General features: G+C 46.5%; 25 protein-coding genes across 41 annotated transcripts in view; 11 read left to right on the top strand and 14 right to left on the bottom strand.

Annotated features, from left to right (window-relative positions):
• Positions 1 to 18: 18 nt before the first annotated feature.
• On the top strand, positions 19 to 1,856 carry abt1 (activator of basal transcription 1). Its single transcript, XM_067239407.1, has 4 exons — positions 19 to 146; positions 397 to 763; positions 893 to 1,068; positions 1,197 to 1,856. The coding sequence occupies exons 2-4, from the start codon at positions 403 to 405 to the stop codon at positions 1,575 to 1,577; spliced, it is 918 nt and encodes a 305-aa protein (XP_067095508.1). The 5' UTR covers positions 19 to 146; positions 397 to 402; the 3' UTR covers positions 1,578 to 1,856.
• A 14-nt stretch (positions 1,857 to 1,870) lies between these two features.
• comta (catechol-O-methyltransferase a) lies at positions 1,871 to 6,383 on the bottom strand. Its single transcript, XM_067239408.1, has 6 exons — positions 6,235 to 6,383; positions 4,088 to 4,256; positions 3,862 to 3,979; positions 3,291 to 3,484; positions 2,940 to 3,071; positions 1,871 to 2,620 (listed from the first exon to the last, which is right to left on the bottom strand). The coding sequence occupies exons 2-6, from the start codon at positions 4,253 to 4,255 to the stop codon at positions 2,441 to 2,443; spliced, it is 792 nt and encodes a 263-aa protein (XP_067095509.1). The 5' UTR covers position 4,256; positions 6,235 to 6,383; the 3' UTR covers positions 1,871 to 2,440.
• Positions 6,384 to 8,957: 2,574 nt separating this feature from the next.
• On the top strand, positions 8,958 to 26,162 carry cdk16 (cyclin dependent kinase 16). 2 transcript variants are annotated; one of them, XM_067238998.1, is made up of 17 exons: positions 8,958 to 9,151; positions 11,565 to 11,745; positions 14,449 to 14,631; positions 15,209 to 15,342; positions 15,430 to 15,555; positions 16,189 to 16,245; positions 16,398 to 16,512; positions 17,098 to 17,192; positions 17,471 to 17,533; positions 17,714 to 17,837; positions 18,642 to 18,762; positions 18,889 to 18,986; positions 19,103 to 19,208; positions 19,304 to 19,346; positions 19,453 to 19,543; positions 19,867 to 19,944; positions 21,381 to 26,162. In XM_067238998.1, exons 2-17 carry the CDS (start codon positions 11,625 to 11,627, stop codon positions 21,416 to 21,418), a joined length of 1,593 nt encoding a protein of 530 aa, XP_067095099.1. In that variant the 5' UTR covers positions 8,958 to 9,151; positions 11,565 to 11,624; the 3' UTR covers positions 21,419 to 26,162. The 2 variants fall into 2 exon arrangements, with proteins under 2 accessions (XP_067095099.1, XP_067095100.1); XM_067238999.1 differs by lacking the exon at positions 14,449 to 14,631.
• Positions 26,163 to 26,817: 655 nt separating this feature from the next.
• On the top strand, positions 26,818 to 29,044 carry tsr2 (TSR2 ribosome maturation factor). Its single transcript, XM_067239396.1, has 5 exons — positions 26,818 to 26,895; positions 27,103 to 27,193; positions 27,307 to 27,398; positions 27,949 to 28,116; positions 28,265 to 29,044. The coding sequence occupies exons 1-5, from the start codon at positions 26,818 to 26,820 to the stop codon at positions 28,388 to 28,390; spliced, it is 555 nt and encodes a 184-aa protein (XP_067095497.1). The 3' UTR covers positions 28,391 to 29,044.
• Positions 29,032 to 40,555, bottom strand: srpk3 (SRSF protein kinase 3). Its single transcript, XM_067239095.1, has 18 exons — positions 40,532 to 40,555; positions 39,731 to 39,773; positions 39,151 to 39,265; positions 38,212 to 38,330; positions 37,570 to 37,842; positions 37,369 to 37,477; positions 37,074 to 37,161; positions 36,701 to 36,788; positions 36,404 to 36,510; positions 35,839 to 36,004; positions 35,268 to 35,293; positions 33,813 to 34,020; positions 33,182 to 33,433; positions 32,990 to 33,087; positions 32,735 to 32,842; positions 32,397 to 32,466; positions 32,071 to 32,163; positions 29,032 to 29,992 (listed from the first exon to the last, which is right to left on the bottom strand). Exons 1-18 carry the CDS (start codon positions 40,553 to 40,555, stop codon positions 29,808 to 29,810), a joined length of 2,172 nt encoding a protein of 723 aa, XP_067095196.1. The 3' UTR covers positions 29,032 to 29,807.
• plxnb3 (plexin B3) lies at positions 40,123 to 84,132 on the bottom strand. The gene is given in 37 exon segments (XM_067239274.1): positions 40,123 to 43,540; positions 43,675 to 43,749; positions 44,004 to 44,079; positions 44,168 to 44,232; positions 44,455 to 44,602; positions 44,903 to 45,063; positions 45,190 to 45,359; positions 45,537 to 45,621; positions 45,722 to 45,825; positions 46,180 to 46,339; positions 46,609 to 46,755; positions 46,846 to 47,091; positions 47,320 to 47,537; positions 47,666 to 47,766; positions 47,930 to 48,081; positions 48,196 to 48,354; positions 48,488 to 48,724; positions 48,853 to 49,021; positions 49,177 to 49,353; positions 49,467 to 49,600; positions 49,816 to 49,921; positions 50,018 to 50,169; positions 50,272 to 50,441; positions 50,597 to 50,687; positions 50,785 to 50,901; positions 51,119 to 51,247; positions 51,371 to 51,479; positions 51,720 to 51,828; positions 52,634 to 52,793; positions 53,198 to 53,330; positions 53,612 to 53,712; positions 54,137 to 54,265; positions 55,840 to 56,019; positions 58,161 to 58,226; positions 58,229 to 59,103; positions 59,106 to 59,336; positions 84,007 to 84,132. Coding segments are annotated over 36 exon segments (5,730 nt in total). The 5' UTR covers positions 59,320 to 59,336; positions 84,007 to 84,132; the 3' UTR covers positions 40,123 to 43,435.
• A 319-nt stretch (positions 84,133 to 84,451) lies between these two features.
• On the bottom strand, positions 84,452 to 94,853 carry abcd1 (ATP-binding cassette, sub-family D (ALD), member 1). Its single transcript, XM_067240357.1, has 11 exons — positions 93,717 to 94,853; positions 92,952 to 93,467; positions 91,856 to 92,036; positions 91,164 to 91,306; positions 90,680 to 90,860; positions 90,460 to 90,554; positions 87,577 to 87,722; positions 87,180 to 87,325; positions 86,444 to 86,528; positions 86,224 to 86,349; positions 84,452 to 85,962 (listed from the first exon to the last, which is right to left on the bottom strand). Exons 1-11 carry the CDS (start codon positions 94,140 to 94,142, stop codon positions 85,707 to 85,709), a joined length of 2,301 nt encoding a protein of 766 aa, XP_067096458.1. The 5' UTR covers positions 94,143 to 94,853; the 3' UTR covers positions 84,452 to 85,706.
• Positions 94,854 to 98,783: 3,930 nt separating this feature from the next.
• On the bottom strand, positions 98,784 to 102,885 carry ccdc120a (coiled-coil domain containing 120a). Its single transcript, XM_067240582.1, has 10 exons — positions 102,838 to 102,885; positions 102,633 to 102,723; positions 102,378 to 102,508; positions 102,152 to 102,268; positions 101,916 to 102,039; positions 101,002 to 101,058; positions 100,615 to 100,753; positions 100,344 to 100,442; positions 99,027 to 100,220; positions 98,784 to 98,889 (listed from the first exon to the last, which is right to left on the bottom strand). Exons 1-10 carry the CDS (start codon positions 102,883 to 102,885, stop codon positions 98,784 to 98,786), a joined length of 2,106 nt encoding a protein of 701 aa, XP_067096683.1.
• Positions 102,886 to 126,717: 23,832 nt separating this feature from the next.
• mbd1a (methyl-CpG binding domain protein 1a) lies at positions 126,718 to 131,100 on the bottom strand. Of its 2 annotated transcripts, XM_067240540.1 has the most exons (11): positions 130,958 to 131,100; positions 130,435 to 130,512; positions 130,142 to 130,204; positions 129,889 to 129,957; positions 129,719 to 129,757; positions 129,400 to 129,552; positions 129,014 to 129,226; positions 128,612 to 128,770; positions 127,746 to 128,204; positions 127,312 to 127,611; positions 126,718 to 126,976 (listed from the first exon to the last, which is right to left on the bottom strand). In XM_067240540.1, the coding sequence occupies exons 3-11, from the start codon at positions 130,190 to 130,192 to the stop codon at positions 126,803 to 126,805; spliced, it is 1,617 nt and encodes a 538-aa protein (XP_067096641.1). In that variant the 5' UTR covers positions 130,193 to 130,204; positions 130,435 to 130,512; positions 130,958 to 131,100; the 3' UTR covers positions 126,718 to 126,802. The 2 variants fall into 2 exon arrangements, with proteins under 2 accessions (XP_067096641.1, XP_067096640.1); XM_067240539.1 differs by lacking the exon at positions 130,958 to 131,100 and having other exon boundaries at positions 130,142 to 130,622.
• Positions 130,502 to 134,861, bottom strand: LOC136945331 (uncharacterized). Its single transcript, XM_067239094.1, has 5 exons — positions 134,831 to 134,861; positions 131,821 to 132,857; positions 131,608 to 131,684; positions 131,394 to 131,447; positions 130,502 to 130,512 (listed from the first exon to the last, which is right to left on the bottom strand). The coding sequence occupies exons 2-5, from the start codon at positions 132,696 to 132,698 to the stop codon at positions 130,502 to 130,504; spliced, it is 1,020 nt and encodes a 339-aa protein (XP_067095195.1). The 5' UTR covers positions 132,699 to 132,857; positions 134,831 to 134,861.
• A 1,289-nt stretch (positions 134,862 to 136,150) lies between these two features.
• Positions 136,151 to 141,581, bottom strand: cxxc1a (CXXC finger protein 1a). Its single transcript, XM_067240168.1, has 14 exons — positions 141,446 to 141,581; positions 140,898 to 141,013; positions 140,587 to 140,687; positions 140,322 to 140,458; positions 139,750 to 139,905; positions 139,246 to 139,395; positions 139,048 to 139,152; positions 138,626 to 138,816; positions 138,207 to 138,414; positions 137,908 to 138,018; positions 137,523 to 137,572; positions 137,294 to 137,390; positions 136,943 to 137,095; positions 136,151 to 136,796 (listed from the first exon to the last, which is right to left on the bottom strand). Exons 1-14 carry the CDS (start codon positions 141,446 to 141,448, stop codon positions 136,650 to 136,652), a joined length of 1,725 nt encoding a protein of 574 aa, XP_067096269.1. The 5' UTR covers positions 141,449 to 141,581; the 3' UTR covers positions 136,151 to 136,649.
• Positions 141,582 to 142,175: 594 nt separating this feature from the next.
• zgc:113363 (uncharacterized protein LOC791449 homolog) lies at positions 142,176 to 145,236 on the top strand. 2 transcript variants are annotated; one of them, XM_067240501.1, is made up of 5 exons: positions 142,176 to 142,299; positions 142,633 to 142,819; positions 143,048 to 143,176; positions 143,578 to 143,814; positions 144,215 to 145,236. In XM_067240501.1, the coding sequence occupies exons 2-5, from the start codon at positions 142,669 to 142,671 to the stop codon at positions 144,472 to 144,474; spliced, it is 777 nt and encodes a 258-aa protein (XP_067096602.1). In that variant the 5' UTR covers positions 142,176 to 142,299; positions 142,633 to 142,668; the 3' UTR covers positions 144,475 to 145,236. The 2 variants fall into 2 exon arrangements, with proteins under 2 accessions (XP_067096602.1, XP_067096601.1); XM_067240500.1 differs by having other exon boundaries at positions 143,578 to 143,862.
• A 3,001-nt stretch (positions 145,237 to 148,237) lies between these two features.
• tfe3a (transcription factor binding to IGHM enhancer 3a) lies at positions 148,238 to 161,065 on the bottom strand. Of its 7 annotated transcripts, XM_067240498.1 has the most exons (11): positions 158,774 to 158,930; positions 158,519 to 158,634; positions 157,291 to 157,404; positions 156,027 to 156,279; positions 155,623 to 155,847; positions 154,904 to 154,999; positions 153,173 to 153,290; positions 152,444 to 152,503; positions 151,580 to 151,655; positions 151,301 to 151,469; positions 148,238 to 151,099 (listed from the first exon to the last, which is right to left on the bottom strand). In XM_067240498.1, exons 4-11 carry the CDS (start codon positions 156,216 to 156,218, stop codon positions 150,665 to 150,667), a joined length of 1,371 nt encoding a protein of 456 aa, XP_067096599.1. In that variant the 5' UTR covers positions 156,219 to 156,279; positions 157,291 to 157,404; positions 158,519 to 158,634; positions 158,774 to 158,930; the 3' UTR covers positions 148,238 to 150,664. The 7 variants fall into 7 exon arrangements, with proteins under 7 accessions (XP_067096599.1, XP_067096600.1, XP_067096593.1 ...); XM_067240499.1 differs by lacking the exons at positions 158,519 to 158,634; positions 158,774 to 158,930 and adding an exon at positions 161,046 to 161,065; XM_067240492.1 differs by lacking the exons at positions 158,519 to 158,634; positions 158,774 to 158,930 and adding an exon at positions 160,742 to 161,001.
• A 419-nt stretch (positions 161,066 to 161,484) lies between these two features.
• fgd1 (FYVE, RhoGEF and PH domain containing 1) lies at positions 161,485 to 187,758 on the bottom strand. The gene is made up of 17 exons (XM_067240491.1): positions 187,602 to 187,758; positions 172,808 to 173,038; positions 172,325 to 172,523; positions 171,408 to 172,137; positions 170,691 to 170,929; positions 170,099 to 170,255; positions 168,737 to 168,875; positions 168,260 to 168,318; positions 167,708 to 167,854; positions 167,530 to 167,622; positions 167,166 to 167,245; positions 166,940 to 166,970; positions 166,669 to 166,770; positions 166,386 to 166,514; positions 166,018 to 166,176; positions 165,685 to 165,831; positions 161,485 to 165,526 (listed from the first exon to the last, which is right to left on the bottom strand). The coding sequence occupies exons 1-17, from the start codon at positions 187,756 to 187,758 to the stop codon at positions 165,257 to 165,259; spliced, it is 3,069 nt and encodes a 1,022-aa protein (XP_067096592.1). The 3' UTR covers positions 161,485 to 165,256.
• Positions 187,759 to 190,102: 2,344 nt separating this feature from the next.
• On the bottom strand, positions 190,103 to 192,886 carry LOC136946001 (uncharacterized). The gene is made up of 9 exons (XM_067240166.1): positions 192,677 to 192,886; positions 192,377 to 192,550; positions 192,069 to 192,226; positions 191,663 to 191,861; positions 191,459 to 191,555; positions 191,128 to 191,299; positions 190,751 to 190,927; positions 190,478 to 190,629; positions 190,103 to 190,351 (listed from the first exon to the last, which is right to left on the bottom strand). Exons 1-9 carry the CDS (start codon positions 192,721 to 192,723, stop codon positions 190,253 to 190,255), a joined length of 1,275 nt encoding a protein of 424 aa, XP_067096267.1. The 5' UTR covers positions 192,724 to 192,886; the 3' UTR covers positions 190,103 to 190,252.
• A 642-nt stretch (positions 192,887 to 193,528) lies between these two features.
• mecp2 (methyl CpG binding protein 2) lies at positions 193,529 to 198,231 on the top strand. Its single transcript, XM_067240165.1, has 3 exons — positions 193,529 to 193,560; positions 194,664 to 195,050; positions 195,228 to 198,231. Exons 1-3 carry the CDS (start codon positions 193,529 to 193,531, stop codon positions 196,624 to 196,626), a joined length of 1,818 nt encoding a protein of 605 aa, XP_067096266.1. The 3' UTR covers positions 196,627 to 198,231.
• A 5,498-nt stretch (positions 198,232 to 203,729) lies between these two features.
• Positions 203,730 to 209,783, top strand: irak1 (interleukin-1 receptor-associated kinase 1). 2 transcript variants are annotated; one of them, XM_067240765.1, is made up of 13 exons: positions 203,730 to 204,170; positions 204,333 to 204,500; positions 204,706 to 204,846; positions 205,012 to 205,097; positions 205,208 to 205,446; positions 206,155 to 206,269; positions 206,576 to 206,688; positions 206,828 to 207,035; positions 207,187 to 207,255; positions 207,372 to 207,626; positions 208,116 to 208,524; positions 208,751 to 208,867; positions 209,082 to 209,783. In XM_067240765.1, the coding sequence occupies exons 1-13, from the start codon at positions 204,059 to 204,061 to the stop codon at positions 209,216 to 209,218; spliced, it is 2,169 nt and encodes a 722-aa protein (XP_067096866.1). In that variant the 5' UTR covers positions 203,730 to 204,058; the 3' UTR covers positions 209,219 to 209,783. The 2 variants fall into 2 exon arrangements, with proteins under 2 accessions (XP_067096866.1, XP_067096865.1); XM_067240764.1 differs by having other exon boundaries at positions 204,330 to 204,500.
• A 215-nt stretch (positions 209,784 to 209,998) lies between these two features.
• Positions 209,999 to 224,592, top strand: hcfc1b (host cell factor C1b). 5 transcript variants are annotated; one of them, XM_067239844.1, is made up of 27 exons: positions 209,999 to 210,105; positions 211,593 to 211,792; positions 212,497 to 212,645; positions 212,918 to 213,078; positions 213,299 to 213,507; positions 213,645 to 213,729; positions 213,899 to 214,005; positions 214,123 to 214,302; positions 214,455 to 214,769; positions 214,987 to 215,138; positions 215,243 to 215,428; positions 215,603 to 215,827; positions 215,938 to 216,039; positions 216,784 to 217,012; positions 217,244 to 217,377; positions 217,499 to 217,637; positions 217,781 to 217,923; positions 218,151 to 219,177; positions 219,569 to 219,717; positions 219,904 to 220,071; positions 220,282 to 220,498; positions 220,671 to 221,056; positions 221,212 to 221,349; positions 221,544 to 221,729; positions 221,908 to 222,208; positions 222,477 to 222,540; positions 222,688 to 224,592. In XM_067239844.1, exons 2-27 carry the CDS (start codon positions 211,615 to 211,617, stop codon positions 222,725 to 222,727), a joined length of 5,370 nt encoding a protein of 1,789 aa, XP_067095945.1. In that variant the 5' UTR covers positions 209,999 to 210,105; positions 211,593 to 211,614; the 3' UTR covers positions 222,728 to 224,592. The 5 variants fall into 5 exon arrangements, with proteins under 5 accessions (XP_067095945.1, XP_067095948.1, XP_067095947.1 ...); XM_067239847.1 differs by lacking the exon at positions 209,999 to 210,105 and having other exon boundaries at positions 211,117 to 211,792; positions 215,243 to 215,377; positions 216,784 to 216,997; XM_067239846.1 differs by lacking the exon at positions 209,999 to 210,105 and having other exon boundaries at positions 211,117 to 211,792; positions 216,784 to 216,997; positions 221,215 to 221,349.
• Positions 224,593 to 225,438: 846 nt separating this feature from the next.
• On the top strand, positions 225,439 to 228,360 carry cdk20 (cyclin dependent kinase 20). Its single transcript, XM_067240163.1, has 8 exons — positions 225,439 to 225,666; positions 225,816 to 225,929; positions 226,281 to 226,469; positions 226,776 to 226,897; positions 227,048 to 227,110; positions 227,202 to 227,325; positions 227,546 to 227,701; positions 227,947 to 228,360. The coding sequence occupies exons 1-8, from the start codon at positions 225,592 to 225,594 to the stop codon at positions 228,133 to 228,135; spliced, it is 1,032 nt and encodes a 343-aa protein (XP_067096264.1). The 5' UTR covers positions 225,439 to 225,591; the 3' UTR covers positions 228,136 to 228,360.
• Positions 228,361 to 229,752: 1,392 nt separating this feature from the next.
• On the top strand, positions 229,753 to 232,803 carry gata1b (GATA binding protein 1b). The gene is made up of 6 exons (XM_067240311.1): positions 229,753 to 229,898; positions 230,269 to 230,516; positions 230,634 to 231,134; positions 231,300 to 231,445; positions 231,630 to 231,755; positions 231,902 to 232,803. Exons 2-6 carry the CDS (start codon positions 230,285 to 230,287, stop codon positions 232,190 to 232,192), a joined length of 1,296 nt encoding a protein of 431 aa, XP_067096412.1. The 5' UTR covers positions 229,753 to 229,898; positions 230,269 to 230,284; the 3' UTR covers positions 232,193 to 232,803.
• A 1,676-nt stretch (positions 232,804 to 234,479) lies between these two features.
• On the top strand, positions 234,480 to 244,556 carry hdac6 (histone deacetylase 6). Of its 3 annotated transcripts, none has more exons than XM_067240594.1 (28): positions 234,480 to 234,527; positions 234,995 to 235,108; positions 235,967 to 236,095; positions 236,254 to 236,339; positions 236,665 to 236,749; positions 236,910 to 236,950; positions 237,081 to 237,177; positions 237,271 to 237,368; positions 237,587 to 237,691; positions 237,807 to 237,875; positions 238,097 to 238,223; positions 238,373 to 238,438; positions 238,545 to 238,604; positions 238,754 to 238,843; positions 239,068 to 239,174; positions 239,267 to 239,334; positions 239,510 to 239,663; positions 239,751 to 239,879; positions 239,977 to 240,145; positions 240,250 to 240,452; positions 240,794 to 240,986; positions 241,102 to 241,251; positions 241,325 to 241,499; positions 241,598 to 241,974; positions 242,344 to 242,502; positions 242,622 to 242,768; positions 243,241 to 243,369; positions 243,471 to 244,556. In XM_067240594.1, the coding sequence occupies exons 2-28, from the start codon at positions 235,019 to 235,021 to the stop codon at positions 243,537 to 243,539; spliced, it is 3,372 nt and encodes a 1,123-aa protein (XP_067096695.1). In that variant the 5' UTR covers positions 234,480 to 234,527; positions 234,995 to 235,018; the 3' UTR covers positions 243,540 to 244,556. The 3 variants fall into 3 exon arrangements, with proteins under 3 accessions (XP_067096695.1, XP_067096697.1, XP_067096696.1); XM_067240595.1 differs by having other exon boundaries at positions 234,496 to 234,538; XM_067240596.1 differs by lacking the exon at positions 243,241 to 243,369.
• A 1,110-nt stretch (positions 244,557 to 245,666) lies between these two features.
• lhfpl4b (LHFPL tetraspan subfamily member 4b) lies at positions 245,667 to 247,623 on the top strand. The gene is made up of 5 exons (XM_067240603.1): positions 245,667 to 245,745; positions 246,072 to 246,497; positions 246,608 to 246,835; positions 247,115 to 247,180; positions 247,466 to 247,623. Exons 2-4 carry the CDS (start codon positions 246,074 to 246,076, stop codon positions 247,138 to 247,140), a joined length of 678 nt encoding a protein of 225 aa, XP_067096704.1. The 5' UTR covers positions 245,667 to 245,745; positions 246,072 to 246,073; the 3' UTR covers positions 247,141 to 247,180; positions 247,466 to 247,623.
• Positions 247,624 to 248,599: 976 nt separating this feature from the next.
• On the bottom strand, positions 248,600 to 254,999 carry pcsk1nl (proprotein convertase subtilisin/kexin type 1 inhibitor, like). Its single transcript, XM_067240397.1, has 3 exons — positions 254,886 to 254,999; positions 250,672 to 251,195; positions 248,600 to 250,429 (listed from the first exon to the last, which is right to left on the bottom strand). Exons 1-3 carry the CDS (start codon positions 254,961 to 254,963, stop codon positions 250,036 to 250,038), a joined length of 996 nt encoding a protein of 331 aa, XP_067096498.1. The 5' UTR covers positions 254,964 to 254,999; the 3' UTR covers positions 248,600 to 250,035.
• Positions 255,000 to 257,847: 2,848 nt separating this feature from the next.
• Positions 257,848 to 263,712, bottom strand: sypa (synaptophysin a). Its single transcript, XM_067239721.1, has 6 exons — positions 263,617 to 263,712; positions 261,915 to 261,980; positions 259,620 to 259,744; positions 258,894 to 259,092; positions 258,417 to 258,608; positions 257,848 to 258,168 (listed from the first exon to the last, which is right to left on the bottom strand). Exons 1-6 carry the CDS (start codon positions 263,632 to 263,634, stop codon positions 257,893 to 257,895), a joined length of 876 nt encoding a protein of 291 aa, XP_067095822.1. The 5' UTR covers positions 263,635 to 263,712; the 3' UTR covers positions 257,848 to 257,892.
• A 3,507-nt stretch (positions 263,713 to 267,219) lies between these two features.
• LOC136945662 (voltage-dependent L-type calcium channel subunit alpha-1D-like) overlaps positions 267,220 to 277,151 on the bottom strand; it is a 25,067-nt gene continuing 15,135 nt past the window's right edge. The window contains 29 exon segments of the mRNA XM_067239623.1: positions 267,220 to 267,495; positions 267,835 to 268,182; positions 268,326 to 268,438; positions 268,558 to 268,685; positions 268,804 to 268,938; positions 269,037 to 269,060; positions 269,165 to 269,430; positions 269,526 to 269,653; positions 269,815 to 269,958; positions 270,226 to 270,327; positions 270,559 to 270,661; positions 270,865 to 270,961; positions 271,217 to 271,344; positions 271,662 to 271,821; positions 272,072 to 272,163; positions 272,294 to 272,359; positions 272,539 to 272,667; positions 272,842 to 272,925; positions 273,110 to 273,220; positions 273,320 to 273,478; positions 273,624 to 273,825; positions 274,023 to 274,169; positions 274,283 to 274,335; positions 274,643 to 274,750; positions 274,873 to 274,960; positions 275,199 to 275,305; positions 275,506 to 275,565; positions 276,201 to 276,330; positions 276,661 to 276,769. Coding sequence (XP_067095724.1) covers positions 267,220 to 267,495; positions 267,835 to 268,182; positions 268,326 to 268,438; positions 268,558 to 268,685; positions 268,804 to 268,938; positions 269,037 to 269,060; positions 269,165 to 269,430; positions 269,526 to 269,653; positions 269,815 to 269,958; positions 270,226 to 270,327; positions 270,559 to 270,661; positions 270,865 to 270,961; positions 271,217 to 271,344; positions 271,662 to 271,821; positions 272,072 to 272,163; positions 272,294 to 272,359; positions 272,539 to 272,667; positions 272,842 to 272,925; positions 273,110 to 273,220; positions 273,320 to 273,478; positions 273,624 to 273,825; positions 274,023 to 274,169; positions 274,283 to 274,335; positions 274,643 to 274,750; positions 274,873 to 274,960; positions 275,199 to 275,305; positions 275,506 to 275,565; positions 276,201 to 276,330; positions 276,661 to 276,769 — 3,797 coding nt within the window.

Genomic DNA, 277,151 nt, shown 5'->3' with positions numbered 1-277,151 from the left:
TAGTTCTGATGGACTTCCTCTCAGGCACATGTGAAAAACCTTGTTTTTTTCTGGATATTCGTAATCTAAACGTGTCTACTACCTACCTAGTTATATGGGCCTCCAATTGTATTTTCTGTCAGCTTTGAACCAGGCCCTCAGAAACGGTAAGCTGTTATAAATATTTCTGACAGTATTTTTACTATCCGCTCTGTGTGGTTCTCAAGTGCTAGCTACTAGAATAAGCATGCTAGCCAGCTAGCTAGCTGTTTATATCTGTTAGCAAGCCAGACAGTTGTAGCGATGCACTTCGGTTTGTCACTGTCTGATTTTAATAAAGTTATCCCATATATAAGACTGTAAATATTACAGTTTCGTATTTCATTCAACCCGTTTCATTCCCTACAACCTGCCCAGTCAAAAATGGAAAGCAAGGAGAGGATGACCACCGAAGTTGAGGAGTCGCAGATGACAGAGGAAGACGTGTTAGCTGCTGATAACTCTGGAGAACAGAACCAGACTGTGGAGGAGGATGACGATGAGGACGATACTGATGGAGAAGACAACGACGATGACGACGATGATGAAGACGATGAAAACATAGATAAGGCCCGGCAAGGACAGGGTGATAATGGAGTAAAAAAATATAAAGTTCCACTAGGGAAGAAGACTCTTCCAGGGATTGTGTACCTAGGTCACATCCCTCCTAGGTTACGGCCCAAGCACATGAGGAACATGTTGGGGGTTTATGGGGAGATTGGCAGAGTCTTTCTGCAGCCGGAGGGTGAGTATACCAGCCATGCCTCATCCAGACATTTCGAAAGGCTGAGTTCAGACTATGAACACATTTTGGTAATTCTACAGCAGTTTGAAGCACACACCCCATCATTCCTCCTGTTCTTGTCCTCTGTAGACCGTTCAGTGAAGAGGAAGAAGAAGAAAGCAGGCTCCAAAGCCTGCAGCTTTACAGAGGGCTGGGTGGAGTTCAGGGACAAACGTGTGGCGAAGAGGGTGGCAGCCAGCATCCACAACACATCCATGGGTGCCCGCAAACGAAGCCGCTTCCACAGCGACCTGTGGTGCATCAAGGTGATGACAATGTCCATCGTCAAACCTATACATTCTTTGTTTAAAATTGTACGACCTGTAGATAACAATTTCTAAGTATTGCTAACATTCTATTCATAAGTCGGGTTTGTCTGCCATTTTGTGTCCAGTACCTGCACAGATTCCAGTGGTGCCACCTGAGCGAACGACTGGCGTACGAGCATACAGTCCTCCAGCAGCGCCTCCGCACCGAGATCTCCCAGGCCAAGCGCGAGACCAACTTCTACCTGGCCAACGTGGAGAAGAGTCAGGGCATGGACAAGCGGAGGAAGCAGAGGGAGAGGAAGGGCGAGACGGTAGAGGAGAAGACCTGGGACTTCACCCAGAGGAAGACGGAGGATGAGATCCAGATGAGCCGCATGAAGAGGCAGGGCCTGTCCAAGAAGAACCTCCAGAAGGCCCAGGACAAGGCCAAGGTGATTCAGGAGAAATCCCAGTCCAACGTGTCGTTGCTGGCCAAGATCTTCAATAGCAGTAAGGGCCAGAGCTGAGGGCAAAAGATCTACACAGATCAAATGCTAAAAATGGACTGTGTGTCGTTCGTCAGAAAGACACCAGAGGGGGGTGTTGTGTGGAGGTATTTATACCTCTGTGGCAGGGAGGCAGATGTGAGGTAGCCCAGTACATATGCAGGGTTAAACATTTTCTGTCAAAGGCCTATTAATGGCTATACATTTGTAATGACTGTGCATGAATTGGTTGTCTTTACAATTGCATTGAACCGTGCCTCTGTAATATAAACAAATGTCAATAAAAATATTGACAGTAAACAGTTGTGATGAAAGAGGAAAGCTTTGCATATGAAACATGTTTATTATGTTGTGACGTGTTGTATCACTTGTAACAACAATCATTCAAAGTTGGTCCACAGCAAAAGTCACCCTAATGAGGTTGATAAAAACATTTTAATGACATCTATGAAAATGTCAGTGATGTACAGAAATTGTTTATATATGTCAGCAAAAGTCATTTGTCATAGGATGGTGGGAACAACATCTTAACGATAACTATAGGACAAAATGTAAATTTCTGTAAAAGACAGCAGGAGAAAAAGCATCAGTAAGGTGATTGTATATCCCTATAGACTTCTGTCTGGTAAACAACATCAAAACCACGGTTTTGTAGAAAACCATAAAGGCATTGTGACTGAACACATGACACCTACTCATACGTACAGTGCACTTGATGTATAGAGAATGTATACTGACCGACCACTTCCATCTGTTCCTTTCATAGTGCTGTTTAACACTTATTCAAGTGTACCATAAGTACAATAAGAGAGGAACGTTTGATCCATATCCACACTCACCCCCACACACAAGGCATGCGCCCACACTGGTGAGCCATAGACCTGTTATCCCAGGAAGACAGACTTCTCCAGGCCATCCTCAACCTTGGTGTACTCCAGGTGAGACTGGAAGTAACGGCTCTCGTAGCGAGGGCTGTTCCTCACATATTCCAGGTAGTCCGGTGTCCCCGGGCAGATCACATTGTCAGCCAATAGGACAGAGCCTTTCCTCAACAGCTGACACTCCTGGGAGGGTAAACAAGGAAGTGCACGGTCCATGCTGGTCAGTGACCCTGATAAGACCTGATCTTCGACTCCCACCCTAACTAGAAGTACAGTCGCATCAGTTAAGGTGTTACCAAGGTTACCATGTGAAAACATACATACAGAGTACATATGTGTCCCTCAATTTATTACTGTATGTATTTTAAAAAAAATTATAAAAGTTTCCCAGTCACAAAAAAGTCAGGTTTGTCAAATACAACATATATGTGGGAGAAATAAAGAATGAGAGGAGGTAGGGGGTGAACGAGTGGTTGTCTGAGATACATTTTATGGTTGTTACCTCCAGCAGCTTGAGGTCTGGAAGGTAGCGGTCCTTCCAATGGTCCAGGAACACAAAGTCAAATGTGCTTATCCCAAACATGTCGGCCATCTTAGGAATCAGGTCACCAGAGGCTCCCTCCACCAGAAATATCTGATGACACACACACACATACGACAGACACACAAACACACAACACAATAACCATGGTGATGATATCTGAACAGAACAACTTGAAACCATGTTGACAACAACCAGTCAACTTTGAGGAATGTGGAATGGATTAAAGAACTTCAGAAATGTGATCTTTGGTCTCATCTCTAATGGGAGAAGATAGGTGGATTTAATCCTGCACATCTGTCCTTTCCTCACCTTGTCCTCCAGGCCTGCATGCTGGATGACCTGCCTGGCGATGCAGGCGTAGTCTGGGTGGAACTCCAGCGTGATGAGCTTGGTTCCCACAGGCAGCAGCCTGGCGATACGCACACTGGAGTACCCACAGTAGGTGCCCAGCTCCAACGCAGTGGCTGGACTCACCTCACACACTACCGAGTCCAGGATGGGCCCTGGAGAGACAGACAGCGCACCCACACACACACACACACACACATACATACACACACACATGTTCAGCAGCCACACACAGCACTTGTATTATGGATACAGAGAACAGCTCATTCAATTCGTTTTTGAGGATTGAACATTCTGAAAGACTCAAGGCCATTCTCTCATTTATAATCATGAGGAGGATTCATACACAAGGATAAAGAAAAAGAGACAGACAGCTAGGTAGACAGACAGACAATATATTCCTACACACAAGAGACAGAGAGAGAGATGGAGAGATGAATGTCTGAACACAAAAAGAGAAAGTGAAAGAGAGGAACAGACAGACAGACATGCCTTCAGGGATCAGTGAGACAGAGTGTGGAGGAGAAGCTACCTTTTTCATCGCCTACGTTCATGGCCCACTCAGAGTTCCTGCAGAAGTAGTCGATGGCAGAGATGACACTCTGGGGGTCACCTTTGGTCGCCTTCCTCTGAACCGCACGCAAGAGACGCTGAGAGAGGGAGGCAGAGAGAGATAAGAGGTGTAGACAGAGAGAAACTCAAATACTATCAAAGAAGGGTGTATGTTTGTTTGTGTTTGTGTGTCTTGTGAGGGCCACCTGGGGTCGTGTGGAACTGGTCAGGGCGTTGAGAGTCTTCTCCACAATGACATCATGCCAGAGCAAAGCCAACCAGGAGTTATACTGGACCGCTGCAGGAATCAACCAGGTGTAAAGGCTGTACAGGAGGCCCACCAGCCCCACACACACCGCCACGACAGTCAACATGCTAGAGAGGGGGATTTGGGAAAAAAGAGAATGATAGAAAGTGATACCAGTATGGTCTGATGTAAGAGTACTGTGGGTAGCATGTGTGTGCGTGTGCATGTGTGTCAGAAGGCCTTTGTTGCTTCACAATTGCAGGCTGGGCTATTTGTTCGGAAAAGTCATGTGACCGTGTCAGTAACTTCTTCTTCCTGACTTTAAAGTGCCAATTGACAAGCTCTATCTGTCACAGGCCTGTTGGTTTCACATGCATTCATTTTTCATGGTATGTCACATTGTCAGAAAAGATAGAATTACATGCTTTGAACAGATAGAATCATGTTATTTTATTTGATTGCACCCACTTAAGTCTTTGCATGACGGTGTATGCAAAGACTTAAGTATGTCAGGAAGCTGGAGATCATCTCAAAGCCAGACCAGACCAGACGCTTAATGCATCTACTGCTGATAGCAATCTTAGAGATGAGTCCAGCCAACTGCAATGCATGGACACAAGCATGTTTCAACCATACAGAACAGCACTGTCTGTCAAGTATCACTGAGGGACGGGGTGTTTTCAGTGCATTTGCTACCGTTTATGTGCATGATGGGTCGTGACACAATAAATCACTGGTTAAAGAAAATGCCCGTCCGGTCAGCAAGACCATTCCCTGCTTCCTCCCTCCCTTGCTTGTTGTGTGAATTAGAGCTGAAAAAGTGCATGGGGGGAGTTTGGCCCAGTTCAGTATTGTTGAGCCTGGCTCAAAGCCTTGTTTAGCTTGGCTGGGAATTCTGTCGATTGATGGTGCCCTTTGGCCTGGTTTAGGGTGCTGTTTGGTCTGACACTAGGTGTGCCCTTTTGAAATATGGTTTTGTGCCAAGATGGGTTGAGGCTTCAGTTGCTGTGGTAGCTGTGTCCCTAGGGTCTACCTTTGAGAGGAACAACACAATCTTCCCCCATAAAATATTCTGTTATTATGCTACTTATAACACTCCACAAGTTACCAGTCCATGATTCATAAATATTGCGCTTATACCTGTTGAATGGTATTTTAGTGTTAAATATAGTCAGTACAATAAATACAGTGCACCCAAACTAAACCAGGAGACTAAATCTATCAGACTGATTTTTCAGCTAAAAACACACCTCAAGACATAGTACCCTACCTCTTCAGAAATGATTAACCCAACCTAACCCAGCAGAGATAAACTCATCTCATCTAGCTTTCCTGCTCAGTAAACTTCAACACAGGCTGAATATTACATAACCTGTGTCAATACAGATGTGTGCTGTCTGGGCAGACGGCAGCTGCGAATTTGTTACTCTCTGCCTGAGAGGAGAAAACCAGAACCAGCCTAACAACAGCCTAGCACATCAGGAGCCAACAAGCAGTCTGGAGTACTGGAGAAATTAAAGATGTTATCAGTGTGAAAAGGGCTTTAAATGAAATACCCTATAGATAAGATAACATGAGGCAAACAGGCCAGCTGGCAGGCAGGAAAGCAGGCAGGCAAGAAGAAAATGTGCAGATGATAAACAGGTAACTAAATCCTAAATTACCTGTCCATTTGTAAACATCTATCAATTCAAACTAACACACAAACTATTGCAGTTTTATGATGACTTAAACATGTTTGACAGATGATTTGATTAGTTAGTTACCGACAGTAGCTTTCAAGGCTGGATAAATTCACTTAACTAACAGCATTGGGTAACATTAATACCGTGGGCGTAGTTTGATTTGTCCTGAGCAAGTTAACATGTTCGCATTATTCAACAACAGGCTTATGCTTACCCCAACCTTACAGCACTGTAATTAGATTGAGGTTCTAAAGACAGACATGTCATTTGTACATCTTTACAAGACTTATTTCAAATGTGGTCCACATTAAAAAAGCAATTCAACTGGGAAGTCACTACTGCAGTGCAACACATGCAACACTGACAGACGTGTTGTGCACACGAGAGAGAGTTAGAAAGAGAATGAGAGTATCCATCTTACTTCCTGCTGCTGCTGTACGTGAGATCTTCTCAACGGACTCTTGTCTTTTGTTGCTTTCCTCCCCTCACAGTTGCTCGCCACACGCACAAACACTCCAGCGCACACTCCTCCTCTCCTTTCCTTCTTCTCGACCCTCTATCCCCTCACTTTCTCTTAAGTCCCTCCCCCTCTCTCTCCCTCTCCCTCTCTTTTTCTCTCTCTCTCGAATCCCCCTTTCTCCTGGCCAGCTTTGATGAGAGCTGAAAGGAATGTGCAGTAAAGGTCAAACTGCAGAGCCAGGCTCAGCTGCATACAAACGCTCAAATGCTGACGGTGACACTGGGGCACCTAAACCCAGACTAACGTACACAAAGACTGAGAGAGGAGAGCTGATCAACAGCCCAAGTGGGCAGAGTTTAAATCCCTCTCCAGCCAATCATGCAATAATCCTTCTTTCTCTCTCTCTCTCCTGTGCGCTCTCTCTACAGACTCCCTCTCTCACTGCATATCTCTCTAGCTTTCTCTCTCTCTCGTTACAGACTCCCTCTCTCACTGCATGTCTCTCTCTCACTCACATTCAGTTTCTCTCTCTGCCCCACCCCCTTTCCCTGCCTCCATGCACATTCTATAGATGCAAGCAGCATTCTCTTTTGTTGTCAAATCCAGCACAGAGGAGGAGGACAGAAATGTCTGAGTGCCTAGCCTGGCCAGGAATCCAAGCGCCACCACAATGGCATGACCACAATAAAAAGTGTAATCTTTCTTTCTGCAAATCTCTTCTTAGCAGAACATACACAGCAACAAACATAAATAGCATTATAATACCGTCTAAACCAACCTGGGCAGAACATGGCCAGTGACATTAGGAAAGAAGCAGTGTTGGAGGCTACCAACCACACAGCCTCGCCTTGCCTGACCCTCTGGCCTGCTTTCTGTGAAGCTAAAGGGTACAGGAACCGCACAGAGCAGACACACACACACACACACACAAGCACACACAAACGCTCACACACAGTCCCTGCCATCTGTAATCTGCATCACACGTGCATGCAGATAATATTTAGTAGCAGAGCACCTCCTATCTCTTTAAATGACGCACACACACTCCTTAACACACACCAATGAACACTGTGTTACATGTAATGTGAAACATATGTAAGAGGAATCTTGATCCAACCCTGAACATGTGAGAAATGGTATGTCTCGGAACTTTGAGATTTAAATACACATATACATTTAAAATCACACTTTTATCTGTCCTTATTTTACCTTTATCAGGTACTCAGAAACCACATTGGCTCAATCTATAGTGTGATATGATTGAATAGTCCACAATGCATTGCAGCAACCCTGTGGATTTGCTCAGTGTATGATATTGTATTCTTAAGCCTTGAACAGACTGAATGAACAGTGACATCTTGCGGCTCATAGATGTATAATTTCTGGTGTGGTTTACAGTGTATGAGAACAGAACTTTGCACACACATTCCCTTATTATGTCAATTCTAGCCAAATACAGACTGTTGTTACAGGACAGTCACAAACCGTAATCTCATTTGAATATTTAATAAATGTCCAGTCCACGCATAATGTTAATTGATGTCCAGTCCACACATAAAGTACAATGGGTCTTTTCAGTGACAACTTGTGACTGTAACCATACTACAGCTTTGGCACTCTGCACCCTACTCAGTAGCACAGGACAGTAGAGCAGGACATACCAGCACTGTGACTCACACTGAGTGGCCCAGTCCAGGGTGTTGGTGGTGTGCTATTGCTAACCCTCTTGGATGCATTCCCATCTCTACACTTGCCTCCTTTTCTCAGCTCCTCCACCCGTCTTCTGTTAGAAGCCTGGAAGCAAAGGACGAGGGGGGGTGGGGGTGGGGGTAATATGAGGGGTCGTCCAGGAACTAGATTCCACCTGTCCAGCCGAATACTGTCAGAGTAGAAGGAGTCAAGGGGATGAGGGAAGGGACAGGAAGCTACTGTGGAGTGTTGATCTTCAGCCTTTTGGCCTCCAGGGCAGAGGGGTTTTCCAGGTGTAATGTTCATTCCTCCCCTGGCTCCACTATGTGGTGTAAGGCTGTATAAAGAGGAGGGAGGGTCTGGACAAACACTCTGGCTCCCAGCTGAAGGGATAGGTCTTCATGTTGCTTGGGTTAGATGTTTTCTCTAGATAGCTTTTTTGTTTAAGTATCATTGTCGGTTTCTGTCAATTATTACTTGATGAGTGAAACATGAATCTTGTAATTGACACCGAAACTCATTCCTTCCTTGATATTTTATATACACTTTTGTTGTGAACGGATGTTTGTGTCACTTCAGTTTTCTCGTTTGTCTCATGTTACGTTAAATCACCTATTCACAAAGAAAGACTGTTGCTCATCCACTTAGGCTACCTGCTGTATTACTGTACTCAATATCCCCTGAGCGCATCAAGAAGTGGTACAGTCTCGGTTTGCAGGGTGGAATTTGGGTCAGTCCACTGTGAGTCTCTCCTGATCTATTAGGGGGGGCATTAAGTACATTCTTCAATTTTGCATTCCCACATGTCCAGAAACGTAGATAAATATACCCAGGAAATTCAGAGAGTGGAAAAAAAGCATCGGAATGCCAGACAGCCTGTTGGGGGGCGGGTAATGAATGCGTAATTAACGTATCTCCACCTCTCCACTCATCCTGAGTGAGTGACTCCAGAATCTATTCGCAGCTGCTGTTCTGCGACTCCGCCAATCCGCATTTGGAATAGGAAAGAACAGCTGCTTAAACGTTAGGGAAATTTGGGGGAACGTTAACGGGTCATGCAGTCGTACAGGGTAGAAACGGTCCGGTATCCCTATCAGCAGAATCATGGCTGAAGACTACTGGGAGACGCGATTGGCTTTGGGATATTGTTGCTAAGATTACAAGGGCATACGGGATCCCGCGTCCTCGGGTAAGCAATCTGTCCTTGTTGTGAACACTGACAAAACAATTAAAAAAAAAAACATTACAATAAATGCATTTACAATCATGTACTTCAATGTTATTTGTGCAGCTAGCTTGCTAGCAAGCCAACCACAGTTTATGTTACTTGCAAGGTTTGGCTTGTTGAATCCAGTCAAGCAACCACCACGGTTGATGTCAAAAGATCGACGTACCTCCCACTTGAAATCTCCAAGGTAGTGACTAGATCAAACACTTTCGTTGATAGAAGAATACACAATGTGTTGTGGAATTCACGTTATCGCCACATTCCACTGTAGAATTCTCAGAACCGAACCGCATTCCAATTCCGAAAGAGAAACACGTTGAAGATAGCTCGTTAGCTAGTTAGCCATACATAGGCCGTGCTGTGCTCAACCAAAACTGTGCTAACCTGTCTGCTGGTTTCTGATTTAACGTAAGCTAGCTAAACTGTAGCTAAACTGTAGCTAGATAGAGGAACCCGGTGTAGTTGATGAGCAAATGCACTGTATTCAACACAAACTAGCTTGCTTGCCACACTTTAAATTATTCTTATTTTCAGTGCATTTGATGGTGCGACACAATGGTCTTTGCTGTTTACCATCGACATAATGGTCTTTGCTGTTTACCATTGCCAGGTAGCTATTTCTAATGTTGACAGCTTTTCACCAGGTGCCACAGCGAAGGTGCTTGTAAATTCAGATTCTGCATTGACAATTTTGTTGATTTTCCAGTGATGCTGAGCTGTCTAACGACTGGGCTAGGACAGTACAGGACAGGACACAGCACTTAGTGAGGGTTTGTTGATAGTTCAGTCACACAGTGCTTTTCTCTCCTGCAGCCTCTTTCTCTGCTCATGAGGTTTGGTGCCTACGGGATTACTAAGCATATGTGTCATTATTTATGAACATGAAATGTTCATAAACATTTGACTACACAAGCTGTTCTCAAACAACAAAATAAATAGGATCCAGTACCCAGCGGCTCCTAAGAGCTGCTCTCTTTGTCACATCTAGGATGTCACCGCTATGGTTTTCCTACTGCTGCATGCCAGTCGAGGAAAAGCTCCATAGTCTTCTCACCATGTCAACCATTCCAGCTATGTCAAACATGTTCTCTTGTCCATCGTATAATGTTGTCCCATTAAAAGAGCTCCTCCAGTAGGATATCTGATTGGTCAGGCATAGTGGAACACCCGTGGGGGTTCTAAGTTCCATCGACAGGGGACGCATTCTGGATTGTTGAGATAAGAGACAGGTTTTAGATGATTAGATTTGAGGAGGATGACCACATTCCATGAGAAGGGGATTCTTTACATGGCTGTAGGTCTTTGTAAACAAAGACATTCTTACTCCCAGTCTGTCTAAGCTTCATAAGATTACTCTGCCCCACCCCAGCCTTCAGCTGACCCCATGCCCCCACTATCCAAGCACAGACACAACTGTCATAAATCGAAATTGCCCTAGGGAAATGTGTATTCGTCTCTATGTCTTCTACTGTGTGTGTGTGATTTATTTTATGGGTCATCGACTTTGAGGCATCAAAAGGCCTCTGTATTGAGGCAGAAACTGCCACAACTGTTCTGTGCCAAAATGGACTTATTAGTCACAAGGCAAAAACATGTCCTTCTGCTGGCTTGGCAGCACTTTACAGGGGCTTTGCCGAGCAGTCGTCCAACCACAGATGCTCTAGAGAACTGGCCATTTGCTAGCGCTATTTAGGAGGCAGCCTGCTGCTGTTTCTCAGTTTCTGTGTGAAGTCATCGAGGAGTTGAGAAGGGGGGTGCTTTTCAAGGGCAGAGGGAAGCTCGGATGTCCAGGGGTTTTCTTTACATTGCAGATTGGAGATTTATACGCATGCAAGCATGCGTATCAAGAGACTGGGAGACTGGGCATGCTTTAGGACTAGTTTCCCTTTGCTCTCCTGTGACCTGCCTTGAAGATGCCTTTTATTGGTGCTTTTTATTTGATAATTTTGTAATTAAAGATCTAAAATGTTGTTGCAGGGGCCCTTGAGTCGTGTCTGACAATTCAAGACTTCTTAAGATGCATTGAAGTCGAATCGAACACAGATTATTTTGAGTGCTCTAGAGTCTCTTGAGTCATGTAGTTTTTAAGAGTTATGGTTGTAATATACATCCAGATCAAACCGTAAACATGAACTGCCGACATGAAAGTTCCCCGAAAGAGACTTGCTACAGTATCTGTAGAGCGAGCAGTTGGATCCGCCCACATGCAGAGATGAGCGTTCCCTTTCAAAGCATCAAAATAAACACTTTCACGCCTCGGTGCCTCCACCAAACTCTACACTGACAGCTCAACAGAATAATATCAGGACAACCGTCAAACGATCAGTAAATATTGTTTCTCTGTCTGTCCCCCACCCATCCCCTCCCCCACCAGAGAGGCTGAACGGTGGCTGCCCCTCCCCCCTCTGCGTCGCGCCCCCCCCTGCCGCCTCTGATGGATCGAATGAGGAAGATCAAGAGGCAGCTCTCTCTCACTCTCAGGGGGGGCAGCACTGGGGACAAGAACCTCAGCGACTCCATAGGCTCTCAGGATGCCACCTCCCACAGCGACTCAGGTACGGAGATGACGGGCCAGTCACATGGGCCTTGGGGTATAGGGATGTGGGGTATAGGGATGTGGGGTATAGGGATGTGGGGTATAGGGATGTGGGGTATAGGGATGTGAGGTATAGGGATGTGGGGTATAGGGATGTGGGGTATAGGGATGTGGGGTATAGGGATGTGAGGTATAGGGATGTGGGGTATAGGGATGTGGGGTATAGGGATGTGGGGTATAGGGATGCGGGTATGTTTCAGGTACAAAAAAGAAATGTAACAAATACAAATACATGTACTCTGGTGTGACGAAACAGAAAGCCTTACCAACATGGGTGTACAAGCACATGTGCGCACACTCTGCCTGATCGCAACCGGGGGATATCATATTTAGTTGAGTTAGACAGGGGAACTGACACAGTGAAAGAATGAGAAAAGATGTCTGGCTCTGCCCGTATAAGGTGTCTGTCTATAGTTGGAACGTGTACAGTACCAACCACTCTCATGAGCGGTCTGCCTGATATAACCGATGACTCGATTTGCCGACTGTTAGATCGACTCATCCTTCATGTCGTGGTGGTGTCACTGAACGTTCCGCTGAAGGAGAAGACAAAACTGTTATTTGTCAGCACAACAAGTGCAGGGAGCGGCGACACTCAGAACACACGCATGCAGGAAGTGACGCATGCCTTAGAAATGTGTTCTCTGCATTTTCCCATCCTGTTGTCAATCCTCCGAGAGCAGCCAGGAACCTGTAAGTCGCTCGGGCTAAGAGCGTCTACTAAATGTAAATGTAATCTCAAGGCGACCGGGGTCCAAGTGTTCCTCATACATGGGCAGGAGAGCTCTCTGTTCTCCATGTCCTTATTGGAGTTCTTTGCAGTGAAAACCCTTGTGAGCACGGGGAGAACATGCTAACGCCACACAGAAAGGCCTAGAGAGAGCCCACCTGACCACCGTACAGTGCCCCAAACGGGAATCGAACCGGTCTTGCTGTGAGGCGACAGTGCAAGGCTCTGTGCCACGCTCTGGTGAAGGTGGTAGTGCAGCACAAATGGAAGAAAATAGCAACCCCACGTAGACATAGCCAACCCCGTACTCCACAGCTCGTCCTGGAAGGAGGAGTGGATGTGTGTCGGATTATGGAGCTAACCTATCATTTCCTGCTTTTGCGGTTTTTCTTTTTTGAACCAACGGCAAATCTGTCCCAATCCTCCAGCCCACTCCCTGGAGGGAGCACTCCTCTGTCTCTCAGACAGGAGGACCAATCTCCTCCCTGTGCACTTAGACTGTCATACGATGACATATAAGTAGCACCAAAGGGGTTGCAAGAGAGTAAGACATATTCACATTTGAGAAGAGCCCACCTTTTAAAGCTGGATGAGTGTGAGCCATACTAGAGGAGACGTCATGTTTCCCTCACCTCACTGCTTCCCCCTTGGGGACCCACAGGGCCCAGTGAACTTGCACAACGTGCACTCCTGTGGGGACAGAAGGGCAGAATATTGGGACCGAACTCCTCCAGCATGTCTACCTATCTTTCTTTTCTCTTCTCCTCTTTTCTCTCATTTTCTAATAATGCTTTACTCAGGAAGTTTCAATGAAACATCTTCAGTTCACCAAGTTGGCTAAAGTGCACCATGTGGAAAGGAGTTAAATTGACCACTAAATATTTATTCTGTTTTATACAGTACAGATTAAAGCAGGACACTGTATGGTCATGTCAAACTATAGCCAACTAGTAGCACTGAAAGTTTTCTTTGTAAATGTTCTTGTGCTCAGTGGTGTCTGCTAATATTAACCTCTTTCTGACCTTACAAGGCATGCTCTGAAAGATGGACCTGCCTCTGTGTGCGTTTCCTGGTTGGTTTAGTTGGTTCTGTGTTTCAGTTGACGTTTACCTGCTCTTTTCCCTCCCTTGTCTTTCTTGTCCTCCCTGTTTGCTCCAACACTCATGATCACAACTTCTCACCTTGCTGTGATATGATTTGGACTGTTTATGTATCCATCAAAAATGATTTCCTCAAACATGGGTTCAATATGGTTTCTGTTTTTGTTTGTTCAATTTTTTTTGTTTTTGACCTTTTCTCATTGCTGTTACTCCCATGTCTCCCCTTTGTTCTCCATCCTCCCCCCCCCTGGTATTGGCATCTCCACCCCATCTTCCTCACCCCACTACCACCTCCCCCATCCTCCTCACCCTACTACCACCACCCTCATCCTCCTCACCCTACTACCACCACCCCCATCCTCCTCACCCTACTACCACCACCCCCATCCTCCTAACCCTACTACCCAACTACCACCAACCCCATCCTCCTCACCCCACTACCACCACCCCCATCCTCCTCACCCTACTACCACCACCCCCATCCTCCTAACCCTACTACCCAACTACCACCAACCCCATCCTCCTCACCCCACTACCACCACCCCCATCCTCCTCACCCTACTACCACCACCCCCATCCTCCTAACCCTACTACCCAACTACCAACAACCCCATCCTCCTCACCCCACTACCACCACCTCCATCCTCCTCACCCTACTACCACCACCCCCATCCTCCTCACCCCACTACCCAACTGCCACCACACCTCGTCCCCCAAACCCTTCATTCCCCACCTCCCCTCATTTCCACTTCCTCCCCTCCTTTTTGTTTCTCCACCTCCACCCGCATTGCCCACTGTCCCTCGTCTCGTCCTGTCCTCTTCTCTCTCTCAGAGGCCATGCCGGGGCGTGTCCGGGGGGGCAGTGGCCCTGGTAGCAGTGTGCGGGGGTCCTCAGGGAGGGCGGGGGGCTCCCTCAGCATGCACTCCCTGCTCCAGTCCTACAGCTCCCACCTGCGCCGACCACGCAGCCTGGGACGGAGCCTCAGCTCCTATCTCAACCACACCACACGTCTCGGTACTGACCTCAACACAACCACACTGTAACCACACTGTAACCACAGTGCCCCAGGCCCCAAGGCATCCAACCCCACCGTAACCACAGCGCCCCAAGGCATCTCAACCCCACCGTAACCACAGCACCCCAGCCCCAAGGCATCTCAACCCCACCGTAACCACAGCACCCCAGCCCCAAGGCATCTCAACCCCACCACACTTATCTGGGCAACCATGCCTCACAGTTACTGACTTGCAGGCACCCTGCGTTGATGATCTCAACATGAACAGCAACCACAATACAACCACAACATCCAGCCACAGCATTATCCACCTATATGACCACACAGGGGATTTTGTGTGGTGTGTGTGTGTGTGTGTGTGTGTGAGGTTTGTGTGTGAAGAACAGTGCAGCGTGCTTGAGTGGTAGTTTCAATGATGTTTGTTATAGTCAACACTCATGAGTATTTGCTCAGTTTGTGTGTGTTTGGACTTGTCTGTGTAATCGTGTTTAGTGTATGTCTTCTTCTTAAGCGTGCATGCTTGTTGATTTGTGTAGATGGTGTATTCGTGTTGAGCGTCTGTGTGTGTGTTTTCAGAGATCGTCCATGAGGATGTGAAGATGGGCTCTGATGGTGAGAGTGACCAGGTGTCGGCTACCTCCTCGGAGGAGGTCCACAGTCCTGTCAGGGTCCGCATGAGGGACAAACCTGGACGCAAGATCTCTACAGAGGTACACACACACAAGCTGACTCAGGGTCATAAGCTGACGGTGCCCCAGCCATCTTACAGTGTTCATATGTGCGCGTCTGTGTTTTAGGATATAAACAAGCGCCTGTCTCTGCCGGCGGACATCCGTCTGCCAGATGGCTACCTGGAGAAGTTCAGCCTCAACAGCCCCTTGTTTGATAAACCACTGAGCCGAAGACTGAGACGAGTCTCTCTGGTACTGCTCTTTCCTGCTCTCTCTCTCTCTGTCTCTCTCTCTCTCTCTCTCTTTTCTCATCGCCTCATTCCTCTCACCTCCCTCCCTCTCTGTCTCTCTCTCCTACTATCTATAACCTTCTCCTCTCTGTGTCCAGCCTCCTGTAGCTTTCTCATCCACACACAACTCTCTACATCTTCGTCCTCATTATCCATAATGTCTCCCCCTCTGTTTTTCTCTCTTCCATGCAGCTTTCATGAGCGGCTGCAGCTCTTTACTTCTGATCAACTTTCCTCCTGCCTGTTGCACCTCATTCTGTTCTCTTTTGTTCTTTATTTCAGTCTGAACAGTTTGTGTTTACTGTGTCTAAGAGCCATGTCAGTCTTCCCCTGTGTTCTGGACTCTGACATTGTACTGTAGATAAACACTAGGTGCGTTATAACTAACCAACAGTGTTAGTTGTTAACTGTATGGATAAAAATAGTTAAATACTGTTTAACCCTATTGGTCCACTTTGTAAAATTGGTCTGTCTCTGTGCCATCTCTGGATACATACGACCTGTGTGAATAATAGTCAGTATTTAGTCTGAGAGTTGTAAAGCGGCAATGTTCTGTCTATAAGCGGTAATGTGTATTTGTGTGTTCTCTCCCTAGTCCGAGATCGGCTTTGGGAAGCTGGAAACCTACGTGAAGCTTGACAAGCTAGGCGAGGTATAGTGCACACGAGCATTCTAGAACTTCCACAAATCCCTTCCACTTCCCCATATTTGGGGTTTTTGCGCGGTCAGGCTTTGTGCCTGGGCCCTGGTAGATTGTCTTACGTATTGTTGAGCTACAGGGACCCTGTGTTTGTGTTTCTGTAGGGGACGTATGCTACGGTGTACAAGGGCCGCAGCAAGCTGACGGACAACCTGGTGGCCCTGAAGGAGATCAGACTGGAGCACGAGGAGGGAGCGCCCTGCACCGCCATAAGAGAAGGTGAGACTCCAGACCTTACAGGGCCCGTCCTGACAGCGAGCTAGGTCACCACACCGGGCTCTGGGCCCAGGCAGACACTTCTCCATCCAGCAGGCAGGCAAGCGAGCAGACCCAGATCTATTAATACCCTGGTTCAACAGGTTGGAAACCAGAGAGCTGAGCCTTAGCCAGGCCTGAGGCCTCCCAGCCAGGTAGGACAGCGGCTAGGTCTATTCCCAGGATTCAATTCTTTGGAAGTGAAACCTCCAAAATCTGGGATCTAAGCTGTTTGGATAGGTGGACATTTCTCCCTGGAGGACAAGGTCGAAGGTTGTATTGGAGAATCTGAAGAGGGCCAAAAGGGAAGATCTCAAACAGACACAGCTGTTACTGACAATTGCTGCAGTAAATACGACATACTCCGATGGAGAATTAGGGACATTAAATACACTGTAAATAGATATATCTGAGGGAAATATAAACAACAGTTGTTCAAATTACATTTGGCGAATGTCTTTTTTGTGTGTGTGTCTGTATTCCTCTAACTTCATATTTATGTTGGTGTACTGTGACTGAGATCATTGATGTGATGTTTGTTTATTCCAGTGTCTCTGCTGAAGGATCTCAAACACGCCAACATAGTCACCCTGCATGACATCATTCACACTCAGAAGTCGCTCACGCTGGTCTTTGAGTACTTGGTGAGTCACGCACACGCGCGCACACATGGTCACATACACACAGGGAAGGAAACATGAGGAGACCGAATACTAACTCACACACAAACACAAATAGGCAGGCATTCACATTCGGGTAAGAACATCCTCTAGCCTCTTATAATCCTTCCCATCTGTGCCTCCAGACATGGATGCCGTGCATTTAGGGTTTGTAGTTTGTGGGTCCTGTCTGTTTGTGTGTGTGTTTTGTATAGTGTAACTATTCCGTGGCATGTTAGTGATGAGAGTTTTGTTTCCTATAGGATAAGGACCTGAAGCAATACCTGGACGACTGTGGCAACACGATCCACATCCACAATGTGAAGGTGAGACACACATGGCAGACCACGCATAGACGAGTCAGCTTGACTTGTCCGCATGACTACACACAACAAATGTCCAAAGCTCTTATGTAAGAATTACTGGGTCTAGTGCCTGATTCTCTCTCTTTTCCTTACCCGTCACTTCCTTCTTCTTGTTCCTCCTGCCCCCCTTCCACCCTCCAGCTCTTCCTGTTCCAACTGTTGAGAGGTCTGAACTACTGCCATCGCCGGAAGGTCCTCCACCGCGACCTCAAGCCTCAGAACCTGCTCATCAACGAGCGTGGCGAGCTCAAACTGGCTGACTTTGGTCTGTACCCCCGGGGCTCCCTCCGTCTCAGAGCGTGTGTGTCTGTGGGAATCTGACAGCCTCCCTCGGGGGGGGGGGGATGATGATGTCTCCTTAGACGTGTCAGTCACCATCACCAGTCAGCCAAGCCAAGTGGCAGTCCAAGTCTTATCAGGAGCACACACACCAAGCCTCTGTCTGTCAGAGGGACAGAACACTCTTAACATCTACATCTCCAGTCTGCAGAACAGCTCTGATAGAATTGGACCATATATTTAGTTTATCCATCGCCCTTCACGTGTCCCTTCATTCGTTTTTGCGAATGATCAAGTATTCATGCCCCCCAATTATTTATCCTAGATAAAGCTTTGTCTCTGAGGCCTCTAGTTGTTCGTAGGGCCTTAAACCGGTCTGTTCTTGGAGAACAGCCACTGTGTCTCCAGTGGACATGTCGGGACTATTTTGGGCGATGTGACTTTCTGCCAGAGCTGGTTAACTCACTGGAAATGTCATACACACACACACACACACACACACACACACCACTGGTGACCTACCAGAAAGACACACCACCAGCCAGCATACAACCAGAAAGCATGTTGTTGAGTGCTCGCTATGTCGAATTATTCAAAGGGAGATGAAGCTGTTGGGTGGAGTAATCTCTTTCCCAGGAGCGGGTAGTTCAGTGAGCTAATGCCCCACAAAACTCATTCAAGTATTTGTGTTTAGTTGTGGAGCCTCAAAGTCTCTCTCAGTTAGATATATAGAGAGTATTTAAGTTCTGGTCCAGGCCAGTTTCAATCTGAACCTTGCCATCTGTTCCAGGTCTGGCCCGGGCCAAGTCCATTCCCACCAAGACGTACTCCAACGAGGTGGTGACTCTGTGGTACCGCCCCCCTGACATCCTGCTGGGCAGCACTGACTACTCCACACACATCGACATGTGGTGAGGACACACACCCACATGCGTATGAACTCTACAGACTGCCGTTGGACACAATGAAACTGACGTTACTGTCCATTTCCATCCTTCTGTCTCCACCTGTCTTGTGATTCTCCTCCTGTCCTCCAGGGGGGTGGGGTGTATCTTCTATGAGATGTCTACAGGACGTCCTCTCTTCCCCGGCTCCACAGTGGAGGAGGAGCTGCACTTTATCTTCAAACTGCTTGGTGAGCACACACACACACATGCACACACATACATGTGCACAAACAAACATATAACACCTAGAATCGGTAAGATGTCCCTTGCCTGAAAGTGTAAATTGTGTGTGTGTGTATTGCAGGAACTCCTACAGAGGAGACCTGGCCTGGTATCACCTCCAACGAGGACTTCATCTCCTACAACTACCCTCGTTACCGTGCCGACCGTCTGCACAACCACACCCCAAGGTGACCCACCTTCCAACCCCTGTTGGCGATTGGATGATGTGGTTAATGCCGTGTCCCGATTGGATGGTTTTGTTAACGTCTTGCTCCCTCTTCAGACTGGACAGTGAAGGAGTGGAGCTGCTGTCTAAGCTGCTGCAGGTCAGACCGCTGTGTGTTCAACAGAGACTGATTTGACTCACTTGCCATTCCTGTTGTCATCTCAAGGCACAGCCAGGTAAAGGTGTATGTTTGCGCTTGTGTTCAGTTTGAAGGGAAGAAGCGCATCTCAGCGGAGGAGTCCATGAGACACCTGTACTTCCACAGCCTGGGAGAGAGAGTCCTCACACTGCCTGATAGTGAGATAATACACAACACACACACACACACACACACACATGAAATACTATACTGTGCTGAACCAACAAATCATATTCCCTTTTCCATGAGATTGAAATATGTGGGAGATATTATGACAGAGTCAAGGCAGCACAGTGTCCTTCACACAGCCGAGCTGGCTGTGACCGATGATGACGGAGCAACACCGTTACCAGCTCCCTGGCTTCTTCCTCAGACTCTGTCGTGCTATATGTCTCTTTCAAGGCTGTGGGAAATCAGTCAAATCCTTTTTATAGTATAGATACTATAGATCAAGTCTAACATGAATGATCTTATTTTCCAGGTACATCAATATTTGCACTTCAAGACATTCAGCTGGAGAAGGAGGCTGGAATCAGAACCAGCTCCTTATCTGACTCTGGTGAGTAGGATGGTGTCTGTTACCAATGGCTTGCTATGTTGTGTTACTGACTTTATTGCTGGACTGTTGTATTTCTGCTCTTGTCTTACTGACTTTGCTTTTACTCTTTGCTGTCTGCTGGGGGGTCGTTCACCCTTTTAAAATGATTTGCTACTGCTTGCTATCTGATTTCTTGACTGACGTTTTTGTGCTCTCTGACATGAGAAGGTGTGTAATGGTTTCCGTGGTCACTGTGTTCCAGAACTGTTACAGCGATGCCTAAGGTTCCGCCACACCTTAGGTAGATTCTGTTCACCTCCTCCTCTTCCCAGGAGGCTGTGAACCACCCCCTTTCCTCCTCTCTCTCTCCCTCTGCTCTTGTGCTCTCTTTCCTTATTCATTTAATCCAGACTAGACCACTCCCTCTCTCTTGTCCAACCTTTTTTTCTCGTTCCTCTTATTCTCTCTCTCTCCATCTCTCTTTGTTCTGTTCCAACCTTCTCCCTCTTTCTCCATCTGTCTGTCCAGTCGCTCCAAAACACGTGTTTCTTTCTTCCAGAAACATCCTCTGCTGGCGTTTATCCCTCTTGTCCTTTCATCCACAGCGACATAACGCTGTGATTAATCTGCGTGATTATGTGGGTCCAATGTGAGCCTTGTGAATAGTACTTTATAGTTCATAAAGTACTTTACCAGGTAACACAAAGAACAGTTTGTACCTGAGTGCAGACGATAAGAGTGGTACTTTTTATCTGGTTCAGTTAAGGCTCAAGGCAGACTACTGTGCGAGGCACTTACAGCTTTCTAGGAATGCGTAAGTGTCTTCAGTCAGACTTCAGCTTTCATTTCCAACACAGAATCTAGTAGACTAAAACTAAACAAGCAGTTCTTCAGGACACCCACAAACTCAACCACAATGTTACTGGCATTTAAGACCAGTGCAACACCCACACCCAGAGACCCGACTACTGTAAGAAACATCAGCGCAAACAGCACGAAGGTGAGAGAGAGAGAGGGAGGGGGAGCACATCAATATTCCTTCCATTAGTTATGCAATCTTGCTCTAACAATAGCTTCCTGACATGCAGGATTGATGAGGAATAAGCGCTTACATAAAGTCATGCATAATTCACAAGGTTGTTACGCGGTCTGGTTGGTCAGTAGGGAGGGGGTTCTCTACTGAAGGAATGCTAAACACCAGTATTTTCAGAATATAACGTTACATTCTAAATTTTTCCGACACACCTCCATGCTCCTAACTAGGATGTGGATGCTGTCATTGTACACCATCCTCTGCCTGTCTTTGTCTACCTGGTGTCCTGGTCCTTCTTTTCTCCCTGCTTGGTCACATGACATCTAGTGATCAGTGTCGGCCTTTGCACAGTATATTTTCCCTAGTTTATACTAACTTCCTCTCTTCTTTTCATTCTCTCTCTCCTCTCTGTTTCTCTCTCCAGTGAACAGTATATCTCGACGCCAGAGCCTGCTCTTCTAAGAGAAGCGAGGGAATTCGAAGCCAAGAAGCCGGGAAATTTCTTCTTTTTGTGATGAAGGGATACATATTTATCTTTCTACGATGCCAGGTTTCTGCACTGGCCTGGTTGGTTCTGGTGTGTTCCGAGCAGAGGCTAGGAGGATGGGTAGTTGTTTACATAAGACAAGAAAAGGGTGAGGAGAAGGAAGAGAATGACAACTGTCTTGAGTTTGCTCTACATACACACCCACCCACACCCACACACAAAAACAGGTTATGTCCCCATCTCTCTGACAGTATGTTGTCATCTCTAACTGACTAACCTGCCATTCTTATTTGTCATGGCTACTGTGAGGTTTTTGTTTCCAAACTGACAAGGCAATATAGTTTAGTATAGTAATGACAGGAAGATACCCTACAACCTTTCTTACTCAATAATTATTAATTATGCATTTGATCTGATTGGGACCAAAGTTAATAGTAATAAGTACAAATAAAATAATAACAATACATGTTATTTGTTTGGCACATTTCAAGTTATTAAATTATACATAATGCATATTAGTATTGTGACACCAATGGAGTTTATCTGCGTATTTTTAGTAGAAGGTGTGATGCCATGATGGTTGGCAGGGTTGGGGGTCATGGGTTATAGAGGTTATGGAACGTAGGGGCATGAGAAACCAGCAGTAACTGTATGTAGTCTTCCACTCCCTGCTCTCTGAGCTGAAACCCCCCCCATATCTCGACGCCCCTCTTCTCCACATGAGTCAGTACAGCAATGGAAGCAAAGGGGTGACAAGCAGGTAAACTACAGTAAAGGTTTCAGTAAAGATGGCCGGCTGTATTTATTTTAATTATGCTGTGTGTTTGTGCTGAGGCCAGAGAGCACCTATCAGTGTGATGTAGTGCTGCAATTGAGAGAGATTTTTGTTAATTTGTTCAGTTGGAAGTTCTGTTGTTCTGTCTTAGCACTTATCCTGTGATTCTACTAGTAGGCATGGCGTGGAGGACTTTGAATTCTCTTTCTTTTGAGTAATGTGTGTACTGAGCTTCCATGTTTCAGAATGTTATTCACAACCCTGATTGGTCAGTTGGTCATGGACAAATGTCCAATCACAGAGGTGTCTTATGTTTACATCATCCAAATGGTTGGAAGAGAGTTGGAAAGAAGAATCAAAACATTAGCAGTTGAAAAAAAGGTGGGGTGGCGTTTTTTAACACCTTAAAGGACGTTAAAAGGACTGTTGACTCTTTGAAGTCCCTGTTGAAGTGCTTTGCTTTTGCATAATCTGTGTAGTCTGTGAATAAGTCTGTGAAGACAAATGTAACAACTCAACTTGTAAAGAAGTGTTCACCTGTTAGCGTGACAGTGCTGGATGGAGAGATATGGGCGTGCGGTGTGCCTCAGGTAACCCATGTGTCAGTGCAGGAGGCCAGCGTGGATGGAGGCTTGTAGAGAATCCATTGGGATCATCTCTGACGAGAGTAGACCTTGGGAGTGACTACATGTAGACTTAGTAAGGGGTGTGTGGTGTATGTGTGTGAGATTAGGAGAGGTCTCACTCATGGCAGTGTGATCTAAAAGTAGACTGTGGTACGATGGTTGTATATAACTTTAGATAGTACTGACCATGGGGGTGTGGTTCAGATTAGGACAGTGGTTCTCAACCCTGGTCCTCAGGTACCCCCTGTTCTGCTAGTTTTAGATGTTTCCCTGCTCCAAAAACACCTGATTCAAACAAATGGGTCGTTATCTAGCTCTGTAGAAGCCTGGTAACTAATATGCATTTGAATCAGGTGTGTTAATGCCAAGAAACATCTAACCATGCAGGACAGGGGTTGAGAACCACTGGACTAGGAGCAGACAGGACAGTGCAATGAGAGGGGGATGACCCATGGCTCTCCTGGTTGTTTTCCAAGATAAGATATTTTTTCCCCCCCATACATTTATATCATTGGCAATATTGCTATTGTGTTCTTATTTTTCATGAGAAGGAGAGTTTTTCTCATAGATGATATTGATGTACTTAAATGTAGATATTTTGGATTAGGGTTTTTATTTTATTTTCTCTCTCACTCGGTTAGTGGATATTGCTCTTCCAGATCAGTGCTCACAGGGAGCCTGCGTGCAGAGACAGAAGTGTGGCCGACTCTGAAAGGGCTACTGAGATGTGCTGGAGAGACCATGTCTCCTGTTCCCGACTGGTTCCGCAATAACTGTTGCTGTTCTAACTACGCAATAAACACTCATTCCACAGTCCACCAACCCCCCCCTTTCAAAATGCACCTGTGGATCTAATCATTTGTATTCCTATATTCAAAGTCAATGTGGCGATCAGAAACATTCTTGTTCAATTAAGTCACAATCCAAGATACAAAATAATCACTGTTTTCATGCCCCCTCTATGGTTGATAAATAGTGAGATTTTGATATCATCGTTGAAGTGCTTTTTTATATATAAGGAAGTGTGACATTGAGCCAATAATACAAATAACATACAATTTGTCATTTATGGGTAAAAAATGTTGATCATTATTTATAGAACTTGTTTTTCATTTTGTTTTAACATGTGCCGATATGAAGACAGTATTATTATTTCACTATGATTGTTAGTTTACTTATCTAAAGAAAGAGCTGGATATGAATATAAAATGCAGCCGGGATGTTCTGGAAAAGAAGTCAGGCCCAGCACACACTGCTCTGGTCAGGTCAGGGGTGTTGTGGAAAGAGGGTTAAAAAGGTGAAATATGAATGATTGTAAACTGGTCTGTATAAGTGTGTGTGTGTGTAAGTAAGTATGTATGTATGTATATGTTAATCCTATCCAATGAGGAATATCTACAAACACACAAGCAATACCTATGTAAATGCACACTACACCTGGCCAACATCTGATTCAAGTTGTAAGTTGGATCCAGTGTTTAGGATAAACTAGGTGTGGCTCTTATACAGATTTGAAGTAAAAGGAATGATATGATGTTCATCCATAGGGCCCTGTTTATATACTCTGGGAAAGTTAAATATGCTCTTCAGGAAGCGTCTGATGTAACCAACATTGGTTAGATGAAAGGTTGTAGTCCTTCATATTAATTTCACCTATCTAGTCTTAACAGATCAGTGGTGAAAAGAGGAAGGTTGTATTTATTCAAAAACAGCCTGGGAGATCAGACAGGGTCACATTTAGCTAGTACCACACAACATAATTTAACAGTGACAAATGGAATGTATAAATGTTTAGACCAGCTACAGTTGTCTTTTCTATTCAACAACTTGAATCGGTGCTTGGCACATTCCATTCTTACCTACTAATTAGTTATTTAGTGGTATAACTATTTGCAATCTGCCTGATCTCACATGGTTATCATGGATTCATACTTGATATCTATCTAGAATCAATCTGATACGAACCACGACGTGGAAGGATATGATTGACTCCAGTGTTAGACAAAGGGAAAATACCATCAGGAAGGACAGCTTGTTTATTCTGCTGTGATTGAAGAGGCAAGCTGTGCCTGTGTGGATCAGGGTTGTTATTGGTATTACACTACTTTTCACCCACAGTACACATCTGACTGTTGACATCACCTCTGGGCTGAAACACTCGCTCTTCCAGGGCCATACACAGAGAAACCACTTCACTGCTCACGTTAAGCCAGACAATACACCATTATTACACCATGTGTCTGAGCTGGACATGGCAGGCATTGTCCCTTCTAGCTCTGGTCTAGTTTCAGTGATGAATCTGTGTCAAATTGGTTTTGGATGTTTTCATTGCACAGCTGGAAGTTAAATGTCTATCTATAGAGTGGACAAGGGTGGATATATATATATCATCATTTCAGTCACTGGCCAATATTACATGTGTTGGTGATTTATTAAACCAGTCTTTACAAGTTTATGGAAATTCTAAATATCTTTGAATGTAATTTTACTCCAAACGCTTTAAAAAAAGTTTCATTTTATAATATCCAATATCGGCATCTTAGTTTTACTTGAATGTTATTTGTAATAACAATAATATTGTCAAATGCAATTGAGTTCACAATTCTTTTTGGGTAGACAATATCTTAAATGTTTTTCTGACCTGAGGAAATGTTTTATTTTACAAATTGTGGTCAAATTTAGAGCTGTTTATATATGCCCAATAAGAGAACTGTCTTTTGTAAGATCTGGTTTTATTACATTTTGACTGGAATTTCAATAATGGCCTATAGAGTATATAATATGACAATATCCATGTGGTTGATTGACAATAGCCTACTTTCAGCCCACTATATCCTAGCACAGAGAATGCACGGCTCCATGTGTATGGTGAAAGAGTTGTGTTTGTGGCTGCCATAAGCTTTTGCCTCAGTCCAAATACCAAAGTTATCTGCAATATTGCATGATATGATTCTTCCAGACTCCGCTCAGAACACTGTCACCTTTGCTGTGTTTCTTTGAGCCAGCCATCTTCCAAGTCTCTGTTGAAAAAAAATCTAAAATGCTATACTGAGTCATACATACTTGTTACAGAAGTTCAAGTATGGGAAAGTATCTTGAAAAAATAAATGTTGTAAGATGATGTTCATTCAATGTATTCTAAATATATATAGTTCAATAAAAAGCTGTACATTTCTCAAAATTGTTCGTTGAGTCATTGATTTCATGTTCATGTAGACTATACATTTGTGCTCACATATGTCGATTATGTGTATATATATTCGAATTTGAGCAGACTGAATTTTGTTCTATTTGAATTTCTGAAGCTTCAATTGTCTATTTAATTTTTAGGATCAGAATTTTACTGTTCGAATTTGAGCAACCTGCGTTTGGACCTTCTCTCTCAGCGCCTCGAGTTCCCTCAACACGTCATAGTGCTCCCGGTCCACACATACGGTACCGCTGGCCCCATAGTCGTGATCCACGACTCCTCCCTCCTTATGTTGTGCAGCCACTGCACACGAAGGCAGATGTCTTTCGGGAAGCAGTGGAAGCTCAAATGGCTGTTATAACGACCTGAAGCCGAGCAAAGTGGCACACAACAATGCTCCTTAGAGCCAACCACAGTACATTGAAACTTAAATGAGTCACGTACATTATATTTATTTTTCCGTACAACAGCACCACTCATCTTGTTGTTTGTTTACCAATGCGGATGAGGACAGGAAGTAAATCGGAGAAATGCCGACTTCTAGACAAAAGCAGAAGTTTCTTAAGTTTTCTTAACAATTTTAAAGAGGTGAATTCAAAATAAACGAATTCGGTGGTGTTTGAATTTCAATAAAATTCAAAACATTATGTTGCTGATTTGCTTCCTTAATCCTAAATCACATATGATTTGAGGCGTTAGAGAAAAAAAATCGATTCCATCTACGATCCACTCCTTTTCGCTAAACTATGCAACTTCGACTGATAATGCCTGGCTGTTTCCAAAATGGAAGCGCACAGGTCTACACGTGAAGTGTTCACTGAGGCAGTACGAGCTGTATTAGAAACATGGCCTGTTTTACAGGTACTGTAATTTTACTAACAAATACGTAATCAATTTTAAACAGTAGCTACTTCTCATACTGTCGAAAGCTAGCTAGCTAATACAATTGGTAGCTTGTTTTTTTATGTAATTGTCTATTGTGGATGCCCCCAAGCAGGCTACTGCATAGTAATGAGCGTCACGAACAGTAGGACTTGGGTACCTGCATATTTTTTTGTGTGTTTGCAGATAGCCGTAGACAACGGTTTTGGAGGTGTGTACGGCCAAGATAAGGCAGACTGGATGGTGGATGTGGTTCAACAATATTTCCATGACAACGGTAAAGCTAATACAGATCTTATCCTCTTACTTCATATTTTGCTAAATTATAAACTTCTACCTAATTTGCAATAATGCTACGATGAAAATATCTAGCTGTATGTGCGTTCGCAGCTAATCTTCAGCAGTATGAGGTGGAGGACTTTATTGCTGACCTGATGAACAACGAGTTTGACACAGTGGTCGATGATGGCAGTTTACCACAGGTGCGGTACAGTACTGTAGATGTATAGTACAGTAATTCAGAGATCGCAGAAGTACACGTCTTTCACTCAAGTAAAAGTACAGATACCCATGTTTAAAAAGACTGGTAAAAGTTTAAATACTTACTACACTTTTTCACTCAAGTTCAAGTAAAGAAGTATGGGCTCTGACATAGTAGCTTACATTTGTTGTGCGTGGTAGCTAGCTAGATAAAAAGGTGCGCAATGTCAATAATTAATATTGATCATTCCGCTGTCACCAAATACAGATTAAATCTAAAGTAATAAACCCGTTTAAAAAATGTAACACGTAGAAAGTACAGATATTTGTGTAAAAATGTAAGGAGTGAAAGTAAAAAGTTGATCGAAAAATACATAGTGAAGGAAAGTACAGATACCAGAAAATCTACTGAAGTACAGTAACAAGTATTTGTAGTACTTCATTACCTCCCATCTCTGATGTTATTTGACTTGTGGCCCATCTTGAATGCCTTTATTTACCTAATGTTGAAGGAATGCTGGTAGCCTGATGGTCTACTTCTTGATTATCCAGATAGCTGAGCGTATCTCCGAGCAGTTCCTGCGGTGTCAGCAGGGGAAGCTGGCAGAGGTCAGGGAGCAGACAGCCAAGTTAGTGGAGAGGAAGGTTATCAAGAGGGCTACGGTCACGGCTGCTCCTTCGCCGGGTGAGGAGGAAGGCAGTGATGAAGATGAGACAGAGGTGGGTTTTCCTCGCATTAGAACATTAGCTACAGGATTAGATGAGCAAAATGATGTTTCAACAAGTGAATTATTTCAGGAAATAAACTCCAACTATTTAGATGAGTCACAATATTCCTCAATAACTAAATGTCGTGACTGTTTGACAGGCAATGGAGTGCGAGGGAGCGTCGTCAAGTTCGGTCACCCTAGCAACAGCCCCTGCCAGGAAGCCAGATCCCCCTGCCCCAGAGGAAGAGGATGATGGATGGACGGTGGTACGCAAGAAGAAGTGAGGGAGGAGAACTGAGAAGGAATGGTAGCAGCAAGGAAGAGAGCTGTAGATGGGAAATGGATATTGAAGACTCAAAGACTTTTATCAGAGCTGACTGCAACCATAAGTGGACATTCTATTTATATCAATGGTTTCCACAACCAGTTGTTGCCATCACAGTGTCTATTGATCCCCATGTTGGGAGTCTAAGGGAGTGGATGCTGTGGATTTTTGCTGTTTTCTACAGAATATATGATATATGTATTACTGGACCTCCTGAAGGGCAGATGCTGTGAGAAGGACTTGCTCTTAGGATCTGAGGGATAAGAGTTTTAATCTGTGCTGGTCAAGTGTCAGACCCAGGTGCCAGACTGCATCTGCAATAGAAACTGTCCCTATGGTCACGTGTGGGATATTGTGTTTGCCTATGTTGTTTTTAAAGGGTGAACCAATTTTTCCTATTAGGAAAATTACATAACTTTGAGCAAATATCCTCATTTTCTTATTTTGGCACATTTTGTAACTTACCAACTTACATAATTTACTGATGGATGGAGAAGTTCCATTTACTGGACTACTTTCTAAACCATGACAAAGTAGCAGCAGCAGAAAAATCTAATTTAAAAGCCATTTTCTATGTATGGCAATAAACACTTGTGCATCCAGTTTTCAAAAAGGATTTATTTATTTCAGAAGAACACAGGTTGTAAGATCTCTGGGTTCAGTTCTTTCATTCATATTCGCATATACTTTTTATGTTCACAAAATATGCATTCCACACAGTTTGGCGACATGTATAAAAAAAAGTGAAGGCAATTATATTTTTTTGTATTTTTTCTTTTTCCATTTCACATCTGGCATATCAAGGCACTATTTTAACATATATGTGACTGGGGGACAAGGTCGTACACTTAAACTACATATACAGTATCATATAATACCTCATTCTTTATCTTTCCATTTACACAGTTGTAAAGCTTCTTCAATAAATTAAATATTGGTAGACATTAGCTTACTGCTACTTATGTGCTCAATAAGAGTATGGATACGATACTTCCATTTATATTAGCTACAGTAGTTAAATTATACTTTTACATTTCATGTTTGAAGAGTCCTTGAAGTATCCACAGACTGATCTAACTGTACAGACAGTTTCGTAGACAAACAGTAAAGACATGGTAGGCCTAGTGTGTTTGTGTATATTATTAAGTTCAGTTATAGTCAAAAAAATAGATGCTCATCTCAGCTGGGGGGGTTGTGGTGTCCAGAAGTGGTCTTAACACACTTATCAGTGCTGAGAAGGAGGTACTGCAAACAGTGGTAGTTGTAGTTATTGTGTTTAGCCAGGTATGCTTGTTTCGAGCAAGGAGTAGTTCTTCCAAGAGGTACGTGGTAGCCTGGTAGCTGTAGTTTGAGATGTGAGTGGTAGTTGTAGTCCTTTAGGAGTTGAGCCAAGGGTGTTGCATACACTGTGCAGCGGTAGCCCTCTTCTCAGGGACAAGCTCCAGCATGGTCATCAGGAAGTCGCTGAACTGGGCTGTCTGCTCCAGGGGCCATTCATACTTCTCCAAAAGTACTTCAAACAGACCCCAGGGCTTCAAGTTGGCAATGTGGCGCAGTTCACCTGGAGCAGACACAGACAGATACATAACTGTCAATGGTATATCATTAGTATACTGTACCTGGCCCGACTCCAGAGAGCAGCGCAGCCTAATCCCAACCAAACGAAATCATTGCAAGACAAACAGCAGACAGACAAATCTTTATTTAAGCACCAACACATTTGATGAGGCCATTTTGTCACTCACTATAATCATGCTTTTACAACAGGTATGTGACTGAACCAATATTACAATGTTCAATGGCCAAACAGCCATTGCTGGAAATAAGAGTTGTTTAAAAACATGATAGACATCTCATTTTCATACAAGGATGCATTTTCTAAGCATTAATTCTAGGAAGGACCCCAGAATTTCTCTTGTATGGGCATTGCAAGCTAAAAAGGGGGCAACCTAGCATATCATATTCTCCTACAGTAGGTGATCTCACTGAACATCCTTTCCTTCTCTGCCAGCGAGAAACCGATCCTGGAAAGACACGTGAGATGTAGGAAACTATCTAGCTGAATGCACATCTTTCCTGTTGACTCACTAGTGCACAGGGATTCTCAACAACTCACAGGCTTTGAGCTCAGATATGTGTCTGTCAAGCCCACCAGGATGAAAAGCATACCTTCTAACTGTTACTCAGGAGTGTACTGTAATAATCTCAGACAGCTGTAGGTCTAGTGTGCATTGCTTTTAGGATAAATTGTTGACATATGTAAATGTTATACATCTTGTAACACATATTGTAAATGTCTCCTTTCATTGGTGTATTGTCTTAGGTTTAATCTGTGTTGACCATTATCTTCCTCCTTTTCTCTCTTATGTTGGAAATCAATTCCCACTTGCTTTTAGCTCTGTCAGTTTCTAATGTACTGGGTAACTGATGACCCAGCTCCTTAGCTAGTTTTGTCAGCCGTACAGGCATTGTTGAAGCTTGAGTTAGCATGCTATTTTAGAAGTGTTCTCAATGTATCGTAACAACGTATTACAAAATGTAAAAGGCCTAAATAATCAAACTAGCACTACACTGATGTCTGCATGTGACTTAGCAAGTACAGCAAGTGCACATAACACCAAAGTTACTCTTCAATCCTTGTTAACCCTTGTGTTATCTTCGGGTCATTCTGACCCATCAGTCATTGTGACCCACCGTCGTATTGTGACAAATTTACCTCATACAAAAACAAAGTGAAGCATTTTCTTTTAACTGTCGGGCTGTCTGAGACCCCCCACATTGGAATGGTTAAAATAAAAAATAAAATATTTGTTTTTGTATTGGGTAAAATTGGGTAAACACAACGATGGTTCGTTATGAACCTTTGGGTCATGTGACCCGAAGGCAGCACGAGGGTTAACTTCTGGAAATATTTCTGGAGGAAAAAATGAAAATACCTAGCTTAAAAAAACACACTTTTGCCATCTTTGGTTCAGTGGTGTACGATCCCAACATTACAAGCTGTGAAGGGCAAGCCATTTCCCTCTGTACTCTGTTGGGCAGACGCCTCATTTTGCAACAGTGGAAATCAGAATCTGGCCCCCTATTCCAACAGTGGCTTATGGAGTTGGGCAATGTAATGCACATGGAAAGACTCCGCTATACGATCAACAACAAAGTCGGACACTTCCGAAAAACGTGGCAACCTCTGCTGGACAAATGGGCAGCCGCCAGCGAGAAAAAAACAGGCCCAATGAACAACTTCTAGCACTTGAGTCCATGACTTTTCTCTTCTTTTCCTGAACTAGTCTTGTACATAAAAGTTATCTGTCAAGATTCAATTTTCCTCCATGTGCTGGCCTTTAGTTATTTCTTTACTTTGTATTATTTGAATTATTACTACTTTTATTTCAACGGTTGTGTTTTCTTGTAATTGTTTTCTTTTATTTATTTATTTTCCTTTGAGGGTTGTGGGTTAGAGGGGGGCTGATGGGAGGTTGGGGACTGCTGGCTTTTGTCGTTTATGTTGTTGTAAAATCTCAGAAAATGTGAAGTATACTGCTCTAACCTTAATTCTATTCTGTATAATCCCAATGTACCCATCACTCATATTTATTGAGTGATGGGTACATTGGGAAACTCTAGAGAAAGGGCACTGACCTTTACGGTTGAAGTATTCCCGTGAGTACCTCCCAGAGAGGGCGAAGTGTGGGGGTATGGCGCCCAGCAGCTCTATGATGTGGGCTATGTGATCTGACCCAGGAGGACAGAAACGCAGGGTTAGGAACAACAGCACACAACACCAAGGCAGAGTATGAATGCAGTACGACACTGCAGTCAGCACCGTGCACCAACCATCCCACATCGGACTAGCTCTGTATTCATTCATCTCTGAATAACAAAAACAGCACGCGTGAAAGGCAGAGTATGAATAAGGGGTCGTTTGGCTGGTCGATTCAGCCTGCATGTGGAGGGTGATTCTGTACCTTCGTCTCTGGTGTAGTCCTCTCCTGAGTGGGGTTCAAACAGATAGTCTCCTGTGGCCAGCTCAAACGCCTGCAACACAGCATAACTCTAGTCAACCTCGGGGTGATGCATCACCCAGCAGCAGGCATGCAGAGAGCAGGGTGGAGGAAGGGGGTTTGGAGAGGGAATGGTGCATTAACAGAGACAGAGAGAGGGTTAGAAGGGAGGAGGAGACTGAAGGCTGAGTGGTCTAGTCCTGGTCCCCACCATACAGGCTGCGCTGTGTAGAAGGAGAGCGAGTATGTGTGTGTGCGTGCGTGTGTGTGTGGTGGGTTCAAGACGGTAGGATGATCAGTACCATGCAGGCTGTGCTCCAGATGTCAGCAGGCGTCCCGTACTCTGCTCCTATCAGAACCTCCAGGGCTCGGTACTGACGCGTCTGGATGTCCTCTGTAAAGTGCTTGTGCTGGAGGGATGAGGAGGAGAGAGAGAGAGTGAGAGCGGAGGGGAGGATGAAGAAGGAGGGCAAGACACGTGAATTTAAGTGATGGACTGGCAACTGCCCCTAAACTTAACAGCTCGGTCCAGACAGAGGGTGTCCATGCCTACGTACCACCCAGCAGGCATTTCCCAGGTCGGCTATCTTGATGCGGAGTTTGTCTGCGTTCCCAGGCTCCAGTGGACTAACCAGGAAGTCTGCTGCACTGAACGCTAAAACCACACAAGCCAGACAAACTTAAGATCACAAGTGAAGCTTGACGTGTGAGAGAGTGGCTCAATGTGTGAGCGTGTGTGTATTACTGACTGCCTGGGGACTGGATGCTGTCTCTGCCAGTGGAGTATCCAGACAGGGTAGAGAGGGCGGAGTCTGAGGTGGCCGACAGGATGGACATCCCTGATAGGCCAGAGCCTGGGCTGGAGAACCGTAGCAGGTCATGACCATTACACCTGTCATCCAACCAGGACGAGGCAGGCTCCGGAATGGCCTTAGTATTGGCTGTGGAAGAGGAGCCTCCACAGGGGTGGCAGGCTCCGTTGCCATTGACAACGGACAGACCTGGGGAGAACAAGGATTGCGTGATCGGTGGTATCCTAACTTGAAAGGACTGTTTAGGACTGTTCCTTGCTCCTCTCCATGAGGTAATTTACATTTACATTTAGTCATTTAGCAGACGCTCTTATCCAGAGCGACTTACAGGAAGTACAGGGACATTCTCCCCGAGGCAAGTAGGGTGAAGTGCCTTGCCCAAGGACACAACATCATTTGGCACGGCCGGCAATCGAACCAACAACCTTCTGATTAATAGCCCGATTCCCTAACCGCTCAGCCATCGGACTTCCACATAATGATTGGAAAGGTGAAATAGGTGACATGAGATTGTCAACACAGCTAACACAAGCCTACATCTGTTCTACGCGAGTTCTTTAACACTCACGGTTGGTCTGTCTGTCCGTGTCGCCCCCGTCCTCCTGCTCTCCGCAGGGCCTGCGTAGGGGGTTGGAGGAGGTGCCGGGCTCAGTAGGAGACAGGCCGTCTTCCTCCTCCAACTTCTGCAGGTCCACAAGTCTCTCCTCTAGGAGGCGCTGTTGCCTCTTGGCCTTCCTCTTCAGCTTTTTCTTCTTGTTCTTAGACAGCCTCCCCGCCTAAACACACCCACCCGCACACACACCCACACCCACACCCACACATAGATGATGGTACAAGAGTCAGGTGTCAAGTATCGCCTACTCTGAACAACTTCGTGTACACACATTTCCACATAAAGCTGTATGCAAGAGGCCATGTTGTGAAAGACAACACATGCTAGAACACAGGCTATTGACACAACAGGCACTGGCTTCAAATAACACCTCAGAAGGAGCGACTGCTTCCATAATCTGATTCATCATTCAACGCTGTCATTCCTCATGGTGGAAAAGCCATCATCACCATCACCAACTGTTGACAGTCTGTATACTTTACCCCTACTAATTCTCCCTTCCTTTGGGAACCCCCTTCCTCCTTCCCAGGACACCCCACCTCCCTCCTCAACAGACTCCTCTTTCCCAGGAGCCGCCCCACCTGTCACCCCACCTCCCTCCTCCATATCCCCTAGACGACCAGCTCCTGCTATTTTAAGCTCCTCTGCCAGTGGCCCAGTTCTCCAGCCTCCTGACATGCCACCTCCCTCCTTCACCAGGGTACTTGGCATCACACACATCTCCATCTCCATGCAAAGGCAGTACTCTTGCAGTACCGATTCGGGGGACCATTTTAAAGAAAGGTTGTGTGGCAGCAGTATGCACCGTCAGAGCACAGTAACCTTCCTCCATATGCCAGAGCTTCTCAGAGCTGACCTCATGACCGTACGACCTCACGCGTCAGCTGGCATGTCGGCTAGCTATGGCCAGACGGCGCTAATGTGCTGAGGCAGCAAACGCGAGTCCCACCCCTCCGAATGCCTGCAAACAGCCAACTGGACCGGCAAACACGCAGATCCTATGGCAGTTCATGCCTCGCTATTAACAGACAGCAGGTTACTATAGCTGTACCACCCCTGTCTGCCAAAGGACATCACATTACACACACACACACACACACACACAGTCAGAAAGTGGTTATGGTAATATGCTCAGGTCAATGTTATGCACCGTGGGTCACCACGGTGAGAGTCCTTAGTCACTGTTCACCACAGTGATACCTGTGTTTCTGCACATAGGTGTGTGTGTGAGGCTGTGCTACAGGGTTATCCCCTATTGTATATCAGGACACCTATGTGTGGGTTTTTACATGAACTGTGTGTGTGTTTCTAAAGTCCAAACATGAATGTGTTTCCAGTGTGCTATGTGAGTCTATTCCCTCTAGAGCAGACAGGCAGGCAGGCAGAGCAACACCCTCTGTCTGGACGTACCTGAGATTCCCTGGGAGCCGTGCTAACTGTCATCAGAACCCACAGGAGGAGGAGATAGAGGGGGGAGGAGGGGATGGAGGGGGGAGGAGGGGATGGAGGGAGGGAGGAGGAGGGAAGAGGGTAGCGGGATGGAGGAGAGAGGAGGGCAGTCCATGAAAGGGAGGGATGAGGAGAGATGTAAGAAACCAGGTCGGGAGAGAGGAGAGTGGGAGGAGGTGGAAAGGGAGGGAGGGAGGATATAGGAGGGAGAGTATGAATGATGGCAGAGAGTGGATGGAGGGATAAAGGGGAGGAGGAAGGGGAGAGTGAAACAGAATGAGCACAGACACACAAGAAAAACAGCACAGAGTTAAAAAACAAGTAGACAGAAGATAGGACGATGACCAGATTTGATAAACAGACAGCAAGCAAGAGACTGAGAGGAGAGATAAAGAAATAAAAGAAAATCTAAACATGCAAGAAAAACACACCATTACGTTAAATCTTCATGATAAATAAAGTAAAATCATAATGATTGCATTAACTGGTAACCTCAATATTTTATCTATCCAATTACAGCGCTCCATCTCACCGGAGGACCCAGAGGGGGGAGGGGCTCCTGACTGTTGCCAGATGGTGGCCTCGGCAGCCAATCGTCTGACATATACCTCGTCAACGTCCAATAGAATGTTCTCGGGCTTGATGTCTGTGTGGATGATCTTACATTTGGTGTGGAGGTAGTCCAGGCCCTGGAGAACCTGGGGAGGGGGAAGAAAGAGGGGTGAGGAGAAGGAGGAAGGACGAGGAGACATAGGGAGGAGGAGGAGTAGGGAGGAGGAGGAGAAGGAGAGGGAGAAGGAGGAGGGGGAAGATGAGGGAAAAGGGAGAGGTACAGTTGTTCAAATCTCAGGGCTCTTTCCTCCACCAACAGAAGATTAACAAGAGGAAAAGCTGGATTTGAGTCGACTTAGTTGATTCTACTCAGCAGCAGGGGTAAATCTCCTGGGCCCTCGGTGGTGGAACATGGTTGAACAATGCTTACCGTCTCACATTATGGGTTTGCTTCATTTAGGTATTTGTAATAGAACACAGTGGAATCCAACTGAGGTGAGGAAGCTGGCCGAGGGCACGGCAGACATAGAGCGCGGGCGACTGACCTGTCTGATAATGCTCTTCACACACACCAGGGGGAGACCCATGTAGTTGGACTTGATGATCCACTTCAGCAGCTGGTGGCCCAGAACCTCCAGAACCATACACACGTCTGACACACATGGGAGGTTAGGGAGAACCACAGCTCAGTTCAGACCCACAGGAGGAGATGGAGAGCGGGAGGCAAAACATACGGAGAGAGAATGTTGTGCGTGAGGGAGAGCAGTGCGGAGAGGAGGGAAAGATGACAGAAGGAGACACAAGGACGTGTTCGAGGAGGAAGAGCGTTTCCAGAAGGATACGAACTCCGTTAATTCCAGAGATTTTGAAGTCGTCTATCAGCTGGACCATGGTCTCTCTGTTGGGGTCGGTGGGGTCACTGTCTCTCACCTGCAGTCAAATACACAGAGATTTACACTTACATTTATCCATCGCTCTTATCCAGAGCGATTTACAGTAAGTACAGGGACATTCTCCCCGAGGCAAGTAGGGTAAAGTGCCTTGCCCAAGGACACAACGTCATTTGGCATGGCCGGGAATCGAACCAACAACCTTCTGATTAATAGCCCGACTCCCTAACCGCTCAGCCATCTGACCCCCAGATTTGTCACCGATGGGGAGTGCCGTTGTGTATGACAAACATGTATGAAGGAAAAGTGGAAAACTGTAACTCACACATTTGAGCAGTTTGATTTCGTCCAGAGCAGTCTCTGTGTAGTGCTGAGCACTCTTCACCACCTTGAGGGCCACAAAACGCTTCCTCCTGTGAAAAGCCATTATCAATGAAACTGTCCTCTCTCACACCCACAGCACCTGGAGTGTGAATCTGGCCTATGAATCATTAGGACACTAAACACTTGGGTTACAAACCCTCGTCACTAGATAAGAAGCTCTTGTTACCAAATGTACAAGCGTATGGGTAATCAGCTGCCCAAGCAGCTGTGTGTGTGTGTGTGTGTGTAATACTTACTGCAGGTCCCAGCAAAGCCATACTGTAGAGAAATGGCCCCAACCCAGCTTTCTCACTACATGGTAGCGGCCATTGAACAGGTCTCCTATCTTAACGGGGTAGTAACCACCTGCAATACACAAACACAGTCTAGCTAGCTCATATCCTGATATAGTGATCTAGTGATGTAAACGAACAGTCATACAGATCCCAGAGATCTACCTTTGCAGTAATCTGTTGGATCCTCTTGCTCCTCATCGTCAGATCCCAGAAGCTCTGGAGGGGGCGGAGTGAAGTCTGGCGGGGGTGGGCTGAGAGCTTGAGGGGGAGTGGTCTGAGAGGCAGGAGCCAATGACGTGGGAGGCGTGGAGGTGAAAATGGGTGGTAACCCCAGTGACGGGGCAATAGATGTGTACAGTGTCTCGGGGGTCTCAGGAGAAGGCAGGATGTCAGAGGAGGAGGTGGGGGGGATAGGGATGGAGCGGGAGACTGGGGTGCAGGGGATCTGGGGGGAGACTGGGGTGCACGGGATCTGGGGGGAGACTGGGGTGCACGGGATCTGGGGGGAGACTGGGGTGCACGGGATCTGGGGGGAGACTGGGGTGCACGGGATCTGGGGGGAGACTGGGGTGCACGGGATCTGGGGGGAGACTGGGGTGCAGGGGATCTGGGGGGAGATTGGGCCACACGGCTGGAGGCTGGGGGGGCTCTGGGAGAAAGTGACAGGAGCCAGGGGATGAGATTTAGGGGGAGTGCAAGAGAAGATCAGATGGCTGGTGGGCTTGGGATCGGGTGGGGTCTGAGAGAAGCTAAATGTGGTGGTAGGCAGAGGCTCAGGAGGGGTTTGGGAGAGGTTCAGGGGGGCAGGGGGTTGAAGGTCAGGGAGGCTCCGGGACAGGTCGAGAGGGGGGGTCTGGGGGGGAGTGGCAGGCCTGTGGAAGTTGAGGATGTTGCAGAGAGCATCTGAGGACGGGATCTGGGACCTGAGGCGCAAAGACAAGATCACAAGCTAATCAGTGACTAACCAAGGAACATTTTCAGAAGGAAAACAAAGTATTGTATATACATCATGTATCATAAATGTACATTCATACTGAAACAACTGCTATGTACACTGTAAGTCGTGTCTGACTATATCTTTCCAATTGTATGTTCCTTATACAGGGAAAATATAGTACATGACTTGAGGGCAATATGAAATCTGTTTTTCCATTTGGCATTCCGAATCCTGTGATTTATTTTGTAACAATGAGGGAGTTTCTTCTGTGATAGCATGTACCAGATCAAATGGAGGTCCTATGCAAATAGAAGCTAAGCCTGTCTCAGGACTAAATCAATCAATGGTGGGTTGTTTAATCAGCAGTGAGACATGTTAGTTCAAGCTGAGCCCACATAGCCTTAATAGCCGTGTGACGTCCTTCTGACATGAGTGAAATGTGCATTGTTGTTCAGGTTCACCAGGGCTATATTAAAACAGGCTGGCAGAGAGAGAGAGAGAGAGAGAGAGAGAGAGAGAGAGAGAGAGAGAGAGAGAGAGAGAGAGAGAGAGAGAGAGAGACAGGGGGAGACAGAGATAGACCGAGAGTGAAAGAGAGAGAGAGTGAGAGAGAATGAGGAGGGGAGGAGGACATGAGTCAATGTGCTTATCTGGAGAGGTGAGCCGGTTGACCGCCTAAGGGTATTTTTAGCACCATACACTCACAGACACCAACCCAGCCGCAGAATCTAGAACACGCTCTGCTAGCTTGCTAATATACACAGCTACACTGGCTAGCATGATGAGTAGTCTGGGCTGAGACTTACCCAGTGTCCAAACTGGTGATGTCCTCGGTGGCCCCTTTTCGGTGTTTCTTCCCTTTTTTCTTGTGTTTCTTGCCGTGGCTGGTGCTGTGCGGACTGTTGTTACCGCTGGTCAATGCTGTCGACCACATAAATATAACATATCAAGCAAGCAGCACGGCATGATAGCGCAGGCAGAAACAGCGGCGCATCTGCAGCCCTTTTACAACCTGCCTAGGCTATCAGCTGGCTAGCAAGCAAAGCTCAACTTCTCAATATAATGAAAGCATTTGATTGACTTACAGTCAAATCTGGCATTAACTAAGATGCACTGTAACGTCATAAAATGTGTTCGTCAAATCGCTACACATAAGCCGCAATGGGCCGCATGATTAACGTGGGCCAGGCAGACTGACAACAGCCTCTCGGCTAGCATGTTAGCCATGGCAGTTAGCTGGTAAACTAGCAGTAGTCTTGTACGATCAATGTTTTAAGAAAGCACATTTTGACAACTCCACGAAGGAGTCAAACATTCGTCATTCAACTATAGTAAACTTGCAACATTTGACAATTCAGACATAATTTTCGCGTGTTTAACTCTCACCGTTCATGGATATCATCAGGACAGCTGTCACCACGCACACTGGCTGTCAGTATTTTGGTTCACGCATGCGCTTTGTGTAATGGTGAGTGCGTGGTTCTGGTTATGGAGCAATGGTCAGTTACTGTAACTGTATCTATCAACCAGTCTGCTATCTACCCCTACATTCTGTTAAAGGACTGCGCATAAACGTTCCTAAAATGGGATTTGATGGATTAGTGTTTTTTTCTCTAGGTTGAGGACAGTATTTTTTGAAACGGGAAAATTGTATTTTATTTGTGAATATGGAAACATCCTATGTGCCATATTCTAATCTGCTTCCATATAAAAAGACCATTAAACGGCTTTGATTAACACTTAATACAATCCACATTAGACACTCTTCAGAGACAAACCAATGTTAAAATTATAACTTTATTTTCCCCATACAAATGTTCATACTGATTAATTGCTCATTTTTGCTCCAAAGTATCTTTAACAATAAAGAACAATTCCATCAAGGTTTAGAGAGTGAAGAAGCAATGACATATTTACAGGCACATATACACATTTGTTAGCAAACTATACACAATACAGATAGAAAAGAGCTTATTTCAAACGTGCGGCTAGCTTCTAGCCCTCTTTAGAACTCCCAAATGTCCATCTTACAAACCACTGTAATGCTCTATCAACTTATTCCCTTGTATAAAAATGTATACATTTGCATTTGAGCATTGTTTACTGTAACTCTGTCTATTGATTTTCTCTTTATCGTTTTTCCGACAGAGATCATCCCATTAGAATATAAGATGTGCTCTGACTTGCCAAAGGCTTGGGGCCAAACGCCATGGTAATGAACACTATTCTTAATCTCCATGGTTGATCACCCAGCCCAGAATAGAAGGATTACAAAACTGTACAAGTGGCATTGCAGGGTCAGACAAGAAACTGACCCGACACAAACAAGGGCTTAGTTTCACTGAACAGCTATCAGTCAATCACACTTTTCAGTCCCAAGTGTTTGTTTTTCCTTGTGTTTGTCTGCAGTTTCAGTTTCATGTGGGTCTCACACACATGCTGCATGAGCTCTTGTGGCCTCCTCTCTCCACATGCATGTGCTCTGATCAAAAAGCGTTCAAAAACAGCCGTTCGTAAACAGGCCTACTGTACAATCAGACAGCAAAATCACACGCATGCAAAACGTACTCTAATAACTACAGGCCAAATACAATCTTAGAAATAGGCTAACAAACAGAAGCTGCATACGTACACACACAGGTAGACAAACATTCATAGCGGTTCAGACTAGCATGGTAGCTCTGGTGAAATATTATTGAACCTGAGGTGTAAAATACTGCCTCAGTAGAATCAGATTAAGAGTCATCAGTTACAAGGATATAAATACATGAATAAATAAATTTGATGACTTATTATCAACACATTGTTGGTGATGATGCATTACTTATGTAATTCAAATAATTCTCTCTCTTCAGTATTTTATAAGGTGACTGGTGGGCTACTTAGAACAGACAAAGTATGTTCACAGGTAGGAGTACAGTAACAACAGGCTTCTCCATTAACCTTGCTCAACAAACACAGTCAGTCAGTCAGTAAGACAACATGGTGTATCACTACTGGACAGTGTCAGGGGGAATCCAGTAGATGTCACCTAAAACAAACGGGGTGATCGAAAACTAAAAGGAAACTCCAGAAAGGAAGACAAAGTGCCAGATATGGGGTAAAAGCAATAGGTTAAGATAATAACGATTCCACAATAACTACTACACAAAACTTTACAACACCGTCCCCTCCCCCCTCATTAATGCTCAAAAGGATCTCTATATACAGGACATGGTTGGCATCTATGAATCTCACGCCTACAGTATGTCACACTGTACAACTCTTAAGACTCAGTAATTGCTGTGTTGTGGGATGTTTATTAACTATAGCAGCACTGAGGCTGCTGGCCAGAAGGGACAGCTACCAAAAAGGGAGGAGATAGTTATTTAAGTTTCAACCCCAGAGCTCTATGCTTCACTATACACTCTGATTCGATTGGACCAGTGGTAACATTATGATGGGGATCCAACCAGCCAATCAGAGGGCTGGTTAAGGACAGAGCCTTTGAGATCAGAGATGACTGGGCCCAACATATGCTACACCTTGTTGAACACCTTCCTGGTCTGTCAACCTGTACAAGGTCAACAGCTGTTGGTCAGAGAAAATACAGTGCTTATGAATAAGTCTGCCAGGGAAGTTTGATTTGGCGACCCACCCAAACATGTCACCTGGTGGTAGTCATTCAGAACAAGTAAGAAGAAGGCACATTGGGTTGGTAGCTGTTAGGTATAAATAACAAGAACTATTTACACTTAATAAGTTAGTTTCTATACAGTCTCTTCCACATCTTGCCTTACCCTCAATCAACACAACTGGATCTCAAATCACCGTTTGTCCTTTTTCAGTTACAAAATCTGTCGAACTCTTCAATTCCCCCTACACACACACACACACACTTCTGACGACACCTGACATTGCCTGTTGGAATTCAGCTCCCACCCCTCCCTGTTTGTTTCAGAATATTATTGCTAAGCAAGCTACCGTTAGAAAACTATTATTTGGCCTAAACACATCAACTGTTAGTTTGGTTTAGTTTGATTATAAATCAAGGAGAAGGAGACTCCCTAAGACCCAGTAAGGTTTTAAAAACTAGCTTTCCAGAATGGTTGAACATTAAAACACCAAAAAATGTGGATAGGTGTTATGCATCATAAGAGTATTTTGTGACAGACAGATTTACACAGTAAACACTTTGGCACTTTAGAGCTATACAAAAATCAAAATATACTATGTGTAATGGACTTTGCAACAGCAAGACATGTTTTTTTGCCATAAAAACACGAGACAAAAGATGGACTCATTATATAAAGAAACATTTCAGCAGTTTTTCCTGATATTTCCACACCTGACCTGTTCTATGCACATTTTCATAGTGCTTGGATGATATAGGTGCTTGTTGATTCAGAAAATCTATAAGACCCCAGGAGGTCTGGGACCTGTAGTCCATGACAGTGTTGCTACTGCTCAACCTGACGAGATTGTCTCCATCATAGACCTACAACTCTTCTTCTATGGTTTCTACCGCAGCATCAGGTTATTGCAGTCAAGCTCACTTCACTCACATCCACTTATTGCCCTGTGAATAAAGAAGACAGCCCAGGCCGAATGATCTAACCTAGATTAATTCACATTTCACATATGGCATCAGAGAAGCATGCATACATACTATAGACATACACACTAACACACACCAAAGTTGCACCCATTCCCAAAATACATACTTTCAAAGGAACATGTTCTCCTGGGTTGTTTTATATTCACAAATCTTACAACTGATCACCGATCACTGATCAACTGACCATCTTAAGCCTTAAGCCAGAGGGGGAATTCCTCTACATACTTCTCCTCCAGCTCCCCTGGATGGTCAGCCAATCACCATTGTCTAGTGCCAAGAGGAAGGGGTTCAGATTGGTAGGCAAAGAGAGAGACAGGATTGGTTGAAGAGGTCTCCAGTGTTTGGTTGTGTGCTTATCCAGTCGGAGATCATGTCGTTCTACAGGCAGAGGTTTGGAGTAGTCAGATGACTAGCACTCTTAGAAGCTGCCCTCCCTCTGTCTGTCAAAGACAGTCCACTGGTTAGGGATCAAAGGTTGGAGGAGAGGGGGGGGGTCACAGGTCTGTGACCTTGTTCTCCACCAGGGCGGCGACCTGCTGCAGACGGTAGGCCAGCTGCATCTTCTGGCCGGCTGCATCCTCCTCCAAAGACATGATGATCTGAGCAAACATCAAAAGTCATGTTTTTCCCCAATTTTTATATCGTATAGTGTTCTCAGACTTTGGGGGGGGGGGGGGGGGGGATTTGTAAATGTGTGTGTGAGATGGGGAGAGAGAGTAAGTGTGTGTAGTACCTGGTCATAGTACTTGTTGATGTACTTGTAGAGCTCGTGCAAAGCTACAAGACTGTTCATCTCTGAGGCAAAGCTCTAGATACGAAAGAAAAAGAGAAAGAGAGATGAGAGAGAGCGTGGAGCAGGTTGAGAGAGTGTAGCAGGTGGAGAGAGAGAGAGACCGTGTAGCAGGTGGAGAGAGAGAGAGACCGTGTAACAGGTGGAGAGAGAGAGAGCGAGAGAGATGGACGAGAGAGAGAGATGGATGATCCCAAACACTGTATTAACTTGACTCTTTATCCGTAAACGTGTCTGTTAATTGGCCTGAAAGCATGAGATTGCACACTCACCCCAGACAGCTCAGTGAGGGTGGAGTTCATCTCCTGATAGCAGCCTGACGCGGCGCTGTGGATGTCACTGTAGTACCTGCAACACAAAACACACAGTTACAATCACACATGCAGTACTGTACACACCCAGACAAACCGGCACAAACATGCAGCTAGTGTCTTACCTCTCCACTAGCTGTTTGTATCTGGGGATCTCCCTGGCGTACAGCAGTTTATTGACAGGAGAATCCTGGAAGGAGAGATGTAGGACACAACCACTCACTCTATATTCATCATCATCATCATCCTACTACTGTGATTATGGTTACAAATCTCATTTAATCCATATGGCCTGGCCTAGCCAAAGGATCAAGCTCTCTGTACTGAGCAACTCTCCTGATCCATCTGATCCAAAAAAAAACCCTCTCCTGGTCAGATGTGGTACGGCCCAGTGTTGTGGCAATGTACTGACCCGTCCCACTTTATGCTCAGAGGTGGTGCAGGAGTCGATGAACGTCTGAGCGATGACGGAGAGCACGGCATCCACGCTGTCCGTCACCTGGACGTCAAACACGAACTGGGGGTTCTTCAAGATGTTCACCCAGAAACGCAGAGGCAGGCTGGGGACCAGCAGGAGTGAGTTAGGGGAGAGTCGGTGGATGTTACATCCAAATGTCCGTGGTTATCATATCAGCATATCACAGTTCTAAGACTACTGTACTGATTACGGCTGATGTGGTATGAAAACCACAATGGAAACAAGTCGTATAAACATTTTCATATCATCCTAAATGTATTGTGTATATACTTAAATAAAGGTATGTGCTTTCAATTCAGTCAATAAATCGATCAAGCATCGACCCAACCAGCCAATAAACAATGTCACGATAGATGTAGTGGTCTGATGGCTATGTGCAGACCTGTTGGTCTTCCAGATGTGCACGGTCTCTGGGTCGTCTATGCCGTGTTTCTCCGCCATGTCGTCCAGGAAATCGAAGAAGAAGCGCACGGCGATGGGCGGGGGTCTCTTGGTGTTGAGGATCGCCACAAACACATCGTCCACAAACTTCTGCAGAGTTCCCTGGAGAGCAGCAAGAACGCAACACACACACACACCTTAGCACAAAGATGAAAACTGGACCTGCACCAATGCCCAGTAAGCGGTACCTGTGTGTTTGTGTGTGTGTGTGTGTGTGTGTGTGTATACCTTCATAGAGAGCAGGCGTGTCAGATAGATCTCAGGGATGGCCTTGGCCCTCTCCCTCTCTCTCATGCTGCTCTTCCTGTGTTTAGGGATGTCTGGGTCCTCGCTGGACTTCACCAGGTGCCACAGCCTGAGTCCCTCCTCCTCCTCCCCCCCCTCCAGCATGGGGGTCTCTATGGAAGCACCGGAGGGACACACACACTTTATACACCAAAACAGGAACTAACCATCTACTAACAGTTTATATACATCTATAATCATATGTCGACTGATGAAGACGAGAGACAGGAGGTTCTGATGAACAGGAGCGGGGTGGAGAGAAGAGGTTTATAAACCTGTGGTGTTCTTACTCTCTCCGGTCTGATAGACCTGACTGACTCCCAGCCCCACGGAGCTGGAGCGGGGAATCAAGGCCACCGTCGCCCCGTCTGGCACCTGAGGAGAGGAGAGGAGAGGGGAGGGGAGGGGAAGAGAGGGGTATTAGAGTGTTGCAATGTGTACAGTTGTGTGTGTGGTAGTTTGTCACAGGGTTAACCTTGTAGTGCTGCAGTGTGTTGATTTTCTTCCAACGTCCCTGGACAATGGCTGTGACGTCATCGTCGGACAGCGTGAGGTGACCTGCCTGCCCAGACCGCCATTCTGGAAACAAGAAAACATGACACACTTGACCTAATGCAATCTCTTAAATCTGACTCATGTGATTTAAATTTAAATTTAGTCATTTAGCAGACGCTCTTATCCAGAGCGACTTACAGTAAGTACAGGGACATTCCCCCCGAGGCAAGTAGGGTGAAGTGCCTTGCCCAAGGACACAATGTCAGTTTGCACGACCAGGAATCGAACTGGCAACCTTCGGATTACCAGCCCGATTCCCTAACCGCTCAGCCACCTGACTCCCTAAATGTGTTCAGGCTCCTGTGTGTGTCAGCATCCTGTTGTGCTCACATCTGTTTGTGTGTCCAGGTGTGTGTGTGTGTGTGTGTGTGTGTGTACCCAGGTCCAGGGAGTCTGCAGCAGGCCTCTGAGAGAAGGGGGCTCCTCGGTAGATCTGGTCCAGGATCTTGTCCTTCACCTGGGTGATGGTGTCTGTGTCCAGAACCTTGACTGGACACGGCTGCACCTCCACACCACTCTTAACCAACACAGTCAGGGTCTGAGGAGAGGAGGAGAGGATGGAGGGAGGGAGGGAGGAGGAAGAGAGGCAATGAGGACAGAAAGAAGGGGTCATGTCAGAGGTTATACAAAATGAGCAAGCATCATTGAGATGAAGGTGTCACAGACAAATATTGTCTGAAGATACCACTACACACCATAAGGGCCGTCAAATGCTTCAGGTAAATCGAGGCCCTACCACAGACACTAGAGCTGTAGGAAGCTATAGGACCCTGTAGGCTGAAGATGCTGTAGTCCGGTCCTACGTACCACAGAGCAGTAGTCGATGTCCTCCCTCAGCAGGTGGCTGTCGTTGAGGGTGCGTTTGGCCTTCCCCGTCACGGCGTCCACTGGACCTTTGTCCACCTGGTACTTGATGGCTCTGTACAGCATGTACAGGGGCTCCCCTGCTACCTCCTACAGGGGCGGGGGGAGGAGGAGGGCAGGTCAGAGAACAGGGTCGCACACACACACACACACAGTGCCGGAGCGTTTCAGCGGCAGTACCTTGAGGAAGGAGTAGAGACAGATGGACATCCAGTTGGTCAGCATCTTCTCCACCACGGTCTCGGTTCTCCTCAGCATGAGTTTGGGGTTCTTGACCACGTACTGCTGGACCAGATCTCCCAGCAGGCACTTCATGACGTCGGTGAAATACTCCAGCTTGTCGTGCAGAGCCATGGTCAGAAGGGAGGCCACGTAGCCCCGGTCCCTCTGGGAGAAGTTCTGCTGGGCCTCTAGGGTGTGGATGAACTGGACACACAGAAACAGGTTGGGTTGACACCACCGTAGGTTTCAAGACTACATTGTACGAACCCCAAAAGTAAAAGCGCCCTAAAAACACGGGAAGGAGGAGCAGGAGGAGAAGGTAGAATCGTACCCTGATGAGAAAGAGGTTAAAATAAAGGAGGAGGATAGGAGGAAGAGAAAATAAAGAGGGGGAGAAAAAGGAGGAAGAGGCTGAAGGTCTTCCAGTCTCACCCGGATGAGGAAGAGTCTGTTGTTGAGCAGGTTGTTGAGCTGGGCCAGGCCCTGCTCCACGGTCTGCCTGCGGGACTCCGGCAGGTCCAGGTGCTGGCTGAGCGGCGCCCCCCGCTGCCCCGGGAAGAAGACGCGCTCTGCGTACGTCTTGTAGTCCAGCAGAGGGATGCCAGGGCCGCCCACGTCACTGCTCAGGTCCATCATCTCGGTCATCAGGTCTGGGGGAACAGGGGGACACACAGCTCATGTAAACGGTGCTCCAGAAGAGGATGAGGACAAGTCCTGCTTTAAGCGCTCTTCGTCTGTACTGTCTAAATACCCGTAGTGAGGACTGTGTGTGTGTTACCTGTGAACTCCTTCCTACACTGGTCCCCCACGTTGATCTCCAGAGTCTCCAGCTGCAGCAGAACCTTCTTGTAGTCTCTCAGAGCCTGCTTACTCTTCCTCCTGAAGGAACATGGACACAAACACAACATCCCTTTCTAAACAGCCTTTCTATAACATTGTATGTGGGGTCAATGTCAAAGGGTTAGAGCAGGTTGCCCTATATATGAGTGACGAGGATGATGAAGAGCAGCATTGGCACACACACACAAACACACACACTGACCTGTACATGAGGATGATGACCAGCACCACCAGGACCACCACAGCAGCGCTGGCTGCGAGGCCCACTTGGGCGGCCAGAGGGACAGGTGGCAGCAGGGGGTCGGTGTCGTACTGCACCATCCCCAGGTCCACATCCAGCTTCCCCATCAACACCTGGAGGACAAGGAGCCGGGACGTCACACTGTGTACGAGTGTCTGTGGAGTGCAGACTTCACTAGCTTGGATGTGAGTGTGTGCGCGCGTGAGTGTGTGTGTGTGTGTACTGACCCGTAGCCTGGGCAGGTCAGAGTTGTCCAGGCTATAAGGTTGAATCTCTGGTGGTTCACAGTAGAGGTGTGTGCTGTCCAGGGTCTTCACCTCACACTCCTGGTCTCCCAGTCTGGCCACCACCTCCTCTCTGGTCATGGCCTTGGTCAGGTCCTTACCCTGGGGCACACACACACACACACACACACACACCATTAACACATGTAATAGAAGCAGCAGCTTAGTATCTGGCATGGTTGAGGTGTGTGTCATGCTCGGAGCGGGTCAGGCTGCCGCCCGGCTGACCACCCACCTCCACAGCGATGACGCCCCCGGGTTTGAAGCGGTAGGGGGTGTCTGGGCTCTCTGTGTTCAGGATGTAGATCTCAGGGTTGGGGTAGTAGGTGAACGCCCTCCCCTTGATGCTCTCAAAGTCCACGTAGACGTTGTCCAGCTGGAACCACAGACCCCGGACCTTGAAGTTGCCGGGGATACGAGGGGTCACGCAGGTCATCTCCTCTGACGACACCACGATGCAGCGCTCTTGTTTCTGAGAGAGAGGAGGGTGTTAGGAAGTTAGTCTCACCTTCACAGATAAACGGACAAACGTCCATTATCATGACGAGCTTGAGGTCCCAGAGCGGGGGATGCGTGTCCAGGCTAAACTCACTGCTGTACCTTTGGCAGGGTGCTGTTGAACATCATCTGGTGGTTTTTGGCAGACAGCTGAGCCAATCTCTTTCTCCTCCTTACCAGCAAGTTCTCCACTGGCTCCACCCACACCAATATCATTGGCTGCTGCACCACATCCAAGTTCTGCCCCGTCACCTTGATCGCTCGCCCCCCCCTGGAGAGTAGGAAGTAAGTCAGAGTAAAGTAAAGTCGAAATCTCCATGTTGGATTCTACATGTTATGCGTAAAGCTAGGACCAGAAGACTGTCACTGTGTGGGCAGGTGACAATGCTGTGTGCCTGTGGACAATGCAGGGCTGGTTCAGCTTACTCATAGAAGCTTTCAGAGGGCGTGGCGTCACTGATGACAGGGTTGTCAAGGTAACGGAAGACTGCGTTCGGCACGGCCCTTTGGGCTTTTCCAAACATCACCTTGACCGCCCTCTCTCCGGTCTGGTTGGCAGGGCTGGTACGACACACCAGCTGGGTGTCATTCACCTGCTCCACACTGGAGGAGAGGAGGAGAGGAGAGGAGGATGAACTTCCAGATGTAAGAGAGGAGGGTAAGAGTGGTGGAGTGGTTTGAGAGGCAGGAGGTGTATGTCTGGATGTGGTCCGTACATGCAGGGCTGCTGGCCCACGTAAGCTTTCAGGTCGCTGGTCTGTCCCGTCAGCAACCGGCTCCCCTGCACGGTCACTGTGGTTCCTCCTGCTAGCGGCCCTTTGTCAGGGACTATGTTCTTCAGCTGGGGGTTCTGACACACACACACACACACACACATGTTAGGATACACTCAGCTAGAAGGACCTCAATAAACATAGTACTGCTGCATTTATCTAGCAAAGGAGGGAAAGGCGCAATCAATGATGACAGGCCTAATCCACACCAGAAGTTGAATACCCGCGTTGCTTTTCACTGGCTCAAGTAAAGTGGTGAGGTGATGAGGTGTGTGTGTGTGTGCAGTCTCACCTGGTAGGTGAAGGTCTGCAGTGACGTGCCAGGCTCAGACTGTCCCACGGTGACGATGACAGGGCCTCCTTTCTCCTGAGCGCTGGGCTGCAGCTCACACACGATCCTGCCAGACACAGAGCCAGCGTCAGAGACATCATCCACAACCCCAGAGAGAGAGAGCAGGGGGAGAGGAGGATGAGGAGGATGAGGAGGGGCGTACCTGGTGGAGATGAGGTACGCCTGGTGCTGGGGGGCGCAGCGGACCCCCGCCACGCTGACTCCCTCCTCCACATCCTGGTACTTGACCCCCAGGTTGGAGCCCTGGATGGTCACTAGGATACCCCCCTCCACAGGGCCTGTCAACGGCAGCACCTGGACACACACACACACACACACAGTAGAATACGTTCAGCTACAAGGACCTCAAAGCACAAAGCTACATTTAGCGGGCAGACATGGTGTTGTGGGTGTTACCTGTGTGATCTGCGGTGGTGGGCAGGTCAGAGTGGGGGCGGAGCTGCAGGAGAGGTTGTAGACGCAGCTGGGAGTCTCTGCCCCCCCACACCACACACAGCCGTACTCCTGCGGCACCGCCCTGCACTGGCTGCAGTCGGACTGGCCCGCAGAGCAGTCGTACAGCTTCACTGGAAACACACGCACACACAATGTGTTGTCATGTAGCAGGAACTGAGCATACACATGTAGCGTGCGGTAATGTAGCTGTACTGGATACAAGCACACACATGCGGCAGTGTGTGGGAGAAGGCTTTGAGAGGAGCAGGACAGGGCGTGTGCTTACGTCTCAGGCTGGGGGTGGAGTCCACACGCAGGGAGCCCCTCCTCAGGAAGATGGGGGCAGAGTACTCCAGCTGTTTGACTTGGTACTGGAACTGGGCAAGGACACGCACGTTAGGGTCAGCTTCAGAATTAGAGTTAGCTATTATGAAGGGACTGTGTGTGTGTGTGTGTGTGTGTGCAGCAGGTTACCTGGTGAGGGGAGCAGGTGAAGATGTATGTGTTTGGATCTTGGCTCTTCTCCAGAGTGGCCGACAGGTTGAACTCCAACCCTTCTACGACCACCACACACACGTAGTCCTGTTCATCCTACACACACACACGCACACGCACGCACGCACACACGCACACACACACACACACGGCAATTTTGAGTGGCTTAGGCAAAGCTAAATATGGAAGCATACAAATGTGCAGAACGTCCATTTTAGCTTTTGAACTGACTATGGGATTCATTCAGAGTCAATTTTAGAGGAGAATGTTCTCATCCATGATCCCTAGATCCCTCCAGAACCTAAAGCCCCACCTGGAACAGTCCCAGGTTCCTCGCCAGCAGGCCCAGCGGGGTGGGGAAGCCCATGGGCACCAGAGGAGACCCCCGGAGGGACCACACACACGGACAGGCCTCCGGGCCACGTCGCACAGACAGCACCTCCTAGTGGCAGACAAGGGAATCATGTCAAAAGTACGCACTTCATCATTCATGTCTTTTGATGTGTACAGTAGTCTTTTCATTAGGTGTAAATGAAACCATTTCAATGCTTGAATAGAGCCTCACCATAGAATTGTGTATGATGTGCTGCGTGGGGCAGGTATGGTTGTGTGTGCACAGCTGGTCCAGAGCGCACCAGTTACAGGGCCAGCGACTAGCCACACACGCCATGCACCTGCAACACAGAGACCGCTCTCACTCACCCAGACAACACACAGGCTCAATGCTGGCTTTTCATTTGTGTGAGCGTGTGTGTGTGTGTGAGCGTGTGTGTGTGTGTGTGTGTGTGTGTGAGCGTGTGTGTGTGTGTGTGTGTGTGTGAGCGTGTGAGCGCGTGTGTGTGAGCGTGTGTGTGTGTGAGCGTGTGTGTGTGTGAGCGTGTGTGTGAGCGTGTGTGCGTGTGTGTGTGGCTTACGGGGAGGTGGTGTTGAGCTGTCCCACAGCCTTGCAGTCGTAGAAGGTCATGTCGGTGTGAGAGATGGTCACCTGACCGAACATCAGCGACACGCGTAAGGTCATGTGATCTACAATGGGGAAGAGAACATGAAGACATGGAAACACCGAGCCACCTAGGGGTGGTTCCTCACATGGAGACAGAACACATCTTAGAGAACCGTTTAGCTGCGTGTCTGTGGAGAGGAGGCCCGCTTGCTACTGCAGCGGGCCTCTGCTTTGAAAGTAAACACACAAGAACTCAGAAATGCATCGCCGACAGCCGATATTACATGAAACTTAAACCAAGGCAGTGCTTAATGCTTAAACTAACCATATCATTGATATATCATATCAAAAGAATGCTTAACACTTGTTTAAGATCTACATTAGGCATATGTGTCACGCTAATCAGAACTATTGTTCATCAGATTTTGGGGTATGGACAGCTGATCCCCTTCATTTGGATCTCCAAACGCCGCTATCTATTTCCGAGGCACATTGCCAGATGCATGTGAGCGTGTCTGCACCCACGCCACGCCAATTTATCACAGCGCGTCTCCTCTAACCGGCAGCTGGGCCGGTCAGGAAGCCTGGAGTATAAATAGGTGCTCTGGTAACCAGACCTGGGCCACATATACCATCGATCTGACAGCTCACGGTAGTATTTAAGTTGTGTTTGATTTACCATACAGCTGACACTTCTTGGGACTGTTCTAAAGGTGGCTTTGTACTGAGAGAATTAAATCAAGTTCTCCCAAAGCGTGTGTAAATGAACCAGATCTGGTGGTATTATGATCTGGGTGGGTTACGTTTTATTGGCTTCTTTGTACTTGGAATTGGAAGCTGTTATGGAAATAACACAGTGTGAAACCTGATCTAGGAGTTAGGCCTTACCTCGGCCCTGCGGACTGGGGGGGAGGAGCGCGGGTGTGGGTGACTGGCAGTTGATCTGGTTGCCGCTGACAACGGCAGGCTGGGCCGGGAGGCTTCCAAAGGAGCAGGAGAGAGACTCCTCCTTGGAAAGCACCGGAAGCTGGGCCACCGTCAGAGACACCTGGGAGGGGAGGAGGGAGGAGTCAGAGCCTGGAGACAGCACCACACATCTCTCAGGTATGCTGGCTCCTCTCAGACCTGGCACAGAGGAACAGTCCTTCCAGGTACTCCACAGCTGGTCTCCATAACGGACTTACTAACTAGCTACACTGGAACCAGTTTAGCCGTATGTCAAAAGAATGGGTTTCCCTTTCGAAGAAAGGTTTATTGGCCTTTCAAGCTGTGACACGCATACACACGTGTAGGGAGCGTACGAGTGTTTATCCACCACAGGGAGTTAGGACTGCTTCCTCTAGTCCAGCCCAAGCTAACAACACACCAGCCCCGCAGGTGAGACATGCAGGGACAGAGAGACAGGCTCAGAGAGGGAAAGGAGAGGGATAAAGACCAGGAAGTGACACACACCTGCGTTTGTTCATCTCTGCTCTGGTTGGCTGGCTTCAGGATCTGCACGGTTACACAGCGATTGGCCGCCTCGTAGCTCCACAGCCAGTGATTGGGCAGGGCGTGGCGCTGGCACTCCATTTTACGAGAGCATCTGTGGAAAGACGGGTCACACAACAGAGCGATTTTATCCCACTGAAGACACAGACATAAAATATGTAGTCTGCACATTAAACACAACATTAAACCGAGACATGGATTAATCTCAATCTGTGTTTGATGTTTCCACTCATGAAAGAGTATCCATGCCACTGATTATGTTTGTGAGAGGCTAAGTATGGAAATACCCGTTGCTGGTTAAACTAGTTCTGGGGTTAAGGGCTAGATGATAGAGAAGGGGATTAGACACACACACACACACACACGGTAGCCTACCTGCCCTCCAGCACACACCAGCCACAGTAAGGGTCCCGGTCTGCCAGGCAGGCCTGGCAGTCTGAATGCTGCTCGCACATAGACACTGGCACCTTCGTCACCTGCAGGAAAACACAAGATACACACACACTAAGTCTACCCTCCTTCCATCATTCCAGTAACTCTCCAGATCTCCTCATAAGATAGCAGACGGCAGGAAGGATTATGACTGGCCGCTCCGACTCCCAGACAAGGCCTATGTGGGGGGGATTTAACTATCAAACGATCTGTGTTTATACTTCACAAGTTTCACATGATGACAGGGCCCTGGGATGTCTGCTCCACAGTCTCCAGCAGGCTTACTGGGGCCTTTATGTCTCAGTATATCTCTGGGGGGAATCTAGAAACACAGCTGAACTGAGGTTGGGTTACAGTTCAGGAATGTTGAGGCCTGCTGCTGTTGCTTGGTGCTTGTAAAAAACGAAAAAAGGTTTGTGAATGAATGAACAAACGAGTGAGTTGAGTGTGTAGTGTGCTGGTACCTACCTTGCTGTGGGTGAGAACAAAGACATGCTGTCCAGTCTTGTCCAATAGAAGGTCAGCATTGACAGGACTGTCGTGGTCCACAGTTACTGTGCCGTACAACTGGCCCGAACGGTCTGGCTTCACCAACACCTGAAGCACACAGACACAGAACTCAGACCTGGGAGAACTCAGCCTCCATATCAATGTGTGTGTGTGCGTGTGCATGTGTAAAAAGTTCCGATTCTAACCTGGAGACCTGGGGATGTAAACAAGAGCTCTGTGATTTGCTGACTCGTGTTAATCTTTCATAGCATACCAAACAAGCTCCAGCACCAAGCCCCCAATGCACTATCTTCCACAACCTTCCCACAGTGCACTTGGTGAAATGATAACCAATCAGCAGTGGGAGAGTAACTCCCTTGCTTCCTCTCCAGGCCTCGGGGCACACGCATGCTGCCATGCGATCCACTCCCCTGCAGACCTGATTAACCCCAGCCAACCTGTGTGTGAGTGTGTGTGTGTGTGGAGGGGGGAGGGGACGGGGGGGGGGTGGCAGCCAGCCAGCCAAGCAAGCAGCACAGCTTGTGTGCAACTCAACCCACAAAAGCCAAAGGCAATTTGGAGTCATCATCCTCATAACAACAACACCATTTACATATAAACAACAACAACAACAACCAAATGCAGGAGGACAGTCACGTAGCTAGCCTGCAGACCCAGGGCTGCCGTGTACCTTTAACGCTGTTAGAAACATGAAGCTGCCCTAAACAGCAGACGTGCAAGTGTGTCATCTGGTTTATCTAGGTTTTCATTTCCATAATTCTTGTTCAACAAGCACGCCCTCTAGCTCAGCTTAGCTGTTTTCCGACGCTTGCAGTCAGTTGAGATTAGTGGTGTTTTCTCACGCTGTAAGGGCTGTTGTGAACAGTAGCTAGCTACTGGGCCCTGTGGGGAAGGACACTCAGCTGGCTGAGACTGGGTGGCTGCTGACTGGCTGTGGTTTGCTGTTAGCCACTAAGAGAGACAGCACTCAGTCTCTTATCGTTCCATGTTATCTAGGCGGGCGACAACGGAGGGCGGAGGGAAAAAAAGAGAAAGAGAAAGAGAGGGAGAGACGGAGAGAGAAAAAGGGAGAGGGAGAGGGAGAGAGAGAGAGAGAGAGGGAGAGGGAGAGGGAGAGAGACTGAGACAGAGAAATGGCTGAGAACAGAGAGATAGGAGAGATGGAGAAGTCTCTCCCGGCCTCAGCAGAGAGGAGCAGCAGGTCTCAGCCCCATGCTCTTACATGTCACAGGCAGCATTCCACACATGCTTCCCCTGCTAGCATCAGACCAAGCGCCACACTGTTGAGAAAGCGTTCAGATAATGCCTCTATCTAGAGGACGTCATCTTAGCTGGGGGCCTTTAGTTACAAAACTCTGCCTAATCCTGACCAGCTGAAACCGGCTTTAAAAATAGACCTCATCCTGAACTAATTCTCTTTCTCTATATCTCGCTTTCTCCCTCAAACTCTTAAGTACTAACATATTGAATTATTTCATGGTACATTCTCCACTGAAAGAGCTTCCAGAATAGGCTTAGACTTTTGCATTCCCATTGCTTGTGGCTTACCTCCAGTGTATGCTTTGTGTGATCATTATAGATATAAAGACAACAGCCAAGATGGTCATTAAAAAGGGTTTGATCCTTGGTGTTTGCATCCAAGATGGCGCCCATCTGTTTACCTTGTGCAGCTCTCCCTTCTTGTCCCCGAGTAAAGCGATGGTGTGCCCCGCCTCGGTTGCCGTGGTGACAGCGGTGAGCTGGGTGGTCCTGACGATGGTGGGCGTGGCCTTGAGGGGTACGGTGCTGGCGATGGGGTTGGGGGTGTGTTCTCCTCCACATGGATACTCATCCAGGGAGTCCTGAAAGGATGAGGGAGACGTGAGAGGTAAGCGCGCGCACACACACCTCAATACCCACCCTTACTCCCCCAGTAAGCCAGCTATCCTTGGAAGAGGTTTTCACCATGTGCTGTTATCACAGCAAGTTAAAAGTGAAAACTACAGAAGATAGTCTTTTTTTCTTCTTCAATGAACTGATATATTGATTGTTGGATTGTTTCCTCTACCCCTGCCGTACCCCATGTCAGGTATTTTACCCTAGCAGCTGGTTCCTCCAGGAGAAGACAGGCTGGGCCACCACAAATACTCTGACAGGCAACATGACCATAAACTGACGTCACAAACCCACACAACCAATCTAAACCCCCACAGCCCAGATCCCATGCCCCCAGAAACCACAGATGTAATGACACATGTCAGCCAGCAGGTGGAGAATATACCAGAATATCTAGCAGCTGTGGCTGCCATGGAGACAGTTGTGGTCTGAAGCACCACAGATCTGAAGATGGAGGTTCTATGGAGATGATGACATGGCATGGAATGTCTCATCATCAACACGAGTCAGAGCTGGCGTTACAGCTCCAGGACTCATTAAACTAGACTTTGATAAGATCTTACAAGTTTATATAGATTCAATACTCCAAGGTCATACAATACATACAATACTTAAAAGTATTTAAGGTGTGTTTCATTGACCTCACATTCCAATTTAGTAACTATAGAAATGCTGCATTGTCATTGTAATGGATTAATTAATAGAGACCCGACTAAAAGGTTTGTGGCATGCCACATGATAAGTGTTTTTTGTCTCACTTGTTTGAGCACAAGGACTTCCCAGCCTGCCTCACTGACATCCGCTCTCACTCTCTACCACTTCCTGCTTACCGAGCGGAAACACAGCACACACACATTCTAGACCACACACACACACACTGTAGGTATACACTGACACAAGCACAGACAGAGACATAGACTTACATCAAAAACACACATATAAACTGTCACAAACATAGACACATGAGTTAAGCTGAATGTTCAGTGGCTGTCTGGTCTTATTCTAGACACCACCTGTTAGGAGCAGAGGGAGGACAGTCACACAGGACACACACACACACACACACACACCCACACAGCCTGTCAAGGTGTGTGTAAGCCGTTATTGACACTATAGCCGGATTACAGTAATAAATGGTTCCTAACAGTTCAACGGCAGGACAAACACTGCTATAGTTAGGCCAGGGTTACGCAACACTGGGCACCCCCGTTCTGTCGGTGACCAACTTCTAACTAAGTGTTGTTCTGTTGTTGCAGGCAGAGAAGTAGGAAGTGTGTGATGAGTCCTACGTGCGTCTCCTCCAGGGAAGCTTGCCTACACATTAGTCACGTAAGGAATGTTAGTTTCACTTGGCCCGGGGTTTCAGTGCTTCAGATAAAGTGTTCATTTGTGTGTCTGTAACTCCTTCCTGCTAGCCCTTGTCAAGCAGAGGGAGTGATATGTAGCCAGGGTGGGTGTTGACTGAGGTGTAGTCTCAGGGGTCAGAGGTCAAAGGCCTATTGTCATCCACCAAGGGTCATAAATACATGACACTGCAAGACATGAGCAACAGGGGTCAAAGCACCATCCACATTCTCCTTCTGCTTTTCGTGTTCCTACAGTCAGCAGCCTGTTGTGTCATATAGGCCAGTCATACCCTTGCCTTTCACTAAAAATACACTCATCTAGAAACTTGAAATGGTGAAACCTTATTAACATGAAACCTTTTGAAAGAAACAAGAGAGGAGGGGAGAAAAGCGGCGAGTGGATATTACAGAACAGGACTGGAGAGTCCAGTACATATATGACAGGACAGTAAAGTAGAGGACATTTCAGGACAGTACTGGAGAGGACCAGAGAGAACAGGGCAGGAAGTGGGTCAGGGGAGCTGTGTCAGATGACGGATTACAGAGGATTAATCTCTCCACTCCTGGACCTTCACTATGACCCACTGACATTAACAACCACCCCCACTGCAATAGCTGGACCTCAAGGAGACTGACGGGGGGGGGGGGGGGGGGGGGGGGCATTACACAATCACAGCAGATCAACATGTTGGTTTACACCGATTCCGGACACACACACGAACCAAACACGGCCCTCCGGACACAGAGCTGTGGCGTGTTACCTCGGGCAGGGTCAGACACTTGGACGACACGGCGTACTCGATGTAGGCCTCGTCCTGGCCGCCGGGGGCCCCGCCCCCCCCTTGGTGTAGCACAGCTCTTGGGCGCTCCTCAGCGCCGCGTCCAGCTCCTCCATCCCGTAAACGCACAGCGCCGAGCGACCCGTCGGGGTGGGCGTGGATGCGTGGCCGGCAGCCATGGCGACGAACAGGGTGGGCTTGCCCTGGTGGGAGCCGAGCCACGCCCCCTGCGCCAGGTTGTAGCTGCCCTCGCAGAGCAGCGGCACCTCCACGTAGGAGTAGAAGCTGCGGTCGGCGGCGCACAGCCGCGACACGTACGTCCGGTACTCCTTCTTGTGCCACATGTCCCGCCTCGAGAACAGGAAGTAGACGTAGTCGCGGTGATAGAGGGCGGAGACAAAGTGGTTGTTGTACTCGGAGTAGCTCCCGACGACGAGCTTTCCCAGCTCCTCCTCCTGGGAAAAGGCCCGCCGTGGCGGATTGGCCGAGGGAGTGAGGCGGCGGGTGGTGATTGGCGGGATGTCGCCGGGGCCTTTGCTGGTGTAGCCCCGTCCCACCAGCATGAGCCGCAACGCCTTCTGCTGGATCACCACGGCGACGGTGGACACGCGCGGGTCGTTAGCGGCGACGTACTGCGTGTCCACGGGGTTGCTGGTCTGGTATAGGATCTCCGACACGTTAGCCAGACTCCTCTTATCGCAGATGCCCTGGAACACCGAGCCGCAGACGATCAGGCTGCCCCCCGCCCCCTCCGGAAGCCCTGGCTCCAGCAGCAGGATCTTGTTGGTGTTGTCTGTGGCACGGGCAGAGGGGCACTCCTGGGAGATGATGGGGGGCAGACACTCAGGGCTGTCCAGCCTGGGCCCCGTCTGGCTCTGGGAGAGGACCTGGAGCTCTGGAGAAAGGTGGTAGAGAGAGTTGACTCCCCCACATACAGCTGCCCTGAGCTGGGGTCCTGAACCAGGTGGCTGAGGGGGGCTCCATTCAGGGAGAGGGAGGGAAGGGCTAGGCCTGGAGCTGGGGCTGGGTCCGGGACAGAAGGGAGGCTGGCTGGGTCTGCATGGGTCAAGCAGGGCAGCAGAAGTACCAGGGGCCACCACCGGATGGCGGAGGGGAGCAGTGGGGAGGCGGCAGCTGGCATGGCACCCCCCTTACCTGCTGGAGAGAGAGAGATAGAGAGAGAGAGAGAGAGAGAGAGAGAGAGAGAAGGAGAGAGAGAGAGGGAGAGAGAGAGAGAGAGAGAGAGAGAGAGAGAGAAGGAGAGAGAGAGAGAGAGAAGAGAGAGAGAGAGAGAGAGAGAGAGAGAGAGAGAGAGAGAGAGAGAGAGAGAGAGAGAGAGAGAGAGAGAGAGAGAGAGAGAGAGAGAAGGAGAGAGCGATGTGAGAGGGGGTAAGAGGAGACACAGAGGAGAGACAAAGAGGACAGAAGGAGATAAAGGTGGGAGGAGAGGGGCAGGGAGCAGAGGTGAGGAGAGGCGAGGAGGAGAAATAAAAAGAAGACCAAGGATAAAAAAAGTGAGTTACAAAGGAATTCAAACCCACCGCATCACAGAGTGGAGAATACCCACTAGAGCAAATCACATCACACAACAGAACATTACAAAGACTCCAGGGCTTCAAACACAAGCTTTTGTTCTTCAAAGAACCCCCAGCTCCCCACGTAGCTCTAAGATACACCTCGGCACACACACAGGTTGACAAGTTCTGGGAGTTGCTCCATGGCATTTCCAGTCCCATGTCAGACAACCCTATCAGATTCTCCCTTATGTAAGTATGTTGCTTTTGCATGTCCTACATTGACTAGCCTAGAAGGATTCCGCCTAGCCCCAGATACTAATGTACCTCACTGGGACAGTACTGGTTCTAGTCCAGCCAATCTTCTTTAGCCAGCAATACCAACAGGGTGAACGACCCTAAGCTGTGTTTTCTGACAGACTGCATGTTTTTGAACAGTCAGTCACAACAACCACTTCTCTTTTTTTCACAATAACATTACAAGAACATGACTTCCTACCGCTTCTGTTTACGTGGTCTCGGGAGGACATCACCTCCACCACATCTCACAGCTCCTTCCTTCCCCCTGGACATCCCCTCCACCACATCTCACAGCTCCTTCCTTCCCTCTGGACATCACCTCCACCACATCTCACAGCTCCTTCCTTCCCCCTGGACATCACCTCCACCACATCTCACAGCTCCTTCCTTCCCCCTGGACATCACCTCCACCACATCTCACAGCTCCTTCCTTCCCCCTGGACATCACCTCCACCACATCTCACAGCTCCTTCCTTCCCTCTGGACATCACCTCCACCACATCTCACAGCTCCTTCCTTCCCCCTGGACATCACCTCCACCACATCTCACAGCTCCTTCCTTCCCCCTGGACATCACCTCCACCACATCTCACAGCTCCTTCCTTCCCCCTGGACATCACCTCCACTACATCTCACAGCTCCTTCCTTCCCCCTGGACATCACCTCCACCACATCTCACAGCTCCTTCCTTCCCCCTGGACATCACCTCCACCACATCTCACAGCTCCTTCCTTCCCCCTGGACATCACCTCCACCACATCTCACAGCTCCTTCCTTCCCCCTGGACATCCACTCCACCACATCTCACAGCTCCTTCCTTCCCCCTGGACATCCACTCCACCACATCTCACAGCTCCTTCCTTCCCCCTGGACATCCACTCCACCACATCTCACAGCTCCTTCCTTCCCCCTCTCCCAGCCTTCTGTATCTACCTCACACCCCACAGCCCAAATCTGCATACTGCAAGCTAGTTTCTTGAGATCGTCTGTTGAATATCTTTTCATGTTAAAAAGCTACTGAACTGACAAGATGTGATGTTTAGAGAGAGAGGGTGTGTGTGTGGGGGGGGGGGTGTGTGAAAGGGAGAGATGGAGAGTCATACAGAGGGTATAGTCAAACTGAGCAACAGATCGGGGGGGGGGGGCGGGCGGTGAAGAGAGAGGGGGAGGGCAAAAAAGAACGAAAAAGAGAGAGGAAGAGGGAGAGATTCATCTTTAATTTATGTTGCCTTAGCAGCGAGACATCTAGGGGCTCTGCTGCCTGGATGGGGATATGAAAGAGCAGCACAGAGGAGCGATAGCCAGCCTAGATGATCAGTATGCAGAACATCTCATCTCCTCTCCATAGACCAGCTCCACCTTCAAAAGACCCTCCATCAGCCTCACTAGTTAGAGAGGACAGTTTGCTGCGCTTGTTGAGATTAAAGTCAAAATTCAATTATGTGGCCGGCCAAGTAGCAGTTTACACACTGCCCGTGTGATAGAGGGAGAACTACAGTAGCCTATCAGCACCAGGGCCTGGTGTCTGGGGGACGGGAGATCTGTGCAGGGCTGTGGTCTGCAGGAGCGCTGTGGTCTGCAGGAGCGCTGTGGTCTGCAGGAGCGCTGTGGTCTGCAGGAGCGCTGTGGTCTGCAGGAGCGCTGTGTAATCATGTATGCTTTCTGATGCACCACAGAGATGAGCCTCAATGTGGGAGAGGGGTTCTGAGGCGCACACCAGCAACCCTGCAGTCACGGCCACTGGAGCATTATGGGATGTGAAGGGCAGGGCAGAGTTACTGGCTGGTGAATGACACCAGCAGGGGGTGGAAGGATCCGTCAGCACGGTGCAGCTGTGCTGGGGCTCTCAGGTTAACACTGGGATGAGGTGCTGGGTGTTGGAAGCCAAGATAGCCGGGTTCGAAACAGACCTTTCCATTTCTGTAATGCTCCAGTTAGGTGGATGTGGTTTGCTTATCTGGAAACAGCCCACTGGCTCCATTGTGTTAGAGAAGATCAAGCATGCACAGGGAGATGAAGGAAAGTATTTCTAATAGTACTCTGAGGTATGGCTGGAAACCCGGCCCTAACATTCTCCCCCTTGTCTCCCTCTCTGCTCCTCTCTCTGTGGGAAAACGTCCAAATGGAAAAGCTACACAGAAGGTGGTCTGTCATTCTGCTTAGGAACACGGCGACTAGGCGGGCTGGATAGCAGTGTGATGTTGGACAGGAGTCCAGGGCAGAGTAGGGAGTACGGAGGTGTCTAAACAGCCTTTCTCTTCTGCTACCTTAGGGGGCCAAGACCTTCTCTAATGGTAATAAGAGTCCTGCAGAGAGAGAGGAGTGAAAGAAAGTGAGAGGAGGAGGAGGAGGAGGAGGAGGGGGAAAAAGGAAAAAAGATGGAAGTAAAACAGAGGGGATGAGGACGGTGAACATGAGAAGAGAAGAAAGTGAGAGATGGGAAAAGGAGAAGAGCAGAAAAGCTCTGGTGAGTGACAGAGCAGCTGTGCCATTCCTTGGTGTGATGAGGACAGAGAGAGAGACATAGAGAGAGAGACAGAGAGAGAGACAGAGAGACAGAGACAGAGACAGAGACAGAGACAGAGACAGACAGAGACAGAGACAGAGAGAGAGAGAGAGAGAGAGAGAGAGAGAGAGAGAGAGAGAGAGAGAGAGAGAGAGAGAGAGGAGACAGTCCTCCAGAGCTAACAGAGCACAACGGGACCCCAAACACAGACTGGATTATACAGAAGCAGCAAATCCTCTCAACGGTCTCTCTCTCTCCCTTATCACTTCTTCGCTCCCCTCTCCATCCTTCTTTCTGTCGCTCTCCCTTTCCTGTTCCTGTCCGTCTTCCCCCTTCCACCCTCGCTGCCTCGATTCCTGCTCCCCTTCTTTGCCATATCCTTCTTTCTTTCTTTCCTTCTTTCTTTCTTACCCCTCCTTTCAAGTCAAGTGTCAACCCCGACATACTCTCTTGCTCTTCCTCTAACCCCATCCCCCCATCCGTAGCCGTGGTAGCAGTGCTCTCCCTCTCTATCCTTACAGAATTCCACACATTACAACCACAAACAACCTCGGCCACAATTATAGGAAGAGTGTGCACACCCTTAGCCCTGAATACACACACACACACACAGTAAAATTCTAGGCATTAAATAAACCAAGTCCCAGACAGAGTTATAGGTGAAATTATGTGAGAGAAAGAAAAAAAACACACACACACACACACACACACACAGACAGACACAGGTACACACACTCATAGTGACAAACAAGAAGCTGAAGGCCACCACACAAAGGAAGCAGCTCTCACGTTGAAGCAGATTAATAAGTCCTTTGAAGGTGTTAAATACACACATGTGCCTTGGGAGCACAAACCTACAAATGCAGACAGGAAGACAGACAGAAACACACACACACACACACACAAAGACACACGTACAGGCGTATGCGACACTCAGACACACACCCCCTCAGACAGAGAACCACACCCAGAGAGTGGTGAGTGGATTCAGGAAGCCCTGATCGTCCAAGCCTGCTGTTTTATGACAGACTGCTTTCCTCTGGTCTGTCTGGGGCTGGGTTATGGAGCTGTGTCTGGGGCTGGGTTATGGAGCTGTGTCTGGGGCTGGGTTATGGAGCTGTGTCTGGGTTATGGAGCTGTGTCTGGGGCTGGGTTATGGAGCTGTGTCTGGGGCTGGGTTATGGAGCTGTGTCTGGGGCTGGGTTATGGAGCTGTGTCTGGGTTATGGAGCTGTGTCTGGGGCTGGGTTATGGAGCTGTGTCTGGGGCTGGGTTATGGAGCTGTGTCTGGGTTATGGAGCTGTGTCTGGGGCTGGGTTATGGAGCTGTGTCTGGGGCTGGGTTATGGAGCTGTGTATGGGTTATGGAGCTGTGTCTGGGGCTGGGTTATGGAGCTGTGTCTGGGGCTGGGCTATGGAGCTGTGTCTGGGTTATGGAGCTGTGTCTGGGTTATGGAGCTGTGTCTGGGTTATGGAGCTGTGTCTGGGGCTGGGTTATGGAGCTGTGTCTGGGGCTGGGTTATGGAGCTGTGTCTGGGGCTGGGTTATGGAGCTGTGTCTGGGGCTGGGTTATGGAGCTGTGTCTGGGTTATGGAGCTGTGTCTGGGGCTGGGTTATGGAGCTGTGTCTGGGGCTGGGTTATGGAGCTGTGTCTGACCAGGAATTCCCTTCACTTTTACCATGTTACCATGACAATGGGAAACAAAAGGTGAGCCTAACATGGGATCAGGATGTGTAGGAAGATCACCCAAATGGCCACGTTTGTCATGTCACTGCTAACCGTCCTCCGTGGACACACAGATCTGTCTACCTGTCCTGTGTACATGCTGTGGTGTGCAGCAGCAGCCACCACCTGGTGCTGGAGCCCCTGGATGGGGCTGGAGGAGGGAGGGAGAGAGAGACTGGGGAGGGGTGAGGAAGACAGGCAAGAGCTGAGGCTGATGGGAGAGGGATGTTAAGGTGGGATGGAGCTGGGGCTGGGAGTAGGGGAGAGAGGGGCTGGGGCTGGGGGAGAGAGGGACTGGGGCTGGGGGAGAGAGGGGCTGGGGCTGGGGGAGAGAGGGACTGGGGCTGGGGGAGAGAGGGACTGGGGCTGGGGGAGAGAGGGACTGGGGCTGGGGGAGAGAGGGACTGGGGCTAGGGGAGAGAGGGACTGGGGGAGAGAGGGACTGGGACTAGGGGAGAAAGGGGCTGGGGCTGGGGGAGAGAGGGACTGGGGCTAGGGGAGAGAGGGATTGGGGCTGGGGGAGAGAGGGACTGGGGCTGGGGGAGAGAGGGACTGGGGCTAGGGGAGAGAGGGTTTGGGGCGAGAGGGTTTGGGGCTAGGGGAGAGAGGGACTGGGGCTGGGGGAGAGAGGGACTGGGGCTGGGGGAGAGAGGGACTGGGGCTGGGGGAGAGAGGGACTGGGGCTAGGGGAGAGAGGGTTTGGGGCTAGGGGAGAGAGGGTTTGGGGCTGGGGGAGAGAGGGACTGGGGCTAGGGGGAGAGAGGGTTTGGGGCTAGGGGAGAGAGGGTTTGGGGCTAGGGGAGAGAGGGTTTGGGGCTGGGGGAGAGAGGGACTGGGGCTAGGGGAGAGAGGGTTTGGGGCTGGGGGAGAGAGGGACTGGGGCTAGGGGAGAGAGGGTTTGGGGCTGGGGGAGAGAGGGACTGGGGCTGGGGGAGAGAGGGTCTGGGGCTGGGGGAGAGAGGGTTTGGGGCTAGGGGAGAGAGGGTTTGGGGCTGGGGGAGAGAGGGACTGGGGCTGGGGGAGAGAGGGACTGGGGCTGGGGGAGAGAGGGACTGGGGCTGGGGGAGAGAGGGACTGGGGCTAGGGGAGAGAGGGTTTGGGGCTGGGGGAGAGAGGGACTCAGACGAGGCCTGGGCCTGAGGTGATGGATCCCTGCTGCTATGAGTATTATTCCACATTTCTGGTCAGTGATAGAATGTTACGCTTGTTAAGAATGCTCACGGAAGATTCCACAGACTCTGTGGCCCTTTTGTCTTGGGATTAAGGTAGAGAGAGAGAGAGAAAGAGAGAGGGAGAAAGAATAAAATAGACTGAAAAACAGAGAGGAAAAAAAAACTGAAAGGGAATATAGAAAGCGGGTAAGAGAAAGAAATGGTAAAGTACGACCACAATGACACGCACGGGGGTACACCCAGAGCATCACAAAGGTGGCACAGGGGGGTGGGGATGGGGGGGTGGGGGCATAAGGGTGGATGCTGCTGCCACCATGGCACGTGCTGACGTCGGCATAGAGCTAACGACCACATTAACACTCACTGAACCTCCGCCACCACCGCTTTACCACAGAACCAGCCTGACGGTCTTCCTGTTGGTGCTACAAAACAAGTAGCACCAGCGACCGCATGAGGAGACAGGAGAGACAAAGACAGTAGCGGGTTCTCTACCCCGCTGGCCCGTCTGCAGCTGGAGGGACACATTCCTCCTGGCAGTCCACCAAGGTTATTACAGCTGGCTGGCTGGCTGTACAGTGCTATCTGACCAGTGGGCAGCTGGCTCGCTAACTGTCTATTTCACTGGCAAGCTGTGCCACAGGAGGCTTCTGACGGGCTGCTTATTGGCTTGCTGACTGCTTCAGGTTTGCTGGCTGTTATGAACAACACCGGCTGGATTTGCTATTCTCTTTGATGCAGCCTGGGAGTGTCAGCAGCATACGACTGGTGTTCATATGCCTGTGAATGATCGGGATACGGCGGTGTGTGTGTGCGCGAGTGAGCGTGGGTATCAGTGTCTGTTCAAACTAGCGTGCGTGCGCCAGCATGTGAGAGAGCGAGAGAGCGAGGCTGTGAAACAGTGTGTGTGCCTGAGGTTTACTGAGTTTTAATCACCACCTCAATGTGTTCAACCAAAAAAAAAATGGGGGAAAGGGGTGGGGGGTTCATTTACATGCTCAACACTTGGAGGTGTGTGTGTGGTGGTGTGTGGGTGTGTGTGTGCAGGTGGAGGAGCTAAGAAATGAGGACAAAATGGGAGGGAGGGGAAAAAGGATGCATGAGAAAATTAAGAGGAAAAAAATAAAAGAAGAAAAGCAGAAAATGAGAGGGGCGTGAGGAATCTTTGAACAACAGGCAGAAGAGGACGAGTGAGAGACACAAAACGAAGCGATTAGCAATGTAGCCTCCTGAATATTTCAACAACAGCTCAGGAGTGCTGTGGCTCAGCGCTGTTAAAGTCAGACTCTGTTGACAATGAAGTAAACGCCTCTGCCTCTCAGGCAGTGCTCTCTGCTTCTTTATTCCTTTCTTTGTTTTTGTCTCATTTCTATATTCCCCCCTCTTTCTCCCCCCCCACCCCCCATCCTCCTCCCCCTCCTCCCCCATCTCTCTCTCTCCGTCTGATCCTAACTGCACCCCCCACCCCCCTATTGAGCTCATGCATATTTCCAGTGTATTTCACAGATAGGCGATGTTTGATATCATCAGGGCGTGTGACAAGCATGTCTGTGTGGCTGGGAGAGGCGGGGTAACACCACACTGCACGCCGTCACTCCTGCTGGATTGGTGTGTGTGCGGGTTTGTGTGTGTGTGACTTTGGGTGTCCGTGTGTCAGAGGAGAAACTAATTTCAGCATGATCAAGCCCTCTCTCCAGAGTCTGTTGTAGACCCCGTGTCTAATCATCAAGACTCAAAATATACAAAACGGCATCTCTCCCTCGCTCTAATGAGCTATGATGAGCACACTGGGACACACAAACAAACACACACTCACGCACTCGCAGCCTCGCACTCACACATGGGCACACACACACAAAGAATCTCTTGTTCCTTTTTCTCATTTTGGATGATTTGAGGGAAATACAGTAACAGTAGCTCACTGTCTGTGCTCCCAGTATCAGGTCCCAGTACCAGGGCTACAGTTGGCTGATGTCCAGATCATCATCAGTGAATACTAATGATTAGACTCATTAATAGTAAAGCGGTGAACCTCATGTTTCTGTCTCTTTCATATTGAGAAAGTTGGAGCTGTTCCCACTGATGTGGAGGCATTACCAGTGATATCTATGACGGCCATCACCTTCTCCCCCCCCCCCTTCACACATTCACACTTGCAGCTGTGTTCACACTTATCCCACGCACATGTCCAGTAAGCACACGCGCGCACACACTCACTCAAGTACTTACACACACATCCACATGCATGCACACACACACGCACACACACACACACAAACATGCACACGCATACATTACATGCCAGTTTGGTAATCACTGTACACGCAGTAGCTGCTGCTGTTGCAGGTGTTTCAGCAGTGCTTTGTAATGAGACGTGCATCAGTGCTTTCTAATGACATTCCCTGGCAGGACTGGACCCGGAGGACAGGGATGACCTGTGGAGGTATGATGGTTACGTGTCCAAATGTTGACTGGATGGTAAGTGTTGAGGAAGTTCAGTCTTACTCACTCTGGCAACAAGACACTGCCCAAAAGCCTGTCTTGCTCCCTCTCCCTGTCTCTCTGCCCTCCTCCAGCCTGTCTCCCTGCCGTCTCCCTGCCCTCCTCCAGCCCGTCTCCCTGCCCTCCTCCAGCCTGTCTCCCTGCCCTCCTGCCAGACTGTCTCCCTGCCCTCCTGCCAGCCCGTCTCCCTGCCCTCCTCCAGCCCATCTCCCTGCCCTCCTGCCAGCCTGTCTCCCTGCCCTCCTCCAGCCCGTCTCCCTGCCCTCCTCCAGCCTGTCTCCCTGCCCTCCTGCCAGCCTGTCTCCCTGCCCTCCTGCCCGCCTCCCTGCATCCCTCCCTCCCTGCCTGCCTTCCAGCTAGTTGGTAATGAGCTTGAGAGAGCTGAGTTGAAAAGCTCCCCAAAGTCTTTATGAGACAACGTGCGTTTTTACAAGATTAACTCCTCTTTGAAGGGTGCGAGAGAATGTGGAGGGAACAAGAGGGGTGTGAATTCAAACTACTCTAATCTAAAATAATGAAAAACTGAAGAAGAAGAAGGAGAAAAAAAAACATGTTTGTGTTGGTTTACGAGCGTGGAGAACAATAAGTAGCGTGTCAGCGGCGCGAGCAGCAAATTACACCTCTGTATGCAGAGTACAAGGTGAGGAGCTTGGTAGCTCGCTCACACCCCTGGGGAAGAGGGAGGGAGAAGTAGAAGGTGCACAGAGACAATAGAGAGAGAGAGAGAGAGAGAGACAGTGAAAGGGAGAGACGAGGAAAAAGAGAAGGGACGTTATACTGTTCTACCTTCAGGAATGTGCAACATGGGAGAAGATGGGGAGACAGTCAGAAAGAGCGAGATGGATACAAAGAGAGAAGAGAACGCTGGTTGGAGGGAGAGGGAGGGGGAAAGAGAAAGAGGGAGTGAGAGTGTGTATCTGAAAAAGGATGACAAGACTGTCTCTAGTGTCTGATACAGACTGGGGAGGGGTAGGAACAAAGTAATGCCTTTACAATACCCTGACTGCTTCTGCAGTTATCTAATAATTAACATACTGTAGGCCTAGTGGGGGAATTCTTTCTCGGCTATCCTTTTTAACAGGTGCATAATTATGCTCTCCAGTACGTGTGTGTACTGCATTAATATTATATGTAGGCTGACACTGCTGAACAGTTTCACAATGTCATGCTCATATTTTCAGGGATTTACTGTGTAGTTTCAAGATGCCTGTCTAAAATCAAGAAAGACATTATAAAAAAAGATGTATTTCTTGATTTTAGGCATGCATGTTAGAACTTTTACAATAGCCTACAAAGAAAACTCAAAAGTACTTCAGCCCATGTCAGATTTAAAGATTAATTCAGTATTCCAGCTAAACGTGTGGCACAGTTTTACAGATGACTTCTGCCGATTAAAACAACACATTTCCCTGGTCACCTAGTCCATCTGTTATAGCCTGAAGCTAGATTACTGGGCCACATTGTCAAAGCAAACCTATCCCCTGAGAGCTCTCTAAAAATGAAGTGTTTTAAAATACAGACGTGGGGAAAAAAATACGACAGTTGGTCACAAAGTATGCAAACTGTCACTATATCCTTTCCACCAAACAATGTGAGGATGAAGAAAGTGCTGCCTACATTTATGACATTCCACTGCCTGCATGATTTTCGCAAGTAATCTTCAGATTCAAGTGATCCTCAGAACTTCACTTTTAGACAATAGAGTGTCAACTAAGACGCACAAACCAGTTTCGTGCAACCGAACCATGTGGACATAACAGTCTCTCGCCATGAAGGTGTAATCAATTTATCGTGTTCGTGATTGGCAACACAATAGAATTGACCGCAACTAATAGATTATTTTAGCACGACTTGTGTCACTCAAAAATGAATATATTCAATTTAACGATATTATGCACACGCCATTCAGAAAAAGAGATACTTTAATGCTCATCACGCCAATATTAGAAACACAGTTTCTAAGTTTAAATGAGAATGACACTTACTTCATTCAGAAACAAAACGGTTCATTCCACAGAGAACAAAAAAAAAAAACAGTCCAGAGTTTAGAGATTTTTTTTAAACGATGACAAAATCTGATGAAGAAAAAAAGAGCACCAACAATTCTATCCAACACACTCTTTAAATCCCATTATGTTGATGCTACATTGTTCGCGAGCAGGCAGCTGAGATTTGGGGGAGCAGGGAGAGCGCAGCGTCCTGTGGGAATAGGCGGGGTTTGCTTCTCTGTGCTCCCGTTAACTTTCCAATGAAGTGTCTTGACGAGGCGGGGTCACGTTACTTAATATTTAATTATTCCTTTTTCTGGCGAGAAGTTAGAGTGGCTGAAGAGCTTATTTAATATTCTCTCTCCGCCCTGTTTGGACTGTTTTACGTGTGTTCTCCCATCAACGCCTCCCCGGCCACCGCCACACCCCTCGCGCTGCAGCTGGAGAGAACAGATGGGAATTGGCAACCGCCTGCCGGTGTTAAATCACGGGTTGACATAGATACTGTTGAGGTCCTTAACAATACAGATTAATAAAGGAAACTGTTACTGTGGCCTATGTTAAAGACCCTGAGAAAACCCGCGAAATTTGAGTGTCCTGGAGTAGTCATAATAAATGAGATGATTGTTAACTTGTGGTAATATTTAAAGAAAATATTGCATCTATTTGGTCAACTCAATAATTTATAAACATGAGCAGCATGGATCGCTTGTACAGACTAACTTGATGAATAGGTGAAACCAAGCGTGGGAGTGATTCCTTTGAAAGCTGCAATGTTGTCTTATCAACCATCTCCAGACTGGAGAGTTAAAGGGTGTTGGCCCTATCTGCCGTTTGTCTGATACCACATCTAATAAAGCTTGTTGTGGTCAGTGGTTCACAACATGACACAGAATGATGACAGTCCATTGTGTAGGTGTGTGTGTTTGCATGTGTGAGTTACAGACGCTCCAGGGGTGGGTTGAGGGCTGAGTGAGTGTGTGTGTGTGTGTGTGTGTGTGAGAGAGAGAGAGAGAGAGTAAGTGTGTGCACGCATTTGGGCACCAGTGAGATCAGCTGGGACTGTTTGTCCAGCAGTGAACAGGCCTCATCAAGGCGCTCATACAATATTAATCCATCACACAGAGGCCTCTGCACACAGAGGGGGGGCGGTGAGGGGGATGGCCTGGGGGGGGTGCAGAGGGACACACAGGAAAACAGCCCGGGGTCTGACAGAGAGAGAGGGGGATGAATGATGGGAGGGGAGGAGAAAGGATGGCAAAGAGAAGAAAGAGAAAGGGGATGAGATGGGTGAGAGAAAGAGTTTGATATAAAGAGTGAGAGAAAGAGAGAGAGAGAGAGAAAGCGGTAAAGTATGTGAGCTAGAGTGAGAGATAGAGGCAGGACGACAGAGACACACAGAGAGGGGGTGTTGGTGTTGGAGAGGAGGAGATGAGACAGGAAAGAGGAGAGGGTAATTAATGCGAGGGGGAGGGGTCTGTGTGTATGAGAGAGAGAGAGAGAGAGAGAGAGAGAGAGAGAGAGAGAGAGAGAGAGAGAGAAGAGAGAGAGAGAGAGAGAGAGAGAGTGTGCACGTACAAGGCCAAGGGTTAAGGGTCACCCACAGTAATTGGGAGGAAATGTGCATGATGGTGGGAGGAAACCATGGATGGCAGGTGGAGAAAAATGAGTGCATCACTGATGAGAGGGGAGGGAGGGAGGGGGAACAAGAGGGAGAGAGATAGAAAGAGGGAAAGAAAGGAGAAGGAGAGGGAGCGGGTCACGGAATAGAGAGAAACAAACAGTGAATAATATCATAGAATAACGGGGCAGAAGAGCACAATGAGAAGGAGATAGAGAGATCAAGACTCGGAGAGAGACACACCGAGAGAGACAGAGGGATGGTAGAGATAAGAGAGGTGACAGAACCCAGGGGGGAATGAGAGTCCTTGATAGGACACAGAGACACAGACCTACTGAATGGAGGTGACCAGAGACCTGTCTGTTTTGTGCGAGCCGTTCTATAATGAGCTGGTGAAAAACTTTTCAATTAAGAGACAATAAAGCAGATAAGAGCATACTCCCTCTCTCTCTCTCTCTCTCTCTCTCTCTCTCTCTCTCTCTCTCTCTCTCTCTCTCTCTCTCTCTCTCTCGCTGCCTGGACAACAAGAGTCCTCCACACAACAATGATGGTTTGTTTGTCAGTGAGTTGTAACGTTCTGCCCTAAAAACACCAATGCTTTCCTGCCAACAATAGACAAATATACAGAGTACAGAGTGATGTTTAACCACCCAGCTGACAGGCGTGTTCAGAGCCATGGAGTAAGAGTAAGGCCCCGGGCTCATTAACCAAGCCTGGCTGGTGGGACCCGGGGTGAGGTCATGGATTAGTGGTTAGACCTCCTGCAGAGGCCAGGTCAAGCAGCCACAACACCTGGAGGAGCAGCAACAAAGACAGGTCACGGCTGCATCTACAGTCAGACCGGGCGGCCTGCCAGTCTTGGGGACTTCAAGGGAGAACCCAATGAAGGAATAGTTTTCTATAATTAAAAATAATAGGTATATCAGCAGATTAATTGTGTGCAGGATCTCTTTAATGACCCAGCTGTTGGGTCTGCATTGTGCCTCAGAGGAGAGCAGGGTCTCAGCCTCCATGTAATCCCCTAGTCCTGACTAACATGGTTAAACACCTTATCTGGCAGAAGGTAAGGATCTTAATTACACCATTGTAAGGGGGCTAACCTCCCAGTCAAGTCTGCCAACTGCTATACAATGGAGGCCTGGATACTTACTTTCATGGTGTTCATAAATATAATATTCAGGGTCTAGGCAAAACTGTGGCAGATTTCTTTTGTGTTTCCGTTTCAGTAATATGCGCCATTATACATTGTTGCTCTAATCGTAGATCACGTAAGGTGTAGCTGGGTTGCAGACGGTTTAGCTCCTGAACGCTAGGTGATAATTGGTTTAATAATAAGGTAGCTGGGCTAAAAAAATAAACCTGGATGATCCTCTTGTCCTTCAACTGGACCATAAAAGCAGAAGAAGAACAAAGGCTTTACTGGAGCATGGCTGAACACACACACGCACAAATGCACGTGCACGCACACAAGTACAAATAAAGACACACACTCTCGTACACATTCGAGCATGCATGATTTGACACAGACACACACACCTCCTCTCTCTCTCACTCATTCTTTTCTTTCTGCCAAAGCTTGTGTAGAAGTGAAGATGGAAGAATGGGTAGGAAAGGATACGCAGGGTAGAAGGAAGGATAGGAGAAGATAGTAGGGAAGATGGAAAGGGAGGAAAGATGCTTAGTAGGAAGGATAGAAAGGAAGATGGAAGAGGATGGAAGGGAAGATGTTGTGTCCTTGGGCAAGGCACTTCACCCTACTTGCCTCGGGGGAATGTCCCTGTACTTACTGTAAGTCGCTCTGGATAAGAGCGTCTGCTAAATGACTAAATGTAAATGTAAGATAGTGTAGGGACGATGGAAGGGAGGATAGTGTAGGGAGGATGGGAGGGAGGATAGTGTAGGGAGGATGGGAGGGAGGATAGTGTAGGTAGGATGGAAGGGAGGATAGGAGGATAGTAAAGGAGATGTCCTTTAGTAGTGAAAGACTGGGATTGTACCCTGGTAGTTCTGTCTAGCAGCACAGCTACTCTGCCCTTTCTCCCTTACCCTCTATCTCTTCCTTTCTCTCCATCTCTGCCCTTTCACTCTCTCCCCCTTCTCTCTCTTTCTCTCTCTATCTCTCTCTCTGGTTCACACCACATTCCTCCGTCCCTGACTCCCTCCCTCAGTCTCTCTTTCCATCTCGCCTCCCCAACTGTCCAATCATGTCCAGCCCTTAAACTGTGCAGACAGCATGCCCATTACAATATCAAAGGCTGACTTGATAAAGATGGGCTGTGTGTGCGTGTGTGTTTGTGAGTGTTGTGTGAGCATGTGTGCACACCCGTCTGTGTATGCGTGTGTGAGAGAGTGAGTGTGCCTCTGTGTGTATGTGCGTGGGCATGTGCCCGTGTGCATGTGTGAGCGAGCATGTGCCCGAGTGTGTTAACGGAAGCCGCGCGACCCCAGCAGGGCTAGAGACAGCTCTTATTGTGCGGCCAATAGTGTGTCCAGTGTGGCTGGAGATGACCCCTGACCTCCCCTGCCGCTCGGCTTCCTCTCAACAGCACCAGCCAAATACCAGGCTGCTGCCTCTAACACAGGAACCCAGTAATGACTCGACAACAAGCTACGGTGGAAAATAAAGGATTCCTGCTCGTTCAGATTACCGTCCTTTAGAGAAACCACACAAGACGCAGCAAACTAGATTAGAAAACTACAAAGCCAATTTAGTTAGGATGAGCTGTAGACATTACAAACAAGCCAACTCTCGGGTTCGACGAGATTACCATAACAGATCACTGGTGTTCAACTGTCTGTGAGCAGCTTCACTCTGTCTGTTATCAAAGCTTGTTCATTTGTCGGAGGAGATGTTGTCAGAATTAGGTCAGCTGACTGCCTCCTCGTGTCTCTGGACAATGCCTGACTCAACTGAAGGTCTTTCTCTGCAGTCCAGAATGGAGACACACACTCTCTCTCTCTCCATCCCTTTCTCTCTCACACGCACACGAAAAGCACACACACACACATTCTCTCTCTTTCTCTCTCTCTCACACACACACACACACACACACACACACACACACACACACACACACACACACACACACACACACACACACACACACACACACACACACACACACAGACACACACATTCTCTCTCTCTCTCTCTCTCTCTCTCTCTCTCTCTCTCTCTCTCTCTCTCTCTCTCTCACACACACTCACACACACACACACACACACACACACACACACTGAAAACAAATGTGCATCTCAGTCAAATGTCATGAGTTTAAGCATCAGATGATAAGCCACTGTCTCAAAGTTTGGTTCCAGAGCCCAGTGTGAAGGTCCCTTCATGGCTGACCAGCAGCTCTCTGTCAGGTGACTGGATCATAATGGTCCATCAACAGTCCAGTTAAACAACTTCTCTGGTGTGAATGACAGGCTAATTCAGATGGTGTTTTATGCAGGCACAGTAATGTACAGTGCTGTAACTGTTCTCAGCCTGGCAAGGGGGGTGGGGGGTTACACAAGGGTGGGGGTCAGCACAGAAACGACAGATTTAGCGATTAGATTCCTGGTCTTCAAGGGCATGGAAAAGATGCCACTAGTAATCTAACCAATGTTGAAACTGCACTGCACTGCCAATAACTGCCAACGTGTGTTTAACTTGTTAACTTTGAAAATCCATCAATAAACTCATAAATCCTTAGTACAATATGTACTAGATACTGGAGGGAGCCCTACTTTAAAAGTGTTTTACAGAAATTATTCTTTTATCACATTAGCTACTGTTATCTGCTATCTGTTCATGGAGATTGACAGACAGAGAGAAAAACAGGGTGATCCAGACAGATGAGAAGGCAGAAAGGAAGGAAGGCAGGCAGGAAAGCAGGCAGGCCGGCAAGAGTGCAAACAGGCAGGCAGGAAGGCCAGAAAGGCAGTGCTGCTGGCAAGCTGGTTAAACACTGCTGCCTGCAGCGTCCTGTACACCAAAGGCCTTTAGCTGTTCTAGGAAATGTAGACTAACAGGTTAGGCAAACTGTGCCAGGCTGACCGAGAGAGGAGGCTAGAGCAGAGAAAAAGCACTTCAGCAGATACACGTGAGAAATGGAAGACCACACTGAGGGCTGTCTTTCATTCTGACTGTCAACAAGCTTGCTTTCATAGTTTAGAACAACCCTGAGAAGTGTTCCTACAAGGATAACTGTTGTACTTGTACTACTATTTTGTGGCATTCACACTTAACATCCACAAAAAAGAGTTTCTGTCATAGACCAAATATCTCAATTCATCACTTTAAGGACCAAGTACAGTCAGTGTGATAACAGCAGGATTTAGGTGAAAAGGCTGAAATTGTTTTACCAGAAAAGAGAAAAATATTAGGTCTTTTTTCTTTCTTTCTTTTTTTACATCTGCCTGAATCTCAAACACAAAATCTGCCAGGCAGACATGTTGTACAGTAACAGCTAGTGGTGACATATGTAGCCTACATTCCTGTGCCATATCTTACATTTGCTAATCTAGGCTATACTTAACCCTTAATCTGGTGCAGATTCAAACGCATCCGCCTCCATTATAAAGAAATAATCCCCTCTCTGTTACAACGTACCACAACCACCAGCATCAGCATCATCTGTTAACACACACACCCACACACACACACACACCCCCACACACTCCAGTTTAACCCATCAAAATGTAGCCTAGCCCTTGTCCAAAAGGAAAAAGATATCCTCCCTGCCCCCACTCTATCAGGTTCCTTTATCAAGACCCCAACAATCACACAAGCCGTTTCATTTGATTCACAAAGCCTGTTTAAAAGGGTGTTGGTTTATAACAACAAACTAAATTAAGTGGGCTCAACAAAAAGCTAAATGACCATGTGTGATGTCCGTAATGTCTATGACAGCATGTGTGCTATGCATGCCTGTGTGTGTGTGTGCCTTTTCTAAGCAAACGAGTGAAACAGATGCATCTGCTTTCAGACAGCTGCATGGCAAAGGCACCAATTAAAGTGCCACCCCTGTCTTTGACACACATTATTACACACTCTATAATCTGCACTGCAAATCTCCATCTCACAGACACACACACACACACACACACACTGGTCGTGGTAGTGCGTGCATGTGTGAGTGTGAGAGAGATCATGTTTATCTGTGTGTGTGTGTGTGTGTGTGTGTGTGTGTGTGTGTGTGTGTGTGTAAGTGAAAAGACAGAGGGAGGAAGGAGAGGAAGGAAGAGGAGGGGAGCGACAGAGACATTGGAGAGGAAAGCGGGGAGGAGAAAGGACGCAATGGAAAAGGAGAAAAGAGAGGGAGAAGAGAGAGTAAAAATACATCTTCACAAGAACAGGCCTCAGACACTTCCCCAACAACAAGCACCATGATTATGCTCAGGAACTCTAGTCAGCCTGCCTGACAGTTAGCCAGTCAGTCAGCCAGCTAGCCAACCAGCCAGCTAGCCAGTCAGGTGGTTGGTCTGCCCTGGCTGGCCTGTAGTCAGCCAGCTAGCTAGTATAACAGCCAGTCAGTCAGCCAGCTAGCCAGTCACCTAGCTAGTAAGTCAGCTAGCTAGCTTACTAACCAGCCAGTGAGCTATCCAGTCAGATAGCTTATAGGTCAGACAGTATATATGCAAATAGTCTCCTCTTTTACAGGAGTCAATCTGCTCTTAAAATCCAATCAGAATGATAGAGTGATTTCACCTGGCTAGAACTAGTTCACACTTTCCCCTGTGCTGATGATATGACTTATTGAAATTATGTTAGCAGTCATTGTATGCCAAAGCCCAGCAAGCTTTGCAAACACAAAATATATGTCGCTCCCAATACTTTTGGCCATGGCTGTAGGTGTGCCAGTCCATGAAGAGCTTTAACACACTGGATGGCAGGATAGAAGAGGAGGCTTCAACCTCCACTGCCGACAGGCATGTAGGCCTCACTCAAAGCCTTATATCAAATACAGTAAGACACGCATCCATATGCAGTGAACGTGCACACTCGCAAACACAGAATGTACACTTTCTCCAATGGATTGGCGCGCCTACTTATTAGCCAGGGGAGTTAATCAACAGGGACAGTGTGTGTTTCCCAGGGGAGGGGGGAGGTCAAGGGGGGGAGGAAGGGAGAGGTGGAGGATGGGAAAGGGGGACTGACAGCAGCTGAATGGGGAACTCTCCAGAAGAAAAAGTGTGTCGGTCCATCCAAGTCCCTTCTATCCTAAGCAGGCTTTGTAAACACGGCCAGTGTGTTGAGTCCTGTCGATAAAGCCCTGTATGAATTGAAGGAGACAAAACCAAACGACAAATTGGCACGGCAGCGAGGGCTCTGCTCCCTGCTCCTTGACCCTCCTGAATGGGCTAAGAAACTAAATTTCATTATCTGCCTCATAGGAATAGGCAGCCTGTTAGAAACACAGGGTCTGAGGGTAGACTGTAGACTATAGGGGGAGGGGGAGACAGGAAGAGACGGGCGAATGGAGAGGAACAAGAGAGAGAAATTGGGTGTGGAGAGAGAACAAGAGAGCAGGGCGACAGACTGCCAGGCGGGCAAACACTGACAGATAGAACCCGTTACCTGGTAATAACTCTCCACATAGCTTCCTGGTACTAACCATCCTAACCATCATCATCATAAGCGCTTCCAGCACCACCCTAGCTCCCTGTTCCTAACCAACCCTGGTACTGTAATGTGTGCGTTTCCCCCGGAGTTGTGTGTTCAGTCAGAACAAACAGTGTGAGATCAAACACTCCTCTAAACACACACAGGATAAGCAGTCTTGCTGGGGTCAGAGTTGGTGAAACCCAGTCTAGCATCAATGAAAGACAACTGTCCATTAGCTAACTTCCCCTTTACATACAGTACAGATCAGATCAAGGGCTTTCTAGGGTCAGTGCTACAGCAACTAGCTAGCTTAGCCTAGCTGAGCAACTATCTATTTAATAAACTGTTAGCTTCGACTAAACTAGCTAGTAGCTAGTAATACAGTCACTGCTGGGGTCGACTTCAAAGAAATATCAACAAAATAAAAAAACTTTCTAAATTCTATACTTTGTGTTATTGTCAGTCCCCAAGAAAGCTGAGTGTAGGCACAGTTTAATAACATCATAAAATGGCCATTAAGTTTTGGGAGACCAGTCAGTCCACACAAGAGCAAAGGAATCTAGTTTCCCCTGACTTATGTCAACTGCCCTCAAGAATGTCCACAATCCTACTGTTCATAGCCTACTCCTTCTCTTACGAAAGAACTTGCTGTGTCAATGACACACACATCTTGACTGAAATATGTGGAACAGTGTTGCAGTAATCAAAGGTAGCATAGGGTTTTAATACAATGTGACCAATTCAGTTCTAAATGCTCAATCAAGTGATAAAAGCCTATTTTGCCAATGACAGAGGTCATCCAAAACAATTGAACACATTTCCTTTGCTCTGATAATGTTTATAAGTAATGACATTCCATACAACCGCCCTATGAACACAAGGACACAAGCCATACTCTCAGTCTGATGTCTCTCTGGGCTGATTTGTTTCACTCTATATCCGGGCAAGCCAAAGACTCCAAATTCTCCACACTTAACCATCTACACACTATGTAATAGTAACCTTCACACTGTCTCTTTGTTTTTATGAAAATTCATATCAATGCCACCCCTAATGAGAGGATTCCACATGACACTGGGGGGGGGAGGGTGGGGGGGGGGAGGGTGGGGGTGGGGAGAGCGAGAGATACAGAGTGGGGGGGAGTGAGGGGGCGGGCGAGAGAGAGAGAGAGCGAGAGAGAGGGGAAGAGAGAGAGACATTCCTTCATTCAATTTATTTGTCTCAGGCTGAGAAACACCAGCTAGCATTAGAGCGCTGCGGGAGGGTAAGTACCTCGTTTTCCCCTAAACCAGACCTAGATTATGGCAGCATAATCCCACATCTCTGCTGCTGTATCTGACAACCACAGATGGCAACGGGATTAGGACTAGTCCTGCCATTGGTCAATCCCGGCATGACCGTGTGTAGAGGAAGTCTCAGCAGAAAAAGTAGCGTTAGTCCGCAGGTTCATATTTTATATGCTAGAACAGCCAAGCGAAATTAAAATGTCTCCCTTTCTCCACTGAGAAGATCGCGTTTGAGCAATTGAGATGTCCGTTTGCAGAGAAATTAATTGCAAATGGAACCGAGATTGTCCAATTGTTTGGAAAGGCAGATGAGTCCACTGCCTGGGGAACAATGTGCATGATATATCAAAAAAGCTATACATTTATAATGACACCATAAGCGCCTTTCAAGACTTAAATTTGTTTTGGTGGGCCACTGCATCTGTGGGTGTGTGTGAGTGTGTGCATGCGTGGTGCGTACTGACGAGGGCTGGGGAGGGCAACACAGCAGCTGGCATGATCAAGGTTTCTTCTCACAGCCAACCACCACACTTGACAGGATCTGTGTCTGAGCTGGGGGGGGGGTGATGGTGTGAGAAGGGGGGAGGAGGGGAGAGCCAAGGAGGGTGGTGGTCCTAATCTGTCTGTGCACTCCAAGGATCCTTAACCACCCCCTCTCCATCAATCTGATGGGATCAGCCCTGGAGGGGGCCGCAGGCAGCACCGTGCACTCCCCCCTCCCGCCCAAGAAACACCCATCTCAAACACAGAAACACACACACGGCTCTGGCTATCATCCCCCCCTTTACTCCCTACTAGGGGTGGGGGGAAAATCAATTCACATTTGAATCGCGATTCAGTCTTCTAGTGATTGACATCGATTCACAAATGTAAAAAAAAATTATAAACGTTTTTTGGGGGATTAAAAATCGCAAACAATCGTGAATCGATTTGTAGTCGATTTGTGACCCCAAGAATCGATTCGAATCAAATCGTTAAGTACCAAAAGATTCCCACCCCTACTCCATACCTCTCCTCACAAAGCTTTTTCGGCAAGGAAGAGATGGTGAGTGGGGTACCAAACCCCCTTGCTATCACACACACACACACACACCACCCGTGGGCTCGGACCACACCTAAACAGAGAGAGATGGCCTGCCGGGCTGAACAAGCTGCTAACTGAGCCACATGGGAATAGGCCTGCCTCCTTCTCCCTTTCATCCTCAACACATCACCTCATTAGAATTCAGAAATCAAAGACTTCTCTCCAAAATCAAGCAGAGATACAATAACAGTCAAAGGTACACAGGGGTCATTGCTGCAATGCTGAAATGCTGCAGTTTGTGGAAAGAGGCAACTTTAAAAGAGAAATAAACCGATAGATGGATAGATAATTGTGTGTTTGTGTGTGTGTCCCGTGTGTGCTCGAGTTCGTATGTGAGTGTGCCAAAAAAAAAGAAACATTCTCGAACAGCATTTCCTGGCATCCTGCTGTGGAAGTGACATCTCTGGTTTGTGCATGCAGAGCAAGGTGTTGATTCTCTGGCACGGTAGAATCGCACACGCACAGACAGTTCTAACTGATATCATTCAAAGAAACAGATGGTTGGGCAGCTTGTATGTTGTGGAAGCAATGCATTTAATCAGCTGGCTAGGGCACTTGATCATAATTCCAAAAAGCCTCCTCTCTTAGGGAGGTGAACGGAGACTCAAATGAAAACATTACTGCCAAAGAAAGGCTTCCCGAAGCTAAAATGCACTTGAGCCCCACCACCACAGTCTGGAGGAGAGAGACCCACGCCTGGATGACAAAACACTTTAGGCGATGAGACAGAATGGAGAGGCTAAGATAATCCGGTTGTAGAGAGCAGGTGTCGACACAGACATATATGCATGCACACACACATGCAGGCACGCGCGTATACACACACATGCATTTAAAAATCCCTCCCCCTCCCTAACTCCGCTCCTCTCTCACGGGGTTTCTCTGCTCTGTCATCCCCTCCCCCAGAAGGCTACACCCCCTTAACACACACACACGTATCACACACATAAGCACTCAAATACAAAGACACCATAAACACACGGATGAACAATGCTGACACACATGCAAACACAACCACGCACACTAAACTGGACAGACCAGTAGGCCTACTCTCTTGGCTGTGTTCCACATTTGCATTCACCTAAAGGGAAAATATATTTCCCTTTTTGCATGGTCTACTTAAGATGTTTCTGGATTTTTACACAGACTATTATTTATGCTACACTATTCCAATCAACAAATCGACAGACTAGACCAACAGAAACAGACAGGAAGACTAACAAACCTCATGTTTACACAGAAACCATCTACAACTATGAAGACATCAGTAAACAATTTAGATCACCACACTGCACTGACCTTGATTCAATTTTAATTTTTTATTTGACAATTTAAGACAGTCATTTGTCATCAAGTCTAAACATTGTCCCCTGATCCTCCTGGTAAGCCTGAAACGTGTGTGAGTGTGTCTGTCTGCTGTGATACACGTCCGAATATGTGGGTATGTGTGTGTGTGTGGTCTCGACCAAACAGACACAATCCCTTCCTAATCCAGATTGAGTTGGGAGTGAGGGCAGTATTCTGGGCAGCCTTCAAATGTAAAGATGGGAATATGTATGATGAAAGTCACCAGAGCCACATGAGGGGGAGCGGCTGGATGGCAGAGTTTCGGGCTAGCAGTAACCTATTCAAAAGCACTCGGCCACAACCTACATAACAGTTAACAGGCCTAAATGTTTTTCTATCTTGTCATTATTCTTTTTCAAATCCATGATTATAAACCGCAATTAGTAACAGGCAAAATCCCCAAACAGAGATGTGGAGATCTACAAGAACAACATGTCAATTTGATACGGCTCGTGTGACAATCACACAATAATTGACTCAAATGGAGCAAACAAAAGACTAGATCTGAATATTCTCGAAACATATAATAGTCAACTGATGTGGGACCATTAGAAGAACAAGCGATGTAAATCATGTCCATAATGGGATAGTGTCCCTAAGGGGCCTAACATGTAGAGTAGGTGTCAGATCATTAGAGGGTCAAGATGGCCCAGCTGGGGGAGGTGGAGGTGGGAGAGTGGTGGGGGAGGTGAGGAAGAAGATTACAGATTATTAACAAGAAACAAAGTAATCAGGCCTAGAAAAACCCCTCCTCTAATCTAGCATAATCTAATCCCAGGGCAGGGGGAAGAGAGGGAGCAGAGTAATTAACTAAGGAGGAGTGGAACAACCATTGATTACATCATCAACCTAGCCAGGCAGTGAGGGTGAGTAGAAGTCCAGGTCAGACCTTTCACAACCAGACATCTGTCCTCTACAGAGACCATTGGCCTTTTTGAGGTAAATTGTTTTGGTTGTGGGGATTTTTTGTGTGTGAATCAATGTAATGGTTATGTGATGGAATATGGAAGTCATGGTGTGTTTGACACTGGGGAGTGACACCAACCCGATACACACACACATACACACGCATACACACACACTGAGCCTGGGACGTTGAGGAGAAGGAATAGCAAGTTCAGGGACAGTGCTAGGAGATAAGAACCGGACTGGACCAGCCTGTAACTTCTGAGGACAGCAGGACTGTCTCCAGCGACTACAAACAGTAGCATGCTATGCTGCACTAGGTACAAATCAACCGAACACAACAATGACATATTCAGAATGGATCGACCAAACAAAACATGTATCAACATGTTTATGTGTGTTTGTTTATTCATACTTCCCTTTGTTTCCTTGTGATTACTGTGAATGGACCCAAACTGAACACCCCTCCAGCCATGTCACTACAGGATTTCATAAATATTTCCTTAATCAAAGTCTAAAGAATAAATTAAAAAAAGAAAAGTGCTACATTAAAACACGACAACGGATGTGGACTAATGGATGGAAAGACTGAGAAAACCAAAGCACGTAACTGCACAAGGAGAAGAATATTAAATCAATGACGAAACATTTTTTGACACATAAATGTTAATAGCCAAATCTAAAGCCAGTTCTACTCAAAGTGTAAAAATTACTGACAAACTGTCTTGCCACTTGACCTCACTCGCATTCAACGGAACCAAACACACCGGAAAAAACAGTTATCGTAGTGTGAAGTAGCTAAAGGATGACAGGTGGGACTTGTCTCACATACAATTCCTCCCATTACAATTTTAAGTTTTTAGCTTTTTGTTGTTGTTAAAGAAAAAGGCCAGAATAAGAGGATTTGTCTCTGAGTGAATAATATGTTTTACTAAGGCACTAAGAGGTGTTAGGTAGCTCGGAAAAGTCGTTGAAGCCTGTAAAACACCTAGAGCGACCGCGCGTGCATGGAGGAATGCGAACTATTCCGTATGCTTGAAGTGCGTAAGTATGGACTTGACAAGCCGAGTGACAAAACACTCTAAAACACCCAACACCACAATATTTGGCAACAAAACTTTTCACGAGTGTAATATTGTTCACTCTCACTGCATAAAGACAAGTCATCTACCTGGGGAAATGTGTTCCAAGGCTAGCTACTAAAACTGCACTCACTGCAGCGCAATAATAGACAGGCAGACTGGAAAGCTATGACAAGACAAGTTTCTACATTAGAAAAAGTCACCTACCTTCACGTGATATACGGCAAGTTAGGTTTATCTGCCGCGCTTGTCTGACAAAGTCATAAAGATAAAGCTTTGATTATGATTTACATGGAATAAAATAAGTCAGCGCAGTGGGTGTTACTCGTCCCCCGCCCCCAAACTAGCGCATCGTTCAGCTTTTCGCAAGAGACTTGGAAAAGTTGCCTGCCTGGGCGAGCTGTCCTGACCGGAGAAGACCCAGAATGCAACACGTGGAGCAGGTTCGCCACAGGAAAAGGTTGTCTCCGCCCGGCAGATAGAGGAGAATAGCAAAGGGTGAAGGAGAGCTGGTAACTAACCTTCTCGACACAGTTTAAGATCATTTAGTTTTAGTGTGTGATATTAGTGTTTGTGAAAGCCACTATGGAGTGGTATTTGATCATGTTTGTTTACTCAGCATGTAAAGAAAAACAAGAGTTGTATGTAGCTTAATGTCCTCCATTTATTTTGGACAAAAATAAAGTCCTTATAGGTTGCAAAGGAAATAGACATAGTTGATTGTCTGCTTAACATTTAAAAATGTAATACTCTAGGTCTAGGATATACAGGAAATGATTAAACCTCGACTTAGTCATGTGGAGACTAACATGAAAGATAAAATTGATATAAATCAGCATTGATTTCACTTTTCTACAGCTGTAATGCTGTGGGAAAATGTACGCCATACAGTGGCATTTACCCCACCATGTTAAACATTAGAAGTCAATATTAACATTGGGGGGGAAGATAATTCATTTTCTATATATTAAAATACTAATTATACATTCATATGAAATGTAAAGAGAATATACTATCATGCTCTGATATAAAAATACATATATATATTTCATAAACCCGAGCAGAATTGACTTGAAAGTGGTTTTTGTGGCCAAAAAGATCATGTATAGTACTAACAGTACTGTATGCATGCCATTGTATTTCTTCAGGTAGTGTCCCCACATCAGCAGCCCTGATCTGTCTAAAATGATTTAGGGGAAAAAAACTTATTTATAATCATTATTATAAATTTGGATAAAACCCTAACCCTATTTCTTTCTTATGCGAGTCAGGACGGAGATAATTAATTTGGTACCTGCTGCATTGGCATCACATCACCTATTGTACAGACAATGTTGTACATATATCTCTATGGCTATGTGAGACTGCTCAGACCTGAGGTTCTAAGGCATAGTAGGGAAAGTTCTAGAAGACACCATGGGGGAGTTCTAGAACACACCAGGGAGAGATCTGGAACTCCAGTGAGACTGCAGGAAGAGGGGGAAACTGCTGTGGCAGCCTTTCATGGCAGCTTTCATCATAAACAACACCTGGCAGTACTTGGCAGGTCTTTCTTCTCTCTTCCCCTGCTCTTCACACAGCCCCCATCAGTATGAACCCCCTCACTCATCTCTCTCTCTCTCACTCACACACCTGTCCCAAAACCTGTCAACTCCCCAAAACCAGCTCAAGGCAACTGAACCCCTGCTTATCTTTTACATATTAAGCATTGCAGGGTGGCATGTCACTATCAATCCTCACACCTTTATCATTTTTCTCATAACAGACAACACACGCACACAACTTCCATCCATCTCAGAAAATACAAACACATTTTGTACACATCATCCTTCATTACCCTCCCTCTTCTTTCTCCCTTTTGCCTTTCTGTCTCCCTCCCTCCTTCCTGCCTTCTCTCTGCAGTGTTTCTACGCATCCTCCCTCCCCTGACCATCACCCTCTTCCTCCACGAGGCCCTCTATCTCTTCCTTACTCCTCAGAGCAGTGTCTTCCCCAAGCAAGTGGCAAAGTTCCTCCAGACGCTGTTGCATCTTGGGAATGCCAGAGAGCTGAGTCTCTAGGCGGATCTTCTCGTCCTGCAGCGAAACTCTTGTGGACGCGTCCAAACGCTCAAATCGCCAACCGCCCTCCCCGTCAAACTGCAGCAGGTGAGAGTGGTATTTCCTGTCCAAGTAAGTCACAAAATAGCTGAAGTTGGAATGGGACTGTGGACAGCTGACAGATAAATAGCAGCTAATGTTCTATTCGAAGGTAGCAATTTGACAAGTCTGCACTGCAATGATGACTACTACACCAGCAGTGCCATCTGGTGGTTGATGACTGAATTAGCGCCTTTGCCTAAACAACCTTATTTACGAAACACACTATTTTGGGACAGTTTTTATACACGGCCAATAATGTTCTAGAATCTCAGATCGTACTGACCAAAGGGAGGGGCGGTGGGTGATGGACAGCAGTGCTATCCCAGAATCCTTAGCAGCCTGAAAGATCTTCCCCTCCACGTCGATGCTGACAGCGCTGGTACACTCATCTAACAGGGCGTACTTAGGCCTGAGAGGAAATGGTACAAAGCTCGTTAAAATAACATTAAAAAAAAATCATTTTCACGTCAGCTTGCGCTGTCTGGTTGTCTGATCAGGCTGACCTGTGGTAGAACATCCGGGCCATCCCCATCCGCTGCTTCTCTCCTCCTGACAGCACGTCCTTCCAGTCACTCTCTGAATCCCAACCTGAGACCACACACACACATACATACACACACTTACAAAACAAAATCAACCTTTTCTCCATCTAACCCCCCCCTCTGTCTCTTCCCTCCTCCCCCCCTCCTTCCCTCCTCTCCTCCCCCCCTCCCTCTCTCCCCCCCCCTCCCTCTCTTCCCTCCCTCTCTTCACTCCCCCTTCCCTCCCCCCCTCCTTCTCTTCCCCCCCTCTCTCCCCCTCTTCCCTCCCCCCCTCCCTCTCTTCCCTCCTCACCTCTTCCCTCCCTCCCTCCTCTCCTCCCCCCCCTCCCTCTCTCCCCCCCCCCTCCCTCTCTTCCCTCCCCCCCTCCCCCCCTCCACTCCCCCTTCCCTCCCCCCTCCTTCTCTCTCCCCCCCTCCCTCTCTTCACTCCCTCTCTTCCCTCCCCCCCTCCCTCTCTTCCCTCCTCACCTCTTCCCTCCCCCTTCCCTCCCTCCCTTCCCTCCTCCTCACCTCCCTTCCCTCCCCCTTCCCTCTCTTTCCTCTCTTCCCCACCCCTCCCTCTCTTTCCCCCCACCCTCCCTCTCGTCACTCCCCCTTCCCTCCCCCTTCCCTCTCCCTTCCCTCTCTTCCCTCCTCCTCACCTCCCTCCCTCTCTCTCTTCCTCCCCCCCCCCCTCCCTGTCTTCCCTCCTCCTCACCTCCCTCCCTCTCCAGGATGTAGTTCAGGTTGACTGTACTGAGGATGTCCTCCAGCTGCTTTTCAGTGAAGCCTCTCTCAATCATCTCTTCCTGTGTGTGAGGGTAGATCACCTGGTCTCGCAGAGTCCCCACTGACATGTAAGGCCTGGACACAAATACACCCAACAGCCACTCCCATTACTTTCATGCTATTTTCACATCCTACCCATCATTCTTTAAAGTCAATCAATATTGCATTCAGCATGTTGTATTAGCTCAGAAAAAAAGATTCTAATGTTTTGATTTATTTGCACATATGTCTGGATATGAGAAAAGGTTAAATCCAGGTTTGTTTGTTTTTTATCATGGGATTGTCAAGTTCCCAGTGCTGCAGAGGACAGGCGGGGGGAAGTGTACCTCTGGGGGATGTAGAACATGCAGTGAGGCGGAGGTTTGTAAAGGACCCCTCCATAGACAGGCCAGAGGCCACTCAGGATCCTGAACAGAGAACTCTTCCCACATCCGTTAGGACCAGTTATCAACAGATGCATCCCCTCCTCCACCTGAGAGAGAAGAGAGGGAGAGAGAGAGAGAGAGAGAGAGAGAGAGAGAGAGAGAGAGAGAGAGAGAGAGAGAGAGAGAGAGAGAGAGAGAGAGAGGGAGAGGGAGAGGGAGAGGGAGAGGGGAGAGGGAGGGGGAGATAAGAAAGAGAGATAAGAGGGCAGAATGGAAGACACAAAGGGAAGGGGATATTGAAGAGGAGATTGTAAGCATGGAACCGTAATGGGGAAGGGAGCCAGAAGGAAAGAGAGTCAGAGGACAGGTGGGGGATAGTAAAGACAGAGAGTATGAGGTGGATGAAAGAGTAGAGAGAATACAAAGTAGTTAAAAACCAGTTAACTCAAAAGTTGAGATGATACATCTGCATCTGTATTCAGTAGTGATACCATCACAAAAAATGAGAAGAGGAGGACTTCAATGGAGTAGCCCTGTGTGTGTGTGTGTATGTGTGTGTGTGATGTGTGTGATGTGTGTGATGTGTGTGATGTGTGTGTGTGATGTGTGTGTGATGTGTGAGAGAGAGAGCCCTCAGGTGTAACGATCGACTCCACCCATCCTCTGTACTTCAAAGAAACCATCCCACACATAATCGTAAGAGATTCCTCACATCAAAAGTTCAGAAAGAGAATCAAAGGAGCAGAGAAGCCAGTGTGGCGGCCTACATACAGCCACCAGCCTACAGGGATGCTGGGGATTGGAAACGGGGGTGTCTGAGCTGGCCTACTGTGGAGAGTGAGGGGGTTCCCTCAGTGAGACTGGGGAAGTGGGTGGACACTGCCAGCCATACACTCACATGCACGTGTGTGCAGGAACACTTCCTCTCACACACACGAACATGCGCATGTGCACACACACACACGCAGACACACACACACACGCACACACACACACGCAGACACATGCACACACACACACACACACACACGCGCACACACAGACACACACATGCACACGCAGACACACATGCACACACAGGGATCGCAACTAACTTTTTTCCTCACTGTCCCAGTACAGTCCAGAAGTGCAAAATTAACCATCCCAACCGTACACAATAGAATACACAATTTTCTTGCTTGTTTCATGGAGGCTGACAATTATTGGTGTGGCTGCAGTAAACAAGTTTCTGACGGTTTGAAAAAAGTTTTGAAATAAAAGTTTCTGACGGTTTGAAAAATATTTTCTACAAAGACTTGAAAGGTTGAAAATATATTTGCGATTTTTTTGCAAAAATGGGTTTGCATCATTGATGAATACTTGATGAGGACTCTACTAAACTGTACTGTACTCTGCTCTTCACTATGCTCTGTTTTAGGCCTCTGTTCATCTCCTCTCTCCTCTCCTTTCACTTGAGTTTCGAAAGGTTGAATTATTTTTCTTCGAATAAATGATTTATTATGTATGAATTGACGTGATGGTCTACAGGTCTTGTCATGTCGGCGGTGGATGCGGTCATGGGCGTATGCAGGGTTTGAAAAATACTGAGGTCCAAAAACTGTGTTTGCTAGCTGTTTGGAATTAATGTTAGCTGGTAGCTAGCTAGTTAATTTCGAGGCCTGTGCACGCCGGGGCAAGTTGAGACAGTTCTGACTGTATTGTTTGGCTAATGGAACAGCGTCAGCAGGATTGAGTCCAGTTGTCATGGCAAAACACATCCTGCCAGCCTAGCATTGGTTTCCGGTTCCATACATGCCTCACAGCAGAACACAACACTGTCTTGGTTCTATAGGCCATAGCAGAAAACATCACTGCCAAAATGCACAATGTAGAATTGACAGCTTCCAATATTGATGCATGATCTAGACTGGCAGTTAAACTATGTCATGTCCCAGTCAGACAGAAACATCCCTTTTTCTGAACTAGATCACAGAAAACTCCCAGGAGTCCTCCCAGGGCATGACCACTGTAGTGTGTGTCTTCTCGCAGTGTGTGTGCACACACATACATGTGTGTGTGCATGTGTGTATTTGTGTGTCTCCTGGGAGCAGGAATGCCAGGACATAATCAGGTCATTGTCTCTGTCAGGCCACCAGCCCTGCACTCTAATGACCCATTTAACACAGCTCTTTAGGGTTCAACACATGAATTAATCATGAAAGGATGCTTCAGAGAGGGATGTAATGTCTGTGTGCGTGTTTGTGTGTGTGCATGTCTGTCATAGAACACACACACACACACAACTCAACAGACCAAATGGCAGCCCCGGGAAAATGTGTTAACATGTCATTGTAGAGGAGTGCCTCAAGCAGTATAGTCAATGGATGGCAGCAGAGCCAGACTCAGTGCTGGTGGTCCGGTGTCGGTCTACGCAGAGATGACATCAGGGTCTAGCCCCTGCCTGCTCTGCCCCCAACACACGCAGAGCACAAGCCCTCATGTGACCCACACAGCCCTGTGGAGTCATCTAGGCTGACTGTGCTCTCACAGTGCATGGTCCAGAGGTGACATTCCCCATCGGGTCAATGACTTGTGGTTGCCTGAACAGACCCCCCCTTTGTGTCACTTTGACCTGGTTTAAACTGTCTGATAATGCCCTCACCTGACATTGCTTATCTATGTGCCTTATCGCTTCTTTCTGGATGAGTGCAGGAAAGGAAATAGGACTATGGGTAGGATGGCAGTGTGGATGGTAGAAACTAGGCAGCAGTAGTGTGCTTGTTGTTCCCTTGATGCTGAGGTAAGTAAGGGCTGGGGTATAGGCAATGTGTATGTACTGAGAGGCACAGAGGTGGTTTGTGTTACCTGGATGTTAAGACAGGAGACCACCACATCACCTGTAGGAGTGATGATGGGCAGGTTCTCACAACGGATCTCCTTCTCTACATCAATCACCTGCCCTGCGCACACACACACACACACACACACACACACACACACGCACAGTGTAATGAGTGTGGGACAGCTTTGTGATAAAGGATATTCCTGATGGAGCATGTAAGAGGCGTGTTCCATGCGTGTTTACCTCTGATGGTCAGTGGTCCCTCCACACGCATGCCGTGTCTCATGACACGTGACTCGACCCCAGGTTCTCCTGCTTCTGCGTGGTTCTCCCCGGCGCTGCGCCGGAACACCCCTGCACGCACCTCCTCAAACACAACGAACATCTCGTGGACCCGCGCTGTGTACCCTGCCAGCTCTGTCACCTGGGAGGGAAGAGAAGGGGTCAGGTGGGGGAAGAGAGGGGGTCAGGTGGGGGAAGAGAGGGGGTCAGGTGGGGATCCCGGAATTAATAATCAGCCAGGGGTGATGTGATTATAGAGAGAGGAAAGAAGAAGTGTGTCTGCCTGTAATAAAGAGAGATTCATAGGGAAAAAAGTGAGTGCAAGTGGGCGAGCAGGGTGTCCATGAAAGTGAGTGACAGGAAAGAGAGAGACTCAGAGAGAGACACACAAAGTGTGTTTGTGTGCAGTCTGGCCCCCCAACGCCAATATGTGAGTGGTTCTAACCTCCTTGTAAGAGCTCATGATCCTCTCCACAGCATCTGCAGCGGCGTTCAGAAGGTTCCGGGCCGTGGTGAAGGCCTGAGTGCGCTCGCTCACCAGGTCCTCCTCCTTCATCACCATGGCAGCCTGCTTCACCTCCTCAGAATCTGGGAGGCAGCAGCGAGACAGAGAACCAGAAGCAAACGCAGGAGAGTGAAACACATTAGGAGTGTTCTCACAACACATGTGGCCACAGACCCGGCACACTATATTTCTCATCATGTGTTTATATTTGAACGGATTTGAATGTGGGTATAACCATATTGCGTGGATATATGGATATAGAGGAGTAAGGAGTCAGGTGGCTGAGCGGTGAGGGAGTCGGGCTAGTAATCTGAAGGTTGCCAGTTTGATTCCCAGCCGTGCCAAATGACGTTGTGTCCTTGGGCAAGGCACTTCACCCTACTTGGGGAATGTCCCTGTACTTACTGTAAGTCGCTCTGGATAAGAGCGTCTGCTAAATGACTAAATGTAAATGTGAATATAGCTCAGTGGTAAAGCCTTTGACAGCAGATAAAGCAGATGCAGGTTCTGATCCATCTCTGTGAGTAGCTTTGGACAAAAGCATCTGTTAAATGACTGCATACGTATAAGAATTGCATTAGAATATTGGGTCTGTGTCTGACCACATTTGCAGCATGTTTAGTCTGTTGTACCATGTTGGGAGTATCCTGTGGCGGTGATGATGGGCACGGCCACCATCACCAGTCCTGAGGCGCTCCAGACGTACTTCATGAGGAACTGCTCCAGCATGACGTACCACAGACGCTTGAACAGGATCAGGTTGATCTGAGAGGACAGGGCCTTGTAGCTCCGCTGCAGCTGAGACATCTCCACCTGAAAACACACACACACGATGAAATGATTAAGACCACACACAAGTCCGAGACCATACAATGGCTCAACAAGATTGACCTTCAAACCCACGCTACGATGGAGCTGAATGGAGCTCTTGTGTGTTAGCGTGTGTAAAGCCATAAGTTAGGTAGATCCCCAGAATCAGGTCACAGCCTGACACCACTAATACTGCACTCTTGGTACTTTTCCACTTCCTTTGTTCCTCGGCATCACATGACAGTCCTCTGGTGACCAACGTAGGACTGCCTCCCTGTCACATGGATCTTTAAACCCCACATACCGTGAAGGGGAAACTAACACAACTTGTAGACCCCTGTGGGGCAAGACTACAGTAAATGCTGTAAGATAACAGCCATCTTTAAAAGCCACAGACATTGTTGTCGAGATGAACTTTCTGTCAGGCTGTTGCTCTGTGATGTAATGTTTACTGAAGACAAACTGAATCAATATCAACATGAAAGCCAGGCTGACAAACAGGAATCAGGGAAGCACTCCTTTTTTCCAAGTACCACACTCCTGTTTCTCTTCTTGGTATAGTAAAACGCTTTTATAGACTACTCAAATGTCAGTAGGGGTTCTTTGTTGTAGTATTCAACCCTTTAAAAAAGTTCTGACTGGTTTCTAAAGAAACTGGCAAAGTCTCTCCTGAGCAGAAGGACCCATTTCAAGATCCTTGATTAGGAGGTTTAAACAGTGAGACGAACAGACAGACACAGATCTACCTTGTAACAATACGATGCCTCCGGTCTCCATCACATCATGTGTTATCAGGTATCAAGTGCCCAGAACATTGCACCGAAAGAAATGTGCTTGTGTGGAGCAAACTAGGCTTTCTTTGACTACACATGTAACTTGTGGCTACTATAATCGGCACATGCCATTCGTCGTTTTTACCTTGTGGCCTCCATAGAAGGCGATCTCCTCAGAGTTGGCGATGATGCGGGAGTGCATGTAGCGCAGGTCGCCTTTCCTCCTGGCCTCTTCGGCCACCAGCTTGCCAAAGCGAGGCGAAAACGCCCGCAGCACCTTGGCAGTGATTGCCACGGCTACACCAGCGATGACCGCTGGCAAGGTCGTGTTGGCGCCCTTTGACTCAGCCGCCCGTATGAGAGTGTAGCAGGTCACAACCACATCCAAGATGGGTTTCGTCAGGTTGGAGTACAAGTGGGCCACGGAGGCAGCGAACATCACCACATCTTCAGTGAGGGACTGGTCAGGGTTGGCCAGCCGACCGTCCATGTTGCTGACACGGTAGTAGGTCTGGTCTGAGAAGTAGAGGCGGTAGGCATGGTCGACCAGCCGGGTGCGGAAGGCCAGAGCCAGCTGGCCCTCCAGGTAGCGGATGACACTATTGATGAAGGTGGCGGGCACAGCGATCAGGAGCCACTTGGTCAGCTGCCACGCAAAAGCCTGGGGGCAGGGGGATAGAGCCATTGTTGACATTTTCAAATTCCCAATGTTGCTTTACAACATCCCACAGGATAAGGTAAGGGAGATACAGAAGAGGAGACAATCCAACAGGTCATGTGCGCATTCTCCTCTTGCCTTCTCCCTTCCTCTCTCATACACACTCGTCTCTCCTATCCTCAACTCGACAACACACTTCAAAAAACATGATTTACCGTTGAACCCATTTATGTTGAAGTAACTCAACCCTACCTGGGGATCCTTCTTCACAATCGTCTTGACGATCATGCCATCCAGACTGGCTACGTAGATGGAGAGGAAGGTACGGGCGATCAGGGCCAGGGAATGGATGCCCAGTAGTCCCAGCTCCTTGCATAACAACTTGGGGAAAAGGATGTGTAGCAGGTGGCCTAACCTCTGGAAAAACTCCCGGTTCACGGCTGGTGAGCTGCTCTTCTTCTTCGCGGACACTTCCACCACTTCAGTGGAGTGGGGCAGAGGAGCCCCCAGCTGTTTAGATGTCCTTTTGCCGAGTTTAGCCCATATTAATGGGTACAGTTTTTTTACTCCATATGCAGCGATGAGAAGGGCAATAGCTTTCTTGGCATTAGATGTTTCCTTGAGTTGTGCAGGTAACTTTTCATAGACGGTCAACATTGTGGTAGCTATCACAACCATTTAGGTTTTCAATCCCAAAATTTTATTTTTTATTTAGACAGGCAGCTAATGTTAGCAAGCACTTCAGCCAATAAGATGCCAGTGAAAAGGCATTTGCCAAAGTAACGACGTTCCGTTTTGTGTGAGCTGACACTGATCAGACAACAAGGTAAAACATATGTCAAAATAAAACATACATTGCGTTATGTTTTAACATGTCAAGCCTCACGCGTAAGCTAGTCAGCTACCAGGAAGCTAGCCAGCTAGCTACTGTAAAAGGGCTAGCAAGAACAGTAAAACGTTAGTCAGCTTGAGTTACCGTGATATCATTAAGCTAAAGTAAGCTTGCCTAGGCTAGATAAGAGCTAGCGTTAGTCATCTTCCAAGATACCGTACTACTAGATATAATAATATACGATGATAAGCATAACAGGTTGTTTATAAATCCAGACAAAACTGGTACTGACCTGCTTTAAGTAACCACCTGGTCTAACGCTACGTTACTTAAATATGCCGGGACTAACCTTGGCTAACTTCAAAGTCGGTTAACTTCTTACGCTCGAGAAACTTTGTGTCAACCCTAACCCTCGACAGTTTCCCCACCTTAAAGGTGGATATCAAAAGATATCTGTAGCGGGGAAAGCAAAGGTTCAAAAAGTTCATTATTATCAACAAGTTCATTAGCTACAACCTAGCTAACAGTTTATCCGAAACTCTGACCTCCATAACTCTTGGCTTGAGAAAGTTTGTTCTTCACACACATGCATGTCTGTTTACCAGCGGCACGCGCGTGCGCGCTATGTCTATTTAAGATTCTCACGTATATTTGGCACTTGTCACGCGACCTATAAAGTGCCTTCTCTCACTACCTTTCATTGTGTTATGATGTCTACAGACAACATTCAATTACCCCTAATATAATGTGTCAATACATTTGACATGTATTGTGTTGTTGTTGGAAAAGCTCGATCATGCATACAGCCTGGGAAAGGGCGCAGGAGATGTTTTCTAAAGATGAATTCACACGCATAAACATTTAACATATTGCTTTAATTAAAAAAAGAAATTCCTTAGTTTTCCATACAATGCGTTTTCATTTCTCATAAGAATCATACACACAAACAAACCGTTTGCACATATTTATGTGTGAGAAAAATAAGTACAAATAGCAGAAACAATGACGGATAAAAAAAGCATACATATTTACAGGGGTGCATTATGTGACTAAAGATCAGAAAGTCCACAAAGGTCAGACCAAGTCAAGATCACAGCAGAAAGAAGTGAATCCAGAGAAAGAGTCTGGGTTCCACCTGTCCAGTTACCTTGACCTCCTCATTCAATCCCAAGAGTAATTCATACCCTGATGGAATTCATGCTCTATGACCACCTGGAGATTTACATTTTCACAGAAAACCAAATAGGGGCAGGGAGAGAGAAAGCGAAAAGAGAGGAAGAGGGAGGGAAAGAAAGAAAGAAAGAAAGAAAGAGAAGAGTGATCAATAGAGTTTGAGGAGGATAAAGTTACCAATGATGACATCATAAGGGAGCTGATGTAGATACTGTTCATGTACCATAGTCACTGATACACCTCTTCAGTTCACCTGCAGTAAGGTGTTGTAGAGATCAATCCCTTTGTAATACTGAATGTCTCTTTCTCTGATACGTGGTACTGTATATGCCTAGGTTACTTGATCTGGGTTTTCCTTCATTTTTAGTTTTAATTCTTATTTCAGGCCAATATGTAAATGTGGTCCAATAGCCATGTGTCTGAGCTTAAATGTAAAATATAAGGAATCTTATTAACAATCACAAAACAAGCATCACAAAATGGATTTAGTTGGAGGGGACATTTTCATTAGCAAACTGTCAAACTCACTTTTAACACAGATCACAATGTGTCACATGAAGCACCTGTGCTCATAGTGCCAGATGATAGCACTCTTTTCACAGCAGTTTGGTCACGTTTTTACAAGTTTGGAAGCATATGTCACAAGTGTTATACAAAATAATAATAATTATCAGATTTTTACTATTCGGAAGTGAAAAACACCACACAAATTGTGCTCAAACCAGAATTTACAGAGGCCATGAGCACCTGAGGGAGAGGATGGTCTAGTTTGTCAGAGGAAAACATTTTCAGATCCATTATTTAATCTATTCTACTCTATTTTGTTCTAATCAGTAGCTTGGTCTTGAATACAAAATGTAAAAAGCAGAGCAGCTTTCAGTCAATCCTGAGACAAGCTTGGCAGCATTTGGCAAAATTGTTTGAATGTTGTATCCCTGGATATGCAGTATGCTTCACTGCTAGCATACTACACAACTAGCATGCTACACCACTACTTTACTACACAACTAGCATGCTACTCCACTAGCAAACTACACCACTAGCATACATCAATACTAGTTCTGTACTACTAACTACAAACTACTAACATGACCAGGAGAGACCCCACTTCCTTCAGAAGAGATTGATTGCTTGAGTCAGTATCCCACCACGTGCTGTAGTACTGCAGTGCTCATTAGTAAGCAAAGCATGTAGACCTGGGATGAAAATACTGCAAGCTATATTCTAAGAAGCAAATGTAACCTCCTGTATTGCAGTCTTCAGCTTAGAAATAGATGTTAAGAAGGTACTTATAGCTCATATTTTTCAGTGAAGAGTGAAGAGATGTGGCACATACTCTAGGAACAAATGTAGAGACAGCAGATAATATAATGAGTAATACTACACATTGTCTCTCCTGTTTTGGTCTGAGAAGCCTCTTTTTGCTGGAATACCTGATTTACAATTAGGGGCTGGTGAAGTCACAATTGTTTAAATTCATTATTTGAAAAAAGCAATAAAAAACCCTTATTGAAGTCACCCCCCACCCCGTACCCACAAACCAGGGGCATAGCCACGGGGGGCCTAGGCCCCCTCATTTACATGTCTACCCCCCAGATTTCTGATTGCTTACAATGAAAAATTAAGGAATTGTTGATATATATATATATATTTTAGTGCCCCCTTCATTTTAAGATGGGACTCCCCAAAAATAGAATTCTGGCCACGCCCTCAAACTCCTATCAGTATGCTTCCTCATTTGGTTCACACATGACAATGGTGTGCAGGCACAGCTCAATTTGCCTTGTGTTGCATTGCAATAGAAGTCAAAGTATTATTCTAGCAATAATCGCATAAACATTGGGAGCCAAAAACAGAGAGTAAGGAAAAATGAATGAGCAAAACAATCCTTATAAAACAGCTCCATCTGAGTTCCTGACAAAGTCATTGCTTTGGGATACAAAGAGCAGGGCAACAATTGTAAGGTTTCTATATGGCACAAGTCAAAGACAAGTAGTTTGGGCATTAATAAAGGTCATTGTTATCAGCAGTATTGAGTTACACTTTCTTCTAAAGATGTATGCCTACTGTGAGATTTGATCTGCGGGTCACTTTTATCTACAGGATCAACTTCATGGATATCAAGCGACATTACTACCATTTACCCAAATAGCTGTATCTAATTAGTTGATTGTTAAAAAGATGATTGTTAATTTCTTTGAATTTTGGGGGGAAATTGTGCTTGTTTCTTTCTAGTATAACATTAGGCCAAGTTGTTTGTTTGTTTTGTTTAGCTAGGTATAATCACACACAACCTGATTTCAACTTAATTGGGCTACTGTACAATATTGATAACAAATTTGTTATAGTGACATCACAATATGGTTTGGACTTCCTACCTTTATTAAGCGAGACCTGAGGAGACAATGCTGGTAATTTGGCTGACAAAGAGTGAAATTAGATTAACCGATCCTAAATAAGTCTTGTCATCATTAAAGCCATGGCATCTTACTAATGATTGTACTGGACTTTCCTGACTTTCCTGCATTTCTAGGACTATAATGTGATTCACAAGAATAAGAAAGATTATAATACAAAAGGGTACTTTCTGTGTATCAAAGCTCCATTAACATGCACAACTATAATATTACTTAAATGCCACCTAGTGGTCAAAGAGAAAACATACACCAGCCAGCAGTAGCTCTCTCTCTCTCTCTCTCTCTCTCTCTCTCTCTCTCTCTCTCTCTCTCTCCCTCTCTCAGAGCATAGACAGCTGAGTTTGACATGGTGCCAAGGAGTAATTGTGACTCAAATTTCTCCTCATTACGTTAAGTATCCAGGGAGGAAGGCTGCTAGAAATAGAGCAGTGTGACTAGAAGAAGCTGGTATTGTTTTGTAATTGTTTGAACAAACAGTTGATCACAACACATTATTGTAAAGAGAAACAGTCTTTTCCCCAGAGAAAGTCACCATTAAACAAATAGCAGTGGACTGTGATGAAGCCAGATCCCCTGCCTTTGATGGTTGGATTGCTAGCTGGCTAGCTTGCCTGGCACATGAGCACACACCCTGGTTTTTCTCATGTTGAGAAGCGAAAGAAAATGACAACCTTATGCAATACAAGTAAAAAATACCCCTCAGAGAGAGAGAGACAGGAACAAACCAATAACTTTTGTGTCAATTGCAGTCTCTTTTTCTACGTATATTGTCTTTATCCAGAAGACAAATCAAATGTCTCTTGTTAATGATGATTCACTTATGTGTCCAGACACATTCAATTTATTTCCAAGTTTATATGTCCTGCTAGTGAGACTAGCAAACCAGGGACTGGCCAGCTATACCAAGGTGCCAGGGCTCGGCTGGTCGCCACTAGCCCCCTTCAGACTCAGCTCCTGTAACTGGGTGGGAATAATGTCCTGGTAGAGAGGCAGCTCTACAGACCTGGGGGAGAGGCAACAAGAACAAGGCCTGTTATGGAGACATAGCAGTATTACTATAAAGAGAAGGATTACATTAGAGAGCAGTAATGGCCTGACCAGTTTTGACCCAGTATTTGTGGTGTGTATAATGGTACAAACCTGCCATGAAGGGGATGACCATGGAAGGTTGCAGAGTGGGGCAGGTGGGGGGTGGGGTTCTGTGTGGGGTAGGGTTGGAGCCCCTCCCCCTGGTAGGACTGCTGGTGTTGAAGCGTGTGGGGCTGAGAGGAGCCGTGCAGGGAAGCAGTGGTTCTTCTGCGGTTGGGGGCACCGTTTTCCTGACCCTTCCCAGACCCAGACCCTGGACCTGTGCCTGACCCCTGACCTCCTGACCCAGGGTGACCCAATGTGTTTCTGAGGTACCAGTCTCTCAGCCCCTCCAGCGCCAGAGCCTTGTGGAGGCTCCGCGTAGCATCCTCTGGTGTGACAGCCTCCGAGGGGTACTGGGGGGGCCCACGGCCAAGCTGGGGGGGGGCTGAACTGGGCTGGTCCAGTTGTGGGTGTGGATGGGGGTAGGAGTTGGTGATGGGGTCTGGATAGGCAGAGAGGAGGAGGCCGTCCTGCTGGAGGGGGATGAAGGGGCCGCAGGACTTGGTGCGAGTTACCTTCACCCTCCTGGGCTCACCTGGCTTCCCTCGCAGCATCAGGGGGCTGTAGGCTGGCGGGGCCCCTGAGAGATGCAGGGCCTGGGGCTGGGAGGAAGGGTACTGGGGCTGGCTCTGGGGCTGGGGTGGGAGTGGGGGTGGAGGCTGAGGGTAGCCATTGAAGTTAGTGGACACAGAGGCTGTCAGTCTGGCCTTGCCCTGGTTGTTACCCTGAGACTGTTGCCTCTGGAGCTGCTGGTTCTGCATTTTCTGCTGCTTGCCCCACACATAGTCCATCAGGATCTCATTGTACCCCCCCGCCCCGACTCCCCGACCACCCACGGAGGTGCGCATTCGGTGGGGCTCCCCATGGCCGTTCACCTGCCTCTCTGGGCTGCCCCGCTGGACCTGACGCAAACGGCCCTCCATTAACGCCTCCGAGCTTTTGTAGGGAGGCCCGCTCCTGGGGGGCATGGCTGGCCTCTGAACCTGGACCCCCACCCCAGGCCCCCCATCCTCCTCAGAGGTGTTACGGTCCAATAGAGCCTCAGAGCTGTTGCTACGGCCGGTAGATGCGTTACCATGGCCCTGGTCGCTGGGCTCCTGCAGGTTTCCGTCCTGATTGGGTAGAGGCTGTGTGTGGGGCTGGGCCTGGTGATTGTCTGACCAATGCAGCTTGAGTGCAACAGGAGCTCCAGGGAAATCTGACCTGGAGGGGGGAGGAGACATAAGCACAGTGCTCATGTGAGGTACTCTATGTGTAAAGGAGAAAAGTGCATAAGAATAAATGTAATGGATGTTATGCGGTAAACGTCACATATGCAAAGCTGACCTGATGTTGACACACTGGTTGGTCCGTGCGAGGAGGGGAGTGGCAGGAACGCTCCTCCCCTCCAGGTTGGACACACTCCGAGGAAGAGAACGACTAGGACTGATCACACACACACACATTGTAAGGATTGCCTATACCTACCCACATGCCCAAGTCACTCAATATCAACACCAATTAAGATTACCACTCATTAAGTGATGAACCCAAAGCAGTAACTAAAATGATCTTCTAAAACAAGCTGGTAAAGGACAGTAATGTTTCTTGTTGTTACCTAACAGAGCTGGCTAGCGAGTTGCGTCGCGTCCTCATCTCATAGTAGACCTCCACCGGTGACATCTTCCTGCCAAGCCTGCAGTCTGGGTCCGCTGGCTGGCTCTCTGACCAATCATCTGGTAGGACAGGAGGTGTGACTGCATGAGTGTGTGTTAGAGAAACAAAAAGAAAAATGGAAAAAAAATACATGAAAAAAATACCCAAATCAAGAAAGTGAAAGAAATATGGGGAAGACAGAGAAAGAAATTAAGATTGAACAATTAAACAAAATTCTGACAAAGGGGGAGGTAGGGGCATTCTGGAATTGAATGAGCTCTTTTTGCTTTAATTAAGCTACTAAGCAGTATTACACCATATTAACTTGTAACCTTGCCTACGGTCTTACCAGTGTCATGTCCTGTGGAATCTGACATGGAGCTGCTCTCAGATCTGACTGTGTCATCTAGGGAACACACACACACAAACACACATGTGCACCGACACACACATGTTAGAAAACAAGTTGGTTGCCTGTTTGCCTGCCTGTCATGTTAGTCCACATGCTCCCCTGCCTATTGTCGTGTAGAAATCAGCATGTCTGTCTGTGTGTCTGTCCAGAGGTCTGTCCACAGTGATTATGCTGAGAGCTGCCCCAGAGAATAATAAGAGGAAGAGGAGCGCTGATCCACACTTCCTTCTCTTCCTCTTCTGCCTCTTAACAATGCCCTTCCTTTGTCCCACAATGCTTTGCCTAGCATGATGCAGTTTTCCATGAAGGGAAGAGGAACCTGCTTTCCTGATATACTTTGTGACCCCTCAATACACACACACAGGCACGCACACACTCACACACAAATACAGCCCAGCAGCAAGTTCCCACGGTAACAGAGGTTCCGTAATCACCAGACCCATCCCTCATCCCATTACCTGGGACTTCCTCTCTGTTCCCTGGGGGTGCAAGGACTCACTACACCACTACCCTATCTCGTCAGACCCCAGCAGAGAAACTGTGGTGATGCTGCAGGAGAAGAACATAATGGGACTCATCTGGAGCAAGTCAGTGAAGTAGTGCTGATACTTACTCTACAGTATGTCATTTTGTACCAGATTCTCTAAAGGTGGAACTATTTCTTGAAAAGGCTTTGAAACTGGGGAGCTGGCAGGTGTGTTTGTGAGAGAAGTGGGGTGTTACCTGTGTGTTTGGTGTGTCATTGTGTGTTTGTGTATTACCTGTGTGACTGTTGTGTCAGTGTGTGTTACCTGTGTGTTTGGTGAGTCAGTATGTGTTACCTGTGTGTTTGGTGAGTCAGTGTGTGTTACCTGTGTGACAGCCCCTGTGTACGGTTCTCTTGCCGTGTGCTTGGTGCTGCTCTGAGTCTGTGTGTCTGCGTAGGGCGCTGCTGAACAGGGTCTTCTTCGGCTTACGATGGGGGGCCTCATCCTCCTGGACAACAGAGGAAGGATAGTCTCACATAGGCATCGTAGAGTATCTTTCTCTCGTGTTCTCTCTCCTTCTCTCTCTCTCTTCATTCTGCAGTTCCCTGCTTCCTCCTCACCTCTGCTTTCAGGATGTTCTTGGGCCCATGGCGGGATGTACCAACTCGTCGCCTCACGTAGGGGGGCCTCTCCCCAGACTCTAGGGGGAACTCATTTGGAACCTCCCCCGTAAGCTCCTACGAGGTGAGAGAGACTTGTTATGGTGAGGATTACACAGTTGGGATCACTGTCTGTGACTGGGGGGGGGGGGGGGGGGGGGGGGGATGTGTGTGTGTGTGTACTGACCGCCTCCTGCAGACACACACGCTTCAGCTCTGATACACGGGTGTTCAACAGGGTCTGCAAGCTCCGCCTCCTCTCCTGGAGCGCCGTCATACGCTCCGCCCTCTGCTTACTGTCCTGACTGACCAGCAAGTCTGCGGAGATAACGAGAGGGATTAACACACACACACACACTCACATACTAATACAAATATCCAATTCAGTCAAAACCAGCCATCAAATCTTATATCACTGACCATAATATCCGTTGTTACTTACCAGGTGCTGAGATCAGGTGACCTCTGACCTCCATGTCATGTGTCTCCCATGTGACCCGGCTGCAGTCACTATTCTCCAGATGCCCGTTTACCTACAGCCGACAGGAGACCCATGCACGAGTGAGTGAGAGAAAGACGGACAGTGTGAGAATGTGTGCGAGTGACTGTGTGAAAGACTGTGTACTTCAGTGCATATGGCCTCTCACCTTACAATTGTACTCATAGGTATTGCAGTAATTTGGGCCTGTGGCCATTCAATGCACCCTAGTGTCTGGTGCGGAATCACTGTGCTGCAGTACTCCACACAACCTGCTGAGGGAGCTCCTCAACAGTCAACGCCAGAGTCCTGAAATCGTAACAAACGAAAACAAATAGTCAGCAAAAGACTAATTGTTTTCAAGGAAGGTTGTGAAACAATAGACTACACAGAGGAAAGCACACTAAATAGAATGCAAGAAACAAGTAGTAATACTTTTGAACAGTGACCAAACAAAAATGTAAAAAACTGCAACAGTGTTTTTTTCTGAAGAATAAACAACTCTAGACGTTTGATTTTGGTATTAGAGTAACCATCACTGACTAGTGATTACATAGCCAATGCTGAATATATATATATATATATATATATATATATATATATATAGCGCACAATGATTAAAGGAGATACAGTATATAATATGATATACAAGATTGTGGTGATGAAAGAGAAAACAGATAAATCTCTGTTGCCAAAAAAAGGCTAAAATCAAGATGTGTCTTATCAAGACAGGCTGTCATGTGGTGATAAACACACACACACAACACACACACACACACCTGACCTAGTTCCCCACCCCTCTGGATGGCTCTGGGATAGCTGGGCACAGGAAGAGGAAAGCCAGGGACAGGAAATGGCTCCTAAAGAAGGAAGTGAGAGCAGGCAAGGAGTCAGACACGGGAGGGAGGGTTCTCACACTAGAAACCATCAACAACACACACACTTACGCCAGCCAGATCATCCTGAAGTTAACGTCTCCCTGCGATCCCATCAGATACAGACCATAATAATACAGCACAATGCAACCTAGAGACTTGAACAATCTCTCTTGTCTGTGTGTATTACAGCCATAAACTCTCCACTTCCTGCAAAACAACTCTCCCTGGATTACCACATAGTCCCCTCAGAACCACAGGGCCTGCCCTCTTCACAGCAGCTGGTTCTGCTGAACTCTGTCATTCCTTCTGGACCCAACAAGAACCAGCCAGACCCATCCAGTCTTACCCCGTACCAGCCAGATCTGACCAGTTCCAACCAGATCCAGCCAGTTCCAACCAGAGCCAGCCAAACCTAGCCAGGCCCAGCAAAGCCCATCCAGACAAACTCAGGCCAAGCCAGATACAGCCCTAAGAAGCCAAGCCCATCCAGCCCAGCTAACCCTCACACATAAACACTGATTATGCTTGAGCTGTATGGTCTGAGTGGCTGAGCAGGAAAGCTTCTGTGTTGCTGTCCTGGGCTGTGGTTACACTGATCTGACAGGACACACACCCGGAGCAGAAGAATGTGCTGAGGACCTGTCTCGATGCCATTCAGACTCCGAGAGAGAGAGCGAGAGAGAGAGAGAGAGAGATATGGAAAATAAGTGACAAGAGGGAGGCAAAGAAAAGACAGTTTGTCTGATTGAGAAATTTGACAGAAAAGGCACACAAATACTTGGTTGGGGTAGAGAAGGTGTCATATTTCAGTGGCTGAAATGTGGCTGTTACTAGCAAGGTAATTACTGGACCTTCCTGACATTTCCAACACAAGGACACAGGAACAGCTACATCAGCTAGGTCACCTCACCAGCATACCGATGGCTGTTGCTACTTGTAACAATGCAACATTTACCAGCCTGTAAACTGTCAAATAGAAAGAGGGAATTTTATTAAAATCATTATTTTATTTTATTAAATTTCTAACAGCTGAGTTCAGATTTTTAAAACAACAGTACTAATTAGATTCAGTCTTATATAAACCAGTGTAAAAATCATAGGTTCAGCAGTAATTTGATGATAAATGTGTTGTGGAAACACATAGACTAGTTGTTAAGGATTAGCAGTCATGAGAGAAACAGACACACACATGCACACACACATATATACACACACACAAACAGACAGCATGTGTCGACAGGGTCATGTTAAGACGCCTGACTGGACCAAATGGCAGGACAAATGTTCCAACTCCCCCACTCCTCTTCTCCAACCTCCCCACTCCTCCCTTTCACCACCTCTCTGGCATTCCACTGTCTTCTCTTGTTCATGTCAGTGCCTGCAGCCTAGCAGTGGTCCATACCATCACACACTGAGACCCAGGCTGTCCACTTCTCTGTGCTGCACACACACACACACACACACAGTACTCTTATTTGTATTCGTCTATCATCCTGTATGGTAAGAGAGGTTGTATTGTTCTCTTGAGACAACACTGTGACAGACAGACAGACAGACAGACAGACAGACAGACAGACAGACAGACAGACATGTTCCTCCTCTCTCCTCTGAGTGTTCCACACATAAATATTCCACCCAGCAACAATAAAGAGACAACTCAGCAAATTCTGGACCTGGTCCCACAGGGCTTGACACACACATCCCTTCCACACTCACCCACACACACACAACCCTCCACACGCACATAAACACACATCCGTCTACACTCATGGTAACACATCAATGACATTATTTGACAGTAGGTCTGTCTCTACGGAGACTGTGTTCCTATAGAACCTGAATCTGGCTGTAAGCATTTACGTCTGGAGGCATCTGCGAATACACCAAATCAGCATCACAAAGACAAAATGTGAAAAAAGGATTCCAGGTAGCTCTGCAGATGCCTCTCTCTCTCACACACATTCCCCAGTAGACACTTAGGGTTCCATTTAGCTGGTTAGATGTGTCCACTGGTTGAGAGACAAACAAGCTACAGGTTAAATGTGTCATTCACCCTCATGCATTAGCATACTCATCTGCCTTCTGACATATAAAGACTGGTCACATAAAACCTGAGATTTCTCCTCTCCTGGTTAGCTGTTTCCTGTGGTCTGAATCCCTATAGATAAAGAGGAAGAGATGGTCACACTGTGACAATGCTAGCCCTCTCATTGTTTACTGAAGGTGAAAGCAGTCTGCTGGCAAGCATCCTGGCCCAGAGTCACCAATCAATAACTGGCTACACTTCCAGACTCCTACACATGGTTGTACGGGGAGTGGCTCAGACAGGAAGGAGAAACTTTACCCAGCAACAAGCACATTTTTACACCAGTCAGCTTTGTTGTGTGGTTAAAGCCCAGCCTCCTAAACGTAAGCCTCATCGGTGGATGCTGTGTCAGCTGTGCTACGTCCCTATAGTCAAGATGGACTTGACTGAAACGTGCATATGCATAGGATAGTAACTTTATCTAGCAATATATATATATATATATTATTTTTTTTACCAGAGCCAGCCAAGCTGGGCTGGTAGTTAACACTAACTCCAATACTGACCAACCTGGCCCTCGTAGCTCGTCTTCCTCAATTATTTTTTACATCTGGACAGTTGCCTGACACTAACTTTAGATAGAGCATCATGGTTTACGGTTCTTGAACAGTCCAACCTGGTCACCCTCCATTACCTCTACTTTGAGTGTCAAACACCGGTCCCCCTCCCATCCTGTCACCAAACCGCTCTCCTGCTGCTTCTCCCTCCATCATTACCACCCCCCCCATCCCCCTCCCTGCCTACATGACAACTGTCAAGTGAGATGAGATGATAGAGCGAGAGGTGAGGGAGGTATGGGTAAGAGTGACGCTTCATCTACTAATCTACAACATCCCCTGAGGATGCTTCTGGAAACAAGCCCATCTACCTGAACATCTGGTCAGCACATGCTCCGTGAGATCCATGTGCGTGGAGTCTGCCGCTGGCCAGAGACACACACCGGAGCTGAGAACACTGGACGCTCAGGGAGTGCCTGTTAGAACGTCCACACCGCCTTGGTAGCCTAAGAGCTAAAGTTACCCTCTTTAATGGATAACATAGCCCTTGTTTTCAGTCTCTGCGCAATTTAGCGGGGGCAGCTAGGTTAGCATCAAACAGCTCCTTGTTCATTACTGCACCACAAAGTGCTCAGAAGCACATTCCACACACAGAACATTGTGTCTGGACTACTGAACTACCCTTTTTATACAGACCCAACCATGGAAAGAGTATCAAAGGGATTCCTCTAAAACAGCTTTAGTCAGTAGATCTGTGCATGTGTGAAAATGTAGCTCTAAGAACAAAGGGTGATAACAGCAAAGTGATCAACTAAAACAATCTCATGTCTGGACAGACCAGAGCAAAGTCAAACAGGGCAGGGTAGGGCAAAGCAGGGTAGGGTAGGGCACACCAGAACAGCTGTGGCAGCCAAGCAGGTCAGGAGGCCATGGCAGGAACCTCCTGGAGGATTTATGACTTGTAGTTTTCATTTGGAAGATGAGAGGTTTTAAAACCTGTGTACACAGCCTATAAGTCAAACACAATACTATTACACCCAGATGAGAGAAGAGAATGAACAATGGGGTAAGGGGGAAAGGGGGGGAGTGAGAGAGGGAAAGGAGACTGATATAGAGAGGAAAAGATACTAAGTGAGAGAGAGGGAGAGAGTAGGAGAGAGAAAGAAGGAGGGAGGGAGGAGGACAGGAGACAGAAATGGAGGTGAAGTGAGAGGGAGGCGGAGAGAGTTAATATAAGGGAGATGTGGAGATAGGTTAGCAGGTCTATAGGGCTCTGGGATGAAAGAGAGAGGGATGAAAATCATAAACAGAGAGAAAGAGCATTTGTGTGTGCGTGTGTGAGAGAGAGAGAGGATGGCGAGATACTGGAGCTGTTTAAAGATGAAGGACTGGGAAAACAAAGGGATATGAGAAGGGTGTATAATAGCAAAAGAAGAGGAAAGTCATGAAGGGAGCAAAGAAGAAAGAGAGGAGTGAGAGACATAGGAGAGAAAGAAGAAAGAGAGGAGTGAGGTACATAGGAGAGAAAGAAGAAAGAGAGGAGTGAGAGACATAGGAGAGAAAGATATGAATGAGCTATTTGACATGGTACGCTTTAATCCTTTTGAGACAATAATAAGACAATTAAACAGTGGTAGTTCATGGACGGGTAAGTGAGAAACAGAAAGAGAGACAGGGGGGGAGAGACAGAGAGAGATAGAGATAGAGATAGAGAGAGAGAGAGAGAGAGAGAGAGAGAGAGAGAGAGAGAGAGAGAGAGAGAGAGAGAGAGAGAGAGAGAGGGAGAGGGAGAGAGAGTGAGAGGGGAGGAGGGTTGACTTAAACATGAGCAGCACAGTGAGAAGCTGCAGCTGGAGACTGGAGGATGCAAATAAGAGCGGATTTGAATATTCAAAGCCTGTGAGGGTTAGTGTGTGTGCTCGTACACGCACGTGTGTGTGTGTGTGTGATGCCAGAGTGGGTTGAAGAAAACTGGCACAAGCTTTCTCCTGGATCCTCTGTTACCATGGCTGAGAGACTGGAAGAGGGCAGGAAGAGGACACACACACACACACCACCACCACAACCTCCACCAGTCATATCGCTGAGATGCATAGAGAAAGTCATGTAGATGATTAAACTGTTCTTGTACAATTGTTAATGTCCTATAGAGATTGGAACACTGTACCGACCAGACATTATTATACTGGCCCAGTTCTGTTTCTTATGCCCTACTGAGAATGTCTCTTCTTCGTTTATCTGAAAGGAAATGACTGATTAGATCTATGGCATAGTGCTTGAAGTAGTGAAACAAATATGCTGATTTCAGGAGAATGATTTATAAGAGAGGGGCAGGGTTAGATAGTTAGTAAAATACAGTGTGTGTGTGCGTGGAGGGGGTTGGGGCTGTGAGCCTCCCTTGACACACACACACACACACACACACCACTTCCCACTGCTGAGCCTACACAAACTCAGAGCCTCAGGACAAAATGCTGATCACACTGATAAAAAAATAAACACAAACTTCACTTTTGCTCTCAAATAGTGCGTCGTCAAATGATGAGTTCTGGGTTAGAAATAAAAGAAACAGATGTATAGTGTAACAGATGTAGTGTATGTGGTAGATTGTGTACGTAGATATGCCATGATGAACAGCTGACTTGGAGGGAATCCAGACCCCCACCCCTGAGGCTGCTGCTGTAAGTCAGACACGCCTGAGGGAGGAGGGAGGAGGGGTCTAGCAGAGGGAAAGCTACCAGAGGCAGGAGAGAGATAGGGAAAGGTACAGAGAACAAGAGACAGGGACAGAGGTTGAGAGAGAGAGAGAAAAGTGAAGAGATAGGTGGGGGGTGGGAGCAGGGTCATCTAGAGGTGTATGTGTGTGTGGATGTTGTATTCACAGCTGTCACCGCATGAATTACTAGTTGTCTCTAATGGCCATGTGTCCTCCAAGTGAGGTGTGCTGCACAAACAACAGACAACAGGCTGACAACCGACTAACAACAGGCGGTCAACAGACAGACAACATGCTGACAACATACAACACTCCAGCGTTGAGGACAGCCCAGATGAACCTTCATAAAGGCCAATGCTGTAAAAGCCTGACATGTAACAAAGAGCCATTTCTGTGTCTTGGCTTTTTCCACACCTAATGCTCCACATGCTTGTTCAGACTGTGAGCAGTCTCCTGTCTGCCTTCGTCATGTGAGTCAACTCATCTCCTAGATCCTTGGCTTGATTCTTTAAGCCCTCAGAAACAACTGTCCTGAGAAAAATACGCCTTTTCCCAGGATTAGGGGAAGCTACTGAGTGTATTAGTTGCTCAAGTGATAAAGTTTATTCTGTTGTTATCTCTGGGTAGCTCATAAACAACTCCATAATCTGCACAGTTAGTCCACAAAACAGGTGGTAAAAAAAAAACTGTTGGATACTGTCCTGGACAACAAACTACACCACAACTATTCCAAACACCACCGAGGTCATAAATAATGATAAGTTAATTACATCCGTGTATCCATGGCAACCACCCCAACACGTCCGCTTGGGGACCCAACCTGATTGGATAACACGGCTCGCAACGGTACGTCATCGCGGCAGAGACGGCACCGGATGAAAAAAACGTAATAATACATCTGAGCAGTCATGTTATTTCACATAGAAATTGCCCTACTGTGCAACAGCTATCACAGTAACACTTAACACTGTCAGGTGCTGTATCACACATGCAAACGAAGTTGGTCGGTGTTACCCGGAACCATTGGCTGCCATCCCACAGTCCCTAGACTCAAGTGTTACAGGAATGTCTGCAGAACAAAGGTTGTGTTTGTGGTCGACCAGAGCTCTCCTAGGTGTGACAGGGTAGAAGTCACCGAGGGTGAAAGGTCATGTTGTACTGAGATAGTGCCAACACCACACACTGACCTTAGACTTGGATATGTAACGTAGACCAACATCACACATGCAGGACCGCAGACTTAGACAACACACTACAGGACCCTGGTCCATCACCTGGACAGTAACGTGTGTATCCAGGCAGAAACAGCAGTCATGAGGTCTAACTAGGTGATGGAGGCTTCTCTGTTAAGGAGTTGAGGGGGCTACTAATCTCTGACACTGATATACAGTCCACTTTATAATGTGTCTAAAAGCAGTGAATATCTTACAAAAACGTTTTGCCTCGACAAAGGTCATTGCAATTTAAGAAGCTCTACCTTGCAATCATAAGTGTTTAGGAACTACAACGTGACTTAAACCTAGAAGCTTGCCCTTTGCCGGGTCTACTTTGCAAGTTACTGTAGGCTGTCTGCCAAGTCGAAAAGATCTAACATTTCAGTTGGGAAACTTTTTTAACTTGTTCCGAATGACAGATTGAGCTGCATAACAACCAGCAACGCAATTCATGTTAGAATTAGGGTATGTTGTATTTATTGCAAAAAAAAAATCGTTATTATGGACGCCAGCTTACCTTGATAAACTATCTAAATACTGTTAGGTTCACCATCGACGGATCGCTGGAGAGGGGAATAGGTTCAAGCCAGGGCTGTGTCTGCTCTAATAACGCAGGTATGCATCAATTCCCTTGAAGTAATAATCCCCAAAAGGTCGTAAAAAGCATTATAAACATTCCGTCGCACTGTCACGTAGGTAACGCATGAAACTGGATGATTGTAGTTACTGTAAAACCTTCTTATAAATCAGAGGGTTTTCTCATGTTTCGTAGGCTATTCTCCGCACGGCTGCGCCTCTTGGTGACTAAGCTTCGTTCAGGTTGGTATCCTCAGCAGCAAGCTGGCTCTGTTCGCCGGGGCGTAACCAACAAACGAAAAGGGGTAGCTATAAAAACACATACATCAAAAACTTTTTAGGATGTCTTTACGTATTTTATAGTTCGTGAGTGTCGTTATATTAAAGGGAAAGTAGTGTATGCTACTATAGATGTACCTTCAATATCTTTCTTTTGGCATATTAACCTTTTTTTATTAACAGTCTCCCTATTTTTGTCAGTTGGTTTCGTCCTCCGAAGATGCTTAATCTACAGTATCTGCTATTACAATAGAAGTGTAATTTTAGGCAATTTGACAAAGCTCATTCAAAAATGAAGAGTATCGCTGTTTTAACAAGTATTTGGTTTACACTTTGGTTAGTTCAAGTCTTCATTGTATTTTTGAAGTTTATTGTTGTTTGTGCTAGTGAATGAGTACTTTTCAAGTGAGGTTGCAATAATTGTTGCGTTTGCATTGTTACGTTTTTAACTCAACAGATTCCGGTGACAATCTAAATTGTGTTTTAATCATTTGTCTGAGATGGCAGGACAGTCTTGGACGATTAAGGATGAGGAACCAACAGCGTATCCCGTTCCCAGGCAATAAGGACCATTGAAAGGACATGGATTTACAAATGAATTGGTATCCCAGCTTACAGTAGCTGCTCACCATTCACATTCAACGAAGAGGGTTTGGCGGTCTTTCGATACATTTGTTTGCATAATAGTTGCAGAGAGGCACTTAACGCAGTTTAAAGCACATTAAGCACTTAAATACGGCAGTCCATGTATGCCACTTATTCGTTTTATGCAGGACATTTTTGGCCGAATGTCACACTCTTAGTATTTGCAGAATGGAGCAACACTTTTCTCTTAATATTTATATTAGTCAGAGTCAATATGTGTAACGGGGAAACCACAGTACTAAATTAGATTAGGTTAAATTAAGAAAACTGGCCCCTGTCCTGGATGTCGGTCTCTCATAAACATAGTCATTTAAATGGAGACCTTTACTTAGGATCAATTGCAAGACTGCTGCTTCACATGGAAATACATACTGTCAGATCTTCCTACTACTTTAGCTTGTCACAAGTCGAGGATAAAATAGCCAACATTACCACACCGAAGGCCATGTGTTTGTGTGTTTTAAGCAGTGGCAATCCCAGCTATGTATGGACCAAAAGTGCGCTGGGTTTACTCAGGGTTGCACGCATTCTCTCTCTCTCTCTCTCTCTCTCTCTCTCTCTCTCTCTCTCTCTCTCTCTCTCTCTCTCTCTCTCTCCTCTCTCTCTCTCTCTCTCTCTCTCTCTCTCTCTCTCTCTCTCTCTCTCTCTCTCTCTCTCTCTCACTCTCTCACACACACACAAACACACACACACACTCACACACACAAACACACAACCGTGTGGGAATTCCGTGGCAACCCAGGGAGAATTCCAGGAAGGGCCAGGAGATGTTCTGTGTTCTGAAACCCTGCCTGACTTCCCCCCATTCAAACACAGGGTATTCTCTGTGTGTGTGTGTGTCATGTGTGTGTGAGCATAGGGTTCAGACTGGGGGGTCCAGCGACAGTATGAACCCTGACTAAAGTGTATCCATCCATCACATACCAGACAGAGAACAACAACAACAACAGTACACATAGTCCAAACACAAATGGATTAGCTTTGACAGATACGTATGTGATGGACTGTGCACACAGTGAATATCAGCAACAAAGTCCACCAGCTTGTAATCCTGAGTATAACATCCCCTGTCCTCAGACAGAGTCAGGCGCAGGGTGGCTGGGGCAGCAGGGTGGATGTCTTTCTGACGGATGCTTTCGGAGACAGAAGGACAAACAGACCGAATGGTTTCAGACAGAGTTATTAGAGTTCAGATAATCCAGTGGAGGAGTTATCAACTACTACTTGGGCCTGCTGACTCCAACACGCACACACACACACACGCACACACACATGCGAGAGAGAGAGAGAGAGAGAGGAGAGAGAGAGAGAGAGAGAACACACGATAGTGAGAGAGTGTGTCCTGGTGTTATTAAAGCACCAAATGGTTGTGTTGCATTGGGGGGAGGCCATCTGTTAAACAGATCATCCCACATGTACCCCTTTTCCTTTGGTACATCTTTTTAGCCCTCTGTCTCCCAGGGGGTGACTAATGTCTGAAACGCTCAGTCATGGGTGTTAACTCCACAGCTACCAACACAGCCACGGCCATGGGGTCAAATAAGATGGTGGGCAGATCAGAGAAGCATTTCAATGTAAACTGTAAACTGATTGGAGGGGGGGGGGGGGGGGGGGGGGGGCAAATAATATATTTGATTATTGGTATTGTCTCAATGATCTTCTTTCCCCACACAATTTTTAAGTCCATGGTGTCCTGAAAATACAACAATAAGTTAAAAGGCCAATTACAGATTGACATTATCGTTAATGTCATCTTCCAAAATCTTCTTGCATATCCACTGTAAGGTATTTAGATAGCCAACACAAACTCTAATACTGGAAGTGGACGTAGAAACAGCTGGAGGCTTCCCTGGTATTTGAGGGTTCTCATGGACACAGAGAAGGGAACACAGGCAGTGTTCCTACTGTCCTTTGCTTCATAAGCACCAGGAGATTTACACAGACTGAGACAATAGAGCTCACCCAGCCAAGAACAGGGCTACACCCCCGTCAGAGCAGGGAGGGAGGAGAAGAGAGGGGGGGGAGGGGGAGAGGGAGGGAAGGAGGGTATAGTGAAGCAGTGGAGAAGGGGGTACAAGGGGTGGAAGGAGGAGATGGGGAGGAGGGCAGAAGGTGTGATGGGGTAGGGCATTTTGATCAGCTGATTTTGACACGTTATAACTCCCAAACCCCATGTGCCAGTTGGCAGGATCTCTTTCTCTCTCTCTTTCTCTCTCTCTGATCCCCCCCCCCCTCTCTCTCTCTCTCTCTCGCTCCTCTCTCTCTCTCTCTCTCTCTCTCTTTCTCTCTCTCTCTCTCTCTCTTTTCTCTCTCTCTCTGCCTCCAGAAGTTAGCATAATCCAGTAAAGAACCTTCAGAACCTCCCGCTTCTCACCTCCTTATCCCTGTCTACTCTCCTATCACCCCCCCACATTCTCCCCTTTACCTCTCAGCTTCTCATGGTCCTCGGCCGCCCCCTCCTCTTCCTCCTCCTCCTCCACCTCTACACTCTATCCTCCCCCTCTGCGGTCCCTCTCTAATCCAGTGTTTGGTTCAAAGCTCTGTGAGTAGAGAGAGTCGCCTTTAGATGTGGGCTTGGTCTTTACTGGCAGACAGTATTATCTCCTCTCCACCCACTACTTACCCTGCATGGCTGATCATGTCATTTTTATGCTTTGAGCGCGGAGCACCTGATATAGCACGTTAAAGCAAAACGCTGGGTGTAAAGAAGAATGTGGGTTAACAGTCGGAATGATCCATTACTGTAGAGATAGAGCCCTAACTGTCAGAGATCTGACAACTGTCAGCACTATTGAGTCACTCTGTAAGTGAGTCGGTCCTTGGGTCAGTGGTCCAAGGATGTTCCAAGAGTCCAAAAGCCAGACCATCACAGAACGAAAGAAGCAACTGATAATGCTTCTCATCTTTATCATCAATCGAAACTTACTAATCCCTCCAGACCTCTCTCTCTCTCACTCAACTTCCCCATACCCTCCCTCTCACCTCCTCCTCCTCTCTCCCCTTCCCTCTCTCCCCCTTTCCCCCCTCCCCTCACCTTCCTCCTCCCCCTCTCCCCCTCTCCCCTCACCTTCCTCCTACCCCTCTCCCCCCCTCCCCCTCACCTTCCTCCTCCCCCTCACCTTCCTCCTCCCCCTCTCCCCCTCCCCCTCACCTTTCTCCTCCCCCTCTCCCCCCTCACCCTCCTCCTCTCCCCCTCCCCCTCACCTTCCTCCTCCCCCTCTCCCCCTCACCTTCCTCCTCCCCCTCCCCCTCTCCCCCTCCCCTTCCTCCTCCCCCTCTCCCCCTCACCTTCCTCCTCCCCCTCTCCCCCTCACCTTCCTCCTCCCCTCACCCTTCCTCCTCCCCCTCCCTCTCCCCCTCACCTTCCTCCTCCCCCCCTCCCCTCCCCTGCTCACTCCCTTCCTGACTTCCTCTCCCAGCTGACAGGATGACTGCCCAGCCCCAGTCATCATAAAAACCTTCAACACAACTTCCTACACTTCCTCAGGGCTCCACTATGTCCCTTCCCAGCCTGACTGTGACCTCATGAAGCCATTAACACCCAGCCCTGCTAGTAACCCTTACTCAACCACCTGCTGATAGTCAGCAGTATGACCTAAACTTCTTATATAACCATCATCTCTAACCATTAGTCCTGTCCATGACAATGTCATCTTTATTGAGGTGTGGGGAAGCTAGTCAATCCCAAGCCTATAACAACCCTTAAGTTTCCAGCAACCTCCATTCAACCAAATGTTGAAAACAATGGTGTTACATACTTACGTAACCAGGAACCATAGCAACAACAATCTTCCTAAACTGTCAATCTCACTAACCTTACAATAACCTTGTATAATAACTTACAACGTTAAAATAACTTTTTTTGGCATCCTGCTGTATTGTATTTTTCAGTTACTTGTTGCGATCTGATTGGGTGTGGGTGTTTGATGTTGTGTATTTACTAACTCCCCTAATGATTAGCTGCTAGTCGATGTTGTGTCTGTGGAGCCAGACATACACACACAAACTCTCATTTCTCTCTCGCATACACACCCATACACACACACAGACACATAGTTATATATACAGGAGGAGCCTGTCTCTGGGTCTGAAGCAAAGGAACTTCAAACGGACGGCGTCTCGACACGGAGCTTTGATATGGAGCTGGAGGAGCACTTGCAGAGGAGAGAAACCCAGCCACACACACACACACACACACACACACACACTCACACACACACACACACACACACACACACACACACATACACACTTCTGTTTCTGCAGGCAACATCCACTGTGAATTGTGTGTGTGTGTTTGTGATTATTTGTATGTGTGTATATTGGGGTTCATACAAATTGCAGTGACATCCGTCTCCAAACTTTAAATCTGAGTATGTCGGACGAATTTTGAGGAGCAATCATCTCAACAGCACTCAGTGTCAATGCACAAGACCTGGGCTTCAGGGAGCTTTTAGAAGAAGGAAAACATTATTGCTGCTGTTGCTGTTTTTGTTCTTTCCTTGAAAGAACCTTCAAAGACTGAAAGATTAGAACCCGCTGGGATAAGAGTTTCATTAATGAAACTATAAAAATACTGAGTGGAGTGAAGCTAGATTGTAAGTCTTTGATGGTGGCAAAGTCCCTAGTCCCTTACCTTCCTAGTGTCCTTCCTAGAGTCCTTGTTCTGGTTGCCTAGCCTCCCAGCGTTTCTTCCTCTAGTCTGAGGTGAATGAGCAGCTGCAGCTGAGGTGTGTATACTATGTGTGTGTTGGGGAGGTTGTCTACAGCTGTCCAGCCCTCATGTCAGCTAACCCAAACATTGAGCCTGATGTCAGATCTCAGGGCCTGTCAGGACCTGCTCCACGACACAGATACACACACATACACACAGGTAGGCAAGCTGCTGGAGGGAAGAAGGGATGGAAGGAAGAGGGTGTGGAGAGGATGCTGGCAGTCAAGGGGTAATCATCCAGTCAGAACAGGGGAGGAGAAGGAGAGAGGGACTTAAATATAAGAGAGAAGACAGGGCCTTTCAGATCATGAGAAGTGATAAGCTTGAGAGGGGTGAATTAAATAGTGTTTTACAACTAGCAGCTAACAACATCACAGATTTAGAGAAAAGACAACAAAATACCATGATAACTGTTAAAAGAATGTCAGTTTAGAGACAGGACAGAACATCTGGTTTGGAACAGGCCTTTTCCACACATACTTCACATAACACCTGGGGGCAGGGGTTGCCCCCCCCCCCCTCCTTTTCTCTCAGGACAGTCTGTCTGTCATCATATCACCATACTGTTCTGTGACACCACTCATTGTGCCACACTTTCAACAACTACATATACACCACTAGTGATAGAAACATGTATGTGTAAGGATGAGTGTGTGTATATGTGTGTGTGTTTCAAAGCCAGCAGACCTAATGAGAGAACGGGAGGCGTGGAAGTTGATCAAGAGTGCCCCTACTGGTGCTGAAATAGGCTGCAGCCTGTGAGGGGTGAGAAGTGAACACCTTCAAAAGCACCAGTCACCACTTCCAGAGAAACAAGTGGCTTTTGTGTAAATTCACAAAATGCTAACTGGTCTGGCTCAAATAAAAGGGTAGAGACAAGGCAACAATCTCAAGCTACGATCACGAAGGAGGTTTAATTATTGGCCCCAAATCTCACATTGAACAATGGCCTGCGTGACCACGAACCTTTTCCCGTTCTTACCTGTTCTCATTGTGGTGTGTGTCAGAGGAGGGTGTGTAGGAGGGTGTTATGAAGGCAGGTGACTCAGACTCATCGTGTGTTTGGGCCTACTGGGTCTGTATCCAGGCTACTGCAGAGCGAACATTACTGTCCACATGCTGTGATGCTGTTAGACTGGCTGCAGTGGTCTCGTGTGGACACAATGTAGTTACTGTAGCATACTTCAAATGTTCAGCTAGATCCAGTTCAAGGACATAGAAGTGTGTGTTTTTGTGAGTGTGTATGTGTGCCACAAGCATGAGTCCTTCACTGTAACCACTCATACACTCACACACACACACACACACACACACACAAACCATTCTTCCTTTATTTCTCCTGAATCCACTTTCTGTCTACATTCCCCTTTCTCCTTTTCCTGACTCCCCATCTAAGCCCCCCTTCGTTCTTTCTCTATTCACTGAGGACTGATGTCTCTGTCCAGTGTGTTCCGGTCAGGGTCACAACATAAATCAGGTGCTGAGCATTCTGGGTAGTTGGCAAACCTGTGAGACACCTCAGAAAACGAGTTTATGCTGCTGGATGTGAGGAGAAGAAGGAGAAGAGGAGGGGGAGAAAGAAGAGAGGGAGTGAGGAGGTGAAAAGGAGGAGGAAAGGGTAAGGAAAGAGGAGGAGAGGAAGATGTTCCGGGGTGAAAGGGAGGGAATGAAGGGAGGAATACACCTTATCACACACAAAGGTTCAGTTAAATACAGTTTGTTTCCAGAACATCAACAGCAATGTTTTCTATAACTTACTGCCAACTTCTCTCTCTCTCTTTCTCTGCACTAATTACTGTCAGTAGTTAGATGAGCTTGAAGGCAGTTAGTTTCTCACACCTGACATTGCCAGCTGGCTCTTTATCAGTCTGCTCTACACCATGTTTTCTCTCGCCTCCTCTGTGTCTCTCTTCCTTCTAAAGCTTGCTTGTGTTTTCTCAGCCCTCCCCTCTTTCTTCAATCCTTCTCAGGCTCCGTTGTGATGTTTTCTCGTCTTCTATCTCTCCCCCTTTCCTTCCAGGCCATATGTGTTGTCTATCCCCTATCTTGTCTCTTGTTGTGAGACTGTGCTGAATAATGTATTCTCATTCGTTGTTATCGTTCCGTTTATTCACCATTCCGTGGTGCCAGCCCGTCCTTGACACTTCTGCTATTCTCGGTGGTTATCTTTCACACACCTCGTCACTATCAATTTAATTCCTCTTGGTCCATTGTATCAAAGGGAGGGGAGATGAGAAGAGGAGCAAAGAGGAAACAGCAACAAATGGCCGATCGGCAGCATCTCATATTTTTAGTCACCGGCTGCCTTATTCATACAGACATATGCATCTCCATGATCTCCATGATGGTACATTTGTCGTAACGGTTTCCCTCTCCCTACTTGCATGTTCCTCTCAGCCTCCTATCTCTCTCTCTCTCTCTCTCTCTCTCTCTCTCTCTCTCTCTCTCTCTCTCTCTCTCTCTCTCCCCCTGCTGCCTCAGCGAGGTGTTTGCCTCCTAAGTTGACCTACATATTTCTGCCTGAGTGAATCGCAGAGTGAGAAGCAAATCCGTCTCCATTCGACTTATCCCCAGTACCAATGCACTGCCTGAGCTAAATTGTACAGTCAAAGACAGAACACAACACCGGAGATGGAAAGGGAGAGAGGAAAAAAGAGAGAGGGGGAAAGAGAGAAGGGGAAGATAACCATTTTTGTGAAGAGAAGACAGTTGGTTGGCGAACGAGAAACAACCGCTGCATGGCAACAATGTAGAAAATCCCTTACTAAAAATAGCTGCATATCATAGGCTGGCTGCACCAGCAGGCCAGCCAATAACCTTTCACCCCTGGGTGCAGTAGTGGGGGGGCGGGGGGGGGGGGATCAGCGTGTGTTGGCAGAGTGACTGTGATCCAAACGTCTGGACAGATAACCTTAGGTAAAGTTCATGGCCAGCTCCAGGAACCAATACCAGTCCATGCGTTCCACCTTAGAACCTGCTCTAGTTGGTTTCCTCCAGGGGTTTGTTTCGCAAAGAGGTGATGAAGAGGATTCTGTTAATTAGGACGACATAGAAAACAAATTGTATTTGTATATCAAGGTCAACATTTACCGTATAGCCTGAGCTATTCCCTTGCTGTCCACTGTGAATTATACAGTACTGATTTATGTTCACACAGGTTTCCATCTACCCACCCCCAGACGTAGGAGCCAATCCAAATGCCTCTTCTTAACACACATACTGCTCCCATTGGTCACACATCAAGCCCACAGTGCCTCCTTGTCCAATCAATTGGTCTCTGGGAAGAACCCTTTTCCTTTTAACAATCTCCTCTCCTCAAACCCTCTTTCTTCTCCCCTATCCTCCTCTCCTATATCAGTTCTTCTGTGGGTCCATCTGTAGAAGCCCAAGCGCATTAGACAGCCCACAGAAACAAAGTTAGGTGTTACTGTGAAAGATCAATGTTTCTTTCAGAAAGACTGAGACTAAACATTTTCTGTTTTTGCTTTTAATCCAGGAGACGATAAAGACCAGCCCCAGGCCCGATTCCTGTAAGGACTGACACCTTCACAACCCTCAGTGTGAGAATCCATCCACCAGTGACAGAGATCATTAACATAATTTATTCATATCCCTTATCAAAACAACAGAGGGCGAGGCCTCCAGTAAAGATTAATCAACATAGAATACAATTACAAAATATCTGAGCTGCCCTTGACCGTTGAACCTCTCATGGTACACAGGGTTTCTATGTAATGTGGCATTGAATGGATGGAGATGTGTGTATTCCCCTCTGCAATCCAAAAGTGCCCCATAATTAAAGAGAAAACATTGAGGCGTAAAACCCAGTAGTTTAGGGGGAGTGTGTGTGTGTGCATGTGATGGTGTGTGTGTGTGTGACGGTGACTTAACCATGAGTTTGTGCTTTCTAGTATGTGAGAAAAGCCCCAGTAAGAGGAGTCCTAATCTGCTTGAGCAGCACCAGCTTCTTTATTAAACTGATCCACAGCAAGCGGCATTACGACTGTGACCTTAAAACACACACACACACACAACAATAATTGTCAAATACCACAACAGCAGTGCATCAATCCTGTGAGTGTTGGGGGGGGGGGGGGTGCTTTACAGCATAAGTTGATTACAACACATGGTTGAATTGAAGGGATTTAAATGTGTTTTACTAGAATCATTTGCCTGCAGTAAACTGTCCTGTCCTCCAAGGGCATGATCCCCCCCACCCCCACCCACCCAGCGTTAACATGCACAATCACTCAATGACTATCCCTCTCCTTACCTAAATGTCTTGTGAGCTGTATTCATGGATTCTGTTGAGATGTAAATTATGAAACTCAATGTTAATTAAATAAAGATTTGTGTTACTATGTTTTTTTTTTTTTTACTCTTTCATCACTGTGATCCAGTGTCCGTCCTGTGAGGACCTCCTGTGTGTCTACCTTCATCCATCTTTAATCATGGGGGGCTTGAGCCAGCGCTCTCTCTACCTCTTCTCTGCAGAGGTAGACTATACTCTACTCTTGTCTCTCTCTCTCTTTGCTCTCTCCCTCGGGGTCTCTCTGTGGTCTTCTTCAGGTGCTCAGCAACAGTGGCCTACATAGAGGGAGGACAGGAGGTACTGCCTATAGCCATGCTGAAGACAAAAGGCAGGATGTACAGTGCCCTTGACAAATCCCCTCATTACACGACAACACAACTACAGAAGCATTGTTTGAGTAGATGGGTGTGGGGTTTTTTACATTAGGAACTCAACATGATCACAGTTGCCAGCTTGACCAAGTATTTACCTCAGTCCAGTTCCTTTACTTAAGGTATTGTTTCTCCAACTCAGAAATCTGAGACAAAGAGAGTCACAGTTCGGTTCATTATCATTCTTGGCTCTCTGTTCTCCTGTCACACCAGCTGAAACATGCCATGGCGTTTGCTCTCTAGAGCTCACTGAGCCTCATCATTACAGAGCTGAGAAACGGCAGAGATGTTTGCTGCTCTCAATGTCTATAGAAAACCAGCTACTGGACTTATTCTGCTCGTGTCCTCTTCTCTCGTTTTCTCTGATTCTTTCATCATCTCTCTGTGCTTGCCTCCTCCCACCTCATCTGCTTTCCTCACCGCCGCCTCTCGTCTGCTTCTGTCTCGGCCTCACCTTTTGTCTTAACATCTCCGCCTTATCTAAACTACCATTTCCATCTGAAAGACTGACATTACCAGAGGCCTGATTGTAGCAGCTCTGAGATCCACACAAACACAGTGTAAACTATTTAAACGTACAATAAGTATGATTTAAAAAATTATCATCATCTAACTCGAGCTGGAGGAAAGTGTGGACATTCAGTCAAGAATTGAAGGCGCTGTTTCTCAAATGTTGTTTTCTAATGTTACATAGTGTAGCTTTAGGTTTCTGGCTAAAATTGGACATTCCAAAAATGTGAGTAGGAAATAATAGTAAATAAAGATTCTTCAAATAATAGTTCATCTAGCCAAAGAGTAGGCAGGACGGCTATGATCTCCAAACCCAGTACATGACCATGATAATTATAAGGAACAGAAATATCCATGTGAAGTATTCAAAGTGTCTGTTTGAATCTGTATCTTTGATCTGAAATTATTTTGAGTCCACACAAAAACACTCCCCTTGCCACCATGTGTGGTTCATCTTGTAAGAGTGCGCGCATGTGTCAGTGTTTGTTAAAGAACGCATGTGCTTGTGGGTTCAGTGGTGTGCCTGTGTGTAACTGGGTGTGGTTGTGGGTTTGTGGGAAAGCCTTATCTTTAATATAGGATAACTCTCCAAAAGCCTCCCCACCTCATGAAAGCCTTGCTGAGCCAGAGAAGAAGAAGAAGCTCTAATACCATGGTTACACAGGATTTAATATCATCTCAGAGGATGATTATGACTGCCAAAGCCTAACTCTCTCTTATTACTTGAACAGCACATTCAATAAGGACAACTCAGGACAGATCAAACATGTGTATAAGAGAAAAACAGAGAGACAGAGAAAGAGACTGCTTGATTGATGAATAAAGTAGTGAACCATCATCAGTTTGTTGTTTACAAAAACAAAATGTTCAACAGTTATTGTCATGAACTGCATAGCAACATGGTAGCTCATTATAATCCACAACTTTTCCTTCACGAGTTAACATCGAATGCCAAAGGTCCCTTTTGCGGGGATTATACATGCAACAGATCTTGCAAATCTTATTTTGTCTAATGTTTGTTTCACCTATCGTCACTACGGATCACATCCCATGCTATCGAGGTCAGTGTACATTAGTCGCAACAAAACATCACCGGTTCTCTCACGGCCCACTGCGCAATCATCCTCTGAAGGACACCCTCCCATAGCTTTAAACACTGACCTGACCACACCCCCGCCGAGACGCACAGCTCGCGCGCACACGCACACACACTCCGACAAACATTCTCACACATGAGACTAACATGAGTAAATATTATGATGGCACACTGCAACAGTAATTAGTCTATAGTAGCCTAGATACAGTAACCAATGTGGGGCACATGGGGACTGGGTGGGTGCAGACGGACGAAGCATGTGAATGATATGATGCTGGTGGACACCAATGACCTATAAAATAACAAGCTACCTGTTTGTAGATTACAAGGGCGAATGGTATGCGAAGTTGCGATCCATCCAAAGAAGTATCAAACCTCGCGCTGAAGGAAAAAAAAAGGTGCGGCAAAAGCGCACCTGTTTGGGTGTCGTCCCTCCAAGTAAAAAAAGCTATAAGAACGCAATCCAAGGATGCGCGTCTCCCTCAACACATTCACGGAATAGAGATCTGGAATTAGGCTACACTGTGGGCTATACCTGTCAACTACAGTACCTGTATCCCAGACACAAGCTGTGGGTGTCACTCCGCCCAGACGACTGAGGTTGGAGTAACAGTAAAGAGGTTGTTCCCCACAATTGCTTGAGTAAACACAATCTGTCCGTTATCATAACAACACTGGCAACGGCAACGTGGGTGCCTGTTTCTCACCTAATCGATTATTTATGACCCTACTGCAGCCAGGCGAAATATGAAAAAAAAAAATTCTGATATTTTTTCTATTGTGGCGTGGCATTGATTTCTCATTGAAGACAGATTATTATCTTCATCTTCTCAGTGGTTCCCCCGAGGACACCGGATTTCCCATCCCGTCCTGTTCCAGATGTGCGCGTGCTGACCCGCTCCCAGCATCCTCATCTTTGCGCACGTCTCTTCAGAAGTCTGTAAGAAATACAGCAGGCTTTCGCAGATGGATAATAACACGCAGTTTTTCTCATTCTAGGTCATAAACGATTAAGATGATTGTGGTCTTGCACACAAAGGCAACACAATAACATGGCAATCATAGACGCACATGCTCTTCGTTGAATACGCCCCCATCGCTCGGAAGCCGCTCCCGTATCCACGGACGCTAACCTATAGGAGCAGGCTAGCCTACTGGACACTACAGCCTCCAAGATCCAATCCTGTCCTCGCAACAAGCTAGTTTCATTCTAACCAATAGCGCACGTGCATTAACCCTTTCACTGCTGAGACGCGTTCTCGTCATTGGAACCTAATCCACATTCCACACTGAGCTGCGTAAAATCGCATTCCCATTCATTTCAGTTTTACACATAGCTTCAGCTGTAAAATATACTTTCAGAAGGGATTTGAAAAGTAGATTGATCGGTGGTTTCGGCTATACTTTAAGTACCCTGCAAGCAACAGGTCTTTCTGTTGTTTCCGAGTTCATGTATTGCATAAATATTGAACTGTTTATTGGCGTGTCGGTGAATGGTAAACTTTCGTATTTCGCTATCTATCAAATAAAACATGGCCAATCTTCGCTGTTTTACCTGTTTACGGACACAAAATTGGATGAAGAAAATTGAAAATCAGAAATTCCAAATGAGGTTTTATTTGAAACTATGAAATAAAAATTTAGAAATAGGCCTACATATTCAATTTATGTCCTGGGAAAGAATACAATTTCCGGGACAGTCGCTCAAAAAAAGAGAACAATCCCGGGAAAACCGGGACGGGTGGCAACCCTATAATCCGCGAAAACCTCTGTACGGATTATAGGCCGGGTGGGTCACGTATCTTTTTAACGGTGTGGCAAATGCTATCTGGTCTCTGTTCTTTCAGCTGCTGAAAGACAAGAAACTCAACACTGCTTTAAGAGAAGTGATATAGCTTCGGAACAAGAGATTATACTAGTGTAGGCCCATCTAGGTAACGCGATTAGGCGACAACCACATTAAATTTTAGGAGCTCTTTTAAGGAGTTCCTCTTTAAGACATTAGCACTAATAAACCAGTCTGATTGTTTTATGTGACAGGACTAAATAGAAGCCTCCGTGCAGTGCTTTCTTGAAGCAGTTTTCCTACCAGGAAAACAAAGAAGCTCTTTAAGGAAAGGAATGCACGCATGCACGCTACACATACACACACTGTGTGTGTGTAGGTGTAACAGTGTGTGTATGTGTAGCCCTCTCTCAGTTTGTTGGTAAGGGTATCTGAGTGCAGCAGGCATGTGTGTATGATTTTGTAAAGAATTAAGGATTAACATAGGCTAATCAGCACTTGCTGTAATAGGACCACCTCTTACTGGTGCCAGGGATAGTACAGTAGTTCAATGAAGATCATTTAACTATACAGTTCAGTATCCCTTCAAGGCCAAAAGGAACAGATGTGTGCACTCTGGCCTGAACTGCAGATGTTACACTCTAAAACACAGATGACGAAAGTGGGAACACAGGGTTAAGCATCATTGCATGTAAATACACAGGGTTTACTCTGATCCTGACTACTGGAATGGGATTCTTTTTACATTATATTAGTAGTAGTAGTGCCCTCTATTGGAGGAGATGGGAATTGTAGTTTAAGAGACAGGTGGAAACCACACGGCTGTTTCAGTACTCAACCACATGCAATAAGCCTGGCTGCCTTTGGGAAATCTCTGATCTCACCGAATCAAAGGAATGAAAACGGAAGCTCCTCTTTCTAGATATTTCTCACTCAGTCATGTCAGTTGAATGGTAAGACAACAGCAGTGTTCTCAACCACTGTGTTTGGGGTCGGTCTGCAGTATAAGAGACAAAGAAATGATTCAAAAACACCTGTTTTCTGTATTATAAACTTGAACATTTACAGAGATTTTGATGAAAAATAAAAAAAACACTGAACTCATACATCAAGGTAAAGAAAACTTTGGCTAAGCAGTGACAGCAGTAAGCAGAATGACCAGATGAGGTTATTTGTTGTTGTATATTCACAACTGCCATAAAAAAAAGCACAGATTAAAGGAAACTATACACCAAGGTTGACTATATACCATACCCAAGTGCACTTCTAGCCACCTCAGAACTCTTAGCACCATGTTTTGTAGATGCATACAATCAGAAGACGCTGTTTAAGATAGCAGAGACGGTGACATTAACATTGGGGTGAATACTATTAAAGGCTTCTCATGAAAGGCATTAATGGTGTTTCATGTAACAGAGAGGCTGAGTGGACCATTGTCGAACATCCACATAAACCGTCATTAGAGGCTTCATTAAAACAAGTGTTCTACTGACCCATATTGAGTAGACCATCTATGCATCGTCTAGTACAGGCTTTAGTACAGAAACCACACATACTAAAGACAGTAGGATTACATCAATAGAAATCCTCAAATTTCTAAAAACAAGTTCTCTTTTAGCTTTACATCTGGCTAGAGAATAAGACTACAGTTTCATCCCAAAGGCAGCCGTCTTGGTACAAAAGCATCTCAATGAAGACATTTACAGTCTTAAGTGGACAGCCCAGGTCTGTCGAACGAGACATTGGAAAAGACTAAATAAGCCTTTGTGAAGTTTGAAAGTAGCTGCAGGCCCAGAAACTCAAAAGAGGTAGTCAAGTTTGTAACGCAGATTTCACTGCATTCATTTTGAAGTCCAGATTAAACCAGCCCTGCCCCCCTACTTAGACACAAAATGCTAGTGTCATCCAAGAGCCTTAAATAAGATACCGGCCTTTAATGATGACATCACTGGGACGAAAGGAGATCTACAGTAGGGTGCACGTTTGTCTCCTGCATATAGTCATCAGTAATGACTATTACCTGGCAGGAGGGTCCACAATCTGTATCAGCACCATTGTGAGTATCAGTGCAGCACAGATGAGAGAGAAAGGAATGCTGTGACTGGAAGGAACTTAAGGGATATTCCTTAACAGGTTTACAACTACTTGTTACACGGCTTACGTGGAGCTACAGTTTCTGACAGTGGAAAACACTGTCCTTTTATAAAAAAGTTCTGTTGAGTTGGATGTCACGCTGGATTCTCCGACACCACCCTTTTCATCAATCCTCTTCTTTCTCTCATCCGCCCAAGTCTATATTTTCTTCGCTTCCCTCCCCTCTTCTCACCATTGATCCCTCACCCCCCCCTTTCCCTATCATTCAACCTCCCCAGACTGTGACAGTGTCTCCTGTCACTGTCACCCTCCTCCGTCTTCCTCCTCCTCTGACATCCTGTCACTCAGTCCCTTCCTTGGTCAGAGAGGCAGTACTTCCTGGCAGTGCTCACAGCGCTCCTGTGATTGGGGCACCAGCAGGAGGCAGGTGGCAGCCCTGACCAATAGGATGGGCTCTGAGAAGCTCCGGGGCAGGCCATGCTCAAACCCTCGGCACACGGCCATGCCCTCCAGCTCCAGCAGTAGGCTCACCACCTGTCAGGGAAACAACTGGATTATATTAGGCACCCCACAGTCACACACACACACACACACACACACACACTCAGTGACTCCCACACACACACTCAGTCTGAAATGTGGAGTCAGGTGGCTGAGCGGTTAGGAAATTGGGCTAGTAATCTGAAAGTTGCCAGTTCGATTCCCAGCTGTGCCAAATGGGCAAGGCACTTCACCCTACTTGCCACGGGGGAATGTCCCTGTACTTACTGTAAGTCACTCTGGATAAGAGCGTCTGCTAAATGACTAAATGTAAATGTGTCCACGACACATTCCTTGGTTCATTCGCTGTGACTCGTTGGTCCCCTCACCTGGCTGGTGTTGGCGAAGCAGAGCGGGTGCGAGTCGTAGAGGGTGTGCGTGGGCAGCAGGTGGTGCCGCTGCACGGTCAGCTGGTAGGAGAAGCCAGGCTGGATGTTGAGCACTGTGTCTCCCATGGTGGACAGCTTGGAGCACTGCAGCAGCTGCAGCCTGGGCCCCGCCGCCATCACACACACCCAGTGGGCGGGCAGCACGGTGCGACGCAGCACGCGCAGGAAACGCAACAGCGCCCTCTCTTTGCCGTCCAGCGCGTTTATGACCTCGGTCTTCTCTGCCAGACAGTACGGCACCTGGGGGGAAGGGGAGGTAGGGGGGCAGAGAAAGGTTAGGGGTTTGGTGGTGTACTGAACCTCCTTGTGGGGTTTCTGATGGCTGTTCTGAACAGAGAGAGTAAGAGAGAAGGAGAGAGAGTATGCGAGCTCACCAATTCAGGACCGTCTTCTTGATCTTCCTCTAGCGTGACCTCACATTCCACCTCAGTGCTGACCTCTTCGCTCATGCCAAGTGTGTCAGGTGATCTGATTGGTGAACCAAAATCAAGCTCCACCTCTATGTCCACCACCCTGTCAGCCTCACAACACTCCATCGGAGCCAACTCCTCTTTCAGCTGGACCAGCGTTGAAGGGTTTGGGTCATTGCAGTTTAAAGTCTGCCCGAACTCCCGTTGATTCAGCATTGAGGCTATCATTGGCTGGCCATATCCCTGACTAGGTTGGTTCAATGTGTTCTCATAATTCAAAGGCTGGCCATTCTCCTTGCTGGGTTGGTTGAGCGTGGGTGGAGGCCAGCACTGGTAGTCAGTGCTCTCCTCTTTGGGTTGGACTAAGGTTAGGGGAACACCATCCAGGTAGCTTGGCAGGCCAGGGCTGACACTGGATGGAGTCTGAAAAACAAACATGACTCTTGCTACACACATATTATTCTGAGACAGGAGCTTCCCAGACTCAAATAGTATGTAGCTGGATAGAAGCATCTGCTAAATCATTTTTTTTTTAAAGCTGGATAGAAGCATCTGCTAAATCATTTTTTTTAAAAGCTGGATAGAAGCATCTGCTAAATCAATAAAAAAAAAAATCTGTGTTAGTGACACCATATGGTGTGTTCTGAGGGGGGAGACAGTGGTCAAATAGGTCACCGATTACACCCCATTCTCCATACTCAATCTGATTCTCACACCTCCATTCTCTCATCTCACTCCCGTCCCTCTATCCCTCAGCACGGACCCTGCCCTCCCCTCCCTCCTTACCCCACTCCACCCTCCCTCTCCCCTCATCCAGGATGAAGACTCACTGTGAAGTGGGAGGGCAGATTGGGTGCGCTGAGTATGTTGGGAGGGAAAGGATGGCCATTGACCTGGAGGTACTTGTGTGGCCCTTGCTCCTGAGTGGGCGGGGCTAGTGCTCGGAACACTTCGCCCGTCAGAGGGTTCACCACCACGTAGGAGGCCAGCTACAGGGAGGAACAGACGACAGCTTTAGGTACCTACTCCACCGATAAAAGACACGGATGGATGACATCCGCTCTCAGAGCTCAGTTAGTAATCACAACCCGAGTGACAGTGAGTGGGTTTTCGAACGACAGAAATCTTCACATCCGTTTGTATTGATCTATCCAATCAATAATACATTTAGACAACCTCCTGCCCTAAAAAAAGGCAAGGTTGACGCCATTAAAGTCATTTAGAAAGCTCACATGTGTCACTGGAGTCCCGGTGTGTTCCTTGTTCTGCGTCTTCACATGAGGGGTCCACTCCCCGTCTCCGCTGCAGGTGCTGTTCTCTCCCTCCTCCTCCTCCTCGTCTGTTGTGTCCTCAGAGCTGTATCTCCTGCGTTTCTGGGGCACTTTTCTCAGGGTGGGTCTAGCGACACCAGGCCCAAGCAGGTCCTGGCTGGCCTTGGCTGGTTGCTGACCACACACACACACATTTATATGAAGAAACACACACCCCACCCATCCACACACACACACACAAAGACACACACCACACACAGAAGGAAACACAAAGCCATCACAAAAATGCAGACACAAACACATCAAGGTTAAAGTGAGCGCTCTGTGCTTGCCAGTTGGCTGCTTACCATGGCTCTGCATCTGCGCATGAGGCACTTCTGCTTCAGCCTGCCCTTCCCCCCGTACTTGGGCTTGTCCATGCAGTATTTACACTTGCCACAGTCCTTACGCAGACAAGCAGCACACTTCGTACAGGCCACGCTACGAAACTTACGATAAAACTAAGATGTGAGGGGTTGGAGGGGGCGAGAGAGAGAGAGAAGGTAAGTGAAGGGTAGAACATTCTTGTAGCAGGGGGGATATTTGACTCAAATCGCAAAAGTAAGACACAGCCTCAACCATGGTTCATTGTTTGCAGTAGCGTTGCTAACAGTTGGTAATACGTACAATCTTGAAGGCAGGAGATGTCTTTCCTTTGGCATGAGCCTGGTGATTAAAGCAAGGTCAGCTGTTGTTGAGATGACTGCTCAATATGATTGGCTGGTACCAGATCTAAACAGGCTGTTAAAGCAACAATTGCTCATTCTGGAGCACAAAGTGAATAGTCAGTCTCTCACCTGAGGGACTCTGAAGGCTTTTCTCTGGAAGGTGTCACCAGTCTCACTCTGTGAGGGGGACTTGCAGAGCTGGACAATAATATGGCAAGACAGGAATAAAATGTCAAGATAAACCACCTTGTATATCACATACAGTCATTATTTGAGTGAGGTTGCTTGGCACAACCATGTTACCATGAAACAGTCCTCCACCCGTCTGTCGTTCCCTGGAAGCATAAACAGGAAACCACATCCAGCAGACAGTCATCCTCACCTTCTTCTGTGCTTTCCGTTGCTCCTGCTTTGCCTCTTCTTTTGTCACCATCTTGGCTTTTCTCTGGAGGGACAAAATCAGTGTTATGGTGACATTACTTTCCATTCACACATCCCATCAGTGTGCATGCGTGTCATTCACTAATATACTCTCTCTGTGACTGAATCAGTCATCTCCACTGGGCTCGACAACATAGACGTGGGGTTGGAGGACCAGGGAGAGTGGACAGAATACACTTCTACACGTGCATCCTTGTTTCTGGTTGTTACAGGGGTGTAGAGGGGTGTTGAGACCTTAACAGTCCTGCTGCTCTCCTCCTCCTCTTCCTCCTCTTCCTTGAACCTCCCCAGCACCCACCGGTCAGCCCCCACCTGGGGAGACACCAGTATATAACTGTCACCATCACAACAGTCAGCCAACAGTCATCGAACTATCACAACAGACAGCCAACTAACAACACTCAATCAGCAGTCAGTCCACCAACACAACAGTCAGTCATCAGTCAGACAACAAATGACAGTCATCTGTTACACCAATCACAAGCATTACAACGCTTACTCGGACCCAGTGAAGAGACACAACATTTGTGCTTATCTTCCCTTGTGACAAACAAATCTGTCACTATACGTTATAGTCAAAGAATAAATCCCTCGGCACTGTACTTCTACGATACTATTTATGCCACACCACAACCCTTGACACAAATAACCATTTAAATGAATCTGCAAAACAACCAACCAAATCAGCCAATCACCGCAGACCAGAGCAAAAATATGACTAACACATAGATAACAGTTTTAATGGATGCTACTGTACCTCTGTGTGTTTCAATGGTTTACCTCTAGAAGACTGTTTCCACCCCTGTGGCAACCACAAAACACAAGAGGCAGAAGACAAGCTAGAAAAGACTGGTTGAACCCAGCATGGTACAGGTCTCAGAAAATACTCTTATTGATTCTAATGCAATTTAATCTCGAGCTGGCAATCTCGTCTACATGACCAATCTGACTCATTTTTTAAGTGCTACAAAAACAACAACATTGCACCAACAAAGCAACCTATCAAATGGTTCGGTAGATTTGGAGGGATAACTGCTCTACAGTATTGCAGCCAAAGACGTCTTCATGCTAAACCAGGTCAAAGCGCGGTCAGCACAAGTGTCCTGTCGCTCGCACAACTAAGGACAGAGAGTCATACAAACACAGATGGATGCACATTCAGAAAACATTGATACACACACAGAAACGGTGACGTTGGGCTGGTCTTACCTTCCTGAATACTATACTTGGAGGAGACTTTTTCTCTGCTGAATAAAACAAAAAACAAAGTTCCGCATTATTTGCAAAGTAGGCCTTTCAAATTGCAAACTCTGCTGCACTGGTCCGCAGTCTTCTATTGGCATGCAAAGACCCTGAAGATGATAAACTATGGTGCGTAAATGAAGATAATGTGTTTGAATTCCCTACGTTTGCACAAGGGACACAGCTCTTCCTCATCAGCCGTCTTCAAGTCTGGGAGCGAGCCTCCACACTTGACACAGTTTCTGTAGAGAAGGTGTGGATGGAACAGGGGATAAGCAAGAAAAAAATCGCAATCAAAAGCAATTGAAATAAAAAGCATGAAGATATTTCCTTCTTCCTAGTTTTTCTTCATGGTCCTCCTGGTTTATAGTTTCTCACCTGCCCTGCAGTTTCTTCACCTGGTCGTGCCCATTGAGGGAGGAGCCAACTCTTCCCGAGGCCTGCCTGGTGAGCAGCCTGAGGTGGTGGGGCTTGCTGGGGTTTGCTGAGTCCTTGTCTGATGGTGGAGAACGTTGGTTTTGGCTCTGTTTCTCAGTGGTTCGGTTGGGGCTGATGGGCCGCAGGAGGGACTGGGGCAGCTGGGGGAGAACTGGGTATGTTGTTGCGGGGCTGAGCCTGTGAGGGGACAGCAGCCTCAGCTGGAGAGAAGGGGAATGGGAGACCGTTGGTGCCACATCATCATCATCCTCTTCATCTTCTTCCTCCAGGGGCTCCAGCCAGCCAGGGAGACTGTCGTCTAGCTCAACCTCGACACCTTCAACCACGACTGGAGCCTCGGACTCTACCTCCCTCTGGTCCCCGTCTTCACTGGACCAAGCCTCGATGCAGCCCTCCGCTCCCACACCTAACATTTCACTCTTCAACCGGCAAGCTGTTTCATCTGGCTCTACGCCAGACTCCACACTTTCACTGGCATGGATCCCTCCTGAATCTACAGTCTGATTGGCTCGGATCGCTCCTGACACCTCACTCTCATTGGCTTGGCTTCCTCCCATCTCTGAAACCTGACTGGCAGTGTCCTCTTCCTGATTTGCAGTCCCATTGTCTATTACCCCTCCAAGGTCTGCAGCCTCATTTGCTAAATCGTTGCCAGATGTGTCCATGGAAGTCAGCTGGTTCAATCGCTCCTTGTCCATCAAAGTTTTCTTCCAATAAGAGGTTACTGTGGGCTTGTCTACTTTACAGTAGTATACTGGTAGCCTGACTGGCTGCCTGACAGGCAGCAGATCACTGTTAATAAGAGTCTCTTTTTCCATGCCATCCTTCTTTAACCACTAGACTAATAGACCTTTTTTCTAGTACCAACTGAAATAAAAATCTCCTCTCCAATCTTGCTTCACCATCTCCACAGCAGACGGCAGAGTCGGTGTCTTTCTCCAATGGTGATTGGGCATGCTGACAAGCAGCAAACCATTCTAGACACACAAAACAATTATGTCATAATTACATTTACATTACATTTAGTCATTTAGCAGACGCTCTTATCCAGAGCGACTTACAGTAAGTACAGGGACATTCCCCCCGAAGCAAGTAGGGTGAAGTACCTTGCCCAAGGACACAACGTCATTTGGCACGGCTGGGAATCGAACTGGCAACCTTCAGATTACTAGCCCGACTCCCTCACCACTCAGCCATCTGACTCCCATCTGACTCCCGAATTAGTAATTACATTTTAAATATGGATATTCTTGTTCAAAACTACGCAAGCTAGCCTACAAATAAGTACTTGAGACCGAACATGACATGAACTAGGTTCTTAATGATGGAATCATTAAGAACCTAGTTCCCCCCCCCCCCCCCCCCCCCACTGAATTTCCAAGGCTACACATTGGAGGAGCGATCTCTGAATATACTTAGCCCGGGGAAGGCAAATGAAAGAGTGGTTGTCATGGTGACTGTTTTACAGCGTGCAACCGAGCACCGGGCGACAAAAAACTGCACTGCAGCGTATTAGTCACTCCATGGCTGATGCCACGTCTAAAAACACTACAGCATAAACTGTCCAATGATATAACACCGCTCAGACCGGTGGAGAGAAAACACCTTCCGGAATGAGGTTGCCGTTATAGATTTGTACGGCCAAACGTCGCCCTTAAACAGAGGCTATGCTGTCGTGATGGTCTAATGACGTGTGGGTTGAACACGTTGACATGTAGGAGACCAAGGCTTCTCTGTTGGTGACACAGGTACCGTGACTTGGGTGTCTGCTGAGGGCATGAAAAAAAATTGCATACATGGTCTATAGCCAGGAACTTATGATGTCCTCCATGAGTAGGCTGTGAACCAAATCTCACAGGCCACGAGCCTCAGTAGGTGGATGTTGTATTAGTTTGACTCTGCGTTGGGGTTCTAGACACCTGGACTTGACGAGGTTGGTCAGAACCCCTACATTAAGCTTCTCTGAGTCTCGCATGAAGTACAAACTGTTGATGCATTCACATTATCTTAATAGAAATCTATATTAATGAATTCACTAAGTTTTCTACATTTCAACATTAAAGTATTTATTCACTAACCATGAACTAACCCCCCATGGAATTACCCAAACACCATTAGTAAAAAAAAAAAACCCTGAGTTACAAAACAGCTAATTGAATTTACAATTGAGAAGGAGCAACCATGACCAAGGCATTGGCTAATCCAACACTGATTGGTTGATGTATTCTACAAACTCCCAAGTATTAAGAAGGAAACCTTGTTGACACTGTAGTTTGACCACAAACACGACCACATATGTGGTCTAACGGGACCGGTTAGTGGCTGATCAGGAATGACAGATTAATCAAACTGACATTATATTTTGAGCATAACTGGCTCTAAATCTTTCATTAGGGACAGCAGCTGACAGTTTTGCATTCTTGGGAAAGTGTGTCTGACGACTAGCTAATTGGAATTTTAAGAAGTTATAGTCTCGGTGTCTTCACTTCATTTACCAATAAATTAAATCAATGCAATAACCAACCCATTCAATTTGACTTATACTTGCGGGATGGGACGGCTGATAAATCATTTTTGTCTACATTTGTGTGCATTAAAAGACGTTCCTCTGTAGCAACCAAAGACTGGTAGCAACTAGCAACAGGAAATGTGGGGGAAAAAATAGGATATCGTCGTCGTCCCTCCCCCTACAGCTACACCACCTCCTCACTTGCTCCCTCCGCTGCTCCAAAGAAGCTTGCGACGTGTTTTCATCCGCGCGACTGGAACTCGCTTTGAGTGCTTGATGCACAGAACTATTCTTCGATACCCATTTATGCCATGTTACCGATACATTTAACTGACTACTTTAGTGTGTCATTTTAGTATGTTGCAGTCAGCCCATGTCAATCATTTTACGCATTCCAAGAGTTCGAACTGCGAATTAGAAACAAATTAGTTCCATACTCACACCCGCACGTCTACTGCCAGTCCAACCTCCGTTCTTTTTCGCGATCACTGAATGTACTGCGCATGTGCAAAGTTGGAACGATCGGTACGAACTAGTTTGGATCGTATGACAGAGAAATACGTAGGCTAGCTAGCTATGTCGCAGGCTACGTTTGTAGGTTACGCATGTAAATCTTTGGTTGTCACTAAGTACGCTTTATGTAGCCTAGCCTACTATACGGCGATGCGCTGTAGCCTATGTCAACATAGTTTATCCGTTCTTGGGCCCTTTTGTCAAATTTATTATTTACTTTCAGACATATTACGCCACATAATTAAATTCACAATGGCAATCCAGTGTCACATTTACAATACCACAGGCCAAACGTCGGCATGGCTTTGGCTACTTAAGTTAAGCGTATATTTAGGTTAGACTCGCCAATTAGTCCTAGCTTTCCAGCGCTCATTTCTAAATAAAATCGACCAATAGGTCTACATCACGCAGACTGTATAGTCTATGGGGTCTACATCATGCAGAACAATTAAATTACAGGTCCGGCAGGGACTGGGGGTTGAAAATGTGACTAGCCTAAACCTTTTAAAAACATACCTATCCTACATTTAGGAGAAAAGCCTATGCTGTTGAAGATTGTCAACTGAGGAGCTGCATTAATGGATATCTAATAATGACAGTTTAAAATGATCCTCCTGTCAAATGTACCTAACGAAGAATCCATACCCGCATCGCTACCCAAGCCAAAATTCCTCTCGCGCGCTCCGGCCTATTGTTTTTTTCAAGATGGCGCGCTGTGTCCAATGAAATGGTGGTTCCGAGGAAGGAGAGTGGTTGGGGGAGGGGTGCCTCGATATACATAAAAACGCACTTTACATGTAATTCCGAATGAACTGAAATGACTTGAATGATTTACTTGCTTAGAAGTTCCCTGACTAATCCACAAACCCTCAATTAGGTCGCATCGATATTTCTATTACTGGGCTGCCAACTGTTCCAAAAACCTTGGAGTAAGATTTGGTATTTTGTGCCCCCCCCCCCCCCCGCGGCGAGCGTCTATGAGTTCTCCCCCCCCCCCCCCCCCCCCCATCCCACCCCCAACCATGCGAGTTTTTACGGCTGTTCGCGCGTCTATGTTGCTTCTCTCCGTGAACGTTGCCTTTTCAGCGTGAGATATAAGAGGTGTGGCGTGAGAGCGTGTAAAATGGTTGAAATGCGTGTCTCACGGCCAATGCGTGAGTTGGCAGCCCAGCTATCACACAGTCGATGGAAAAGGTCAACTGATTCAAATTTGCTTTGTTGATTTATTTATTTTACAAAATGTTGGCAAATGTAATGCGTTTGACAACTCAAACAATTTACAGTAATTTGTGGGCAAGAAGTACCATAAAATACATATACCAAGAAAACACGATACTGTCAAAAACTTTCATGGGAGTGATATTCTACATTAAAACTAGTCCCTCTTCTCTAAAGTGAGTAAAAACAATACACATACAATATTTTCAAGCTGCCCAATCTCAAAGGACTGTAGTAAAGTTGTAACAACATCATGATGTGTAAATAATCTAAACTTGGATCGGCTTATGCCAAATCCCACAAGGCCAAATGGACCCCTTGAAATCAAACCATCATCAGGTATGTCCATGACATAGTAGTAGACTCATGCAATCTTGTATCCTTCCATGTAGTCATCTTTCCATAAACTACCTCAGACTTTTGCCCATCTGTCCGCCTGTGTTTCTGTGTTAGTGTCTTGCTGTCCATCCATCTGATAGACAGATTATTACTTTGTCCATATCTGTCCATCCTTGTCTCTATTGAACATCTACCGGTCCTTGCCGGAGCGCAAGTCGGTGGTGATGGGGTCATGCTGAATGGTCTGGTGCAACATAAGAGCCAGAAGGCCCGCCCGATTGGTCATTGCTGTCCGTACATTCCTCTCCTGCTCAAACAGCTCGTCCAGCTTGTACCACTGGAGGGAGGGTAGAGAAACAAACAGAAGGGAAAGAGAATTAAGGAGGGGGGGAAACTTCAACACAATTAAATAACCCAAACAACATGTATTGTTACATGTAGGTAAAGCTAACAGGGGTGAAGATGTAGAGGTCAGTCTCGTACCACTCGGACTCTCTCCAGATCCACCTCTGCTCGCCGCAGCTTCTCCCAGCAGTAGTGTTTGTTACATTTGCGTTTAGCCACCCTGCAGTACTCTCCAGTAGGCTCAAACACATCCCTCACTAGGGGACATCCGCACACCTCGTCCACAGGCACCTGAAGAGGAGACAGGCCAGATAACCACTACAGAACACTAGTGCTGTTCTAACTGATGAATACTCCGAAGATAGAGATGTAGGTAGGCACACGGAAATACAATAACCCAGACATGCAGACCGAACGGTTGGATGTCAGAAAGTACCATGCTATCAGGCAGTAGCGTAGGGTGTTCTAAAAACCTGTTGAGAAACACACCTTTGGATCCCTTGAGTGCTCTGGACACAGCACCTGCAGCCGCTTGCAGTAGGTCTTACTCTGAGGGTTGTAAACATCACAGAACAGTCTGGTGGCTCTGGGGAACAAATTGAGACATGTTGGTGCCCCTCAACAGACTGATATTCCTGACTGGTCAACCAGGAAGTGTTGACAACATTCCAATGTGGAAGATGTTTACATATTGAGAATGAGTAAGTAGTAGTCTTACCCTTCGATGCGAGTGGGGTACATGGATCCAAAGGACGTCTGACTCTCGTACTGTGGAAGAAGGAACATGATAACACTCAGTGGTGTCTTAACCCTTGTGCTTCCTTCGGGTCACATGACCCAAAGGTTCATAACGAACCATCGTTGCGTTTACCCAATTTTACCCAATACAAAAACTTTTTTTTTTACCTTTGCAATGTGGGGGGTCTGAGACAGCCCAACGGTTAAAAGAAAATGCTTCACTTTGTTTTTGTATGCGGTAAATTTGTCGCAATACGACGGTGGGTCACAATGACTGATGGGTCAGAATGACCCGAAGATAACACAAGGGTTAACATGAAACACACCATAGAGTCTGGAAGAATCCAGCCTCCCTGTCTACTGACCTTGGCGTAGCACCTCTCCATATGTCTCAGCGCCACCTTGGGGTTGATGGGGTGACTGCAGGACACACAGAAGATCTGTAGGTCCGTGTCGTCCCCTTCTCCTTCATTCACCTGAGGACATAGAGACATGGAGCAGGTTAGGCACTAGGATCAGACCTGAACATAATATGAAGGTTTTATTAATGACTAATTTACACAATTTTACACATTCACAAAATTGAAACTAATACATTGTTGAATACATCGATGAGGATTTGAATCAATGATGGCATAGGTTGATGTGACCCCTGAACTCTGACCTCCTCGTCCTGCTGCACGACCTGCTGCTTGGCCTTGGCGATGATGCCCTCCAGCTCATGGAAGCGCTTCTCCATGTCGGTGAGGCGCATGCGGGCCGACTGCTGGTCGCGGCGGATGCGCTCCAACAGCTTCTTGCCCTGCTCCTCGGCGATGCAGGGGCTCTGCTGCCACTGCTGGATCCGCTGGGGCAGGATCTCATAGATACGACTGCACAGCGGGGGAGGAAGGGCAGGCACGCGGGAAGACAAACACAAACAAGTAGGCAGACAAACAGAATGACAGGTAGGAAAGCAGGAAGACTGGTTGGAAGACATACAGGTAAGCAAGCAAACAGCAAGTAGTAACTTGAGCACAAAACACAAAGGGCTACATCAATTAGAGCGTTCTGTCCTACAGTGGAATCCGGGAGAATCCTTACTTGGCAGCCAGCTTCATGCCACAGTCCTCAGAGCAGTATTTAGAGTTGGCGCGTGCAGCCTCCACACAGCCAGGCCCCAGACACTGCCTGGTGGCGCTCCCCTCCTTCACCTCTGTGCTGCGCTCACTGTGGCGCACACGCTCCCGGTGCTTCTGTTTTTGCTTGTGGCGACGCACTTTATTATCCTCTTTCTGAGAGTGAAGGGAGGGATATTGATGAGGAAGATGAAAGGACAGACAGTAGAGATAGATTCATTACCACAATCAAGGTTGGTTCTAGATTTAGAAATGGAAAAGTTTTTTTTTATATACATCCATTTGTACCCAACAGTTAGATGCTGAGTTAATCAACATTAGTGTGTGTCTATTTTTATCTGGGAAAGAGGCAGAAAGAAAGACAACAGTGTGGTAAAGTTAGTTTACCTTCTTCTCAGACCTCTTCTCTCTCCTCTTCACGTGTTTGACCTTCACAGCCCTCTTCCTCGTTGCTGGGTCTGAAGCACCATCCTCATCATCACTAGCCCATGGCTGGACACATCAGAGAATGAGGGGTGCTTAGCATAAATCGTATCAATCCCCACAAAATCTTACCATGTTGTACCAGTCCTACCCCAGTCTTACCATGTTGCTGTCATCGTATCCTGCAGCCTTGTAGTGCTGGTAGAGCTCCATCTCACTCTCACTGTACTCGTCTGACAGGTTCTCCGCCCTGCGCAGACGACCTCGGCCTTTCGCTGAGGAAAACTCCTCATCCTTCACTCGCAGCATTTTCTACAGGAAGGAGAGAGACTGAATATTAGAGCAGTGTCAATGGCTGTCACCGAGGAGGCTTCCCACACAGGGTTACCATGGTGGGAGAGGGGTGTAGAGATTGGATGCTGGGTACATGGTATTTTACACAATGGTACTCATGTGTGTTTGATCAAACCCATCCTGTACACAGTAGTTCCTACTCTCATCGGTCCCAGTCTTATCCACACAGCTCCCCCTAGAATATTCTAACAGCATTACAGCAATCCTAACAGGAAACTATGTCTGTAAATTTGAGATTCTCAGATTCAAACAGATCCCAGAATGCTTAGAAGTGGACAAGATAGGCCATGTTAGAAGGTCAGAATCACTCACTCTGGCTCGCACGTCACACTGCCTGAACCGGCACTTCTGGCGGATCTTGTTGGGTCCTCCGAACTTCTTCATGTCCTTGCAGAAGTCACACTGGGCACAGTCCACAGTCCTCATGCACGGCTCACATTCACCACACATGCGGGCTGACCGCTTCACCTGAGGACAGACAGAAACAGCTCAGCCTGGATCAGAACAATGACTGAAACATGATCCTACGTTTTGTTTGCAATTGTTAGGACAAGGACAGCATTCTATGCCTTTTGTCTCTTTTGTTCTGACAAACCAGCAATGCCAGGGCCTAACAATACTACATGTAGGTCATATGCAAGTCCTGAATTTACGGAGATAAGGTGTTCCTTTTTAAGTATATAGTTAAATTAGTCGTCCTACATCAATGATTCATTTTAAACCCTTCATGTCATTTGGAATTGACTAAAAAGTTTAAGTGATGGTAGCTTGTGTTATCATTTCAGCTAAACAGATGTATTGTTACTCCAGTCTATCAAACCTCTGACCAGAGATAAAGATAAGTGTAGACAGTAGAAGTGTAGTGACAGAGATGAGTGTTTTACCTTTGAACCTCGTCGCCGGTCCATCTTCATGTCAGGAGTCCCGCTACGCTGCTGTTTGTCCATCTTCTCCATTTTCTCCTGGTCCACCTCCTTCAGCTTCTTAGGACGGAACTTGATCTCCAGGGAGCCGTCTTTAGCTAGTCAGCCACACAGGTTACCCACACACATGCATGTTAAACAGAACACGCTGGGCCACTCAGGAGAGATCATGTGTTTTTCAGACCACAAATCTAAACCGAGACCTGTGTCCCTCAGGTCTGCTCACCTCGACATTTCTCACAGTACCAGACCCGGATGGCCTTGGCAGCCTTCTCTGAGATGTTGATGCAGTCGCCATGGAACCACTCGTTACAGCTGTCACACCCACTGCAGGGATAAAGGAAGAGGGAGTTAGGACCAGGACAACTGGGGACCTGGTACAGGAAAGCATTAAGTGTGTGTGTCATTGCACTACTATTTAGTCCTACAAGTGCTGTGCATGTGCCTGATGTGTTGTCTGATGGATCATGTGACTGATGATGTGACTGATCAGGGCCCGAGTAGTGTGTGGAGTAGCAGGAACAGAACACCACACACATCATAAAGCAGTTGATGTCAGGCCTGCGGCAGACACAGTAGACAGGAGCGTTGACCCGGTCCATACAAGACTCCGGCCCAGGCTTGTCAGGGTCTGCATCTGACACCTCGCTGTCCTGGAGAGGATCCATCAGGGACACATCACAACACACCATCACCCCAGCTCAGTTTCATCCTGTTTCTATCAGATGACTATCATCTGATAGGCTGCAAGAAGATCAACCCTTGGTGTTTTACAAACGCTCATTTCAAGCATTAGTGAATTTGCAGGGTTTATGTTGTATGATGTGGGCTATGTCTGATTTCAATTGGGATCTATTGTTTACGTTTATGTCTGATTACGTTAATGATCTATCTTCAAATGATGGCATGCAATATATTCGGCAACACAACTGTGTAAGGAATCTAACACGTTTATACATAGTCATATTTTTTTGGTTTGTGACCAAGCTATTTGTAAAACAAATCAGCAGTTTTGCTAGTGGACAATGCAACTGTCCATTTGATGGACCGCTGCAGATATAAGTGAGAACAGCTTCCCCACTTACCATTCTCTGGATCCCGTCAAGCAGACTTTATAAAAAAATATAATAATACGGACACTTTAGTGAAGAGCACGCCAGTTGCACTAAAATATTACATAATTTCTGCCTGTTTTGTATTTTCAGTTGCCTTCAAACAATGATTTGATCCAAAATGCTTCGTGTCCCCTTCTTCTCTTTTCTAGTTGATGTAACCTAATGGTTGACATACCGCCATCTAGCGTTTGTAAGAAATTCACTTCAAAATATATTTTTTCTTTACCGATAGATGGCAGGGTTGGAATAGAATATTTGCAACATCAGAATAATCTGATTGTTTTAAATACTGTCTGTTCTACCAAATGAATTAATCTTTTGTGTTTTAAATCGAAATGTTTCGTGTCCTCTTTTAGGCTAGTATTGTTATAAAATAACAACGCATCATCTGACTAGCGTATTACATATTGTAAGTCTGTCAATACCAGTTACATTTAGAAATAGGCCTACATCTTAGCCTACAAAAACACTGAGCCATTGAACTATTGTAGGCTACACTGAAAATATATATTAAACATTCGGGCTCCAACTGGGCCATTAAGCCTTGCGCAACAGTGATTTATCTCGGGTGAACTCTAATGATTTAAACACAACTGTACCGTCCATGGTGCCATATCTTTGTGGAGGAAGAGGGGGTGGTCGTTGATGACGCTCAAGCACTCAATAAGTTTTGCCTCCCCACAACGTTCAGACCCAGCTGCAAAGGTCTGCAGTACAAATGGAAGGATATCCGACAGGAGCTGGGTGTTAACTTCATGTCGTTTTATTTAACCTTTTAATATTTAAAAAACGAGATAAAAGTCTGGCTCAAAAATTAAGCGCAGGTGAGAATATTTTATTCACATACTGTATGGCTTGTGTTTTGGGGGGATTTCCTTATGTAGCATAGTTTGTTTTACGGATGTTTTTGTGTGATGCATGTTTCATAAATAATATTTTGTGTACCACTTTTTAATTCCTTCTTAGCTCTGAAAACACACACACACGCAGACACAAATTGTTTATTGCCTGGTTACACTTATATATATGGCAGCTTCCAAGTTTAAAGTTCAGTTCTTATACCTACATTTTCAGTTACAGTGTACAGCCAGGGTATGGAGAGAAGGGGAGTTACTCTTTATGTTTGTAAGCAACCTCCTCCCTGTGTATCCCCCCAGGGAAGTCTCCAGGTATCTGGACAGGAGACTGGCACCATGGAAGCTGGGGTGCCCCCTCAGGGAGGCGAGGGTAGCTTTAACACCCAGACTAGTCTCACCCAGACTGGGCCAACTAAGGGCCTGGAGCAGTCTGAATGCCCCATCATCACTCAGCCTTTACCCAACAGAACACTCCCAGAGCACACAAGTGAGACTAGTCTATGGAGGAATCGCTCCTATTCCTGTGTGACACTACTTGTGTAAAGATTGTGTAATAGAGTTGCATGGTGAAATATATTTGAAACACTCTTTGTTTTGTCCATTTGGATTTAAATGCCTATAAGGCTGTTGTTTAGTAAAGTGTTTGTCTTGTGCTATCATCTGTCAAGTACCATAGATTTGACATAGTCTTCCTTCATGTTGGTGCACATGACAGAGTTCTCCTCAGAGACTGATAGAACGGAGGATGGAGACAGTGACGATTCTATGACAGACAATCTCTCAACCAATGACGTTGCTCGACTCTTGCCTAACCACAAGTCCACCAATCACAAAACGCAGAAAGGTAAGGTTGCTACTCTTTATTCAATGTTTCATTCATCTGTTCCTTATAGTCATAGTAATAAGTCATTTTTATGTGTCACTCTGCAATGAGCTAGGCTGGATAGTATTTATCTCTGATCTTTTCCCCTCTCTCTCTCTCTCTCTCTCTCTCTCTCTCTCTCTCTCTCTCTCTCTCTCTCTCTCTCTCTCTCTCTCTCTCTCTCTCTCTCTCTCTCTCTCTCTCTCTCTCTCTCTCTCTCTCTCTCTCTCTCTGTCTCTCTCGCTCTCTCTTTCTCTGTCTGTCTGTCTCTCTCTCTCTCTCCCTCTCTCTTTCTCTCTCTTTCTCTGTCTCTCTCTTTCTCTCTCTCTCTCCCTCTTTCTCTCTCTCTGTCAATCTCTCTATCTCCCAACCCCCTCTCTCAGAGGACCCCCCGAGCAAGGAGGACTCTTCACCCAGGCCAGAGGCCCAGATCACGGGGGACCCTCCCATCTGCACTCCCCCGTCTGCCTCCTTGCCCCCTCTGCCTCCCAAGTGTAACGGTCACGGAGGGCAAGAAGGCCAGGGTTGCCCGGGCAACAAGAACCGTCTGCCCTCCGCCACTAAGAGCCAGCAGTCCTTCAAAAGTGACGCAGCCCAGATCCAACAGGTGGCAGGGGACGGTGAGGAGGACCCAGATCACCTCAGGCTTCAGATGCAGGAAACACAAAGTGGTGTTTGTGTGTTGAGCACTCACGGTTACTAACAATGTTGTGGCTCTGACAACTTTCTACGTGATGTATGAACCGTTTTTGAGCTCTTATGGTATCTTACGGTATCTTAAGGTATCTTTAGGTAGCCGGCGAGGTGTTGAGGGCGTGTGTGTGTGTGTGAGCGAGAGACAGCTGTTATCAGTGGGCCACATGCAACTCTCAGGGCCTCTATCTCACAAGGCACACTTTGATAGCTGCTATCTGCACCATGTTTACCTTATTCACATGTTTATATGGAGTGTATATATACAGAGATGCATACATCTCTTATGTTCTGTGTTTGAACGTAACTTTTCCTCTCTCCGTCCAGACTGCTGTGTTCACTGTGTGCTGGCCTGTCTGTTCTGCGAGGTCCTGTCTCTGTGTTCGGTTCTGTCCCAGTGCCTGGCGTGTGGCATGGGCTGTGAGGCGCTCTGCTGCTGTGGCGAGGGGGCCTCGGGGGGCATGGCCTGCTGTGACGAGGACGCTTGCTCTGCCCTGTGGGATTGTGGGATATTGGAGGACTGTTGTGAGTCGTCCGACTGTCTGGAGATCTGTCTGGAGTGCTGCTCCATCTGCTTTCCTGCCTAGGACCAGCAGTGAACAACAGACTGGATGGAAATGTGTCCCTGCCTACAGGACCAAAGGGCCTCTGGAACCCTGTCACTAATAGTCTCTGTCAGTTTAGTTGTCATGATTATCCCAATAAAATGTCACCTACCATGCTGCTTTGAACTGGACTGCAGACTGAAAAGTCCCCGACCTACACCTGAACTCACTTAAAGGGATATTTCACTAAAAAAAAGAAACAGTTTAGGCCAGGGCTGGTTTGCCCTGAACTGACTCCCTCATTGCTCCTAGGAACTGATGTAGACCTGGGGGATGATAAACACGAATTACCAGCAGTGTTTGGACTTTTGAAGATAAGCTTTAAGGACCCCCCTGAGGCTTGGTCCAGATCTGAGAGTGGCTTTGTTCCACAAACACCTCTCTACCAATTGAAGTGCATGTGACGTGTTCTCATGTTTGCTCCGCCTTGTCTTGTTGTTTTGTTTGTTTAGACAGAGGTTTGGCCACAGCAAAGGTTGAGTAAGCTGCACTGAAATGTTCAGCCTTCAAAGGCATTCACGCAAACAATGAATTCCTAAGTTCAGCTTCTGAAGAGACAGTCACTTCTTAGACAGATGGATGATTTAAACAGCCCATATGTTTACACACATATTCTACGAAATTTGTGAAGTGAGTTATATTCCTTCTTAAGTAAGAAAACTAAAGGATTGGGATATTTCTTCTAGTGAATCCTGCAGTTGTCACTGTCTTTATTTATCAATGTGATATGAATAAACCACTTCCAGTTTATCTGGGAAAATTTTATTTTTTCTTCAGTCAGCTCAAAAGCTAAACTTATTCTCAATTATTCAGATTATTGTCAGTATGCATTCTGAATTACTACCTATACATATACTGAAAACATAACATAAAAACACTAAGAATGGATTCTTTGTCAGGACATCACCCCTCAACTGGCTGTGTCAAGAGAGCTCAGCTCTCCTGAACTACTTTCCCATGCAACTTTTCTTCTCTCATTTTAGTTAAAGCATCCATTTCCTCTCCTGTTTCCCTGTCTCTTTAACATCATCGTACAGTAGGATGTAGATTTCCACGACTGAATGTGGTAGACCCAGTGTGCTGAATCTGGTCTGCATGAGGCCGGCTTGGAGTCCTAAAATATTAGTCTGTGTGTGTTGAATGTTACAGCTGTTCTCTAGCTGTGCGTCCATGTTTGTGTGTCTGCATGTGTGCTGACTGAGAATATAGCTATGAATGTGTCAGCATTGTTGTATTTGGGGTAAGTTTAATTGAGGTTGTTGATGTAAAGGAACAAAAGTGCAGACTCAGACATCTCAAGCGCATCACAGACGTGCTCAAAGTGGGTTTACACAGGTGTGTTTGACAAATGTAGACCATGAGACAGATGTTGGCCAGAATCGAACCAAACTTTCAGTTGTGAGTGTTCTGTTTAATCCTTTAAATGTTCTTTTGTAAATCTCTGGAAAGGATTCTGAGAATTACTGTAGCTGCAGATGGTCAAATGAAACTTGAATGAAACTACTTTCAACTTAGTCAGGAAATTAGAAACATACACACACTTTATCTCTTGAACAATATCCACCCCCTGTTTTCAACCTTCTAACCCAGTGTTTTTGGTAACCTTTGTTAGACTTGGCAGGATGACACCGGAAAGACAGACAGAGATATCTGGCCTCTACTGTACACTACCCCAAGCTAGAAAGTATCTCCGAAATACACCTCAAACTGTTACGGTATGTGTGTGGGAGAGCAAGATTAGGAGAGAACAAGGAGTTGAGATCCCTCCAAGATGTAACGTGATAGCTGCCACACCTTTGCAGATGATAAACGTACCAATAGCATGACATATTCTCTGATTCTTCTACAAAACATTAGCTCACTGTCCCAGGGCAGAGTAAAGTACAATGCCCAGCGCGGTGCTGCAGTGATCCAGTTGTGTGAGGAAGAGGGGAGAGCAGGAGAAGAGAGAGACCCAGGGACCTTTTTGGGAACTGAAACATTCCTGGAGCAACCCAGCAGGAGCCAGGAGAAGTAGAGTAACTGTCTTCATGAGTCACACTGCACACTGCACCTACATTACGGTGTACAGACATTTCACACCAAGTCACAGATAGTTGTGTGTTTGTCTAGATGGATGATTCCAGGGGGATATCTGTGTGTTTGTCCAGCACACTGGTGCTTGTGCTGGGCTGGTCCGGCCGGGTTTGGAGAACAGGAAGGAAGAGGGTGTTTATTGTAGCGATGGTGCCAGGCCATCCACAACAGGAAGTGGAGGAAGTGACTGAGATGACAGGCCCTGCTGACACTGACGCCCCGGGGAGCAACCAGCCCAGCCCTGCGTCGTTGCCCCGGTGACCCTCCGCTTGCAGCCAGCCGAACATCAAAGAGATGTCCATCCTCTCAGACAGGAAGCAGCTTTCACAGCTCCGCCCCTTCATCAGTACTGGTTGCTGTGAGAGGCAGATCATCGTTCGCCTGGTATCCACGATGACCATCCAATAGCAATCTATCCATCAATCTGTCCATCACACTGTCCATCAGTTCATCATGAGCCTGAACTGATCATGATCCATTTTAGCTTTCAGATACCAGTCAGTTCAATAGCAAGGCTTTAGCTTGATGGACACACAGACCCTGTGAGTCATACAGATGGAAACCACTGACATAACTTGCATAACAGAAGTTCTGCAGTCACAAGTGCCATGAGATCTTGACTGTAGGTGTGGAACCTTGGCTGCAGAGAAATAAAGCAGAATTCTCTCGAGGTAGCTTTTGTTACAGTGTTCACATCATGCACTGTACACTGGAAAACATACTGCTGCAAACGAAGACAGTTTCCATCTTGATACGTTACGTGATAGGATCATAAAAACTCTAATACCCGAAATCTCTTCCTTCTCCTTGTCTCACTCTCTTCCCCTCTTTCCACACTTTCTTCCTTCTACTTCTCTTCATCTGATACTCGCCTTATCTTTCCTCTCCAATTCATCTCCTTTTCACCTTCCGTTTTCACTCCCTTTCCTCCTCTTTCAAACCTCGTCTCCCATCCAACATCAGAGATGGGGTCAACTTCAGGCCCAGGCCCAGGCCCAGGCCCAGGCCCAGGCCGGCTCAGGGCCTGCCTGTGTGGGAACTCCCCGGGATCGCCCTCCTACTACAGAACATATCAGATGCTTCTGAAAACACAGCGTCTCTGTGGGCCATCCAGCCCAGTCCGGCCTTGCCCAGCATGAGGGCCACCCTGCACCGTGGCTCCAGCCTGGGGTGGATATACTATAGCCTGGGCTCTGCTCCACTAACACTGCCTGGGGCAGGGAGCACTGCAGGGACGGGGTCCAAAGCTAATACAGAGTTATGAGGAGGGAAATGTGTTTTTATGAAGAGATGACTTCTAATTTTACAACAGGGAGGGATGGAAATGGAGAACAAAGAGACAGTGTGCCTCCGTAACACGCTGGTCTTATCGTGTGTGTTTGAGAATGTGTGTGCAAGCATGTGTTTTTTTCCGTGTGTAAGATCAGAGGCCATAGATTTCTTGCATTCTACTTGTGAGCAGGCTGCCAGTTTCCAGCAGCACCTTTAATAGGGTTTAATGACAAGTGACAAAAGGCTGCCCCCTGGTGGTAATGGTGAATAAAAAGCATTTTGATCACCTCAAATTTACTAACTGCTATTAGAAGGAAAAATGTCTTGATAATTATCGGATGATAATTTTTATGAAGACGTAACTCCACAAAGGAACATACCAAAAACACACTGTCTCTTCTTTATTCCATCTTTATTACCTTTCTTCATAGAGCATTACGATTCTATCAAAAATGAAACAATGATCAGTAAAGGAAACATGTGGCAGTCTCAGAACACATGCAGTATGACAGTATGTCTACTTGGACAACACACTTTTGACAGCTGATGAACAAAAATCCCTTTCAAGAAATCTTGACTTTTGATCAGAACGGACATTTCACAGACAAGTTTTGGATGTAAACAACCCTAGATAACATGATCCATCAGAACACTGCTTGTTTCTAATAATCCCCGGACTAACAGTTCCCACCGTCTTATGAGCAGGTGTGGGTTGAAGGTATCTGGTTCTGGGAGACACTGAACAAGACAACATGATCATACAAGGTACTCTGAAAGGAGTCCAGAACGTCTAAACTCTACAGCTAGACAATGGATGATGTTGTCACTCCTGAAACAAGCAGAGCTCTACTACCCACAGCTGAAAGACAAGCATCTCAGCCATCAGTACATGCTGCAGAGGCTCCTTTCCTGACCAGCATACCAGATATGACATCACATCACAGAGTCTACCTTCAAAACAAAACACTAGTAATGCCTGAGAGAAGAGGAAGAAAAGGTGATACAGGACCAGGAAATGACCACTGATTGGCTACTGCAAAACTTTCACAAAAGGAAAGGACACATTCTTGTTGCACCTTGAATTTCTCTGCAGGCCAATGGCATGGTTGAAATGACCAGCATTTACATACTATATATACTCATATTACTCTCTCAATGCTCATGACGTACAAAGCAGTCCTAGTGTAGTATTCCTGCTTCGAGCCATCCGATGTTCCCATGAACACATTCACACCCTCTGCACCATGTAGTTAAGAGTGAATATTAGACATATTTCATATATCATAAAAAAAGAAAAGAATTAAGGCCCAATATATGCAATGCTACCATATAACTTTATATAGGTGAGTGTTTTATCATTTTTACACTAAAATAATTGTTAATAAAAGTTTTTCTCTTTAGAACATAATGCTATACTGAGTTATGTACAATTAATATTTACATAGACTAACTAGGTATAAACTGTAAATTGTCAAAATGTCAATTCTGTTTGCATATGAAGGGAGTCAAGACTGTAGTTCTGGAAGTTTCCTCCTCTGTTATAGCACCCAGTATAGATGCCGGAAGACCACAGACTTGATTCCCCTTCCGCTGTTCATATCGCTCTTTTATGCCAGTACAAAAACAATAGGATGGGAAGTCAATTAAGAAAATTGATTGAATAGACCCATGATCAGAACATCTACAAAACAAAAGACCGTCAACACCACCACAAGTCAGGTTAACATGTTGTTAAAGCATGGTGTCAGTGCCTGATGTCACTACTGACAGCTACAACTGACGCACCCTGATGGTCAGTGGCCCTGCGGTCTGTCCAAACCCTCGACGTGCTCTTGCTAGGCCCCTCTAACATCCAGCAGCTACATGGTCTACCCTGCAGAACAGTATCACACCAGAACAGCCTCGGAGTGGTGCCCCCCCCCCCCCCCCCCCCCCCCCGTGTCTAACCTGCACTCTGGCCCCTCTGGCTTGTTTGCACGCTGGAGGAAACCTATCAGATATTACAACAGTAAAAACACAGTCAGTCTGGTCAATAACAAGGAGCTCCATGACCTCTGACCCTCCTCTGGGACCAACATGCCTTGTTATTCAGAAGACTGATAGTTGCTCAGGTCTCATCGTCAGGTTGGTGGGACTCCACATCGGCTGTCTAATCTGTCCAGTCTAAATCTCCTTACTGTCTGTTTTTCCTGAGGACTGTATAAAAACTAGGTATGTTAGCTACTAAGAAGTGCTGCACTATAAAACTATCCCTTTTTGTTTCTGTTAAAGGCTAAAATCCTTTAAATAAAGGTGTCATGCAAAACAAAGAACAAAACAGTATATAAAAAAATTGCCATGGTTTTGAATTTTACATGAAACTTATCTGGCTTTTTGGAACACAACTTTTAGTTTCACTGAGACAATATGCCCCAATCCTACTCTTGCATCAGTTTTTTAGAGTGCTCAATGCTGTTGGGTTTTAAAACTACACAACAATAAAAACAGAGACACAAACATAGGTGCATATCTAGGATGTGTATCTATATGCCTCTGTAGACTACACTCCGATCCATTTATGTTCCTTTTAATGCTAAAAAAGCCTCTCTCTCTTCCCTGTGGAATTCTCCCTAACAATCTACTCCATTTCTACATCAGTCTAGCAAGCCTTTACACAAGGCTGCTTTATCCTCATCCTCATTGTTGTCTGAGAGAATATTTAAACAGAAGCTCCACCACGCAGTCTGATAACAACGCTGCAATTCATCACCCAGCACATCTCTGCTTCCTCCTGCTGGACCTGCTGTGCTGAAAAACTCATTCCAAAAGGCGTGTGCGGCCCTGGCTACATGTCCTCCTCCATGCTGAAGCTGCTTCGGCGGCTGCTGGTCTTGGAAGCCCTGGGGGACACTGAGGAGAGTAAGGGGTCGCCCCCCGCCACGGGGGACAGCCCCCCCCCGTCATCCATCAAGATATCCCCCAGGCCTATGTCGGCTAGCAGGCCAGGGGAGAACACGGAGGAGGCCGACGGGTCCTCCAGCTCAGCGAAGCTCAGGGCGCCCAGGTCGAGCGGGCTGCTCACCCCCATCGCCATGCCATCGGACGAGGGCAGGAAGGCGTGCGACGCCGCTACGGCGTTGGTCCCGCCCAGGGTCAGGAGGATTTTGGAGTCTACCACATTGGGGTCCAGGGGCTGGGACAGGCTGAGCAGGGAGGAGGAGCCTTGGGAGGAGGAGGCGGAGCTAGAGAGGCCGTGGACACGAGCCTGCATCTCCAACTCCTGCAGACAACAAAACAAGACACAGTCAGACAACATTGAGCATCTATGTGGGATCGCTTTCTCGCCCATAAGTGCAACGGATGACTCTGTAACAGTGTGTCTGTGTGTGTGCATGTGCCTCAATGCATGTGGGTGTCTAACCTGTATTCATAGAAGTCTGTGTGAGTATGCGCGTGTGTGTGTGTGTGTGTGAGCTCTGACCTGTATGCGCAGCAGCAGGCTACGGTTAGCGTGCTCCAGCTTCCTCTGCCTGGTCTCCATCTCCTTGGTCCTCTGCTGCTCCTTCTGCAGCTTGCGGATGTAGTCCACCGAGGCCTTCAGGATGGTGCCCTTGTTCCAGCGCTGCTCCCTGTCCCCGTAGCACGGGGGTCAGTGACAGGGAAGGAACACGCACGCATGATTACACACGCCAACACACACTCTCAACTTCCCCACCACACACCCACGCATAAACACACATTTCTGTCCATGGGTACTTACGGGTCACTAGACTTTGGGATGAGAGCTCCTAACTCTTTGATCCTGTCGTTGATGTTGAACCTCCGCCTCCTTTCGACTGTGGAGGACAAATACACACTTCCTCACCTTCATGTGGGCCTCACAAGCAACTCCAGCAGCATGTCTGCCTGGTTCCTTCTCTATAACAGCTTTTCTAAATTGCTTGAGAATTGATTTCCCCCCAAACAGAATTTACTTTGTCAAAACTGTTGACAAACAGCCCAAAACCGGAACACAGACTCTCAAAACTAAACATACATAAACAAATTAAACTACTGTCATCAAAACATACAACTTCACACGTTTTTTCTATGTACATGTATATCTTTTTTTCATTTGACCGTTAATCTGCCCTCTATATCTGAAGAATACAAGTCAAAAAAGAAATGGCTCCGGAAACACTGCAAAAATAAGGCATCTCAAGAAAGGCAACAAGAGCAGGATTAGAGCAGCTTTCACCTGTCACTCAGGCTACATGTTTTTATCACACTGGATATTTTCCAAAAAGTATTTACTTACATGGTGCATTACAAGATGTACCTGTTATGTAGGAGCCCAGACTGATTGCTGGTTGAGCAATTGTGAAAATAAGTCTTGCACAGTCAGAAGAGGTTCATAGTTACGGGAGGGATTGGTATCCGTTGAGATCTAATGTTTTAATGTACTCTTTTGCAAAAAAAAAGAACACTGCTGTGCTTGTTGGCTTGTGTTGTACAACATCACAAGCATGACAGTGTTCTTCAGCTTGTAAAACAGATCATCTTAGCAATCTAGAAAAACGCTAAGTAGAGATCCACACTCTGTGTTCGTGAAGGCCTATGTCAGCAGCTTAGGTGAAGCACTCACTCAGGTTGTGGTTGTCCTTCTTCTGTCTCTCCTTCATTATAGCCTTCACCTCCACATCTACTAACACAATCAAGACAAATCATATCATCATTAGTTCACCAAATACACAATTGACTCCAGCTCATGGAAAGCCGAGGTTTGTGATATCTTGGAGAGAGAGCAGATAGGGTAAAGGGCTGTGATTATTCATGACTCCTCAGCTCATGGAATAAGTTACAATGACTAATACTACAAACCAAACTAAATTAAGCATATCTAATAGGAGTGTGAGGAGGACAATGCAAGTCTTTGTGCGTGAGAATGTCTGCGGCTGTGTGTGTCTGTGTGTGTGTGTGTGTGTGTGTGTGTCTGGGTATGAGTGTGTGTGTGTGGGTGCAGAGTATGCTGGAAAACAGGGAAGTGGGACAGGAGAGTGTGGAAACTGGACCAGAACGAGGGACTGAGAGAGGGAAGTGACTTGTGTCACCAATGCTGACTGACAAGACAGACAACGCCAGGACAAGATGGAGAGATGCACACATCTACAGCAAGATGGAGGGCAGGGGAATGAAGAGAGCTAGGCAGAGGGGATTTAGTGAAGTAGGTGTAGAGTGGGCTAGGTGGAGGTTCTGTAGTGATTCATTGATCCAAGGGGTGACAGTGTGTATGGAGAAGCTGTACAGGGAGGCGTGGAGGACTAGCAGGGTACAGAGCAGAGGCTCCTGGTTACTGAGGCTCCGCAGGTCTTACCGGAGAGTTCCGTCTTGACGTTGTGCAGATCTGCAGGACAGGAGTTGCTAACAGTGATGGTGGGCGTGGCCATCCCAGTGCTGCTGTACACGTCCAGCAGATTCCCTGATACCGGCAGCTGGAGACAGGAACAAGTCACTTACACACACACACACACACACACACCTAGTAGCCCCAGCTTGAGATGCTACATGTGTCCTCCTCCCTGCAGTGATGACCTTGGAGTGCCGACTAGTACTACACTGTAACCTCTCCCAGTCCTCAGGTGGACCTCTGGGGATGCAGCTACATTGTGGAACACACAAGGTCGCTCCCTGCCTCCCCAGGCCTGCCCGGCCCCTGCCGCGGTGCAACATCCACAGCCCCACAAAGAGCCCAGCGCACACCAGACCTCCATCAGGCCACAGCATGTGTGTACCCAGAGGATCCGAGCTGAAAGCTTAGTTGCTCAACAGGCTAAGATAAGATCCAACGAGCACTACAATTCCATGCATGCTTTCTCAGTCTTCCTCTTTCCTTAATATATAAAACGATTTGAACTATGCAAGCCTTCATCATCAACAATCTACTCGTTATCCCGCTCAGGTCCCTATCAGAGTCCATGTGGTCTGGCCCACGCTACACAGGGACACAAACCCACGCTGCACACCACACGAGCCACGACTAATGACATCCTGAGTACAACTTCACATGCATCCGTTTCAAGCTAACCATGCTTAACTTAACTGCTGACTTCCAAACTAAAATTAATGACATTGAGAGGAACCCCGACAAAACTGCAATCTCACCATGTCAAGAGATCATTTTCCAAATTGTGATCTGTAAAACATGTTTATAAAAACAGCATACCTCAGTCTTAATTCCTTTCTTTTCATGCTCCGGCAGTAACACCAAAATCCTCATCTTCTGCTCTGAGACAAAGCTAACACTCACGACTCACGTCCCTGCTTTTTCTTTCTTTTTCTCTCTGTCCCTCCCTCCCTCTCTCTCTCTCTCTCTCTCTCTATCTATCTATCTCTCTCTCTCTCTCTCTCTCTCTCTCTCTCTCTCGCAGAGCACTGGGGACAGTTGAGAAATGGGGAAACGTCTCTTCAAGGGAAAAAAAACAGCTATGCTCTGTTCCACAGTAAGCTATCAGTGTCTAACACCCAGCATACACACACAAATACACACCCAAGCGCCTGTGCATAGCACACTGACCCCTCCCACCCAGCTTAACCTTGCCTGGCTCTGACAAAGTCACCCTAGACCCCTAGTCAAGACAATCACAGCCCAGCCCAGTACAGCTCTCAGTCTAGCCCCACCTAGTACAGCTTAGTCCAAATCAGCCCAGCAGAACAGAATCTCACCTATAGCCTAACCCAGCCCCAGCCTAACCTAGTGTGGTCTTGGTCAAGCCAGGCGTGGTCATTGGTAGACATGTGTTACATCTTTATGTTTACTTCCACTACCAGCATGGGATTCCTGTCTTTCTCTCTCCCTCTCCCTTTCTTTCAGACACACACACACGGGCCTGCAGGATTCCTCTGTCCTTCTGACAAGCTCAACAAGTTATCTCTCTTGACACAAACCACAGCTGCTTTCAGGAGGAAGTGTCACACACTGACTGGAGACACTGCTGCTCTGAGCACAGTGTTCCTTCCTCTGGCTGTGATCACAACTGATCTGGCTGATCTCTCCATATCTGAACCTCATCACAGCCCACTCACACACACACATACAAACACACACCGTGTTGGGCAGCTGCAGGCCAGCATCCATGAGCGTCAGGAAGTCATCGTTCAGACTGGACTCCAGGCTGATGATGTCATCAATCACGTCCTCCATCTGAGACAGACAGACAGACAGACAGGTGTTAGGGAGCCAGTCTGAAAGACAGAACCACTAAAACCACAGACAGAGATGATATTATACTGACAGCCTGATTCAGAGATCTTCCCCAGTCTGACTCTGGTTTCAGAACACGCTACTTTTTCTTAAAATTTACCATATTTTGGCATAATCTCTATCAACGCACAATACAACTAACTGACTGTCCACAGTTGTATTTTGACAGAGCTTCTTTGAGCCTATGGAGTTATTGTGAGTTAATGTGTGTGGCCCCGCGTTCCTGAACTATGAAGACACAGGCCGCCAGACCTTTTCAGGGAGCTGAACGCTCCTCTATGAGCCACTAGCCAGCCTCCACGTTATGCTACGCGTGCCGGGGTCTTTAGGCTGACGGTGTGGCATTTGACAGCACTGTGTGGCATACACACACAGACACACAGGACACACACGGGAGAGCATTTTTAACTCATGCAGCTATTGTCGATAAAGGAGGAACTGGTGTGAATGTTAAAGGAAGTGAAAGACCGAGCAGTTGGTCATCTGGAAGGAACATCAAAAAAACCTGAGTTAGCTCTTAGCTCAGTGCGTGTGAGTGTGTGATCAATGAACAGTCATACTACCTCCTCCTTGTTAGAGCTGAGGCTGAGCACAGCCAGAGGGCTGCTGGGCGTGCTGCTGACCGCAGGGGTCAGCTCGGGGGCGGAGCCAGACTGGGTCGAGGGCGACACCCCCAGCGTCTGATTGGTGGCCGTGTTGCCCAGGGTGGTGGAGAGGTACTGCTTGACCTGCTGGCGCTGGGCCTGCTGGATGTGGTACCTGGTGGGGTTCTCCAGGTGGGTCTGGACCTGGGAGGGGAGAAGATGGGGGTTAAAAAGAGAGGGAGAAAGGAGGGGGGGGAGCAAAGGGAGAGAGGGAAGGGAAGACAGAGAGTAAACGAGACACAGCGGCAAGTCATAGAGAGAGAGAGAGGGAACGGGTTTGATTGAAGAACGGTAATGATGCGCGTGCGTCTTTTCAGTATTACCTTGAGCACCTCCACAGGCACCTGTGCGGGCGGCTGTCGTGCGGAGGTGAGGGCCGGGGAGACGGAGATAGCGGGCGAGGGGTCGTTGGGGCGGAGCAGGGCGCTGGAGGCCTGCTGCTGGGCCTCGCGTCTCTCCTGCTCCCGGGCCTGCTGCCTCATCAGCTCCTGCCGCATCAGCACGCGGGACGACATGACGGACCCTGTCGTCACCGAGGCCAGCGAGGGGGAGGAGTCACAAGCCGTCACAGACGGGCTGGGGGGAGACAGAGGGGAAGGGCGAGATCAGCCAATCAGCTGTGTGACTGGACAGTAAGGGTGGTGCTCCCTGCAGCGGAGGGATGAAAGCAGGGTGGGGGTGCCTGCGTCAATACGCTTGATGTAGGCAAAGTAAGTTTCTGCACAAGACTACAGGCTCCACCTCACTGTGCCCGCACTTCCTGTCTGACAAATACCAGGGCCGGTCTCAATTCTGTCTCATAGATCAATGAGGGAAAATCGAAGGATGGGTCTCAAAACTGTCTACTTAAACACCGAGTCCCATTCGTCCCAGATCTTCACTCTGATGTGAAAGAAGCAAGGATTCTGAAGATGAGGAGAGAATCACATTTGAGATCTGGCCCGCCTATGCTGATTCACTGGGAAGTCCCAGAGGAGAACTGGAACTCGTAACACCATCTGATCTCAGCCCTTGCACACACTAAGACTTACATCGCAGTTAAAATCCAAGGCTGTGTGTGCCAAAGATAAACTTCTGTTTATTTTTGTCAAAAAACAAAACAAGAATTGATAGCTTCTTGTTGGCTACTGGATGAGTGTTCCTTCCTGTTCTATATTTTCCCTCCGTGAGAGATGAGACTGTATAAACACCATGCTTGTCTCCCAGGAACACAGGTGAATTTGTGCTGAGTCACTGCTGTCCCTGGGTGCACACACAGACACACAGACACACACACACACACACACACAGAGTAACTGGATCTCCTGCTTTAACCAGTCTGTATTAAACTGTTAGTTGCTTAACTGGAACGTTTTTCCCTACCTCCCATTTCCCTCTCTCCTCATTATGCAGCACGTAAGTACACACACACACAACCTTTCAAAGAACACAATAGTGGCAGACAGGTATGAGAAAAAAAACATGGAAGGAGCAGAAGCTAATGCTAGTGGAGGGAATATTTTCTTCCCTGCGTATGTTTCTGTGCGTATTTTCATGAACCTTGAGTTGTTAAGGGCTCCACCTTGAAACGTGTGCATGTGCTTCTACCTCAGAGTTATGGGCTGGCTCTTGATCTGGTAGAAGGTGTCAGTCTCAGAGGTGAGGATGCTCTCCACTTCGATGTCTGCTACGATGCCTGACTCTGGCAGCAGAGGCTCCAAGCTGGAACACAAGAGAACACGGAACGTTAGCAATGGAACACACAGAACAGAAAATACAGAGCGCAAAGGACTCCTGTTCTACTTTAGGGTATCTGTTTCTGTTTCATTTTCAACTATTAATATATCTGTGACAAGAAAACTAGAATTGAGAGAGCTCACAACCGACTCAAACCGCGGTCCTGTCCAGCTGTGTCCCTGGAGAGCTAACCCTCCAGACTATGGCTCTCCAGGGACTGGCTGGGCTGCCCCAGGTCTAGACTTTTTTTTCCCCACAGCTACTGAGCTGGAACCACAACAATGCATGACATCTTGGGCCTGCCGTTGATGAATACATGAATAAATCAGGATAAGCGATCAAATTATAATGATGTTGTAATAGGATGTGATGTCAGGAGCCGTGTGCTCTGTAATCAGACCTGTTATTGGTTTCAACTTGTTCTTTACAGTGAGTGGGTGGGGCAGCATAAGGCTGTAGGCTATGTGGTGACAGAAAACACACCATTGTTACCGTACTCTAATGCATACAAAGACCACTGCACTCTGAGCGTCAAAATGTGGACTACCTAGATATTGATCACCTTGTGCTGTTAGATTGTCTGAAACTATTTTAACAGAATGGATTAGAGGGTGGCTCTTGATTCCAAAAGAAAAATCCTTTACTATCAAGCCAACAAAACAGGTGTTAAATATATTCCATTAAGGAAAAAATATATAGTCCATAGCAGAAAGTTTCCAAATCTAGTGCAGTTATTTAGTGTATATGACAGCAAAACTACCTAAAGAGTTTATATTCAGAACAGTTACAAAAAGAACGTGTGTAACAAAACGTCTTAACAAGGTAATCCTATTTGCGATTCGTGTGCCTCTTGTAAACTTGTAATAATTTGTGGGAAAAGACGTAGACCCGACAGGTGTAATAGCTGTTCGTCTACACCAAGGGGTCGAGATTCCCCGGACTATGTACAGAACGTAAACACTAGTCTACAACATGTCAAATTCTAGAATTACTCAAGAGGAATGACACGCTATTGGAAACAAACAGCAGCCCGAATCCTCACAGGAGTTAGAATATGTGATTAAACCGATTGTTTAAGTATTTTAGCAAGGCTACTCACCATTAAATTGTGAAAATAAATGTTGATTTTGTGGTGCGTAACTCAGCCTGGACCCGAACGGTTAAATTCCATTATCGGTCCTGTCCGCTGAAAGGTATTTTCTTATTCGCTTTATACTAAAGCGATTTAGTAAATCCACAATAAAGAACAGACGAATGACGGTAAATACTAAACAAACCATAACTTGGGACAAAATAATTATTTTTTTCTTTACGAATTGCTTAGGAGGCCATGTTTGGACTCTGCTCAGCTCACCGGTTTTCCATAGGAAATGCACATTTAAAACATCGGCTACTCGACGTTCAACTATACCCCGTTAAAAGTCTGTCATGACGCGTTCCAAAAGCGTAGGCGATTAGAAAAACAGGCTTGTCCGTCGTGTCCTTTGACAATTTGCAAGCTAAATCGTTTAAGTTGCGAATAGCCTTCAGCTCGAAAGACATCGATAGAGTTTCTAAAAATAGGAAGCAAGTAAATGCATTGAGAATGGGCCTATACTATCGCCGCTAGAGGGGGCGGTTGCGCTTCCCACTTGTCAGCCCTCAAAACAACAGCCCATCAAAAATTGCTGTTTCAATTATTGTATAAAGAACATTAATCTATCATTATTCAAGATTGAAAGCTAATGTGTAACACAGATAAGTGGCAGTAAAATTATATTTACATATCTAGTCTACCAGGACAAAAAGAGACAACCATTTCATATTTAGGCCTATGTAAATATTAAAATAGACCTAGCCTACTATGTCATATGTGCAGATACTTGGTTCCAAACACAAAATCACAAATTCCAAAAAAAATCAGGAAATGTAGGCTTCCACTAACTAGTCATTTCAAGTTTCTAGATTCCAATCAATTACATGATGAAGACAGAAAGATGGCTTGTTTATCAGCCAAGAACATCAGTCTGAGAAGTAAAGAAATGTGTTGACTAACTGGTCTTATACTATGGTCAAGGCCGTACTGAATAAAGGGCTAATCCACAATACTACTCTGTCTACTGTGCTCTTTCATTTCCCAAAAAAGGCAATGATTTAACTCCCCAAAGCACAAACCTCTTTAGATCAGCATAGCATAGCACATTCATTCACCAACCACACACAACACCCCCCCCCCCCCCCCCTTCTCTCTCTCTGTCTCTCTCTTTCTCTGAGAAGCCTAGTGTGGCGCTGAGGCAGGGTAAAGATCTGTATGAAGCAGAAGCCATAAAAACAAGACTGAGTGAGAGGATTTGCTGAGTCACTTCCCTCCAAAGACAAGTTCCACACGCAGCAGTAACAGCATGGCCGAACAGGCTTAGAGATCCAGGCTGGATCTCTTTTATGAGGGGGATTTTAAAATGCATTCCATCCAAAGAATAGTTTACTGGTTTATTGTCACGGAAGGCACAGTTTAACTCTGGCATGTTTGGTTATACAGCTTAGGGAGGTGAATAACTCCTATAAACAGACACTGTTATGTAACAACATAATTATACAATCATCGTGATGTTGAAAGAATGATCCCATGTGTAAATGTTCAATCTTAAACTTGGCTCTGTTTAAAAGATACATTGAACTTCTTCCCTCAGAGGCCCCCCCCCCCCCTCCCCCCCTCCCCCCTCCCCCCCTCTCCCCCTCTCCCTCTCACAGACAAACAGCCAGTGTGGTCTGCTGCATGCAGTGACATGCCCACAGAATATATTCTCATGGCTGGCTGGCATAATAACACAGTCATATAGCAAAAACATAAAAATATCAAATATAGCCCACATTTCATAAACTAAATAGTTAAGATTACAGCTAACCTTCACAATCCATCGTGATCTATAATTAATGGTTATGGTTACCATACATGATGTTATTAAATCCATCCTATTGATCTTTCAATGTCACTACCATTCAGATAGCCTAGGTGATTTGGTGACTATCTCAGCATCTCGTCAGGAGAGTATCTCAGCTAACACTGAATGTTAAACCACTGAGTGGATATCAACCTCCGTTTAACCCGTTTTAAAACGGCTAGTAGACAGAAGTCCTTGTAAAAACGTTAACTTGTTGGCTCGCTTGGACCGTAGCAGCCTAGGCAATTGAGGCTATTGGCACATCAAAGTTGCACCATTAGCTTGCTTAGCAAAAACAACTCACAGAAATAAAATGAAACAAATACACGTTGTTGGTGTGTTGTCTGGCAAGTTGTAGAATGGGTTACTAATGTGTTAGGTTTTGTGTAGACTTAGCCTACCTTATTAAATTCACGGCGTCCATAGAGTCAAGTATGACAAATACAGTCTGCTGTTGGTCGTGCAGCGCATGTACCGGGATGTTTTTTTGATGAGAGTCAATTTTAGCGGTTCCGTCGCCCTGACTTGCTGAAAAGGCAGACATTTCTTCCACGGTACGAGTAAGAGATATAGCGTCCTATAGAGACCGTAGGGCCTATTAGTGCGCAAACAAGTTACCGAGAACAGTGGCAATCAAGATCATATAGCTTCAAAATACTTTACATGCATTATTAGACTAATGGGATGCTGATATAAGCGTCTTACGTAGCTTTCAGTCTGCGCTCCACAGTCTTGTTACGGGAAAGGATGCAAAATGGAAAGTAGGGGAAATCCTGTCTGACGTCAGCTAACGAAGCATCAGACGAGGTGAGACAAACAAGGCAGCGGACCAATCAGAGATCATAACGGCCAGGGTGTGCCTCACTTCCAATAGAATTGCGTGGTCAATTTGCTTTGACTGGATGGAAAATACAGGAGTTTATTACAGAATCTCGCCAGGCGTTTCATCATCTTCAAACAAGGACAGCTGTTGTGATAGTTCTATACAGCGGTTTTCCTAATGCAAAGTGGTGTTGAATACCAATACATTTTACAAACAGAATATAACCTAGGGATATTTATTTGATGTTATTGTAGATAGATTAAGATAAGTCTCAGCAAAATAACAACCATACTACCAATCTGCTACGTAGTCATCCTTTTATTTCACTTTTTAACCTCATTAACATTTTCATTATCTTGCACAAATGTCATGGGGATATAGACATACAATGGTACCCAGTGGCCTGCCACTAATATAATCAATAGTAATAACAATAATCATAACAATCAGAGAAGAACAGTTATACTCATTCATGTTTACAGTTTAAACCTATACAGTTTTTGTATTCACGAAAAAAGAAAGAATTGTGTCACGGCAATGAAAGTTTGGCTTAGCGAGACTTAACAATAATAATACTTCAAAGCTTTATGTCCAGACAGGCTGCTCTGTTTGACTTGGTCTCAGTGACTCTCATTGGTGTTCATATTGTCATCATATATATATACACAATAAAAGTTAACTTTTTATATTGGTAATGGTCATCTGTCACATTGTACTGTGGCTATATGTATTCCATAGACACTGAATAGTTCGGGCTTTCTGTATAGTTCTGCATGGAGAAGAAGTGGTTCTAGACATAATTCTGTAAAAGTGTGTCAAAAGGCTCTTTTTACAGTATCTTGAACAAGTTAACATGATGTGTCTGTGACAACCCCTAGTAAAAGTGTGTCTTCCTGGTGGTCTGGACCTCTGAGTTGGTGTGTAGTATAAGATCCCTGCATGCTATAACGCTCTGGTACAGTAAGTGTGAAGTTCAGCCACAGGATGTTTAAATCGGTTTGCATCTTCCTGTAGTCAGGCGTATGTGAGAAATTAGGAGGGTTGGTGTTTGCGTGTTTCTGTGTTTGTGTGTGTTGTGGGTAGGAGAGATGATAAACTTCAAAACACCTGATTCCTATCTTCACACACACAGATACTAGACACAGAAACACCTTGAAGTCACAGGCACGTTCACAGTCAGCCTTTAAAGCTGAGTGACCCGGCTACACTTCTTTCCTCACTACAATACCTGCAGTTCTTATAAAGGTATGATTATAAAATTAGCTTTTATAATTGTATAGCCCTGGGGGACACGGGTACTGGAAAAGCTGGATTTGAAAATTAACAGTCAACGAGACACTAGGGATACGTTCTGAAAATAGATCCAAACTCATGCATCAAGGAGAAATGAACTGAGACTGTGTGGTACCACTGGATACTCCTAAAGTATGATACAATGGATTCACCGGTCAAATTTATGCATGTATGTATGAATATTACACACTAAACCAAATTAGCTTGTTTTGATTTTGTAAAAAGAGCTTAGGTAACATAAATAAAGCAAACAATACTATGGAGTAGAAAAAGCTAAAGAAATACAAACAACCACAGAAAAGGCCAAGAGCAGACACAGATTAAAACATACAGGATGACTGAGCATCTCAATCACACGGTAGTGTACCCTAGTATACTTTGGCAAAAGCAGAGGTAACATAGATATCATACAAACAGACTAGGTCTAGTGTAAGGCATGTTTTAGAGTATACCATGGAATGACGGGACGAGAGGGCTTTACAACAAGATACCTTAGCCTGATCTCCCAGCATCTGGAATTATACTGTTGTTGTTTAGTGAGCATGACCCAACAGTCATCCTATTGGACCAAAACTAAATATATATAATGTAAACTCATGTAGTAATTTGCAGATTCATTACCATACAGGGGGCTTTCATAAGTGTTGTTGGCACATTGATGAGGGGAGCTGGCTGAATGGAGGACAAATGCTCACTGGACCACTAATGACACGATTAAGACCTCTCCCACAGATTAGAACTGGTCTCAAGCTATGTCTCTGACAACAGAAAATGATAACAAAGCCATATTCATTAACCAACACAACAATTTGTATTCTTTTTGAATTCACCACATATGTAATAGCAATCATTTAGGGGTGAGATAGAAATTAGATAGGGTGTCCATTGTCTTCCATTGACCAAACACCATTGTTTTCAGACACAGGAGCACAGCAAAGGGGTGACACAAAGACCTGGAGGGTTTTAGTACCCAACAGGAGGCCACCCACATTTCAACTGAAGTCTGATTCAAACTGCACGATAGAAAACACCTAGCCAATATACCCACAAGACTGAGCCTCGTCAGAGAATAAATTATATTTACATACAAATGTTTACCTTTCTTTGTGACCCTCTTGCATTGAGCCGACACAAACACAAGCCCCAGATTCAAAACATCAAATATTTAACTTTTCGCTGTGTTTCATATATATAATATCCTCTGTATTAACTATCAAAACACTCTCAAAAAGGCAGAGATATCACCCACGTTAAAATGATATAAACATGTTGTTATTACTCACATCCTTTTCATGTCAATTATCTTTCAAAGCATTTCAATTCAATACTCCAACCACAAGCTCTCTCACTTAAAGCTCACATATTAACACATACATCTCTACTTCACATACTTATCCAGCACCATTAGGTGGAAAAGAGCTTAAAAACATCCCCTGTTTTACCAATGTATTAGTAAGAAAAAAATATTTTTAGGACCCCCACTCACTCTCTTCATCCCAGCACTCTGAATTCACCCAAGTCTTCTAAAAAACAAAATGAGATGTAATCATTGCTCTGCTCCTCCAGAGGATGTGGCTGTAATACTCCTCGGTCCCACTGGGGGGCGGAGTGGTTGCCGGAAAAAATTGTCTATTTCAGAGGGATTATGTTTGGGACTGTAGATCATGACAGGCACTAAATAATTCCTCAGACTTCAGAGAGGCTCCTAAATCCATCTATTCAAGACTGAATGTGTGTTATTTGCAGATAATCTTGTGGGGAAATTCTGAACAGTAATTCTAGTGCATATATGCAAATAAAAAGGTGGGGTAGGTTTAGAAGGGTCTCTTTTGACAGTTCAAACTGCATTTAAAATGTATCTCATTCAGCCTTCTTGACAGTCTTAGAGCATCCATGTGGTATCAACCCCTTGCTCAATGTCCTTCTTTCATGCGAAACAGTTTGCTAGGTTGAAACCGCTAACCGCGGTCCAAACAAACTGAAAATGTTTTGGTTCCATTCAAGGTTCCGGATTCCATCTATCCAGGCCAGGAGGAGCCTGGAGACTCTCACACTTCCTACCACAGGGGTAAGAGAATGACAAAGTGAGAGGCCATCTTGTCTTCACTAGCTCTGCTGGAATCTCTCAGAGTTCAGTCAGTCTGCTAATAGGTAGCTTTTAGTCCAACATCTTACCACAGCCGTGTCCATGTCCTACCTCCAGCTTACTGAGCAGGAGGATGCGCTCAGCTTGTACCATCATTCTCCATATGAAGAGATAATATCACCTTCCTCAATGGGAACAAGTAAACAAACACTCACCACTAAAAGAAACCAACCACTTGTTTAAAAACATCACAGAGAGAGAGAGAGAGAGAGAGAGAAATGGAAGTTACTGAGAGTGTCTAGACCCACAATTCACTTTGAAATGTCCGACGGTAGGTAACTGATGCGGTTCAGTGTGACGCATATCTTCATAAGGTTGTTATTAATATTTCTTCTTTTGTAAGGGAGTGCACACTTTTGGCAGGTTTGGCAAACACTGGTCACTCACAAGATGAGTAATACACTGAGAAACGTATCTGTAATATTTCATGCAACTGACCACTGACATTAAATACGGAGAGAGTTGTGTTAGAATGTCTGTGTAAGAGCTTGCGTGTGTGTATCTATTTTAGTGTTACTGTGGGTCTGTGTGTTTGTAATTGTTTTGGGAGAATGTATCAAACTGTGCTGTGTGTACTATGTGCTGCTCTTATGTATATAGTCTGTATGTGTAGAGTTTACACATTATATAACACTGGTCTTCCTCTCCCACTAATCACGTATTTTCCCCTGAAGCCAACAGCTCCTCCCCTTCCTCCTCAAGTGCTTCTGTGATTGAACCGTGAATCTGTAGCTCCTCCCCTCTGCCAGCCCGTGATAGGACCTCCATCCAGCGGCGCTGAAGCTCTTCCCCGTCGGCGCTGAAGTACAGGGTCAGGTGACTCTGGCTGATCTTGAAGGCGTTGCGGCGCTCCAGGCGGTCACATGACTCGGGGAGGGAGACCTCAAACCCGATAAGAGGAACGCTGCGCTGAGCTTTGACATCCTGAGGGAGGGGGGACACGAGGAGAGGAGGAGGGAGGTGAGAAGTGAAGGAGGGCAGGAGGAGAGTAGGAGGGGGACAGAACAAAACACACAGGTGAGAGATGTTTCCAAGAGCATTTGAAGGTTTTCAGGATTAACGTTAACATCAAACAGGTTTACCTGTGGAGCTCCGTAGATATAGAGGACCAGCGGTTCGTTCTCTGGGATGACGAACCACGCCTTCTGCCAGCTCCGCCCGGAGCCCTTCTCCATGTGGTGCAGGAAGCTGCACAGCACACTGTTCTCTGCGGCCAGCGAGGCCTGCTTCTGCTCAGCACAAAACCAAACACCACAACGGTTTCATTGGAATAGAGGGATCTCAAATTAAATCCAACTTTAAATCGAATACAATTTGCTGGAAAAAGCTATCATTTTGTCAACTCTTCAATATAAAAAGGAAATCGTAGACAACAAATGGAGGACCTTAGTTGTCTGTGAGCAGGGTCTACTGACCTCCAGGATTGAGCGTCGTCTGTGGGTGCTGCTGCCCAGACAGGCGGGGGAGGGTGGAACGCCTACCAGCGTGGTGTAGCAGTCCACACACACACGGTTGGCACGGTTGTTGTCGTACGACAGGCGGGCGCGGAACTCGGAGCACTTCCCACACACCACCTGGAACGCACAGACAGGAAGTGGCCGATATTCATGAGCTGCCTATGCTTGAGGACTTGTAAAACCCCTCGCAGTTTTTCAGATAAGCTTGTCTCTCAACGCAAAACCAAACACCTCTTGTCTGCTCAAACCACTGTGCTGCCTAGCAACCACCCATCCGCCAATCCGTGACAGTGTGATACAAGAACAGATATGGAGGATGAACTTACGTGTCCACAGGCTTTGCAGTGGTGGCGTCTCTTAGTGATAGAGTTGAAGGGTTCCTGACACTTCATACAAAGAGTCACCTCCTTCTCTCTGATGGGAGTTGGAGCCCGCTGCCCAAGCTCCATGCAGTTCTGAACCAGCCCACAACACAGGAAGTGTCAGGCATGGCAACACATCAAATCTCCAATCAAATGATTGATGTATATGTCTGAGCGTGTGTGTGAAAAAGACAATATGGTGAGACAATATTTGGAAATGGACAGGGTGTGTGTGTGTTTGTCTTACAGGTGAGTTGGGCGGGGTGCAGTCCTCATCGCGGAGGGAGCAGTTGAGATGTCTGAAGGTCTCCAGGGTCTGCTCATGTCTCTGAATAGTGGTCTGAATGGCCTGGGGAAAGTTAACAGGAAACGGGTTACTAAAAAGGAGAGGAACCAGGAAACTAGAACAAGGAGGAAGGGTCTAACAGGAAACAGTTAAATAGGATGCCAAACCTCCAAGGTAAGAAGAGGAAGTTGGTGTGTTTACAAGGTTGTACAGCTAGGTTTATTGTCATTACCTGGATCCAGTCTTTCTTCTCTTCCTCAGTTCTGCACAAAGGAACATACAGAGGGCTTTGCTATCATGTCATTGGACTCAACTTTTAAATAAAATCTCAACTTTTAAGGACCACTTCCAGCGGCTGTGTTTTTCTCAATGTTTTTCTTCTTAACTCTTTACACAATGTTGTTAAGATCATATAAATCTAATTGAATAGTTCAACAGTGTTGTTCTGGTTAACTCACCTGGCCTGCAGTTCTAGCGAGCGCTGTTTCCCAGATACCAAAAATGTCCGTGGGACATTGAGACTGCTGGTCTCCTTCAACTGTAACACACACACACACACACACAAACATACACACACAGACACACAGACACACGCATACACACAGACACACACACACACACACAGGAAATGACTGGTCTGACCACAGCTATTTGGTACTGTTTCTACAGAAAACAATCTAACTCAGATAAACTCTCACACTGTCAGCCTTGACCACTTACTATATCTTTCTAACTGATCAAGTCAGCAACATGTCGGTCAGCTATAAATGAGACAGACATGAGACAGAAAGAGGAACAGCCATTGACTGGATCAGGGCCTACCTCCATTCCATCCACATCAATACGGGCTCTGACACCAAACTTCTGACCAATCAGCCTCAGTTTAGGAACACAGTAGAGCAGCCTATCATTGAACTGCAGAGAGTGAATGAGAATGTTCAAACAACAAGAAAGATCACTTGATTGGTAGCGTTTGCATTGTCTTTTTGGTGTTCCTCACCAGGATGAGATATCTGTCCTGTGAGGTGCCGTTCTTGGCCGACAGCTTGAGGATGTGACCCTCCTTGATGAGCTCATTGGTGGGGTTGACAATGTCCTCCTCCCCGCCTAGCAGCTCATACACCTTCAGCAGCTTCCTCATACGCTCCTGGAACACACACACACACACACACACACATACACTTAAACACACATATCTATACAAAACATCAAGACCCTTAAGGAACTGTGAAATGTTCTTTAGAAAGTGCGGTTGATCAGATCATTCAGATAGGTCATATTTATTTTCGGTGAACCACATTCTTCACAGCTAAGATGAGAAGGAAGGGACACCACCCAGTAAACAACTCTTAATTATAGACCTTCAACACCTACCACACGCTAACGAATGCAGAGTGCGCATATCTCTAATTACTAACGGATGCTAGATGACAGCCAGGCAGCTCTGGGAGCGTTTAATCTGGTCTGACTGTAGGCTAGGCTGAGACGGCGTGGTGACAAAAAAATGATCGTTTGGTGTGGTCTGGCGGCAGCAGTGTGTGAAGCGACTCACCATCTTCCTGATGGCGGCATTGGAATGCTCTGCTGCCGTGGCGATCAATTCTAGGGATTCTAGAACAAAGTAATGGTGTACAGTATTATTACCACAAAACTGTTAATACTACAGTGCTGCTACTGTATATTCCTACTGCAGTTAAGACATTTCAATACAACAGTTCAAAGTACAAAGACTGGGGCACAATTCAACCCTTTCATACAGTGCATTAACATGGCTTGATTTAATTCTCGCTACAGTGCTCTTTAAGAATATGCTCCTTAGAAGTGCTCCTTGGAAGGACCCTAGCCCCAGAGCAGCTGCTGGCCAAGAATTCTGCATTCACAGAACATACAGCCTTGTCCGGTCACTCCCAGGACACTGGACCGAGACATGATGTGAGTGCTGTGTGTGTGTGTGAGAGAGAGAGATACAGAAAGAGATAGAAAAAAAAGAAAGTAATTTGTGCGAGCACTCATGCATTAGGCCGCTCACTCTGAGCGTCTTTGAAGTCGTCTGCGTCCTCAGGGAGTCTGTGCAGGTAGTCCTTCAGAAGGAGCTCGTAGCGAGGAATCCTCTGCACCGGCTCCAGCATGTGGTGCTGCAGGGTCAGATTCCCACAGCGCTCCTCTCTCTGCAACACACACACACACAGGCAGGCACACACACAGAAACACACACACACACATGCAGGGGCACACATGCACACAAGAAACAGAATGCGATATTAGAACACACTCCCACACACAACAAAAATAAATCAATTTCATAACTAGCATGGAAACCTTCCTAAGCTGAGCATGGAAGAGAGAGCGAGGGAGTGATAATGAGAAAAAGGAAAAAGAAAATCACACAAAAAATCTATAAATCATGGCAACCCTGTGGTAACAAAGAGCTGCCAGTTGATGGTGTAGGACACAGGGCTCCTGGACCCTGTCTTCCTCCTCCAGAGCTCTCCAGGTACACATGCCCGACTGCTGAGGTAGGATGGAGTTCAAAGATCTAAACCATGTTAGTATTCTTCTGGAGCACAGAGCGATGGAGGGAAGGAGCAGAGAGGGTGTTTGAAGTTGGTGAGAAAGCCATTAGTATTCCACAGCTTGACTGGAAATACTCTGGTGCACACATACATACCCTCTCCCAATCTCACCATCAAAACCCAGAAAATAGAACGGCTATTATTCCAATTCTAACCTTCACCATGATGTAGATTTTGGTTTCCAAATGAGCTCACAGAGACCAAGAGGGACACACAGAGAGAGAGAGAGAGAGAGAGAGAGAGAGAGAGAGAGAGAGAGAGAGAGAGAGAGAGAGAGAGAGAGAGAGAGAGAGAGAGAGAGAGAGAGAGAGAGAGAGAGAGAGACACACCGACACACACACAAACCACACCAGCCTGCGTTTTCCTATTATTCATCTTTACAAGCGTGAAGATGGCCGACCCCAGCTGTGACACCAGATGAGAAGATGCACCTGGGGCCAGGAACACTAGAGGTGTCCTTGATTTAGCTTCTCAGGCACAACAGAGCCAAAGGACCGGACACAAACAGAGCAAGCCTGCAAGCAACTTAACCCGAATCAAGTGCATAGTTTGTCCTTATTCTTTTTCTTTACTGAAGAAGAAAAGACAGCCATGACAGGTTTATTACCCTAACCCAAAGTCAAGCTAACGGACAACTATGTCAAACATCTGAGATATGGGTGAACCTGTCCTTGTTTACTAGACAGGCCAGAGGTCAGGGTCAGGGGTCAGGTGGCAGGGGTCAGGTGTTAGGAACCAGCCAGCTGACCTGAATCTGACTATGCGCCGGAGACTGCTTCAGTTGTGTCATGGTCAGAACAAGAAGGAGGAAGCTGTACCTGGATCTCATGGACGATGACCTTGAATTGGGAGGATCTCTCCATCCAGGTGTTCACCAGCTCCATGGCGCGGTCAAAGTTCTTCACGTACTCCCCATACATCTTCAGGAAGGGAGCCAGCTTCTGGAGGATGTCTCCGATCCGCGGGTTCAAGTCCCTGGAGGGGGAGACAGAGGGGTCAGGACAGAGCAGGACAGGGGAGGCTGTGTGTGTGTGAGCTGGTGTGTGAGAGACTGTGTGTGTGTGTGTGTGTCTTTGTAAGCATGAAGAAACTCTCTGTCCCTGTAAGGAATGTAGGAGATGGGAGGGCTGTGAGTTTGGCCCCAAGTCAAAAGTTCTCTCAAGGTTAGAGGTAACTAGCTCTGTTGTTTTGTATGTGCGTGTGAGTGTGTGTGTGTCTGTGTGTGTGAGTGTGAGTATGAGTATATGCACCATGCATAAGTGAGTCTGTGCATCTCTGTGTGTTTGTCTGTTGCTTGTCTATTGCACCTGAGGGTACAGTATGCAAGTGTGTACGTGCATGGGTTAATTGTGGGTCTGTTTGTGTAGAAGAGTGTATTTATGTGTGTGTGTGTGACAACAACTCCCTCACCACTCCTCCATGCGTTTCTGCAAGGCTGGCAGCAGGAACTGCTGGTGGAAGCAGTAGATGGAGCAGATGTTGGAGAAGATGCCGGTGACCACGTCGCAGGGGAAGGAGGCGCGGGCGCGGGCCTCCTCCAGGAGACGCCCACAGAACACCTGGTCCAGGAGGTGCAGCTTGGACACGTAGGCCCGCTCCGTCTGCAGGAGCTCATTGGCTATGTTGAACACCCTCTGCTGGACCGACAGCTGGAGGAGGGAGGGACACCCGGAGGCAGACGTAAACACAAACGCAGACATTTGAGGAAATTCAGGGACACCCACACACGGAAAAAACGCGCACATTAGGAAAGTGGGTCATTATTATAACCTTTTGAACGCTTTAAGCGACGCAAATTACTGAGGAAACATTGACGTTGTGCATAGCTCGGATTCTCCGGGGTCACATTCCAACTGACGCCTGACCTTACTCCGTATAACAGCTAGAAACACTTCTCTACATCCGCTGTAATTGCATGTCTGTCGCAACCTGTCTGTCGTGCCTCAGTGAGTTATAGCACTGCTTACACTCACTTACACTCTTTTTACCCAATATCCAATTTACTATGGTTCTACACTTTCACTATCAATTTAGCTAATTCTTCTACAAATAACAGCTCAGTCTTCTCTTGTTTTCCCTTTTCCAAGCAGACATATTTTCCTTTCCTCTTGTCTCGTTCCAGCTCACCTCGACAGAGTCTTGTCTGTTGGCTGGGGGGGGCACGAGGGCCAGGGTGTTGAGCTCTGTCTCATCCCCGCTCCCCTCCTCCAGGTCGCTGTCCCCCTCCGAGTCCCTGCCCCCCGCGGCCAGCGCCCCCTCCCCTCCCAGGCCCTCGGCATAGCCACAGGAGGAGGACGAGGAGAGCCGGGGCAGGGTCAGGGCGGGGCTACAGGGGTAAATGACCCGGTCCTCGTCTCCGGCGAAACACAGCTCCTCGCTGTGGGAGGGGGAGCTGATGCTGTCAATCCCACTGTCTCGATTGGCCAGCTTGCCGTCAGACTGCGGGGCGGGGAGGGACAAGTGTTCGGAGGGGATCTCTGATTGGCTGCAGGACTCGGCGGGCTCCCTCATCTCCATGGTGTCCAAGTGCTTCTCGGAGGCGCTGTAGCCCGACTCCATCGACAGGCGCTTCTCCGAGCAGGACGCCGCCAACTCTTCATCTTCATCATCATCGTCAATATCATCACGGTTATCCTCCCCTGTCTCCCCCACCACCCCTCCCTGCAAACCCTGCTCCTCCTCCTGAGGGAGACCCAGGGGGTTCTGGGAGGGGGGCTCGGCTGAAGGGGGCTCAGGGGAGGAGCATGAAGGGGGTGTGAGTGGAGCACTTGCCCCTCCTCCTCCTGCCCCCTGGGAGTCTGGGACTCTGGGAGTGCACATCCCCCCAGTGATGTCTGGCACCACAATGATCTGCTCCCTGGAGAACACACACACACACACATAAAGGGTTAGGTTAAAGGGTTGGTTTCCCGAACAGATTCATTGTAGATCTTGTCAAGTACAGGTTAGCATAAAGCCTGGACTCTATAGAGAGTGATCTGCAGTGCAGCATTCGGACAGATCTGGAGCAGGGCAGCTGTCTCAGCACACCGATCAGATCTCACCTCTCAAACTTCTCGATGAGTGACAGCACGCAGGTGGGGGAGGAGCTTCCCTCTGCGCGTGGCAGTGGGCCCCGTGGAGCGCGGGGGTCGGCGGGGAGGGGCCTGGAGGGCGGAGGAGGGGGGAGGGGCTTGTCCGGGGCACGGGGTCGAGGGCGGGGCTGGGCTCCCTGCTGCTGGAGGTGAGGGGGCTTCGGGGGCACTGGGGGAGGGGAGACAGACACATGATCAATGACCTGTGTCTACAGTGTGTGTGTGTGTGTGTGTGTGTGTGTGTGTGTGTGTGTGTGTGTGTGTGTGTGTCTATGTGTACCTATCTGTCCGCTAAATTGAGTTATCTGACCGCAGCGAAATCTTCTTCATAAATATGAATGATATAATGTGATTCTGTTCCAATTCTCTATTAATCTCCACTCAGCTACGCTACTGCTACTCTAATGCTATCCTTTCCAGACAGTAGTGTCTAGTCCTCCCCAGCACACCTACCTTGTGGTTTGGGCCCAGGTAAGGGGGGCCGGGCCTTGGGTGCCATGGCAGGGAGCTCTGGTGCTCCACTGCTGCTGGAGCCGTTGCAGTGTCCAGGATCCAGGGGTCCCGGGTCCGAGCTGAGGCGCTGGGGGCCATCGTGGGAGGCGTCCTGGTCCTGGGGGGCCAAGCACGGGTCTGGCTCCAAGGACAGACTCTTAGTCAGCAGCCTGGGACTGGAGGAGGAGGGGCCTGGGGGGAGGGGCAGGGGGAGGAGGAGGAGGAGGAGAGGGAGAGGGAAGAAGGGAGGTGAGGAGAAAACATGTCAATGATGGATGCCATCTGTGCTGTCCTCACGTTGCGGGAGCTGTCAAAGACATGCAAACCTTGCTCACAATGTCATTTAAGCACCGCCCACATCTAATGAAGATAAAGATGCGGACACTAAGGGGACCTGACTTTTGGTAGGTCAGGTGCACAATGTATGTGTGTGCTGTAAAAATTGCCTAGCTTCAGACAGTGTTGTGATATAGGTGTGTTTGCATGTATATAACGGTGTGTGAAAAAGCGTGTGGAGGAAATGAGTGAGGCACTGACAGAGAGAGAGAGCGATACATAGAGGAATGAATGAAGGTGTTATCATAACCCAGAGTGGTCAGCTGATGAAAGAGAGATGCAGGCCTGGCAACCATCGTTAACCTAGCCAGTCTGTCTGTCTTGTCCTCTTAACACAACTGATGAATTCCATGTGACATGACAACCAACTGGTACCTATTGGTGCAGCCGGGAAGGGGGGCCTTGGGGGGGGTTCTGAAATGAGTTCCACATGCTCTGCTAAATCTGTCTGCTCTGTCTGTCTCTCTCTCTGTCTGTAGCAACAGGCCTGGAGCTCTCTTCCAGCCTCTCTCCATCTCACTCAGTTTCTACCTCTCTTTCTCTACCTCCCTCCCTCACTCTATCTCTCTACCTCTCACACTACCTTTCTCTCTCTCTCTCCCCTCTCTCGGTCTCTCAAGCTCTCCCTATGCTTCTCTCTCTGTGTCTCTCTCTCTCTCCCTGCACCCACCCCTCTCTCTGCATGTCACACTCTTTCTGCCTCTCTCCTTCTCCCTTACTCACTTCTCCCTATATTCTTCTCAGGGCTCCCCTATGCTCTGGATGTTTGTCATCTGTCTGTCTTGTTCATCCTCAGATGTTGAACGTCTGCCTCCCTGACTCAGACCCCACAGGGTCAGTGTTGGATAAGGCACACACACACACACACACTCCCGGATCCAAATACAACACTCTCGATTCCTAGCACAAAAGCAGCTGTAAAAAAAACAGCATGGCATAACTGTCACAACAGCAGCAACGACAGTTTGGAGCTGTGGCTCTCTTATAGCGAGACAGAAGAGAGGTGTAGTGCTTTGCTGATCAGCTAACTTGTGGTGCTTTGTGTGCTGTCATCTGTGATTAAACAACCGGTTGATTCGAAGAGAAGGAATACGCCTCTAGATGTGAACGCATTCATACACACACACACACCCACACATGCACACAAACACACACAATGTGTCACTTAACATCTCAAGTGACTAATAGTCACAGTCAGCACAAAATCAAGGTCTATAGTTCTGCCCACAAACTCAGAGTTTACTTTCCAGTACATGTTCAAACTTCCAAATGTGTATGATATAACAATATCTGTCCTCCTACAATATCTTATTTGCCTGTTCTGTGATATTCTGTTACAACAGAACACAAAATTAGGGAACCATTTAAAGTGATTAAATAAGTAAATGTGGGATCTACTTGGGGGAATATTTGCATTATAAAACTGCCCACAGTCTTATGGGGACTCTTGGGAGGAATTCCCAGATCCTCTTCTGGGAAGGAGATGAGTGGAGTGCGGAGTGTGGGCATTGTGCAGCTCCTCCAGTCTGCAGCACACATACTTGTGTGTGGTGTACCCATGAAGAATAATGAAACCAAACTTAGTAGAGTAGAATGAATGAGTTCATCCACAGCCCAGAAGTGTGGAGCTGAATGAAACATGCGACAGTTCACTCACACAGAAGCGAAAAGGGTTTCCAACAGAAGGTTCGTCAATGAGACAGAAAAACACGAGATAGCATCTGTGCTTTTACATTTACATTTAGTCATTTAGCAGACACTCTTATCCAGAGCGACTAACAGTAAGTACAGGGACATTCTCCCCCAAAGCAAGTAGGGTGAAGTGCCTTGCCCAAGGACACAACGTCATTTGGCACGGCTGGGAATCGAACTGGCAACCTTAAGATTACTAGCCCGACTCCCTCACCGCTCAGCCACCTGACTCCCGCTTTTCATCGCCAGCTGATGCTCCTCTGGTGATTTCATACAGGCAGGATCACACAAACACTTTCTTTAGAATATTTCAAACTATAAGCTATTGTGTAGGAAATACTGTACACCTGACACAATGAGATTGTGTTGAATCCTGTTGAATGAACACACGTCAGGAAAGCAGTACTGTATAAGAATCATACTAACAATCTATTCTAGTATTTGATGTAAATACTGTAACCTGTAAGCCCTCACAAACTTAGCCAAACCCCATAGAATGTCACCGCAGATACAATGTTGGTAACCCAACCTGCCAGACCACAAGATGTTGTTGTGGCATGTAGCTGTACACTTATCTTCTGTTGTGATCAGCATGACACACTGCCAATCACCTCCCGATCGATGCCTACATTCTGCTGACAATCGGCTGTCTCCCTTCTTCCTGGTTGCCTCCTGAAATATTCATGAAGGCGTCAATGCATGCACGCTATTGATTAAATTGACGTGCATCTCACAAGCATGGCGTCCTGAACAATGCTCCGATCTAGAGCAGAGAGGAGGCTTGGAACCCCCGACTCTTGATAAAGTACCCCTCCCTAAAGAAGAGTTCTGAACTCAGTACATCCCTTAGACCACAGGAATGTCCCAATGGAGGAAGCTTGGGTTCAGCACCTTAAAAACATGGGTCTGAACCCCATTCGACACAACAGGATTCACATTGGGCTCCGTGAACTCGGAGGTCATGGGAAAAGATAATGACAGCATCCTGACAGAAAACATGTGACCGCTGACAAACCTCCAGTCTGGAAGCCGCATATAAATGGGTTTTTTTCTTTCTTAGTTTGTCTTAGTGTATTCTATTTTTGTGATTGTGATATTTTTATCTTCATCATAGCTGACTCAGACAAGTGATCAAGAACGGCCTCCCTAAAGCAGCATCCTGTGATCTCTCAAACACAGACAGTCTGACTTCCTGCTTCTCATCTCAGCTGCATAGGATTCTGTAAATAACTCCCATTGAACTATGGACACACTCTGTAGGATTTAGAAAAAGCAAACAATCCTATATTGTCAGATTCCAGTTCACAACGGCATGAAAATACAAGCTTGACCAATGCTGATCTTCACTCTATCCTTAGCAAAGCCCTGGGAGAGGTGATTATTAGAACATGCTTCACCTACTGAACATGGTTGACCCAGAGTCCTCTAAAAGATAAATCACCTGAGGAATGATGAACCTGGAGAAGACTGAACCTTAAGAACTTAGATTGCCTCAAAATGATCTAAGCTGCCAGGGGAACATGAACATTCACCCCTTATTTGAAAACATGAAATTTAAGATAAAGAATACACAACACAGATCATACTGTGGAATGTACAGGCACTCTGTCAGTCAGTGAACATGAATCCCCTGCCAAACAACATCCACTCCAACCGAACCACAGCTTGCTTCCAGACCACCAAAGCACCGCAAGGCTGACAATCTTCACACGTTTCACAGCAACGACTTAACATTTGTCACCAATAGAAATGGGCTATGCCATTCACCAGGGGGAGGGTGCGAACGATCGGGTGTTGCGCAACCCTGTCACAGGGGGACGTGCCACAGTGTCCATGTAGACGGGGGTTCTGAGGCAGCCACCCTCTCCTGTTCACAGTCACAGCTCCCGACCCCCTGACACACCCACTAGGCTCCAGTGTACACAGGCATGCTCACACTGCAGCTCGACATGGGAATATGCGGCGTAAGGATCCGATCGCTTATCAATAATGAAATATAGAGCCCTGGATCTGCTTGGCACAGGCTTGTCACACACACAAACAGTCTGACACAGTATGGGATACATCCCTGTCATACATAACTCACATGCCTGCACACCTGGTGCACACACACATACCAATCAGTCAGCAAAGAAATTGGATGAAACAGCCATTGACAACAGATATACACACACAGACTCACACACATACACACAAGTACACACAAAATTACAGTTGCAAAAGGAGACTGATTGAATTGCCCAATACATACATGTAGACTGTATGCACTAACATACATGGCTGCAAACAGTGTTGATGGCGGCACTGCCTTTTAACCCATGGTGGTATTTTATGACACAGCTGTCAATAATCATTTTAAGACAGAGATGGTCAGTTTGCTTTTGAAAATGCTGAGGTGAGCTATACACCCTAGACGAGCTGTCATCCAAACGGAAAAATATATGCAGCTCTGGAACACATTATCGGGTAGAATTTCCAGTCTTTTTAACCATGGATATATGATACCCAAATCAATGTGTTTTTATTAATTTTTTGATAAATGTAAGAATATGAGTTCCATTTCCTTTATAAATCATTCACAGTCTCTACCACACTTTACCAAGATAAAATATGGGTGCAGGCTGCATCATCACATCTGGCCGACGCATTACATTCACTGCGGCTAGATGTCGGTCAGTAGGCGCTTTGATTCCTTTGAAATAAGCGATTACTCTGACTAGACAACTGATTGAAGACAATAATAAAACAGACTTACCCCGGAGCACACTGGTTTTATCCATGTACATCGCGCAGCAAAACACAAATCCAGTCATTAAAAAACCCGAACGGGAGACAAAATCCCCCAATCGCTCACACGACGAAATAAGAACTAGCAAAGCGCAATTAAGGCTGTATCTTTTGATTCAATGTCGGCTCCTCTGTCACCAGGCACGAGAGAGTCAGATCACAAAATATAGGTTAAAATAAGTAGGTTAAATGAGATAGATAAGGCAAAAGGGATTGCCCGTCTCATAAAAGCGCCGGGTGGACTGACAGCAGCAGCATCCCTCAGTAGGTCAAACGCAAGGATGAGAGCAGCGTACAATTTTTCCATTCGTTGGTTTACCTATACTACACGATATCCCTGCCAGAATGTAGCATAAAAAGGTGTATCCTTTTTAAACATATGATAAAGCACCAAGGCCTATGAAGACAATAGTATAAAAAACGAGCACCAAACGGATTAAAAAAACCTTACGCGGCCCCTCCACCCCTCTCCGCCTGTCTCTGCACACACACAGACAGCGGCAGAGCGAGTTGAGCGCACAGTTCTACATGTGGAATCACATGCGATATGACCCCAGCATCGATGCACCCCCTCCCCCCTTTTCGCAAATACACACACACATCCGTCCCTATATCTCTCCCTTTCTCGCATCCCCTACCAATCACGCATCCCAGCACTCTCTCTATTTCAGTTACCTTGACAACAAATTAAAGGGTATCTTTAAGGATTAGGCTACATTGGAATAGAGCACAAGTGGGCATTTACCACGCTACCATGAATATGGGTCATATCTGGCTGTAATGTATGGACCTATATCAGCCATGCAACTCTGCAGAAACATTCCATCAAACCTTATGCAATTACAGTATATGTGTAGTCAGTCATAGGCTCTTGAAAGAAAAAGGCAGGATAATAAGCTCCGGCTAAAGTGGTTATCAGCTCTGTGGCCCTCTTCATACAGTAACAATCAATACACTCCACTGTCTACCCTCTGCCTGCGCAGTAGTGTCCTCATTTAAACATGTGACCACACCGGGTTGCATAAACATGCCTATTAAACAGCCATGCAGTTGGCCAGTTATACCAAATGTACATAGGCCTACTGTACACACACACACACACACCCACACACACACACACACACACACACACACACCACACACAAGGTGAGAAACAGGTTTATATACTGTATCCTACTGGACATAAAAAATCGTATTCCCATACTCAAAATGTCACCATTATATTCTGATAAACACACCAATGTTACATACCAAAGTGCAAGGGAAATGGATGCAGTGGAACGACTACAAAAACATTCCTCGGTTGACGTGGCGATAACATATTCTTGAATGAGTAACAACCTGTGGACAGAACCTACCTGCTCCGGCACACATTTTGCTATTCTACTATGTGTACGTTCCAAGATGCACACATGTTGGCGTAATGTTTACATTCTGGGATGGCAGATTTCCAAACACATGGGCGTTAACAGCCAGTAGTTAGGCTGGTGAAAGGGCCAGCTAATGGTTGACATGTAGAATCACAGCATCCCTCCATTCAGATTTGTTTAGACAAGCAAAAACAAGAAGCTGAGAGCAGGTCTGGGGGACAGACAACATGGCCTAAAGAGGGAAAATATCTCACCCAGTCTCTGGAGGAACCATAATGAGTTAACATTGATAACTTAAAAACACGTCTGTCTGTTAATCTACCCGCCCTATACCCTTCCTTCCTGCTCCCTGCTTCCTTTCCTTTACAACCTATGAGTATCTCCTTTACACTTCTATCCTTCACTTCTTCCATGCATCCACCTACCCTTCCTCCTTCCCTCTATCCCTCCAGCTCTCCGCCCTGCAGGCCTGGCCCTGGTGGCGTTCTGTAAATGGAGTGATTTGGCCTGTGATTTCCCCAGAGAAGAGGCCATCTGGCCCTCTCACCAGGCCCAGCACTCAGGCCCTGACATGCGCGTGCTGTCACAATGGGACTACCACACCACATTAAATGACAAAGACACTCTCTTTCACACCTACTACTGTCCTCACGCACTCTGACATCACACCAACTGTGACCCCCAACTAGTCAGCACGCATGCACGCACACACACACATACACACACACTTCGAATCCAAAATGACACAATAGAAGAGAAGTAAGGGTGGATTTATTTGCGCCTTGGTGCTGTGTGTATCAACAAATCTGCAATGTAACCCAACCCTGTGATGTCATGGCAGGGTTATGTAAAACAGACTCAGTTTTGGTTATTGATCTCTTGTAGCTACCAACTCTGCTAACCTGTGTGTGTGTGTGTGTGTGTAATAAGTCTGTCACCTCTCTACCCCAGTCAAAAACAAATACTAAAAACACCATAATGATATCTTTATTACAGTCAGTCTGAGTTCATTATAATCCACCAATATCATACAAAGCCCCCCCTGTTACTGGTTAACCCAGAGGCATACCCTTTATTGATTAGACAGCTGCCTTTGCAGAGGGACTGGTCTTTGTGCAGACTACATTTCTAACATCCTGGGTATATTGTGTATGGGTTGTAGAAGAATCAATACACACCTGATCCTTCAACACATTTTTGGAAAAAGCCACAGATATTCAGCTGGGGAACATGGAATGTATGTGTGTGTGTGTGTGTGTGTGTGTGCTGAAAGGAGGCGAGGCCATGACCGGCCTGCTAATAGTTCATGGTTCAGCTCAGCTGTTTGGAAAGACTCAGGGTGAGGAGAGATGGTCCCAGAGGTAGGGAGTATTCTCCCTCCCTCTCTCACCCTGCCCTCCTTCTCTCTCTCCTCTCCTCCTGCTCTTTTCTCTCACACCCCGTTATTCCTACTGCTCTCCTTCTTCTCACCCCAGTCCCTATCCCTCTGTCTTCTTTCCTTCCTCCTGACCCCCCTCGAGTCTGCTCTCTCCTCACCTCAACAAGAACTCATCTCTACAGGAAGTGTTCTCTACTTGGTCGAAAGATAAACACCAAAGCCACACACAAAGACTTACAATAGAAAGTTAATCTTTGCTTCCTTTAGAAGATTGTGCTGATTAGTGGCTGTGATGATAGCCCACTCAACATTCTGATATCTATCAACCCCCAACACACACACACAACCTATCTCAACCACTAGCATATGTTCTCTCTCTCTCTCTCTCGCTCGCTCTCTCTCACAGACACACCACGCACACACATCCCAATCAGGCAGAACTAAAGATTCCCTGCAGGGAGTCCAGAGGAAGGGAGGAGTCCAGATAAAGTGTGACAGACAGTCGGCCAGACCAGGCAGTATGAGGGCAGCGAGACAGTACAGACCAGTCTGGTGAAAACTAATATACAGTAGACACTCAGTACTCTAAAATTGTATGATTGATGTCATAAAGATAGCTTCCCTTCCTACATCTTCCCAACCTTCCCCCTTCCCCACCCTGCCCTACCCCTCTGAACTTTTGGAATTCTCCTGAGAGTCAGAGAGCCCCCCAGGGACAGTGAATGGGGGCTGCATTTAGTCCTGGTGTTGGGTCTATTCTGGTCCCTGGGTGTGGGGTGATTGGAATGTGACTGCTTTGTTGAGGGCAGAAAGGCTGCTATCTTTAACTTCAGGAGAGCCAAGGAGGTCATTTAGATACCATGGACTGATGTGTGCTTTAGAGGGTTGAATATGTATATTTATCAAGTAATTTCTTTGTTTCATTTAATGTTACTTATTTGAACATGTGCTTTTCATTTGGAGACCAGATCTCATACACCCAGTTAATGTCACACACAAAATCATACATCCTTTGGAACACGAAGATTGGAGATCCAATCAGAATGGAGTATACACAGTAGATTAGCCTATTACAGAGTGTACATGTCACAGGTTATCCAATCAGAAAGCACATATAGATAAATTACACTCGTAACCAATCATAGGTCTGTGTTTGTGAAGTAAGAAGGGGTTTACAGGGTCACATGTCTTGCATGCTCTTATTGCATTTACTGCTGGGGAGGCCAAGGCCTGTATAGACCGACAGCAGACAGACTGGTTTCATGAGAATCACTTCTGTCTCTCTGTCTTTTCTCCCCTTCTTTCCCACTTTGTCTCTCCCTGTTGATGTCTCCCTCTATGAATTTTATCCTCTGACACTCCTGCCTTTCTCGCTCTCTCTCTCTTGCCCTGCCTCCCCCCCCCCCCGCCCCCCCCCCCCCGCCCCCCCTTTCTTCCCTCTCCCGACAAGCTGCAGGTGAGTCTATCAGGGTTCATGTTAGGCGTTCTCTCCTTCAGTCCTCTCCTCCAGTGACTGTCTAAACCCTCTTGGCTTGTTTCAGCGGGTTCATGCAGGCTCCTCAACCCCACTCCAGAGATCTAAACCTCCTCTCGCTCCCTCGCTCCTGCCACGTCGTCTGTGGTTCCCCATGGCATGGCACATGCTTGCACACGCACGCACGCACACACACACAGACACACACTCTCTCTCTCTCTCTCTCTTTCTCTCTCTCTCTCTCTCTCTCTCTCTCTCTCTCTCTCTCTCTCTCTCTCTCTCTCTCTCTCTCTCTCTCTCACACACATACACAGTCTGACACACTGACACAGTCCCCTCCTCCTCCCCCTCCCTCTCTTCTTTCCCTGCAGCTGCTGGAGAAGATAGCATTGGAGCAGAGCACACACACATTTCACACACACACTCACACACACACACACACACACGCATAAACTCGCCTGGAAACAACTAATCCACAGTCTGCAGCACATTACTGACATAAACACACAACACCTGGATTAACATGCTGAACACACACAAACAGTACACATCCAAATACACACAGCCCTCTAAGCCATTTTGAGGTTCAAAAAAGACCCCAAAAATAAAGATATAAATTGAATATTTTTGGCACATGACTACAAACACACGTCTCAGATCAAAGCCACCAGCAGCAGCTCCTCATGCTTTTCATTCCTTTAGGTCTCCATATTTCCACAGCCTTCATCACACCACCCTGTTTACAGTCTCTGCCCCGCTGGTCTGACTCCAAATGAGTAAGTGTTCTAACCTAATGTAAAGACAGGTTCTGTCTCTGCACGGCGCGAACAATGGCTGTGTTTGTAGACTGGGAGGCTGACTCGGTCGCAGTGGAGGGTACCGGCAGTTGAACTGAAGAGGACACACATTATCTTTGATTAAGTTAAACCCTGCCAGCGTAGGCCTGGAATGTATATCAACTTAATCACAGTAACGAAGAGGCACACAGAACGCAGGAGACCGACTTTACAGAGAAGTAAGAATGTCGAGCTGGGGGTTCGTGTGTGTGTGTGTGCCACCAGTGCCGTTACCGAAGCAGTGTTTGACAGCCAGGGTGGCAGAGGAATGATGCTCCTCTGTGTGGGCTCCATAGTGCCTAAGAATACACCCAGCTGTAGTGAGGCTGTAGAGCTGTCATCACTTGTCCATCACAGCTGCTGGGTTCTCCCACTGTCTCTTTACGGGGGGAACAGGCTGCAGGCCACAGGCCACTGGCTACAGGCTGCAGGGTACATGCTACAGACTCCAGCGTACAGACTCCAGGGTACAGGCTACAGACTGCAGAGTACAGACTACAGACTGCAGCGTACAGACTACAGGCTACAGGCTACAGGCTACAGGCTACAGGCCACAGGCCACAGGCCACAGGCCACAGGCTAAAGGCTAAAGGCTAAAGGCTACAGGCTACAGGCTATAGGCTACAGGCTACAGGCCACAGGCTACAGGCTACAGGCCACAGACTACAGGCCAAAGACTACAGACTACAGGCCACAGGCTACAGGCCACAGGCTACAGGCCACAGGCCACAGGCCACAGGCCACAGGCTAAAGGCTACAGACTACAGGCTACAGGCTACAGGCCACAGGCTACAGGCTACAGGCTACAGGCTACAGGCTACAGGCTACAGGCCACAGACTACAGGCCAAAGACTACAGACTACAGGCCAAAGACTACAGACTACAGGCGACAGGCTACAGGCTACAGGCCACAGGCCAAAGACTACAGGCTACAGGCTACAGGCCACAGACTACAGGCCAAAGACTACAGGCCACAGACCACAGGCTGCAGACTACAGGCTACAGGCTACAGGCCACAGGCTACAGGCTACAGGCTACAGGCTACAGGCCACAGGCTACAGGCCACAGACTACAGGCCACAGGCCAAAGACTACAGGCTACAGGCCACAGGCTACAGGCATCAGACTAAAGGCCACAGGCTACAGGCTACAGGCTACAGGCATCAGACTACAGGCCACAGGCTACAGGCCACAGGCTACAGGCTACAGGCTACAGGCTACAGGCTACAGGCTACAGGCTGCGGACTACAGGCCACAGGCTGCAGACTACAGGCTACAGGCTACAGGTTGCAGACTACAGGCTACAGGCTACAGGCTGCAGGCTACAGGCTACAGGCCACAGGCTACAGGCTGCAGGATACAAGATATTGAGCTTGTAATGACAGATAGTATGTTACTGCATCTACTTTAAATCTCTCAGATTAGTGATGATAATAAAGTTTGGATGTCCAAAATGGGAAAGTAAACGGTCAAATCCCCTTTTTTTGCATGCATGCACGCATGCATACACACACACACACACACACATATATAAGTACATGCAAAGACCATTATAATCTCTGATCTGTGAGATATTGACTACACACAAACAATATGGAAACAGGCACTTGTGTGTAATATAATCTCTGTAGCAGATGGCTTTTATGTGAAAATGGGGGCGAGCATCGACTTCTTAAAGGGGAGGACCGTCTCGGTTAAAGGCATAGTTCCGGCCCCATTGTTCATGGAGTGAGGTCAGCTGGGAAAAAGAGATTCAGCAAACACTACAGTAGAAAAAGTCTCCCTTACTGAGACTGAGGTAGATACATAACAGTCAAAAAAAATATGGTCTTGAAAATACATCCCAAAACACCAACACCCACTCTGGTATCGTCCCTGACTACATTGCTGTGGTGTAGATGATATGACCATGTGACTGTGTGTTTGTGAGTGGGGGGGGGGGGGGGGGGGGGGGGGGGCTTCCCAGCAGGTCTGAGTTGGTCATAAGAGACTGCAGCCAGTGGAGTCATATGGATAGAATGTGCATTGTTCTGCTGCATTCAGACTCCTCAGACTCCTGTACTGTGTGTGAGGGCAGCTAATATAAACACAGTGTCCGAGGATCGTATGATGTATTGGCCTATGAGGGGTCAGATGGCTGAGCGGTTAGGGAATCGGGCTAGTAATCAGAAGGTTGCCGGTTCGACTCCCGGCCGTGCAACACAACGTTGTGTCCTTGGGCAAGGCACTTCACCCTACTTGCCTCGGGGGGAATGTCCCTGTACTTAATGTAAGTCGCTCTGGATAAGAGCGTCTGCTAAATGACTAAATGTAATGTAAAATGTATGGAGCTGGCCACGCTACACTGAGGACATGCTGTTTGTCTACAGGCTAAACAGATAGCAGGACTGTAACTGAGCGGTCTCTGTCTGGATGTGTTCCTGGAATTTAATGAATGAAAATTCTGTCTGGAATTGAGCTTGTTCTTTGGTTGTACCCAATTGACTAGAACTGCCTATAAGGTTCTAGTTGCGCTACATCTGTCAACAGGATATGAGCCACAACCAGTTAGTTTGGAGCTGGCTAGGCTGCATGGGAAATACTAGGAGTACAGCAATGCTGCAAAGCGTTAGCTAAGGCCTGCTCTTCTTCTACAACTGCTTTCCTTTCTGTCATGGTTCCGCTGCTCTTCCCTGTGCAGTGAGCCAGTCCCAGGTCAGTGAAGACTGACGATTGCCATGGTGATGTCTATAACTTTAGATGTTCCAGTCAGATGGGGACAGACAGAGCTGCTGTTGTCAGCTGGTTGATCTGATCTGACCACCATCACGTGACCGAGACCACTACGCAAGGAGATGAGGAGGCAATGCTTCAGTAAAAGATAGCTAAGCAGGATCAGTATCTATAAGTTCTTTATGATTTTCTACACACTATAGGGTTTACATGGTCACAATGTCCCAATAGAAAGTGGTAGAATTTGACTGAAAGATATCCGAGCCCTACGCATCCGATCTTCTCCTCTCGAACGCAACTCGACTACATGCTAGGAAAACAGTCAGAGAGTATGATGAGAGTGGTAGACAGGACAGCTTTGAGTGGAGAGATCACACCTCTCAGATTCATGACTCAGGCTGGAAGCCGGAAGGAGAGGTAGACACAGTTAGGCTTGCCAGCTCTGACTCTGAAGCGGCCAGAGGTTTCACACACTGACTTAGCTTTGACACATGTGCACGTACGTGCACGTTTGCAATATGCTTCCCTTCTCTGACTAGTGATACTCAAATCAGACATATAGATGCAGATGTCATGTGTTATGAGTGTGACAGTTGGCCACCCTGCATAGTAAGGTGTCAAAGTCAGCAGTAGGAAACCACAATGGGTGTGCATTGTTACTGTATCACTGTTGTAGAAGGATTAAAAAGCTGGATATGGATCAGAGTGAGAAAATCATTGTGGGGGTGGTGGGTTTTAATGAAGGTCAGGGAAAGAGGCTCATTCGTTGAGCCCAGCACAGATGCTGAACAGCTAGAAAGATGGTTCAACACAAACACATACACACACACCCTACAACCCCATCTGCCCCATTGCAGCCTCTGTCTCAAGTCATCGTAGTGGACGAACATAACATTTAAAACATCAAGAATGAAAATTCCAAAACGATTAGGAGGTTAAAGTAGGAAATCCCACATCAACATTAAAGGGAGATTATTATTATATGACAGCCAAATATAATCCTCTTGTCTCTAATGGTCAGTTGGTGCATACCCCCACTTCCTTCCACTGTTGAAGTATATGCAGGACATCTACAGCCTGTATATACTGAACATTGGCTTTACTAAGCTGGTATCTAAAAGACCCCTGCTGTCTTGCATGAGATCTGTGTCTCCCTGTTGGCTTGTTGTTTGTGTGGGGGTCGGTGGTAGCTACAGCATGTGGGCCAGATGTTGGGGCTTAGGACCAAGAGGGTCAGAGGGATGCTAGTTCAAATCCTTAGGATAACCCCATGATTGTGACGGGTAAAATTCCAGTGATACCGAATCTGACCATTCTAAGGTTCCTCCACAGGAGCCACCACACAAAGACCCCCGAAGGTTTGCCATTACAATGCAAACGATACAAGCCTAAATCTCTTAGACGGGTTACAGAAGGGGGGGGGGGGATCTCATGAGGGGAAACGCAGACTTTGTTAAATGTTTTATCCGGACCCTCTCTGCCCTCCCACACAGTCCTTCTTGAGCAGGCCAGGCAGCAGATTGGATGACAAGCCAATGCTGCACACCTCAGTGCTCTCCTCCATCATCTCCAAGCCTTATTGGATTTCACAGTATGGTGCTTGAGTAAACAATGAGCATTGGCAGACACGCGGGGGAATACACACTCAAATTAACACACGAACGGCCAAAGAAGAGCGAAACTTCACCTGTGTGTGTTGTGATGTTAACTTGCATGCAATTCAAGACGCACACAGTGTGTGAGTCTCCATGTTTATTCCAAAAGGGGGTTTCTCTCGCTGTCTGTCAACATTGATCAGCTCATTTTAAGTGTAAATTATACAATGACTTTGGAGCACATTTATTATTTGTGTACACCACTCAGATCCCAGGATTATGAATTTGTTTAGATTATATATATTCATAACATAGACAGCAGCTTTTGGGTGCAAACATGACTTCCCTGGGCATATGCTTCTGTGAATATTTCTTCCTAAGGAACTATTTTCTATGAATGAATGAGAACTTAATATGTCTTGAAACCCCTGCTGGGGACAGTGATAAGGGAACGTTTCATGCTAATGACAGAAAGACCTGTTAGTAGGTTTACAGTAGACTGTTCATTACAAAGATAAAGATGTAGAACAGAATACCAGCAACTGTGTATTCTATGAAATTCCTACTGGAACTCACCTATCCTGCGCAGGGGCGGTTGAGGGCTTGGCAAGCCGCTGCTGATGTGGTAGGAGAATCGCATTGTTTTGAACTGGCTCGAGAAGGAATTTTGTGTCTCGGGGGGCATTGGTGGAGAGTAGCTGATTAGAGCACTTTTAGGTCGGTTCAGCTGCATACCTGGTCACAGTCACACAGGCATACGAGACAGGATGTGCTAATCTCAGTACACTGGGAAAATGGGTTGTTGTTATATTCCCGGTTGTGAGATAAATTCTCAAGAAGGCCTATCAGACTCTCAACGGTTTGGTCTTCAGGCGCTCCGGCGAGCTTTGCGTCCCCGAGGAAATCACTTGATTTGTGAGGTTGTCCCTTCCCGGACTACCGGCTGTGAGGGACAGAATTCCCACCAAACTGTCTTCTTCAGAGAGCAGACTTTCACGGTATGCTGTATGACTAGAACTTCGATAAACTTCTCCTTGAACGACGTTAAAAGCCATCAAAGTGGTATTAACGTGTTTCCGTTAATGTACAAATAGAGCAACTTTTTACACTTCAAGAATGGCTTCTGTCTACATCCTAGGCTACTACTTACTATTAAAGTCAGAACATCCTATAAGAGAAGAGAATATAATCCAATCCAAACGTCTGGAAATTACTCCGGTACTGGACGGCAGTTGTTACTGTACATTCTCTTTGAAGTTGGCCACATTGTTGATCCCGAGATCAGTTCGGCGCATCCAACCACATCTGTAAAATGAAAGGGAGAAGTAGCCTAACAAAGTAGCCAGACTAGCCTGTAGTCCTCTGAGTGGCGTACAGTCACAAAAACGCAACGAGCGCTATAACTGACATCCCTTCACAAAACCTCTGATAGAACAAAGTTCTACCACAGTAACATCGGCAACTGGCAATAAAAACATTCCTTCCATGATAGCCTACATGTAATAAACGTAGCCTACATTTTTTACATAAAAAAATGTTGGGGCGACCAACTAAGTAACATCGCTCCCCTGCTATTCTTCACTTTTTTTCCTCCTGAAACGTTTAACCTAAATATGCTAACTCAGCTTCCCTAACCAGATTCAATTGTATTTTTAAACTCCCGACTTGATTTCTTCGACAATTCCAATAACGGTTTCATATCTTTGGAATGCTATATTGCCATCAATAAATCCATGTCCACCGATTTGTTATCCATTGTTTTTGAGATAAACTTTCAGCAACTCAAAATGCAATTCCCAAAATGTGTTGAACTTAACCCCCTCATTCTCTCCCCCTCTCTTTCCTTGCTCCTGTGTGCGTTATTCCGTCGACATCTGAAACCGGTCTCGGCCCCCCCTTCTCCACCATCTCTCCTCTTCCCACAGTCTGGTTCTCATTTACTCTTTTTTGAGCCTGAAATTTGAGGCAAAGTAAAAACGTTGAAAAGATTCCTAGTTTTTTTTTTTACCCCCACAAAGTCAACAAATACTGGCTTTTATTGCATGAAGCATTGTATAACTATTCTTAATCAATGTGAACCCTAATAAATAATCATAAAAAATACATTGAAAAAAGACAAAGGTGGAGACAGAGCTGCGGGGTCACCGTCGTCCACGGGTTGACCCAGATTTCCACAGTTGGCCCAGTAGCGAAAAACGGTCAAACGGTCGTGTGAATCGGTAATTATACTAACAGGCTATTTAGTAATATAAAGCCGTTACCTTTGGAGAATAAATGCTTGCAGGTTTGTTGCCCCATAATGTAGGCATTAAGCTACAATACACACACTTTATTTCAATGTTTATAGAGCAATATAATCTGCAGTGTCCGATATATCCAATTAACTATTAATACAAATGTTAACTTCCTATGGGTAGTGTCTGGGGGTGAAGGCCAGTGGACACTAGACCGAGTCTGCTCACTGGTATTTCCTGTGGCTCTCTGTGTGTTTGTATCCTCTGGAGTGGATGGTTGAGTCATTGAGATCTCCAGCTGCAGACTTCAGACCAGGGAACGTTTATTAGCCAGGAAAGAGATTATAGAGGGAATGCTTGCCAGAGGAAGGCTGAGACTCTGAAGCATCCACATATCCTTCCAGTGCAACATATATGCACTCATAGGTCACATCTGGGATGACAGGACCATGTGGATTCAGGGGTTTGTGTGGAGCTGTCTTAGAGGTGAAAAGAAAAACAAAGGAATCAGACATCCAACAAGATCAGGTTTGTATTCTGCATCACAGAAATATTCATCCAAAAACACATACTCAAACTTATAGTCAGAATGACAAAAGTATGTGGCATTCAAACAATCTGTTAAAAATAGTTTGATTCAGCAAGAGTGGAATAACTCATGTACAGTATGACCAGTTCAGAGGGTCATTCAAAACTGGCAGCTGTGCTCCACCCAACAGCAGATGAACTTCACACCTCAAACCAGTAGGTGGTGGTATTGCTGACAAAGAAAATGTGTTATTTAGTCTTACAGAAGCAGTCCTTCAAAAGAAACATCAGAAAAACACAAAATGGTTTGTTTAATTTTATTTTAAGCCCAATTAAAATACATATTAGTGAAAAGAGTACTGACAGAAAACATTACATTTATAAAAACATCCCTAAACTAGTTGTGATAATAATCAGTCTTTCCTAATCTGTCGGTAATCTGTATACAGTCATACAAATGATAGATCAGTCCTTGTACTGCTGGTGTTCCCTTCTCGAGTTGAGGTTTCTGTGTACATCAGGCCCCAGCACAGATGACCTGCGGTTCCTCAGATTGTAGCGAGGCTGCGGAGGAAACTACATATTACTGCCTGTAGTTTTGGGATAAGAAGTACAAAAAAATCATAGGTGTGATGGTCATGTGTCCCAATCCTTTTGTCCAATGAGAGAGGTGAAAGAACGTGTCCCCACCTTGTCCTCCACCAAGATGCTGTAGACCACCGGGGAGGAAGGAAGCCGTCTGGAGGTTGAGGAGCGCCGCTGGCATCTAGCAGGACTAGCTAGTGCTTGACTAGTCTCCACTGCAGCACCAGAGCTGCTAGACAGGCTGTCATATAGCCAGTCTAACACAAACACACACACACTCAATCCTAATGAGTATTTTCATCAATTGATCCAACCCTAATTGAAAGAACTACAAAGAGTTACTAAAGTACAGGAGACTAAATATGCTGTATTCAATACCTCCATTTGAGCGCTTAGATGTGTGAAGGTTCTGTACTGCTGTAGAGTCTATTATCACAGTAGAGGACCAAGGGACCAAGCTGCTTTCCTCCTTTTCTCTCTCCCTCCTCCTCTGACGTTCACACATCTGACTATTCTCTTCACCTCTGTGTGTCTCCAATGACTCTGAGAGACTCTCTGGTCAGAAAAAAAACAGACAGCAAGAAAGACAGGGACAGGGAGATGTACACATGCATACATGAAGACAGATAGACAAAGAGAGAGAGAGAGTGACATACATAAACTGACAAAGTGTAAAGTTGAAGCACTGGTAGTTTTTGTGCATGTACTATGCTGACATCTCAGGGTACATCTAGTATTACCCTCCAGGCACCTACCAGCCTGCTGCAAAGCCAGCTTCAGGCTGGACTGGGTCTCTCTGAGCTGAGTCAGGATTTCCAGACTCTCCTTGGTCACGTCTCTGAACCGAACAACACAGAAGACCAGGACAAGAAGTCCCACCAGAACCATCACTCTTCTCAGAATTCCCACCAAGAAGCTGACCTGCTCCTAAACACACACACACACACATTGGGAGAGTACATTGTATAAGGTTAGCAGATTACCTGATATAGTTACTTAATAGTAGACCGCTATTTAATATTTCCTTTCCCCTTAACTGATGTGGGTTCCCCTACCTAGCCACAGGTTTAAGTTTGTCTGCCTCACCATCTGCTGGTATCCGGGGTTGGAGTCATCTAGCACTGCCCTGCAGATAATCCTCTCTAGGTATACGTTCAGACCCACCAGACCGAAGAGAACCAGCCTGAATAAAACAGAGCAGCCACTCAAGGAGACTTGGGTGTTCATAGAACCTGAATGGAAAACTATTTTGTAACCGGCTGTTGTACACAACTGATTATGGCCGCCTACCTGGCACTGGAGGTGCGCCGTGTGGAAGTGAGGAGGAAGGCAGTGCAGAAGGCCAGGGAGTTGTAGAGCACACAGTTTAGGGTGTGGGACTCAGACAGGATGAAGCTCTGCAAGAAAGTGACGCGGTTGAATATCTCTGAGAAGGCCACTTGCTGCTCGTGGGCTGTCAGCTTCATCTCAGCAAACACCTCCCTCAGACCTGGAGAAAAGGAGGAGAAGGGAAATGAGGGAGATAAGAGGAGGATTAGTGGGGGACAATATAAGAGAGGGGAAAGGGAGGAACAAGAAGGGTGAAAACAGGAAAAGATAGAAGAGTAGAGGAGGAGCCATGCGGGGAGAGAGGAGGGGGGGAAAAGTCAGAAAGGGAGAAAGGGGTGATTTTTGAAACTGTAGGTTTTGATGCCACCTTGAGTGGAATGATGCAGGGTGTGTTTGAGCTCCTCTCCATTGCGTAGGATGGTCTCCTGGGACTTTAGGGCAGCACTCTGAGCCTCCACCAGATCCTCTGCCATCCTCTGTGTAGAAGTCAGCTTCTCCACCACTCCTGCGGAGCTCTCGGTTAACCTGTGAGACAAAACAAATACATCAAATGTAGCAACATAGCTTATCTGGAGCTACATCTTATTTGGTCCAGTAGCATATGGGACTGCGCTAAGAGGCTATGAATTCATTCAATTTCACCCTTTTTCGATATCTTTCACTGAATCACCTGACCTGTGTATGGTGTTTTCTGCCTGGTGCTGCCAGCTCTCACTCTGCAGGTAGTGGCAAATGCTGTGGGCATGGGTGAAGAACTCTGTGTAGGCATTGAAGGCCACTGGATCCATGTCTCTGGTGCAGAAGCTGACTTCACTACCCTCTGGACACTCAGGGAAAGGCCGGTTGGACCTGAAAGATAAAAACAAAAAAAAGATATCACTGGAAGCAGCGTTAGATTTGAAGGTAATAGGCTAAGAACACAATGAGTTATGTAGCTAAACATGTACGTGAATGAATTATTTTGTTTTATTTGACCTCTGCAGGTGGCAGTGAGTAAAGCGCAGAGCAATCCTGCTTTGCATATCCGCAGTGAATTCTTGACAGCGTGCATTTATGTTCTGTAAAGCAAGAGACCAACATTCGCCGTAGCGTTGGGCAGCAAGGTTTTGAAACTTCTGCAACTCCACTCTCCCCTCTTCAGCGACGTTTGCAGCGAATTCAAGTCCACATAATTGAAACCCAATTATGAACAGAAACATACCCCGCATGTTGTTGTCAAGTTGTATCAATAGGTCTACACAATTATAAAATTGTTGAATTTAGAAAACAGCAGGATTTCAATTGAGGTGCTCAGCTATCAGTGTGCACCGTGCTGACACCTGGGACGTCACGCAAAGGTGACAGAAGCCAGGATACATCAGATTTAAGAGGCCCACGCGGATACGGTTGTGGAAGGAATCTTTGCAAGATAACTGGACAGTAAAGCAGACAGACCGTCTACATTAAATGAGAGCGTTTGATCTGCCCAGTTAAGAAATTCTGTTTTATTAAGAGCAATAACTTCACGTTAGTTGGCTTGCTCTCATGCTTGCCACTCGGCACCGGTTCTTGCAGAATTAGATTTCTATAATGGTATTTCAGGCACCATGTCTCATGCATGCTGCAGATTGAGACGGTGTCCTCATCTGAAAGTTCGAAACCACTGATAAATTAACGTAACTGGACGTTTTCTCGCGAGATCCCAAGGTTACTGGCAAACATTACTAGTCATATCACTATCTCGCGATAGTTGAGAAATGACGGCGTTGAAATTGTGGCAGGGGGCGGGAGAGAGGTACCCAGAGAGATGTTTGGAGAATTTTTATAAAATTATTTATTTAAATAAAAATGGCCGCCGTAGAGAGCGGAGAGGAGAGACTGTAAGTGTGAATTACATATATTCACCATTTCAATGTCGTGATAGATAATGTTTCTGGTCGTGTAATTTTTGCTTGAGTGTTTTGCAAAGTAATGTTGTGTCTTTATGTATTATGGACAGTTCAACTGACTGGTGTACTGAGAGAGGCGTATAGAATACGTCACCAAGTTATTGCTAGCTAGCTAAGTATTTCCCCTACTTTGCGAGATCATGGATGGGCAAGGAAATAGCATCAGCATAAAGCGTTCGTGGGGGTGTGTTTGACTCTTATTTTCCAAACTCTCAAAACTCCCATTTTCTTTGAATTTACGGGTTATTTGTCATTAGTGTAAAAAAGAAACCCCGAGCCCTGTTTTTGTGTCCGTTCTCACCCTTTCGAAATCACCGCATCCTCCACCCTCGGACTATTTCTATCGGCTAACGGGTTAGATAAATAAATGTGTAGCTAACGCAATCGAGCTTCTACCTACGCAGAGGGTCAAGGATTAGGCTGTGCTATTACCGCTTGTAGCCCGTATGTTGTCGTGGCAATAAATGCATTTTTCATCTACAGCCAATTATACATTTAATATCGGTACTGCACTCGCTAGAGATACCTAGCAAGCCATTTTCGCTGCTGACATGAGTTGGCCCATTTTTAGGTTGCCACTGCTGTTTTTGTGCCATCAACTACATCACCCATCATATGTAATGCATTGTATTGTATGCAATTCTGTTCGTCTTTCCAGAAAGTGTTGTAAATACGTAGTCCAGAGCTCTGATCTATTTCTAATTAGTGTATATACACCATGTGCAGCGATAGTGCCTCTTAAGACAATGTTGCCTGTGCCTGGCTGCGTCACGGGGTACCTCTTAACTTGGTGTCTATTAGTTCAGACTCAGTTGTTATCGTTCCTCATAGTAGTCATCGTAGTTTTTTTTCTACAAACAATCCCAATATAACACAACAGAATGATGTGTATGACCATTAATTGGGACATGGATGTTGTTTTGTTTCCTAAACCCTATACATCAGGCATCCTTTGAAATAGGGGGGGGGGTCCATTTTTAATACAGTTGACTTTCAGTTCACACTCATTATTGTAACCCTTTGTCCATGTGCAGTGAGGACCCTGACCAGCCCCAGCAGACCAGCTCCAAGGAGACAAAGACACACAAGTCCAAGAAGTCTCGGCGGGAGAGACGGGATGCAGAGAGGGTGGAGTCGACCACCTCAGCTCCTTCCCCTGCAGGAGGGCTGGTGCTGGGTGGACAGCCGTCCCAGGGGTTGGAGGCTGGGCCATCGGAGCCTGTGGAGCGTGCTGCCTCAGAGTCGACAGCCTCAGACTCCGCAGCTGGGGAGTCTGCAGGGTCTCCCAAACAGCGGCGTTCGATCATCAGGGACCGTGGTCCGCTTTATGACGACCCGTCCCTGCCAGAGGGTTGGACACGCAAACTCAAACAGCGCAAGTCTGGGCGCTCGGCTGGCAAGTTTGACGTCTACCTGATTAAGTGAGTTTTTCCCTCCTAAATTACAACAAAACATTTGTATTCTAGTATTAAGGTATATCATCTTACAATTCTACATCAATCTGTGAAGTGTGACTCAAAAATGAACCAAAATAGAGTATAACAGTGCTGTTGAGTTGAGCTTTTATCAAATAAAAATGTGTTTCTCCCTGTCCTCAGCCCGGAAGGTAAAGCCTTCCGTTCGAAGGTGGAGCTGATTGCGTACTTCCAGAAGGTTGGTGACACCACCACAGATCCGAACGACTTTGACTTCACCGTCACAGGTCGTGGTAGCCCCTCCCGCCGTGAAAAGAGACCTCCCAAAAAAGCCAAGGTGGTCAAACCTTCGGGGAGGGGCCGGGGGCGACCTAAGGGCAGTGGGAAAGTCCGCCCTGCCACTGAGGGTGTGGCTATGAAGCGCGTGGTGGAAAAAAGTCCAGGGAAACTACTTGTCAAGATGCCCTTTAGCGCCGCTAAGACCCAGGCCCCTATACCAGTTCCTGTCCTCATGGCCAAGGCCCGACCTGGAAGGAAGAGAAAAGCAGAGCAGGAGCCTCAGGCCCAGGCACCAAAGAAGCGAGGACGTAAGCCTGCGTCTGCGGCGGCCGGGAGCAGCACATCTTCATACACAGCAGCTGCCATGATGGCAGCTGAGGCCAAGAGGAAAACCCAGAAGGAGTCTTCCGCCAAGCCCGTCCAACAGACTGCCCTGCCCATCAAAAAACGCAAGACCAGGGAGACCGTGGAGGAGATGGAGAGCCCAGCCACGTCCACAGCGGAACTGGTCACGGGAGGTGCCGGAAGAGGAGAGGGAGGAGGGAGTGGTGGAGGAAGTGGTGGAGGAAGTAAAGGAGGAGGAGGAGAGACAACAGGAGGTGGTGGTGGAAGTGGAGGGGGGGCTGGGACGGAGACAGGAGTCCAGGTGGTGGTGACAGCACTGCAGGAGCCACAACAGCAGCAACTGGGACAGAAGCCGCCAAAGAGCCAAGGGAGGAAGCAGAAGGAGGCTCCTCTGGCCCCGGTCATAGTTACTGCAGGAGTAGGAGGAGGTGTTGGAGGCGGTGGAGGTAGCAGCAGCAGCATCAGTAGTCCCTCCAAAAGCCACAAGAGAAAAGAGCGTGTTCCACACAAACACCCACACCATCACCACCACCATCGCCATCATCACCATCACCAACACTCTTCCTCCTCTACCACCTCCTTAGAGCAGCCCCAGGCCTCCCACGTCTCCCAGCCTTCCATTAGCCTATCGTCTCCCAGCCCCAACTTGACTGGGGCCCAAGTCCTGCAGAGGAACCAGGCGGAACCCCAGGACCTGAGCAGCCCTCGGCCCTACCGTGGAGGCCAGCCCGTTGGCAGCAGAGAAGGGGCTCCGGACAGCTGCCCTAACACCACAGGCTCCACCTCCACCAGGACTGCACCTGTCTTAGCATCTGATGGCAGGGCCAAGCATCGAGCTGACGAGGCTGCAGGTGAGGGGAGGGATCTGAGAGACATAGTGCCCTCCTCAGCCGTGCCTCGGCCCAGCCGAGAGGAGACGGTCGAATCCCGGACAGCCGTCAGTGAGAGGGTCAGCTGATTGGCTGGCTATGTGACTTACAGGGGGCCCACAATCTGTCTGCACCAACGGGAAAGCAGTCCTGAAGAGAGAAGCGGAGCAAAATCGGGCGTTTCTTTTTTTATTAGAAAAACAAATGGAGGAGAAGAAAAGCGACAAAAAAATGTGTGTACATACAAACACAAGGCAGCTGTTGTCATGTTTTCTCTGTGGGGTTGGGCTGTGTTAAGGATTTGCTCTTAACAAACACCCAAAACAAGATTGCTTCCTGATTAACACATTTTGTTTGTTCTTTTTTCTGTCACAGCTTTAAAATTGAACAATATCCACTTTAACCCACCGTACATTTGTCAAAGCTTCAAGGAGGTGGAAAGATTGCAGTAAGAAACAGACCTTGGACCAAACACTGGCAAATAGGCCTACTTAAGATTCACTTGATTTAGTTCACCAAGTACAAAGAAACCAATGGAACAGTTCCATCATAAAAAAATTTGGAGCTAAATTAAATGCACCCTAATCTTACTATTTGATGTCTTTGACAAAGGTCTGGTTTCTCACATCATGTACCTAATTATTTTGATCTGGTTCATGAGATGGAATAGAATTGTGTTTAATTTGCCAAAAAAGTGTGTACCTTTTGTGTGTCTTCTTCCACACAATCCGCTTGGCCATGATGTATGTTGTAGACAAGAGTGTAATGGTCTGAGGCAATGTAGCCTCCCGGGGGGAATGTCTACCTTTTGGATGCCATAGCTGATGTTTACTTAAATAGATTTTCTATAGAGAGTCTCCATTATAAATTATATATAATCCTGTTTTACTCTGTGTCCGTGCAAGACTACTGTCTTGCTGATAGCTGTCCAGACCGCCAGCTGTGTTATCAACTGGGTATGAGTCTTTTGCTTTGACATGGAAAAAAAACATCTGCAATCATGTTAATGTGATGAGTAACATAATTTGTTAATTGGACAGAGTAGGATTCGAAAATAGCCAGTTGAAATGAGGTGGGGTAAAATATAATGAAAATGGGGATCCAGGTTCTGAATAGGGCCCAGTTTCAGTCCGTTTCAGCCCAGTCTCCTAAAACCACAATTGTCATTCACATCCAGAATGTTTGAGGGATGTTTTATCACAGATGTGTATTAATGAAGATCTCCCCCATGCGATGTTTCTGTCAACCACTCCGAAGCTTCGAGAGGAAACTGCCATGATACTGACAGACAGATAAGAACTTCCTGTCTACTGGTTTCTCACACATTTATTTGATGCTCATAAACAGGAGGTTGATCTTCCACACTAACCAATATGAAAATAATACAGTATGGTGTTTACTGCAGCATGTGTGTTGACAAAGGAAGGATATTTATCCAGGTGAAGTTTTCAGTTATATTCACCATCATATTCATGCCCTCTTTGTGCTTTGTGTAAAGTACTAGAAGTAGGCATTGTGCTTTTCATTTTTTAGTAATGACAGTCTGTTTAAGCTGTAAAGTGATCTAACAATCTAGCTGGCTATTATCAATATGTGTATGACTGCACAGACCAGAGCACTTATAACCCCAGACAAGGGATCGATAAAATTATAAATGTACATGACCTAATAAACTGGCATGTAATCAAGGTTAACCTGACTATTCATTTAGTTTAGTTATTTTTCCAAAGATTGTTGAGGAAATACAATTTATTAAATGAATGTACAGGGTTTATTTACATTATGTTGTCATAGATATCTTAGAATTTTTCTGATTCGTAGAAAATGTATTACATTTAATGAAACTAAAAAAGTTAGTTTAGTTCAGAGGATAAGTTTAGTTTTTGTAAGTGGAAAAAGTAAATCAATGGATTTTATGTCCCAAAGATTTTGTGAAAAAACCAAACCCATTTAAGGAAGTTCTTCTTTGTCTGTTGTGTTGAGTGAATGTACAAAAAAAAATCTTATTTTGTTGACACAATGTTTTTTAAATATAGAGGACAGGTGTAGCCAGGAATATTTCGGACATGCAAGGTTTTGTTGAGATGAAGTGTAACGTTAGTCCAACGTTACATCCATTGCACTGATGTTACAACCCAGTTCTCATTCTGCATGCACTCTTTTTTTGATTCACTTTAGCTCCCAACACTTTTCTTTCTGTAAGCCCAAACTCACAGATACATGTAGGACTCAGATAATGTGGCACAAAATATACTGACTGCATGCTCCAGGTATAGTGTTTTGAGGCCAAGGTGACTTTTTCATTTACATTATGTTAATTTAGGGTACATAGTGTAGATATGAACAAAGATGCCATCCATAGTTTCTATTTATCAACCTTCAAACAATCGTTGGAATTCATCAAACTTGGCATTCAAAAAAATTGTGCTTTTATTTTTTAGCCAAACCGTATTTATTCTGTCTCCCAGTGAACTATGTCTGACTTAATAGTGTAACCCTACAACATGCATTTTTGTGGCACAATAACAATGTTTGAATGAATTCTAGCCTATGCTCTCACACGCACAACAGGCCCTTAACCCCAGTCTCACCCACCCTAGAACAACATGATTTTCATTCTGAAGAAAAACTTAAAAATATTCTTGCATGCCACAGTTACAGAGATATATTTGTTAGTGAATTTTATAATGTAATATAATATAAAAAGTATGTATTACTTTGATGCACCAGTATCTTAAACCTGTAATAATCAGTTGATATCTGGAGGAACAGGAATTTAAGAAGGTTGTGTCATGCGAATCCATCCCAGAAGTTTGCTTGACACCATGTTAGTGTGAACACAGAGATCGATGCTATCATTTCCATCTGAACCCTTGATCAGAGAAATCCGAGGTTCTGGACTTATTACTCTATTGAAAATATATTTTGGTTAGGAGAATTGGAGCCCAAAATATCTGTAAATAAAAAAAGGTTTTTAGTTTCATATCAACAACTCAAAAAGGACGTATTATCCAGTGGCAAAAACCTAATGGTGTCATCCTTGTCAGTCTTCTATGAATTGCCATTGTCTTCTGTGCCCATATTTACTTCGCACATTGGATCTGAAGTACTGTATACAATGCCACCCATGTTTACAGAATGCATCTTAATGCAGCGTAAACAAGGTCTTAGATGTTGCTTGTGTCCTGCCTCCCTTGGTCTCCTCACTTCCCTGACCCTAGCCAGAAGGGTAGGGAGTATTGGTATAAGAGCTCCCTTGCTCTTAAAGGGCTATGAAACGTTTTCAAACTTTAAACAATACGGGGCAATGCTGTCTAAAGCCCGACAATAGAACTACACTCCTCTTTGCTTGTAGTTGTGAGCACTTTTGAATACATTCATGTCCAGACTTTAGTCTCTATAGAAAATTGGGACTCCTCCTATTTCCCCTATATACTCCACCTGTAGAAAAACAGGACTGTGTCCTGATGACTCTCTCTTTCTCCATACAGGCAGTATGATCACTTGCTCACTTTCAACTAACTCTGCATCCTCAGTCGCTACCCCTGCAGCCCAAAGTTTGCACTTAGTCCCTTGTCTATTGAGAACAGCCTGGACTATGACATGTATTTGAGACTCGTAATTTGCTTCCATGCTTAATGCAGTTCAATGCTATGAAGGGGTATATCCCAGGAAGTGTAGAGAATGTTGATGCAGAGTTCCACATTCAAATGTAACTGGAGGGGGAGGCCAGGTTGGAGAAGGATATGGGCAGCTGAGAGGACAAAGATTTAACATGTGGCTCAAGAAGACTTAACCCTTTCTAAATGTAAAAAAAAAAAGTAATCTGAGTTTAATTGTTTTGATTTGATGTTCTACAGTCTGTTAACTCCTGTTTGGACTTAAAACTGCAGCAACTTTGCTGACTCCATCTGGGTAGCATTGTCAGCCAAGCGGGAACAGAAAGGATAGTGCCTTGCATTAGAGAGCGACATTGAACAGTAGTTGCCTTTGATGAAAAACATAGTGGTTAAATAGATCAGATGGCATGTCAGGTCAAAGTGGGGTTTAACCAGTTTCCTCTGGAATCTGGGATCTTAATCATACTTGCATAGAAGCAAACTTCAGTGACAACCGCACATAATCTGCGGTGGATTATGGGGTTGATTCCTTGTTTTTAATGAACATTGTTCGTCAAAGAGTATCTGGCCCTCAAATACAAGACACACTGATGTAGAATGTACTCCGCTAACAGGTGTTTGAAGTGTTTGCATGTGGTTAGGAAGACAGAAATCTTGTAATCTTCAAAGCATATATTGTCATTTTCCAGGAATTTAAGTGAGCTTTCTGTTTCTGCTGGTTGAAGGTCATGTGTAAACCTTTTTTTCTAGTAGTGTGTGTCTACATGTCCCTGCCTTTAGATTTGCCATCTCAGACGTTGTAGCTATGACGATGCTGTTTGGGCTCAGTCTCTTCCACCAAACTTGCTTTTAAAAAGCAATAGTCTAGAGAGCAAAACAGTGATTTTGTGTTTGTCCATCAACACAGGCTTTCTCCTTGTACACCTCTAACCCCACATTAAATCTGAAAAGGGAGATTTTTAATGATTGCATGATGTACAGGATAAAATGAATTACATCAAAGTTATTTATTGAATGCCAGTTCAGGTCAAAAATAAAAGAGTGAACTTTGATACAAATTCAAAAATCCACTGTTGGAAAATTAACTGTCTATTTAACATAGTCTTGTGCCTTGAAGTTGAAGTACTAGAATTTATACTGTGGTTGATGTATTTTTTATTCAGAGTCCTGTATTTGCCTCTTGTTGCTATTCTGCGCTGTGTGTATCATAGAGTAATAGATAAAGTATTTTCTTAGTTTGATAATTTGCCTGCTTTGTATTTCATTTAAAAGTGTTTTGAGGAACAGAGGAATGATGTAACAGGCAATAACGATCATGTCATGATACCTTGTGACAATATAGCGTTGATATGTTATTCTCTTTGTTTTAGCACTTTTTGGGAACATGTTGTTCTTGGAAATTTAAATTTCACCATAACCACAATAATTGGTCACACATTAGTCTGCCTTAGTCCTTCCAACCACAATTTTTTATGAGAGAATATTTCAATCATGGCCAGTTGGTGAAATACAAAACAATTAAGATCTGCACTTTATAAAGTATGATGCGTAACAGGACACTCATTTCCCTTTTGTATGTATTTTTACCTTTATCTAAAGTTTTCATTTTTTATATATTTTTTTCCATTTTAGTTGCAAGTATTACAAAGGGGTGAAGAGTCCTCTCTGTTAGCTGAGCTGTTTGAATTAAACAATCACTTGTCGAGGTGTCAAGGGTTATTTACCATTTTCCAGGCCATGTCTTTGCCTTCCTGAAACTGAAAAGCCTAGTTTGTGTCAACTTTTATAGTATTGTATGATTGTTTGTTTGATTTTGCCCAATGTAACAAACATAATAGTAAACAACATATATAATACCTGTGCCGTGTGTTTCTGTCTGTATTATTTATTTTATTATTATTAAATGATTTATGTACATAAAATCTATTATTTATTTATTTTAACACAAATCAGTTTTAAGAGCTGGCATTGATGTTTGTTCATCTGTGGTATTATAGTATTACAATACACACAAACCAAAGTCCTATTAGTGGATATTTTAGTGAAGAATTATTAGCTTCAGTTCCATGCCCTCTAGTGTATTCTAAAATAAATTAGCCTACTCAGCGGACAGAGACAATCGACAGTCTCAGCAAGTAATTGATCTACGACTGATTGAACTTGTTACGGTGTGTGGGGGGTAGGACCCAAACGCGGAGCGGTAGCCAGTCATCGTCACAAAAAAAGGGTTAATTCTTGAAACAGGAACAGACAGGGTACTCAAGGACAAGACAAAAGACTGGACACAAAACAGAAAACTAAATACACAGAACCAAACAAGACACAGGTGGACACTATGAGATTAACGAGAACTGAAACCACTGAACGAGACACAGGTGAAGACAATAGGTGCGGTCGACTTCATGCAGCGCCCGCGTCGCCTGCAGCCGCCTGCATCCCGGCTGACTTGAAGCAGCCAATGGCATTCTCAGCTTTAAGTCGGCGCCGCCGGCGCTGCATTAAGTAGAACACACCTAAGGACAGACACAGGGAAACAATAGGGCAGGGCAAAACCAAGACAACACGGCTGTGGGCTTGACAGAACTAACTCAATAGGTGTATCCGACTTCATTCAGCGCCGGCTGCTTCAAGTCAGCCGCCAGCGCTGCATGAAGCCGAACACACCTAATGTGCAATGCAATGTGTCCAACATTTTGGCTGTATTACATTCCAAATTCCTTTCATATGTACAAATACATCTATAGATATACACACTATGAATATGTGTTAGGGCTTTGACGTTTTCATCAAGTCCCTATTATACCTAGAAAAGGTACATTTTCTGAAGAAAATGTGTGTTTGCTGAAAGCAGTTGAAACAGTTTTGTTGGCTTGAATAGTCATGAAGGTTTAAAAATAATAATTTAAGTTTTAAAATGGTATATGCAATAAACAGTGTGACAGTATGTCAATGGTGTGAAAGTACAGTATGTGTTGCTTAAAAAACTAAATTGGGCATGCAGTAGGAAAGTATATCTGTCATTGTTTTGCATTGTGATATTTTATTACTGTAGAAAAAGGAGTCAAAAGGGTGATGAAAATAGTATCTTATTTACTTTCATACATTTTATAGCGTGAAAAGTATCAAAGATTGAAAGATTGAGAAACCGAAAACAGTTGGAACAGTGTTTCTAAGATAAGAGGCTACCTTTATTCGTCCCACAATGGGGAAATTCGGGCATTGCAGCAGCAAAGTGGACGGAAGTATACATACAATTTACAAATTAAGTACGAAATATTATTAAAAAATATATAAAAAAGATAACACCAGTTGCATATGGAGACCAAATATAAATAAACAAATAAATATTGCACAGTAGTTTGCATTTTAAGTGTGTCCATGAGTTATTGTGATTGAGTCCCGTGTGTGTTTGTGTGTGTGTAGAGCAGTGGTTGTATAGTCTCACAGCAGCAGGAAAGTTCTTTAATGGCTCTCTATTTAAAAAAAATATTTGAGTTTGTGAAAAAGAAGACACAAAATGTGTTAACTACTTGGGTGACGTAGCTTGCCACTGACGTAGCCTTAACATAGTTTCTGTCTTAACAAGGAAATGGAATTTCATTGGGAACCCCGTGATTTAAAATTTAGGTTTATTTATTCTCCCGTCGACTATTTTGGGGGGTTGAATAGAGACAATGTATTATCTAATTAAGTAGTGTCAGTTTCTTCTGTAATTGTTGTCAAATGTCAAACAAGTATAGGCTACAGTTATAATAGGTAGCTATAGCAGTGGCTAGCAATACTTGTTGCGAGCTGGGTCTGGGTGACGCCGAACAAGTCGTGCTGATGTAGGCAGCAGCAGGTTAGCGCTAACCGCTTTATAGCCCAACGTAAACCTTGCTTGCTAGCTAGTTGACTGAAAATGACGTCCTGGGATATCAGAAAAGAACACCTTCATAAATTGTCATCATCTGTGATGAGTGATTTTACACGGCTTATGGACACCCTTCCAAACACGGAATGGGTGAGATTCGGTAAGATGCGACAGCATTGCTTGCTAAGAAAAAGAGAATGGTGGTAGTAGTAGTAGTAGTAGCTAACCAATGTCGACATATTCGAGTAGTTTATTCTCTCCGATAATAGATTTTATGTACACTAATCAAACTTTTGTTTCGTCCCCTCTCTTGGACAAGCAGCGTCCCGAGTGTTGAGTGACCAGACCGAGTTGAGGTTAGCGGAGCAAAGAGAAAGGCGGACCGATTGGATCATTTTGCGTTGGGAAATGCGAAACGGAACAGTCGGAGACCTGCTAGACATCCTAGAAGAACAGCAACTGTATAGACCCAGAGACATCATCTTGAGCTGTGAGAACAAGTCTTGAATAAGTCAACATGCTTGATTTGGTATCGGCTACTTGTAGATTATTAGATTTATATGGATACCGTTGTGGTTGAATAAAACAGGTCAAGTAAATGTAGTTCTAAAATCTTATGAGCATGAAAGTATACGAATATGAGGGTTTTGATTCTATTAAGTTCTCATGCATTGGGGTTATTTACTGGACTTTAGGGAGACCGAGTGGACACCAACTACAGCTGCCCTATTTCACTCCCTCTCCACTGCCAAGACTGGATCCTCCTGACTCATTCTCTAGGTTTACGCCGCCTCCCAAAATCGTACATGACAGAACTCAACCTATCTCTCAACCAGGTAATTCAGTTACATTCCAATCAATGTAATTTCTTCTACTCTGATGTATGAATCTAAACAAAGATCAGTCAAGGAACTTGAGCCAAATAAGCTTTAGAGATCACCTTACCGAAAAAGCTACTCTTCCATCTGTTCTCCACTCAAGTGGCTTTTAATCTTTCACAGGGGACCCCAGACTCAAGGTATTGCCCACACCAGGCCCCCCTCCCCGGGAGTTGAAGTCTGAGAGTGTGCCTGTTGAGCATCCACAGGTACTGTAAAAGTGTTTAAAAGATTAGTTTAAAAGAAAGTAAAAGATTTAAGTCAACTTTTACCAATGGCATTTTGTGCTAAATTATACTGATTGTCTTTAAATCACCAGCCTATGGCCCCTGTCAGCCTTGTGCTGTCCAACGCTATGTGCTGGCCATTTGAAGAGGTGAAGCATGGGACAGATCACTTCTCTGTGGCACGTCTGATTGGAGAGGGAGGGTTTGGACATGTGTACCATGCCAGCATGAGGAACACGGACTACGCTGTCAAGAAGCTGAAAGAGGACTCTCCGATGGACTGGAACATTGTGAAGGAGAGCTTTAAAACAGAGGTGGAGAAACTGTCTCGGTAAGTTGACGTTCTCTCTCACGCTCATCCTTTCTTGTGTCCTGCCAATTTAACCTGCCACCTCTTTCCTTTCACGGTTTCTCATAACTTTGTTCTGCTTTAAGTGTTTTCAATTTCTGTCTTGGTTCTGGGTGTGTTTATGTGGGCCTGTGTAGGTGAGGACTGAGGGGAGCAGAGAATCTCCCCTCGATGTTCTCTACCAACACACCCCTGACCTCGAAAAAATATTAAGAAGTTTCGGTTTGTGAAGGGCCTCTCCTGTCTTTGATGTGGTTTGTCTTCTATCTCTTTCTCTTTTCTAAATGGGGTCAGGGACTATTTCTGTGCAAGCTATGCTTCTGTTGTTGAGCACTGCTTAAGCACACTGTTTCAGGGTGGCCAATTGTCATGAAACTGGCTTAAAATATTTTGTTGATCAGTCCTTAGAAACATCTGGCTGTACATGTACAACATCTCCCAACAAGCAGCTGATTACATTGGGCAACCTTACTTTTTTCACTCTCTCTTCACTGTCACCATCTGTAACAATATTTTAATCAAATATATCTATCGCATATGTTTGCTTTTGAAGAATCCATTAAGCCTATTTCTCCAGTGTTTGTGTTTTTCAATAACAGGCGACCTAAATGCCTTAGTTGATACCTTAATGGCTGGACTAGAATCTCTGTCTCCTTTCTATGTGGCGCTCTCTTTCCCCTGTCCACCCAGGTACAGACACACAAACATAGTGGAGCTGATGGGTTACAGTATTGGAGGAGGAACATACTGCCTCCTCTACACCTTCATGCCTCACAGATCCCTAGAGGATCAGCTTCAAAACACGGTCAGTCATTCATGCAGGCCAACACCACACTTGAGCTAACGTGATTAATTCACCTGCTGACCATTTGATACGTTTTATGTATGAAACATTGTGTTAGAAGAGTGAATAACACATTTTTTACAACATTAATATTTTAAGGTATAAGATACCAATCTCAAATGTGCTTTCCTCCACCATTCTCAGCCAGTTGGACCACTACACATAATTTGAGTTCCTCAAGTTTTGTTCCTGCAGCTTATTAACAATGCCAGATTTCTGAAAAAAGTGAGAATTCTAACATTTGCTCCTCCTCTGTCTCTTCCTCAGGGCAGTGCTGCCCTCTCCTGGCCTCAGCGTGTCAGTGTGATGCAGGGCACAGCCAAAGCCATCCAGTTCCTTCACTCCTGCACTCCTGCCCTCATCCATGGAGACATCAAGAGGTGAACCACACCTTAGTTCTAATTAAAACTTCAGTTACTTAAATTGGTTTGAACGGCTGAACAAACAAAACTCAACTGAATGTCCACTCAGGCGGCTTGTAAATAGAGTTGCATTTGATATCTTTATTCTTTCCCTCAGCTCTAACATTTTGCTGGGGAAGCACCTGGAGGCCAAGTTGGGGGACTTTGGGCTTGCCCGGTTTTGTTCTGCTCCAGGTAGGTCGTCAGGGAAGACCACCATGGTGGCCCGAACCAAGACCGTGAGGGGCACCCTGGCCTACTTACCGGACGAGTTTATTAAAAGTGGGGAGCTGGGAGTGGGCATAGACATCTACAGCTTCGGAGTGGTGAGAGAACAGTCTAAATATCCACATGAGTACACACAACCCCACTACAACAAATGATGTCTGTTCTTTCAAAGTAAATGGACTTACATTCCATATACAAACATTATTATGTGTATGCTTAAGCTAAAGAGTTGGTGTTATGTTCCCACAGGTTCTGCTAGAGGTTTTGACTGGCCGAAGAGCCCTAGAGTTGGACTGTCAATCAAAAGCAGTCTACTTGGTGAGATTTTTTTTATGTTTGTGGATTCCACTTATGTTCTGGAATATTAGGATTAATAAACATTGAAGTCAAGTTTTTCTCCAATGTTTAACCAGCTTTATCATGTTTATATCCAGAAAGACCTGGTGTTGGAGGGGGAGGATGATGGGAGCTTGACTAAAGGGAAGTCCAGCCTATATGTGTCACTTCCCCCTGCTGCCACTCGCATCTGGAAGAGTCATCTGGACCTAAGGCTTAAAGCTGAGTGTGAGCCAAGTGGCACTCCAGGCCCTGGAGCCTGGCCTGCAGGTTTACCCGGGTCCCTGGACCTGGCTGGGCTTGCCTGCTGCTGTCTGGCGACCAGGAAGAAGAGGAGACCCCCTATGACTGAGGTCTGTATTGGGCTGCTGCTAAGATAGAATACAGGGATGGGCCCTAAATCATACTGAGAGTATTTCAATACAGAATTAGTAGGTTGAAGGGTGTCCTAATTCAAATGATTTATGCAAATGCAGCAGGGGATACCCCTCATAAGACTGCATGACTCATGCTGCATAGCAGCACGTTGGGACTGTGGAATTCCCCTACTGGTGAAGGGATGTACACTATTTACACAGGCTACTGTAACGTCATACTAACTACATACATAAGGCTTTGTGGCAAGTTGTCTGATGCATAAACTAAAACAAATCTGATTTCCAGGTTGTTTTGTGGGTGCAGAACTTATAAAAATATTTTTGAGGAATAATTTGAAAAAGGTGACCTTTTCTCCTGTTCCAGTGAGCCTTCTCAAAGTGCAGAGTAAAAAAAAAAAAGAAAGAAAACATGTACATTATACAATGATGTATTTGGCCCTGACGAATGTCTAACTGTTATTATAGGTGTTCCAGAAGCTTAACGACGTTCATACCAGTGTGAAGGCCTCCAGCAGCGGAGCTTCCTTCAGTCATCACTTCTCTCCACCCACTTCCTGCCCATCAGTATCCAAGCAGCCTATCTCTACAGCCTCTTCCTCCACATGGGCATTGACACAAGACATGTCCAAGTTAGGCCCCCTGGAGGACACATACGACTGCCACCCTGCTCCGACTTCACTTCCACCACCACCACCACCTCCACCACACTCTGCCTCTTCTTTCCTGGGGCCGTGTGAGTCGGATGAGAGCCAGGGTTACACCCAGTATACCCCCCACCAGACCAGCAGCAGTTCCAGGGAAGGTGGGGCCGATGGCGGTCAGGGCGGACCCTCTGCATGCTACTCGCCGGCTGGCTCACTAAGCTCTAACACAGGTAAATGCCTCTTCATATAACAGGGATAATAATAATGTGTCTTTTGTACAGGGATTTTTAGGACTCTCGAGTACACTTTATAATATGTCACTAATTTAGGTGGACTGTAGAAAAACTGGAGGTTGCAACCTTACAGGTGGGAGTTGCTCACTGTGAGAAGATACTGACAATATCATTCTGTCACTTACTTACTTCTGTCTTTATTTCCATCCACTAATCTTACTAGCAATGTACAACAGAGAGGTGGAAATGAACCCTTTCAAACAGCGCTTTCTCCACAAGTTGGAACTTCACAAGGAGGGCAGAATCCCCACTGATGAGCTCCTGTCATCTGATAACCTGTGTAAGCTTGATTACTTTTTTTTTTATGGTAAAAGAATACTGCCAAGATAATAAAGCTTAGATAATGTTGAATATATGAATACTTTTAAAGGTAATTGAAAAAAGTAATGATGTATAGTGGGTACAAACGGTGGTCTTTAATTACACTCATATTGGGGGATTGCATTGTATTTGCATTGTATTTGCATATTCTGGTGATTGATTCTTTCTTGCAGATGTTGATATGGACCAACCACAACGAGGACCTGAGGAGAGTGATGAGCTAGCATACCTCTCTGGAGAGTCTTGTGAGAGTCCTGCAAACACTTCCACCAAGATGATGGACAAGCAAACTGAACAGAAAACGACATGACACTGCCATTGGTTGTTGCATGTTAAAGTCAAACAGTTAACCACAGCTATCATGAAGCTCTAATCACTTATGGAGTAAATATTAAGCGCAGCCCCTCAATGAGGGTTAGAGATGTACAGTACTGCAGGTGTATTCCATTTACATTTCGGAACTATGGGCAGTTTGGGACGGATGCAATTCTGAAGTGAGTTGTTGCTGAAAATGAATTGCCAGTACAGGTACTGAAATATATCATTTCAAATATCGCTGTTCACGTATCTAAATTAGTTCTCGCATTGCAAAGGGAAATGGTTTACAGGCTTCATTAAGTCTATGTTCTGCTGTGGTCACTGTAGTTGCATAAGTGTTACTAAAATGTGAGTGATAATCAAGGCCTATGTAAATGAAATGTATATTGATTGTGTTGAAGCACAGTATAGTTTTTGTTACATTTCTAGACTTTTGGACATTCAAAATAAAATATTTTTCAGTGGACCACTGATGAAAGAAAATTCGTTTTACTAATTCATTTCATTTCTTTGTCTATTCATATGTCACAACTGTTATTCACAGATTAAATTGTAATTGTGCGGGCGTCATCCTTTTGCTCTGTTGTTGTTATGGGTGGTATTATCTCACTGATCATTCACGCAGTTAGTGGTATTGCTCGGGAAAAGACAGGCATCTTCAAATGAATGACTGCAAAAAATGACAACCGCTCACAGCTCATCTGTTCGCCATGTCCACTAGGGGCTTTTGAAAGTGAGGCTGGCGAGAAAATGGCGGCTTCCTGGGCGGCATGAGAAGATGTAGAGTTATCGGTTTTTAAAAGAAATAATTATTTGGGCTCATACTCTTTAGTTTAGTCCGCTCTCGAGAATTATATTTAAAGTAACAGCATTAAACGAGTAAGTACGTGGTACATATTACAACATATGTGTAATTGCATTGTATTTTATTGAGACGGCAAGCTAACGATGTCCGCCATTTTTCTTTAGGGAAGGTAGCCAGATAGCATAGCTAGCTAACCAGCTAGCAAAGCTATTGAAACAATGTAACATTGTAGCTTATAGCGCAATATCAAGGAAAATACGCAAATAAAAAGTATATTTATATACCACTTTTTTATCATTCTATAATTACAGTATTGCCATCAATTGTCGCAATGAAATTGTTTTCCGTATTGGTAGTTGAAGTTAACTACCATAGCGAGTTTTTGTTAGCTAGCCAGCTCAATTACTAGCCGCTAGTAGCTAGCTACTCGGAACTATTAAGGCAGCTAGCATAGTTTTCCAGCACTAGCTTGCAGGTAAAAAAATATATAGTAAGCTAGCAATGCACGATTTGCATACATATGTTTTATTGGACATGTAGAGTTACTTAAGTGGACAGTCACGTCCACTTGTTATGATGCTGAGCTAGAGCATTTTGGAATTATGACTGGTTGCACATAGGTTGCTTCTTGGGCTCATTTGAAGAGATTCAAATAGCGTAGGTTTATCCCTGCAAATTGTGTTAATGTTTGGCTTTCTAGCTTTGTCTACGAAATTTGCTAACGTTAGCCAGCTGGAGCGATAAAACAAGCTATCTTTATGCATAAATAGCCATAGTCCTGCAGAAGATTTATTCATGAACTTATTTTTAATCGATCTTTATTTAATGTAATTGATAATTGTTCAAAGTGCATGGCTTATTTTGCTAAAGTTATTAGAATGTAACTGATTAAAGCTAACGTTGCTAGCACATTAGCCAAGTTAGCGTTCGCCGCCTAATTTGGCTCTGCCATTTTTGTCCGGGCTGTCAGTGTTTCTTTAGTTTGTTAGCAAGCTACAAGATGGCGGCACCCATCACATCGTACTGACCTGCTCCTGAATCCTGTGGACATTCAGCTGCAGGCCAGAAGAACTAAACTTGCGTTGCAATAGAATGCATAAAATACCTCAATGAGATGCACCATATTCTATGGCTGTACATATCTGTTGTTCCGGATACGCGTTTATTTGACCTGCCGGCTTTTCATATTTTCTGCAAAGCGTCTATCTGGCTAAAATGGCGACTCCCATAGATTTTCTCTTGCCTGCATTACTTGTGCTAGCCAGCTAGCTTTATTTTCTTGATTGGAATGATCTCTCGGTGGCTCCCATTTAAATTACATCTACTACATTGTATGCAAGAGGACAACATCTGAAATCAAAGCAAAATAATCATACTATTTTGTTTTTGAGCGTGCTGTATTATAATTCATCTGAAGAGGTTATAATCCTTCAAGCTAACATTGTTAGCTAGCTAGTTAGCGTATCATCTGGCCTGACGAGAGACGAGCTATTGTATCTGTGGCTACTGATTTAGTGCTCATTTGGAAATACATTTTACGTCTGGATTTTCTTCTTCTAAGAGAGGCGTAATCTACCGGCACCATGGCATCTGGGACCTCAAACTCAGTTCTGCAGCCACGGTGGAAGCGGGTGTTGGGATGGTCCGGCCCGGTACCCCGGCCCCGCCACGGCCACCGTGCGGTCGCAATTAAGGAATTGATGGTTGTATTCGGGGGAGGCAATGAAGGAATTGTGGACGAACTACACGTTTACAATACAGGTTGGTTAATTGCATTTTTTTATTTTTTTTAAGTCTACTACGATTATAAGACAATCAGCACAAGCTGCATTGATATAGCTTAGCATGCTAACGTTTCCGCTAATAATTGTGACGCTACCTAGCCAACAAAGTTAGCTTAGCCTTAGCGTATGCTGAACTATCAGAATTAAGACTTCTTAAGACTATCTAATGTGTGGTGAATCAGGTTCTTAGCTCTTCATCTTAGAGAGGTGTTTCTGTATTTGAAGTACATTACAGTTCAAGGGAACCTAAGAAGAAAAGTCATTCAAAGGCTGAATGTCAACCTATAAGATCGCTTCTTAGCATTTTAGCTGGCTGATTAGCTAAAAAAAAAAGAAGGCTGGCTTTCTAGAGGGCGAGCTTGCATCGCGGAACTCGCCAAAGAGAAAATACAAAGAGAAATGGCGGGTTCATAGATATCTTTGACGTCATCATATCAACAAAGCAGCATTTCATCCTTCTTGTTGATACTGTTTTGTGCAGAGTAATTGACAAATGCTGTGTGTGTGTGTGTATGTATATATATGTGTACATTTAATATATTGTTAATGTGCCGCATTACCTTTTCAATATGCATTTATCACCTGTAAATTTTTGGTTTTAACGAGTTTCAAATGGTTGAAGTTTAGAAGATACAGTAGCAATGTAACTGTCGCTAACCTTGGAAATGTAATACATTTCAGCGACCAACCAGTGGTTTATTCCTGCTGTCCGCGGAGACATCCCCCCCGGCTGTGCTGCATATGGGTTCGTGTGTGATGGTACCAGACTACTAGTCTTTGGAGGAATGGTTGAATATGGAAAATACAGCAATGATCTGTATGAACTGCAGGTGAGACCTCAGCTACTGTATGTGTCTGAAATTCAACCGTTTTTGTCTGAGAATATAATTGTCTGAGAATAAAGATAATATAATAATAATAATGTGCACAGAATGAGCCCAGTAGTGTCTCATGGTATCACAGTAGTTATGTTTAACTCCTTCGTTTTGTTATTTGATTGATGCGAATGAGAAATTTATATCAAAGTATTGAAGGCAGAACTGCAGCATACCTTTTAGTGATTAGCTTTTAAAAAAAAAACACATATATTGTTCCCTTTCAGGCAAGCCGATGGGAATGGAAACGACTGAAGGCAAAAGGGCCAAAGAACGGGCCACCCCCATGTCCCCGACTGGGACACAGCTTTTCCCTGGTGGGAAACAAATGCTACCTTTTTGGAGGACTGGCCAATGACAGTGAAGATCCCAAGAACAACATACCAAGGTAACTAAACAATAATAAGGATAAAGCAAAAACGGAGGGCTGCTCTGTGCTAGCCATATGATTAATTCGTTTTTTACATGTGAGATGTATTGCATTTTTATTTTGATGGTACATGTGTCAAGTAGGAGCAAAATTTCCTTTTTACTTTTCCTCTGCCTCCCTTTCTGTTATTTTTTCAATATTCTGCCTCCCCCATTTTCACCTACCTGTTCCATTGCAGATACCTGAATGACCTGTATACCTTGGAGCTGCGAGCAGGCTCCAGTGTGGTGGGCTGGGACATCCCCATCACCTACGGCGTGCTGCCCCCTCCCAGGGAGAGCCACACAGCTGTGGTCTACACTGAGAAGACCAGCAAGAAGTCGCGTATCATCATCTATGGGGGCATGAGTGGCTGTCGTCTCGGGGACCTCTGGGTCTTTGACATAGGTGAGCTGTTGGAGGTTGATGTCAAACCTGATTCATGTGTAACAACTCTTATGCGTCATGATTTACTGAATCACACATTATTTACAATGGGGGAATTATGGGGGTGGATTGCATGTAATTAACACTATGATTTGCAGACACTCTAACATGGAACAAGCCAGCTATCAATGGTACAGCTCCCCTTCCCCGCAGTCTCCACTCTGCCACCACCATCACCAACAAGTGAGTTACAAGCCTGCCTCTGGCCTGTCAGCTGCATACCTCAGCCAGGGATAGAGTACCTACCATGTTTACTTATTCCTTTGAATCTATGAGGCGGAGTGAAAGATTCCCACTGAGGACATGGGTAGTGAATCAAGATGATGCACTTAAAATGCTTTCTCCTTTGCAGAATGTTTGTGTTTGGAGGCTGGGTGCCACTAGTGATGGACGATGTGAAAGTAGCCACACATGAGAAGGAGTGGAAGTGCACAAACACACTGGCCTGCCTCAACCTGGGTATGTCTGAAACGTGTGTGTGTGTTGTAATGAGCACCAAATAATGAGCACATGAGAAATAATTAGCTGCAATTTATGTACTCCAGCAAATGCTTACAAAATCCCCCCCACTGGCAGACACTATGACGTGGGAGACGGTGTTGATGGATAGCCTGGAGGACAACATTCCCAGAGCCAGGGCAGGACACTGCAGCGTGGCCATCAACTCCCGCCTCTATGTCTGGAGTGGCAGAGATGGCTACCGCAAGGCCTGGAACAACCAGGTGTGCTGCAAGGATCTGTGGTACCTGGAGACAGGTGAGTGGAAGCTACCTTAACTGTTGGATCCAAATGGTTTTGGTACCGTTTGTGAGTTCGACCAGCACACATGGGTGTTAAAAAAAGAAATGACCTTGGACAAGGAAACTTGAGATGCTGAAAGCCATGATTTGTCATGTCCCCTCTCCCAGAGCGGCCCCACCCCCCTGCACGTGTGCAGCTGGTGCGAGCCAATACCAACTCTCTGGAGGTGAGCTGGGGTGCGGTCCAGACCGCAGACACCTACCTGCTCCAGCTGCAGAAGTACGACATCCCTGCCACCTCTGCTGCTGCCTCCACTCCTGCAGGAAGTGCAGCAGCCACCTCACTACCCTCCATCACCCCCAAGAGCCCCGCCCCGGCCGCAGCCTCTGTGGCAAGCCAAGGTCTGCCCCTCCAGGGCATCACCCTGGTCCCCTCGCCCACCACCTCTGTACCGGGAAGTCCCCTGGGAGCCCGCGGGCCAGGTATGGAACATGGAGACAGTTACTTGAGACGTTTTGGCTGGAGCTAGTGAGCCTAGCCAAGAGTGTGATTAGTGAAGCTGGTTTAGCTGAACTGTTTCCTCAGTAATTCACCCTCTGGTATGATTTAAATTCTCTCTGATGTCCTACTAAACCAGCTGACTTTTGATAAGAGCTGTAGTTAAGGAAATTCTAACTCTATTGTGGGTGCCTCTTTCAGCTATTCTAAAGGTGGCCGCCCCCCACTCGACCACAGGAACATCCATTGTCACTGTGAGACAAGCCAATCAGGCAGGCAAATCCCCAGTCACCCTGACATCACTTCCTGCTGGCGTCCGCATGGTGGTACCAGCCCAGGGAGTCCAAGGAACGGTAGGACAAATCAATTTGGACAAATTTCACTTCCATGTTAGTAATCTCTAATCCAGATCGCTGGGAAATTATTTTAATTTCCTTTCCTTTCTCTCCTTTTTCAGCCAATTGGCAGCAGCCCTCAGATGAGTGGCATGGCTGCCCTGGCTGCCGCCGCTGCAGCCACTCAGAAGATCTCACCCTCCACAGCAACAATGATCAATGTCCCACCAGGCGCCACCATCGTCAAGACGTTGGCGGTTAGTCCCGGTTCCACCACCATGCCCGTCAAAGTGGGCTCGCCTATTATGGTAAAGAAGTGTTCAAATACACTTGGAAACATTCTTGGCAGGTTTTTAGGACTGCGCATGCTTTAGGCAAGAACTGTTCTGGGCATTTTCTGAGAAGGTAGTTTTACTTGGAGTACCCAGTTCAGGCTCTCCGACTCAACTCCTCTGGTGGGCTGAAGTTGTATTTGTTTACAGGTGAGCAACCCTGCCACCCGCATGCTGAAGACTGCCGCAGCGCAGGTGGGCACGTCCTGCATCACCACGCCCAACACCCCCACTCGGCCTATCATCACAGTGCACAAGTCCGGCACTGTAACGGTGGCCCAGCAGACGCAAGTGGTCACTACGATGGTGGGAGGAGTAACCAAGACCATCACCTTGGTCAAGAGCCCCCTCACCATGGGTGGCAGTGGCACACTGGTACGTTGCTAGGACAACCCCTTCCGTATTTTATACAGCTCATTTCATTGACACAGATAGGATTGCTTTGAATGGTGACTGATGGGTCACATACCTGTACTTGTGTGCAGTTCTCTAACCTGGGGAACCTTGGCAAAGTGATGTCGGTGGTGCAAACCAAACCAGGTCAGGCAGGATCCATGACTGGGCAGGCAGGCACCCAGATCATACAGGTCAGTAGTGCTGCCAGTCTCTAAAGCCTGTCCTCTCCCTTCATGCCTCCCCCTCACTACACCCCCTCCTCCACCTCTCCCCTCACTACACCCCCCTCCTCCACCTCTCCCCTCACTACACCCCCCTCCTCCACCTCTCCCCTCACTACACCCCCTCCTCCACCTCTCCCCTCACTACACCCTCTCCTCCAATCCTCCACCTCTCCACTCACTACACCCCCCTCCTCCAATCCTCCACCTCTCCACTCACTACACCCCCCTCCTCCAATCCTCCACCTCTCCACTCACTACACCCCCCTCCTCCAATCCTCCACCTCTCCACTCACTACACCCCCCTCCTCCAATCCTCCACCTCTCCACTCACTACACCCCCCTCCTCCAATCCTCCACCTCTCCACTCACTACACCCCCCTCCTCCAATCCTCCACCTCTCCACTCACTACACCCCCCTCCTCCAATCCTCCACCTCTCCACTCACTACACCCCCCTCCTCCAATACTCCACCTCTCCACTCACTACACCCCCCTCCTCCAATCCTCCACCTCTCCACTCACTACACCCCCCTCCTCCAATCCTCCACCTCTCCACTCACTACACCCCCCTCCTCCAATCCTCCACCTCTCCACTCACTACACCCCCCTCCTCCAATCCTCCACCTCTCCACTCACTACATCCCTGGCTATGGAAGGTGTCCAAACAAGTTGACGCCCATTTTGTACTGAATTCTTCCTCTTCTCGACCCAGACTAAAGGTCCTCTCCCTGCGGGCACCATCCTGAAGCTTGTGACGTCTGCCGACGGTAAACCCACCACCATCATCACGAGCAGTCAGGCCGGGGGCACCGGCACCAAGCCCACCATCCTGGGCATCAGTGGCATGTCCCCTACCTCCACCTCCAAGCCTGGCACCACCATCATTAAGACCATCCCCATGTCTGCCCTCCAGCAGGGAGCCACAGGTAGAGCTCTATACGGTACTGTACAGTGCCATTGTACGTTCATTTATTACAAACAAAAACATTCATATATTACAAACAAAAACCAAAGCTTTTTCACGTTTCACTTTCTCAACCGAAGATAAAAAAAAATTGTGTTTAGCTAACAAGTGTACAAGTAAGCTATGTTAGGCAGACATTGGATGATTGTCCACAAGTAAACCTCCAAATCGGCATTTTGTAATGTTTCTTGTTTGCTATTTTTCCCAGGTGTGACGAGCAGTGCAGGAATGAAGAGTCCTATCACCATCCTCACCACCAAGATGATGACCCCGGGCACTGGCAAGTTCATCACCACCGTGCCAAAGCTGGGGACTGGAGTTGGCCAGCAGGGCCTAACACAGGTGAGCTACCTGACCCTACCTCCTCCCCCCTCGCTAACGTTACCATGCCTCTGCAACAGAGCTGGGGCCATTTTCTGTGCGTTGGAAGCCATATCATAATTGTATGGATTATTCTCCCCAGGTGGTGTTGAAGGGAGCCCCTGGTCAACCAGGCACCATCCTCAGGACAGTTCCCATGGGCGGAGTTCGTCTTGTCTCCCCCGGGACCGTGTCCTCGGTCAAACCCACAGTTACCACCCTTGTTGTCAAGGGAACCACAGGTAAGAGATCTTTTGAATTGTTTGTTGTTCATCCCACTTTTCTGTAATTCTGTCACCGAACTGATGTCTGGATTACAGTCTATTTTAGCCCCATCTTTATATGTGTATGTGACTGGATTCATCTTCTGTCTGTCTGCCTTCAGGAATGACGACTCTTGGCACCGTCACTGGCACCGTCTCCACAACCCTGGCAGGAGGAGGTGTGGCTAATGCCACTCTGGCCACGCCCATTACCACCCTGTCCAGCCAGGTGGTTAGCTCTGCCTCCAGCTCCTCGCCCACACAGGTAGGGTTCAGTGACCAGGTACTCCACCATGAGACCACCCCAATATAATTATATATATATGCTCTTAGAATGTCAGAACTCGTAATCATACTTATTACATACCAGTAGTGAATGTGTCAAGCATCATGATTTACTTTAGTTTTGATTATTTATTGTATTAAAAGTACAGCAGTGTTAAACACAGTATACAACAGTATGTAATGATGTTTTGTCCCATCTCAATCCAGGTGACCCTGATCACGACGCCCAGTGGAGTGGAGGCCCAGCCCGTCCAGGACCTGCCTGTCTCCATCATGGCCTCGCCCACCTCTGACCAGCCCAGTGCCAGCTCTGGGTCTGGGGCCGAGGCGTCGGCTGGAGACACCCCTGGAACCGTCACCCTGGTCTGTTCCAACCCGCCCTGCGAAACCCACGAGACCGGAACCACCAACACGGCAACCGTGGCCTCTTCAACCATGGGTGGCGTAGAGCAGCGAGTGTGCTCTAATCCCCCTTGTGAAACCCATGAGACAGGCACCACCAACACGGCAACAGTAGCTTCGTCTGGTATGGGCAGGGGGACGCAACAGGCCTGCACCAACCCCCCCTCTGAGACTCACGATACGGGAACCACCAACACCGCCACCACCGCCAGCTGTAACATGGGCTCCAACCAGACGGGGGTCCCCACCTCAAGCGGCTCCGATTCACCATCCTCCCCCTCGGGCTCGTCGGACCCACTGTCCCCCTCAGCAGTGTCGGGCGCTAGCTCGGCCCCAGGGGTTCTCCGGCCAGAGACTCTCCGCACAGGGACCACCTACACCCATACCACAGCCCGCTCCAACATGGGCTCCAACCAGACTGGTACGGTTCAGAGCTCGTCGAAGGAAAAGTCGGGTCAAGGGAGCGGGGTCACCTCCCCTGTCTGCTCCAACCCGCCCTGTGAAACCCACGTGACCAGCACCACCAACACCACCACCACAAGCGGATCCGGCAGCATCCAACAGACCTGTTCCAACCCGCCGTGCGAAACCCACGAGACGGGTACGACCAGCACCCCGACCCAGGCCTCCTCCAGCATGGGAGCAGCAGGCCAGGCCGAGGTAGCCCAGAGGGTGTGCTCTAACCCCCCTTGTGAGACCCATGAGACCGGCACCACCAACACCCCCTCCACGGCCTCCTCCAACCTGGCGGGCACTGTCCAGAGGGTGTGCTCCAACCCTCCCTGTGAAACCCATGAGACTGGGACCACTAACACAGCCACCACTGCCACAGGTACCATCTCTATCTGACGCACACCTATTTATCCTATCTTACAACTTTTATGGAGCATTACCAGTGAATCTTTCTGGACCTCCAGATGTTTCCATGGTGTAGATTTGATGCTTTTGCCTGGACTGGCATTCATACCAAGGATGTAAATAACTCTGGTGTAGATAAGGATTCAGGTGGCTGAGCGGTTAGGGAATTGGGCTAGTAATCCGAAGGTTGCTGGTTCGATTCCCGTGCCGTGCAAAATTACGTTGTGTCCTTGGGCAGGGCACTTCACCCTACTTGCCTCGCTCTGGATAAGAACGTCTGCTAAGTGACTAAATGTAAATGTATGGTGTTAGACCCCTCCCCTTCTTAATGTACTAGACTGACACTGTTGTGACTCCTTCCCCAGCCCAGCCAGGCGGCGAGGGAGAGCAGGATGACAACGGCACCACAGACGCTCCCTCCTCGTCCACAGAGTCCAGCGCAGTCACCACCACCCAGAGCCGTGCCGTCACCACAGTTACCCAGGCCACGCCCACCCCAGGACCCTCCGTACCGGTACAGGACCATATATATTGCCTTTTGTGAAGCACATATGGATTATATACTGTATTGTAGTTGGACAGCTACAGCAATATGTGCTGAGTGAAACTCCCCCCCCCCCCCCCCCAAAATGACCATGTAAACACGCCTGTAAGTGCATCAGCACACCTGACGTCCGTCCTGTGGTCGGCCCTTTCTCAGGAGATCTCGTCCATGTGTGGCGAGGATCAGAAGGCCGACTCGTCTGAGGCGGTGGCCGCGGCGACAGGGGAAGGGGAGGAGCCCATGCAGACAGATGACTCTGCTGCCGCAGGCTCCATCCTGCAGGTGCACATGGAGACGCAGCCCAGACAGCCTGACCAGACCCAGGTACCATAGCTCACATGGTTGTTGCCTACATCACTTTTCAGTAGGATCTTGGAAATCCACTTTTTTTTTTTTATCATAAATGGTGTAGACAAGTCATTCATTCCCCTCCCATTGGAGCAAACGACAAGGTGGAGCCATGTCCATCCAATCCAAAACTAGACATTGGGATTTTTCACTTCCTCATCCCTGTCTCTTGTCTGTGATTGGCAGATGGAGCAGGGGGGCGGGGCAGAGCCGATGAGCTTGCCCCAGGAGCTGATGTCATCAGAGGGCGCCACAGGTACGACCCTCATGGTGACGGGGCTGACCCCGGAGGAGCTGGCAGTGACGGCCGCGGCGGAGGAGGCAGCCCAGGCAGCAGCCTCAGAGGAGGCCCAGGCCCTGGCCATCCAGGCTGTCCTGCAGGCCGCGCAGCAGGCTGTCATGAGTGAGTACGGGAGCACGCAATGCCGTCAGAACGCACATTTGATCGGGAGAATAACTGAGGGTCTCACGATTGGTCCATGTTTCAGATAATGCATAGCTAGCTAAGTAAAAGGTCCCCAGAAGGTTTCATGTGTATTGGTCTGATGTGACCGCCTGTGCTCCCGTCTGTGCAGATGAAGGTGAGGCCAGCTCAGAGACCCAGCAGCCCACCACCATCCCCATCGTGCTGACCCAGCAGGAGCTGGCAGCCCTGGTGCAGCAGCAGCAGCAGCTCCAGGAAGCCCAGGCCCAGGCTCAGGCTCTGGCCCAGCAGGAGGCCGCCGCCCAGGGCCAGGCGGCTGCCTCCCTCCCTACCGAGGGCCTGGCTCCAGCCGACAGCCTCAATGACCCCACCTCGGAGAGCAACGGTCATGAGATGGCGTCTGCCGTGACGAGTGCGGTTGCCAGGTTGGCCAGCACCTTTGCCACACCACAGACGCTGAGCTCTGCCGGTCCTGCCAAAATGCAGGCAGCTGCCACTATGGCTGACGTGGCCAACGGCATTGAGTCTGCAACAGGGGTGAGTGTGTTCAGTGTGGAAGGGCTAGATCCACCACTGGTTATAGGGTCATGTATGCTCTCAAGAAAACATACTTTTAAATGTCAAATGTTTTTCAGTGCTGTGATTTTACTTCTGTCTGTCTACTAACCTTTCTATCCTGGTATGTTTCCCAGAAGCAGGGAGCCCCTCCCTCCATTGTCCCAAAGCCTGCTGTCAAGAAAGACAACCAGTGGTATGATGTGGGCATCGTCAAGGTGACCAACATGGTGGTCACGCACTTCTATGTCCCTGCAGATGACTCTGTCTCTGATGTAAGAGCTGCTTCATACACATCCAACACCATCTGTGCCTCAACATTAAGACAAACGTCTCACACACTATGGTGGAGAGAGGGGTTGATGGATGTAATGTACTGAACAGAGAAAGTTGAAAGAATAAGGAAAAAGTGTACCTTGATGAGGCTGACGGTATTAAGGCTGTTTCCCTGGGCTGTTGTCACGGTCAGGATGACTCCGGGGCGATGCCAGACTACACCCAGATGAGGAAGATGGAGCTGCAGCCGGGCACGGCCTACAAGTTCCGTGTGGCGGGCATCAACAACTGCGGGCGGGGCACCTTCTCCGAGGTCTCCGCCTTCAAGACCTGCCTTCCGGGCTTCCCAGGAGCACCCTGCGCCATCAAGATCAGCAAGGTAGCAACAGCACCCATGCGGTTCTCTTCCTTGCTGACCACTACTGATGGATCCCACTCTTACTGGGATTGTCATTGAAACATGACCATATCTTTTTGTTGTTTCTTAATCTCATCTCCCGTTTTTCTCTTTCTCTGTCCCTGTCCTCTTTCTCCGATCGTCTTCATTACTGGTTCAGAGCCCAGATGGGGCCCACTTGACCTGGGAGCCTCCCTCAGTAACGTCTGGTAAGATCATCGAGTACTCCGTCTACCTGGCCATCCAGAGCAGCCAAACCACCCAGGAGTCCAAGCCCTCCACCCCAGCCCAGCTGGCCTTCATGAGGGTCTTCTGTGGGCCTAGCCCCTCCTGCCTGGTGCAGTCCTCCAGCCTGTCCAATGCACACATAGACTACACCACCAAGCCTGCTATCATCTTCCGCATCGCAGCCCGCAACGAGAAGGGCTATGGCCCAGCCACGCAAGTCAGGTGGCTCCAAGGTAAACAAAAACATGAAACCTCCATCTTGGCTGTTGATTTCTGTTCTTGCGTGGAGTTGGTAGTCTGCTCTCTGGTGGTAGCTTTTGAAGGCTCAAAGTACACCACTCTTTTTCTTTATGACAGTGAGAGAATATTTCTATTTTGTATTCTACATCCTTTATATGTATTACAGCAACTGTGTCATTTGTTGAGCTTCATGCCAATAAATGTGTTTGTTTATGAACAGTGTTGAACTGAGCTGTTTTTTCCTCCTCTCCTTTCTTCCAGAAACCAGTAAAGATGGCTCTGCAGCTAAACCAGCTGCCAAGAGACCAGGCACCTCCCCTGACACGTGAGTACTCCAGTCCTCCACCCAAGACTCCCAGTACACTCTCACAAATAAACCTTTCTCCAACTTAACCTTTTTATTTTAAGTCTCACTGAGTGCATGTGCACCCTCTAACTGTAATGTCTAAACTGTGTCCCTGTTCCTTTGCAGGAAAGCTACTGGTCCAAAGAAGGCCAGGGCCGACCAGTAAGGAAGGGCTTCCTCCGACCCTTCTGGTCTCTGACCGAACTCAACCCCCCCACTGAAGACCTCAACCAGGACTAACCCTTGCCCCAAACCAACCTCTACCAGAACTACAACCCTTCCAACAACCACAGTCTCAACCAGTTCCAAGAGTACCCCTTATTATCCCAATGAAGACTTCTCCCCCATCCCACCCATGCTTAGCCTCAACCAAGACCCCCCCCCCCCAATAGGGGTGAAGGATCCCCATCACTCATGGTAACCAACCAACCCCCTCCCCCATCACTAGACGTTATTGTGGTGCCATGGACGCCTTATTTCAGCTTTGTATTTTTTATTGAAATATTGCTATTACTACTCATGTTAAACCATTTGACGCACATAATTAACGTTTCGTTCTTTTTGATTTTTTTTCTTCTTCTGTGAAATCAAAAATACAACCGTTCTGTCAGGTATATCTGTAGTGTGCTAGTTTGTTTTCTCATTTATTTACCCTCCCTTACCTGGTTATTGAACACAAGCAATAGAATCCACCATTAACGTCTTTTGTTGATGCTTGTGTCATTATTATTTGGCTGGGGAGTCGTGATCAGAAGGATCTCTTTCAGAAGACAAAGCTTCATGAAGAGAAATGACAACCAAAACAAAAAAAATTCAAAACTAACTTACAGCACTTGGGGATGCTCTTCATTCCAGAGGAAAAAGACTTGTTTCATATTTGTACATCAATCAAGACTTTCATCTTGCTTTGTGACATCACTGTGTGTTCATGCGTCTCCAACAAGAGGGAAGGATTTTTGGAAGAATGAGTTCCTCCAATTTGAAAACGAATAACTTCGGTTCATGTAGGTGTAGATGATGACTGATCTTTCTTTTCCCTCTTCTATCAATCACAAATCGAGCTACTTTCATAGGCTGTGTGGATGGGCGGTAAAGGTGGTCATTACAGTGACAAGTAATTTGACAGTTATTACAGCACCACTGATTAAGAGCAGATGTTTTTGTACTTTTGTTCTATGAAAGATGATAAACTGCGCAAGACAAGAGACAATAGATAGGCTTTTGGGTTGTTGACTTGGATTAAAGGAATGAATTGCAGAAAACAGATTCTTTTCTACATTTTGGTTATTTTCCCCTCCCTTCATTTTTAATAGTCCATAGTAAATACATTTGTGAAATCTATGGATCCCCATAAATTTTCCTTTCCTCCGAGGCTTATTTTTTAGAGTTGCCGAAATAAACTGGGTGTTTCTTGCCCAAATTGTGGAGACATTGTTGATACCCATTCTTCGTGTTTTTTTTATTTTTATTGGTGTATCCTTTGCTTTGCAAATGTTTAGTTATGCAATTGTGTGTAATGTGACAAACGTTTCCAGATAGTTGACATGTATGTCTTTATGAATGGTGATACAGAGCTCTTTCTAGCGGGTGGAAGAGAGAAATGTCGGTTGACAAGAATGACTGGCTTAGCCAGTATTTGGGCTCAGTTGTAAATTAGTTTCTCCATGTAGCACGAAGTTAAAATGCCTTTTTATATAATTATCTGTAACAAAAATGTTTTTACATGTTTGTCATCTCTTGGTTGCTTTTTGTCTGGATATATAAAAGAAATGGAAATTGGTCTCCTTGCTTAATAATGTCCCTGTGTTCTTTTGTTTCTCTCCTAATTGATAGCAACTTAGTTTGCTGCTGAAACTGTCTGGAGGTTCATTATGGTTACTATGGTCAGCAGTGATGTCACCAGACCAGATTGTGAATGATGTTGCAAAAGCTGATGGAAGAGTTGGCATTTAACTGATCATTTTGGGTATTAACAAAACTGTTTGTGAATATTACTCTGGAAAAATAAACTTTTTAGTGCATCTTTTTTAACCACTGTTCTGAGCTGTGAGTTATTGTTAGATTTTTGGGCATTCTCAACTAGTGATATAACCTAATTATAACTCTGAAATATAAAGTTTTCTGAGATTACATTGGCTCTCATATAACCCTTGCTATTAATGTGTATTAAAATGTTTTGGCACAGGGACCACCGACGATCACAAAATGGAAACTTAACAGCTGATGCTGATATGACCATCCCATCTGAAGTATTAGATAGTACCCAATTGCTGTGAAAGTACCAAATCAATGAAGTGAACAAGTACAAGTTCAGACTAAATCAACGTATTTATAATAGATAATAAGGTGCAGTTGTATGATACACTCAAGTTGAGCATCTCAGTGGACTGAGAAGAATCATTTGATGCTGGGATATACAGAAGAGACATTAGAGGGGGGTGTATTTCATGGCAGGCTTGTATTCTTGCCACAAAGTGCACCCCCTGCTAACTCTGACTAGGAAAGTGTTACATGCCTGAAACTTACTCTGGTTACTCATATTAGTCCCCTCAGTGTACAGTAAGAATCATTTGATGCTGGGATATACTAACAGAACAGACAATAGAGGGGGGTGCATTTCATGGCAGGCTTGTTGTATTCCTTCTTGCCATGAAATGCACCCCCGCTAACTCTGACTAGGAAGGTGTTACATGAGTGTACACGAGTGGTTCTCGCGCGCTCCTGCGAGGGGGTGCCTCAAGGAAGCCGTGCATCTGATGGCACAACACCGGAAAGATACTAAGCTCACGTGACAGCAACAACGTCTCCAACGTAAACACTGCTAGGTGGTCTTCCCACATATCGCCCGCTCCGACAAAAATGGAATTTAGAAGAGCGAATAGTCTAGTTCATATTGCTAGTATATTACATTGTGTTTGAGTACTAACTTGCTAACTATATACCAAGCTAACTTACATTTTGCTAGTCTAGTTAGGTTGTAGCATAGCCAGCTAGATAGTTAGTTAGTTCTAACTGGTTATCTGAATAAGCATGGACCAATACAGCATCTTGGGGAGAATAGGTGAAGGAGCCCATGGCATTGTTTTTAAAGCTAAACACATCGAGGTATGTCTAATCTGTTAGCGAGAGCATGTGTATTGTAGTTAATTAACGTTAGCTAACAGCCTAGTCGTCGTAGTGGCTATGTCTTCTTGCAAGTAGCTGTCACCGATAATGTCAGCAACATTTTCGAAATCCATCCCATTTCTTTTTAGACAGGAGAGACGGTGGCTCTAAAGAAGGTCGCCCTGAGAAAGCTGGAAGATGGGATACCAAACCAAGCCCTTAGAGAGATAAAGGCTCTACAGGAAATTGAAGACAATCAATATGTGAGCTTCAATCTGGTTGAGGAAAAAACTCTCAATATGTATGAAGAAAAACTTATGAAAGTTAAAGGTCATCTGTGAATTGCTTTAAAATCACTAATCAGTCTACAAATAAATGTATTTTTATTGCTAAATAAATGTAGTGAAAATTACCTCAAAGCAGAGCCATGGCTCTGCCTAAAACTACCCTAGCTCCGTCTCCTTCAGTCAATTTAAAGAACCCTCTTCTGTTCTACACATAACACAAAAATGCAATTAGTTTACACTACTATTTGTATGTCGCTTCGGATGATAGCTTCTGCTAAAATTAATCAAATGTAAATGTGATTTAAAGTGTGTGTCTGTTGTCTGTAGGTGGTGAAGCTGAAGGACGTGTTCCCGCATGGTACAGGCTTCGTACTGGTGTTTGAATACATGCTGTCTGATCTCTCTGAGGTCATCAGGAATTCTCAAAGGCCTCTAACTGAGTCCCAAGTCAAAGGTTACATGATGATGCTACTGAAGGGTGTGGCCTTCTGCCATGAAAACTCCATAATGCACCGGGTAAGACCCAGGGTTTCCCATACATACGATTTATTTGTGGCGGCCCGCCACAATAAAAAATTGACTGCCACAAATTGAATTTTAATTGAAGGGTCAAATTTTTACAGCTCAAATTTTTGGGATCTGAATTTCACCATTCAAATTTGAGCAGCCGGAATTTTGTTCTATTTGAATTTCTGAAGCCAGAATTTCTACCACCACAAATATAATCCAATCAAATGAAGGGGTGAAATGTTATAGTGTTACCGGCAATAATGCGGCTGTGTGTGTGTTTGTGTGCATACGTGCACATTTGTGTGTGTGCAGGACCTGAAACCAGCCAACCTGCTCATCAGCTCAACAGGTCACCTAAAGATCGCTGACTTTGGTCTGGCCAGGCTCTTCTCCAATGACGGGGAGCGACTGTACAGCCACCAGGTGGCCACAAGGTATGCTTGAACATGCAGACACATCTACTTTCAAAGTGTGCATATACACACATAGATATAGGCAAACACACACACTCAACATTTGTTGATTGATGAGAACTTTACTAGAAAAAAAAAAATCTAAACAATGTCTATTTGTTACATTTCTAGGTGGTATCGAGCCCCAGAGCTTCTTTATGGGGCTCGGAAATATAATGAAGGTGTAGACCTGTGGTAAGTATAAACTGATACAGCAGGGGGCAGAATTTCAAGGTTTTCCCCAAAACAAACCCTAACCCTGTTCCATGTATCTTTCCCTCCATAGGGCAGTGGGGTGTATCTTTGGGGAACTGCTAAACAACTCTCCCCTGTTCCCTGGAGAGAACGACATTGAGCAGCTGTGCTGTGTCCTGAGGGTTCTGGGGACACCCAACCAGAGAGTCTGGCCGGTAAGGCCTCCCACTCACACTGCTGACAAATTCAATACTGATATCACCTTGATATACATGCCACCTCTTTTCCCTTCACTGTGCACACTCACCCATATGATTTATTGTGATCACAGAGGTATTGCTAGATTATAATTAAGTGGCCGGTGCCTGAGGTAAGATATGTGAATGTAATTTGTACATGTAATAACAATCTTGTCCTCCCCTCACCTATCCTTAGGAGATCACAGAACTGCCTGACTACAACAAGATCACCTTTAAAGAGAATCCTCCCATCCCTCTGGAAGAGATTGTTCCAGACACCTCTGCCCAGGCTGTCGACCTGCTCAACAAGTTCCTTGTCTACCCCTCTAAACAACGCATCAGCGCCCAGCAGGTCTGGACATAATACGTCTGAGCACAGTGAACAACTATCATGATATGATGCTGATTCATAGGCTTGTAATATAATGAATATATTGGAATTTAATTTGGGTTTTAAAGTAGACTTGAGAGATCCATGGTCCAGTCTCCCCCTCTCTATCTCCATTTCATTTCCCCCTGTCTCTTTCATCTCTCTCTCTCTCGCTCTCCCTCCTTCCATGTCACTCAATCGCTCTTATTTTGTCTTCTGTCTCCAAGGCCCTCCTCCACCCCTACTTTTTTACAGACCCCCTGCCGGCTCACCACTCGGAGCTGCCCATTCCCCAGCGCGGGGGGAAACATTCCCGCCAACGCCTGCAGCCCCCTGTTGAGTTCACAGTGGACCTGCCCCTGCAGGAGAGCTTAGTGGACCCTTTACTAATACAGGGCCATGCATGGTGTCTGTGATCCATCTTCAGGCCTCCAGCTCACTCCCCTTGTCTCATATCCATCTATTTCATCCATCTATCTCACCTTTTCATGGTGATGTCAACAATGTGGTTTATTTGTTAAACTACCGAATTGAAAGACCATGGCCCTAGGAATTATGGTGGATTTGAGGGTTTACGGTCTATTTCTGCTCACAGAGTTAACGTTGTCATAGTTATACATGTAAATATTTAGTATTGTGAATAATATTTATCCATGTGTTTCTTTAATAAATATAATTAAAATACTTGGTTGCTATTTCCTTCCAAATAATAATATGAACTAGTCCTTGTGAATATGTTCTGTTGTACTGTATTGCATAATTAATAAATATATGTTGGTGTCTGTGTGCCGATTATGAGTGAAACAGCAGTCCCTGCCCTGCTGACTTGTGTCTTTCAGTGATAAAGCTCTTATCAGTAGAGAGCAGCCACATCCCTCCCTAGACTCTCACACATCCCTCCCTTCTCTCTGTCATCTCAGCCCCAACTGTTGCTTTTCCCTCCTTGCCCGTCCGATGCTCCGTTTAGCCGCCAGTGCACAGACACGACCTTTGCTCCCCCACACACAAACAATCTATAGGTGTGGACAGGTATGAAGATGGGACAGACTGCCTACCACACAGCCCACCCAAGGTCTTCCTGGTCAGCTCCTGTGTCTAAGACAAGTAGAGGTCAGAGGCTGTGTATGGTGAAGAGGACCAAAGCCCTGTTTGACCATAACGCAGCAAAATGAAACAAGGCTGCTATCACGTTGTCCATCTCAGTTGTTTAAAAGCTAGAAAGGCCTTCAGCATATCGCTAAACATGCAAATAAGGATGTATTTGGCTGCCACCAACTCTATTTTTAGGACCTTTGATGACTGATATGATTAATTCGATCCAGTGTTCATGTCACTTTCCTTTTAAGTTTGGGAAATACACTTGGATTGATAAATTGTTGGGCACGAGAAAATTAACTCATGAAGATAAACTCCACCAGAGAAAAGTGTCAAAACAATATGCACTATTCCAAGTTTCTCCTCTGAGACGAGGCAGTGAAAAATTGTGTTCATAAACTAAACTTCATTTTCCAGGTCTTAACCTCCTTCTAATTTCCCTGAAAACTAACAGAGTGCACTAACAGTCGTCCAGTGAAAAGCCGCTGCAGCACTTTGTTAAACAAATGATCAGTTCGTCACAATTCCTCTCTCTGTCTTCCTACTGTGAAGACCAGGTCGTATCTCTACCTAACACCAGTGGTTGGCATTATTTGCATCGCTGACTGCCCACTACTCAACTGTTAAGTTGTAGCTGTTATCTGAAAGCCTTCCTTTGTATTCTGCATGAGCTAGGATTGTGTCCAGTAACTGTTTTGTTTTAGCAGCACTTTAAATCACAAAGAGATGATTTGCTTGGCTTCACGTACACTCAGGTTATGATGATCAAATGACCAGGTATTTGTTCAATTTAATGCATGTGCCCAGACATAATTTTTTTCACACACACACATACACACACACGCAAACGTCTGCTGCCCTGATCCCTCCCTCACTTCCCCTCCCCTAAGCTCCTAGTTAACTCCTAGATCAGACAGTGCCTACTAGTCCTCAGAGTATCCAATGCCAGGCACATCATCCGATCTCTCAGTTATTTTCTTACCTCTGGATTCTCCAACCTTAAAACTCTGCATACACAACTCATAGGGGTAACCCGTCTGACACACGCAGCAGAAAAGGACATTGGGTTACAATCAAATATTGTGTGAGTATCAAATATTGTCAGTTGAAGAATTCTTTTTTGTTTAGTACACAGACTTTCATGGTAAACATGTAGTCCCTGCTCGTTTACACCAACTGTAATTACCATGTTGATGAAAAGTACTGAGTATGTTTTACATATGTGATGTGGAGGTCCAAGTAGAACTTTTCAACTCATCCAGTCAAGTGTCTCTTAAAAACAATTGGTGGAGATTCATTGGTAATCTGCTGTCAGTATCAATCTCTCCTCATATAAGCCATGTTAATGTGAAGTCTTCTGTGAAGATAAATATGCATGGAGTTTGGTAGATATTAATAGTGTAAACTGTTTTCATGCATTTTGGCAATAACTGTATTTAATCCCGGTCATCCAGCCAGCTTCACACAGGGATGGAGGCCACATCAGAGTCCTCTGGATGGAGCTCCCCAACTCTGCTGTCGTCTGAGCCCAGGTCCAGCTTCTCCACAGGAACCAGTTCAGCCTGTCCAGAGCCCCAGGCCCAGTCTGAGAGCCAGACCCAGACCCTGTACCACACAGTCCAGTCTGAGCTGGCCAGCCTGCCCCCCTCGCTCTCCAGCCACAGCCACAGTCGGCCCACACTGACGTTCACACACAGTCCAGGTAAGCAGATTCATGAACCCTAATGAACATATGTATGTACCTACACACACACACACACACACACATTTATAGGTCCTGCCACAACTGAATCTCATGTGATCTCTTTCTCTCTCTTAGCTCACCAAGTCTACTCCTCCCTAAACGGTAACAGTGTCCCGTGGTTGGAAGGTTCTGGCAGCCCATCACTGGGTGCCTCTTTTACTTCACCCCTTTCCACCTGGCACACCAACCCTTTCTCCAAGACCTCCATAAACCCCCTCACCTCAGCCTCCTTTCCCCCAAAAAACATCTCCTTGGCCAACTCCAGGAATGAGCTCTCTTCCCCGGGATTTGATTGCCAAGAAAGTCCCAGGCTTCAGGAGGCCTTGCAAGAAGACAGTCCGACTGAGGAACATGGAGGAAGTTTCTTTAATCTCAACCCAGCTGGAGTTGATGGTTACAGCCACCCTGCAGCCCATTCCTACCCCCATCCTCTGGATTACTATGGCTCCTACGGCCCCTACTCCTCCACCTTTGGGCAGGACTACTCCTCAGCAGCCCTCTACACTCCCCCTGGAGGGCTGGGCTACCCGCTGTATTCTACACACCTGCATAACAAGATCAACCTTTCTCCCCCAGGTTAGAACCTCTCTTTGACTCTATCCGAAACACCCCAAAACTGTGTGTGCATGTGTGTGTGTCTGAGAAAATCTACACACATCGGTCTGCATTTGTACACTTTGTAAGTGTGTCAGTGTGTCTGTGTTTGTATCCTGACCTGTCATATACTCTTTGTGGTGGCAGATGACCGTGAGTGTGTTAACTGTGGGGCCACTGCCACCCCTCTGTGGCGTCGGGATGGTACAGGCCACTACCTCTGCAACGCCTGTGGACTGTACCACAAGACCAATGGGCAGAACCGACCTCTGATTCGACCCAAGAAGAGAGCAGTATGTTGGAACCGTACAGCTCTACAATAGTGTTCTATTGAGTGTTGGAATTGACAGAACTATTTTTGGGGGAAGAGCAAGAGCTTTGTTAGGTTATGTGTATCCTGAAGTGCTCTGTGTGTGCTCACTGACTTGTCTTGTAGCTCCTGTTGAGTGACTCTATCTCTATTGTGCCCCTCTGCAGATGGTGAGCAAGCGAGAGGGCACCCACTGTGCCAACTGCCAGACCAGCATCACCACCTTATGGAGACGCAATGCCAGCGGAGAGCCTGTGTGCAACGCCTGTGGACTTTACTACAAACTACATCATGTAAGCAAAAGACACACAATATGTTATGCAAGGAGAGTACACACAGGTACTGATAAATTAACTCTCCTTTCTCCTTTCTCCTCTCTCCTCTCTCCTCTCTCTTCTCTCTTCTCTCTTCTCTCCTCTCTCCTCTCTCCTCTCCTCAGGTGAACCGCCCACTCACCATGAAGAAGGAGGGAATTCAGACCAGGAACAGGAAGGTGTCCAGTAAAAACAGGAAGTCCAAAAAGAGTGGAGGAGTGTCAGAGACGGAGGAGGCCGCCAACCAATATCTGATGGCCCCCGGACCCCTGCTCTCCTATGGTCACTCCACTTCCTCCCACATACTCCCCTCTTTCTCTCCATCATCTCTCTCTCCATCTCCTCTCCACTCCTCCTCTGCCAGACTGTACTCCTCCTACCAAACATCCTCAGGGATGGTGCCCACCCTTGTGTAAGGGAGAGAAAATCCTTAATTTTTTTATGAATACTTAGTGTGTTTGTTGATTGCTTTGGTTGTTTGGTGCCTTGGGTGGTTAGGCTAAAATTATTAGATGGTTTCCATGGGGTTCAATGCACCAAAAGGGATCATTGTAGTTCACCTTTTTATGTTTCTCAATGGTATTTTGTATAAAACTTTGTAGCATTTTTGATTGAGGAAATAAGTGTTTTGTCAAGAGCTTCAGGGATGAAGAGGAAACTGGATATAGTGTGTGATATTCAACAGAATGATAGCATCATAAGCATTGTGAGATTATAATTAAAATAATGAAATATTTCATAAATGTACAAAATTGTACTCATGTTTTTGTTTTTATAATGCTTCAGCATTTCTTTTCGGTTTTTGTAGTTGGCGGGCCGGTCCCTTAGTCAGAGTTATAAGTTATAATCATGCCTTTGTCTATACACCCTTCACAGCTCAATGCAATTCTACTGAAGTAGTATGCAAATGATTCACTTTCCATGGCTGTATGGATTACAAAAGAGAAATGTAGGTGACATTCATAAATACATTCTTTTTCTTATCAACCTTTCTGATCTGATGTGTCTATTGAAACCACCTGTGAACACTCAGTGAACAATGTCCTTGTTTTAACTGAACTTAAACCGTCAGGACATGTTTCCTAAACTGTTGCAATTGATTGCTCTTTTGGAAACGGGACTCCTGCTTTAAGGCTCCAAGGTGAAAATGTACGAATAAAAAGCCCTTTGGTTTCCTTCTTAACTTTTCTTTTGTCCAAATGATTGTAAACATCTAACTGGCAGCATGCAGTAATGAACACTTATCTGTTCAACTGTAAGGAGCCTGAGTGGTCAATAGTCACATTCATGTTTTTGGCACCTTCTCCAAAACAGGTGTGGTATCTTTGTGTAAAGGCAATCATAACCACCATAATAAAGCTTTAAACATCATGGTGTAGTTAGTAGTTTGTTTCTCTCTTTGTTCAGTGTACGTCCATATCCATGCTGATGATTTCTGTTGTGACAGGAAAAGGTGAGTAACACGTAGAGGTTAAAACAGGGGTTGGATCCTAGATGTAAGGATGAACTAAGTCTGTCTGGTTCTTATCAACAGTAGAAAGAACCACAGTTAACTTTACAGTTTCCACACACTCCCTTTCAGGAAATAGATGAGTTTCTGATGGAAAAACTGGATTCTCCAGGCAGGAGTGAACAATTCTTAGTATTACTAATGCTTACTTTGTTATGTTCTTATGACTGCTACACATTAAAAGCGCCCCACTTGTATTCCCTCCCTCCATCAGTCAGAAGCCTTTCACTGTTGATCACAGCTTGCACCAGGCCCTTGCAGGAGCCCCATTGTGCAAGGCAGGAGGCTTATGGTTTTCCGGACCCGCAGAAAAAAAGGGCAAGAGGAAAAGGGGGTGGCACAGACGGAGGTTGGTTGTGGTGGAGAGCGTTTGCCCCTACATTCATTTTTTATATGACGGCTGGATCCAAATTTTCTTTTCTTCATCTCTTCTTCTGTCAGGCCATCAAGGTCTCTCATCCGTTGGTGTAGGCAGCTCTAGCCTGGGGGAAACAGGGGCAAATGACATGGAGAGATTAGCAACCACAGCACAGGTCTATACAATGCACTGAGCCATCCGTTGGTCCCCCTTAGCCGTCGATCACCCCCTCACTCACGCCTGGATGGGTGGCAGTTATCTGTCACCTTCAACTCCACCTTTTACCACCCTCCGACTCCCTGTATTAATATGCTGCTCTGCTATCAAATGTCACACCTTGCAACACAGTGTCCCTGTGCTTTTACATGTTTTTTAGGGACAATGATGACAGTTTGTGAGAGGTCTACAAAGCCCAGGTTCTGTATGTCATCTCTCAGTGTTTGCATCAATCCTTGTTTATGATCTATTATGCTCTCTTCCCTGCGATTTCAATAGCCTCCGCATAGTAACTGAATGTAAAAAGTCACATAAGGGTTCAGTTCTCAGATTAATTTAGACCCCAAAACAAGCAAACAGTCCTCTTTATTCCAAGACATCTTGTGTTGTTTACTACTCGTTTAACGACTAGCATGTCTCTTCATACTCTTACATAAATCTTTTTACTATGATTAAATAAATCAATAAATAACATATTGATGAAGTAACAGTAATTTCACTGTAACAGTGACCCCAAATGGTTACTTTGTAACAACACCACTTGGGGAGGGGGACAGCATGGGATGGCTGTCATGACGTAATTCATTTGCGCCCTGCTCAGGGCGTGTTGTTGTGCGACGTTGCCAATTCGCGCTTTTAGAGGGCTATCTCAAAATCAGCTGTGACTGTGAGTAAAATGTATGTTTTAAAAGCGTAATTTTTGTTATTGGAGCTCTGCGATAGTGGTTCTCTATTATTTTGGTAATATAATTTCAAATTACTTTATAATGTTTCACAGTTGTTTAATGTTTTGTCTAGCTACCTAAGTTAAGTTAAGGACTTGTATTGCTTAGACTGATATTTATTTTAATTTGTTTTGATTAAGGTGCCAAAAGCACTAGCTTGCTGGCTTGCAACCAGATAATTCTGGTATTTCTTGTTATGGCTGTTTTATCTGTTGTGGAAGTAGCTAGCCTAGCCTAGCTAACAGCTGTCAAAACAAATCACCCTGCTTCAAAACAAGCTTCTATTCGTTGCCACATTTGGCAATTATAAGCTACATTTACAAACGTTGTTCACTCTAGGGTGTTCTCCCTATTACAAAATTAATTATTATGATGAGGACTACTTTTTGCTATTTTCCTGTCCTTGTAGTAGGAGGAAGGTGTCCTGCTCCAGATGGATTCTCTACCTAAGCCAGCGTCAGAGCCTGGCAGAGTGAGACGTTCCCCTCGTCTCTCCAAGTCTCCCGAAAAGAACACAGCTAAAGTAAGGCATTAACACACAAATACACCACCAAAAAATATAAAAAATATTTTGCTTGTCAGGTCTGTGTTATTATAGATATAAGTTTAGCACAGGTAAAGACTCAAAAACATTTGAGTGGGGTGGAGGGCATGTAGGCTAAATTCTATCTTAGTATCTGAATGCGAAGCTCAGTAGCAGCACAGCAGTGCAACCTGTTATCAAATATAAAGTGTGTGGCAAGTCTATATCGAATCCTAGTACAGATACTTCATCAACTTACATTTAGTCATTTAGCAGACACTTATCCAGAGCGACTGTAAGTACAGGGACATTCCCCCGAGGCAAGTAGGGTGAAGTGCCTTGCCCAAGGACACAACGTCATTTGCATGGCCGGGAATCGAACCAGCAACCTTCTGATTACTAGCCCGATTCTCTAACCGCTCAGCCACCTGACTCCCCCTTAACCAGCGAGTAACTGATAACAACTATGTTCAAAACCAGAATCACCAATCACTGCTTATCCCCCCCCCTTCCCAACGTATATTTACATAGGTTCTTATCTGATTGCACCGCCAATTCTTCCAAAAAACCTTCTAAACTAAAATTGCCAGTGTTCCTGATGAACTGCATATCTGCCAATCAGGTGGTTGAACTGTGAATGTCGCCATGCCAATCATCCACACGCAGGTTGGAATTTGCCCCCGTGCTTCTCAGATAACTACTAAACAAGGTTACAGTGGATTGTTTCTGTTGAGACGCTCACCAAAGAGTTCCAGTTCTGTCTTGCCAGGGACACTGCTTCACACCGTGTGGAAGGGAGAGAAGAGCCTAGGGTCAGAGTTCAGAGTAGCTGCCTGACTGTGGGGCTCTTGTCTGTAGCTCTCTCCCCAGCAGGAGAGGGGGAAGGCCAGTGGGAAGAAGAAGACAAACCTGCAGGAGGCCAAGAAGAAAGGAAGGATGGATAGAAGTAAAGGAGAAGAGGAGCTCACCAACCAGCTAAAGAACCTGGTACTATGATGGACCTGGTTCATGTTCACTCTGAACATTGTGTGTGTGTGTGTGTGTTTTTCACAGTCCATGTACATGTGTGTGGGTATGGGAGGCTTGACTTTTATGGAGATTTGGTTACAAGTATGTAAACTAAGATACTTGCATTGCGTGTGTAGGAGTTGAATAAGAAGCCACCAGTTACTGGTACAGGTTTGGTCTTCAGTCAAACATTCACCCATCACCGCTGCCTGTGGGACACAAGGTAAGCCTTCCTTTCTTGCCCCATGTTGTTTATTTGTTGCACAATTGTTCTCGTCTCATCCTCTCTCTCTCTGTCATGTCTCTGTTTCTCTGTGACTGATTCACTGATACTTAGCTTTCCTCAGTGTGATGTGAATTGCAGTACTGACTGAAGATTGACAGTGAACCGAGTTTTTTTGTAGACTACATGCCATCTTGGTTTAAGATGACAGATCACTGATAGAACAATCACTAAACCAGCTACTATAAATAGCGGCATGTTATTTCCTCTCGTCTCCACCGATTGCCCTGTCACATATGATCTTTGCTATTTTTTTTCCTTTCAGCCACCCAGAGTGTCCAGAGAGGGCCAGCGTCATCATGGAGCAGGTGGAGAAACAGGGGCTGCTGCAGCACTGTGTCCAGGTGGAGGTGAGAGAGAGGGGGGGGGGGGGGGGGGGCTCGGCCGGGGGAGAGGCTTGAGAGGCTGGAGATTAAGAAGGACTACCTGAGTGTAACGTAGTCCACATGGTGGACTACTGGTGTTTTATGATGCCATGTCAGTCTCAGCTGAGCTCTCTCTGTGTCTCAGGCCAGAGCCGCTGCTGAAGAGGAGCTGCTGCTGGTCCACAAGTAGGCTGTTCTTCTGACGCCGAGCACCCACTCACTCCTCCTAGTGACATCAGGTCACCTCAGCACACACGTCAGACGTTCAGAGGCCAGCCTGGTAAGCCTGTTTGAGACCCTGTGCTTGTATGTTCAGGAGGGAGTATGTGGAGCTGATGAGGTCCACCCGGGCCATGCCAGAGGAACAGCTGAAAACCCTGTCTGACTCCTACGACTCCGTCTACCTGCACCCTGTGAGTGGGCCTGTGTGTGTGTGTGTGTGTGTGTGTGTGGGGGGGGGGGGGTGTGGGGGTGAAAACATACTGATGTCTTGTGTCACACTCCAGGAGTCGTTCAGCTGTGCCACTCTGGCAGTGGGCGCTGTCCTTCAGCTCGTCGACAAGGTCTTGACCTCGGAGCTACGCAACGGATTCTCTGTCGCCAGGTAACCCCTTAACAAAAGTATCATCTTGCTTTTAGTTTGTTCTTATTATAATAAGCCTACATGTTAGTCTACTCATGTTTTTCCCGAAATGCTCACACTGTCAATCATAATGATGGGAGAAAATCAAACAGATTTCTAGCCATATAATTAGCATTAACGTACACCCTGACCCGACACTGCTGTTGTCCATATGAACTTTGTTTGTACGGTTTGCCCAGACCCCCAGGACACCATGCCCAGGCTGACCAGATGAACGGCTACTGTATGTTCAACAACCTGGCTATCGCTGCCCGCCACGCCCAGAAACAGCACAAGATCCAGCGGTCAGGCTTCTCACACCCCGCACACAGTCTGTACTCAGTGAGTAGTGTGCCGCGTTGCAGACGCCTCAGGTCAGAGTAATCATACACAGTCCTGGTGTGTTTGTGTGTCCTCCAGGGTTCTGATAGTAGACTGGGATGTTCACCACGGTCAGGGGATTCAGTACGCCTTCCAGGAGGACCCCAGGTATGGGTCTATCATGTCTGCTCTCAAACTCTCTCTTGTTGTCTTTCTCCTCCTCCATTCCTACTATCATTACGTGTCCTGAAATCAGCCCAGTTTTGGTGCACCCAGTGTTGGTGCTGTCCAAGGTCCTGATGCACTCTCTATCCCCCCTCTCTGTCTCCTTCTCTGACTCTTTCTCTCTGTCTGTGTCTCTCCCTCTCTCCATCTTTATCTCCCCCCAGTGTGCTATACTTCTCAGTCCACAGGTATGAGCAGGCCTCCTTCTGGCCCCACCTGCCAGAGTCAGACAGCTCTGCTATAGGCACAGGAGCTGGAGAGGGATACACTATCAACTTGCCATGGAACAAGGTAGCTGTGTGTGTGAGAGATAGAGATTTTTATTGGGGGTTTGTACTGCTCATGTTTAAGTACAAAACCTTTATATTGATTGGTTGTATTCTTACTGTGACATTGAGTCTCACACTTTTTTATCTCTGTCTTTCTTTGTCTTTCTTTAGACAGGGATGAAAGATGCAGATTACATAGCAGCCTTCCAGCAGCTTCTCTTGCCTGTGGCCTATGAGGTGGGGTGGATATGGTGACATCTGGGCACATGCGTGCTCCGACTACAATACTTCCTGGTTATTTGGCCCTCGGTTGTTTTTGACAAGTGTGTCTGTGTGTTTGCAGTTCCAGCCTCAGCTGGTCTTGGTGGCAGCAGGCTTCGATTCAGTGATCGGTGATCCTAAGGTGAGTTACGGCAGGGTTCATATGGTGCTTATGTTCTTCAAATCTATTTGGTTCAGCAGTCTTTGTTAGCTTTTTCAATAGTTGGCCTATATGTTTGTGGATGGATGTGTATGACTGTGTGTGTGTGTGTGTGTGTTGTTGTGTTCCAGGGGGAGATGTCAGCCAGTCCCCAGTGTTTCTCTGTCCTGACCCACATGTTGATGGGTCTGGCCCAGGGCAGGGTAGTGCTGGCTTTGGAGGTGACCACACACACGCACAAGAGCACCTCACACACTCACCTGTAAGACAGAACCAGAACCACACGCACTCACTCACCACATCAGATGACTAGTAACTACTAGTAAACACCATATGGTTGCATACATTGCGTTGCCTAGCAGCTGTTGGTGCATACGTCGTTGTGATGGTGGTACTGATATCTTCCAGCCAGCTGCTAACTTTGTCTCGCTGTGTTTCCTCCCAGGGGGGTTATAACCTGCAGGCGACAGCAGAGGGCGCCTGTGCCTCTCTCAGGTCTCTCCTGGGGGAGGCCTGCCCCCCCCTAAGCCCACCTGGAGCCCCCTCAGACAGGTGAGGCTCATCCCCTGTTATGATCTGATGAGACAGGGCCTCACTACTCTGGACTGTGATTAGGAACCCTGTGTGTGTGTGTGTGTCTCCAGTGCTCTGAAGTCCATCTCACAGACTATCAGTGCTCTCTACCCACACTGGACCAGCCTGCAGGTTCTAGGTGAGTTAGGAACAGGTGCTAGGTGAGTCTGTATGTAAAATAGAATGGAGATGGGGTCTTGTAGAACCTTCCAGTGTGCTACAATGTTGTGTTTTGGAACTTGCTGTGGTTCCAGAAGCAGAGGAGACTTTGGAGAATATTCCAGAAGCATAGCCTCACTGTGTTTTCTCCACAGAGGGCGGTCCCCTGGGTGGAGCTGACCCTGCCATAACCCCAGCAGATTCCAGGGCAGACAATGAAAATAGTCCAGGAAGACCCAGTCCCAACGGCCTGACAACAGGCCTCGTATACGACCGCAGGATGATGGAACACCACAACATGTGGGACAGGTGAGTGGGAGTGTGTGTGTAGGCCTGTGTGTGAGTAGGTGTGTGTATATGTAGGTGTGTGTGTGTAATCTCTCCTCTGTCGTTTAGCCACCACCCAGAGCTGCCTCAAAGGATATCAAAGATCTTTTCCCGCCACGAGGACCTGGGCCTGGCGGCCCGTTGCCAACGGATACCAACACGCCTGGCCACAGAGGAGGAGCTGGCTAGATGTCACGGGCGAGTAACACACACTCGCATGTCTAGTCTTACTACATGTGTGTGTCTGTGTGTGTGAGAGCCTCTCTGTAAGTTGTGTGTGTGTGTGTGTTTCTAGCCTGGAGCACATAGCTATGATCAGGTCCACAGAGAAGATGAAGCCCAGAGAGCTGCACAGACTGGGGGAGGAATACAACTCTATCTTCATCAGCAACCACAGCTACAGCAGTGCCCGACTGGCGGCAGGGTCCTGCTTCAACGCTGCTCACGCCATCCTCACTGGACAGGTACACACACACACACACACGTTTTATTTATCTAGCCTTGTGGGGACTCAGAACACACACACAGTGAGGTGTAAGGTGGCAGGTGTGGTCTGTGTCGTCCCCAGGTGAGGAATGCGGTGGCCATCGTGCGTCCTCCAGGCCACCACGCTGAGCAGGACACGGCGTGTGGCTTCTGTTTCTTCAACACGGCCGCCCTCACCGCGCGCCACGCACAGTTCCTTTCCCAGAAGCCCCTGCGAGTGCTCATCCTGGACTGGGACGTTCACCATGGCAACGGCACCCAGCACATCTTCGAAGAGGATGACAGGTGGAGGACAGCCCACATTTTCTCTCTTTCTCCTGCTCTCTCTATGTTCTCTCTCTGTGTCTCTCTGACAGACAATAATTAGCAAATAATCCGTTTTCCTCTTGGTGATGTGAGTTGCAGTCCTGACTGAAGATGGACAGTGAATCTGACAGAATTGTTGCAAAGCTGGTTTTCTAAGTGTAGATGACATGTCATCTAGGTTTAGGGTTACAGATCACTGATCGAACAATCACTGAGACAGTAACTCTAGATGGTCCTTCGTTTTTTCCTCTAACGTCCACTGACCGCCCTATCTTTTTTCACATCTTCTTCTTTGTCTTTTTTTCGATTCTCTCCTCCAGTGTTTTATACGTGTCCCTCCATCGCTATGAGGACGGGACTTTCTTCCCCACGTCTGAGGACGCTGACTATGACAGGGTGGGCCAAGGCCGGGGGCGTGGCTACAACGTCAACATCCCGTGGAGTGGAGGCAGGATGGGAGACCCCGAGTACCTAGCCGCCTTCCACAGTGTCGTGCTGCCCATCGCTAGAGAGGTACACACACACACACACACACACACCATCCATATTAACTCATTGTAGATTTGCTATGTTATTCTGGAGATGATACTAAATGTCATGCCCCATGCGCCCCCCCCCCCCCTTGTAGTTTGACCCGGGGCTGGTGCTGGTGTCGGCTGGGTTCGATGCTGCCCGAGGAGACCCCCTGGGGGGGTACCAGGTCACCCCTGAGGGCTACGCCCACCTCACACACTTGCTGAACAGTCTGGCTGGGGGGAGGGTCCTGGTCATACTGGAGGTATGCATACACACACACACACACACACACACATAAACCCCATCAGTGATTAATTGATTGCCTCTCTCCGTAGGGAGGCTATAATTTGACGTCTATCTCCGAGTCTATGGCCATGTGTACCAGCATGCTTCTGGGTGACCCCCCCCCCGTCCTGCCCGTCCTGCCACCCCCTCACCCCAACGCTGCCTTCAGCATCAACAACGTCCTGCGTACTCACGCCCCCTACTGGGCATCACTCAGAATACAGAGTAAGTCTGTTTTGTAGAGTGACTCTTTATTAGTGTGAGAGTTATTAGTGTGTGGACCAGCATCTCTTTGAGTTTGATATTTATTTTCCCCTCTCCAGTCCCAGAGTCTCTGCGCCTGTCTCTGCCCTCTCCCAAACCCCGGGGGAAGCGCCACTCCAAGGGTAGTAGGAAGCCAGGGAGCCAGATCTCCCCTGGGAGCAGCCCTGCTCAGGCAAACACCCCAGAGACTCCTCTGCCCCCTGCTGGGGTGAAGGACCACATGCTGGATGAGCTCACAAAGGGACTGGTCTCACTAGACCTCAATCAAACTACCTCAGCCAATCCTAGTCCAACATCTGTCCCAGTGGGAGGGGCTAGGCAGAAGGTCCGGCCTAGTCCTCAGAAGAGCCCAACTAAGGAAGGGAGGGAGGAGCCTGTGTCATTGAGCACCGAGAAAGACCAATCAGCCACCAGGAAGATTGAGGCCCAGCCCCAGGTAAGGAGTGTGATAGGTTAACTGACAGACACAGTCAGGTCTCCCAGGCCTGGACTCGGACCAACAAAAGCGCTGTCAGCTTTAGTTGTTTAAGGTGTTTGCAGTATGGGAACAGATACAGATTGTTCACAACACAAGTTTTAAAAATACAATATACAAATAGTTCCAAACTTGCTTGTCAAAGGATCCTAAATCATAAGTCCTAAATCTATCCTATATTTGCTGTTGCGGTACAACCTGGACTTATCTTGAGGTCTCAGGATGTCAGTTGAAAAGCTGCTTTGTCAGTTAATGGTAGTGAGCCTGCGGTTAGACCTACATATTTAGAAAGTGATAACCAGACTTCCCCGTCCTCCTCTCTCCCCATAGGTTGTTGCCGAGGTAACCTCTGACATGGCGGCAGTGGGCCAGCTGAAGGTGGAGGCCGGAGGGGAGCAGGACTCTGCTGCAGAAGAGGGTGCTAGCGGCTGGTCGAAGAAGGAGGAGCCAGTGTTTGAGCTGATCTGTGGAGGCGTGGACATGGACGGGGTGCGACATCTGTCATGACACAAGTTACATCCACACAGGATCAGTTTACACACTACAGACGCACACATACACACAAAGTGCAGAGATATACTTCCTAGATGTGTGTGTGTGTGTTGTAGAGCACCATGCACGTGGTGGACCCTCTGTCCTGGTGCCCTCACCTGGACCAGGTGAAGCCTCTACCTGCGGGGGGCATCGATGTGTTCCTGCCGTGCCTCGACTGTGGCTCCGACGCTGAGAACTGGACCTGTCTCACCTGCTACCAGGTACCACAGGATGTTTCACCATACACTGGCATAGCACATCATTACATTTACATTTAGTCACTTAGCAGACGCTCTTATCCAGAGCGACTTACAGTAAGTACAGGGACATTCCACCCGAGGCAAGTAGGGTGAAGTGCCTTGCCCAAGGACACAACGTCATTTGGCACGGCCGGGAATCGAACTGGCAACCTTCAGATTACTAGCCCGACTCCCTAACCGCTCAGCCATCTGACTCCCATCATACTGTCACACTGCCATTGAAATCAAAGTTGAATTCATTAGAATTGAATTGGACTATTGAACCATTGCAATTTTTCTGTCTCAGTCCCAAAACGTTCTAGCAAACAGACAGACACACACACACACACAGACATAAACACACAAACATACAGATGACATGAGAGCTCCATCTGACTACATTTACCAGAACCCAAAATGTCTGACTGCCCCCCTACTTCCTGCCCCGCCCCAGGTGTTCTGTGGTCGCTATGTGAACCAGCACATGGTGACCCACGGCCTGGTGAGCGGACACCCTATGGTGCTCAGCTTCGCTGACCTGTCTGTCTGGTGCTACTCCTGCGAGGCCTACGTACACAACAAGGTCTGGCCCCGGCTAGCTTCTGTTTCATTCATCTGTTGTCTGGATATCTATTTTCCTGTGACTCAATCCCTCTGTTCTCTGTCCCCTTCCCCGTGTTTCAGGTGATTTTAGAGGCGAAGAACTCTGCCCACTGTGCCAAATTTGGAGAGGAAATGCCCGCCTCGGGCTGAGCAGAGAGAGAGAGAGACTGAAAGAGGGATGAAGCAGAGAGATGAGAAGATTTAGAAGAAAATGAGATGTAGGTTTTTTGCAAAGGAGTTAAGCTGGAGCAGATCATGCCTCTCTGGAACTCTGGGTCGTGCTGACCCGCCTGTATCACCAGCTCCCCTGTGCCTGAAGCTCTCTGCCATATTATTATCCAGCTCTTTCAATCCATATCCCTCCTCTCCCTCCTTCTCCCCTTCCTTTTCACTCCACGTCTTCGCTCACATCTTCACAAGAGATTCTCAGTGCCTGTAAGCACATGCAGTATACCACAACGTGATGAGAATGTGGATGTCATGGAGACCTAGTCACACCCACGCTTTGACACCTCCAGTTCTCCTCTGGAGCTAAAACCTTTCACAAACTGTTTCTAGTGTACACCTGTGTAGTGGTCAGGCTGCATGACAGGGTCTGTCTCAACCTTTTAAAGTGCATATGTTCCAAACTGAAACCCATTTATGCAAACAAGACTTCCTGGTTTTAATTTGATAGGATGTGATACATATACTCCCCATCCTGACTGTTTGCGAAGGAAACTTGTCTAACTAACAGCGACAGGACTAATGGTGCTATGATGTCATTCATCATCATCCTCATCATCATAGATTTGATTACAAAGTATTGTCCGTTCCAGCATGGATACAGTTAAGGTACAGTATGATGCTAGTGGTTTGTGCACATAATACACCGGTTTGTAAAGCTTGGTACGCTTGGTATTATTTCATGTTTTCAAACAAGTAGAACAAAAAAAAAGAAAAAAAACTACTATGTGCAATATTCTGTTTCAAAGCATCGATCGTCTTCTTTTGTAATTGTATTATTGTAATTGTATTATTTGTGTTATTTTCCATGCTTCTTTATCTCTGTTTCCAAAGCCCACATGATATGTTTGATATACCTTTTAAATCTCAATCACTGTAACTTATGCTCTTTTTATGTTTTACAATGTGCCACATGGTTTGAGTTTGAATAAAACTTTGATGTCTCCATAAAGGCTGTTCTGTATTAACAGTGTATTCTATTGATTTTAACTACTGATACCCATTTAATAGAATTATAACTGAAATAACAATTACATACTATTACATTTGAGTTGAGTGAACACATTTTTCAGATTGGCTTTTTCCCTTAAAATAAATTAGATTTTCTCTTTTAATTCAATCTCTCTAAGAATGAATTAACCCAACCCTGGTATTTTTTGTAAGCAACTTTGCAACAAATTTGAAGCTACTGTAAGAGTAAGATGAATGGCATTTACAAAAAAATTGAATAACAATTTCATTATGTATGATTATGTCCTGGATGTTATTGACTGTTGCTGCAGATGCGTCTCTGAAGCACGAGTTCTCTGTCCTCGATCTCTCCTGATGTCTCCCCTCTGGTTTTCTCTTAATTGTTGTTTGGGTTCTGCATTCAGTTGAGGTTACTATGGAGATGCCTCATCTCCCCCCTCCCCCTTTCATCTTTTCTGTCCATCTTCATTCCTCTTACCCCCCTCTCTTTGCTTTAATTGTCTGCTCCATACTCTCTCTTCCTGTTTACTCTCTGTCTGCATTTTCTTCTTTCTATTTTCCTGTGTCTATTTCTTTAATCCCTCTCTTCTATTCCTCTAGGGGATGGCGATCATTCTCTCAGTGCTGCAGTGTTCAGCAGTCTCTTCCCCTCCCCCTCAGAAATACAAACCACTGCACCATCACCCCCCCCCTTCCCCCACTTCACTCCGTCACTGCATTTCTCCGTCCTGCACCTCCCCTCCCCCCCTTTTCTCTCTCTGCCGATATTTCCCTTCCTCCGTCTAACCCTCCCTCCCTCTTGATCTCTACTCCTTCATCACGCTGAATGCCCCCCTCTCTGCTTTGCACATTTGTTCTCCCCCTCCCTTTCTCCATCTCTCCCCTCTCCTCCCACCCTCCCTCCCTTCCTCTCCTCCATGTGTGACGAAGGCAGAATATCGCCATCTCTGATGCTTTGGGCCTGTGTCTATTTGCGTTTATTTCGCCATCACAGGGGGGAAAAATTGAGACTAATTTGTTCTAAAATGTTTTTTTTTCTGGGCTCATCCCTCGCTCACGTGTGACGGGATCCGGGTGCCGTTTGGATCCAGATCTAACGTGATCATCTGGAGAAGACAGGCAGAGACCCTCAGACCGTCCAGCTGCTCTCATCATCCAGGTGAACAGGACTGGGTTAACAGTACAATGCAACACTAATAGATATTTCTTTCTAAACCATGGACAGACCATGTCATTGTGTCAGTGTGAGGCTGGGCATTATCCTTAATGCATGTTTTTCAGCGGGATTGTTTTTGCGTACCCAAATATTAATGACTTATTCTTAGCCTCTGCATGTAAATAGGACATTGACATCTCAGATGTAAACACCAGGCTGAGCTTATACTCGACACATTTCTCTGGATGCCTGGTCGTTTTTGTTGTTGCTCTGCTATCAATCTCATCTACCTCCCTTTCCCTTCCTCTATCTCCCATGATGCTGTGCAGGCATGGCCATTACGCCCCACACAGCAGAGGTGGCGCGCCTCTACCAGACAGAGTTTGTCCGCAGCGCCCGGGCAGTGGGCGTGCTCTGGGCCGTGTGCACGCTCTGCTTCGCCATCATCGAGGTGGTGGTGCTGGTGCAGCCCTCCTGGGTGGGAACAAGGGAGCTCCACTACCAGAGCGGCACCCCGCCCCCTACATCGGGTACGCTCGGTCTGTTTGAGGTGTGCCTGGAGTCCGACTGGCCCGTACCTGAGTGCCGCGGGTCTCTGAGGACCCTGACGCCCCTGCCCTCCTTCCAGTCTCCCGCTGTTCTGGTGTGCATGTCCCTGACCATGGTCTGGGCCAGCGTCGGCTGTCTCTGTCTGTTCAGGTTCTGCAACGCTGCCACCGTGTATAAGATCTGCGCCTGGTTGCAGCTCACTGCAGGTAGTCCTAATCCATGACGTAAACACTATGAAACCCCAGTCCTCTTTGCCACAGACTGACGAGACCTTCCCTCTCATCCTCCCCTCTCATCCTCCCTCGGTCCGTCCCAGGGTTCTGCCTTGCGCTGGCCTGCGTGCTGTTCCCTGACTCCTGGGACTGTGCTGAGATGCGGGCCCTGTGTGGGGAGGCTGTGGGCAGCTTCTCCCCAGGAAACTGCTCCGTCCACTGGGCATTCGTGCTGGCCATGCTGGGGGTGCTGGATGCTGCCATCCTTGCCACGCTGGCCTTTGTGCTGGGGAATCGCCAGGACGCACTTCTGCCTGCTGATGCCAAGGATGGTGAGTTAAGAGCAAAAAAGGCCAGTGAACAACAGAGTAGGAAGTAGAACAGTGCAAAACTGAATGTATTCGAATAGAACTATTATATTTGAATAATCATGAGCTTCTTCTGTTTATGTTAACCCCCGACGTGTCTCTGTGTGTGTGTGTCTCTGTGTGTCTGTGTGTGTTTGTGTGTGTCTCTCTGTGTCTGTGTGTCTGTGTGTGTGTGTGTGTCTCTCTCTGTGTCTGTGTGTCTGTGTGTGTGTGTGTGTCTCTGTGTCTGTGTGTTCTCTCCAGTGACTGGGCTGCTGCTGGCTGCATAGTGTGGATGATTCACCTCTGATCTGGCTGTCAATTAAACAAGTGAGTCTTTCATGGCCAAGCCAATCAAACTATTTGTTTCTGAGCATTAAACTGAAAACTAGAGCTGTGGTTTGTTGTCTTTAGTACAGACTATACTCTGAATGTGTTTACCTGTTGATTTCATTTTTTATTTATGTTTCATCTTCATCGGGTGTTCCATTCTCTCCATTTATGTTTGATTCTGTGTTTTACCCTCAGTGGTTATTTCTTATCTGATAAGTGAAATTCTGTTCTGTTCTTTCCTTTCCTCATCCCTCTCTTCTTTTCCCTTCCCCTTCTCCACAGGTGACCCTTCCCATCATCAATGATCTAACCATTTCCTTTAAGATGAAGACAGAACATTCTGACCTCCTGATTTCCTTCTTCTTTCCTTCCCCCATCATTACATCATTGTGAAGGGACAGCTTACATAACTACCCTGCCTGGAGACTGTCACCTGGCAACCCTGTGGTCCTGTCGTCACGGCAATGGAGAGGAGCGATGAGTGAGCGTTGTCCTCTGTGTTTGTACCAGACAAACAGGATGTTAGGGTGGAGGAGCAAGAGGATACTGAGAGCTTGTGTAGTTTAATCCAAAACATGTCATACTGAAATACATAGAATACTAGTGCTGATAATTATATGGTGCCCTACAGTAGCTCAGTGTTGAGAGGCCAGTATAGACTGGGTTATCTGGTTTCCCTCTAGTTCTCTAGGAGCGACTGATGCCTTATTCACCTGTAATGCTTTTCCATTTACATGAATTGAGATCTTCTTTCGGAGAAAGGGAGGGAGGGATGTAGAGAGAAAGAAAGATTATTGTTTTATGACACTTTATCTGGATTTGACTCCATCCATGTCCCCTTCAGCTGTTTCATTACAGTTTAACATTATCCCTCTGTGAAGATCAGACAACCAGATGACTGTGAGGACAAATATTGTGTTTCTGGTATGATAAACATTCCATATTCTGTATCAGTGTGTCTAGATTTGGGAATCAATGTTAGTGTTGATACTGAAGATGCCAAGTGACTGTGTTGTTCTCCCAGGATGCTGGATCTTTGTTAACGTGTGCATGCTTCTCTAGTGTGGAGAAACCCTCTCTGTGCGTGTCTGTTAGGACAACCATGTGGAAATAGCAATTATAGATCACCGGTAACTGTTGACTACATTATATTCAAAGTTTTTGGTAGCTTTGGAATTTTTTAGAATATAGAATATGTTGATGTACTGTAACCAAGCATGAATATGCAAAGAACTTAGTAAGTGTTGGAACGTATACAGCATCTACTAACTACCTGTGTCTAATCTATGATTACATATGTAATGTGATCTATTTTCTTGTAAATCCTGTGTTGTAAGATGAAGAAGTGATAGAGACTCACTAAACCTTATTCCACAGCAATAGAGGCAATAGAAAATGTTTTCACATCAGATTTTATTACCGTGATCCACATTACGATAAAATATAGTGCGGAAATATGTATTTTTGTACACAATTTTTAATTGCACAGATATTTGGAAAAGCTACAATAATTAGACCCACATCTCTCTGTGCACAAATGTAGAGAGGTGTGTAGAGGAGGAAGGAGGGGGGGGGTAAGGAAAGGGAGAACTGGGGTGAGGGATGAAAGAGGTGGGAGGAGGTGCTGAAGGGAGGAGGTGCTGAAGGGAGGAGGGGTGCGACAAAGGGGCCAAGGAAGTCGAGGAGAAGAGGGTGTGAGGGTGAAGTGAGTTTTGTTAATCACACGTTTAGTATTATATTTACGGTTTGCGTCGCCATCGTTGTGAGTATTCATGAAAGCCACTGGCAAAGCGGGAGAGTAAAGGTAAATAGCTGCTGTTAGAAGCAGGAAGGGATGAGTTACAAGGGGATTAAAGGTCAACGGTTCAAGAGTGAGAGAGAGAGAGAGAGAGAGAGAGAGAGAGAGAGAGAGAGAGAGGTAGAAAGAGAAAAGAAGAATGAGTGGGCCATAGAGAGAGGGGCAGAGACAGATGGAAGAGAGAGAGAGAGAGAGAGAGAGAGAGAGAGAGAGAGAGAGAGAGAGAGAGAGAGAGAGAGAGAGAGAGAGAGAGAGAGAGCAGCCTGACATAACGGTTCTACTTTGATGCCATGGTAGTGAGTGCACCGTTGTTATGTGACAGACATATCACTTGTGGTAGTGCATCAAAGTACTTGGTCCAGCATGACCCTTTGTGCTTCTCTTTGTGTGTCCTGTGGTGCTACTGTACTCTCCTTATTCTACTCCACATGTGTGTAACTCTACAGTGAAAAGCAGCTGTCTCGAATTTGATTTACCAATAAATACCAATAAGCCAAATTACACAAGGGAGTCTTTCTAATAGGATTCCGTCATGCTGTGTATGTATGTGTGTGTGTATGTATGCGTGTGTTTGTATGTGTGTCTGTAGGTGTGTGTGCGTGTGTGTGTCATGCTGATAGCCGGCAAGTCTTGTCCGCTATAACGGGAGGATGGATGGGTGCTGTGTTTGCAGACTACTGCAGGTTTTACAAGTAGCATCAAAGGAGCAGAGCTTTAATGTTCACTGCTGTCATGTGTGTAACTTCAGATCCACTTCAGACAGCACCAGAAGAACCATTATGTTAGTTATGTGTTTGAGTTTGCATATACCTTTGAGCAACAGTGAGAGAGCTGTATAACGTAAAGGAATCAGGACAGCTGAACTGTGCTGAATTAATGAGTCATACTCATCTGAAAAGTCATCATGTACGACACTGTGGCTACTGTAGACTGTATGAACATAAAGTGTGGTCATCCTTTCTTCACAACTCCAAATTTTTTGCACCTATCTCCTGTCTTTTCTGCTCTTTCACTCACTTCCTCTCTCATCCCAATCTCCCTCCGCCCATCCTCCCTACTGGGGCATGTATTGTAGGATGTGTTGGACCAGCAAGTCGGGGTCATAGGTCAGTGCTCTCCTCCTGCGCCTGGATCTGCCAGAGGGCAGTTCGGGATCCACACGTTTCATCCTCTGGAGCCCCTGGGGAGGGGGTCTGTACCCCCCCTCCACCCCGGCCCCTCCCTCACCCCCCTCCTCATCACCCAGCCTCTTCACCCTCAGCAGGGGGGCATCCTGGCTCAGCGAGGTGGGGGCAGCGTCGTCCAGGGAACGGCGGGATCTCTTGTGGACAGGGCTGGCTGGCCTAGCCCCTCCTTCCACGGCCACTAGGTCCCGCCTCGCACGGCGACCAGATGGACTCTGTGGGTTGCTAGGGGAGATGCTGGATAGGATCTTAGCAACCAAGTATCTGTACGAGACACATAATAAAACCCCAGTATTGTAAATAAAGTGATCTATATGTAATACTACTATTAGAAAACTGAGTTCACTGATCACTGCACTGTCAATTCTAAAATAGACCAATTACAACTGTTGTGCATCCCGTCAAGTACTGTAGAACCAATGGAAAAAGATCCCAAATCATGATGGATCAAATCAAGATGCATCGCCGCCAATAAATCTATGAAGTGTCCCATGTGTGCTCCTTACCTGAGGGTCTCCTGATCTCTGTTCTGTTTGTCTGAGTCTGGGACTTGAAGTCCAGCCTGTAGCATCCTCTCCTGCCTGTAGCGCTCCAGCAAGGCCTGGGTGAGCTGGGGGTCCAACAGGCCTTGCCACGAAGCCTGGGGCTTTCCCATGCTCATACCTTGATCTGTCTCATCGTAGTCTGGGGGGTAGGGAAAGTCCCCAGGCCCCTCCTCCTGCTCCTCTTCCATGCCTCTATCCCCACCCTCCACTTCATTGAGGAGGCGTAGCATGCCAGCTAGGTATGCAGCCTCTTGCTCTCGCCTCTGGTCACTCTCAACCAATCGCTGCAGAGCCTGGCCCATGCCCTGTCTCCTCCACTCATCTGGTTGGTAGTATAGCTCTTTCCCCCGCCCTCTACCTTCAAAGGCAGCAGGATCTGACATCATCTGGGCCTCATAGGGCAGCAAATCCCGGAGGTCGCGGCGGGAGCGGTGGTTTCCTGTCCGGTCCTGAGCACGTCCAGCGCTGTGGCCTGCGGAGAGAGACTGAGAGAGACACACTGAGGATCAGCACCACTGGAACACACACTAACACACACTAACACACACTAACACACACACACACATACACTAACACACACTAACACACACTAACATACACTGACACACACAAACACACACTAACACACACTGACACACACATACAAGCACACCTGACACACACACTAACACACACTAACACACACTGACACACACAAACACACTAACACACACTGACACACACATACAAGCACACCTGACACATCCTAATCATGTTTGGTATTATAAATTCATGCTGCAGTGTCATAAATCTAGTTGGTCATAAACTGAGGCATGCGACAGAGGGCGAACATTGCTATTTGAATTTAGTGGGTTCAGGACAAATAATATAATACTTTATCGGACCAGTTAGTTCCGTCTGGTTAACCTGAGTCCTCGGTTTGACAATCGGAAGATTTCTCAAGAATGGGGCAGCATGTTTGTTTGTTTCACCAGCAGGCTATTATGTTAATATACTGCCACAGGTCTAATGTACATTTTGAATAAGTTTGAACGAGAGGTTGAGTTTAAATCATTGTAAAAAATCCTCTCCCACTCACATCCTTTCAACCTCATAGTGAGTCAGTTGCGTGGATCACATATGCAGACACGCTGACACGCTTACACACATTTATGCACTTGCAAATCCACCCACATAACATGTGCTTCCTTCTCAGTGGCAGCAAGTGTCCAATCGGGCCTCAATCTGCCAGTTCCTATAGCCCATTTCCGCCCCACTGATACATGGTTCTGACTAGGGAGTTCTGGATGATACTTTTAGATTAGAATTCATTTTATACAATTCCATTCCATTCCATTAGATATAACTTTCGATTGTTGTCATGGTCACAGCCATTCATCCTAGAATCACCTGCCTGCAACTGTCAGCATTAAAAGCCCTCAGCCATTCTCAGCCGCCATAACAACCATAACCTCACACCACTCTGTCACTGCAGCCTTCGGGCCTGACAGAGAGAACACTGCTCTTCCGTTCTGCTGACTCTGCTGTGTGGTCCTGGCAGGAGCACAGGCCGGTCGGTCCTGGGTGATTCAGAGGAACGTTCATCATCTGCACAGCCCCGGCCTGTCACCCTGGCCTGCTACTCTGTCACAGACCTCCCCCTCAGGAAGACACAGATCAATTTTTCGTCCGGAATGCTGCCTGCTTCTAAAGAACATCCGGAGAAGGAAGAGTCCTAAATGAACACTCTGGAACTACTGCTGTACACAGTGGAGCCTGAAATCCACAGGAGCCTCATGTGGGGCGCACATGATGTTCCCTTCTGTTCATGGTCCTCATCCAGGAACACCTGACCATAAGGCCAGGGCTGGGGTGGGGATTGTCAGGGGGAAAGTGAACCGTGGTTCCTCTGGGGGTAAGTGTTAAGCCTTTAAGGGGGTGGATGCACCAGCACTGGCTGAGTTGCTTTTTCATGCTCAGAAATAAAGCAACTCCTGTGTAAATAATGTGAAGGTAGTTTCTGAACACGGCCTTGAGGATGATGGGTTCACAGCCCTGTTTCATAGGGCCGATTGGTTGAGTCAGACCCAGATGCAGTTTGATTGGCCGGGGTGTTTAGTTACTCATGGCGAACGTCAGTGCGTAGAGAGGGAGGGGCCCCAGGGACTGTAGGGAGTCAGAGCATCAGTGTTTTGGTCGATGGGTGAGTCACGCCACCTCGCTGACGCATGAGGATGTCTTTGCTGCTTCAGAATGCACATGATGGTGACGGGAGCGTGGGCCGACGCAGGCGTCACATGAACACCCGCACACACACTCACACACAACAAACAGATACACACAATTCCTTTCTGACAGACCATCAGTCTGGAGTTCTTAATGAACACATAAACAAACACGCACACACACCGAAGCACTGAAGGTGTTATCACAAAACCTTCGGTTGCATTTCATGAGCAAACATAAAATAGTAGAAAATGTAGGGTTTTAAAACTGGGGGCCATGGAAACCAAAGGTACCATACACACAATGGCAGATGTATACAAACACTGCGGGTGCAAAAGAGCCTCCATTCAATACGCATTGTGTGTGTGTATTCACTAGTGTGTGTGCTCGTGTGATTGGGAGCTTTGTATTATCAGGATATTGGCTGTGTCCTCATGTCAGTGGGTGATTAAACCCAGTTGCCATGACAGCGCAGCTCCTGTGTTCTCCCCAGTCCTCTGATTAGATTGAACAGCAGCTTCAGCTTGGGTCTCTACACTGCAGCTACGTGTTCTACACATACAGTCTCCTTCATCTCCATCCCTCCACACACACGTATCCACACGCAAACACACACACCTTTATCTCCACTATACACACAGGTTGTGTGGATGGGAGAAATAATATTAAGATACATGAAGAAAACAGACAGAAGATAAATGGATGTGTTAATGAAAAATGGATGTGAGGACAAATATGGACAGCTGGATGGAGACTGACCCTGGGATAAGGTCTTCTAAACAGGGGATACAGTACTGGGTCTCTACACTGTGGTTGTTACATAATAACCATCAATCAGCCTGCCCTGGGGCTCCATAGTAATAAGACTGCACACAGTCCTATCAATGTCAACAGTACAAACAACCACATCAGCTCACAGAACGGTCTGTGTCAAACCAAGCTCTAAACGCAATGTTAACAATCATCTGGAGAAGGAGCTGGAGGGGGAGGAGCAGGAGGAGGAGACAAACAAGACGAGGAGGTGTGAGAGGAGGAGAAGCAGACAAGGAGACAGAGGAGGAGTTAGGGGTGGAGGAGGAGGATGAAGAGGGGGACGAAGAGGAGGGGGATGAAGGAGGACAACAGTGACGTATGAAGACAATTAAGAACCTTTCCTAAGGACCAGTCTAGTTTCAGACAATAACCCTGCGACACACACCAGCAACACACACACATACACACAAACACACACAAACACGTCATTCTCCTCATTGTCATCCTTGTTCTCATCTGGCCAAAGTGACCTGTGTTTAAGGTGAACTTCCATTTCACTCCTGTCTGTTGTTACCTAGCAATGACAAGTCCAGCCCCTCCTCTCTCTGGTTAGTGTAAAGAGAGACCTCTGAGATTGGTTTCTGCAGAGGACAACACAACCAAACGCTCATACACTTTATTCATGTCTATAAAGTGGACTATTGACTATGGTCGAGGTTGACTTGACGTGAACATCAACCATCAGAAATGTGCAGACTTGTATGATAAGAGCCTGATGTCTGCAAATAAAAAAGAATCTTACTTAGAAATGTGGCTTTTCATATATGATGCACAAATAGGTTATTATGTTGGACAGTATTTTATTCATGATTCATGATTCTAGATAAATAACCTTGCATGCAGACACACACACATACACATTTGTACACACTAGTGCACAAAGACAGCCTGAAACCACTCGCATTGTGCTGACACCATAACACACCTGTATATAACACTGATAATGTTGAAATCAGCATTCTGCTTCGGTTTTTTTTACTTCTAGGAGACGTCAGTGGAATCAACACCTGTTCATCTCATGTGTTATCTATCATTAGGACGTGACGTTTAGCTGTGACGCTACACACATGCACACGCTCACACACACACACACACACACACACACACACACACACACACACACACACACACACACACACACAGGGGCAGCGTCTTACCTTGGCTTGGATGGCGTGTGTGTGCAGCAGGGTGAGGGAGAGCACCAGGAGGGTGCAGCTGGTCAGAGGGCCCATCATCCTGGAGGAGAGAATGAGGCTGCCCTGGAAAGGAAAGAGACACTCTGCCACTGAACGAGCGCAGAGACGGAGAGATGAGGACGGAGGGAGGAGCTTTATGTCTACAGGCAAGGGGGGGAGGGAGGGAAGGAGAGAGGAGGGAGGGCTGTAGAAGAAAGGGAGAGAAAGAGAGGAAGTGGGAGGGAGAAAGAGGGCTGGTATGAAATGGTAAATGGAAAATGCAAGAGGGAGGGAGGGAAGGAGGAGAGCAGGGGATGAGCGTCATCGAGAGTAACGTAAGGTGGGGTATGACACTGGTGGCTCAGTGATGCTGCACCGCACAGCTCCATGTCAACACGCTGGAGCACCCGAGAACAACAGGAAACACAATCTCACCCAATCGGATCCCTTGATAGTTTCTTCTTTATTGAAATTTCCCCACAAGGATTCCACAGAATAAGAATACAACAGATTTCTGGATTGTGGTCTCTCCCCATAGTCATATCCATTGTCATTGACATTGTCTTCAATGCTAAATATATATATATATATATATCATATACAGGAAATACATCACAACCAAAAGGCATTGAGGATCACGAGACATCTAACACCAACAACAACAGAGTATTGAACAGCATTTATAAAAGAGGAACGTGGAACAGAGCAGTATGTGGAGGAGATCGAGAGAAAGGGGGGAGGAGGAGAGTGAAAGGGGAACCAGAGACAGGGAAAGAGGGATGACCAAGGTAGAGATAGGAGAAAAGCTCCTGAAAGCTTAGATTCTACTCTAGGCAGAGTTTCATTCTCTAGTGTGATGTCATGTCTGAGCAGGCTGGACGCGATGACATCATAAACATGCGCTGATACGTGGAGATTGGCCATAACATCACCTGACAAAACAGAACAGCCCTCTGTGCATCCTCTAGGCTAGCTGGGAGGTTATTTACAGGTCTGTCTGTCCGACTGGTCAGGAGCTGGAGAAATCAGACCCTTCAGTCTGGAACTGGAGAGGGACATATATTAACCAATGTCTGGGAGTTCATGAACATCATAGGTTAAATGAGCAAAGGTGGACTTGTTTATCATAAACAAATACAATTGCTTCCCTCAATGCTGGCGGCAGTTCCTACGATTTTTCTTTTCGAAAGGAACGTGAATATTTTGGAAATCTGTACAAGATGTACTTTGTGTAGCTACAATGCATACTGTGTGTCATTGTGTGTGTTCATTGTGTCCTCCATGCAGTGTCAAACTCAACTGTGTCTTAAATCATATTCACACAAGCTATGTGTTCGGTCCCCCAGATAATTGACCACAAGACTCGCCTCTCAGTGGGTGAGAATGCATCACAGACACACATTAAGAGGAAGATGGATACGAGGGTAAGACAGATAGTCTGACAGAGAGCGAGAGAGAGAGAGAGAGGGAGAGAGGGAGAGAGGGAGAGAGAGAGAGGGAGAGAGGGAGAGAGGGAGAGAGGGAGAGAGGGAGAGAGAGAGGTGAAAGGACAGCACAATGGAGAGACGTATACAGCTAGATTACTATCTACAAAATCACCATCTCTGCACACACTTGATTTTCTCTGTCCCACTCCACACAGATCAGACTCTATCCAAAATATTCACTTCAGAACCCCACTTGCATAACACACCAATGGCACGATACAAAACTGCGGAAGGGAGTGGGGGCATCATACAAGGAGTTATTACTTATCATCATTGGACGTCACCATGCGCGTCTATGTGTTTTTAAGATTGGTTGTAGTTGAACCCAAGCAGACCAAGCTGAGAGGACAGGTAGGCCCTCAACCAATGAGAGGACAGGTAGGCCCTCAGCCAATGAGAGGACAGGTAGGCCCTCAACCAATGAGAGGACAGGTAGGCCCTCAACAAATGATTCTCTCCCACTCTGCTTCTCGTCTCTCTTTAGATTTTGCTCAGGAGAGATCAGGAGATTACAACGCTGTTGTGATTTTGGTTTCTTCTCTTCATCACATCATTATGGGAAATAAATGTAGAAAAAAAAACATTCTGTAAACTAACAAAGAAACAAAATACGATCATATCAGACAATTTGTTGCAGTAACGCAAAAGTGAAAATTGTTGACGAGAGGATTTGTGTTTGGCAGAATTATTGTTACATTTACAGAGCTCAAAAACCAACCAGGAGAACAGTTCCATACATAACATTACGAAATATTTGTCTATATATTTGTTCATAGTGATATCTATACAGCACAGACAAATACATTCTCTCAAGTTTAATAGATCTAGTTATGAACATTGCAGATTTTAAATAATTTTCGTTAAGTAAAATTTTCATATCTTCATTATGTTTTGGTGCTATGTTCAAGTTTTCATTTATTTATTTGTCTTAAACTCTCTTTTTTCAATTACACACCACAATAACTAACATCTAAAACCCTCCCCTCCCCCAACTGATCTTCACACCATCGCCTTTGGGTGTTTCCCTCCCTCCCTCCCTCCCTCCCTCCCTCCCTCCCTCCCTCCCTCCCTCCCTCCCTCCCTCCCTCCCTCCCTCCCTCCCTCCCTCCCTCCCTCCCTCCCTCCCTCCCTCCCTCCCTCCCTCCCTCCCTCCCTCCCTCCCTCCCTCCCTCCCTCCCTCCCTCCTTCAACACACAGATGCACAAACAAACAGCCAGGAAGGAAGGAGAGCTGCGTGGTGGATGGTTGCCAGGCGTCTTACTCCTCCTTCACCATCATCTTTTTCTGTGAGAGAGGACATACATTGTTACTAAGGTAACATTAAGGTTTCATAATCAATATTTCTGCAATAACTTTGCTGTACATTGTAGGATGTATAAATATATTTTTCATCAATTGTAGATTTCTTATCATTATCCTCATCATCATCAACTACCCACTTCTTCCAAATCACCTACCAGCCGCCTGCCTCCTTCCTTCCTTCCTTTATCCTCCCTCCCATCTCACATCTGATTGGAGAAGGAGGTTGGCGCCCCCTGCTGGGTGTAGTCGGGCTCCTGGTTGTACCCGCCCTGCTGCTGGCTGTAGTCTGGCTGGTAGCCCCCCTGGGAGCCAGCATAGGGGTCCTGCTCGTACCCCGCCTGCTGCCCAAAGGACTCTGGAGCCGGCTGCTTCTCCTGGGCAGGGGGAGGGCGCATGAAGGGAGCGATGATGCCAGTCTCCTTGAAGACGAACCACAGGTTGCCCCCCCACAGGATCAGGTTCAGGAAGCCAAAGGCCTGGGAGGTAGAGCGAAGGATGGGGAACAGTTCATTAATTGGCAGCTCAAAAAGAGAACACACTGTAGGATATGTTGACAGAGAGTGCACAAACAAAGATGACTTGTTTTGTCAACATTTGAACAAAACAAACTCATGGCCTATTATGTTATTATTGCCTCAAGACCCCTCTCTTTAAACCAAAAACAACTCTGACCAAGGACCATACCAAACCGAATCGGGATATAAAAACGTATTTTTATACTCACGACGGAGGTGTTGAGCCCGGACATGACAGGGTCATGGACCTCACGACACCGGTTGCCCTCAACGTCGCAGGCATCGATCATAGTCAGCACCTCATCAGGGTCTGTGGCGGTCTTGACATCCGAGAGACCCTTGGCCCACGCCGCTGAGCTCACCAGCCACATGAAGGTGAACACACACGTTACGCCAAAGTCCTGAGAGAGCCACATATACACACGGCACCTTAGCATAACAGGTGAAGATCAGAATTTGTTTTTTACATTTTTGAGTATAGCTGTTAAATGGTAAATGGATGGACTGCATTTATATAGCGCTTTTCTACCTTAGCGGCACTCAAAGCGCTTTACAATGTTTTGCCTCTCATTCATACTCACACTCACACAGACCGACTTTTGACCCTCACGCATACAAGTGCAGACAAAAAATCCAGCACACACATTCCAACACCCCCAGACACATATGCTCTTAGAAGAACCTACGATCAACGGCCCCTTGTTGTTCTCGCGGTACTTGTCCAAGGCGAAGACGTACACACTGAGAGCAGCCATGGAGTACAGGAAGGCAAACACCCCGATGGTGACGAAGAACTCTGCGGAGGAGGAGTAGTCCCCCACCAGGAACACACGCTCTGGGTTCCCCCCCTTACAGGTGGGGGCATCGAAGTACACCTGGTGGAGCCTACCAGGGAGAGACAGGGAGCGGGAAGCAAGCAGATTCAAATACACACTTCACACTGCTTCAGGATAGGGTCCAGGAAGGTCATTTAGAATGGAAAAAATCTCCATTGATGCTTCGTTTTGGATTAACTACTTTGGATGATCATCATCCAACCAACTATACACCGAAACAACTTGAACAAGCTATTTGTTTTCACTGATTATTCAGGAGTATTTTAGGATAAAAGTTTAGCCAAGTCCTACTGTGCTCAGGTGCTTGAATGACAATATGATATATGCCAATCACTGTCAATACGCTTTGATGGCTTGATTGGGAGTCAGGTGGCTGAGCGGTTAGGGAATCGGGCTAGTAATCTGAAGGTTGCCAGTTCGATTCCCGGCCATGTCAAATGACGTTGTGTCCTTGGGCAAGGCACTTCACCCTACTTGCCTCGGGGGGAATGTCCCTGTACTTACTGTAAGTCGCTCTGGATAAGAGCGTCTGCTAAATGACTAAATGTAAATGAAAATGTAAATGATTGAACTGACCTGAAAGGATACTCAAACTCCACCTCTATACTGAGGTCGCTGTCTGTGCGGTTCTTACACTCCACGCTCATCTTGAACATCCCAGAGTAGCTGCCGCATGTGGAGAACGCAAATATGGCGAAGAACTGCAGCAGAGAAGCAGAGAAACACACACACAGTGTTGCAATAGCAAGTTATTTTACTGCGACAAGACTATACTGTACACAAAAATGTACTGTACTATAAGGTCATATACTGCATATAATGATGTACTTAAGATATCTCAAGGTTAGGGAGAGGGTTATTTATACACTCATACTGTACCCCACAAACTGAGATCTTATATGCTGTTCATAAGATTTCAATACAAGTGGTATTTGTGGGAGAAGTGTTCATATCAGAATAATATTATGGAGTGAGACGAGAATCTAAATGATGAAAAGAAAGGCTTAATCTCAGTGGAACGTTCACATGGATAGTGTTATACATGCATCATCCCCTGCCAACCCTCAGATTACGTTTTCCAGATTTACCCTCAGATTAAAGAGCCTGCATAGAGCATGGGAAAGAGAGGAGAGGGGAGGGAGAGGAGAGGGGAGGGGAGGGGAGGAAGGGAGAGGAGGGGAGAGGGGAGGGGAGGGGAGGAGGGGAGGAAGGGAGAGGAGAGGAGAGGGGAGGGGAGGGGAGGAAGGTAGGGAGGGAGGGGAGAGAAGGGGAGGAGAGAAGAGGGGGGGGATGATGGTTGGTCGAATCTGGCACAGAGAATCTCCATGGCCACCATCTGTCATGTTATTTTGACGGGTGGGAAGGTTGGGACATTTATTGGGTGAGTCGAGGGCAGCAAAATACCATATTATACTGTATGATATGTATGGGTGAGGGTGGGGAAGGAGGATGGGAAGCCAAGAACATTCTAGACTGACTAGTAAAATATCTATTAATGCCAGCCAATCTTGAGACATGTTTCTACCTCTGCTTTCTATTTCATTGTTTAGAAAGTGATCCAGGGAATTAAACGTAACTTGCCAGCTGTCAGTAAATTACTTGTACTTTGTCTAAATTATAATGTGTAATTTATGTAGTTTGTGTAAATGATTTACTTATATAACTTACACAACAGTAAACATAATTTTGTATCATAACTGATGTCGTTTTATTTTAAGTGAATAGTGTAAACTATGTAATTTGTGTATGTTACAAATATTTAATGATTTCAGTAACCTGTCTAAATTACATAATTACGGTAATTGACAAAATAAGAAAATTCTTACTCAACTTTAAATAATCCCATAATTTTCAACTGTCATCTTGTTTTCCATTCTATTCTATTCTACTCATTTCTACTTCTTCTCCAAAAACTTCTAATCCTGGAAAACATTTTTTTTATATAAACAACCGCCATGTTGATCAAGAAGGTTGCTTGTTATGATGACCTTTTCTGAAACTGTTTCATCTAGCTGAGAACCAAAGATAATTCACCATTCCTGGGTGGCTATTAAACTGTTATTGTATTTAATCTTGTCTAACATGACATTAACAATCAGTCTGGTAATCTTCTCTGGAATCTGAGGAAAGTACTAGAACTCTGAATGAAACCAGGATACAATCTCAACAATAGCCACTAGATGTCTTCAATTTTGTGTGTAATTGATCAACAGAGACATTGATCAACAGAAATGTTCAGGGAGTCAGGTGGCTGAGTGGTTAGAGAATCGGGCTATTAATCAGAAGGTCGCTGGTTCTATTCCCGGCTGTGTCAAAAAACGTTGTGTCCTTGGGCAAGGCACTTCACCCTACATGCCTTGGGGGAATGTCCCTGTACTTACTGCAAGTCGCTCTGGATAAGAGTGTCTGCTAAATGACTAAATGTAAATTATCCAAACCTCTCAGATGTGTATTAGTGAGTGTGCTGGGGAGTTCACCTGGCTTGGACACCACTTTCACTATATCAGGATGTCATCTGCTTTGTGAAACCAGAGCGCTTTCACAGAAATGTTTTGATTAGGAAAGCGGGTATCTTAGTACACAGTGTGTATTACACTGGGAATCCCATGGTGAGCACAGAGGCAGAGCTACATTACTGCTGATGATGGCAGTGCAGCCTGTGTGTGATCTGTGTGCCCGCAGGAATTGCAGGGAATATTAAATACCTTTTTTCACCAACCAATAAAATAATATTGGACAGGAATAGGAAACAGCTTAGAAATGTAATTGACTTCAGGAAACTTATTGTTTTGAACGAAGGAGGCATTACATGTTTTCAAAACTCATATTGTTTGACTGAACAAAGGATGTGTTAATGAAAGGGTGACTTACCCATTGTAAGGCCTTTATGAACCCTAGAGGTACTTTGAGGACTCTGAACTGCCCGTTGGCCACCAACTGTCAAGCAGAAACAAAGAGTGATTAGAGGACCACAATGAACAGGAAGCCATAATGCATCAAATGGTACTGACTTAATATAGATTTTTAGTAAATGTATCATTCTCAATAACAGCATTCATTAGTCATTACAGTAACCCAAGTAGCCTATTTGATAGAGTGATGATGTATTAGGTAGATCACAACAAACACACGTAGTCTAAGAATATAGGCCTATGCTATGTCTCACTCGCCAGACCAGCTCCTGTCGCACACTTCTGTTCCAAATGCATGGATTTTCACTTAGAAAAAGACTGTTTAGAAAATACTTGACTTTGAGAATAGATCATTCTGACGAGGCCATTTATGTTATAAGACAAACGAATAGATTCTACTATAGTGTTCGGAAAATTCAGTGGGCCATCACCCATTTATTCAGGCCCACTAGCGGGAGACTTAAATTGCCTGAAATTCATAGGGCTACCTTTTTCATCCAAAGCTTCTGACACAGCACTGCCCTAGAATTAAATAGATGACGAGACGATTTTAAATGAATGCCAATTCTCTTGTATCATTGAGTACCAAGAGCTCATCAACAACAAGCGCACAAGCAAATCTGCGAGCGCTGGCGGCGTAACAAACTGCGATGGGTGTTTGCGCTGCGTAAAGAGCAAGGTGCGGTTTGGACACGACACCATTAACCGCTCTTGAGGTAGCGCACTGAACCTGCGAGCATCACACGAAGACAAATAGCCCAACGGAATCAATTGCTATCGATTATTTGCAACTCAATTGCACAATTTAATTGCTACGTATGCATATTGATGGTTGGCAATTAAACAAGAAACGTTAATGTCATACCGTTTCATGTTTTAATTAATAAAAGGACAGTGGCCAATTGTCCTTTCTACCTATGATCTTGTGAGCGCACTTTCGCTATCAATGAAACATGAGTGGCGAGAACAACACGACCCTGCATATCAAACATAACATAGCCTATTCACTTTAATCTACCCACAGTCGGGCCTCATATCCAAATATAGATGGCTATGATACTAGAGATATGTAGGGATAAAAGTGCGCTGCCATTTTGCAATGCAATCTCACGAATTACAAGCGCACATCGCAGGCCTGACGCTTAATATGGTAGTTCCGTCATTCCAAAGCTGCATTTAACATGTAGCCAGCGAATAACCTCGTCAATACGTGAACTGTTAAGTCTGCATTAAGATATGCCTGTGGGATATTTTTTATTGCGTCCCATGACCGTTTTTCACGTCTTATTTACATCAAATAGCCGTCCGTCGTCTGAAAACCTTACATATCAAAATGTGTTTTTGGCATGGTGAAATTCAAAACATGGACCGTACAAGATTCGAAGAAATGTTTAGATTTGTAGTGGGCTATATGTATTTCCGTTCATTTCAACACAACCGCTCATGGAAAACCATCAGTTAAAACACGCATCTTCCGAATTTCAGTCAACAACCAGCAGCAGCATTCCGGCAGGGCTTTCCCTGTTTCAGCTCAATAATCTCATATTACTTGATAACCTGCACAGAAACGCCCATAGCAGCAACCCAATATTCATCCCACAGTTCACAGTTGATATTAAAAGACTGAATGTTCGCATATTCTAGATGTTCAGAGCTCCTACCTGATTTACAATATCCATACTGGCCGCCTGTTCGTAGATAAGAGAAATGTCGAGCGGGGGGAGGGAGTTGTAGCAGCAACAGCCCTCTGAGGGAAAAAGATGCTGGAACGGCTACTGCGTCATCGTGTAGTAGATGGCGTGTAGTGCAAAAATCAGACATGCGCTTCCATCCGTTAGTATAACCTGTTCTTGCCACCAGCAGAAAGAGAGAGAGCTATATAGAGAGTAGGGGAGAGAGAGAGAATACTCAGCTTTTTTCTACCGTCATCGATGTCTATTGACCATTTAGAATAAGGAACCAGAGAAAACCGGAGGACTTCTGTTTTTGACACACACACATACACACCCACACAAACACACAGGGAGATGTATCTGGTGTGAGACCAACTGGGTGAACCCCAACCTCACTACACTATCTCTTCATGTGAAAGCCAACCCTTGGATCACTGTCTATGAGGGCCTTCTCATTCCTAGTGAAGTCTGGTCAGGCCAGAGGGAAACAGATGGCTGCTCTTCTCGTGACTTTACTGTAATTAGTATGAGCTGAGACACACACACATGCATGTACGCGCACACACACACACACACACACACACACACACACACACACACACACACACACACACACACACACACACACACACACACACACACACACACACACACACACACACACACACACAAAGCAATGAGTGTTCATATGAACCCTGACCTGACCTTACTGTCTCTGTTTCTATTTCCAACCTCCTCAGAAGAAATCCAGCTCTGTGCCTCAATGCTACCATTGTCCTATGTACCATCTGAGATAGTACTGAAGGAGGAAGAGGAGTGGTGAGGAGGAGGGAGGAAGAGGAGTGGTGAGGGGGAGGTAAGAACAGCTGGCTCCGTGGCCCAGCCATCTGGAGGGATAGCTCTAGGTGTGAAGATCCTCCTCCACCTCCCCCTCTTCTTCCTCCATCTCATCTTCTTCTTCCAACTCCATTGGCTCCACCATCTCTCCACCTATCCTCCTCCAGAGTTACACTGGGGGACCAGGAACACAGGGTTCCTGTGTGTTATCAGTGTGTACATTGTGCATGCCTATTCCATCACATACAGCATTACAGCAATATGAAATCCAAGACATGGGGGATGCCAAGATTTGATCTTTGTATTTGATTGAAGAAACAAACATAGCAATGTTAGTTCAGTCATGACAAATAAACCTTGTCAACTAACAAGACCTCACACTGAAGAAACAGGAGCGGATGACCACAGCACACCTTAGGAGGGTTAAACAATGTCAATGTTACTCCATTGCTCATATGATAAATCTCTACTATACTCTGCAATACTAATCTGTACAGGGTGGATTATTCTTTATCCTTAACCACTGCTTTATCAGTTCAATCCCTTCAGTTCAAGTTTCTGTCCGGTATTCTGGTCAACATGACTGGGCTGAATTAGAGTGATAAAATGTATTTTCATCCTTAATGCCCTGATCTATCAACATTATCACCACCATAGAATTACAGCAGTGTTTCCATAAGGATGAGTACCATTGAGTCGGAACTATATCATGAGTTTATACCATAGGATTATAGTGTTTAATTAAAGGAAAACCGCGTCAACTAGGAGAGTCTGGTAGTAGTAATAAAGATTTCAGAAGTTGAATACGATGGTCCGATTTGTGTGAATGGGAACACTCTGTTTGCAAATAGACACAGAAAATTCTCAACATTCAATTTTTTTTTAAACTTCCAAATATTGCAATGTACACTGACTTCAAGTCATAAATAACAAGTTAGTAGTTATAATGTGAAAATGTACAGCATATTGATGAACTATTACATGATTTATCCAATGTTAGCCTTTTGACATGGATCAACCAAGGTTCCAGTCAAAAAGGCATAAAAAAAAAGAGTTCAGAATCTATTTAGCAAATACATGGTAAGAAACCATAATTAGCACAACTTCAGATCAAATAAGGAAATGTGCAAATGTTAATAACCCTTGTACCACCAGTCAGTGGGAGCCCTTGTCTAGATATTTTTCAGGGAACACGGTGGTAGTTCTGGAACACTTGTCGACCCTCTGTATCTACTTCCTTTGTTCCTCATCATCTTCATCATCACCACCACCACTACCATCATCATCACCATCATCATCATCATCATCATCACCATCATCATCATCATCATCAATACAACCACCTGAGTATCTTACTTTAAGCAAACAAGACAGAAGGAATGCCAGGTGTCTTTTTAGAGATCTATGCATGTTGGTGCCTGCTCGTTAATTTACGTAGCATCTTTCAATTTGAATCATGCAAGAATAAAAAAATGATAAAAGGCTTTCATGATGAAATAATAAACGTAACAAAAAAATTCTATCAGAGAAGACATGCAAGTTTACAACAAAGCAGAAAAACTCAGTGTGTGTCGTTTTGAAAGGATGACCAAGTTTAAAGCAGTATAATGGCTGAGACACCACAGACAACTTCAGAAGAAGACAACAGATGTCGGGCAGGTAGATGGACAAATGTAAGGATCAGACATAGTTGACCAGGAAGTCAGACAGACTATCAGACACATACATAAACGCACAAATCCTGGGTTGCAGGTTGATGAGTCATTTCTGTAAGTTCATATCAGCAAAAATACGAAGCATGAAAAAAGAAGCTCAACACTTCTTTGTGTTACACAAGGAGTAAGTGTCCTTACACATTTTTCTTTCCTATAAAATAAAAAATGTGAAATAAGAGACAAAATAAAAGGTTTATCAAACAAATTCTGTCCATGTACAACATGACGCTGCAGTAAAAACATTCTAAGAAGTTCATACTTAACAAGTTATCATAATTATGAATAAGAAACAACACTATTTGATGCAAATGTGTTTGTGAGCTGGCAACATGCCGAGTCGCCATAGCGACAAGCAATGACTCATGCCTCCAGTGTCTGTGTCCATCTTTGTTTTTCAAACACACACAGGTCCCACATTCTCTGCGTTTTGTTATATTTATCTCCACCCGCCTCTTTTCCTTTCTTTCTCTCGTTTCCTCTCCCTCTCTCCATCCCTGTCTCTTTCTTGGTGTTATTATTTCTTCTACATGCCTCTTTTCTCTCTCTCTCTCTCTCTCTCTCTCTCTCTCTCTCTCTCTCTCTCTCTCTCTCTCTCTCTCTCTCTCTCTCTCTCTCTCTCTCTCTCTCTCTCTCACCCATTCTAACCTGCTGTTTTTAATCTCCATCTCCCTCCCTATCCGGTCGCCCACCATCATGTCAAACTCTTCATTAGACCTCCTCTCTAATGCCCATCACACAGCTTCGATCTGCTCCAAACACTATTCTACATTTCTTTTCTCTCTTTGATCCCCCTTGTCTCTTTCCCATCTCTCTCTCTCTCTCTCTCTCTCTCTCTCTCTCTCTCTCTCTCTCTCTCTCTCTCTCTCTCGTCTCCCTCCTCTCTCTTTTGCAGCTGACGTTCCAGGGCCAGTGTGAAGCTTTGAGGCCTTGTGGCCAGTCCTGTCTCCTCCTCAGTCTGGAGATACCAGGTTGGCCAGCTTCTCCTTTCTCCACGTCTCCCTCCAGGTTCTCTCTCCTGCTCTGATGTGATTGGTCCAGATCAGAATGATGTCACGCAGGTCATCTCATCTGCCAGGTCCTCCTCGTCACGGCCAGTCCTCATTGGTTCCTCGTCGCTGTAGAGTGTTCCCAGGTCGGGGTTGTTGAGGAAGCTACCCCCGGTGCCACTCCCTCCGCTGCCCCGGCTGAGGAGGTCGCTGGCAGCGCTCTCCATCTCGTCGATGGTCATGTTACATGCATCGGCGATCTCCCGTTTGGCGAAGGCCACAAACTTGGGGTCCTTGGCGTATAGGCCCAGTCCCTCTGAGATCAGCACCTGTGCGGGAAAACACTGACATGGTCAACAACAAGACAAGTGTACCATTCATCCATCCATTCATCCATCCATCCATTCATCCATTCATCCATCCATCCATCCATCCATCCATTCATCCATCCATTCATCCATTCATCCATTCATCCATTCATCCATCCATTCATCCATCCATTCATTCACTCATTCATTCATACATCCATCCATGTATCTATTTATTTATCTATCCATCCATCCCTTCTCATCCTTTCCTCCACATGCTCATCATTCATCCCACCCTTCTTTCACTGCCCCCTCTCTCCCTCCCTCCATCCCCCACTTTGTCCCTCCCTCCATCCTCACCGCCTCCACCAGGCTGTCGGCACTGCCCCTCTTGTCGCTGTAGTGAGAACTGAGCTTGGAGGGCACCCTCAGGGTGGTGTATGCCCTGTAGGGGGGCTGGGGGCCGGAGGCTCCAGGGGGGGCCGCGTACCAGCCGGGCCTGGGGGGCCCACCATCTCCTCCGCTGGGGCCCCCAGCGTTCTTCTCCCCCCACATGCCCCCACCAGCCCCTGGCCTGCCCTCCTCCTCCACCAGGATGAGGGGGGCGTAGAGGAGGCGTCCACGCCGGGGGCAGGGGTTGGCCCAGGAGGCCGAGGAGCCGGTGGAGGAACGACTGCTGCTGCGGCGAGAGTCGTAACTCCCGTACGTCTGTGAGACGGAGAGGAGGGGGAGGAGTTTTTGAGACAGAGCAAGTGTTCGCGGATCAGAGTCACATGACAGTATGAGAGTGTGTTGACGTGCGTGTGTGTGTGTAAGGGTGTGTGGCAGTGTTTCTGTACCTGAGCATCTACCTGGGTGCGAGCCCGGCAGGGGGGAGAGTTCTGGTGGTAGGTACCAGGTATGGGGAGGTCATCACTGCTTCCCTGTCTCCTCAGACACTGGATGTTGAAGGAAGGCTTGCGCCCTGAGAGCACAGGGAGGACAAGACGCATCACAGGCTGATTCAAGTGCAGACTGACGAGCAACACTTCACTGTTCAAGAGCTGCATGTCTGTTGACAGGTGAGGTCACAAGTGAGGTCACCTGTAGGCGTGGCAGGAAGTAGGCGTCTTCTGGCCATCCTGCGGCCGTCATTGTAGCCGTTGCCGTAGTTACTGTCTCGGGGAGTGTCATACAGGTGTTCTCGGTAGAGGTCGTCAGGGTAACCATGTCTGTCAGGATGAGAGTTACCATTACCGTAACGGGCAAAAACAACCACAGATAGAATCTCCCACTGCTAGGAAGAGATCTAGTGTATACTAGTGTTAAGTTTACACTCCACAACCTCACCTGTCTCGGGATGTGATGCTGTCGTTGTCCTCGTCACGGCTGTAGTAGCCCTGCTCCCCAGGGTAGGCCTCCTCCCCGTCCAGCCCCCCGTTACGCCCCCGGGACACGGGAGAGGACCTGTCTCGGGAGTCCCGCCTACAGGGCATCAATCAAGCAACCAACCAATCAAGCAACCACCAACCAACCAATCCCAACCCGCAGAGCGGAGTAGGTGCGTATCTTAAGATGCTTACCTGCTGTGCTTGTAGTAGGACGACCTGCAGCAGGAGACAGAAGGGGGACGATTAACACGATGTACCTATAAGAAGCATTCTGTCCACTAAATGTATACAGTGTACCCATAGGGAGCTTGTCTCTGTACCTCTTGGGAGCGTGCTCCACCACCCCGTTCTTGATGGAGGGGTGTCTGTGATGGTGGCTGATGGACCCCCGGTGGTCCTCCCCCCTCCTGAGCTCGTCCTGCTCCAGCAGACCCCCCCCATTGGGTGTCTTGGACAGGGAGGCGCGGTGGCTCAGTCCCCCGTTAGACAGGCTCTCCCCGGGCATCTGACCGCCGCCTCCTGTGGGCGTGGTCACCATGGAGCTCCGCCTGTCTTTGGAAGATTCAGGGCCATAGCCGTTGTCATTCTGGAGGAGAAGAAAGGAAGTTGTCATAAAAAAACAAAAACTAAACTATCCAGTAACATGAATGGGCCAGATCAGTCCCTGCACTCTCCACATACCTTATATCTGGCGTCATCCTCTTCCGCGTCCTCCTCCAGCCCCTCCTCTTCCTCCTCCTCCTCGTCCAGGTCGCAGTGCATGGCCTGCCTCATCTCTGGCCCCAGGTCCTGCAGGGTCCGCAGCCCCGCTTGACACAGATGCACGCGGAAACACACAGGGGAAACCGTATACATACAGCGCAAAACAAACCCACCTTGCATGGGTAACAGGGGACATGCTGCATGCACAGAAAATGGATTTAAACTAAGAGTACATGGAAGACCACAAGCGAACACACGGGGTCCACACAAGAAGGTACCTGTAGAGCAGAGGGGTTGTTGGGGTCGGGTTCCCCCACCCCCACCCCATCCTTCTCCTTCCTCTTCCTGAACTTCCTGAAGTAGTCCTGGATCAGGAAGGTAGCATAGAACTTCCCCACAGTCACTTCCTCCTCTGAGGGGCAGAGAGAGGAATGAGAGAGAGGGAGAGATAGATATACAGTGAACAGAGAGAGAGAGGGAGAGATAGATATACAGTAAACAGAGAGAGAGAGGGAGAGATAGATATACAGTAAACAGAGAGAGAGAGGGAGAGATAGATATACAGTAAACAGAGAGAGAGAGGGAGGTACAGACATTTGCCCATGCATTTATAAAGTCACTGTAGAATACACCTCCTCCAGTCTCCTCTAGAAGATGCCCCCCCTTCCCTCCATCTCACCCTCGTGTTGAGGTATGACCTCATCTAGGATCTTGGGTTTCATCCTCTTCCAGATCTTCTTGATGATCACCCTCAGCTCCTCGTTCTCCTGGTCTGGGTTACCTGCAGAGTGTGTATATGGAATAGTGTGTGTAGATGTGTGTTTGTGTGTGAGAGAGAGAAGTGGAGAGAGAGAGAAGTGGAGAGAGAGGAATGTGGAATACCCTTCATGTAATTTATTCCTTTGCAGTGTAAAACTAAAGCTTGTTGATCTTTCATGAAGTTACATTGACCACTGTAAGACAGTAGGTATCAGCTAAACATAGTGAACTGTAGAGGAGAGCTTGAACAGACCATCAGTTTTGATCTTGAGGGCGGTTCTGACGAGGGCAAAGAGAGTGGCGTTGAAAGTCACTGTACCGTCACTGTTCAGGGGCATATTCATAGCTACCAATCTCTAGGGGGAGGGAAGAAAGAAAGAACAAAAAAACAAAACAAAAAAAAGAAAGAGTGAAAGAGCGAAAGACAGAAGGAAAGAAAGAAAAAGGGATCAGAGTCATATAATAATAATATATATACATTTTATTTGTAATGTAGTTTTTTGGCACTCAAAGTGCTCTATGGTTCAACTCTACCAACAGCAAACATGTGGTTCAGTACCTTGCAGGCCACTCTGTGGGGGCAGAGCTTGCCGAAGCCCAGGGGGGGCTGGATCCTCCTGAGGAGAGCGACCACGTCCAGGTGCTTGATCCTACCCCTGGAGGGAACACATCGGTTACACTCTACATGCAGGTCCTACATCCTATCTCCAGAGAGACCACATTTAAAGAGAGAGAGTCACGGACAGAGAGAGGCAGAGAGAGAGTCAGGGACAGAGAGAGGCCGAGAGAGAGGCAGGGACAGAGAGAGGCAGAGAGTCAGAGAGAGAGAGAGAGAGAGTCAGGGACAGAGACAGAGAGGGAGATAGAAAGGTAGAGAGATAAGAAGTTCTAGGAAGTCCTAGGGGTATTACTTGGCCTCCGGGTCGTACTCAGACCAGATCCTCTTGAATTCATCCAGGTGATGTGGCCCCAGAATAGACCAATCACGGGTCAAGTAGTCAAAGTTGTCCATGATGACAGCCACAAACAGATTGATGATCTGAAAGAAAAACATGTCAAGTTGATGTCAAGTAGTGCCACAAAGGGCTTCTTTCTTTTTCTGAAAGAACTCTCTCCTCCTGCACTCCATCCTCCTCTCCTCTCCTCCCCCCACCTCTCCTCTCCTCTCCCCACCTCTCCTCCTGCACCCCATCCTCCTCTCCTCTCCTCCCCCCACCTCTCCTCTCCCCACCATACATCCCTCTTTCTCTCCTCCCCTTCCTCCTCCTCCTCTTTCTTACCACTGTCTCTCTCAATCCTTTCACCTCCATCTTTACACCCCCCCCTCCTCTTCTTCCTCCTCTCTCCCTCTCTTACCAAGAATGCACACAGCATGAAGAAGCTGATGAAGTAGACGATAGCAAAGTTGCTTCCGCAGGTGAACTCCTCTCCGGGAAGGTAGTCAGACTCTGGGTCACACCTCTTACCAGGCAGACTGGCTAGCATGATCTCCTGCCACGCCTCACCCGTCGCACACCTTCTCACACACACACACACACACACACACACACACACACACACACACACACACACACACACAGATATGCCCACAAGCACAGAGTGAGCGGGGGAAAAATTGACTATGTGTCTGAAAGTGTCTGAAAGTGTGTGTATATTCTGTATATATGTGTGCTTGTCAATGTGTCTATAGACATATACATACAGTATATGATTGTGTTTGTGTAAATGCGTGTGTGTGTGTGTGTTTTATTGTGTGTGTGTCTGACCTAAAGAGCAGCAGCACAGCTTGTGGAAAGGTTTGGAAGTTGTTGTTCCGGTTGATCTGAGTGTAGTCCTGCATGGCTACCTTCCCGAATGTCTGCAGGAACAGAGGAGGGAGGAGGAAGGGGTGATTGAGAAAGAAGGATGGAGATGGATTACAGCAAGCCAAGGTCAAGGCTTTCATGAATACTTCAAACAGCCATGGTGCAATACGTTGATGTTCTCACCTGCATGCCAATGACAGCATAGATGAAGAAGATCATAGCGATAAGCAGTGCTACATAGGGTAGGGCCTGGGAGAGGAGGAAGAGAGGAAGGGAAAGAGGGAGGAGAGAGGGAGAGACAGAAGTCAAGGTCAGATATTCAGGATGTCTGTGTGGAGACAAATGATCTTCTTCTTCTTCAATTCCAACAGGTCAACCTAACCCCTTATGACTCAGTGACCCTCCTTGACCCCTTCCTGACCCCTGACCTGGAGTGATTTCACAAAGGTCCATAGGAGAGTGCGAATTCCCTCCCCCTTGCTAAGAAGTTTGACCAATCGCATCACTCGAAACAGACGAAAGAAGGTGATTGACACTCTGGAGCTGTCCTCTCCACTCTGAGAGAGAGAGAGAAAGAGAGAGAGAGAGAGAGAGAGAGAGAGAGAGAGAGAGAGAGAGGTGTTGTATGAGTACAGGCTGTAGACAGCTAGTAGATGGTGGGTATTAATCAGCAGTGACTGAGTTGGTAGACAGTGTAGATTAGAGCTAGACAGTATAGAGTAGAGGCTCACGCTGAACTCTGTGACTACGATGTCCACCACACTGCCCACCACAATCAGAGCATCAAAAGAGTTCCAGGCATCGACGAAATAGTGCTGCGAACACAAATACAGACATGATACTTTCAAATGGACTTTAAACCAAACAAATGCGCTTTAGCTATACTGAAAATGTAGTATCTCTAAAGGTGTGTGAGGTGTGTGAGTGTGTGTGAGGGTGTGTGAGGGTGTGTGAGGGTGTGTGAGGGTGTGTGAGGGTGTGTGAGGGTGTGTCTCTCACCCTGATCCGGAGAGCCAGGAGCTTAAGGAGCATCTCCACAGTGAACAGCCCAGTGAACACCATGTTCAGGATGTCCATCACATGGCTGAACGTCTTCGACTGCTCATAGTGCTGCAGAGGACAGACAGGAGGACAGACAGATTCAATGAGATAGATGTGTTTGTGTGTCAGTGTGTGTGTGTGTGTGTGTGTCAGTGTGTGTGTATTTACCTGCACAGCCAACGTGACCGTGTTGAGGAGGATGAGGACGAACATGACGTATTCAAAGGGCGTGGAGTTGATGATGGACCAGAACTTGTACTGGACTGGGTTCTTAGGAATGTACAGCTTCAGGGGCTGGGCTTTCAGAGCATACTCCACACACTGGCGCTGGGAGAGGGGGAGTGGAGAAGAGGAGAGGGGGAGGGGGGAGAGAAAAAGTTGTATATCATTATTTAATTTTTTCAATCAATATACATCTGTGTCTAGATACGCAGACATCCACACAAGCACCCCCACAGTGTTTGTGTCCTACCTGGTTCTTGTCCAGCTCACAGTTCTTGTACTCCTGTTCTCCTTGCTCCCGGAACGTGATGATGACAAAACCCACAAAGATGTTCATCATGAAAAAGGCGATGATGATGATGTAAACGATGAAGAAGATGGAGATCTCCACTCGATTGTTGTAGATGGGACCGTGGTTCTCCCCATTGGCATCAATTGCCTTGTACAGCAGACTGAGAGAGAGCGAGAGCGAGAGCGAGAGCGCGCGAGAGAGAGAGAGAGAGAGAGAGAGAGAGAGAGAGAGAGAGAGAGAGCATGGTAAGATAACCAGACAAGCCAGAGGGCTAACAAGCCAACAAAATAGCCACTCAGACAGCCAGGCAGGCAGGCAGCCACTCAGCCAGGCATCCAGCCCGGTGTGGAGACTCACGCAGGCCATCCTTCGAAGGTGGAGACGGTGAACAGAGCCATCATCCCCATGAGGACGTTGTCAAAGTTGAAGTCACTGTTGTGCCAGATCCTCTCTCTCACCATGGGATGAGTCACATCTCCATCCTTATATACCACAAAGGTGCCCCTGCAGACACACACACACACACACACATCAGTAAAAATCTCTAAAGCTGCTGTGTCAATGACTGACCAGCGGGAGGAGCACTTGCACAAGACTCAAAACGCTCAGGAACTTACTTGCACTGGTCAGGAGTGTGCTTGGCCTCGTCTGTGCAGCGGTAGAATTTGCCCTGCAACACAAACACATCAAAGTTCAGAAGCAGTATGTAGACTGGATGCAGCACACTCTTCTGCCGCCATGTAAAAACACAGAAGAACAGGATGGTGAACGTCTTCTACATTTGAGTTGTTTTGGGCTGTGATAAGTGGATAGCTAAGTTTCGAAACAGCTACACAATAAAAGCAGTCACATTGGAACGTGTTTACCTTAATGCTAAGAACACGGTCATATGTAAATATGTAACAAATAAGGTGGGTAATCTGTGCTTGTGTGAAATGTACGTGTTTTGAGACATTCTGAAGGGTGTGAGCAGCTACCTTGAAGAGCTGCACTCCTATGCAGGCGAACATGAACTGCAGCAGTGTGGTGACGATCATAATGTTGCCAATGGTCTTGATAGCCACAAATACACACTGGACCACATGCTGCAATGTACATAGAAACCCCGTCGTTAGGCAGACAAACAAATAGATATAAGCTGGCAATCACACACATGCACGCATACATACACATGAACACATGAACACACACACATACACACACACACCTTCAGACCCTTGGCTCTGTTGATGGCTCGAAGAGGCCTTAGAACTCTGAGTACCCTGAGAATCTTCACAACGGAAATGGCACTTGAACTGAAGAGAGAGACCGGGGGGGGGGGGAGGTGTTGAAAAGGGAGAAACATTTTGAGGAGAAAGAGAGAAAGACAGAAAGAAAGAAAGAAAGAAAGAGAAAGCACGGAGGAACTGAAGAATGCATGTATCCCTTCAATCATTTGAGGTCACTGTAAACACTGAATGTGCACATGCGCTTGTGCATCGGTGTGGCTTTTTGTGTATGAGTGTGAGAGTGTGTGTGTGTGTGGACGCTCACTGCAGGAAGAAGGAGACCAGAGAGACGCTGACCACCAGCAGGTCCAGAAGGTTGAACCAGTTCCTGCAGAATGATCCTGGGTGGAGGAACGCTCCGTGGACAATCATCTATCACACACAAACACACACACACACACACATACATACAGTATATGAACACACACAAACACACAAACAGAAGTAGTTTTAGTTCATCACACAGGTCTAACAGTCAGGTACACATACACAAGTATGTGTCAATGTTTGTTTGTTTAATGAGCTGTTTTAGTCAACAGTATGTTCTGACCAATAGAGACTCTCCTAAGTACCTTAAGCATAATCTCCACAGTGAAGATTGAGGTAAATGCATAGTCAGCGTAGCCCAGAACCTGCACAATAATACACAGACAGGAAGGGGTTAACCAAGACCAGGATTCATTTAGACCAGGATTAACAGCAGCCTGGGTTATAGATCATGGTTAACTTAGACCAGGATTAACATCAACCTGGGTTATAGATCATGGTTAACTTAGACCAGGATTAATTTAGACCATGATTAGCATAGACCATGATTAACACAGACCAGGGTAAACATTGCCTGGGGTTATTCTAGTCCAGGGCTAAACAGGGATAACAGGGCTAAAGTTGACTGGACTAACTGTGGAAGTGTTATTTCTAGCCTGCCGGGGGTTAACTACAGTATGAGGCATCCCCTGCTAATGAATGGTGTGTGTAAGTGTGTGTGTGTGTGTGCGTGTATGTGTGTGTGAGAGAGATACTGCCTGCCTGCTGATTGTATGTTCCAAGATGGTTCTTCCTCAGCTGGCTGTAATTGGCACGTCTAGCATGAGGAGATGTGCAATCAGGCCAGCTGCTGCCCTGCCTGACGAGGCCTGCACTGTGGAAGGGCAGGACTGGACAGGGCAGGGCTGACTGGGATGGGGGGCAGGGGTAGGGGTAGGGGTAGAGGCAGGGGGTAGGGGGTAGGTTCTGCAGCACCAGTGTCAGTCTCAGCCAGACTCACATTGTTCCTGAAGGAGTGAGCTCTGATTGGGTCCTCAGCAGCCAATGAGCAGCTGCTGAGGATGATGAAGACGAGGATGAGGTTGGTAAAGATGTGGTGGTGGATCAGGAAGTGGCAGCCCCGACGGATCCTGAGCAGGAGGAAGCAGAGGAAAACGCAGAGGAAAAGGACTTAACCAATCAAACAAGAGACAGATACTGCTGTAGATATATTTAGTACTTGATGGATCTATCACAGGGTTAGTCTTGCTAACTGATGATCGTTAGTAGCAGCTACAGTTAGTAACAGCAATTAGATTGAGCTGATTGAGCAATTAGAATCAGCTGGAGCTGATTGTATACTAGGGCTACAGTAGTTGGTGTATTACTCTAGCGAGTAATGGTTTGTGATGAGATGGTCTTGTTTACTAGCAAGTGTTAGAATATCACTAATGGCAGTCTTGGTTAGTAGCGAGACTCACGGGTTGGTCTTGCTGAGGCAAAAGAAGGCGCTGCCTTCAGGGATGGGTGTGACCTTCTCCTTAGGAGGGGTGAAGTCCGCCACATTCAGTTGGATACCAACTGTCTCCTCTGTTTAGCACACAAGAGATGCATTCATAATGAAATCAATGAATAAAATAAAAATTCACACTTCACACTCTGCTGTACACTTCGCAATTTCTTACTTTACAATTTACACTTCCACAAACATTCTATGGATACTTTTTTTCAGAAAGGATGTAAACAAGCACAAGCAAATACACACTTTGGGAAAATGGAAGAACATCAGCAGGGATTTGAGTCACTTAGTGCAACAAGTGTGAGTCACTGTGCTCTAGTCTATTTATGACTTTCTGCTTCAGCCTGAGGATACACACACATACACAAACACGCCCATGCACCCACACGTGCACCCCATGCACACACACACACACACACATACACGCGCACGCCCATGCACACACGCGCACCC

Source organism: Osmerus mordax, chromosome 7 (genome assembly GCF_038355195.1).
Source record: "Osmerus mordax isolate fOsmMor3 chromosome 7, fOsmMor3.pri, whole genome shotgun sequence".
NCBI lineage: Eukaryota > Metazoa > Chordata > Actinopteri > Osmeriformes > Osmeridae > Osmerus > Osmerus mordax.
This window is presented reverse-complemented; position numbering and strand designations above follow the sequence as displayed.

Coding starts and splice junctions, on each gene's coding strand:
- gata1b (XM_067240311.1), top strand. CDS start 230,285: ATGGAGGCCACATCAGAGTCCTCTGGATGGAGCTCCCCAACTCTGCTG. Junction 231,135..231,299: donor GATCAACCTTTCTCCCCCAG/GTTAGAACCTCT, acceptor TTGTGGTGGCAG/ATGACCGTGAGTGTGTTAAC. Junction 231,446..231,629: donor TTCGACCCAAGAAGAGAGCA/GTATGTTGGAAC, acceptor GCCCCTCTGCAG/ATGGTGAGCAAGCGAGAGGG.
- ccdc120a (XM_067240582.1), bottom strand. CDS start 102,885: ATGGCCACAGGCCCAAATTACTGCAATACCTATGAGTACAATTGTAAG. Junction 102,509..102,632: donor TCACCTGATCTCAGCACCTG/GTAAGTAACAAC, acceptor TTATCTCCGCAG/ACTTGCTGGTCAGTCAGGAC. Junction 102,040..102,151: donor AGAACATCCTGAAAGCAGAG/GTGAGGAGGAAG, acceptor TCTGTTGTCCAG/GAGGATGAGGCCCCCCATCG.
- irak1 (XM_067240764.1), top strand. CDS start 204,059: ATGACGTCCTGGGATATCAGAAAAGAACACCTTCATAAATTGTCATCA. Junction 205,447..206,154: donor GAGGTGGAGAAACTGTCTCG/GTAAGTTGACGT, acceptor CTGTCCACCCAG/GTACAGACACACAAACATAG. Junction 207,256..207,371: donor AATCAAAAGCAGTCTACTTG/GTGAGATTTTTT, acceptor GTTTATATCCAG/AAAGACCTGGTGTTGGAGGG.
- abt1 (XM_067239407.1), top strand. CDS start 403: ATGGAAAGCAAGGAGAGGATGACCACCGAAGTTGAGGAGTCGCAGATG. Junction 764..892: donor AGTCTTTCTGCAGCCGGAGG/GTGAGTATACCA, acceptor TGTCCTCTGTAG/ACCGTTCAGTGAAGAGGAAG. Junction 1,069..1,196: donor GCGACCTGTGGTGCATCAAG/GTGATGACAATG, acceptor TTTTGTGTCCAG/TACCTGCACAGATTCCAGTG.
- fgd1 (XM_067240491.1), bottom strand. CDS start 187,758: ATGCAGCTGAACCGACCTAAAAGTGCTCTAATCAGCTACTCTCCACCA. Junction 167,623..167,707: donor AGGACAGATATCTCATCCTG/GTGAGGAACACC, acceptor CACTCTCTGCAG/TTCAATGATAGGCTGCTCTA. Junction 165,527..165,684: donor ATATCTACGGAGCTCCACAG/GTAAACCTGTTT, acceptor CCCCTCCCTCAG/GATGTCAAAGCTCAGCGCAG.
- mecp2 (XM_067240165.1), top strand. CDS start 193,529: ATGGCCGCCGTAGAGAGCGGAGAGGAGAGACT. Junction 193,561..194,663: donor GAGAGCGGAGAGGAGAGACT/GTAAGTGTGAAT, acceptor GTCCATGTGCAG/TGAGGACCCTGACCAGCCCC. Junction 195,051..195,227: donor TTTGACGTCTACCTGATTAA/GTGAGTTTTTCC, acceptor CCCTGTCCTCAG/CCCGGAAGGTAAAGCCTTCC.
- srpk3 (XM_067239095.1), bottom strand. CDS start 40,555: ATGGCGTTTGGCCCCAAGCCTTTG. Junction 39,774..40,531: donor CGTTTGGCCCCAAGCCTTTG/GCAAGTCAGAGC, acceptor AAATACTGACAG/CCAGTGTGCGTGGTGACAGC. Junction 37,162..37,368: donor TGGCTTTGCTGGGACCTGCA/GTAAGTATTACA, acceptor GGCTTTTCACAG/GAGGAAGCGTTTTGTGGCCC.
- cdk20 (XM_067240163.1), top strand. CDS start 225,592: ATGGACCAATACAGCATCTTGGGGAGAATAGGTGAAGGAGCCCATGGC. Junction 226,470..226,775: donor AAAACTCCATAATGCACCGG/GTAAGACCCAGG, acceptor GTGTGTGTGCAG/GACCTGAAACCAGCCAACCT. Junction 227,111..227,201: donor AATGAAGGTGTAGACCTGTG/GTAAGTATAAAC, acceptor TTCCCTCCATAG/GGCAGTGGGGTGTATCTTTG.
- hdac6 (XM_067240594.1), top strand. CDS start 235,019: ATGGATTCTCTACCTAAGCCAGCGTCAGAGCCTGGCAGAGTGAGACGT. Junction 236,340..236,664: donor CGCTGCCTGTGGGACACAAG/GTAAGCCTTCCT, acceptor TTTTCCTTTCAG/CCACCCAGAGTGTCCAGAGA. Junction 243,370..243,470: donor AGGCCTACGTACACAACAAG/GTCTGGCCCCGG, acceptor CCCGTGTTTCAG/GTGATTTTAGAGGCGAAGAA.
- lhfpl4b (XM_067240603.1), top strand. CDS start 246,074: ATGGCCATTACGCCCCACACAGCAGAGGTGGCGCGCCTCTACCAGACA. Junction 246,498..246,607: donor CTGGTTGCAGCTCACTGCAG/GTAGTCCTAATC, acceptor GGTCCGTCCCAG/GGTTCTGCCTTGCGCTGGCC. Junction 246,836..247,114: donor GCCTGCTGATGCCAAGGATG/GTGAGTTAAGAG, acceptor TGTTCTCTCCAG/TGACTGGGCTGCTGCTGGCT.
- comta (XM_067239408.1), bottom strand. CDS start 4,255: ATGTTGACTGTCGTGGCGGTGTGTGTGGGGCTGGTGGGCCTCCTGTAC. Junction 3,485..3,861: donor GAACGTAGGCGATGAAAAAG/GTAGCTTCTCCT, acceptor CTGTCTCTCCAG/GGCCCATCCTGGACTCGGTA. Junction 2,621..2,939: donor CAGACCTCAAGCTGCTGGAG/GTAACAACCATA, acceptor TTACCCTCCCAG/GAGTGTCAGCTGTTGAGGAA.
- sypa (XM_067239721.1), bottom strand. Junction 259,093..259,619: donor GAGTTTGAGTATCCTTTCAG/GTCAGTTCAATC, acceptor TCTCCCTGGTAG/GCTCCACCAGGTGTACTTCG. Junction 258,169..258,416: donor CCGGGCTCAACACCTCCGTC/GTGAGTATAAAA, acceptor TCTACCTCCCAG/GCCTTTGGCTTCCTGAACCT.
- mbd1a (XM_067240539.1), bottom strand. CDS start 130,246: ATGGAAAGTAATGTCACCATAACACTGATTTTGTCCCTCCAGAGAAAA. Junction 128,771..129,013: donor CCGGGACTCCAGTGACACAT/GTGAGCTTTCTA, acceptor TCCTCCCTGTAG/CTGGCCTCCTACGTGGTGGT. Junction 127,612..127,745: donor AAGAAGACGGTCCTGAATTG/GTGAGCTCGCAT, acceptor CCTTCCCCCCAG/GTGCCGTACTGTCTGGCAGA.
- pcsk1nl (XM_067240397.1), bottom strand. CDS start 254,963: ATGATGGGCCCTCTGACCAGCTGCACCCTCCTGGTGCTCTCCCTCACC. Junction 251,196..254,885: donor CACACGCCATCCAAGCCAAG/GTAAGACGCTGC, acceptor TGTCTCTCTCAG/TCTCTCTCCGCAGGCCACAG. Junction 250,430..250,671: donor AGAGATCAGGAGACCCTCAG/GTAAGGAGCACA, acceptor TGTCTCGTACAG/ATACTTGGTTGCTAAGATCC.
- LOC136946001 (XM_067240166.1), bottom strand. CDS start 192,723: ATGCAAAGCAGGATTGCTCTGCGCTTTACTCACTGCCACCTGCAGAG. Junction 192,551..192,676: donor ACTCACTGCCACCTGCAGAG/GTCAAATAAAAC, acceptor TTTATCTTTCAG/GTCCAACCGGCCTTTCCCTG. Junction 191,862..192,068: donor CCTGCATCATTCCACTCAAG/GTGGCATCAAAA, acceptor CCTTTTCTCCAG/GTCTGAGGGAGGTGTTTGCT.
- abcd1 (XM_067240357.1), bottom strand. CDS start 94,142: ATGGTTGTGATAGCTACCACAATGTTGACCGTCTATGAAAAGTTACCT. Junction 92,037..92,951: donor CCTTCTATGGAGGCCACAAG/GTAAAAACGACG, acceptor GTGTGTTTTCAG/GTGGAGATGTCTCAGCTGCA. Junction 91,307..91,855: donor CACAGGATACTCCCAACATG/GTACAACAGACT, acceptor GCTGCCTCCCAG/ATTCTGAGGAGGTGAAGCAG.
- tfe3a (XM_067240492.1), bottom strand. CDS start 160,884: ATGTCTGCCTTTTCAGCAAGTCAGGGCGACGGAACCGCTAAAATTGAC. Junction 155,000..155,622: donor TCAGCTCTAACAAGGAGGAG/GTAGTATGACTG, acceptor TGTCTGTCTCAG/ATGGAGGACGTGATTGATGA. Junction 152,504..153,172: donor CGTCAAGACGGAACTCTCCG/GTAAGACCTGCG, acceptor TGATTGTGTTAG/TAGATGTGGAGGTGAAGGCT.
- cxxc1a (XM_067240168.1), bottom strand. Junction 139,906..140,321: donor ACCGGCGACGAGGTTCAAAG/GTAAAACACTCA, acceptor GTCTGTCCTCAG/GTGAAGCGGTCAGCCCGCAT. Junction 138,019..138,206: donor TCGTGCAGCAGGACGAGGAG/GTCAGAGTTCAG, acceptor CTATGTCCTCAG/GTGAATGAAGGAGAAGGGGA.
- tsr2 (XM_067239396.1), top strand. CDS start 26,818: ATGGAAGCGCACAGGTCTACACGTGAAGTGTTCACTGAGGCAGTACGA. Junction 27,194..27,306: donor ACAATATTTCCATGACAACG/GTAAAGCTAATA, acceptor GTGCGTTCGCAG/CTAATCTTCAGCAGTATGAG. Junction 28,117..28,264: donor GTGATGAAGATGAGACAGAG/GTGGGTTTTCCT, acceptor ACTGTTTGACAG/GCAATGGAGTGCGAGGGAGC.
- hcfc1b (XM_067239844.1), top strand. CDS start 211,615: ATGGCATCTGGGACCTCAAACTCAGTTCTGCAGCCACGGTGGAAGCGG. Junction 213,508..213,644: donor CCTCTGGGTCTTTGACATAG/GTGAGCTGTTGG, acceptor TATGATTTGCAG/ACACTCTAACATGGAACAAG. Junction 217,924..218,150: donor CCAGCTCCTCGCCCACACAG/GTAGGGTTCAGT, acceptor ATCTCAATCCAG/GTGACCCTGATCACGACGCC.
- LOC136945331 (XM_067239094.1), bottom strand. CDS start 132,698: ATGGAAAAAGAGACTCTTATTAACAGTGATCTGCTGCCTGTCAGGCAG. Junction 131,685..131,820: donor GTGAAGAAACTGCAGGGCAG/GTGAGAAACTAT, acceptor CCTTCTCTACAG/AAACTGTGTCAAGTGTGGAG. Junction 131,448..131,607: donor GCTGTGTCCCTTGTGCAAAC/GTAGGGAATTCA, acceptor TGTTTTATTCAG/CAGAGAAAAAGTCTCCTCCA.
- cdk16 (XM_067238998.1), top strand. CDS start 11,625: ATGGATCGAATGAGGAAGATCAAGAGGCAGCTCTCTCTCACTCTCAGG. Junction 19,347..19,452: donor TGCTGTCTAAGCTGCTGCAG/GTCAGACCGCTG, acceptor GCTTGTGTTCAG/TTTGAAGGGAAGAAGCGCAT. Junction 19,945..21,380: donor CAGCTCCTTATCTGACTCTG/GTGAGTAGGATG, acceptor TTCTCTCTCCAG/TGAACAGTATATCTCGACGC.
- zgc:113363 (XM_067240500.1), top strand. CDS start 142,669: ATGGAAGCTGGGGTGCCCCCTCAGGGAGGCGAGGGTAGCTTTAACACC. Junction 142,820..143,047: donor AACACTCCCAGAGCACACAA/GTGAGACTAGTC, acceptor TGCACATGACAG/AGTTCTCCTCAGAGACTGAT. Junction 143,177..143,577: donor CAATCACAAAACGCAGAAAG/GTAAGGTTGCTA, acceptor CCCCTCTCTCAG/AGGACCCCCCGAGCAAGGAG.